At 42.7% G+C, this 275,000-nt stretch overlaps 11 protein-coding genes across 17 annotated transcripts; all 11 read left to right on the forward strand.

The window, feature by feature from the left end:
- Nucleotides 1-68,296: 68,296 nt before the first annotated feature.
- LOC118372500 (homeobox protein Hox-C13a-like) lies at nucleotides 68,297-72,258 on the forward strand. The gene is made up of 2 exons (XM_035758422.2): nucleotides 68,297-69,074; nucleotides 71,188-72,258. Exons 1-2 carry the CDS (start codon nucleotides 68,411-68,413, stop codon nucleotides 71,445-71,447), a joined length of 924 nt encoding a protein of 307 aa, XP_035614315.1. The 5' UTR covers nucleotides 68,297-68,410; the 3' UTR covers nucleotides 71,448-72,258.
- An 8,808-nt stretch (nucleotides 72,259-81,066) lies between these two features.
- LOC118372501 (homeobox protein Hox-C12a-like) lies at nucleotides 81,067-83,178 on the forward strand. The gene is made up of 2 exons (XM_035758424.2): nucleotides 81,067-81,682; nucleotides 82,597-83,178. Exons 1-2 carry the CDS (start codon nucleotides 81,067-81,069, stop codon nucleotides 82,833-82,835), a joined length of 855 nt encoding a protein of 284 aa, XP_035614317.1. The 3' UTR covers nucleotides 82,836-83,178.
- Nucleotides 83,179-96,723: 13,545 nt separating this feature from the next.
- On the forward strand, nucleotides 96,724-100,513 carry LOC118360380 (homeobox protein Hox-C11a). Its single transcript, XM_035739643.2, has 2 exons — nucleotides 96,724-97,461; nucleotides 99,432-100,513. Exons 1-2 carry the CDS (start codon nucleotides 96,762-96,764, stop codon nucleotides 99,662-99,664), a joined length of 933 nt encoding a protein of 310 aa, XP_035595536.1. The 5' UTR covers nucleotides 96,724-96,761; the 3' UTR covers nucleotides 99,665-100,513.
- A 7,586-nt stretch (nucleotides 100,514-108,099) lies between these two features.
- Nucleotides 108,100-209,665, forward strand: LOC118360525 (homeobox protein Hox-C10a-like). Of its 5 annotated transcripts, none has more exons than XM_052484972.1 (6): nucleotides 108,100-108,880; nucleotides 111,343-112,749; nucleotides 170,429-170,476; nucleotides 205,621-205,745; nucleotides 205,916-206,094; nucleotides 206,601-209,665. In XM_052484972.1, exons 1-2 carry the CDS (start codon nucleotides 108,130-108,132, stop codon nucleotides 111,621-111,623), a joined length of 1,032 nt encoding a protein of 343 aa, XP_052340932.1. In that variant the 5' UTR covers nucleotides 108,100-108,129; the 3' UTR covers nucleotides 111,624-112,749; nucleotides 170,429-170,476; nucleotides 205,621-205,745; nucleotides 205,916-206,094; nucleotides 206,601-209,665. The 5 variants fall into 5 exon arrangements, with proteins under 5 accessions (XP_052340932.1, XP_052340934.1, XP_052340935.1 ...); XM_052484974.1 differs by having other exon boundaries at nucleotides 205,621-205,732; XM_052484975.1 differs by having other exon boundaries at nucleotides 205,621-205,721.
- Nucleotides 121,873-124,435, forward strand: LOC118360685 (homeobox protein Hox-C9-like). The gene is made up of 2 exons (XM_035739979.2): nucleotides 121,873-122,515; nucleotides 123,540-124,435. Exons 1-2 carry the CDS (start codon nucleotides 121,975-121,977, stop codon nucleotides 123,785-123,787), a joined length of 789 nt encoding a protein of 262 aa, XP_035595872.1. The 5' UTR covers nucleotides 121,873-121,974; the 3' UTR covers nucleotides 123,788-124,435.
- On the forward strand, nucleotides 128,378-133,401 carry LOC118360686 (homeobox protein Hox-C8a-like). 2 transcript variants are annotated; one of them, XM_035739981.2, is made up of 2 exons: nucleotides 128,378-129,133; nucleotides 130,297-133,401. In XM_035739981.2, the coding sequence occupies exons 1-2, from the start codon at nucleotides 128,698-128,700 to the stop codon at nucleotides 130,617-130,619; spliced, it is 759 nt and encodes a 252-aa protein (XP_035595874.2). In that variant the 5' UTR covers nucleotides 128,378-128,697; the 3' UTR covers nucleotides 130,620-133,401. The 2 variants fall into 2 exon arrangements, with proteins under 2 accessions (XP_035595874.2, XP_035595873.2); XM_035739980.2 differs by having other exon boundaries at nucleotides 130,291-133,398.
- LOC118360690 (homeobox protein Hox-C6a-like) lies at nucleotides 145,935-147,975 on the forward strand. Its single transcript, XM_035739987.1, has 2 exons — nucleotides 145,935-146,667; nucleotides 147,193-147,975. Exons 1-2 carry the CDS (start codon nucleotides 146,265-146,267, stop codon nucleotides 147,489-147,491), a joined length of 702 nt encoding a protein of 233 aa, XP_035595880.1. The 5' UTR covers nucleotides 145,935-146,264; the 3' UTR covers nucleotides 147,492-147,975.
- On the forward strand, nucleotides 149,040-209,665 carry LOC118360688 (homeobox protein Hox-C5a-like). 2 transcript variants are annotated; one of them, XM_035739983.2, is made up of 5 exons: nucleotides 149,040-149,712; nucleotides 150,732-152,842; nucleotides 170,429-170,476; nucleotides 205,621-206,094; nucleotides 206,601-209,665. In XM_035739983.2, exons 1-2 carry the CDS (start codon nucleotides 149,226-149,228, stop codon nucleotides 150,947-150,949), a joined length of 705 nt encoding a protein of 234 aa, XP_035595876.1. In that variant the 5' UTR covers nucleotides 149,040-149,225; the 3' UTR covers nucleotides 150,950-152,842; nucleotides 170,429-170,476; nucleotides 205,621-206,094; nucleotides 206,601-209,665. The 2 variants fall into 2 exon arrangements, with proteins under 2 accessions (XP_035595876.1, XP_035595877.1); XM_035739984.2 differs by having other exon boundaries at nucleotides 170,429-170,466.
- Nucleotides 171,483-176,390, forward strand: LOC118360687 (homeobox protein Hox-C4a). Its single transcript, XM_035739982.2, has 2 exons — nucleotides 171,483-174,855; nucleotides 175,428-176,390. The coding sequence occupies exons 1-2, from the start codon at nucleotides 174,414-174,416 to the stop codon at nucleotides 175,793-175,795; spliced, it is 810 nt and encodes a 269-aa protein (XP_035595875.1). The 5' UTR covers nucleotides 171,483-174,413; the 3' UTR covers nucleotides 175,796-176,390.
- On the forward strand, nucleotides 199,859-205,614 carry LOC127913221 (multiple epidermal growth factor-like domains protein 6). Its single transcript, XM_052484970.1, has 2 exons — nucleotides 199,859-200,086; nucleotides 200,327-205,614. Exon 2 carries the CDS (start codon nucleotides 203,501-203,503, stop codon nucleotides 205,544-205,546), a length of 2,046 nt encoding a protein of 681 aa, XP_052340930.1. The 5' UTR covers nucleotides 199,859-200,086; nucleotides 200,327-203,500; the 3' UTR covers nucleotides 205,547-205,614.
- An 11,776-nt stretch (nucleotides 209,666-221,441) lies between the features above and the next one.
- On the forward strand, nucleotides 221,442-225,343 carry LOC118360381 (homeobox protein Hox-C1a-like). The gene is given in 3 exon segments (XM_035739644.1): nucleotides 221,442-222,036; nucleotides 224,703-225,016; nucleotides 225,019-225,343. Coding segments are annotated over 3 exon segments (984 nt in total). The 3' UTR covers nucleotides 225,094-225,343.
- Nucleotides 225,344-275,000: the final 49,657 nt, after the last annotated feature.

The following is a 275,000-nucleotide window of genomic DNA, read 5'->3' on the forward strand; positions in this document are numbered from 1 at the left end:
GAACCAAAAGGGGTTATATCGCTTGTTTCATATATGGAACACTTAACAGTTCTATACAGAACCCTTTTATAGGGTTTTTTGATCAGAACCCTAGGGAACCTTGTATGGTGCCATTTATAAATTATGGCTACTAATAAATAATCAAATTTTTAGCTCAGAATATAAAATATCAAACATTTAAATAATGGACTAAATAAAAACAATATAGTTGTGAGATTTTATTCTAATTATATGCAAACGTAATTTGGAAATATGCACTGGTGGCCAGGGAGGCATCTTTTTTTGAACGATGGCCTAGTCATTCATGGTACCGTTTCCGGTTGGTTTCTTTATGGAACAGTCGGTTGGTTTCTTTATGGAACAGTCCAGTAGACTATGGTTTTGACTTTTTCTTTATGGAATATGGAGTTGTTGACTGGCTGGTTTCTTTATGGAACAGTTGTTGACTGGCTGGTTTCTTTATGGAACAGTACAGTAGACTATGGGTTGTTGCCTGGCTGGTTTCTTTATGGAACAGTACAGTAGACTATGGGTTGTTGCCTGGCTGGTTTCTTTATGGAACAGTACAGTAGACTATGGGTTGTTGACTGGCTGGTTTCTTTATGGAACAGTACAGTAGACTACTGGGTTGTTGACTGGTTGGTTTCTTTATGGAACAGTACAGTAGACTATGGGTTGTTGACTGGCTGGTTTCTTTATGGAACAGTACAGTAGACTATGGGTTGTTGACTGGCTGGTTTCTTTATGGAACAGTACAGTAGACTATGGGTTGTTGACTGGCTGGTTTCTTTATGGAACAGTACAGTAGACTATGGGTTGTTGACTGGCTGGTTTCTTTATGGAACAGTACAGTAGACTATGGGTTGTTGACTGGCTGGTTTCTTTATGGAACAGTACAGTAGACTATGGGTTGTTGACTGGTTGGTTTCTTTATGGAACAGTACAGTAGACTATGGGTTGTTGACTGGCTGGTTTCTTTATGGAACAGTACAGTAGACTATGGGTTGTTGCCTGGCTGGTTTCTTTATGGAACAGTACAGTAGACTATGGGTTGTTGCCTGGCTGGTTTCTTTATGGAACAGTACAGTAGACTATGGGTTGTTGACTGGTTGGTTTCTTTATGGAACAGTACAGTAGACTATGGGTTGTTGACTGGCTGGTTTCTTTATGGAACAGTCCAGTAGACTATGGGTTGTTGCCTGGCTGGTTCCTTTATGGAACAGTACAGTAGACTATGGGTTGTTGACTGGCTGGTTTCTTTATGGAACAGTACAGTAGACTATGGGTTGTTGACTGGCTGGTTTCTTTATGGAACAGTACAGTAGACTATGGGTTGTTGACTGGCTGGTTTCTTTATGGAACAGTACAGTAGACTATGGGTTGTTGACTGGCTGGTTTCTTTATGGAACAGTACAGTAGACTATGGGTTGTTGACTGGCTGGTTTCTTTATGGAACAGTACAGTAGACTATGGGTTGTTGACTGGCTTTTCTTTATGGTTTCTTTATGGAACAGTACAGTAGACTATGGGTTGTTGACTGGCTGGTTTCTTTATGGAACAGTACAGTAGACTATGGGTTGTTGCCTGGCTGGTTTCTTTATGGAACAGTACAGTAGACTATGGGTTGTTGACTGGCTGGTTTCTTTATGGAACAGTACAGTAGACTATGGGTTGTTGACTGGCTGGTTTCTTTATGGAACAGTACAGTAGACTATGGGTTGTTGCCTGGCTGGTTTCTTTATGGAACAGTACAGTAGACTATGGGTTGTTGCCTGGCTGGTTTCTTTATGGAACAGTACAGTAGACTATGGGTTGTTGACTGGCTGGTTTCTTTATGGAACAGTACAGTAGACTATGGGTTGTTGCCTGGCTGGTTTCTTTATGGAACAGTACAGTAGACTATGGGTTGTTGCCTGGCTGGTTTCTTTATGGAACAGTACAGTAGACTATGGGTTGTTGCCTGGCTGGTTTCTTTATGGAACAGTACAGTAGACTATGGGTTGTTGCCTGGCTGGTTTCTTTATGGAACAGTACAGTAGACTATGGGTTGTTGACTGGCTGGTTTCTTTATGGAACAGTACAGTAGACTATGGGTTGTTGCCTGGCTGGTTTCTTTATGGAACAGTACAGTAGACTATGGGTTGTTGACTGGCTGGTTTCTTTATGGAACAGTACAGTAGACTATGGGTTGTTGACTGGCTGGTTTCTTTATGGAACAGTACAGTAGACTATGGGTTGTTGACTGGCTGGTTTCTTTATGGAACAGTACAGTAGACTATGGGTTGTTGACTGGCTGGTTTCTTTATGGAACAGTACAGTAGACTATGGGTTGTTGACTGGTTGGTTTCTTTATGGAACAGTACAGTAGACTATGGGTTGTTGACTGGTTGGTTTCTTTATGGAACAGTACAGTAGACTATGGGTTGTTGACTGGTTTCTTTATGGAACAGTGGTTGGTTTCTTTATGGAACAGTACAGTAGACTATGGGTTGTTGCCTGGCTGGTTTCTTTATGGAACAGTACAGTAGACTATGGGTTGTTGACTGGCTGGTTTCTTTATGGAACAGTACAGTAGACTATGGGTTGTTGACTGGCTGGTTTCTTTATGGAACAGTACAGTAGACTATGGGTTGTTGACTGGCTGGTTTCTTTATGGAACAGTACAGTAGACTATGGGTTGTTGACTGGCTGGTTTCTTTATGGAACAGTACAGTAGACTATGGGTTGTTGACTGGCTGGTTTCTTTATGGAACAGTACAGTAGACTATGGGTTGTTGACTGGCTGGTTTCTTTATGGAACAGTACAGTAGACTATGGGTTGTTGACTGGCTGGTTTCTTTATGGAACAGTACAGTAGACTATGGGTTGTTGCCTGGGTTGTTGACTGGTTTCTTTATGGAACAGTACAGTAGACTATGGGTTGTTGACTGGCTGGTTTCTTTATGGAACAGTACAGTAGACTATGGGTTGTTGACTGGCTGGTTTCTTTATGGAACAGTACAGTAGACTATGGGTTGTTGCCTGGCTGGTTTCTTTATGGAACAGTACAGTAGACTATGGGTTGTTGTGGCTGGTTTCTTTATGGAACAGTACAGTAGACTATGGGTTGTTGACTGGCTGGTTTCTTTTTCTTTATGGAACAGTACAGTAGACTATGGGTTGTTGACTGGCTGGTTTCTTTATGGAACAGTACAGTATACTATGGGTTGTTGCCTGGCTGGTTTATTTATGGAACAGTACAGTAGACTATGGGTTGTTGCTTGGCTGGTTTCTTTATGGAACAGTACAGTAGACTATGGGTTGTTGCCTGGCTGGTTTCTTTATGGAACAGTACAGTAGACTATGGGTTGTTGACTGGCTGGTTTCTTTATGGAACAGTACAGTAGACTATGGGTTGTTGCCTGGCTGGTTTCTTTATGGAACAGTACAGTAGACTATGGGTTGTTGACTGGCTGGTTTCTTTATGGAACAGTACAGTAGACTATGGGTTGTTGACTGGTTGGTTTCTTTATGGAACAGTACAGTAGACTACGGGTTGTTGACTGGTTGGTTTCTTTATGGAACAGTACAGTAGACTATGGGTTGTTGACTGGTTGGTTTCTTTATGGAACAGTACAGTAGACTATGGGTTGTTGACTGGTTGGTTTCTTTATGGAACAGTACAGACTATGGGTTGTTGACTGGTTGGTTTCTTTATGGAACAGTACAGTAGACTATGGGTTGTTGACTGGCTGGTTTCTTTATGGAACAGTACAGTAGACTATGGGTTGTTGCCTGGCTGGTTTCTTTATGGAACAGTACAGTAGACTATGGGTTGTTGACTGGCTGGTTTCTTTATGGAACAGTACAGTAGACTATGGGTTGTTGACTGGCTGGTTTCTTTATGGAACAGTACAGTAGACTATGGGTTGTTGACTGATTGGTTTCTTTATGGAACAGTACAGTAGACTATGGGTTGTTGACTGGCTGGTTTCTTTATGGAACAGTACAGTAGACTATGGGTTGTTGACTGGCTGGTTTCTTTATGGAACAGTACAGTAGACTATGGGTTGTTGACTGGCTGGTTTCTTTATGGAACAGTACAGTAGACTATGGGTTGTTGACTGGCTGGTTTCTTTATGGAACAGTACAGAACTAGTGGCTGGTTTCTTTATGGAACAGTACAGTAGACTATGGGTTGTTGCCTGGCTGGTTTCTTTATGGAACAGTACAGTAGACTATGGGTTGTTGACTGGCTGGTTTCTTTATGGAACAGTACAGTAGACTATGGGTTGTTGACTGGCTGGTTTCTTTATGGAACAGTACAGTAGACTATGGGTTGTTGACTGGTTGGTTTCTTTATGGAACAGTACAGTAGACTATGGGTTGTTGCCTGGCTGGTTTCTTTATGGAACAGTACAGTAGACTATGGGTTGTTGCCTGGCTGGTTTCTTTATGGAACAGTACAGTAGACTATGGGTTGTTGACTGGCTGGTTTCTTTATGGAACAGTACAGTAGACTATGGGTTGTTGACTGGCTGGTTTCTTTATGGAACAGTACAGTAGACTATGGTTGTTGCCTGGCTGGTTTCTTTATGGAACAGTACAGTAGACTATGGGTTGTTGACTGGCTGGTTTCTTTATGGAACAGTACAGTAGACTATGGGTTGTTGACTGGTTGGTTTCTTTATGGAACAGTACAGTAGACTATGGGTTGTTGACTGGTTGGTTTCTTTATGGAACAGTACAGTAGACTACTGGGTTGTTGACTGGTTGGTTTCTTTATGGAACAGTACAGTAGACTATGGGTTGTTGACTGGTTGGTTTCTTTATGGAACAGTACAGTAGACTATGGGTTGTTGACTGGTTGGTTTCTTTATGGAACAGTACAGTAGACTATGGGTTGTTGCCTGGCTGGTTTCTTTATGGAACAGTACAGTAGACTATGGGTTGTTGACTGGCTGGTTTCTTTATGGAACAGTACAGTAGACTATGGGTTGTTGACTGGCTGGTTTCTTTATGGAACAGTACAGTCTTTTGTTGACTGGAAACAGTACAGTAGACTATGGGTTGTTGACTGATTGGTTTCTTTATGGAACAGTACAGTAGACTATGGGTTGTTGACTGGCTGGTTTCTTTATGGAACAGTACAGTAGACTATGGGTTGTTGACTGGCTGGTTTCTTTATGGAACAGTACAGTAGACTATGGGTTGTTGACTGGCTGGTTTCTTTATGGAACAGTACAGTAGACTATGGGTTGTTGCCTGGCTGGTTTCTTTATGGAACAGTACAGTAGACTATGGGTTGTTGACTGGCTGGTTTCTTTATGGAACAGTACAGTAGACTATGGGTTGTTGACTGGCTGGTTGGTTTCTTTATGGAACAGTACAGTAGACTATGGGTTGTTGACTGGCTGGTTTCTTTATGGAACAGTACAGTAGACTACGGGTTGTTGACTGGTTGGTTTCTTTATGGAACAGTACAGTAGACTATGGGTTGTTGACTGGTTGGTTTCTTTATGGAACAGTACAGTAGACTATGGGTTGTTGCCTGGCTGGTTTCTTTATGGAACAGTACAGTAGACTATGGGTTGTTGACTGGCTGGTTTCTTTATGGAACAGTACAGTAGACTATGGGTTGTTGACTGGCTGGTTTCTTTATGGAACAGTACAGTAGACTATGGGTTGTTGACTGGCTGGTTTCTTTATGGAACAGTACAGTAGACTATGGGTTGTTGACTGGCTGGTTTCTTTATGGAACAGTACAGTAGACTATGGGTTGTTGACTGGCTGGTTTCTTTATGGAACAGTACAGTAGACTATGGGTTGTTGACTGGCTGGTTTCTTTATGGAACAGTACAGTAGACTATGGGTTGTTGACTGGCTGGTTTCTTTATGGAACAGTACAGTAGAGACTATGGGTTGTTGACTGGCTGGTTTCTTTATGGAACAGTACAGTAGACTATGGGTTGTTGACTGGCTGGTTTCTTTATGGAACAGTACAGTAGACTATGGGTTGTTGACTGGCTGGTTTCTTTATGGAACAGTACAGTAGACTATGTTGTTGCCTGGCTGGTTTCTTTATGGAACAGTACAGTAGACTATGGGTTGTTGACTGGTTGGTTTCTTTATGGAACAGTACAGTAGACTATGGGTTGTTGACTGTCTGGTTTCTTTATGGAACAGTACAGTAGACTATGGGTTGTTGACTGGCTGGTTTCTTTATGGAACAGTACAGTAGACTATGGGTTGTTGACTGGCTGGTTTCTTTATGGAACAGTACAGTAGACTATGGGTTGTTGACTGGCTGGTTTCTTTATGGAACAGTACAGTAGACTATGGGTTGTTGACTGGCTGGTTTCTTTATGGAACAGTACAGTAGACTATGGGTTGTTGCCTGGCTGGTTTCTTTATGGAACAGTACAGTAGACTATGGGTTGTTGACTGGCTGGTTTCTTTATGGAACAGTACAGTAGACTATGGGTTGTTGACTGGCTGGTTTCTTTATGGAACAGTACAGTAGACTATGGGTTGTTGCCTGGCTGGTTTCTTTATGGAACAGTACAGTAGACTATGGGTTGTTGCCTGGCTGGTTTCTTTATGGAACAGTACAGTAGACTATGGGTTGTTGACTGGCTGGTTTCTTTATGGAACAGTACAGTAGACTATGGGTTGTTGACTGGCTGGTTTCTTTATGGAACAGTACAGTAGACTATGGGTTGTTGACTGGCTGGTTTCTTTATGGAACAGTACAGTAGACTATGGGTTGTTGACTGGCTGGTTTCTTTATGGAACAGTACAGTAGACTATGGGTTGTTGACTGGCTGGTTTCTTTATGGAACAGTACAGTAGACTATGGGTTGTTGCCTGGCTGGTTTCTTTATGGAACAGTACAGTAGACTATGGGTTGTTGACTGGCTGGTTTCTTTATGGAACAGTACAGTAGACTATGGGTTGTTGCCTGGCTGGTTTCTTTATGGAACAGTACAGTAGACTATGGGTTGTTGCCTGGCTGGTTTCTTTATGGAACAGTACAGTAGACTATGGGTTGTTGCCTGGCTGGTTTCTTTATGGAACAGTACAGTAGACTATGGGTTGTTGACTGGCTGGTTTCTTTATGGAACAGTACAGTAGACTATGGGTTGTTGACTGGCTGGTTTCTTTATGGAACAGTACAGTAGACTATGGGTTGTTGCCTGGCTGGTTTCTTTATGGAACAGTACAGTAGACTATGGGTTGTTGACTGGCTGGTTTCTTTATGGAACAGTACAGTAGACTATGGGTTGTTGACTGGCTGGTTTCTTTATGGAACAGTACAGTAGACTATGGGTTGTTGACTGGTTGGTTTCTTTATGGAACAGTACAGTAGACTACGGGTTGTTGACTGGTTGGTTTCTTTATGGAACAGTACAGTAGACTATGGGTTGTTGACTGGTTGGTTTCTTTATGGAACAGTACAGTAGACTATGGGTTGTTGACTGGCTGGTTTCTTTATGGAACAGTACAGTAGACTATGGGTTGTTGCCTGGCTGGTTTCTTTATGGAACAGTACAGTAGACTATGGGTTGTTGCCTGGCTGGTTTCTTTATGGAACAGTACAGTAGACTATGGGTTGTTGACTGATTGGTTTCTTTATGGAACAGTACAGTAGACTATGGGTTGTTGACTGGCTGGTTTCTTTATGGAACAGTACAGTAGACTATGGGTTGTTGCCTGGCTGGTTTCTTTATGGAACAGTACAGTAGACTATGGGTTGTTGCCTGGCTGGTTTCTTTATGGAACAGTACAGTAGACTATGGGTTGTTGACTGATTGGTTTCTTTATGGAACAGTACAGTAGACTATGGGTTGTTGACTGGCTGGTTTCTTTATGGAACAGTACAGTAGACTATGGGTTGTTGCCTGGCTGGTTTCTTTATGGAACAGTACAGTAGACTATGGGTTGTTGACTGGCTGGTTTCTTTATGGAACAGTACAGTAGACTATGGGTTGTTGACTGGCTGGTTTCTTTATGGAACAGTACAGTATACTATGGGTTGTTGCCTGGCTGGTTTCTTTATGGAACAGTACAGTAGACTATGGGTTGTTGACTGATTGGTTTCTTTATGGAACAGTACAGTAGACTATGGGTTGTTGACTGGCTGGTTTCTTTATGGAACAGTACAGTAGACTATGGGTTGTTGCCTGGCTGGTTTCTTTATGGAACAGTACAGTAGACTATGGGTTGTTGCCTGGCTGGTTTCTTTATGGAACAGTACAGTAGACTATGGGTTGTTGCCTGGCTGGTTTCTTTATGGAACAGTACAGTAGACTATGGGTTGTTGCCTGGCTGGTTTCTTTATGGAACAGTACAGTAGACTATGGGTTGTTGACTGGCTGGTTTCTTTATGGAACAGTACAGTAGACTATGGGTTGTTGACTGGCTGGTTTCTTTATGGAACAGTACAGTATACTATGGGTTGTTGCCTGGCTGGTTTCTTTATGGAACAGTACAGTAGACTATGGGTTGTTGACTGATTGGTTTCTTTATGGAACAGTACAGTAGACTATGGGTTGTTGACTGGCTGGTTTCTTTATGGAACAGTACAGTAGACTATGGGTTGTTGACTGGCTGGTTTCTTTATGGAACAGTACAGTAGACTATGGGTTGTTGCCTGGCTGGTTTCTTTATGGAACAGTACAGTAGACTATGGGTTGTTGCCTGGCTGGTTTCTTTATGGAACAGTACAGTAGACTATGGGTTGTTGACTGGCTGATTTCTTTATGGAACAGTACAGTAGACTATGGGTTGTTGACTGGCTGGTTTCTTTATGGAACAGTACAGTAGACTATGGGTTGTTGCCTGGCTGGTTTCTTTATGGAACAGTACAGTAGACTATGGGTTGTTGACTGGCTGGTTTCTTTATGGAACAGTACAGTAGACTATGGGTTGTTGCCTGGCTGGTTTATTTATGGAACAGTCCAGTAGACTATGGGTTGTTGCCTGGCTGGTTTCTTTATGGAACAGTACAGTAGACTATGGTTTGTTGCCTGGCTGGTTTCTTTATGGAACAGTACAGTAGACTATGGGTTGTTGCCTGGCTGGTTTCTTTATGGAACAGTACAGTAGACTATGGGTTGTTGCCTGGCTGGTTTCTTTATGGAACAGTACAGTAGACTATGGGTTGTTGCCTGGCTGGTTTCTTTATGGAACAGTACAGTAGACTATGGGTTGTTGACTGGCTGGTTTCTTTATGGAACAGTACAGTAGACTATGGGTTGTTGACTGGCTGGTTTCTTTATGGAACAGTACAGTAGACTATGGGTTGTTGACTGGCTGGTTTCTTTATGGAACAGTACAGTAGACTATGGGTTGTTGACTGGCTGGTTTCTTTATGGAACAGTACAGTAGACTATGGTTTGTTGCCTGGCTGGTTCCTGAGAAGAAGAATAAATGTGCTACAATATGAGTTAATCCTAAATATAAATGAATCTGCCAAAATGAAGACAACATGCTATGCAGCCATATAATTATTATGATGTAGAAGAACAATATACAGGTAGTTGTCGTCAGCAGCAGCAGAAGGAGAGGTCCTCTGCCTCTGATTGTTGGAGTATGCCAGACTGAGCAAAACATAGATAGTGTTTTAAAAGTCATGTACTGATGAACTAATCTATTGAAACACCAATACTTATTATAAATAATTTATTATGAATCATTTAGAAATCACATACCTCCTTTCTGTCACCACACGGCCCATTACCTGCATTCAATAGAGGTCTTCTAATGGTTGCATGAAACATAGTGCCCTCAGCTCACTCCACACTGAAATACTGATTACAGTCAAACATTTGCTAATTGCCAATGTCAGGCACTATGTGATATATTCAATAATAAAAACATAATATTTATTTGTAAGGGTTACAGTTAGCTGGCTTGCAAAGTGACTAATTCAAGTAGCCTAACACTCTGATTCTGATACAACCTTATATATCTAGCCTATAGTTCATCATATGATTATGGCTTAATGGTGCTTGGTGGTGCCCCTTGCTTAGTGGTGTTGCAGACTCTGGGGTCTTTCAGAAGAGGTGTACACATATACTGAGATCATGTGACATATCATGTGACACTTAGATTGCACACATGTGGACTTGATTTTGCTAATAATGTGGCTTCTGAAGGTAATTGATTGCCCCAGATCTTAATTAGGGACGCCATTGCAAAGGGGGTGAATACATATGCACGCACCCCTTTTCAGGTTTTCATTTTTTTTGTTGAAACAAGTCATTTTTTTCATTTCACTTCACCAATTTGGACTATTTTGTATATGTCCATTACATGAAATCCAAATAAAAAATGTAATTTAAATTACAGGTTGTAATGCAACAAAATAGGAAAAATGCCAAGGGGGATGAATACTTTTGCCAGGCACTGTATGTATACAATTTTATTAAAGGGTTCCTTAATCTCCTCCAAATAACCAAAAGGTTCCATATACTGGTAGTGAAAAAGCACACATTGATATTCTTTGTCTCTGGAAGAGGTCAGCACTATTGGCTTTATAGCAGGAAAGGAAGATGGCTGCATTTAAACATGTTAGTTCGGCCACACATTTTCCATTTCCAGATTCCACCTCATAAAATTCCCACTATCACCCCAGAACCCCAGACACACAGAGCACGTAAAACAGAGACTGAATGGAACATTTACAACAACCTGTGACTCTATGGAAATATTCCGAAAATACTGAGCAGTTCCTTTCTTTCTTGGTTCTATTAGAACTTGACTGAGAATCCGTATTTAAAACAATCCAAATGCTGTGTTTAGTGTGAAGAAAATAATCTTGAATATAGAACAATTCCATCTATTTCAAACAACAAGCAGGGTTTCTTATAGAATATCCAAATCAATGGAAACTGTTCTGCTATGCTCAGATGCACCCCCCCTCCCCAAGTCATCTTGGTAACCCTAATGAATTATGGGCTAGCCCAGTTAAAACATGCACGGTATTACCCCATCCCAGGGTGTGTCCTGGCTGTCTATAAATCATTGATCTCATCATGCTGGTCCCCTCTCCCTTCCTCCCTTCCTCCGATTCCCCCCCTCCCCTCTCTCCCCTCCTCCTCCCTTCTCCCGTCTCTCCCCTCCTCCATCTCCTGTCATCCACTCTCTCCTCCCCCAGGGCCTATGTCACACTCCAGTCCCCATGGTCTTATGTCTGGCTTTTGGATCTGCCAGGCTCATCTAGGGTATGGTGGAAAGTAGAGGAGAGTGGCACGGAGGAGAGGAGAGGGAAGAAAAGGAGAGGAAAGGAAAGGAGAGGAAATATAAGGAGATGAAAGGAAAGAAAAGAGGAAAGGAGAGGAGAGGAAAGAAAAGGAGAGGGGAGGATAGGAAAGGAAAGGAGAGGGGAGGAGAGGAAAGGAAAGGAGAGGGGAGGAGAGGAAAGGGAAGAAAAGGAGAGGAAAGGAAAGGAGAGGAAATATACGGAGATGAAAGGAAAGAAAAGAGGAAAGGAGAGGAGAGGAAAGAAAATGAGAGGGGAGGATAGGAAAGGAAAGGAGAGGGGAGGATAGGAAAGGAAAGGAGAGGGGAGGAGAGGAAAGGAAAGGAGAGGGGAGGAGGGGAAAGGAAATGAAAGGAGAGGGGAGGAGAGGAGAGGAGAGGAGAGGAGAGGAGAGGAGAGGAGAGGAGAGGAGAGGAGAGGAGAGGAGAGGAGAGGAGAGGAGAGGAGAGGAGAGGAGAGGAAAGAAAAGGAGAGGGGAGGATAGGAAAGGAAAGGAAAGGAGAGGGGAGGATAGGAAAGGAAAGGAGAGGGGAGGAGAGGAAAGGAAAGGAGAGGGGAGGAGAGGAGAGGAGAGGAGAGGAGAGGAGAGGAGAGGAGAGGAGAGGAGAGGAGAGTCAAAGAGAGGTGAGGAAAGGAAAGGAGAGGAAAGAAAGGAGAGGAGAGGAGAGGAGAGGAGAGGAGAGGAGAGGAGAGGAGAGGAGAGGAGAGGAGAGGAGAGGAGAGAACAGGAGTGGAAAGGAAAGGAAAGGAAAGGAAAGGAAAGGAAAGGAAAGGAAAGGAGAAGAGAGGAAAGAAAATAAAATGGGAGGGAAGGGTAGGAGTGAAAAGAAAAGGAGAAGGGATGGGAAGAGGGGAAAGAAAGGAGAGGGGAGGAGAGGAGAGGAAATAAAAGGAGAGGAAAGGAGGGGAAAGACAAGGAGAGGGGAAGAGAGGAGAGGAATGAAAAGGAGACGAGAGGAGAGGAGAGGAAAGAAAATGGGAGGGGAGGGGAGGAGAGGAAAGAAAATGATTGGAAAGAAAATGAGAGGGGGAAAGGAGAGGAGAGGAAGGAAAGGGAGAGGAGATGAAAGAAAATGAGAGGAAACAAAAGCAGAGGAGAGGAAAGGAAAGAAAAAGTGAGAGGAGAGGAGAGAAGAAGAGAAGAAAGGAAAGAAATGAGAGGAGAAGAGAGGAGAGGAGCTGAGAGGAGAGGAGAGGAAAGGAGAGGAGAAGAGAGGAGAGGAGGGAAAAGGAGAGGAGAGGAAGGAAAGGGAGAGGAGAGGAAGGAAAGGGAGAGGAGAGGAAACGAGAGGATAGGAAACAAAAGAAGAGGATAGGAAAGAAAAGGAAAGAAAGGGAGAGGAGGGGAAAGGAGAGAAGAAGAGAAGAAAGGAAAGAAAATGAGAGGAGAGAAAATGAGAGGAGAGGAGCCAGAAGGAGAGGAGAGGAGAGGAGAGGAGAAGAGATGAAAGAAAATGTGAGGAGAGGAAAGGAAAGGAGCCGAGAGGAGAGGAAAGAAAGGAGAGGAGCCGAGAGGAGAGGAAAGAAAGGAGAGGAGCCGAGAGGAGAGAAAAGAAAGGGAGAGGAGAGAAAAGTAGAGGAGAGGAGCCGAGAGTAGAGGAAAGAAAGGAGAGGAGAAGAGAGGAGAGGAGAGGAAAAGTGAGGAGCCGAGAGGAAAGGGCAGGAGTGGAGAGAAGAGAAGAGAAGAGAAGATACCAGGCTATACATGTCAGTGAGCATAGCTGAGCTGGTCTGAATGTAGCCTGCTCATCAGGACATATTCCACATTTTGTTGTGTTACAGCCCGAATTCAAAATGGATTTAAATGTACAATTCATTCCGAAATTATTCAGACCCCTTAACATTTTCCACATTTTGTTATGTTAGTTAAAGCCTTATTCTAAAATTGATTAAATCGTTTTCCCCCCTCACACAATACCCCAGAATGACAAAGCAGAAAGAGGTTTTTAGAAATGTCCTTTGCAAATTTATTAGAAATAAAAAACTGAAATATTACATTTAATTAATTATTCAGACCCTTTACTCAGGACTTTGTTGAAGCACCTTTGGCAGTGATTACAGCCTTGAGTCTTCTTGGTTATGAAGCTACATGCTTGGCACACCTGTATTCGATGAGTTTCTCCCATTCTTCTCTGCAGATCTGTCAGGTTGGATGGGGAGCATTGCTGCACAGCTATTTTCAGGTCTTTCCAGAGATGTTTGATCGGGTTCAAGTCAGGCCTCTGGCTGGTCAACTCAAGGACATTCAGAGACTTGTCCTGAAGCCACTCCTGAGTTGTCTTGTCTGTGTGCTTAGGGTCATTGTCCTGTTGGAAGGTGAACCTTTTCCCCAGTCTGAGTTCCCGAGCGTTCTGGAGCAGGTTTTCATTAAGGATCTCTCTGTACTTTGCTCTGTTCATCTTTTCCTCGATCCTGACCAGTCTCCCAGTCCCTGCCGCTGAAAAACATCCCCACATTGAGAAGATGCCACCACCATGCTTCACCGTAGGGATGGTGCCAGGTTTCCTCTAGACATGACGCTTGGCATTCAGGTCAAAAACTTCAATCTTGGTTTCATCAGAAAGGTGCCTTTTGGTAAGGTGCCTTTAGGTGCCTTTTGGTAAACTCCAAGCGGGTTGTCATGTGCCTTTTACTGAGCAGTGGCTTCTGTATGGCCACTACCATAAAGTCCTGATTGGTGGAGTGCTGCAAAGATGGTTCTCCTTCTGGAAAGTTCTCCCATCTCCACAGAGGAACTCTGGAGCTCTGTCAGAGTGACCATTGAGTTCTTGGTAACCTCCCTGACCAATGCCCTTCTCTCCTGATTGCTCAGTTTGGGCGGGCGGCCAGCTCTTGGAAGAGTCTTGGTGATTCCAAACTTCTTCCATTTCAGAATGATGGAGGCCACTGTGTTCTTAGGGACATTCAATGCTGCAGAAATGTTTTGTTACCCTTCCACAGATCATTGCCTACTTAAATAAAGGTTCAATTAAATTACATTAAATTGCCTCGACAAAATCCTGTCTCGGAGCTCTACGGACAATTCCTTAGACTTTATAGCTTGATTTCTGCTCTGATATGCACTGTCAGCTGTGGGACCTTATATAGACATGTGTGTGCCTTTCCAAATCATGTCTAATCAATTGCATTTACCACAGATGGACTCCAATCAAGTTGTATAAACATCTCAAGGATGAGCAATGGAAACAGGATGCACTTGAGCAGGGTCTGAATGCTTATGTAAACAAGGTATTTCTGTTTGTTTTATTTTATACATTTGCACACTTTGTCATTATGGGGTATTGTGTGTAGGTTGAAAAGGACATGTTTTAATTTAATCCATTTTAGAATAAAGCTGTAACGTAACAAAATGTTGAAAAAGGGAAGGGGGCTGAATACTTTCCAAAAGCACCGTAAATTATTCTCACCCATCAGACTTTTTGCACATTTTGTTGTGTTACAGCCTGAATTAAAAATGGATTAAAATTGACTTTTTTTCTCACCCACCTACACACAATACTTCATAATGACAAAGTAAAAACATGTTTTTAGAAATGTTGGCAAATTTATTGAAAATGAAAAACAGAAATACTGCATTTACATAAGTATTCCCACCCCCTTGCAATGACACTCTAAACTGAGCTCAGGTGCATCTGATTTCCTTTCATCATCCGTAAGATGTTACTACAACTTCATTGGAGTCCACCTGTGGCCAATTCAAAAGTATGGACATGATTTGGAAAGGTCCCACAGTTGACAGTGCATGTCAGAGCAGAAACTATACCATGAAGTCCAAGGAACCGTAGATCTCTGAGAGAGAATTGTGATGAAGTATATATCTGGGGAAGGGTATAAAACTATTTCTAGAGTGTTGAAGGTTTCCAAGAGCACAGTGGTCTCTATTATTGGCAAATCAAAAACACATGGTACTACCCAAACTCTGCCTAGAGATGTCCAACTGACTAAACTGAACAACTGGGCAAGAAGGACCTTGATCAGGGGGGTGACCAAGAACCCAATGACCACTCTGACAGAGTTCCTTGGCTGAGATGGGAGAACCTGCTAAAAGGACACCAGTCTCTACAGCACTTCAGCAATCTGGGCTTTATGGGAGAGTGGCCAGACAGAAGCCACTCCTGAGGAAAAAGCACAAACAGGCACGTGCTTGTAAAAAGGCATGTGAAAGAGTCTGAGAGCATGGGGATGCTTTTCAGCATCAAGGACATGGAGACTGGTAAGGATAAAGGGAACAATGAATGGAGTCAAATATAGGCAAATTCTTGATGAGAACCTGCTTCAAAGTGCAAACAACCTTAGACTGGGGGCATAGATTTACGTTCCAACAGGACAATGACCCTAAGCATACATCCAAAGCAATCAGAACAAGAATGTGAAAGTCATTGAGTGGCCCAGCCAAAGCACAGACTGAATCCCATTGAACATTTGTGGAAAGACTTGAAGATTGCTTTTCACCGCCACTCTCCATCTAACTTAACTTGACAAAGCTTGGGAAAATCTGCAAGGAAGAATGGGAGAAAATGCCCAAATCCAGATGTACAAATCTAATACAGATACCCAATCTAATACAGATACCCAATCTAATACAGATATACCCAAAACGAGTAATAGCTTTACTCGTCGCCAATACAAAGTATTGGGGTGTGAATACTTATGTAAATGAGACATTTCTGTGTTTGAGTTTCAATAAATTTGCCAACATTCCTAAAAACATGTTTTCACTTCGTCATTGTGGAGTATTGTGTGTAGATGGGTGAGAAAAAAGTCAATTTGAATCCATTTTGAATTCAGGCAGTAACATAACAAAATGTGCAATAAATCTGAGTGCTTTCTGAAGGCACTGCATAGTGCAGACATCTTCACCTCACTGTGCAACAAACATCACCACACATAGCTTCAATTAGGCCGACTTTCTTTAACAGGATACTTATTTTCTTACTGCTGTGCTTTCAGACAGATGTGGAAACCTTCCATGCTTTATACGCAGACAACCATTTTCTACATGTCTTCAGACGTTCCCGTTCTGACAGTAAATAGTGTGATTGTATAGTGGCTCTGTAGTGATAGCAATAAGTAATTAAAGAAAGTGAGATTGATGAATAATGGTTGGAGATTAAATACAGTGAAAGCTGCAGCTCCAGATAGCAGGATTTAGGGTAACTTGACTATAGGTTGATTAATTGTGTTATTAAGTAATAAAAGGTCAAGCATCGTGAGTTGGGTGGTGGGCTAGAATATGAATGAGGGGTAGGAATAGGGAAAGTGTGTGTTGGGTGGAACACTGTATGGCTGTTTCCCAAAACGTTGATGTTGCATGAAAAATGAGGAATAGTGATGGAAATAGTAGAGTAATAATGTTGATTGATTGTTATGGAAGAATTGATCAGTAATGGTATGAGTAGTTAGGAGGAGATCATTGTGCTGTTCGGTACTTGGTGGTGGCATGTTTAGCCACTGCCACTGTTCGTGTGTGAAAGCTCACTCAGAACCCCAGCAGAGTCCCAACACCAGTTCAAACTGCAATGCAGTGATGTGATGTTCTTGTCTTTCTCCCTTTCTCATATTTCTACATACATTTAGGCTGTCTGTGTTCTACTGCTCCCTACACATAAGACACATTGCGTCCTCCCTCTCCTTATCTGAGAAATAATACTTTTTTACAGAGTTTAAGCAGTAAAAAGCCAGGAGCAGATAGCCTATAAATCTGGCCGTAAAAACGTTGAGTTGTCAGTGGGGCCATCAGCTATCAATCATGCATCGGGGCAGGCTGATAAAAGGGAAATGGGTGATAACCCCCCCCCCCCAGCATTTTAGGGAAATTATGTCCAGTCTTCCATTTGCAAAGTGCTGCAGTTGAATCAGGGCAGAATCTTAGTCATTGGTTAGCTGGTGAGGGTGGTGATGATGTTGATGGTGGTGAAGGTGGTGAGGGTAGTTAGGCTGGTGAGGCCGGTGAGAGTAGTTGGGCTGGTGAGGCTGGTGAGGGTAGTTAGGCTGGTGAGGGTAGTTAGGCTGGTGAGGCTGGTGAGGGTAGTTAGGCTGTTGAGGGTGGGGAGGGTAGTCTGGCTGGTGAAGGTAGTTAGGCTGGTGAGGCTGGTGAGGGTAGTTAGGCTGGTGAGGGTAGTTGGGCTGGTGAGGCTGGTGATGGTAGTTAGGCTGGTGAGGGTAGTTAGGCTGGTGAGGGTAGTTAGGCTGGTGAGGCTGGTGATAGTAGTTAGGCTGGTGAGGGTGGTTAGGGTAGTTAGGCTGGTGAGGGTAGTTAGGCTGGTGAGGATAGTGAGGGTAGTTAGGCTGGTGAGGGGAGTTAGGCTGGTGAGGGTAGTTAGGCTGGTGAGGCTGGTGAGAGTAGTTAGGGTGAGGGTAGTTAGGCTGGTGAGGCTGGTGAGGGTAGTTAGGCTGGTGAGGGTAGTTAAGCTGGTGAGGGTAGTTAGGCTGGTGAGGCTGGTGAGGGTAGTTAGGCTGGTGAGGGTAGTTAGACTGGTGAGGGTAGTTAGGCTGGTGAGGATAGTTAGGCTGGTGAGGGTAGTTAGGCTGGTGGGGGTGGGGAAGCTGGTGAGGGTTGTTTGGCTGGTGAGGCTGGTGATGGTAGTTAGGCTGGTGAGTGTCGTTAGGTTGGTGAGGGTTGAAGGCTGGTGAGAGTAGTTCGGCTGGTGAGGCTGGTGAGGGTAGTTAGGCTGGTGAGGGTAGTTAGGCTGGTGGGGGTGGGGACGCTGGTGAGGGTTGTTAGGCTGGTGAGACTGGTGAGGCTGGTGAGGCTGGTGAGGGTAGTTAGGCTACAACTAATCCAGAACGCCGCAGCCCGTCTGGTGTTCAACCTTCCCAAGTTCTCTCACGTCACCCCGCTCCTCCGCTCTCTCCACTGGCTTCCAGTTGAAGCTCGCATCCGCTACAAGACCATGGTGCTTGCCTACGGAGCTGTGAGGGGAACGGCACCTCAGTACCTCCAGGCTCTGATCAGGCCCTACACCCAAACAAGGGCACTGCGTTCATCCACCTCTGGCCTGCTCGCCTCCCTACCACTGAGGAAGTACAGTTCCCGCTCAGCCCAGTCAAAACTGTTCGCTGCTCTGGCCCCCAATGGTGGAACACACTCCCTCACGATGCCAGGACAGCGGAGTCAATCACCACCTTCCGGAGACACCTGAAACCCCACCTCTTTAAGGAATACCTAGGATAGGATAAAGTAATCCTTCTCACCCCCCTTAAAAGATTTAGATGCACTATTGTAAAGTGGCTGTTCCACTGGATGTCATAAGGTGAATGCATCAATTTGTAAGTCGCTCTGGATAAGAGCGTCTGCTAAATGACTTAAATGTAATGTAAATGAGTGTAGTTAGGTCGATGAGGATGGGAGGCTGGTGAGAGTAGTTCGGCTGGTGAGGCTCGTGAGGGTAGTTAGGCTGGTGAGGGTAGTTAGGCTGGTGAGGCTGGTGAGGGTAGTTAGGCTGGTGAGGCTGGTGAGGATAGTTAGGCTGGTGAGGGTGGGGAGGCTGGTGAGGGTAGTTAAGGCTGGTGAGGGTAGTTAGGCTGGTGAGGGTAGTTATGCTGGTGAGGGTGGGGAGGCTGGTGAGGGTTGTTAGGCTGGTGAGGCTGGTGAGGGTAGTTAGGCTGGTGAGGCTGGTGAGGGTAGTTAGGCTGGTGAGGCTGGTGAGGGTAGTTAGGCTGGTGAGTGTAGTTAGGTTGGTGAGGGTGGGAGGCTGGTGAGAGTAGTTAGGCTGGTGAGGCTGGTGAGGGTAGTTAGGCTGGTGAGTGTTGTTAGGTTGGTGAGGGTGGGAGGCTGGTGAGAGTAGTTTGGCTGGTGAGGGAGGTGACGGTAGAAGGCGCGCAGGTCTTTCTTGGTGTGACAGAGGAAGAGGAGAAGGATTGAGACACCCTGGTTGGTGAGGTGGGGGGCTGAGGAGGTTAGGAGAGATAGGGAGAGAAAGAGAGAGACAGAAAGGGAGAGAGAGAGGAGCGAGCGAGAGGGGAGTGGCATTTTATGAAATTATACGACTAGCATAAATCACTTCTACACTCCCGTTTTTCTCTCCTTCATTCATTCACTTCCCTCTCTATCTCTCTCTGTCTCCCATATCTCTTCTCTCTATCTCTCTCTGTCTCCCCTATCTCTTCTCTCTATCTCTCTCTGTCTCCCCTATCTCTTCTCTCTATCTCTCTCTGTCTCCCCTATCTCTTCTCTCTATCTCTCTCTGTCTCCCCTATCTCTTCTCTCTATCTCTCTCTGTCTCCCATATCTCTTCTCTCTATCTCTCTCTGTCTCCCCTATCTCTTCTCTCTATCTCTCTCTGTCACCTCTATCTCTTCTCTCTATCTCTCTGTGTCTCCCCTATCTACATTTACATTTACATTTAAGTCATTTAGCAGACGCTCTTATCCAGAGCGACTTACAAATTGGTGCATTCACCTTATGACATCCAGTAGAACAGTCACTTTACAATAGTGCATCTAAATCTTAAAGGGGGGGGGGTGAGAAGGATTACTTATCCTATCCTAGGTATTCCTTAAAGAGGTGGGGTTTCAGGTGTCTCCGGAAGGTGGTGATTGACTCCGCTGTCCTGGCGTCGTGAGGGAGTTTGTTCCACCATTGGGGGGCCAGAGCAGCGAACAGTTTTGACTGGGCTGAGCGGGAACTGTACTTCCTCAGTGGTAGGGAGGCGAGCAGGCCAGAGGTGGATGAACGCAGTGCCCTTGTTTGGGTGTAGGGCCTGATCAGAGCCTGGAGGTGCTGAGGTGCCGTTCCCCTCACAGCTCCGTAGGCAAGCACCATGGTCTTGTAGCGGATGCGAGCTTCAACTGGAAGCCAGTGGAGAGAGCGGAGGAGCGGGGTGACGTGAGAGAACTTGGGAAGGTTGAACACCAGACAGGCTGCGGCGTTCTGGATGAGTTGTAGGGGTTTAATGGCACAGGCAGGGAGCCCAGCCAACAGCGAGTTGCAGTAATCCAGACGGGAGATGACAAGTGCCTGGATTAGGACCTGCGCCGCTTCCTGTGTGAGGCAGGGTCGTACTCTGCGGATGTTGTAGAGCATGAACCTACAGGAACGGGCCACCGCCTTGATGTTAGTTGAGAACGACAGGGTGTTGTCCAGGATCACGCCAAGGTTCTTAGCGCTCTGGGAGGAGGACACAATGGAGTTGTCAACCGTGATGGCGAGATCATGGAACGGGCAGTCCTTCCCCGGGAGGAAGACCAGCTCCGTCTTGCCGAGGTTCAGCTTGAGTTGGTGATCCGTCATCCACACTAATATGTCTGCCAGACATGCAGAGATGCGATTCGCCACCTGGTCATCAGAAGGGGGAAAGGAGAAGATTAATTGTGTGTCGTCTGCATAGCAATGATAGGAGAGACCATGTGAGGTTATGACAGAGCCAAGTGACTTGGTGTATAGCGAGAATAGGAGAGTGCCTAGAACAGAGCCCTGGGGGACACCAGTGGTGAGAGCGCGTGGTGAGGAGACAGATTCTCGCCACGCCACCTGGTAGGAGCGACCTGTCAAGTAGGACGCAATCCAAGCGTGGGCCGCGCCGGAGATGCCCAACTCGGAGAGGGTGGAGAGGAGGATCTGATGGTTCACAGTATCGAAGGCAGCCGATAGGTCTAGAAGGATGAGAGCAGAGGAGAGAGAGTTAGCTTTAGCAGTGCGGAGCGCCTCCGTGATACAGAGAAGAGCAGTCTCAGTTGAATGACTAGTCTTGAAACCTGACTGATTTGGATCAAGAAGGTCATTCAGAGAGAGATAGCGGGAGAGCTGGCCAAGGACGGCACGTTCAAGAGTTTTGGAGAGAAAAGAAAGAAGGGATACTGGTCTGTAGTTGTTGACATCGGAGGGATCGAGTGTAGGTTTTTTCAGAAGGGGTGCAACTCTCACTCTCTTGAAGACGGAAGAGACGTAGCCAGCGGTCAGGGATGAGTTGATGAGCGAGGTGAGGTAAGGGAGAAGGTCTCCGGAAATGGTCTGGAGAAGAGAGGAGGGGATAGGGTCAAGCGGGCAGGTTGTTGGGCGGCCGGCCGTCACAAGACGCGAGATTTCATCTGGAGAGAGAGGGGAGAAAGAGGTCAGAGCACAGGGTAGGGCAGTGTGAGCAGAACCAGCGGTGCCGTTTGACTTAGCAAACGAGGATCGGATGTCGTCGACCTTCTTTTCAAAATGGTTGACGAAGTCATCTGCAGAGAGGGAGGAGGGGGGATTCAGGAGGTAGGAGAAGGTGGCAAAGAGCTTCCTAGGGTTAGAGGCAGATGCTTGGAATTTAGAGTGGTAGAAAATGGCTTTAGCAGCAGAGACAGAGGAGGAAAATGTAGAGAGGAGGGAGTGAAAGGATGCCAGGTCCGCAGGGAGGCGAGTTTTCCTCCATTTCCGCTCGGCTGCCCGGAGCCCTGAGCCCTATCTCTTCTCTCTATCTCTCTCTGTCTCCCATATCTCTTCTCTCTATCTCTCTCTCTTCATTTTCATCATTCTCACCCTCCCTCTCCATATATCCATCCCTATCTCCATCCTTCTCTCTCCACCCCTCTATCTTCAGCACCTTCTCCATCTTTCTTTCTCTCTCTCTCTCCTCTCCACCCATTGGTTCCCTCCTCTGTGGTTTGTTTGCATGCTGTCTTTATTGATTGTGTTTTTGTTGCTAACCAGGGATTTATCCTCTAGCTGTCTGAGTAGACTGTATTGGCAGAGCCCAGAAGAGATTGACTTGTCTCTCAGAGATTGGTCAGATATGTCATGGCTGGCTGGCTAGTTGGCTGGCTACTGGCTGGCTGCTGGCTGGCTCGGCTGGCTGGCTACTGGCTGGCTGGCTACTGGCTGGCTGCTGACTGGCTACTGGCTGGCTGGCTGGCTACTGGCTACTGGCTGGCTGGCTGGCTGCTGGCTGGCTACTGGCTGGCTACTGGCTGGCTGGCTTGCTGGCTACTGGCCGGCTGCTGGCTGGCTACTGGCTGGCTGGCTACTGGTTGGCTGGCTACTGGCTGGCTACTGGCTGGCTGGCTACTGGCTGGCTAGCTGGCTGGCTACTGGCTGGCTGCTGGCTGGCTCGGCTGGCTGGCTACTGGCTGGCTGGCTACTGGCTGGCTGCTGACTGGCTACTGGCTGGCTGGCTGGCTACTGGCTACTGGCTGGCTGGCTGGCTGCTGGCTGGCTGCTGGCTGGCTACTGGCTGGCTGGCTTGCTGGCTACTGGCCGGCTGCTGGCTGGCTACTGGCTGGCTGGCTACTGGTTGGCTGGCTACTGGCTGGCTACTGGCTGGCTGGCTACTGGCTGGCTGGCTAGCTGGCTACTGGCTGGTTGCTGACTGGCTGGCTGGCTGGCTGCTGGCTGGCTACTGGCTGGCTACTGGCTGGCTCGGCTGGCTGGCTGTCTGGCTGGCTACTGGCTGGCTACTGGCTGGCTCGGCTGGCTGGCTGGCTGACTGGCTGGCTACTGGCTGGCTGGCTACTGGCTGGCTACTGGCTGGCTGGCTACTGGCTGGCTACTGGCTGGCTGCTGGCTGGCTACTGGCTGACTGGCTGACTGGCTGGCTACTGGCTGGCTACTGGCTGGCTGTCTGGCTGGCTGGCTACTGGCTGTCTGGCTGTCTGGCTGTCTGGCTACTGGCTGGCTCAGCTGGCTGGCTGGCTGTCTGGCTGGCTGGCTACTGGCTGGCTACTGGCTGGCTCGGCTGGCTGGCTACTGGCTGGCTGGCTACTGGCTGGCTGCTGACTGGCTACTGGCTGGCTGGCTGGCTGGCTGGCTACTGGCTACTGGCTGGCTGGCTGCTGGCTGGCTACTGGCTGGCTACTGGCTGGCTACTGGCTGGCTGGCTTGCTGGCTACTGGCTGGCTTGCTGGCTACTGGCCGGCTGCTGGCTGGCTACTGGCTGGCTGGCTACTGGTTGGCTGGCTACTGGCTGGCTACTGGCTGCTGGCTGGCTACTGGCTGGCTGGCTAGCTGGCTACTGGCTGGTTGCTGACTGGCTGGCTGGCTGGCTGCTGGCTGGCTACTGGCTGGCTACTGGCTGGCTCGGCTGGCTGGCTGTCTGGCTGGCTACTGGCTGGCTACTGGCTGGCTCGGCTGGCTGGCTGGCTGGCTGACTGGCTGGCTACTGGCTGTCTGTCTGGCTGGCTGTCTACTGGCTGGCTGGCTACTGGCTGGCTACTGGCTGGCTGGCTTGCTGGCTACTGGCCGGCTGCTGGCTGGCTACTGGCTGTCTGTCTGGCTGGCTGGCTACTGGCTGGCTGGCTACTGGCTGGCTACTGGCTGGCTGGCTTGCTGGCTACTGGCCGGCTGCTGGCTGGCTACTGGCTGGCTGGCTACTGGTTGGCTGGCTACTGGCTGGCTACTGGCTGCTGGCTGGCTACTGGCTGGCTGGCTAGCTGGCTACTGGCTGGTTGCTGACTGGCTGGCTGGCTGGCTGCTGGCTGGCTACTGGCTGGCTACTGGCTGGCTCGGCTGGCTGGCTGTCTGGCTGGCTACTGGCTGGCTACTGGCTGGCTGGCTGTCTGGCTGACTGGCTGGCTGGCTACTGGCTGTCTGGCTGTCTGGCTGGCTGGCTACTGGCTGGCTACTGGCTGGCTGGATGGCTGGCTACTGGCTGGCTACTGGCTGGCTGCTGGCTGGCTGGCTGACTGGCTGACTGGCTGGCTACTGGCTGGCTCGGCTGGCTGGCTGGCTACTGGCTGGCTACTGGCTGGCTGGCTGGCTACTGGCTGGCTACTGGCTGGCTGGATGGCTGGCTGCTGGCTGGCTGCTGGCTGGCTACTGGCTGGCTACTGGCTGGCTACTGGCTGGCTCGGCTGGCTGGCTGGCTACTGGCTGGCTGTCTGGCTGGCTGTCTGGCTGGCTGTCTGGCTGGCTACTGGCTGACTGGCTGGCTGCTGGCTGGCTACTGGCTGGCTACTGGCTGGCTACTGGCTGGCTCGGCTGGCTACTGGTTGGCTGGCTACTGGCTGACTGGCTGGCTACTGGCTGGCTACTGGCTGGCTCGGCTGGCTGGCTGGCTACTGGCTGGCTCGGCTGGCTGCTGGCTGGCTACTGGCTGGCTGCTGGCTGGCTACTGGCTGGCTACTGGCTGGCTGGCTGGCTGGCTGGCTCGGCTGGCTGGCTGGCTGGCTCGGCTTCTTGAAATAAAAGACAAGACCATCTGGATGTGATGTTAATTATACACTTCATCAGACCTCTCTGTGACAACATTCTGGATTGGCTGCTTCTTTATTACCAGTGTTTGTTCATTTTATTATATTTTTCTTCCAAAACTAAAAGAAAAAACCTGAGATATGATGCTGCTGGGGCATTTCAGTAAAAAGTCAAATTTGAAGTAAACAATTGCTCAACGGCAATGTCGAGTATTTTTCTTGAAATTGTACAGAAATACAATTTTACTGTGAATTTTTCATTGACATGTACAGTACAGTATATATTTGTGTTGTTCTTACAGAATGTCTGGCCACCTGTCTGTCTGTCTGTCTTTCTGTCTGTCTGTCTGTGACTGGTGCCGTGCAGGCATCGAGGAATGACGGACTGGAGGGAGGCCACATTTCTGAGAGTGCCTATTGAATTGATAAATGCCCTCCTTGTCTGATCTGTTTTCATTTAAGGTCGTTTGTTAATTAATTTGAATAGCCTAACAGCCGTTGGTTCCGCTCCAAAGATCTTGGTTTGAGTGATCTCATTCTTCACTGTGCTTAGCTGAGCTTCAAGTCCGTGTAAACCAGGTTCAGCGATGCATGGGCCTCTGCTCTTTGCCCGCATTAAAATAGCTTCTCGGAGTAGGACTGCTGATTTAGGAACGTGTCCCCCCTGTAATTTAGATCATATATTCATCATGACATAAAAGGCCAAACTGATATTATATCAGTGCTCCTACTCTGAGCCTCTTTGTGGATATGGGCCCTGGTCTACTCCTATCATGTGACCAATAAGCACCCTTGAAAGAGAGTGGGACAATGTTGCATTTGTCATACAAAAGAATGTAAGGGATTATCAACACATTTAAAGCTAGCGTAGGATGATGAACTGTGTGCTCTAAAGTATAGGGCTCCCTTCTCCGCTAACTGCACTCTATGTAGGTATAACGGTACAGGTATATTGTTTTTCTTTGTGAGTCAGGGTTGGGGTCGATTCCATTTCAATTCCAGTCAATTTAGAAAGTAAACCAAAACTCCTCATTCCAAATTTTCCTAATTGAAAAGCAGTAAACATAATTGGAATTGGAATTTCAGTTCACTTCCTATATTGACTGGAATTTACATGGAATTGACCCCAACCCACATATGAGTCATGAAGAGCTGCATTGGTCACATCAGGTTTTATTCCCAGGTTAGAGAGAGTGAGTCACTACTCACTACTAAGCTAGGTGATTCTCTGTGGTCCTGTAATAGGACCTGGACATCACTACTAAGGCGTCAGAGGAGCGCCCTGACAGCCAGACAGCCGGAAGGCATGAAGCCAGGCAGTGTTAGTCTCAGGGACTATGCTGCCACCTATAGTCAAACTGTGATACTGTAATTTTTTGTAAAACATTTTTTATTTAACCTTTATTTAATACATAGCAATACATAGTGCAAAACTCTGGGGGCATCAGGTCTCAACCTACCCCTTACATACAGTGGCTCAGTAAGGGTGAATCATAATGAGAGAGAGAGAGAGAGAGAGAGAGAGAGAGAGAGAGAGAGAGAGAGAGAGAGAGAGAGAGAGAGAGAGAGAGAGAGAGAGAGAGAGAGAGAGAGAGAGAGAGAGAGAGAGAGAGAGAGAGAGAGAGAGAGAGAGAGAGAGAGAGAGATATTCGGAGAGAGAGCGAGAGAGAGAGAGAGAAAGAGAGAGAGAGAGAGAGAGATATTCGGAGAGAGAGAGAGAGCGAGAGAGAGCGAGAGAGAGCGAGAGAGTGAGAGAGAGAGAGAGAGAGAGAGAGAGAGAGAGAGAGAGAGAGAGAGAGAGAGAGAGGGAATATTATTGGAACAGTCTGAATTTGATTATATCTCAGGAACAGTCTGAATTTGATTAGATCTCAAGAATAGTCTGAATTTGATTCGATCTCAAGAACAGTCTGAATTTGATTAGATCTCAAGAACAGTCTGAATTTGATTCGATCTCAAGAACAGTCTGAATTTGACTAGATCTCAGGAATAGTCTGAATTTTATTAGATCTCAGGAACAGCGGGGTGGCAGGGTAGCCTAGTGGTTAGAGTGTTGGACTAGTAACCGGAAGGTTGCAAGGTCAAACTCCCAAGCTGACAACGTACAAATCTGTCATTCTGCCCGTGAACAGGCGGCAGTTAACCCACTGTTTCTAGGCCGTCATTGAAAATAAGAATGTGTTCTTAACTGACTTGCCTAGTTAAATAAAGGTTAAATCAAAATGAATTTGATTAGATCTCAAGACCCGTCTGAATTTGATTCAAGAACAGTTTTGATTTCATTAGATCTCAAGAACCGTCTGAATTTGACACATGGTACACATTGTTAAATTGGTACACATGATACACATTGTTAAATTGGTACACATGATACACATTGTTAAATTGGTACACATGATACACATTGTTAAATTGGTACACATTGTTAAATTGGTACACATGATACACATTGTTAAATTGGTACACATTGTTAAATTGGTACACATGATACACATTGTTAAATTGGTACACATTGTTAAATTGGTACACATTGTTAAATTGGTACACATGATACACATTGTTAAATTGGTACACATGATACACATTGTTAAATTGGTACACATGATACACATTGTTAAATTGGTACACATGATACACATTGTTAAATTGGTACACATGATACACATTGTTAAATTGGTACACATTGTTAAATTGGTACACATGATACACATTGTTAAATTGGTACACATTGTTAAATTGGTACACATGATGCACATTGTTAAATTGGTACACATGATACACATTGTTAAATTGGTACACATGATACACATTGTTAAATTGGTACACATGATACACATTGTTAAATTGGTACACATGATACACATTGTTAAATTGGTACACATTGTTAAATTGGTACACATGATACACATTGTTAAATTGGTACACATTGTTAAATTGGTACACATGATACACATTGTTAAATTGGTACACATGATACACATTGTTAATTTGGTACACATTGTTAAATTGGTACACATTGTTAAATTGGTACACATGATACACATTGTTAAATTGGTACACATGATACACATTGTTAAATTGGTACACATGATACACATTGTTAAATTGGTACACATTGTTAAATTGGTACACATTGTTAAATTGGTACACATGATACACATTGTTAAATTGGTACACATTGTTAAATTGGTACACATGATACACATTGTTAAATTGGTACACATGATACACATTGTTAAATTGGTACACATTGTTAAATTGGTACACATTGTTAAATTGGTACACATGATACACATTGTTAAATTGGTACACATGATACACATTGTTAAATTGGTACACGTTGTTAAATTGGTACACATGATACACATTGTTAAATTGGTACACATGATACACATTGTTAAATTGGTACACATTGTTAAATTGGTACACATGATACACATTGTTAAATTGGTACACATGATACACATTGTTAAATTGGTACACATGATACACATTGTTAAATTGGTACACATGATACACATTGTTAAATTGGTACACATTGTTAAATTGGTACACATTGTTAAATTGGTACACATTGTTAAATTGGTACACACATTGTTAAATTGGTACACATTGTTAAATTGGTACACATGATACACATTGTTAAATTGGTACACATTGTTAAATTGGTACACATGATACACATTGTTAAATTGGTACACATTGTTAAATTGGTACACCTTGTTAAATTGGTACACATTGTTAAATTGGTACACATGATACACATTGTTAAATTGGTACACATGATACACATTGTTAAATTGGTACACATTGTTAAATTGGTACACATGATACACATTGTTAAATTGGTACACATGATACACATTGTTAAATTGGTACACATGATATACATTGTTAAATTGGTACACATTGTTAAATTGGTACACATGATATACATTGTTAAATTGGTACACATTGTTCAATTGGTACACATGATACACATTGTTAAATTGGTACACATTGTTAAATTGGTACACATTGTTAAATTGGTACACATGATACACATTGTTAAATTGGTACACATTGTTAAATTGGTACACATGATATACATTGTTAAATTGGTACACATTGTTAAATTGGTACACATGATACACATTGTTAAATTGGTACACATTGTTAAATTGGTACACATTGTTAAATTGGTACACATGATACACATTGTTAAATTGGTACACATTGTTAAATTGGTACACATTGTTAAATTGGTACACATTGTTAAATTGGTACACATGATACACATTGTTAAATTGGTACACATTGTTAAATTGGTACACATTGTTAAATTGGTACACATGATACACATTGTTAAATTGGTACACATTGTTAAATTGGTACACATTGTTAAATTGGTACACATGATACACATTGTTAAATTGGTACACATGATACACATTGTTAACCTATTGCCTCAGCATTCTAAAACAGAGCATACATTATGTTAAACATACAGTTTGTGTTGGTGTGTTGATGACCAGTGTGTGTGGAATGTAGCTTTTTAATGGCTATCATCATTGACCCAGCTCTCTGAATAGTAGGTGTGTGTAACGTTGTTTTGTTTTGTAATGTTTTATGGCTACTGAAACTAGGTTGTCTTGTTGCAATGAATCCTGTTGCACCACGTGAAATAACACCTTATCTCATAAGTGTTGGGTGACTGTTGGGTGACTGTTTGGTGACTGTGGTGCATGTCATGGATGCCAGCGGATTACACAACTTTATTGACAACACCACAATATGTGGTGATGTCTGATGAGCATGTAGGCTAAGGCAGTGAGGTGCTCACAGGGACAGCAAGTGGTGGTGCAGCCTCACCATAATGATGATATGTGTTATGATATGTGTTATACTCTAATTCTGAAGGCAGAGAGGAGCAAGGTAGGCTGTAGTACCACTAAAGTCTGCCAGGGGGCAGCGGAGCACACACATAGAGCATGTTGTCTTGGTAGTTGAGCACACGTCAAACTCATTCCATGGAGGGCAGAGTGTTTGCAGGTTTTCGCTCCACCCTTGTACTTAATTAAGGTCACTAATTAATAAGGAACTCCTTTCACATGGTTGTCTAATAGATCTTAATTGGAAGAAAAAAACAAAAACCTGCAGACACTCTGCCCTTCGTGGAATGAGTTTGACTCCCCTGAGGTAGAGCATAGCATTATGAGAACCAGAGAAGAGTCTGAAGATCATATCCCTGTTACTACCTAGCTTCCTTCCTCTATCTGCCTCCTCTCACTCCTCTGACAGAATATATATATATATCAGGCTGTTGAGTGAGGGCGCCTCGTAATAACGGCTGGAACGGAGCAAATGGAATGGCATCAAACCATGTGTTTCATGTATTTGATACCATTCCACTAATTCCGTTCCAGCCATTACCACGAGCCCGTCCTCCCCAATTGAGGTGCCACCAACCTCCTGTGATATACACTATATACAAAAGTATGTGGACATCCCTTCAAATTAGTGGATTTGGCTATTTCAGCAAACCCATTAGTGACAGGTGTATAAAATCGAATACACAGCTATGCAATCTCCATAAACAAACATTGGCAGTAGAATGGCCTTATTGAAGAGTTCAGTGACTTTTAATGTGGCACCGTCATAGGATGACACCTTTCCAACAAGTCAGTACATCACCTTTCTGCCCTGCTAGAGCTGCCCAGGTCAACTGTAAGTGCTGTTAATGTGAAGTGGAAACGTCGACGAGCAACAACGGCTCAGCCGCTAAGTGGTAGACCACTCAAGCTCATAGAATGGGACCGCCGAGTGCTGAAGCTCATAGTTCGTAAAAATGGTCTGTCCTCGGTTGCAACACTCGCTACTAAGTTCCAAACTGCCTCGAGAAGCAATGTCAGCGCAAGAACTGTTCGTCAGGAGCTTCATGGAAGCAATGCCAAACGTCGGCACAAGTGGTGTAAAGCTCACTGCCATTGGACTCTAAAACAGAAGAACAATGGTCTGGGGCTGTTTTTAATTTCGGACTAGGCCCCATTGTTCCAGTGAAGGGAAATCTTAACGCTACAGCATACAATGACATTCTAGACGATTCTGTGCTTCCAACTTTGTGGCAACAGTTTGGGGTAGATCCTTTCCTGTTTCACCATGACAACACCCCCATGCATAAAGCGAGGTGCATACAGAAAAGATTGGTGTGGAAGAACTTGACTGGTCTGCACAGAGCCCTGACCTCAACCCCATCGAACACCTTTGGGATGAAATGGAACGATGACTGCGAGCCAGGACTAATCACCCAACATCAGTGCCCAACCTTACTAACGCTCTTGTGGCTGAAAGTATTCAGACCCCTTGACGTTTTTCACAGCGGAAGGAACAGGGAGACTAGTCAGGATCGAGAGGAAGATGAACAGAGCAAAGTACAGAGAGATCCTTGATGAAATCCTGCTCCAGAGCTCTCAGGATCTCAGACTGGGGGCGAAGGTTCACGATCGAACATCTCTGTGCAGCGACGCTCCCCATCAAACGTGACAGAGCTTGAGAGAATCTGCAGAGAAGAATGTGAAAAACTCCCAAAAACAGGTGTTCCAAACTTGTAGCGTGATATTTCTCAAAATCTGTTTTTGCTTTGTCATTATGGGGTATCGTGTGTAGATGGATGAGGGAAGAAAATTCCAAAAATTGTTTACAGACAGATTATTTCACTTATAATTCACTGTATCACAATTCCAGTGGGTCAGAAGTTTACATAAACTAAATTGACTGTGCCTTTAAACAGCTTGGACATTTCCAGAAAATGATGTCATGCTTTAGAAGCTTCTGAAAGGCTAATTGACATCATTTTAGTCCATTGGAGGTGTACCTGTGGATGTATTCCAAGGCCTACCTTCACACTCAGTGCCTCTTTGCTTGACATCATGGGAAAATCAAAAGAAATCAGCCAAGACCTCAGAAAACAAATTGTAGACCTCCACAAGTCTGGTTCATCCTTGGGAGAAATTTCCAAACGCCTAAAGTTACCACGTTCATCTGTACAAACAATAGTACGCAAGTATAAACACCATGGGACCACGCAGCTGTCATACCGCTCAGGAAGGAGACGCATTCTGTCTCCTAGAGATTAACGTACTTTGGTGCGAAAAGTGCAAATCAATCTCAGAACAACAGCAAAGGACCTTGTGAAGATGCTCGAGGAAACAGGTACACAAATATCCATGTTGACAGTAAAATGAGCCCTAAATCGAAATAACCTGAAAGGCCGCTCAGCAAGGAAGAAGCCACTGATCCAAAACCGCCATAAAAAATCCAGTCTACGGTTTGCAACTGCACATGGGGACAAAGATTGTACTTTTTGGAGAAATGTTCTCTGTTCTGATGAAACAAAAATAGAACTGTTTGGCCATAATGACCATCGTTATGTTTGGAGGAAAAATGGGGAGGCTTGCAAGCCGAAAAACACCATCCCATCCGTGAAGCACGGGGGTGGCAGCATCATGTTATAGGGGTGCTTTGCTGCAGGAGGGACTGGTGCACTTCACAAAATAGATGGCATCATGAAAAATAAAAAGTATGTGGATATATTGAAGCAACATCTCAAGACATCAGTCAGGAAGTTAAAGCTTGGTCGCAAATGGCTCTTCCGAATGGACAATGACGCCAAGCATATTTCCAAAGTTGTGGCAAAGTGGCTTAAGGACAACAACGTCAAGGTATTGGAGTGACCATCACAAAGCCATGACCTCAATCCCATATAACATTTGTGGGCAGAACTGGAAAAGAGTTTGTGAGCAAGGAGGCCTACAAACCTGACTCAGTTACACCAGCTCTGTCAGGAGGAATGGGCCAAAATTCACCCAACTTATTGTGGGAAGCTTGTGGAAGGCTTCCCGAAACGTTTTACCCAAGTTAAAAAGGCAATGCTACCAAATACTAATTGAGTGTATGTAATCTTCTAACCCACTGGAAATGTGATGAATGAAATCAAATCTGAAATAAATCATTCTCTCTACTATTATTCTGACCTTTCACATTCTTAAAATAAAGTGGTGATCCTAACTGACCTAAGACAGGGAATGTTTACAAGGATTAAATGTCAGGAATTGTGAAAACCGGAGTTTAAATGTATTTGGCCAAAGTGTATGTAAACTTCTGACTTCCACTGTATATGTATGTGTAAACTCAGCAAAAAATTAAACATCCACTCTCCCGGGTGGCGCAGTGGTCTAAGGCACTGCATTGCACCCAGAGACTCTGGGTTCGTGCCCAGATTCTGTCGCAGCTGGCTGTGACAGGGAGGTCCATGGGGCGATGTACAATTGGCCTAGCGTCGTCTGGGTTAGGTAGGGTTTGTCCTGTAGGGATATCCTTGTCTCATTGCACACTAGCGACGGGCTGTAAGTAATTAATGCTTATTAATTACTTAAAAATCATACAATGTAATTTTCTGGATTTTTGTTTTAGATTTCGTCTCTCTCACAGTTGAAGTGTACCTATGATAAAAATGACAGACCTCTACATGCTTTGTAAGTAGGAAAACCTGCAAAATCGGCAGTGTATCAAATATTTGTTCTCCCCACTGTACATAGCACATTTAGATGACATGCACATAGAGATGGTTAAACATACCCGAGGTAAACAAACACAAGCTGATAATGTGAAAGTATTTGTCACGCTCTGATCTGTTTGACATGTCCTTGTGCTAGTCTCCACCCCCATCCAGGTGTCGCTCCATCTTCCACATTATCCCATGTGTATGTTTAGCTGTGTTTATTGTCTGTCTTTTGCCAGTTCGTCTTGTTTGTTCATGCCTACCAGCGTTTTGTCTCAGCTCCTGTTTTTCCCTAGTCTCCCTTTTTCTTGTCCTCCTCATTTTTGAACTTTTCCTGCCCTGACCCTGTACCCGCCGGCCTCACCACTGCCTGTCTCTGACCCTGAGCCTGCCTGCCTGCCGTCCTGTGCCTTTGCTCCACCTCTGGATTATCAAATCAAATCAAATCTAATTTATTTATATAGCCCTTCGTACATCAGCTGATATCTCAAAGTGCTGTACAGAAACCCAGCCTAAAACCCAAAACAGCAAGCAATGCAGGTGTAGAAGCACGGTGGCTAGGAAAAACTCCCTAGAAAGGCCAAAACCTAGGAAGAAACCTAGAGAGGAACCAGGCTATGTGGGGTGGCCAGTCCTCTTCTGGCTGTGCCGGGTGGAGATTATAACAGAACATGGCCAAGATGTTAAAATGTTCATAAATGACCAGCATGGTCGAATAATAATAGGGCAGAACAGTTGAAACTGGAGCAGCAGCACGGTCAGGTGGACTGGGGACAGCAAGGAGTCATCATGTCAGGTAGTCCTGGGGCATGGTCCTAGGGCTCAGGTCCTCCGAGAGAGAGAAAGAAAGAGAGAAGGAGAGAATTAGAGAACGCACACTAAGATTCACACAGGACACCGAATAGGACAGGAGAAGTATTCCAGATATAACAAACTGACCCCAGCCCCCCGACACATAAACTACTGCAGCATAAATACTGGAGGCTGAGACAGGAGGGGTCAGGAGACACTGTGGCCCCATCTGAGGACACCCCCAGACAGGGCCAAACAGGAAGGATATAACCCCACCCACTTTGCCAAAGCACAGCCCCCACACCACTAGAGGGATATCTTCAACCACCAACATACAATCCTGAGACAAGGCTGAGTATAGCCCACAAAGATCTCCGTCATGGCACAACCCAAGGGGGGGCGCCAACCCAGACAGGATGACCACATCAGTGAATCAACCCACTCAGGTGACGCACCCCTTCCAGGGATGGCATGAGAGAGCCCCAGTAAGCCAGTGACTCAGCCCCTGTAATAGGGTTAGAGGCAGAGAATCCCAGTGGAAAGAGGGGAACTGACCAGGCAGAGACAGCAAGCGCGGTTTGTTGCTCCAGAGCCTTTCCGTTCACCTTCCCACTCCTGGGCCAGACTACACTCAATCATATGACCCACTGAAGAGATGAGTCTTCAGTAAAGACTTAAAGGTTGAGACTGAGTTTGTGTCCCTGACATAGGTAGGCAGACCGTTCCATAAAAACTGAGCTCTATAGGAGAAAGCCCTGCCTCCAGCTGTTTGCTTAGAAATTCTAGGGACAATTAGGAGGCCTGCGTCTTGTGACCGTAGCGTACGTGTAGGTATGTACGACAGGACCAAATCAGAGAGATAGGTAGGAGCAAGCCCATGTAATGCTTTGTAGGTTAGCAGTAAAACCTTGAAATCAGCCCTTGCTTTGACAGGAAGCCAGTGTAGAGAGGCTAGCACTGGAGTAATATGATCAAATTTTTTGGTTCTAGTCAGGATTCTAGCAGCCGTATTTAGCACTAACTGAAGTTTATTTAGTGCTTTATCCAGGTAGCCGGAAAGTAGAGCATTGCAGTAGTCTAACCTAGAAGTGACAAAAGCATGGATGAATTTTTCTGTATCATTTTTGGACAGAAAGTTTCTGATTTTTGCAATGTTACGTAGATGGAAAAAAAGCTTTCCTTGAAATGGTCTTGATATGTTCTTCAAAAGAGAGATCAGGGTCCAGAGTAACGCCGAGGTCCTTCACAGTTTTATTTGAGACAACTGTACAACCATTAAGATTAATTGTCAGATTCAACAGAAGATCTCTTTGTTTCTTGGGACCTAGAACAAGCATCTCTGTTTTGTCCGAGTTTAAAAGTAGAAAGTTTGCAGCCATCCACTTCCTTATGTCTGAAACACATGCTTCTAGCAAGGGCAATTTTGGGGCTTCACCATGTTTCATTGAAATGTACAGCTGTGTGTCATCCGCATAGCAGTGAATGTTAACATTATGTTTTCGAATAACATCCCCAAGAGGTAAAATATATAGTGAAAATAATAGTGGTCCTAAAACGGAACCTTGAGGAACACCGAAATTTATAGTTGATTTGTCAGAGGACAAACCATTCACAGAGACAAACACAGAGACAAACTTATCGACCCCTGCCTGCCTTGACCTGTCGTTTGCCTGGCGCTGTGGTTACAATAAACCTAGTTACTTCACACAGTCTGCACTTAGGTCTTACCTTGATTACTGATAGTACGAACTGGCCATGATTCACCCCGCAGACTTGGACCAGCTCCGCATCTCCATCTCCTCCCAAGGAGCCCTCATTGGTTGACGCAAGGAGATGCTTCGTGGTCTGATGGAAGGGTTCCAGGACGTGGCCGAACGCCACAACCCTGCATTGGATGCTTTACGGGAGCAATTCCATGGATTGCCTACTAGGCAGCCTACCATGACGGTAACCTCCCAGCCCCTCAGTAACCCGGCTGGTAGCAGTGCCGTCACCCCGGTTTCCCAGGAACCCCGCCTACCTCCCCCGGGGGCGATACAATGGAGATTCCAGAAACTGCCGGGCCTTTTCACTCCCATTGCTCCCTCTTTTTCGAGCTGCAGCCTTCTTCGTTCCCCTTGGACCGCTCGAAGATAATGTACATTATTATGCTGAAGTCCGGGAGGTCACCCGCCTCGGCCACGGCAATGTGGGAGCAACAATCCGTCGTCTGCCTCAGTCTGGAGGTATTCGTGGCTGAGGTGAGAAAGGTTTTTAAGGCTCCGGTGTTGGGGAGAGAGGCTGCCGGGAAGTTAATCCAGCTTCGGCAGAGCTCCCTCAGTGTGGTAGACTATGTGGTGGAGTTCTGCACATTTACAGCGGAGGGTACCTGGAACCCGGAAGCGATGTTCGACACGTTCCTGCATAGAGTATTGGCGGGGGTGAAGGACGAGCTTGCAGCCCGGGAACTACCAACAGATCTCAACTCACTCATCGCCTTAACCATCTGGGTCGATGGACGTTTACAAGAACGTAGGAGGGAGAAGATGTCTGATTGCGGTCCCAATCGCTTATTCAAGGATCCCACCTTGCATCTGATGAACTCCGGAAGTCCCAGAGAGGACCCGAGCTTACCCGAGTTCCTCCAAGAGCCTCCGAAGACTGACGAGTTGCCTCTTCCCGAGCCGATGCAGCTCAGCAGGACTAGGATGCCTTCAGCCGGACGTGTACACAGGCTGAACACCCAAAGTTGTCTGTATTGCGGTACTGTCAGTCATTATGTGTCTACCTGTCCCTTCAAGAGACCCAGCTTATTCAGAGTGAGTACTCTGGTGGGTCTTAAAGATAATTATTATTCTCCCCTTACTCTCCCACCTCTCCATGCCACCCTGATGTGGGGCGACCAGTCCAAGTCTATCCGGGTATTCATCGACTTGGGGATCAATGTGAGTCTCATGGATGTCACCCTGGAGTCCGAGCTGGGCATCCCCACTCAACCCCTCTCCATTCCCATGGGTGTTAGAACGCTGGACGGGCACTCTATAGGCTGGGTCACCCACCAGATCACACCCGTCAACCTACGAGTGTCTGGGAACCACAGCGAGACGATCCAATTCATGCTGGTTGAGACTCCACAGGTTCCCGAGGTATTGGGATTCTCTTGGCTCCAGCTACACAATACCTCCATTGACTGGGCTACTGGTGCCATCGTGGGCTGGAGCCCATCCTGCCACGTGCATTGCCTGAAGTCAGCTCTGCCTGCCCCAGGACATTTTCCTGGGGGCTTGGAAATTGCCCCGGACCTTTCCGCCTGCTCTGAAGAGTACCAGGACCACTGGGAGGGGTTCAATAATGCCCTTGCCACTTCGCTACCGCAGCACCAACCAGTATCCAAGAAGGTCAAGCCTGAGACACTGGCAAGCTGCTATAGTGCCGCAGCTACTATACCAGAAGCCGAGACCTTTCCCCCGATCTAAGATCATTAGCCCCTCTGCTGTTCGTCCTCTGTTGTCCCATACCCTCTGTAATTTTCCTACCTTTTCTGTATCTAGAGTTAAAACCATATCCTTCTCTCCTGTTTCCGGGCCCACCCCTCTCCCTCGTCTCATCGACGGCCAACCGGCATACATGGTGAGACGCCTCCTGAAGGTTCGACCTCGGGGAAGGGGATTCCTGTACCTGGTTGACTGGGAGGGTTATGGTCTGGAGGAGAGGTGCTGGGTCTCTGCTCGGGACACCCCCTCCAGGTGTCGCCCATCTTTCACATTATCCCCTGTGTATTTATAACCTGTTTTCTGTCTGGCTGTTGCGAGTTCGTCTTGTTCGTTCAAGCCTACCAACGTTTTGTCTCAGCTCCTGTTTTTCCCTAGTCTCTCTTTTTCTCTTCCTCCTGGTTTTTGACCTTTTCCTGTCCTGACCCTGTACCAGCATGCCTGACCACTGCCTGACCCTGAGCCTGCCTGCCGTCCTGTACCTTTGCTTCACCTCTGGATTATCGACCCCTGCCTGCCTTGACCTGTCGTTTGCCTGGCGCTGTGGTTACAATAAACATGTTACAGTCTGCACTTGGGTCTTACCTTGATTCCCGATAGTATTGAGGTTTGTCCCACTGTAGAGTCCTTCGATAGCTGTTATAGCTATCACTGCTCTCTGGTTTATGTCCTCTATTAATGTTCTGTTCATTAGTGGTAAATCACATCACTGTCATTTTCCATTTAGAGGTCACACATGGCACAGTGAACTATAGAATGAATTTGATCTGATCGAAATGGATAGGGCTCCCGAGTGGCACAGCGGTCTAAGGTACTGCATCTCAGTGCTAGAGGTGTCACTACAGACCCTGGTTTAATTCCAGGCTGTATCACAACGGGCTGTGATTGGCCCAGCGTCACCCGGGTTAGGGTTTGGCCGGGCTAGGCTGTATTTTGTACAACTTGCATAGTTAAATAAAGGTTACATTTGAAAAAAATGTAAAAATATATCTTAGTTCATCCATGCTGAAGTCCGCTTCATACAAACAGCAGGCATGGATGTGTTAATATGTGTTCTGTACTTATAAATGAATTGTCAATGACTTTCCAAAATAAACCATAAAGTTACAGTTCAATGAATTTGAAATGTGGGGCTGTAATTTCTCTGGTCATAAATTTGTCAAATAATTTAATTCCCTTTCAGTGCTCGTAGAGTTTATTAGCTATATGAATTAGGAACATTATTGTTATTGTACACTAAAAAGATGGAGCTCTATTCAGATGCACAGTAAGCCTTGTCTCAGCAGTGTTTTCCCTACAGGGAGCTCCTTTCCACCAGAGTTATCTAGAAAACTAAAGGACATTTGAAAACTAGAGACATTATTTCAACCATAAAAGGTACTGTCGATATAAACATCAATTTAACGTCTAATTCCACATTGCTTCAATGTAATTTCATTGAAATGATGTTTAAACAACGTTGATTCAACCAGTGTGTGCCCAGTGGGTAGTCATTTGTTTTCAAGCTTATGCAGTCAGGCAGATTCATGTTTTCAAGCATTTTGACTGACAATGTGTGTAAGGTCTACTGAAAGGTTTACTTGTTGACTGCCGTCTGTAAATACAACCTTGTTCTCTGACCTGTGTACTTTTTCTTTCAAACTGATAACATCCTTGGTGTTTCTAACTAATTGTTTTGCCCAGCATGTCACTTCTATTTCCTCAGCCCTCTATAGAAGAAAAGCCATAAAACTGAGACGTTTTTTCAAGCAACTGTGTTAAAAAGAACACCTGTAACTCCACACACAGACAAACCTCTCAACTGAAATGCCAGTGGCAAGTTTATGACTCTTGGGAATGGGGACAGACAGACACACAACAACTAAATAGATGGTTTGTGTACAACAAGAACAACCCTGTCCCTCACTCTGCTGCAGCCTTCTCCTTTCTCTTCATAGTTCCAAGCACCCAACGTCTGAATGGAGGATCGGATTGGGAGCCATTTTGGTTGGTCGTTGGTTGGTGAGTCTTTGTGTGTTTGCACTGCCCATGGTTTGGTTCGTGCAGGCAGACGCGAGGGCGGGCAGGCAGGCTGAGGTGCTGGCTGGTTGGTGGGGTGGGGGATGGTGAAAGCATCAGACACACCAGACTACAGCTAGAAGCTGCTAGAAGCCGGTGCCTGCTGCAGATACTCTGATGACGGACTGCTGTTAATGTTTAAGTCATTGTAGAGTGGAGCCTCTGGGCTCTGGGCTGGGAGACAGATTCAGTCAGAAAGCATTTGAGTACCTCAGGTCCTTCTGGTGATTTATTGCTTATCTATACATTCTTTAGAGCAGTCTCTTGCTTTCTCTCTCTCTCTTTCTCTCTCTCTCTCTCTCTCTCTCTCTCTCTCTCTCTCTCTCTCTCTCTCTCTCTCTCTCTTTCATATGCTCTTCCCTCTCTCTCATACGCTCTTCTCTCTCTCTCTCTCCCTCCCTCTCTCTCTCTCTCTCTCTCTCTCTCTCTCTCTCTCTCTCTCTCTCTCTCTCTCTCTCTCTCTCTCTCTCTCACTCTCTCTCTCTCTCTCACTCTCTCTCTCTCTCTCTCTCTCTCTCTCTCTCTCAATTCAATTCAAGGGCTTTATTGGCAAGGGAAACATGTGTTAACATTGCCAAAGCAAGTGAGGTAGATAATATCTCAATGGTGTTTGTTCTTCCCTTTTCTTGTGGCAACAGGTCACAAATCTTGCTGCTGTGTTGGCACACTGTGGTACTTCACTCAATAGATATGAGAGTTTATCAAAATTGGATTTGTTTTCAAATTCTTTGTGGGTCTGTGTAATCTGAAGGAAGTATGTGTCTCTAATATGGTTATACATTTGGCAGGAGGTTAGGAAGTGCAGCTCTCTTTCCACATAACTTTGTGGGCAGTGTGCACATAGCCTGTCTTCTCTTGAGAGTCTGTAGATAGGTCAGTCACAGTAGTCAGGTATCCTGCCACTGCGTACTCATTTATAATGTGGTTGGGTCGAATTGTGTTGCTGTCCTGGGGCTCTGTGGGGTCTGTTTGTCTTGGTGAGCAGAGCTCCAGGACCAGCTTGCTTAGGGGGCTCTTCCCCAGGTTAATTTCTTTGGAGGTGAAGGCTTTGTTATGGAAGGTTTGGGAATCACTTCCTTTTAGGTGGTTGTTGAATTTAATGGCTCTTTTCTAGATTTTGATCATTAATGGGTATCAGCCTAATTCAGACCTCACATCCATGAAGGGCAATGGGTTCTATAACTGATTCAAATATTTTTAGCCAGATACTAATTGGTATGTAGAATTTTATGTAGGCACAGTGGTTCTGTAGCTCAGTTGGTAGAGCATGGCGCTTGTAACGCCAGGGTAGTGGGTTCGATTCCCGGGACCACCCATACGTAGAATGTATGCACACATGACTGTAAGTCGCTTTGGATAAAAGCGTCTGCGAAATGGCATATATTATTATTATATTATTATGTTCCTTTCGATGGCATATAAGGCCCTTCTTGCCTTGTCTCTCAGATTGTTCATAGCTTTGTGGAAATTACCTGTGGCGCTGAAGTTTAGGCCGAGGTATGTATCGTTTTTTGTGTGCTCTAGGTCAACGGTGTCTAGATGGAATTTGTATTTGTGGTCCTGGCGACTGGACCTTTTTTGGAATACCATTATTTTGGTCTTACTGAGATTTACTGTCAGGGCCCAGGTCTGACAGAATCTGTGCAGAAGATCTAGGTGCTGCTGTAGGCCCTCCTTGGTTGGGAACAGATCTAGGTGCTGCTGTAGGCCCTCCTTGGTTGGGAACAGATCTAGGTGCTGCTGTAGGTCCTCCTTGGTTGGGAACAGATCTAGGTGCTGCTGTAGGCCCTCCTTGGTTGGGAACAGATCTAGGTGCTGCTGTAGGCCCTCCTTGGTTGGGAACAGATCTAGGTGCTGCTGTAGGCCCTCCTTGGTTGGGAACAGATCTAGGTGCTGCTGTAGGCCCTCCTTGGTTGGGAACAGATCTAGGTGCTGCTGTAGGCCCTCCTTGGTTGGGAACAGATCTAGGTGCTGCTGTAGGCCCTCCTTGGTTGGGAACAGATCTAGGTGCTGCTGTAGGCCCTCCTTGGTTGGGAACAGATCTAGGTGCTGCTGTAGGCCCTCCTTGGTTGGGAACAGATCTAGGTGCTGCTGTAGGCCCTCCTTGGTTGGGAACAGATCTAGGTGCTGCTGTAGGCCCTCCTTGGTTGGGAACAGATCTAGGTGCTGCTGTAGGCCCTCCTTGGTTGGGAACAGATCTAGGTGCTGCTGTAGGCCCTCCTTGGTTGGGAACAGATCTAGGTGCTGCTGTAGGCCCTCCTTGGTTGGGAACAGATCTAGGTGCTGCTGTAGGCCCTCTTGGTTGGGAACAGATCTAGGTGCTGCTGTAGGCCCTCCTTGGTTGGGAACAGATCTAGGTGCTGCTGTAGGCCCTCCTTGGTTGGGAACAGATCTAGGTGCTGCTGTAGGCCCTCTTGGTTGGGAACAGATCTAGGTGCTGCTGTAGGCCCTCCTTGGTTGGGAACAGATCTAGGTGCTGCTGTAGGCCCTCTTGGTTGGGAACAGATCTAGGTGCTGCTGTAGGCCCTCCTTGGTTGGAAACAGAAGCACCAGATCATCAGCAAACAATAAACATTTGACTTCAGATTCTAGAAGGGTGAAGCCGGGTGAAGCAGACTGTTCTAGTGCCCTCGTCAATTCGTTGATATATATGTTGAAGAGGGTGGGGCTTAAGCTGCATTCCTGAGTCACCCCACAGCCCTATGGAAAGAAATGTGTGTTTTTTTGCCAATTTTAACCCCACTCTTGTTGTTTGTGTACATGGATTTTATAATGTCGTATGTTTTCCCCCAACATCACCCTCCATCAATTTGTATAGCAGACCCTCATGCCAAATTGAGTCCAAAGATTTTTTTAAATCAACAAATCATGAGAAGTCTGCCTTTGTTTTGTTTTGTTTGTTTATCAATTAGGGTGTGCAGGGTGAATATGTCATCTGTTGTATGGTCATTTGGTAAAAAGCCAATTTGATATTTGCTCAGTACATTGTTTTCACTGAGGAAATGTACAAGTCTGTTGTTAATGATAATGCAGAGGATTTTCCCAAGGTTGCTGTTGACTCATATACCACGGTAGCTTTTGGGATCAAATTTGTCACCACTCTTGTGGATTGTGGTGATCAGTCCTTGATTCCAAATATTGGGGAAGATGCCAGAGCTGAGGATGATGTTAAAGAGTAAAGTATGGCCAATTTGAATTTGTGGTCTGTAAATTTTATCATTTGTTGCCACACTATTTTATTTCCATCTACAACATTTCTTAATATTACTCAGTTCCTTTTGCTTTGATGCCTCATGATTGAGTATTGCTCTTTTCAACTAGACTGTGATTTTTCTGTGATCTGATAGGGGTGTCAGTGTGCTGACTGTGAACACTCTAAGAGACTCTCGGTTGAGGTCAGTGATAAAGTAGTCTACAGTACTACTGCCAAGGGATGAGCCTTAGGTGTACCTACCATAGGAGTCCCCTCAAAGCCTACCTACCATCAACTATGTGCATACCCAGGGTGCGACAGAGCTGCAGGAGTTGTGACCCGTTTTTGTTGGTTATGTTATCATAGTTGTGCCTAGGGGGGCATATGAGGGAGGGAATGCTGTCACCTCCAGGTATGTGTTTGTCCCCCTGTGTGCTGAGGGTCAGTTTCAGTTCTGGCGACATGTCCCTGGGCCTGGAAATTATTGATTTCCCTCTACAGGATGGAGGAGCTGTCTTCGTTAAAGTATGGGGATTCTAGTGGGGGGATATAAGTAGCACTCAGGGGGACATTTTTCTATGTTGAGATAAATTCCTTTTCAATTTCTAGCCAAATGTAAAATGTTCATGTTTTGATTAATTCAATAGAGTGAGTTAGGTCTGCTCTATACCAAATTAGCATACCCCCTGAGTCCCTTCCCTGTTTCACACCGGGAAATGTGGTGGATGGGACTACCAGCTCTCTGTAACCTAGAGGGCAACCAGTGTGTCCATCTCCTCTATACCATGTTTCTTGTAGGATGACAATGTCTGTATTTCTGATATCTTTGGTGAAGTCCAGGTTCCTGCTCTTTAGGCCAAAGGCAGATGACCTTGGATATTCCAGGATGAGATTGTGAAGGCTTTGTGTTCCATAAAGTGTCCAATGTTGTTAGTCATGTGGTTTGTCCTCAAACCAGTAAGTGTGAGCAGATTCTGCTGAGCATCTGGTACATGCAAGCATCTGGTACATCTATCTCTCCCTCTTTCTCCCCTGCCCATCTATCTATCTATCTCACTCTCTCTCTACCTTTCTCTGTCTCTGTTTCTCTCTCTCTGTGTGTTTTTCTCTTCCTCTTTCTTCCATACCTCTTTCTCTCTTTCCACTCTCTCCCCCCTCTCTTTCCCTGCACTCTCTCTACCTCTCTCTACCTCTCTCTGTCTCTGTTTCTCTCTCTCTGTGTTTTTTCTCTCTCTCCCTCTTTCTCCCCTATCTATCTATCTATCTATCTATCTATCTATCTATCTATCTATCTATCTATCTATCTATCTATCTATATCTCTCTCTCTCACTCTCTCTACCTCTCTCTCTAACTCTCTCTGTCTGTTTCTCTCTCTCTCTCTGTGTTTTTCTCTCTCTCCCTCTTTCTCCCATACCTCTTTCTCTCTTTCCACTCTCTCTCCCCCCCTCTCTTTCCCTGCACTTTCTCTCACTGTTTCTCTCACTCGCTTCTTTCTCATCCCCCTCCCTCTAGTCTAAGTCCACTAAAAAGGAAAATAAAAGACTTCATAATGAGTTTCATGTGGAGCTCCAGTGGCATAAACATTTAGTTGTGTGTTGGCTTAGACATATTTACAATCAAATGTTATGTGTACCCATAAAAGTGTTTATTGTTAGAAAAGCTCTGGTGACTGCAGCACAGTGATTGACATCACAGTTAAGGAAATAAAAAATAAATGCATTTAAAATCGTTGGGATTTTGGATATAAGCCCAATTCATGTAGAATTGGGTCCTATATCTGTTTGTGCCAACTGCTATGGTTACTGTCGCTGTTAGGAGTTGGCTACACAGTACCAACAGATCTGGGTCCAGGCTACAACTCGTGTTTGTGTAGGACTTCAACCAGGCTTTTATAGTTCATGATGTAATGAACACAAAGTTCACCTAAAAATGTCTGTGATAATATAGATGTTTATGTCTGATTGTCTTTATAGTGGATTTATACTGTATTTTTCCATTTCAATGGTATTTAAACAACAAAAAAAGCATTCTGTTAATTATATACATTTTCAGTGGTAAAAATATAATTTGTCATTTAAATATGTATTTTTGTGATTGACTCAGACACTGAATGTACAAAACATTAAGGACACATTCCTATTGAGTTACACCCCACCTTTTCACTTCAAAACAGCCTCAATTCTTCAGGATATGGACTCTACAAGGTGTTGAAAGCATTCCACAGGGATATTGGCCCATGTTGACTTTAAATGCTTCCCACAGTTGTGTCAAGTTGAGTGGATGTCCTTTGGGTGGTGGACCATTCTTGATACACACAAAAACTGTTGAGCGTATAAAACCCATTAGCGTTGAAGTTCTGGACACAAACCAGTGGGCCTGGCACCTACTACAATATGCAGATCAAGGGCACTACAATATTTTGTCTTCCATTCAACTTCTAAATTGCACACATCCACAATCCATGTCTCAATTGTCTCAAGGCTTAAACATAATTCTTTAACCTGTCTCCTTCCCTTCATCTACACTGATTGAAGTGGATTTAACAAGTGACATCAGTAAGGGATCACAGCTTCACCTGGATTCACCTGGTCAGTCTATGTTATGGAAAGAGCAGGTGTCTAATGTTTTGTACACTCAGTGTGTTTATTGGTTAGGGAAAAATGAGTTTGGAGACTGTGTGATTGATGAACTCTATTTACCAAGCGCAATAAGTTTGCCAGTTGTTTTCTTTTCATGGCTCCAGAAAATGTGTCTGGTTCCATCCAGGGCCGGGGACCGTTGGATTTGTCACAGGATTGGGGTAAACGGAGAGGGTATTTTCCCTCCACCCTAACAGACCCCCCCACGAGCCCTCTCAGGTATGGCTTGAAAGTAAAGCTCAGCCCGCCAGACAGAAACCACTGGCCAGCTCTATAATGCCCCAGATGTTAATACCTGCGCAGCAACCGCTGGCCAGCTCTATAATGCCCCAGATGTTAATACCTGAGCAGCAACCGCTGGCCAGCTCTATAATGCCCCAGATGTTAATACCTGAGCAGCAACCGCTGGCCAGCTCTATAATGCCCCAGATGTTAATACCTGAGCAGCAACTTGACATTAAACCGAGAAGAACGGGCAGACACACACATTTATTTATTTAAATATGCAAGTCAGTTAAAACAAATCATTCTTATTTACAACGATGGCCTACACCGGCCAAACCTGGGACAATTGTGCAGCTCCCTATGAGACTGCCAATCATGGCCGGTTGTGATACTGCCTGGATTCATACCAGGGTGTCTGTAGTGGCCCCTCTGGCACTGAGATGCAGTGCCTTAGACCACTGCGCCACTCGGGAGCCATACTGACAGATGGAGGGATGAATGGACAGACAGACAGACAGACAGACAGACAGACAGACAGACAGACAGACAGACAGACAGACAGACAGACAGACAGACACACTGGCCATATGGCATTTCGGATAGCTGTGATGTGCTGCTGTGCTGCTGTGATGTGCTGCTGTGCTGCTGTGATGTGCTGTTATGTGCTATGCTGTGCTGTTATGTGCTGCTGTGCTGTGCTGTGCTGTTATGTGCTGCTGTGCTGTGCTGTGCTGTTATGTGCTGCTGTGCTGTTATGTGTTGCTGTGCTGTGCTGGTATGTGTTGCTGTGCTGTGCTGTTATGTGTTGCTGTGCTGTGCTGCTGTGCTGTTATGTGTTGCTGTACTCTGCTGCTGTGCTGTGCTGTGCTGTGCTGTGCTGTGCTGTGCTGCTGTGCTGTTCTGTTATGTGTTGCTGTGTTGTGCTGCTGTGCTGTGCTGTGTTGTGCTGCTGTGCTTTGCTTCTGTACTGTGCTGCTGTACTGTGCTGTTATGTGTTGCTGTGCTGCTGTGCTGTGCTGCTATACTGTGCTGTTATGTGTTGTTGTGCTGTGCTGCTCTGCTGCTGTGCTGTGTTGCTGTGCTGTGCTGTGCTGTTGTGCTGTACTGCCGTGCTATGTTGCTGTGCTGCTGTGCTATGTTGCTGTGCTGTACTGCTGTGCTGTGTTGCTGTGCTGTACTGCTGTCCTGTGCTGCTGTGCTGTGCTGTGCTGCTGTGCTATACTGCTGTGCTGTATTGCTGTGCTGTGCTGCTGTGTTGCTGTGCTGTGCTGCTGTGCTGTTGTGCTGTGCTGCTATGCTGTACTGCTGTGCTGTGCTGCTGTGCTGTACTTCTGTGCTGTGCTGCTGTGCTGTGTTGCTGTGCTGTTGTGCTGTGCTGTTGTGCTGTGCTGCTGTGCTGTGATGCTGTACTTCTGTGATGTGTTGTTGTGCTGTGCTGTTGTGCTGTGTTGCTGTGATGTGCTGTTGTGCTGTGCTGTTGTGCTGTGATGCTGTGTTGCTGTGCTGTACTGCTGTGCTGTACTGCTGTGCTGTGTTGCTGTGCTGTTGTGATGTGCTGTTGTGCTGTGCTGCTGTGCTGTATTGCTGTGCTGCTGTGCTGTACTGCTGTGCTGTGCTGTGCTGTGCTGTGCTGTGCTGTGCTGTTGTGCTCTGCTGTTGTGCTGTGCTGCTGTGCTGTGTTGAGGTGCTGTACTGCTGTGCTGTACTGATGTGCTCTGCTGCTGTGCTGTGCTGTACTGCTGTGCTCTTCTGCTGTGCTCTGTTGTACTGCTGTGCTCTGCTGCTGTGCTGTGCTGTACTGCTGAGCTGTGCTGTGCTGTGCTGTGCTGTGCTGTGCTGCTGTGCTGTACTGCTGTGCTGTGCTGCTGTACTGTGCTGTACTGCTGTGCTTTGCTCTGCCCTGCTCTGCTGCTGTGCTGTGCTGTACTGCTGTGCTTTGCTGCTGTACTGCTGTGCTCTGCTGCTGTGCTGTGCTGTACTGCTGTGCTCTGCTGCTGTGCTGTGCTGTACTGCTGTGCTGTGCTGTACTGCTGTGCTCTGCTGCTGTGCTGTGCTGTACTGCTGTGCTGTGCTGTACTGCTGTGCTCTGCTGCTGTGCTGTGCTGTACTGCTGTGCTGTGCTGTGCTGTGCTGTACTGCTGTGCTCTGCTGCTGTGCTGTGCTGTACTGCTGTGCTGTGCTGTACTGCTGTGCTGTGCTCTGCTGCTGTGCTGTGCTGTGCTGTACTGCTGTGCTGTGCTGTACTGCTGTGCTCTGCTGCTGTGCTGTGCTGTGCTGTGCTGTGCTGTGCTGTGCTGTGATGTGCTGTGCTGTACTGCTGTGCTCTGCTGATGTGCTGTGCTGTACTGCTATGCTGTGCTGTACTGCTCTGCTCTGCTGCTGTGCTGTGCTGTACTGCTGTGCTGTGCTGCTGTGCTGTGCTGTGCTGCTGTGCTGTGCTGTGCTGTGCTGCTGTGCTGTGCTGTGCTGTGCTGTGCTGCTGTGCTGTGCTGCTGTGCTGCTGTGCTGTGCTGCTGTACTGCTGTGCTCTGCTGCTGTGCTGTACTGCTCTGCTCTGCTGCTGTGCTGTGCTGTACTGCTGTGCTGTGCTGCTGTGCTGTGCTGTGCTGCTGTGCTGTGCTGTGCTGCTGTGCTGTGCTGCTGTGCTGTGCTGTACTGCTGTGCTGTGCTGCTGTGCTGTGCTGCTGTGCTGTGCTGCTGTGCTGTGCTGTACTGCTGTGCTGTGCTGCTGTGCTGTGCTGCTGTGCTGTGCTGTGCTGCTGTGCTGTGCTGCTGTGCTGTGCTGTACTGCTGTGCTGTGCTGCTGTGCTGTGCTGCTGTGCTGTACTGTGCTGCTGTGCTGTACTGCTGTGCTGTGCTGTGCTGCGCTGTGCTGCTGTGCTGTGCTGCTGTGCTGTGCTGTACTGCTGTGCTGTGCTGCTGTGCTGTGCTGCTGTGCTGTACTGTGCTGCTGTGCTGTACTGCTGTGCTGTGCTGTGCTGTGCTGCTGTGCTGTGCTGCTGTGCTGTGCTGTACTGCTGTGCTGTACTGCTGTGCTGTGCTGCTGTGCTTGTGTGACATCATTTACTTCTTTCCAATACATTTTTGGTTTGGTAAAGGCACGAAATATGACATTGTTATAGGATCCCAAATAATCTGGGTGCATAACTAATTTAAATGATTAAGCATTACATGTATTTCTAACTTCAATTTGCACACAAGGTCCAACCTAAATTTGACCTCTGATTTTAACCCAAACCCTCTAAAACAGAGATGTGAGGGGGGCTGTTGTTGTCAGCTCGGGGATTCAAAATGGCAACCTTTTGGTTACTGGCCCAACTCTCTAAGTAGTGTACCATAAAGTGAAAAGAGTGCCATGGGAAAGCCAAAAGGTTTATGTGCCAGAAGACACAAATAGTGACAAAGACTTTCTGGCTATTTAATTACAGGCTTCTTAATGGCTTCCATGTTGCTCTGGAATACCACTGGTGGTGGTGGAGGGATGGAAAGAGTGGGATGGGGGAGGGAAGGAGTAAGGGATGGGGGAAGGATGGAGGGAGGGAGAGAGGGATAGTGGGGGGAGGGATAGAGAGAAGGGGGAGGGTTGGGGAGAAGGAGAGAGGGAGAGGGTTGAAAGGTCGGAGGTAGGATTGAGGTGGGATAGAGTCGGTGTTAGGGTGGAAAGGATGAAGGGAGAGAGACATCGATGGAAGGAGAGGGAAGGAGGGGGATGGAGCAATGGAGAGAGGGAAGGAGAGAGGAAAGGGGAGGGAGAAATAGAGAAGGAGGGTTGAAGAGAGGGGAAGCGAGGAAAGGAGAGTGAGTAAAGGAGGGCAGGATGGAGGGAGAGGAGGGAGAGAGAGGGATAGAGCAAGAGGGAAGGAGAGAGAGAAAGAGGGAGGGTGAGTGAGTGGGTGAGTGAGTGAGTGAGTGAGTGACATCAGCGTGTTTAACTGTATCCAGATTGTGGCTAATTAAGTAGGGAGCATGCTGTAATGGAAACCGAGTTCAAACTCCTTCACAGGTGTCAAAGAAGACAGAGAAACAATACCTTCTAAATAATGTGGAAAGAGTTTGGATGGGGCACGGGGAGGGCAAATGGGGTGTGCACGGGTAGCGGGCTCCTCTCCTCTCTGGTGGAGTGTGTGTGTGACATTTTTTCTCCATTCGGTCAGGAATTGGACCTGAAAAGATCCATCTCTGTGCTTCACATTTGCGGCTTGTGTTCTTGGGTTTTATAGAACTAAGCACCACGCACCCATTTTCCCTGTGCCTGCCTGCCTAACCTTGCATAAGTGTTGTATGCCCCGCTATGCACACTATTGTCTCTGAGTAGAGTGGAGTCTTTATTATCCCGAGGGTCAATTCAGAACAAAGTGTTTTGTTGGTAGCTTAGAAAATAATATATTTTTCTTCAGAGGGAGTTGCTGTGGTTTATTGTAGTGGTATACACATATCTTTCTTTGCAATTATATTCTCGGGACACATAAAATAACGGCCCAGACATGGGTGTGCAGATGGAGACTAACGCCCACATGAATCAAGAGAGAAATGGGGGAATGAATCCCAAAGGCACCATATTCCCTGTAGTGCACTAGTTTTGACCAGAGCCCATAAGGACCGTAGTGCACTACTTTTGACCAGAGCCCATAAGGGCCGTAGTGCACTACTTTTGACCAGAGCCCATAAGGGCCGTAGTGCACTACTTTTGACCAGAGTCCTAAGAGGCCGTAATGCACGGTACAGGGAATAGGGTGCCATTTGGGACGTAACCGGGTCATATAAGTCTCTGAATGAAGCCTATGAATCTTATTGCCATTTACAGTTACTAGGTTTAGTAAATTTACCAGAGATTAATATGAATAAGTCTTTGGAGATGTTGGCAATACAGTATGTAATGACCTTTTGTAATCCTATAAGGCCTATTGTTAAGACCTACCGCTTTAATACCTGCATGCAATACCATCCCAGCAAGCAAAATTGGTTGCAATGACGTCAGGTTGCCGTTTTTGTGACATCATGGTCAGGTTGCATTCTGATTGTATTAGACGTCTAATTGTGTTGTTTTAGGCATCTTTTTAGCAACCAGAAATAAATGTATTTACTGTTGCTGGTTGTCCTGTGGTTATCTTTTGTCACTTCGACCAGAAAAACAGATTTCAACCAAAGATTACATCAATATGACGTCCAAAACCAATGTTGGTTGCTTGTCATTCACATCTAAGAATAATGGCGCCGGAGAGAATGGCTGCTGTTTTACAGTCTCCAAACCAATTGTAATATTGTGTGTGTTTTTTCCTGTTATTTCTAACTTATTTTATACATAATGTTTCTGCCACCGTCTCTTATGACCGAAACGAACTTCTGGATATCAGGACAGCGATGACTCACCTCACATTGAAAGACAATTTCTTCTTTAACGAGTTGGACGAGAGGGATTTATTCCAGACACCCGACAAGGCCCTCATCCCCATCCAATATCTGTGGTCTTGGGTGCCAAACTCTCCCCTGGGGCAATAGATCCTGACGACACAGAACCCTCCATGGGTCCCAGCCCAACCGACGGATGATCTATGGTTGTGTGGGCCAATGAGGAGGCACCAGAATCAACAGCAGACCCTTCTGACATACCCTCTCCAAAGTGGCCTGAATCAGGTCCGCCGGAGGAAATGCATAAAGCAGGGTCTGAGGCCACTGATTCGCCAAAGCATCTGTTTCCAACGGAGCGCCAAGAACAGACAACAATGTGTGTTTTCTCAAGATGCGTAAAGATCTATGTCGGCTCAGCCCAAGTCTGGGTAACCAACCAGGGGTGCAGTCTCCACTCCTTAGAGATTGGACCCCACTTAAAAAGTAGATGCGCACACACATTGAGAGATCCGGCGAGACACCAGAGTGACTGGAAATGTGCACTGCTCTATACGAGCAGATAACGGGCCAGCTTCAGGAGAGAGAAACACCTCACCCCTGTTGATGTTGATGTATGCCACCCCTGTCCTGTTGTTGGACCTTACCAACACATGCTGGCCCTCCAACATTGGAAGGAAACGCTTCAGTGCCAGCAAACTGTCAGTAGCTCTCGGGGGCCTGATTGGTGTAACATTTTTGCCCCAACCCCAGCTAACACACCTGACTCCAATAATCAACTAATCATGATCTTAAGTTTAGAATGAAATTAGTTTAATCAGCTGGGTTTGCTAGGGATGGAGAAAAAGTGTCACACCATTCCGGCCCTAGGGAATGGAGTTTCCCATCCCTGCTCTAGGTAATTCATATGCAGCGTCCCTTTTCGCTGTACTAAATTGAGGAAATGAATGCGAGCCCTGGAATTATAGCCAGGAACACAAGGGTTCTCAGGGCGGGCTCGGCAACAATTGGCCCGTTAGGGCTTGATTTCAGTTTTCTTCAGGTGAATATGATTGGTCGTTGACTCCTCATAGTATGTTATACCGAGTAACCGACTGAAAGGGAACCCTAAAACGAACTATAACCCTTTATCTTGGTTGACCAACTGGGTTCCCCATTCTGACCAAAGAACAATATCTGGTCACCTGTATTCTGTGTCTGGTGTTGAACCCACAGGCTGTGTGATCAGACGACAAGTGTTGCTGGTCCACTATAGTGTCATCTATTGCAACTTGGTCTTTCTTCCAACGATGTGAGTAAGACATTCAAGCGTGTTAACCCTCGCAAGGCTGCCGACCCAGACGGTATCCCAAGCCACGTCCTTAGAGCATGTGCAAACCAACTGGCTGGAGTGTTTATGGACAAATTCAATCCCTCAGCCTTTAACACCATAGCACCATGCAAGCTCATCACTAAGCTCGGGGCACTGGGTCTGAACCCCTCTTTGTGCAACTGGGTCCTAGACTTCCTGACAGTCCGACCCCAGGCGGTGAAGGTAGGCAACAACACTTATGCCACACTGATCCTCAACATAGGGGACCCACGGGGGCGCATGCTCAAAGACCCCCTGTACTCCCTCTTCACTGAGTGGCCACGTATGGCTACTCAAACACCTAGTTTGCTGATGACACAACAGTGCTAGCCTGATTGCCAATAATGACGAGACAGCCTACAGGGAAGAGGTTAGAGCTCTGGCTGAGTGGTGCCAGAAAAATAACCTCTCCCTCAACGTCAACAAAATAAAGGAGCTGATCGTGGACTAAAGGAAACAGCAGTGACAGCACGGCCCCAGCCATATCGATGGGGAAAATGGCCCCAGCCATATCGCAGTTGAGATGGTGAAACGTTTCAAGTTCCTTTGCGTGCACATCACTGAGGCCTTAAAATGGTCCCTTCACACTGACAGTGTGGTAGGGAAGGCATGAATAAATGTGTCTTGGCCCTTCAGACCCTCACAAATGTCTACAGTTGCACCATTGAGAGCATTCTGTTGGGCTGTATCACCGCCTGGTACAGCAACTGCATCGCCCACAACCACAAGTCTCTCCAGAGGGTGGTCAGCCCAAAACATCAACGGAGGCACACTGCCTGCCCTCCAGAACATCTACAGCACCCGGTGTCACAGGAAGGCCAAGAAGATCATCAAGGACCTTAGCCACCTGAGCCACAGCCTGCTAACCCTGCTATAATCTAGAAGGCAAAGACAGTATAGGTATAATGTTTACATACTGTTTTGTATATATATATATATATATATATATATATATATACTGTATTCCAGTCAATGCTCATCCTATATACGTAACTACTGCTGTACACACCTTTTCTATTCATATACTGTTCATACTGTCTAAACACACCACTCACATACATATATTTCACTGAGTGTACAAAACATTAACAACACCTTCCTAATATTGAGTTGCACCCTGTTTTTGCCCTGAGAAAAGCCTCAAGTAATCTGGGTATTGACTCTACAAGGTGTGGGTGCTGGCCCGTGTTGATTCCAATGCTTCCCACAGTTGTGTCAAATTGGCTGGATGTCTGTTAGGTGGTGGATCATTATTGATACACACAGGAAACTGTTGATCTTGAAAAACCCAGCTGCGTTGCAGTTCTTTCACACAAATGGTGCACCTGGCATCTACTACCATACCTTCGTTTAAAGGCACTTATCTTTTGTCTTGCCCATTCACCCTCTGAATGGTCACATACACAATCCATATCTCAATTGTCTCAAGGCTTAAAAATCCTTCTTTAACTTGTCTCCTCCCCTTCATCTACACTGATTGAAGTGACATCAATAAGTGGCTATAGCTTCACCTGGATTCACCTGGTCAGTGTGTTTCATGGAAAGAGCAGTTGTCCTTAATGTTTTGCACACTCAGTGCATATTCAAGACTCTGACGTTGCTCGTTCTGATATTGATTATTCCGATATGTCCGTTTTTTGTGATATTTCTTACTTTTGGATTTATTTTGAGATAGTGCTGCACTGTTGGAGCTAGAAATATAAGCATTTCACTGCATCTGTGATATCATCTGAAAAACTGTGTACATGACCTATAAAATGTGATTTGGTTTGATTTGACCAGACCACTATGGTCTCAATGGATCAATTTGATTAACATTGCTTCTAATGTTACTAGTAAGATTCTGCAATGTGCATCTCACACAATCACTGTCAAAACATAATTGTGATTAGCTAGATGTCCATCCAATTGGCAACAGATTTTTAAGCAATATCGAACAGGTGAGGTGTTTCCAGAAAACTGACTTGTTGTGGATAAAAGTCCGTGTTTGATGACGTAGTGCACACAACATTTACTTTTTCGTTTCAGTTTTCATGTGTGAATAAAAATCTAAAGTTCAATGTGTTTCCATTGCATTTTAAACTGAACAGATAGTTTTGTCACAAAAACTTGTTGAGTGAAATAGCTAATATTCTTCTCTAGTCTTGGCATCTAAGCTCTGGTCAAACAGCTAGCAGATACAGTGCCTGTGGGCTGTGCGGGTAGGCTAATATACATGATGAGATTATTATGGATAAGAGCGAGAATATTTTGGGGGGTCAAATGGTAGTCAAGCATCTATCAGCATGTCACCAGAATAAGACCCTCGGTATTTATTGGAAAGGAGCATCAAGCTCATTACCTTGCACTTTCACCACCTTGTGAAGTTCATAATAGTTGATCAGTATGAGTCATAGTGGGAGGACCACACACCGTTCACTCCAAGTTTACTTCCTATGATGATGGTTATTATATCAATATTTGCACATAAATGCGTTTCCACCTCCATTTATCGCATAATTAATTTCATCGACACAAAAAAATCCCACCATGTCAAACGAACAAATGATCTTTGGCATGTATAAAATTGTACCCAGACTTCCTGTTTCCATTACAGCTGCCGTGTTTTTTTATGTATTATATGATATGACTTTACTTGCACAACAGGTATGGGTGGAAACGTGGTTAATGAGAATGGTAGTTTCATAGTAACTAATCCTATATTGTTTCAAAAAGATTGTCTGAATCGTTTCCATCTACAGACATGTAAAACCCTCTCATGCATTTAATATCTTACTGATGCAGATTATTTTACAACTCATTCAACCGTTAATTATCCAATTAAAGAGATTCATTAATTAAGGTTCCAAGCAGCACCGATTATATTTGTTCTATGTTCTATCATATAATTTAGAGTTCGAAGTGAAGAGTTTTGTTGGTCTTTCTATAAAATCCCACGCAGGATGAAATGTAACAAAATGAGCTTTTTCATCACCCCATTACTCTACGGAATATGTTCATGAAAAATCTGCAATTTCATGTATTTTATAGAATGATTCCCTGAACAAAACAACTTTTATCCGAACATGGATAGGTCTTTAAACATACCAATTCAATATATAAAATACGTTGGAAGACTTGGAGAACAAACGATACCCACAGTTAAAAAGTTTATTTGGAATTCGTGATGTTTTGACGTTATCTGATTACTCCAAGAACTTGATTTGGAATATACTGTGGGTAGCGGCATGCTACTTTATTTTAACGTTTATATTTTTATGAATATTGACATTTTTTGTGTCCTCTTGAGCTGCATGTTACATGATAGAGGGAGCACCAACAAGTGACGCCTTCAAACCGGTGTGAATCAGACTTGAATATACCTCACCACATCAATTTAGAGTAACATTTTGTATCAACTTATTATCAATACATTGTTATCTAATTTTAGCCAGTAATTGTGATGGAAATTGAAAGCACAACGTAATAATGCAATGTATCTTTGAATATCGGCACAAACGATGAGTTGTGGTAATACACATTAATATAACGTTTATTCAATAAATTAAATTACATTTAAGGGCATTTAATCAGAAATCAAGTGTCGAAATATTAAAAACTTAACCGATGATGTAGATGCAGTTTCTCTTTTACAAGTATCGTTTCGTGTATCTTATCTTAGTTGGGATATGTTATTGCCTTTCATGGAGCTTAACCTACTGTAGTAGGATTTTAAAAATAGTTGTTTTTTATTTTAAACTGAGCTCATGGAAATGTTTAGAAGCCAGACAAAACAATGATATAGCCTACCACACACACACACACACACACACACACACACACACACACACACACACACACACACACACACACACACACACACACACACACACACACACACACACACACACACACACACACACACACACACACACACACACACACACACACACACACAGGAATACACTAATCCAAATGGAGAGTCCAAACAAAGCTGACAGGATCAAGAGGGATATAGGACGAAAACAGATGCAGCAGGCTCCTGATGGTATGGTCTGGCTATGGTTGACCATCACATTTCAAATATTATCAACGTTCACCTCCTTGACGTATAGTGGGCTACGGTATTGACAGTGCAGTACGTCCCATTACGCACAGATTCGTACATTTTAGAGGGACATGTACATGTCAAGGATACTTCTTTGACCCAAACGGTATAGTCGCGCTCCTCAATTTGTTCAGAGTTGTCAAACGAAACTCTGTGATTTTAATATTTTTATTGGACTGACATAATACAATAGGTTAGATCCTATATTTTATTATTTTATTTTGGCTCGGGTCTCTGGACCCCGCTCTGTGTGCTACCGTTTATTTTACGACAAGGGTGAGTGAGGATGTATTTTACTGAGCGCACCCCGGCTCTGTCTGGGGAGACAGACTTTGAACTTGAACTCAGATCTTTTTGTCTTCTTTGAGTCTAGTCATTATATGAACTTAAATAGGCAATAGGGTATTTTATGAAATATCGATCAAAAGAAAGTAAATCGAAAGTGCATGGTTTGCGTTTTTGTGTAGATTGCAGCCTGAGAAAGTTGGGTACCTTATCCGTAAGCGTTACCTTCTAATATCTGTTGACATATTGACATATAGGACACCTGTGGACTACCATTCCCGTGTACCAATTGTGCGTCCGAAAAGCATCAGGGAGGTTGAATGAAGTCAATGGCCATCTTCCTTTTCTAAAACATTGTGTCATGAAAATTTGAAAAAATATCCGTCCTTTTCGGTCTTATTTCTCATTTGAGGGGAGATGGTCGTTGTAAATCCCTATATGAGACATTTTGACAATAAAACGTATAAGCCAAATACCAATTCCTCAACTCGATCCATATGAGACGCATTGCATTGTCAACCAGACACTTTTCGTTGGATTAAATTGTGAGTTAAAAGACGAAATTGTTTGGGCTATTTGCTCGATTGAAATAGGTCTATACCTGCTTAATGGGCAACCCCCGTCTTTTTTGGTTGTTGATTATTTCGCATTTAATTTGTTAGGTTATTGAAAACATGTTCCGATAGTATGCAGCACTTATGAAACAAGAGGTTATAGAGAGGACATTAGTGAGCCAATTCCAGCTGTGCTCTCGAATTTCAAACTTGATCGATACGAATTTGTGGACCATTTTGAGATGTATGAGACGACTTTGAATGCATGAATACTTCTTAGAATGGTCGTCCTTGAACTTGACCTGTGACACAGACAGAGACCATAAAGTGAAATTTGAATAAGTGCGAGGATATTTACATATTGAGCCTTGAAAATAGAGTATAGAGGAGACGCATTTAAATAGAAATCTGAATGGGCTGTTTTAAATGAAAGAAGCTGTCAGTTTTCTCATATCTCATGCTCGAACTGAAATGACTGAATGAACGTCATGCAAATCTTACTATTTCAGTTATTGTGATAAATGTTTTATTTTTAAGTGTGCTTGATCAGTATGCAACTGAAATATAGAGCATATTGACTTAAACGCACGAATGGATATGCCTATTGGAGGTTATTCACGCAAACGAGATTGAAGAGAACACAAGATGTAACATCTTTCCAAAAGTTGTGACATTTAACATATAGAAATGCTATGTTCAACAATGCTTTATGTGTTTGAGCATTTTTTAAAAGCTTTTTGTTAATGATTATACATTATTTTTTATTTTATCAATCACAATCAGATCCTCGATCAAATTCATTGATGACTGAATGCGTGTAGGCTCAATCTTGTCCTTCTCAGACGTGTCCCTCTGGTTTCTTCTGGATGACGTGAGTATTCCTGAGATCCCATGACATTTGAACGCAATTCTGAATGTTTTCTTTGTCAGCCTGTTTCACATGTCTTTAGATGGATGTAGCGCATCAACGTTTGCCACATCTAAGGTATACCTCTCGAGGAGATGAGGTATGCATCGCACCATAATTCCAGGCTGCCTTCTAAAATGTATTGTTTACGTTACGTATTGGGGAACTGCATTGTAGCTAAACTGAAGAAAGATGGAGAAAAAACGAGAGAAAAAAACGATAATTAATTGACTGAATGTGGGAGAGCACTCAAACATAATAATGCAGAGTATAGTAAATACATTTTATACTCAGCTGTTATCAATACCGTGTCATCTACCTACTTGGAAGTAGACTACAGATGTAGGATCTTAATTTGATCACTCTTTTGTTTGTGAGAATGTTCATGCGCAGCAGGAAATGCAAACTTGCAGTGTATTGAAGGTTTAAATAGGTTTGTAAAAGTTTGTAATTTCCACTTTAACATTTCAGACTTGATTTGCCCTAACTTAAAAGGTAACAACCCACACAAAAATTACAATGAATTATAATCCACATAATAATTCATATTTCCTGTTGCTGCAGCATTATTTTCCTACTGTAGAAAACCGTCTCAAATTAAGATCCTACATCTGTACTCATGCCGACACATACATGCATTTGGGGATGTCTTGAGGTTTCAAAACGAGACGGCTTCTATCTACATTCTAAGTAATTCAAATTCTAAATTCACTTTCAATGATGATTTCTGTCGTAGGCCACATGCATGATAATATGTCACATTATTGGGCTGTTTGTATGCATTTCTGGTGGGCCTAAACAAAAACGACCAATGTGTTTTCATTATTCTTTGTAATACCCAATAGTTTTAAACTTAAGCTTGGAACTTCATTTGTAGAATTAAATTGTAGCATGTCGCATTTAATACACATTTATTCGTGGTTGTTTTTCGGTTAGTATCATCAAACTTTTAAAATTATATTTCACACGGTATTTCTGTGGGGAAGGAACTTTGAATTGCAGCTAAATACGTCCGTGCATTGTATTGGGAATGTACTGTATAGAGCAGGCTCCTCAATGCACCGTGATGTCACGCCTTGTGAATGAAACACCTGTTGCAAATAGGAAAACTACACAGAGCAGGTTTCACATGTTTGATATTACATGTTGCCTGGATTGGACGTTGCTTTTGAATTTAAAATGCTTTGCACGGTACAGTTCTTACATCCAAGACAAGCAGAGAGCCCCACATGGATCTGAAGAAATACTATGGCTGAGTGAGTATAACACGTTAATATTCTGAGGTTGGTATTGTCAATTTAATGCAAGTGTAGTACTTTGCAATTATAACATACAAAATAAATGGTCATTATATTGTATCAACATTGTTCTCATTAGAGATGGAAAGCGTAAATAGAGGCAACGTGTGTATTAGCTGCCTGTTTGTGGTGTGGCATACATGATTAGTGTACATGTCCCACTGACAGAATAATTCTGACTTTTATTTTACCCCATGCAGTTTGAAGATAGGCCTTCATCAGTAGCCTATAGGGCATCCGTACTTCCACACCCAATAACCAATGATTACCTCATCGAATTATGGAAGAGGACATTGCTGCACGTGCACAATCTATTCATATTAAATGTTAAACATTTCGGGATGTTTATGTTGTAGGAACGTTAGTAGCATAGACCTACAGATTCGGTATAGGCTACTGTAAATGTTAACATATTCATGTTTATATGTATTGTATTATGTCATAATCTGATATTATATTGTGACTTATTATACTGTGTTAAAATAAATAATGTGTATATGGTATGTAATATATAATTTGCAAACAAGATACAAAGGAACTGTGGTCAAGACGTTCCACATCTAACTAGAACGCACGAGGTGTAGGCTATGTTCTTCAAATCTTGATAATCACACCAGCAGAACAATGTTTTACGTCATGTGTTATTTAATTTACTAATTCTGAAATAAATACAATTAAATAACCGTTGAATAATAGTTCAAATATAGGCTAGATTTTTAGAACAATTGAAGAACAATTCAAATATGAAAAATTCTCCATCCACTGACAGGTGAGTGCTTTAGTGTTCCGTGGGAATGTTTTCATCGCACCTCATATTATAAAATACCTTTTCACCCTTTATTAAACATGCAAAATGGAAATAAAAAAAGCGAATAATATCTCCTTATCAATAGCCTATGATGTTTCAAGTTACCAGTTTAACAAACAAATCAAGCTTTTATTTTTATTTTTAAGAAACGACCAATAGTGTGTCAATAACCGTGCTTGTATTTTGTCGTACTGTCTGGACTGCGGCTGTCTGAGCTCTACCTTGAACTTGGACTTCCGACGAGATGTGTCTGCATCTGCAACCTGGGAGTTTTCTTTTCTGCGTTCAAGTGATTCAAATAATTGGACACATTGCTTCTCTATACTCTATATATACTATATATACTATACTCTATACTCTATACCTATATTCCCTATACTTGTCTTACTAGCATTGATTTCGCTGATAGATGCTTTTTCAAAGGAAGGTTTAGCCTCTTGGTTGTGTTACCTTAGTTGAATGCACAGATTGTAAGTTGCTCTGCATAAGCTAAATGGAAATGATCCAAGAGACAATATGCCTACATGTAGGACCTGTGCAGGCTAAATGAAGACAATCTAGCCATATTTGGATATGAATATATACTTGAACGTATTTTTATTAGATGCATGGGAATCCATTTGATGTTTAGTATCCACCGCAGCGAGGGAATTCATGTTGTTTGTCAAATTCAAACTATTCTTATGATCTGTATCCAATTGGGATATTACATAGCCTACATTCAAAATTTCCTATGTGGAGCTACATTGTTTAAGCAAACTTTTTACAGAACTGACCTCTTGTTGTTTTCCCAAAAACCATATAGCCTATTGAAAGGAAAAACTGCTTGAAATGGTTACATTTGAAACACATTCAGAATGAAAATAGTATGGTGAAATAACAAGTCGCTGTCTGCGGTATTAAGTCATTGTGAATGGATTTAAGTAGCACCCTTTGTTATTTCATATCCCTTAGATCCGAGAAAGAATCGGTTTTACTCTTTGGCACTATTGTAACTCAAAACAGCAACGCTAACACCGAGGCTTTATACAGTGCAATGACCCTTAGCTATATGCTAAGTATCTATAGGTTACATCTACACCCCCCTAACTATGCATTTGGTTAGTGAAGCAGAAACGTTTAATTTGTCTCTAGTCTATAATATAGCATTTTGGATTTGAGATTAAGATCCATTTGACCTCAAATCCAAAATGTTGTATAGAGTATAGACCCAAATAAACCCTTTTTATCTTCAATGTCCAAATGAATACAGTGTATATCTATAATTGTTTCGCATAGACCCTGAAAAACGTTGCTTGACTGCTTACCAACTTTGTGTAACAAGACAAAATCCCCCTCACAATAAAACAAACATCATAGTTTGTGGTTCAGACCTACTCTGCATCGCGCATGAATATGCAAATGATTTTCAATAATAGGAAATCGTAAATGATGGAACATATCCGCAATGCGACATTAACCGATATTGATAGTTCAGTATCTCATCTCAAGACGCACGTGAGGAAATCCACCCTCTGTCAGGCAGTCTCCCCTCCCCCTAGGTTTGCTCGTGCATGCTTAGGTGTGGCCTTCGCACGGATTTGGTTATGAACTGTTTGCGGTTAGCAGGCATACAAGCACTTAAACAGTCACCTTTTTTTATTCATTTAAGAAGAATTTTGATTTACCTGCACTAAAGAAGCTCAACAAAGGATTGTAGTTGTCCTTCAGATATGGTGGTATTTGAATCACTGTTATCTTGAGCCTTCAGATGCACTTTATCAGCAATAAGGTAGTAAATACAGGCGACAATCTCAAGTCTTCAACGATGTATAAATGCTGCACATGTTGCCTCATTTCACATCGCTGAGTGTAAATGTAAATGTTTTTCCCTTGTGGATGACAAAATAAAGTCAAAACTACAAAAAGTCTATGTCTAAAATATATTTAAGAACTGTTTGAATCAAACCCGTCATCAAATGATTTCGTGGACTTCGAGCTCAAAATAACATTCATATTTAACTGTTATTGGCTTATATTGTCAAGGAAATAATCAAATAGTCTCCATTATTTTATTCAAAAATGTATATGTTTCTTCTGAGAGATCAACTTGTTCAGGCTACTGTAGTCATACATGCTAACGTAACAGAAAAAGTATCCTGTATTTACACATATATTAGTTGCAGGCTTGTTAATTGTCTGAGCGCACCAGACGCAGGCCTGTCATACACGAGGCACTACTGAATACAGGGTCTGAAAGAAGATGTTCGAAACTGCATGTGCACAGGAAGAAACTTGAGCCAACATGACTAACTTTCCAAACTTAGAATCCCAGAATCCTTGAATACTCGAGTGTGTAAGCGCGTGCTATGGTATGATATGCTATGCTTTGCTATGCATATGTATATATCTGTATGTATGGAAAAGTGATTCATTTAACAAAAAAACGATATTTGGTGTAAAATAAGAAATGTAACTTCTACTTCCCACAGAACACTGCTTTGGCATTAGTAATACACACATATAAAATTACTTTTTAATCTGACGTCTCATTCCATACTTTACTTCGATTAATATATATTTCCATGTTCCTTTCAATAAAAAAACTCGAACAAGATATTTAAATTATTTTATTTGTGGGTTGCTTTGAGAAGTTATCTGTGATAATTCCAATTCACTTTTACGCATGGTTTTACGAATGGATATTTTTGATTGATATGAGATTTTCATGTCTATACATTTATTTTAGAGTTCATTAGTTTACAAATATCATGATCGTGCAGGATTTGTTTCAAACCATGTTTCCAAATGTGAGCGCATATTTAGGTTAAATTAAGTGCACGAAACTCCATCTCGAGATTGATCTTTGTAGTTTGCTTATTCGATTAATCAACTACAAAACTAGCATATTCACTACACTTTGATGATTTAAAAAACTAACATATTTCTGTGGTAATTATGATAATCATTTGTTAGATTTTCAAGCATAGCTTGAAGTTGTTGACAAGGCAGTTAGCTAGTCGTAAATAACTGTAGTAGTTTCGACATAGAGCTTTACCTGCAGTCAATCACTCCATCCATCCATCACTCACTCCATCACTCACTCCATCCATCCGGCCATCCATTCATCACTCACTCCATCACTCCATCCATCCATCCGGCCATCCATCATATGCTTGCACACCAGAGGCTACTTCAGAAAATTCTACGTGATCCGCCAAGATACTGCATCATTCCACCAGTGAGATTGCACCACAGTTTTAGACATTGCAATGTTGCCGTTTTGTACAGATGTAGAACTATTTGAGCCAGTTTGTTACAGCAGGAAAATAATCCTGCAACAACAGAAAATGTTAAATACTATGAGGATATCAATTAATTACATCTTTTATAGGGGGTTGATACATTTTCGTAATTGAAAATCAAGTCTGAAATGTCAAACTTCAGAAGCCTTTTTGAACCTCAAATACACTACAAATTTAAATTAAAACGTCCTGCATTGCATGAAGGTTTTCCTGCAACAAGGTGATCAAATTAAGATAACTACATGATCTGGCTTGTTCTATTCTGTTCTATTCTATTCTATTATGTTATATTCTATTATATTCTGTTATGTTCTATTCTATTCTGTTCTATTCTGTTCTGTTCTATTATATTCTATTCTATTCTGTTCTCTTCTCTTCTATTATATTCTGTTCTGTTCTATTATATTCTGTTCTATTCTATTATATTCTGTTCTATTCTGTTCTATTCTATTGTATTCTGTTTTGTTCTATTCTATTCTATTATGTTCTATTCTATTATGTTCTATTCTATTATGTTCTATTCTATTCTGTTCTGTTCTGTTATATTATATTATATTATATTCTGTTCTGTTCTGTTCTATTATATTATGTTCCATTCTATTATATATAATTAATAATTCACTGCGCTATAGAGGACATCCTTATGTAAACAAATGACTGGTACTAAATCGCATGCTTTATGTGGTGAGCAGGCAGAGGAGCACACATGGTAGCCCCACCACAGGTATGTAGGTTCCTACGCGGTCTGTCCACCATCACCATGGGGACCTGCCTAGCGGGTGTGGTGGTGATGTGGGCCCCAACCCAAAGTTTACTTCCCAAATGATTCTTCCAGCCTTGCTACCCGGCGAGACAGAGCTAGCACGATTTTAAGGACGTGTGTGTTAAATCTGGACAGAACTCAATTCCTGACATGTGCATTGAGCAGCTGCTGTTCAATGCTTGTTCACAACACTACACTAGGCTAAGCTATATCACACTATAGTGAAATGATTCTATTGGTGCTTGAAAAGTACATGCGTAAATGTCGGCAAGTGGTTGATTTTAGTTGATGGTGTACAGCTAGGCTAGCGTTTCCCAAATCGGTCCTGGGGACCCCAAGGGGTGCACGTTTAGTTTTTTTTCCCCTAGCACCACACAGCTTATTCAATTAAACAAAGCTTGATGATTAGTTGACTATTTGAATCAGCTGTGAAGTGCAAACATCCAAATGTGCACACTTTGGGGTCCCCAGGACCGAGTTTGGGAAACGCTGACCGAGCCTATGCTTGTGAGGTTCCATCCGATCTATTTCCGGTCACCGTAATTTCCATTGTTTCATTTTCGCATAAGGTTGTTGGAATGGAATTGATGATAGTCGACCCCTATCCTGACCTCTTTCCTGCATGCATGTTGCAGCATACTAGACTTCAGGATCAGTTGTTTCTTGTATATTTATAAGCGGTGTTGGGGAGTAGTGAACTACATGTAGTAGTCAACTAGTAATTGAACTACATTTTGCAGTAGTTTGGTGGTAGCTGAACTATATTCAAATTATGGTAGTGTTTCCAGTAGTTAATTACTGGAACTACACACTACTTTCTTTGCAAAAATAAAATATGGGAGTAGTCAATAATTTCATTTCTTTCTCGGAAGCTCCACCTGCCTGATTCTCACTTAAAACGTGTTTTTTTGTTCTTGTTTAATAGGCCAAATGACACATTCTGTTAAGATCTGACTCCAAAGTGATCTGTTCATGCAATTTGTAGTCTATGACATTTCAGATTTAGATATGCTCATTTATCACGAAGTAGTTTGCATGTAGCGAACTACATTTTCAAAGTAAATTTAGTTAATTCAACTATGTGTTTCTTAAGAGTAGCTTAAAACTTCTTCCAGTGTAAAGTAATTGGTAGCTTGGTAAAACTATTTTTTCAGAGTAGCTTCCCCCAACACTGTTTATAGGTTTGCCATGTGGGGAAATAAGGAAATATAACAGGATATTGGACATGATTTGCCTCATGGAGATATAACATTTTAAGTCTCATTGAGATGTTTAATCATTAGCATGTATTATAATTATATAGAGGATGTTCCATAGCTCGCATGAGGGTAGCTTCACTAGAATGTTTAGAAATCTCAGTTATCAGAATACTAAGAGATGATTGGAAGATCTACCTTTGCATGATCATATGGCTTCGTTAGAATTAGGTTATGATATAGGAGGAAATATTTGGACTTTCGAAGCACTGAAACGTGTATTGTGTCATTGTTGGGTACTAGTTTACTGCAGATAAAGGATATCCTGAACGAATAATGGTCTTATAACCCAAAGTAATGCAATTATAACTATCGTTGAGTAGACCTTTAATTGCGCAGGGAAATGTAATGTAACTTATCTACCCAAACTACATGTTGTTGTCTTTACACGTATAAGGACGCAAAGGACTATAACTGTATTGTCATAGGCCGGGCCTGCAACCTTTTCAAGAAGCTTACCGCAAGAAGCTTACCGCAAGAAGCTTACAGAACGTTGGTGTTAGTTTAATAAATACCTGTATAACACCCAAACTTACATTTCCTATGACACTTCCACTCTCAACCAGAGGAACACGTTTGAAAAAGGACTCATGAATCATAACCATAATCATTTTTCATGCTGTAGAAATTATTGGTGTGATATCTTTATCAGGTAAATATGTATCTCAAGGGAAAAATGTTCAATATTTGGTTACAAGTTAAAGGTTTTCTTTTTTTTAAACTGCCGGCTTGGCAACTCCCGGTTAACAAGAGAACACTATGTATACTTGGAATCGTGTGGTGGGTAATACCTCGCTAAAAATTACATTGCAACATTTGTATAAGCCTATAAACCACCCATCGAAATCCATATAAAATGGATAACATTTATTAACACCTCACAGTGGCAACGTTTCATGATAGAAAGCACATGCGTTAGTTGTAGTTTTACCTAATGCATTGTTATGGCACGTCTGTCCGTGTCCTCTTCTCCACACAACCACATACCTAGCAGTTGTCTTGTCCCTTTAAAAACACCGGAAATTACTCGAGCCACTATTGGAGTGCAGTCCTTTCTTGTCTTTATACTTACTAGCCCTCCGCAGGTATTTCAGAGCCAGGGTCTGTAAACTACAGAATGAGTTTTCATGCATACTCGACAGCGTGAGTGTGAAGTTAATTCTTGTCTGTCTAGACTCTGATTACGACCTTGTTTGTCTACGTTTTTTTTAACCTTGACCTTGGACTTCCGTGCAGCTGCCATTTGGATGAGCCGGTCCTCCATATCTGTAATCTCCGGACAACAGAGTACTTACTAGTTGTCTCTCTGACGACGAATTACAGCCATCTAGTTGTAGCCTGGCTTTCCTTTTCCTGTGTAGATATCCATCTAATGTGCACAACACTTGCACAATGGTGGTACAACTGTTTCGCTGTCAGCTTTACAGTCGATTGGACCAGAGATTCAAGTGATCGGAATTAGTTGTCTGAGTCAGTGACATACTTTAGGATAGGCCTAAGCATCACAAGTAAAACTGTTTAATTTGTTGAATATTCAGTAGTCCTATCCCATTGTCAACCTCCAAAACACCGGGACAACCTTTGGCGTCCTAAACACATATTAGAAACATGTGACTTCCATCAGAACATTTACATTGTCTATGATTTTATGATTTTTATGATTTTCCACATGTTAATTTAGACTATTATTACCAGTTATAGACATTAATGCATTAGTCCAAAGGAAAGAAGGACAAATAAATCAGAAACGGAATCTTTATTCCAAACTATGAATAGGTCCAACCGCTTATTTTTTATTTCAGCGGACAGGGTATTATTAAAAATAGTGGAACTAACAAAACTCACTTGCGAGGTTAATTTTTCTGAAGTCTTTCTGAAGTCTACCCATTGCAAAAGGCTGGAAAAACTGAAGCTTTTTGCAAAAGCATAGCTATCAATATTCCTTCAAAGACGAAGGCATACGATAAGAACAAAATATAGACAGATCTTGCTTATTTTAGTTAAACCTGACCCAAGATTAATCTTTTACGCGTTACCTTTGGATTACACAAAAGGTGCCAAATGTGATGCCCAATATTTTCTCTCACAAATATGATTATTATTGTTTTAAAAAGAAAGGATAAGTCATCTTTAGAGCTGAAATAAAGTGCATTTGGAATACATGATTATATCTCACCAAGTACATTTTGAAATTAAAGATGCAATCCTGTAGCATAATTCAAAGCTCTGAATTATTTTTTTTACAAATTAGACCAAGAAGTTGAATTCATGCCAACACAGTTTCGAAATCCTGAAACTGATTATCCGTAGTTGACACAGTTTACTGACAAACCAAATGTGCATTTGTATCATTATTTGTATTCCTAAGAAATGTGCATTTGTGTCTGCATTGCCATACCAATGTTAGTCGAAATGTAGACATGGTCAATAGTGTGTTAACCACTCCTGTGAATATGCAAGTCTGAATATGCATTTTAATCGTCATGCCGCCAAAACATTTTCCACTCTGACTCTAAAAGAGATTATTGTATGGAACATTGCATTTGTTAGTGAAACCAGCACACTGTCACGAATGAAATATGATGCAATATGTTAACTTTAGTATAAATATGAAAATGCCTAGACCTGCATATTCATTTATAACATTTTTTTTTCTTCACGCTCAGTAATTAAATGTTCCTTTACATTTAAGTAATTTAGCAGACGCTCTTGTCCAGAGCAATAATGGTTAATTGGCTTGCTCAAGGTTATATTCAAATACTTTTCACTTTGTCCGCTCGGGGATTCGAACTAGTAACCTTTCAGTTAACGGTCCAACGCTCTAACCACTAGAGTACCTGCGGCTACTTCAGGTTAATGTTTTCCAGTGTCGGCCAAACTTTGCAGGTTGTTTTCGTTTCCCCTTCTTCGTCTATGGTTTCCAACCTCCCCTTTAAATATGTTCGCGTATGTGACTTCAGCCAATGATAGGACCCTGTATTCCCCAGAAAGAAGCGATGAAACTTGAGCTGCTAGTTGTTTATAGGGATTTTCTCCCCCCACTCACAAGCCTCAATCTCTTTGGGCTGGTTAGCATATCACGTGTCAGAACCATAACGAACTGGACACACCGGGTCATGGTTGCGCATGCGCTCGTGTAATATGTAGTTGGAAATGAGGTGTCCGTCTTGGAGTAGTCGACTTTTAAAAAGCATCCGCAACCCCTGATATGACAACTTCACTGGTTCTGCATCCACGCTGGGCGGACACCTTGATGTACGTTTATGAAAAAAGCCCGAATGAAAATAATCCGAATAAAAACCAAACAATGGAGGGATTGAGCGGGAATTGCCCGGCGACCCATTGCAGGGACCTAATGTCGCACCCTGGGTTGGGGCGACATTCGGGCACTATAGCGACCCATCAGGGCTCTATGTACTCGGATATATCTTCCCCAGACACCGGCCGACAGTGTCCTGCTCCCCAAACCTCCTCCAGTCCATCTCTGAGCTACGGTTATCCGTTTGGAAACCCTTATTACGGTTGTAGGTTATCTCACTCGCACAACGTGAACTTGCAGCAGAAGCCCTGCTCGTACCACCCTGCAGAGAAATATGGCGACCCCACCAGCACCGCTTTGCCCACCGAAGAGCTGTCTAGCAGGGCAAAAGAGTTCGCCTTCTACCCCAGTTTTGCTAGCTCATACCAAGCGGTTCCTGGATATCTAGATATGTCAGTGGTTCCCGGGATCAGCCACCCGGAACCCAGGCACGACGCGTTGATTCCTATGGAGGGCTACCAGCACTGGGCTCTGTCGAATGGCTGGGATGGGCAGGTGTACTGTTCCAAGGATCAAACACAGTCCACTCATCTTTGGAAATCTTCATTTCCAGGTATGAAATTAAACATTTTTAAAATGTCATAACCCCCACCCTTGTTATTTACCTATCATTAAATGCAATGGTTTCCTCATCATAACGTAGCCTAATATTTTACCATGTGGCAAACCAAAGCCATGGCCAAGCCTTTATGTCAAGTGTTGTGTGTAGAGTTATATATAAACGACAATGTATAGCATCCATTTGATACATTCTGTAGGGACAGCGTAATATTTGTGCAAAATTTCACAGCGTAATGAAAATGACAGTCTGGCATGGTAGGCTATTTTCATCCACTGGGTCCTCTAATACAGGGGGAGTGTTGGCGCGGTTGGCTGGTTATGAGGTTGATCGCTTCCAATATGCCAAAATCAATGTCACGTCCTTCAATTTAACTCAACACCATGGTTTGTGCTTTAGTTGAAATCACAGCTGAAAAATCTATCGTCATAGAAAATAGCTTACCCGGTGTGATTTTATGTATCTGGTGATAAACACCATAAACGCGCATTGTAGAAACAAAACAATTAGTCTCAGCTTTGTTATATACCAATCACAACATGAATACAATAGTGCTTAAACCAGGTTGCCGCTTGTATTATAAAAGCAAGCTCGGCTACTGTTTAGATTGTGCCAATAAATCTCTGCCGAATCTTTGTCAACAGCGCCCAATGTTTCGCGAGGGCGCGTTTTGCATGTGAGAATCAATGTTCCATTCGCCCATGACCAAGGCATCTAATATCTGACTCAAATAGTGTGTTGCATACGTATTTCATAAGTATTTATAATTCAATGGCTTTTGGAAAGACAAGCTTTCCTTTTGTATTGGCTACATAGCCTAGTCTGATATTTGATAAAGAAAACACGGTCCATAAGCGTCCAGTATGCTGTTTACTAGAGTGCTTAGTTAACCACAAGGTTTTATCGTCTTGGTGAAATGTATATTTGCATTTCGGACACGGAGGAGTTGTTGCCCTAGCTAGCTCTCCCCTCACGCCATTTTGCCTCCTTTTCCAGGAGATTCCTCAAAAACACACACGCGGACGACGAGCGCGCGCGCATGACGCACAACACACGCGCACAAAACAAACACAAAACTCTCTCTCTCTATCGCTCACTCTCTCTCTCTCTCTCTCTCTCTCTCTCACACACACACACACACACACACACACACACACACACACACACACACACACACACACACACACACACACACAGCCTGTGGGTCTGTTATAGACAACTTTTTGAGCAAGCCAGACAATCCTAACTCAAAGCTATAGGTAGCTCAAGTAGCATCCCAATTCCCAACTTAAATCAAACGTCAGATATTATGCAAAAGGTTGAGCGCGTCAACGGGTTCTTGATTAGTAAGTGCTCATCGGATCATCACAGTATAATACCAAACATCTTCAAAGATCCAGGGCATACCTGCATAATTACGCAATGATATGTCCACTGTTGAAATAGGTATTGTTGATATATTTATATATTTATTTCAAAACCATAAACATTGTGAGTATTATATGAACATCGTTAAGTATTTGGGGGTAACATTGTGTACATCAGCAAGGCTAAACATGATTTTCTCATAAAAATCAAAAAAAAATACTATACTTACATCCTCTTTTCGATGTATACAAGGAGGTATAAACGATGTATCGACCCCCAAGGCCCATTTCTGTTTCGTTCATATCTTTATTACGGATCAAGATTCTTATATTTTGAAGAAATAAAATATTTCACAAATTTGTCATGTATACTGAGTGCCTGTACCTCAAAGAAAATATGTTCTAATACCTCATACACCTCGCGTACCTAACTAAATATATATAACAATGTGCTTGATATATGCTTGTATTTGAACATCAAGGAGGAAAGCTTATAGATAAAAACGTATACCAATAAAAAAAGTAAATACCAATTGTGCGTCCAAAAATATCGTGCGTCATGTTTAAATTTCGCCCATTGATAATTTATTAGGCTGAATCTAACGTCTATGAGGTATTTTTGACATAAAATGCATCTCCATAACAAACATATTGATGCATGAAATACATTTGAATTAATCAGATTAGTGAATAGTGGTGGGAAATGTGTTTGCGTAATACATATCTCCTTTTCTCTCCAGACGTAGTCCCTTTGCAGCCTGAGGTCAGTAACTACCGTCGTGGACGTAAGAAGCGGGTTCCCTACACCAAGCTCCAACTGAAGGAGCTGGAGAAAGAGTACGCTGGCAGCAAGTTCATCACCAAAGACAAGAGAAGACGCATCTCTGCCGGGACCAACCTCTCAGAGCGCCAAGTCACAATTTGGTTCCAGAACCGACGGGTGAAAGAGAAGAAATTTGTCAGTAAATCCAAGACTAGTAATCATATGCATACTACTTGATATATTCCCGGCCCATTCTACACTGCAGCTGATATCCATCCCACCATCTTCCAATCCATGATTTACCTCTTAGCGACAACCAAGCCAGAAGAACACGTCGGCAGTGTATTTCAATTAAATTCCAATGGTCCACACGCTACAAACCCTCTTTTTTCGATTTACAGAAAGAAATGCTCTAAAAACTGTGAAAATATTGAGAAATCAGTTCAACTTTGTTTTATATGAATGTACATATATAAATATATAATATTTAAAACGATATTTGTATTTCAAAAAGACACAAGGATTGCGTGTTTTTTTCTCTCAAACCAATTTCACGAGGAAAATTGACATTTCCAAGACTTTTCATCCAACAGACAGCCAGATGAAAACAAGATATTTTCCTCATGTCATCAACAGAAAGTTAACTGAAATATGGACATAAACTTGTCAGGGAGAACGATAACTTCAATTAACTCGAAATTCTACACAAAAAAACAATGAGATGTATTTTCTTCAGCCAAGAATTCGCAGACTGGGTTTTTGCGGGGGCGACGGATGATACAATGGTTCTTTAAAACTACTCCCGTTCCGGATTTCAGAAGCTATATATGTTGTCCTCCTGTCTTTTCTGTCTTTCTTGTTAATAGGGTAAAAGCAAGGCTGTTGTTATACATGTACAGTGCAATGCCTTCATTATTTAATGCATATTCTCTCGTATGACAGGGCTGTAAATTGGAATGTCTCAAACTCTTTATGTGTTCCTTTATCAGTGAAGGATAATGTCTGTCATGCAACTTGAATGATTGTAAGCAATTAAAGTCCGTGAATATTACACATTCGTTTTCTTTTGTTTTCTGTTTATAGTGGGCTATATACAGTACAGATCATTAGGAGCTGTTCAGGTGCCTTGGAAGCAGACAGTCTTGTAACTGTATTAAACATACTGGTGACATGTTTCATAAAGACATGATGATGATTAACATCATTTCAATATTTTCACCCCGGTCAAACAAGGTTATCTGTTGAAATATCATGAATTAAATATTGTGGTTCTTTCCTGACGCCTGTAGTAAGTAATCATATCACTCAGTGGAACTTAGTTTGCAGTGCATTCTGTCTGACATCCTCGTGGCCAGTCCAACAAGCAGGACTGACATTGAACAGCCCTGGTATTGACGAACGGTTTGTATAGAAGATGATATATGTGTATACGTGCTTTGGATAGACATGTATGAAATTGACATGTACGCCTAGGAGATCCATAGGACAAAAATTATTCATATTCAACTGTGAATCCTTTGACGCGTTAACTTAGGATAGGTTGTATGGGTAGGCTTATGTAATAGGCCCACCTAATACAGGCCTGTATAATAAGTTTATATTGCACTGTTGTTTAAGTACAGAATTAACCTTTCCACAAAGTTTAATGTGGAAGCTTGCAATGTGAGATTACGACGTCTTCTTGGATCATTCTGATTCTTCCAATTACTTCCTTCTAACTCAACTCAATATAATAGAAATGTCTGCTTACCAGATGTACCAGGACACAGCAACAGTATTCGCTAGCCTCGTGTTCGGTATTGAACAGCAAACGAATAAACGATAAGTGATAGGCTATATTTGGTTTTTCATGCGCACCTACATTTAGATCAAAGCAATGTAGGCATACAGTGTCTTAATGTCTTCTTACCTTCCTAAAGAAACACAATACCCTGAATAAATCAAATATTCCATAACACACAAACACACACAAAAACACGCACACACAATGTTGATATTTCGACAGCTAGGCTAAGTTCATGCTAAAGTAACGTACTTCAGTTTCACTAAATCCATAGACTTACAGCAGCTTAATGCATCCACATATGTTTTCCTTACCCTAGAAATAACGACGCATTCCATAACAGAGGAGACCTTCTCCATGATTTACCCGCAGTTACTCGTGACTCGTGATATTGACTTGCTTTTTCAGGTTGACTACGGGCCTCCGAAATACCTTTTCGTATACTTGAGTAATAGTGTATGTGTCATATATATGTCATATGTTAGCTATAATTTCTCAAGGAATGTAAAGTAAGTATTGGTTGGTTCACACGCCCGTATTCCAAGCTATAGAATTCCGTCCAAAGTCCATAACCTATTCATTCTGTAAATGTATTCAAGCAGTTATAGTATCATCGTCTCCGCCATTGTTGGGACTATTTTATAGAACCAATATACTGTAGATGTTCTTAGATTTTTTTTATTGTTACCAGGCTTATTTCTGGTTTTAAAGGACACACCACACACACACACACACACAACAGAGAGAGATGGGACCACTCACCAAACATCAAAGAAATAACACTATGCCTTTTTCTCAGTTTCTTGAAACATTACGCACCATTACCTACAGGACTACTTGTGGCCATATGCTTCATTGGTCAACCTGATAATGCTTCTTTGAAATTGTAGTAAGCAAATGCGAAGCGTATAAATAGCGGTGTTTGACGTCTGGGGCACCTCTTTACCCTTGACCGTGACTATGCAGCCAGCCACTTTGACCTTGACATCAGAGCAGCGCGTGAATACTAAACAGGGGGCTGGGCGAGCTTAGCAGGGAAGGCCCACGGGTTGTTTGCAGGCAAATAATGTGTTTTTTCCCTGTCTAGACAGCTAGACTTAATGACATGCCATAAATACATAAAAGGGGGAAATGCACCGATATCCTACTGGCCTGACCATCTCTGACTGGTGACCAACTCTGAGTGAGCCTTTTCGTTAACATTTGGGTTTCTGTGTCATCGTTTGTGTTAAACAGAGCATACCTTTCTCTCAAAGTGTGTTATTCTCCTCTCTTCTCTCCTCTCTCTCTCTCTCTCTCTCTCTCTCTCTCTCTCTCTCTCTCTCTCTCTCTCAGCCCCGTGCTACTCAAAACCAACCAATGATTTCATGCACTCATCATGAAGTGTGTGTGTTATTGACCACAAAAGACAGGTAGAACGTTGACGTCTCCAAACACCGACGCCTATCTGACAGCAGGGAGCAGCCATGACGTGTCCTGGGCTCGAGACACGGCTCACCTCACGCGCAGCTTCTGTCTGAGAATAAATGAAATATGCCGAAGTGGGACGTCGCCCACAGCATTCCGATTTAAGGTAATAGCCATTTTCTTAATTTATTTATGCATATTTGGTCAAATGACAGCACATTTTAGACAACTGGTATTCATTTTTGTGCTAGAAAGTACAACTTTGCTTGGTTCAGCTGCTATAGGCATTGTTAATCTCTTATCGACTTTGGAAATTTGACTCTTAGTACGTCAAAATAGACCGACCTATTTGCATTGTTGTGTTAGGAAATATAGTTGTATTTGACAAGAGGGGTTTTTAACACGTGAAGAATTAATTGGTTCTCTCTGGGGAATGTTTTGGCTAAGTTCTAATAATGTTTTGGGTAAGATAAATGCTGAAAATAAACGAGATGTGATTGTGGTATCAGTTTGCAATTGTTAATCTCAAATTCAAAACATATATAGTTATCCATATCATATATAGTTATCCATTCTTTGATTACTTGAGATATCGTCATGTACAGACAAGTAAATCACGGTGCTTTATTTAAGGATGTCAATATGCTGCCTTTCTATTCAAATATTACATACAGGATTTTATTTAAAACAATATTTTGCAATGAAGGCAAACCAAATGACAAATAGCCCCCCCAACCACACCACCCACACCACCCAACACACAAACTATTTGTTGTAAACTTACTTCATACTTCTACAAATCTTGTATTTGCACTAAATACACTGAAAGTGAATGGACAATTTGAATCATGACAAATCCAGAACAATTATTCAGACGTTTACTTTATATAATCCAGGATTTCATATTTGCCTAGTTAATTTTCATACATCACGCTCAATCTACAATATCTGAGAACGTTTTAAATTGAGAATTATTCAAATTGACTCATATCTATGATGTGACAAGCTTAGATATTGCGTGTTGAGTTAGACAATTTAGTGAAACAATTGCTAATTAAATCAGGCACCGAGGGTGTCCAAATTCTTGAATCATTCACGCAAAGGCTTAAATCGTTTGTTTTAAATGTTTATTCACTCAATATTGTCAATCATTTTCGGCATTCTAACTGATAATTTCAGGAAAGAGGGTTTTGTCCAATCAAAAATACAAGACACCTTCACTCCAAATGGAATGGAATAATTTGTCCAGTGAAAATGGCATGTAGTCGTACACCTACTTCCTTAGATTATAACAAGTAACCAAAAAGTACTTATTTGATACAAGTTTCAAAATGTAAATGAAAGCTTTGGCTAATGTGTAGGCTTAGTTTGGTTAAAATATGAAATAGGGTTATCGAATGAATAGCTTGTGGATGCTGCCAGGCCCCGGCCCAACCAAATAGATGGCACTGGCCCTAGCCAGCATGTTGCTGAGCAGGGTTCTAGAGGGAAAAAGCTGAATTGAGAAGGGGGCTGATAACCTCTGGTGGTGGCAAGGTGAAAATACCAGGCTGTAGAAATGAAACTTGGATTTATTTTTGAATTCATTCAGTCAGTCAAATGGACGGGTTGGTTGTTTAGGGCTTGCTTAGATAGTTGATAACATATCAAATATATTTCCTCTCCAATGTTTATTGAAAACGTAAATACATTTGCACAATGAGCACTTCTTGTCTCTCAAATAAATCGTTACAGATGTTGGTTATTAAGCTAGCGAATTTTAGCCATATTAGCATAGACATTGGTCTACAATATAAAACCAGCTGAAACGAGTCAACTACGATTCCCCACATGGTAGTTATTGTAATTGTTGCTAGCTATATGGCTATCTAGAATCACAACAACAAACAGACGTCTGCCCCTGTTGACGCGCACGCATTGTTTTCTTGACATTGTCAGCTAACCCATCTATACAACAAACGATGCTGCATCTTACAATGATCATTATTACTATTATTATTATTATTAGGCTATTACTTTTTAACATCAATAGGCCTATATATGAGCCTAACACTAAATCCATATTCATATTATAACATAGTATTGTTATTATTGTTGCTGTTAAATTTATGCCATGTCTTGTTTTGACTAATGTCCATGCTAATATGGCTCAAATTCGCTATCTAGTTAACCGACAACTATAACAATGTATTTGAGAGACAACAAGTGCTCATTGTGCAAATGTGTTTATGTTTTCAATAAACATTGGAGACGAAATATAGTTTACATGTTGTCAACAATCTAAGCCAACCCGAAACAACCAACTCGTCCATGTGACTGACTGAATTTGTGGTTCTTATTATTGTTGTTAGTGAAGTTTTACTTTTGTTTTTGTTATCATTATACCGTACGCTATATTCATTATGCATATTGTTGTTTTGTTGTGGTGATGTTATCCATTTCTTAAATCCCAACATAACGATTATGCTCCATAGCGTTTATACATGTCTTATATCCCAACATAACGACGTCCCATAGCGTTTTTGAGTTTTAGCGACTATTTCCTCTTAGACACATGATGAATATTTTCAAGATTATTCATATGAATGGTTTATGTTGTGTTGGTAATGCTATTTGCGTCATTTTTTAGCTATAGCTACAGGCTCTTCCAATGCCAAGTTATGTAGATGGTGGTTCGTTTGTAGCTATTTACTTAGGCCTACTGATTGCTGTTCTAACGGATTAGGAATAATAATGTTATGCATAATTGGGCTATGCGTAAAATGCCTGAGTATATGTTAATTGATTGAAAATAGATAGATTGTGATTGATTTGTAACCACTAAATATATTAATCAATTCCCTCAGCTGTTTTGAAAGAATTTGATAATTGCTAGGCAGAACCACACACACGCACGCACGCGCGCACACACACACACACACACTGAGTCCGTCTGTGGTCCGTCTGTGGCTCAGTTGGTAGAGCATGGCGCTTGTAACGCCAGGGTAGTGGGTTCGATTCCCGGGACCACCCATACGTAGAATGTATGCACACATGACTGTAAGTCGCTTTGGATAAAAGCGTCAGCTAAATGGCATATATTATTATTATTTATATATTACACACATTACGTGTCACTATGCACAGGCTTACACTGGCCGAATAGTTATAGAACTTTATAATTTATTTAAAAAAATATTCACAGGCAATTATATGATATTTCGCAATGATCTTCCAAAAACAATTGTTTTGAACAAATGTTTTGACGTGTTAAAATATCTATTATTGTAGCACGAGCCACTTCGTTATAGGTATGATATTACATCCTAATTATGTATAATTTAAAGTTTAATATAACCATATTTTATAACAGAAGCCTATTTTAACAGTTTACTCTAGTACACTATTATTTTTTCTGAATGGAAATTTCTTCCTATATTAAAATATACATAATTAAATAGGCTACACTTAAAATCTTGCAGTTCTCTCAGCGTTGTTCACAATCAGGGAGGTCTTATCCTTGAGGGGAACTTTAAAAAAGATCCGAGGCCATAACCGTGGCAACCTGTCTTGCACAAAATCAAAGTGGAGTAAAAAAGTCCTTTGTTTCCGCTATTGCCCTGTCTGGACAGGCCGAGAGATTCCAAGACAGAAATTCCAATCCCGAGCCTACAGACAGCGCACGAGACAGTGACCTTGAACTGACAACCAGTATTTCCCAACTGTCGTTTTGTAAAATAATATAGACCTATCAAAAATACTTACTTTCTCAGAATATCAGTTGAGTGTTGCTCAATTCCCCTACGCTTCCAAAGGTATCGTCTGTATCAAATGTGAATCCAGAAATCGTTCAGTGTGAATGTGAACTAGGCTTGTTGGAGAGCTGGTCTGGATCGAAGGCGTGGTGGCATTGGGGGGGTCTGGTCTGCTGTCTGCTGCGGCACAACGACGCTGTTGCCTCTATTCTCTTTGAGGTAAAGTGGAACCATTATATATAATGCAGATTTACTTTTAATATATATATATATATATATATATCGATAATTAAAGCTCTACTTTGAAAATGGTCATGGACTTATCATTAGATGGTTACAGACATTATCTCGTCTTGTAATTAAGGTTTTTGCTTTGGCAACTTTTCCTAGAATGGATTACTATGTCGTAATTAAGAACATGAGAGGTTGTGAACTAAACCGATACCAAGTAATCTCCCATAGTGCTCAGACGGCTGTAGCTAGACTCATAACATATAATAACATTTATGTTGTTGTACTGCATTACAATACTTACTAAGGGTCTGCAATGATTGGAGAAGAAATTCTGAAAGTGCACGAGGCCAGATTAAAACTCAAAGAATTCAAAGCAGCGTCTCCAATTTCAGATGTATATTTTTCGTTCTATTTAGAGGCTGAGGCGCGCTGGTTCTCTGTGATATCTGTCACTGCTGACGATGGATCAAATAACGTGTGGGTTGCATCAAATAATGTCTGAGTTGAAAATTGTGCAGCGACCAATGTAGCCTATGTAAAACTAATTAGGCTAGTATTCTCAGATAAGGCTTTGTACTTCTTGTATATGCAGGAATATTCTAATTGCAAGTACAAAATGCCACACATTTACATCTAAAATGTTATATAACTACTACAATCACGTTGTCAGTAGGCCTAAGTTATTTTATTTACCGATATTTTCCATTTTCTATTTTACATAGTTATGCTGTTATGACGTATAATATGAACGTAAATTGTCAAATTGTTTTGGACAGGGTTATAAATCCACATTATAGTAGATCATCAGTATTATTATACATCAAATAGGATGGTAAAGTAGTTATATTCCTTTACCATACCCTCAACACACAGTTCTATATGTTGTAATATCCTTATGACGTAAAACCGCGCGTGATATTTCATTGATATTATGGTAACGCATTCTTCATGAAAATAATGTGAATGGTTAACATATTTTAAGATCAATAAAGCGCAATTTTGCTCATGCACTTGAGTAGAACGGACATATTCAGAGCAATATACATTCATTAATTTATGTAAGTCTAGTAGTCCTTATTTATGCCTACTAATCGTCACCAGTGCTACAGACATCTGGGATCATAGGCAATGAGCCTTAACCCATAAGTATACACACGTGCGCATAAGAGGCGTTACATAATGACATTTAAAAGGGGTATGCATTTTTGATTACACATTTCAGATCTGAGGCGGCAGTTAGCCTAGCGGTTGAGAGTGTTGGCACAGTAATCAACAATTTGCTGGTTCCAATTCCAGAGTAGACTGGGTGAAAAATCTATCGATGTGCCCTTGAGCAATGCACTTAAGCCTAATTGCTCCTGTAAGTCACTCTAGATAAGAGTGTCTGCTAAATTACGTGTAATGTAGGTGTAGATACGTTTGTTTTTGTCGGTCTTGCCCGGTGTCTAAACATTACGTAACGTCAGAAGAATTAATATGAGTGTCAGTACTAAGCTATATATTAGAAGGATTTATATCTAAGAATGCACTCTGAGTCTAAGCATTTCCAGATACCTTCAATGCAATTGATGAGAGGATCTGTGGACCAGATGGGAGGAGAAGAAAGAGAAAGAATATGGTACCATACCATCCACTGGCGTATATGTTGAACATTTTGACAGGCTTAGACCACATTGGAATGTATTTGCTAACTGTTGGCTACGTGCCTGAATGATATGCATAGGAGTCGTATTTTTTTTTAATATGGTAAAGTGATTACATTTTTTTTTGCTGAGACTATGCATTCATTTTTGCTGTTGTACTATAGCATATAAGAAAGTATTTTTCCTCTAATTGCTCTCTAGCGGTGCTTTACTATTATAACAGCTACACTGTGATGCATAATAGCGATTCCTACAGAGCATCTTCAGAATGATAATACTACAAATCAACTAATTAATGGAATATGATTCAGCACGTCTCCACCGATTGAATATGTTAAGTTCCCTCTTCTAACTTGTAAAGTTAATATAAAATAATTGTGAGAGGTATAGGCCTATCACAGTCCTCATAGAGTTTGGCTGCGAACGTTTATAGGGAACGTTAAAGTTGTTCATGGGTGTATGGAAGAATATTATGTGAGATATACACTCTTAAAGTAACCTTATAGAATAACGTCTGATTTTAACAGAGCCGCTAAAGTAGAGAGCGGCAATGAGCATCAGTCTTTTCTTAAAACAAGCTTGTAAAAGACGGACATCACAGCTTTATTTGACATTTAATTCAAACATAATTTGCTCGAAAAAACGATGCACCTTCTCCTTCAAAGGAAAATAAATAGTTTTCATAAGAAATAGTATTTTAAAACCTTTGCCAGCTAATAAAAATATTAAACGAGACTAGGGACTGTTACATATATTTGTATAGTAGAGGATAAAAAAGGAGAAGTAGGTTTGGAATCGACTGGGTTCCAGAGAAGAAAAACAAGATTATACACATTTAATAAAACATTTATAGTATTTTTTTAAAGCACATAAACCCCGTAATACAGTTAATGTTTTGTTTTGTCTGAGGTGGACCAAGTGGGTGGTACCCTTGTGTAGCATAATTTAGTCCTTAGATCACATGACTAGGTTGACCAATCAGGTGCACCCCCAGGTTTAACTACGTTAAATGTCAGATTGCAATAAACTAGAAGCTGTTGGTCGGGCCCGCGGAAATGGGCGAGCATAATCTTCTTAATCCCGGGTTTGTGGGACCTTTGGTAAACATCCACACTGGAGACACGTTTTACTTTCCGAATTTCCGAGCCTCGGGGGGACAACTGGCGGGGCTACCATCTCTCCCCTACCCTAGAAGGGACAATGTTTGCTCCCTCCCGTGGAATCCATCCGAGCCCTGCAATGGATATTCTCAATCATATTTTAGCAGCCCCGTGTCTATTAACCCTTCTTTCAACCGGTCGTGTGAAATTACTCGACCGGAGGAGAGTAAATGTTATTATAGCAATGGCAGCGTGAGCAACAGAGAGAGCTGTTCAGGTGGTGGCGGGAGCAGCCTAAAGCGAGAGGATAAAGCGAGGGACACATCATCATTCATAACATCTGATCACGGGATGCACTCTGGCATGGGCAGCAATAACATTGGTACATTTTCTAAGTATAATTATGGGACCGAGCAACTCGCTCAAGACCCGCCGTCCTGCCAATCTCTGGAATCCGATTCTAGCTCCTCGCTTCTCAACGAGGGCAGCAAAACTTCCTCCAGCGACCCTCAGACCCTTCTGTCACCAGGAAACCACACCGCCCACTCGGGCAACATAGCTGCATGCGGAGGTGGGTCCCATCCTCATTCATCCAAACACTGTTATTTGATATTATAAATCCCCAAAATGCTCGTTTATTATCAAAGGAATTGTGTAGTTCAGCATAGCCAGAGGTTTGTTGTTGGCTCTAGCGATGTGTTATCATGATGCTCATGTTTTGTTTTTTGCCTGTAGACGACTTCACTTGCGTGGCAGACAAACGCCGCTAGGGGTTTCCTTAATATGTTCCGTCATGCTTCAAGCGTTTGTGTTCAACCAGGAGACTTTAGGCTGCAGACCATTTTAGTCCACGGTCTTGGGTCTTACTGCCACTGCATGCGTCTCAGGGTCAGAGGCAAATCATTACGAATAAGCTTATCGATGTGAATGTATCAGTTTATACAGTTTATCTGTATAATTTAGCTTGTTATGACATGTATATTACGCAAATATTAGGCAGAACAAATGAGTGCAGTGATTTGAAGAAGTGAGGCGCTGTGGATGACTGCATCAAATAGAGAGGGATTTCGTTTTAATGACTCGTTAACATAATTCATATCTGTCGCTGTGTACTTTAAAGGGGGGTGTTGGTGGTTTTGCAAGGAAATACTTCATTATCGTGTTAACTGCATCAGCTTTAACTGCATCAGTAAAACTTCATGTGACACAAACTACTGTAAATTAGTGGTCCCTTTGCCTTTATGTATAAACTCCGAAGAAGGAAACAGAATTTCAGCTGCAGCTTCTGAACAAACATTCCCCATGTCATCGAATAAGATTAAGATTTAGAAAGGTCTAGATAGATTAGACCACAACAAGTCAAGTGTAACACAACACATGTTTATGTGCGCAGCACAGGAAGTCACATTAAAATGAGAATAGTCTTGAGCTTAATTTGTAGTCCTAACTGGTGTGACTAATCCATATCTTGTATGCCCCCTCCAGGTGCCCCGTGGTACCCGATGCACACCCGGACCCGAAAGAAACGCAAGCCCTACTCCAAGCTCCAACTGGCCGAACTGGAGGGCGAGTTCATACTGAATGAGTTCATCACCAGACAGCGGCGGAGGGAGCTGTCTAACCGCCTCAACCTCAGCGATCAACAGGTTAAAATCTGGTTCCAGAACCGGCGTATGAAGAAGAAGAGACTGATGATGAGGGAGCAAGCTATGGGCTTCTTTTAGATTTAGTAGAGACGTGGCACCATAAGGATAATCGATTGACAGGCAGTGTTTCTCCTGTCTGCAATTGCTATAAATGCATGCATGCACTCACCAAGCCTACTCTCGCTCCATCTCCATCAGAAGGTGCAAAATGTTCAGGAAAATATTTTAGGTGTAAGCCCTAAGGAAAACGACCAAGTGATACTGCTGCGATAACTTAGAATATTGTCCGAGTTATGCAGGATAGTACTACCATAGTGTTGTGGTAAAACACCTATAGCCTACAGACGTTAATCAACTGTGAGATGATATTCTTGCTTCCCAAAGGACGGAATTAGTGCATGATGTCCATGACTGATGTCATTTCCTAAACCCTTGAAAATTAACCATTTATTTTGATAAATGATTTGAAAACGAAATTAACAAAATGAAAAGCAATATAATAAACACGAGGCCAGAGTTTGCGATAAACCTATCAGGCCAATTCTTCACCAGTGTTCCTGAATCCCATTTACGTGCATTCAATGTCAATGGCAATGTAGTTTGGTTAAGACGAAAGACATTGGTTGAGACGAATACAATGCCCTTATCTGCTTTCTCTAGTTCCCTGCCATGTGTTTCGGCACGTTCACGGTCACGAGCAAGGAGTCAGAATCCAAGCCGCAAATCAGAGGATGTTAAACCTCCAAGCCAACCTCTCTATGGCTGCAGCGCTTTGAAATATTATTTGCCATGAATTCGTTCATGTGCTGACAACTTTCTCAAGATATTTGATATTGCCCCCAAACGGCCTCTGAATAACTTTGGGGGTTGGATCAGAACAGATGAGGTTGTTGTTTAAACACGGGTTCGTGCTGGCTGCTATCGAAGATCATAGTTCTCGTAGACGTGCTGACAATTATTCTTCAATTATTCTTCCACCATAGAGTTGTTGGAGATCCCTATTGCAATAACAAGCAGATATATATGTCTTCTTCGATAATGCACATCCAATAGATATAATCTCAATAAGCTTTTTGTACTTGATATAGGCCCAGGAATAACGGTTACCGCTGGAAAAGTGCACATTTGAAATGGGTATCATTGGAAGTAGAACTTGACTGAAAAATAGGCTCAGTGAAAAGAAATATCGTATTATAAACATATATGACATACAACATCTAAACGCTGGTGTGTGAACCTTTAACATCTGGGCAGCACAATGTATTATAGTGTTGAATGTATATGGATTAAACCCCAGCAGTGAAAGACACAGTGAAGCATGTTAGTGATTATGTGAAAAATAAACAAATGGATGATACATAATGATTGCTCGGTACCTTATGACTTTTAAAGTAGAAACAACTGAAAGATTGAAAGACATATCGTCGCATTTTAAAAACCTTTATGATGTATGCATATTATAATTATAATGATTATAATGCATTGGTCGGAGGTACTGACAATCATTTGTAGGCTACTGTATTTGGTATTCGTTATGTACTATATGGTCTCTTTTAACCTTATAACGTGTAGCAAATTGTAAAAGTATGGAAATAATATGATATGTGGGGATATCCTATCTCAATATAATAGTGTTTTATGTTAATGTTCCAATATACAATCTCGCATTTCCATTATTTGCGGTTGTAAATGTTTATATGAAATGAAGATTTCATACAGCCATGACATGGTTATAAAAAATTGTATGATATGATACTATTTACATGATATTTCAGGATACCCTTTCTCCGTCTGATAGTGTTATATTAGTGTTCCTTATTTTTTTGTACAATATTGCGTTCCCTTATTTGCTCTTGTGAGGGTTGCTTAAAACGTTGTGTTGTATAAAGGTAAAAAATGACATGAATGTATCTATGTATGAATAAGGTTTCTAATAAACAGAATGTTTAAAAAAAAAGTTTTATACCACTGTCATTTTACTGTGGTTTCAAGTACTTTATTATGTGATAATGGCACAACAAATGAGGCGCATTCTAGCATTACACACGGTTATTGCGTTGGATTATTGTTTGGATATACACGACATATATCTAAGATCAGCTATAGCTTTATTTTGTTTCCGTTTTTCTTCTAAAACAAACATTTTGAAGATCTGTAATAAATGCTACTCGGAGTGTGGCAACACATATACTGTAGATTGAGTAGCTTCCTCGTCTAAATATTATAAACACATCTTGCAGTTCAAAGGCCAGGTAGTCAATGTCGCTGGAATGCAATAAAACAGTGACTTGAACAGACAATAGCAGTAATAGGACTAGATTCCAGTTAATAATATCCTGAACCTCATAGTTGGCTGGATATTCTGATTATATTTATCCTACATGCTGTTTCAATGAACTTTTACTGTGGTCCGTAGTTGAAGTGATGTGTACAAGAACCCCAGCTCTCTCATTTGGAATGGTAAAACAATATGATGCACTGGTTATGTGGTAATGACAGGTAAACACAAAATATGGAGTTTGCATTGCACATATCAGCCAAATAACTCTCATAAACACTATTATCATTGAAAAAATGTATATATTGGGTATTAAGAGTTTGTCTCAATAAAGTGGCGGCTTGTGTTTTTTTCTGAATTGAGATCAGTTGTTGGCATTTCAGTGAACTGTGTGGATGGCCGGATCCGGCGACCGACTCCTGGCACCAGTCAAGTGGTCTGAATTAGTCCCTGTATATCAAAAAATACTTACGCCTTCATCATACGCTGCTGCCACTGGTGCGTTTTGCCTATAGTTTACTAGCCTACCATACCGTGTTGAAAATAGTTTACTAGCCTACCATACCGTGTTGAAAATAGTTTACTAGCCTACCATACCGTGTTGAATATAGTTTACTAGCCTACCATACTGTGTTGAATATAGCTTACTAGCCTACCATACCGTGTTGAAAATAGTTTACTAGCCTACCAATACTGTGTTGAATATAGCTTACTAGCCTACCATACCGTGTTGAATATAGTTTACTAGCCTACCATACCGTGTTGAATATAGTTTACTAGCCTACCATACTGTGTTTAATATAGCTTACTAGCCTACCATACCGTGTTGAATATAGTTTACTAGCCTACCATACCGTGTTGAATATAGTTTACTAGCCTACCATACCATGTTGAATATAGTTTACTAGCCTACCATACTGTGTTTAATATAGCTTACTAGCCTACCTACCGTGTTGAATATAGTTTACTAGCCTACCATACCGTGTTGAATATAGTTTACTAGCCTACCATACCATGTTGAATATAGTTTACTAGCCTACCATACTGTGTTTAATATAGCCTACTAGCCTACCATACCGTGTTGAATATAGTTTACTAGCCTACCATACCGTGTTGAATATAGTTTACTAGCCTACCATACTGTGTTTAATATAGCTTACTAGCCTACCATACCGTGTTGAATATAGTTTACTAGCCTACCATACCGTGTTGAATATAGTTTACTAGCCTACCATACCGTGTTGAAAATAGTTTACTAGCCTACCATACCGTGTTGAATATAGTTTACTAGCCTACCATACCGTGTTGAATATAGTTTACTAGCCTACCATACCGTGTTGAATATAGTTTACTAGCCTTCTATACCGTGTTGAATATAGTTTACTAGCCTACCATACCGTGTTGAATATAGTTTACTAGCCTACCATACCGTGTTGAATATAGTTTACTAGCCTACCATACCGTGTTGAATATAGTTTTCTAGCCTACCATACTGTGTTTAATATAGCTTACTAGCCTACCATACCGTGTTGAATATAGTTTACTAGCCTACCATACTGTGTTGAATATAGCTTACTAGTCTACCATACCGTGTTGAATATAGTTTACTAGCCTACCATACCGTGTTGAATATAGTTTACTAGCCTACCATACCGTGTTGAATATAGTTTACTACCCTTCTATACCGTGTTGAATATAGTTTACTAGCCTACCATACCGTGTTGAATATAGTTTACTAGCCTACCATACCGTGTTGAATATAGTTTACTAGCCTACCATACCGTGTTGAATATAGTTTACTAGTCTACCATACCGTGTTGAATATAGTTTACTAGCCTACCATACCGTGTTGAATATAGTTTACTAGCCTACCATACCGTGTTGAATATAGTTTACTAGCCTACCATACCGTGTTGAATATAGTTTACTAGCCTACCATACCGTGTTGAATATAGTTTACTAGCCTACCATACCGTGTTGAATATAGTTTACTAGCCTTCTATACCGTGTTGAATATAGTTTACTAGCCTACCATACCGTGTTGAATATAGTTTACTAACCGTGTTGAATATAGCTTACTAGCCTACCATACCGTGTTGAATATAGTTTACTAGCCTACCATACCATGTTGAATATAGTTTACTAGCCTACCATACCGTGTTGAATATAGTTTACTAGCCTTCTATACAGTATTGAACTATATCTTTCTATCCTACTATAAACTGACTATACTGTGTTGAACTTAGTATATCTCAACAATATCTTCAAAATATACATGAGTTTATTGAGAATTTAGAAGGCTGCAAATTTTGATCCATCATCACATTGCGAACATTGAGGTGATACGTTGCCACAGTTACTATTCCGTCCTTTCAGCTTCCTTGATTTCTTCTGCAACATTATTATTGTGATTTTGCCATTTTAACTAACCTGTGTTCACAGTTTCTACAGTCAGGATATTGAGAGGTACATTGAGTCATCAACTCAATGCACCTCTCAAGAGATGTTTTAGACCATAATGCTTTTACCATACGCTAGTTTCTAGCAGCAGCCTATGGATTTGCTTATAGATAAAGTCAACAAATGAGAAAAGAGAGAGAACGTGTTTTGGGTACTAGCCTACTATACACAACTAGCAATCATCTGAATAATAAGTATTTAGTGGTGCATCCGTTTAATAATGTTTAATCGAGAAAAGTTGAAGTTCAGCTGTATTCTACCTGAGACATTGTGGAGAATGCATGGTGGAAAATGTGTGAATTTTACGTACAAGGCAAAACAATATTGTGGTCCTGATTTTAGGTTGCACATAATAGTCTATAGTAGTCTAACATGTTAGATTATACCGTACTTATTAATAGAAGTGAATGCATGCGAATTTGAACTCTGAAAACTGGTATTTGAAGATGAAAATATTCCGGTTACATTCTGTGTGTGTCTTCATTGGAGTGGTTTTACACAGAGATTACAGAGAGAATATTCTCGCAGTTTCAATGTCGAATGCCTTTGATGTGTTAAATTAGAGAGTATATTGTACTACGAATATTAGCCCAGTACCTCATACTATTTTTTTAAAATCATAATAATATAAGTATTTTGTATGTTATGCAATATATAGCCTACATATTGTCTGGATATGGGCTATATTTCAAAAAGTATTTGCATCTTAGAAAATGAGTACATATAAGCAATCAATCACAGGTTATCATTTTCTCCATGTGGTTTTTTTTCCACTTCGAAAACACATATTCGACTTGGAACAGTTATAGTAAATTGCATAATGCTACTTCTAGTGTTACGTGCTTTTACGCATCGGTCATTGTATCCAGCAATGAAAAAGAGGCACTTTTGACTCAAATGTAGCCTTCAAAATATGATGGTAATGTCAGTGATGAACCAATCTCTGAGACGATGTTCCTCGTTCTTGTGTAGAATGCAGATATGAGGTTATATGTGGTATACATGCACACCGATCGTACTTTTGACTTTGAGACTGGCTAAATCTGTTTATGGTGGCTTGTCTCCCTTCGCGCCCCGTCACAGAGGTCAGTAAGCGGTACGTGCATGCCCTTCACAGAGAACTTCACAGATAGCCACGTGGCCTAGCAGGCACCCCAGCACCGTCACATTGTCTCTCTCTCTCTCTCTCTCTCTCTCTCTCTCTCTCTCTCTCTCTCTCTCTGACTCTCTCTCTCTCTCGCTCTCTCTCTCAATTCAATTTCAATTAAATAGAATTTGAGGGCTTTCTTGGCATGGGAAACATATGTTTACATTGCCGAAACAAGATAAATAGATAATAAACAATAAAACATTTACTGTAAACACTACTCTTACAAAAGTTCGAAAATAATAAAGACATTTCAAATGTCACATTATGTGCATATATATAAATATTGCTGGTGTGATTTGTGTATCACCCAATAGATATGGGAGTTTGTCAAAATTGGATTTGTTTTCGAATTATTTGTGGGTCTGTGAAATCTGAGGGAAATATGTGTATGGTCATTTTGCAGGAAGTTAGGAAGTGGGAAGTCTGCACAGAGCCTGTATGTGGTCTGCACAGAGCCTGTATGTGGTCTGCACAGAGCCTGCACAGAGCCTGTCTTCTCTTGAGAGCCAGGTCTGCCTTCGGCGGCCTTTCTTTCTCGCTCGCTTTCTCTCTCTTCTTTCTGTCTTCTTTCTCTCTCGCTCTATCTCTCTATCACTCTCTCTCTCTCTTGCTCTCTCCTCTCTCTATCACTCTCTTTCTCTCTTGCTCTCTCCTCTCTCTATCACTCTCTCTCTCATACAGTTTATGACACCGAGCATGTTAGAGAGAGAGGAAAAGTAGTGTGCAACGATATTCACTTGCGTGTGTGTGTGTGTGTGTGTGTGTGTGTGTGTGTGTGTGTGTGTGTGTGTGTGTGTGTGTGTGTGTGTGTGTGTGTGTGTGTGTGTGTGTGTGTGTGTGTGTGTGTGTGTGTGTGTGTGTGTGTGTGTGTGTGTGTGTGTGTGTGTGTGTGTGTGTGTGTGTGTGTGTTGTATAAAATCAGAGAGCATCGTCCAGCATTATCTTTATAATTAGCCTAATGATAATGACATAATAATAATTATAGCATAATAATACCAATAATAATTATAGAATAACAATATTGGTATTGATAAAAATACTTGTAACGAAATAACAATTTAGAGGAGGACCTTTGTACCAGAGTGTCCCCCAGTCGTTTTTACAAGCATTTATTGGATACCTTTCATTCTTATCTAAATCCTGTGGTCCAGACAAACCTAACGCTGTGACGAACTAAACGTGAACTGTGTATTTGTTAGCGGATTAACTTTGTCATCTTAAGTATCATGGTTTTGCCAATCAAAACTGGATTTTGATCTTCCAAAGCTCCCCAGCTTGTGTTTGTTATTTGTTTAACATTATGGCTGCGTGCACAATCCATTTCGGGGCCTATCCAAGGTTGTGGGGAGTGTTTTCTATAGGTTCTCCTCACCCCCACTCCTTTAACTGATACGTGTGGGCGGGAACAGTGCACAAACTGAAGGTCAAGTTAGTACCTTATATGGATCCCTAGTGTACCAACACACTGACTGACTGACTGACTGGCTGACTGGCTGACTGACTGACTGGCTGACTGGGTGCAATAGAAATATGTGAATTGTCTCCGACTGGGAGCAAAACAAAAACAAACGTCTCACTAGTTTCCATTGTTGTATTTAGTTTAACTTGCCGTTGGTAAAATGCATTGAAAACCATGTGTGGGCGGGAACAGTGCTTACTTTGAGCTGAGCTGTAAGCCTAATAGCTGTGCAACGGGAAAATTGACTCTGAGTTCTGACTGGTAAATACAGACGATGCGTTGACTTATATTTGAAACGTTGTGGTATTGAAATAGTAGGAATACTTTACCAAATTATCCTAAAAATAAAAAAAAATCTCCAGCTACGCCTCTTTAATATGCATGCACTTTAGTCCTTCAAGCTTATAGCATATATCGAGTAACGCATGTGCGTTATTCAGTGTCAGTTGTTTCCTAAAATAAAGCAGGACTTGGATGATGATGTATAGACATGCTAGGCTCACTGATCAACACAGCCGCGGCCTCGTTCAATTCAATCGTTTGTCATGCCTAATTGTACCGCAACATTTAGGCCTTTGAAACGTATCTTTGCTATTGTATATAATATCTCACTGCATGGAAAATTACGTGTTGACTTTTTTTTAGCTTTATTTAACTACACGAATCAGTTAAGAAAACATTCTTATTTGCAACGACGGCTCACAGAGGGTTCAGTGCCTTGTTCAGAGTCAGCTAGGGGATTCGATCCTGCAACCGTTCGGTTTACTGGCCCAACGCTCTAACTACTAGGCTACCTGCCGCCCCGACTTCAAAGCTGAACTAACATACGCAGACAGGGAAACCCACAAAGCAATTAGGTAGGGATCCATCTTTATTGACACACACAATAACAGGGGTATGCTTTGCTAACTCATCAATTGAAACAATACTAACAAATATCGCAGCAAATAAACAAAAAAAAGTAGTCGGGCTCCGTAAAATGTAATTATAGCAATAACTGAATTTGGGTAAGCAGGTTACATTTGCTACATGAAATAGTTACATTTGGATTCGTTTTAGTATAGATTAGACCTGCAGAAATGAACCTATTTACTAGTTTTCCTCTGGTGTATTCCATATCACACTAAAATGTAACTTCATATAGACACGTTTATTTGGTGAACTGTGACGCACCTGTGCAAGATATTTATCTTTACGATTTATGTAATAAGATATTCTTCTTTTCGCAATGGAAGCATACTTGTAGTTGATAATATAACCTACAAAAAAAAGTCCAAATATGAATTTTAGTGTGATTTGTTTATTTAGAACTGTATGTATTTAGAACATATCCAGACTCATATGCAAACACATTGTGGTAAGGAACGTTTTTTTTTTTATGTAGGTGCAACATAATAGAGGGAGGTTTAATAACTGTTTAAAAAAGTGAAGTTATTCAGGCCTGCAATTATTGATTTTTTTTGTGTGCCTTTTTATTCATGTTCATAAGTAGGCCAAACACGAGCTGGTTTTGTTTTTAGGATGCCCACTACACTACACTTTGCCGCCATGCAATAAAAAGGATTTGACCAGTCAATAATATTTACCATAGCCTATGATAATAAACTCCTCAGAGGAGCAGACGTTTGTTTCTACTTCAACACATCACTGGATAAATATGGATGAAAATAAACATCAAATAAATTGCCAATGTGTGAAATAATTTTACACTTTCACAGAATTGATGACAACATTTCATTGATCATTATTGTAAAAAAACTATTGTAAAACACACCAAATTATTGTCCGCAAAATAATACAAAGCTATTTAAATGTCCAAACACTGGAGTTCCTTTAACTTGAATGTATATATTTGTGATGAGAGGACTAATCAACGGCCTATAATGGTTTGTCAACCTTTGTGCTCCTATAGTCCACAAATAGACTCTGGAGAGCCCTTTTACCGCGTTTATATCATCTGATCTTGTAACCTACTGGTTCCCAGTACAAATGCGTTCAAGCTAGGTGCATTCACTGAGACCTCGGTAAAAATAAGAGCCTTTCTTGTTGTGCTTGAAACTCTTTGCAGCTCATAGAACCACGTTTAACAGCCCGACGTACATCCAATTAAATGTATCTAGGCCATGGGGGGACAGTAACATGATTACTCACGCTCCCCACATTTAGCCCTGGTTCAGACCGCTTTAATATGAGGCGCGCCGGGCCGGCCGTGCGCCTCTCAACAGGATAACTGTGCTTTCCTTCCATTTTGGTGCGTGGTGGTGACGAAACAAGGTCTGTGTCTGGATCACAGAAGCAAAAATGTGGATGATTAAGTTATTTACAGCATTGTCTGTTCCCCAAAAGCTAAGGAAAAGGAATAGTCCATAATACGTTTAGGCTATGAACCAGACCACACAATAGACATGCTATCGATCATAGGCTATAAACAGAATAGCCTACGACTTGTGTGTACACATTCAACTTATTCCCATGTACTTTTTTAGTGTTCATTTTTGTCCAGATAGTTATTTGTGTTCTAAAAAACATTTAGGCTACCATTTTAATAATGGTGCGAGGTATAAATGCATTGCCTATATTCCTGACATAGTCGTAAAAGCTTGTGCTCACAAACAGTGATGTTTAACCAGAGAATGGCAAATATTTACAACACCTCCTTCTTTCAGGAAATTCTCAGGACTCCAAATGCCATGTGTGGCTACTAGGTTGAAGCCTCTGCCTTTAGTTTCGTACATTTTATGATCATACTCGCTGCGTGTGGTAGACATATTCGTCAGGGACTTAAGTTAGTCAAAAACATTAGTGAAGGAAACCCTTCCCACTGGGCATACACTGGTTGAATCAACGTTGTTTCCACGTCATTTCATTGAAATTACCCTGACTCAACATGAAATAGAATTTGAAATAACGTCTGGGCCCAGTGGGTTCTTATTTCGAAAAATGGCGCACCAGCCATCCACTTCCAGGGTCCTACTGCGGGTGGAATATTACAGACTAAAATCCTTTACTTGAACTTAAATCCAAGAAGAATGGTAAATCGTATCCCCCAAATGATGGCCTTAGAGCTTCAGCCCCGTAAGTCATTCATCGTTTTAGGTATTCGAAGGAGGATTACCCACGGTGTTCATTTTCCTTACTACCCAAGTGTTGTGGGCATGCCATTTATGTAATACCACAGACAATGTGTTGGCATCTCTGTTTGAAATTGTACACGACTGGTATATAGGTATATCCCTGTTTCAGCGATTAGGCCTTTCAGTTAAGGCCTAGCTTGATTATCCTTCTCAAAATCATTGTGCATATTAATTAGAGCGCATGCAGACGCTGTTGTTAGTGATTTCTGAGCTGGAGAATATCTGACAGTGTTATGGACATGAAGGCTATTACATGAAGGCCACTATGCACTTTGTTTGTTGTTGTCTTGCTATCGACGATAATGAATTCCACAAAGGACGTAATAATTCATTATTCTGCGTGGAGGCTTCGTTTACAGTAAAGCTTTGGATAATTAGCGCCGTTTAGAACTCTTTATTGAAACGACTCAACAGCACAACGACAGTACATTTTCTGCATCCTGTCAATATGAATGGTTTATTATTATGTTTTCGACTAGTTTACTTTTTGGAATGTATGAAGTTCCCAATTAAACGTATTAGATCCGTTCTTGAGGCGCGCTTCTCCTAAATAATGCAAAGCGCCTTGAGCAAAAAGCGCTATTATAATCCAATCATGATTTGTGATATTCATTATCCAAGATATAGAATTCCTTGCAAAATATGAATACTAGGCCTTCCTAAAACTGGATGGTAGCTTTAGGCCTATGCATTTGAGAGTCGAGCTATCGCTTCTTTGTGTGCGTTTATGGATTGTCTAAACCTGAATAATTAAATAGGCCTATATAATGCAATATACTTCTGTCAGGGCCTGAATTATATCCATATGGTTTATGGTCATGCGTCATGATATTCCAATGGTTCCCCAATATGGTATGCAAAGTCTTTGAATGTCATTATAGGATCCAAACTTTCACCATGTTCTATTAGGCTACAATATTAGACGCTACAAGCCTGAACGAGAGGGAATTGACTCACTGCGCTCTAGGCTATATATAGCCAGACTAACTAATGGTAGCTAAGTAACATTTGTCCAACATAAGCTATAAATGCTTTCAACTTCTTTTACCCGTCCCTTGTGGTGTGACGTGGAATTGTTCATTTTGTGTTTTCATTTAGACAGTATGACTGCATGGTTAGACTACTTCATATGTGCAGGGTAGAACTTATTAGTGTTCAAAAATGTTTAACTCCTTACTCTCCCTCTCACTGTATTGTGTTCTATAGAACAAAGGGATTTAGCTTTTTCTTACAGCCATTCGGCGTTTTATGGTTAGGCACGTAGAAGATTTTAGTGGTCAAATTCAAGTGCTGTGTCTAGGCAGCTGTCTGCTTTCTTTGTACTTGGATGCAGGCATCGTGTACTTCAACCTTTTATCTTCTGAAAGGGGTCTGTAAACAAACACATTTCAATGCTACTGCCACACACCTCTCCAAAATACCTAGGTCTAGTTATTATAGTATTATTTCTTTCTGATGGTTTAAATGGAACAGCAGACCTATAATGTGCTTTAAGGCGACTGCCAAAATGCGCCTTCATGATTACACACTCTCACAATCTTAAACATTTAAATTATTGAAACAATAGAGTTTGGGCTATGCAATTATATAATTTGCATACAGATTACCCTTCAGAAAACATATTTTGGAACAGAGGAAGTTAATGATATTTATCATAATCAATACAATGATCATAGTTTTACTTTGTATTGATGATTGGCCAGTATGGTTCACGTGATTCAACAACAGTGAAAGTTTCCCACATAAGAGAAATCGCACACGGAGGTATTATTGAATAAATGCAATTACATTATTTAAATACCATACATCCCTGTACTTGATCACATGGCCTAGCCACGTTTGTGATGGGGATTCCAGACGGCATGTATATTTTGAAGGTAATAACCAATGTATGTTCTGTCTGAGAGCACAATTAAAACGAATCATTGACGAGATTTGTTTTCTCTCCGGAAAACAATGCATATTTAACCGGGCATCTATGTACAGTAGTTACACGGTGTAGCCCTAAAGATATACATACAGTAAAGGATTTCTTACTTCTCAACAGCTGTCAGAGTGAAAGTATTCCATGACAAATCGATTCATGTGTTGCCCAGTGAGACTGTGGGGCCTAAGCAGAAATATGTCCTCAAGCCTAATTCAAAACAAAAGAAATGGTCTCCTTTAGACTTTTAGCTTAAATATAGCTAGGTCACCTCTCGAGTAGACTATCATTTTCTAAAACACAGTTAATTTCTGCAATTCAAAGTTAAGATTATTTTATATTTTACACTCCGCGGTTGGTGGATTACAGCTGTTTTGACAGCCGTCGTCGACCAAGGTTAAATTTCACTTGTGCTCTTCTCTCCACCACGTTCAGCCTGGAACCTTGTTCTTGAGTTCCTCGGCTATTCTCCTCCAGCTCTAACATGATCCAAGAGAAAGGGAAATAATGAAGAGAATGAGTGATTTTGTCGAACTAAAGCACCCTAAACAGTATGTTGTGTATCCTTGTTTTATTCCCGTTTAGTTCACATTTACTTTGAGACAACACCAAAGATATAGGCTTCCATCAAGGAGAAAAACGAAATCCTCCAAACACGTGAATGGAGCCAAATGCGTATTCAAAATGTTTATTTTGAACATTGAGTTTTAATGTTTTTTTCCTTATAGGGAAATGTTAGTCTGTTAGTGGCTGTTAAACATTTAAATATAGGCTATAAAAGTGGTTTAGATGAAAAATACCCCACATTTCAAAACTGCAATATCTTAAGCAAGACAACATCTATATCAATCAAAAACAGTCACAATCATTGCCTTGATGAGGAGCAGTTTCAGAGAGGTTAGTCATAGATTCACGATAGATATTTACCTATAAATAAAGCCTGCTCGGCTATGTGTGAAAACACACTTTTCAAAATAGGGGCGCTTCGAGTGTGGTGTTAGAATCTTGGTCTCATTGTAAAGCATGGATTTGTTTTAACTTCACAGTGATCTCGGTACACTTTGTTGGTAGTGTTTAGTCATACATTACAATGTGTGAGAGTAAATTCTGCTGTCTACCAGTAGGCTATATGCTATTGTACAATATACAACATGTAGTATACTATGCTATGGTAATAGCAGTAATAATAATCATAATAGTCATAATAATAGTAAGGTCTTACCTGTAGAATTCAAAATCAAATTTAGTCTGCTATATCACATGGTAAACTATGCTACCCTAGCCCACTCTCATACATAAATAGCCTCATACTCAAGCTTATCTTTATAATTGCCATAACCTAAGCCAACACACAGGATTATGTTACTGGTTTTCTTAGTGCTCCTGTGGTGTTTAAATTAATCGTTTGAACCTCCTAGATCTTACCTAAGTGAACTACTACACATCCAAGTGTTCCAAATTGATATATGACAATATCTACTTTCGATCACGTGTCTTTGGCGACTTAGACGGATTGCGCGTCATCTTGCCTTCCTAAATTTCCCCCTTCTGCAGTTCGAATCCAAAACATCTATCTATAGTACGGAGTACGGGGGAAAGATGTTTAACTCGGTGAATCTGGGAAACTTCTGCTCCCAGACGCACAAAGACCGGACATCCGAGTTTGGGGACAGAACGGGCTGCGCCTCAAACATCTATCTCCCGAACTGCACCTACTACGTCCCCGAATTTTCCGCCGTGTCTACGTTTCTTCCACAGGCCTCGTCGCGGCAGATAACCTACCCATATTCCTCAAATCTGCCCCACGTGCAGCCGGTACGGGAAGTTTCCTATGGATTGGACCCTTCTAGTAAATGGCACCATAGAAGCAATTATGCATCATGCTACTCTGGAGAGGATCTGGTGCACAGGGACTGTCTTCCGTCATCCACCATGACAGAAATGCTTATGAAAACGAACGAGAGTGTGTACAGTCATCACCACCACCACCACCACCATCCCAGCTCCAACCATTCCTCCACAGGGTTCTACCCCGGAGTGGGGAAAAACAACGTCCTCCCTCAAGGTTTCGACCGCTTTTTTGAGACCGCATACTGCGGCGCGGACAATCAGTCAGCAGAGAATTGTTTACATAAGAGCGAGGCAAGTAAACTGGAAACAGAGTCCCAGCAGCCAGCGGCTCTACTGGGCGCCCCAGACCAGGACAAGGACCCAGAGGATGAGGAGGAACATACACATTCGGGCTCGTGTACTTCTTCAGCCACAAAGGACGGCAGTGCCAGCAAGAACAGCCACTCGAGTAGGTACCGAAGCTATAAATGGGGAAAGGTTAAGGGACTAGCCGAGTGTTTTGTCGGTCAGATTTTATGTGGAGTTTTATAAGCATTCAAAGGATTTTATTGTAACCTACAAAGCTCTTTCTTACAACGAGAATACTTTTTACGATGGGAAAGTGCTTTGAAAAAAAAGCATGTTATACACAGACGCTTCTATCTTAGAGTCCGTGAAATTTTAAGAGCGCGCTATTGTGACAAATGCTAACTTTGATCATGAACTTGCGTTGGGCATTTTAAGGGATTTTCTCCTTGGTCTGTCGTGAGTAAAAACCAATTGGGCAGAACATTGCTTTTGGTATCTTGTTAATTTTCTTTTAGCAGCTTGCATGCAAACTAACCCTACTAAAAGATGCTGGGAGATTATTAGCCTTGTGCACTTGGAGGCAAAATAGTATTCTTAATTCAGCTATTGACCATATGACAGGCTCCATAAGTATCCATCTAGGCTATTTATATGTATCTGGAGACAAATTGAATCAGTCGTAGAGACTCGGTTATGTGTTTGTGTCCATATCTGGACCATGCTTGTGTCCGCAATTCAAGCTCTGTGCCGCAGTATGAACAGTGTTGGGGAGTAGTGAACTACATGTAGGCTAGTTCAACTAGTCATTTCATTCAAATTTGCTGTAGCTTGGTCGTTGAATTAGCTTGGTCGTTGAAATAAATTCAAATCTTGGTACTGTTTTCAGTAGTTTATTACTGTTTTTACCATGTAGCGGTGTAGCTAAAATAAATTATGGGTAAAGTAGGCAGGAATTTCCTTTCTTTTTCTGCATCAGACCACCTGCCTGATTTTCCCTTCAAACATAGTTTTGGGGTTAAATAAGCTAAATGACATTATGTTAACATCTAACTCCAAGGTAACCTGTTCTTGTCATTTGTAGTCAGATTAAGGTATGATACTTTTTCATGAAGTAGTTTGCATTAAGTCAACTACTTTTTCAAAGTTACTCCAGTTAAGGTTGTATGTTTCTTAAGGGTATTTTTAGTGTATCTTAAATTATTCCATTCCATTGTGAAGTAATTGATAGCTTGTTAAACTATATTTTCAAAGTAGCTTCCCCAACACTGAGTTTGAAAACACATTCTGTCCAGATGTAGTCTATATAGCTACATTTGTGTTAGCATCCAAGCTACATCTATGTGTATTGCATTTAGTTATGAATGGGTATGTGTAAATTGTGGTCAGTATGAACTTTCCATTCGGTTAGCCCTGAGATATCTATGTCTGAATTTGCAGTGATTTATACACACACACACACACACACACACACACACACACACACACACACACACACACACACACACACACACACACACACACACACACACACACACACACACATTGGCGTCTGTTTGTGAAGCCTAATGTTGCACAATCAGAGCATTACTGTAGAGATGTTTTATGTCGTTGTACTTAGTCTTTTTCATGAGATTTTGACCACAACTGTGATGTATTGCCATTTTGAGAGCCATTTTAGCTTTACAAGAGGATTAATATCTCATATATATATATAACAACATTTCAAACAACCATGAAGGAGTGTGCAAATGTATAGTTGAATTCCATGGGAATGCCCCGCAACCTGCAGCCGTATACATTTTGTTATTGTATATTTGTAATAAATAAACACATACTTAGAGGCTGTAAATTGATATTCTTTGCACTTTGAGTGCGTGGGATAATTTAATAGTCTTTATGGCTGATTGTTTTGATATATTACGTGTTGGATGTTGACAGAATTGGTACCATTAAATTAATTATTCTAGAAATACCTGAATAGTGTATTCGCAGAAAGAGCCTACGTACTTTATGTTGATGTTAATACGTGTTAGCTAGGCTACTTTAACTTCATGTGAATATCCGTTCGTGAATGACAAAATATTCCTTGAAACTTTCGTTGATCATGTCCTTCCTGTTTGATTACCCCAGGTACTCCTCGCACGAGGAAGAAGAGATGTCCATACTCCAAATTTCAGATTCGAGAATTGGAGCGGGAGTTCTTCTTTAACGTTTACATCAATAAAGAGAAACGGATGCAGCTTTCCCGGATGCTGAACCTCACCGACCGACAGGTTAAAATCTGGTTTCAGAATCGAAGAATGAAAGAAAAGAAATTAAGCAGAGATCGTTTGCAATATTTTTCTGGAAACCCTCTATTGTGAGCACGTGAGGAGTGTTAAAGCATAGGCCTAATGATTATAGTCAAAGGTCAATGACACTCTTTTCTCAGTGAATTCTTATCACCAGTAATAAACAAAGTTCAAGTTACAACAAAGAGCCCAGATCAGCAGCCACGTTGAGCAACTAAATATTATGTTGAGGTTATTTCTATTTCCAACATATGGGGTTTCTCTATGTATGCGTAATAAGCCGCCATTTTCCTGTAGCCTTCGTGCACAGAATAATTTCTATTTCAGATATAGGCCTACAGGTGATATAATAATCATTGATATGCCGTAGTTCATATGAATTTCCATGTAGTTACCACGAATTTTAATTCTGTGTATTTACTTGTGCATTTCACAAGTATATTATTTGTTGAATATTACATGTTACAACACAATTTGGAAGCAATGATAGGCCTGTATTGGATATTTAAACATGTCTCTTCCCTCTGGTCGTTGTATAGGTATATGTATTGCCTATGTGTAGCCTACCATGAAACCACGATTCTCTTTTCGACGAGACTATATTGAAGACAAAATAGTATTTACAGGCTTCATTTTTGCCATTGAGAACTGTGACGTGTACAATTTGTATTGATGGTTTCCCTTGTACAGACTATGCAACTATGTGCATTCGTGATTGTAAATATGATTTCATTTTTAATTTCTCACCCCCTTTCGGTGCTGCTATTTTCTTTACACCGCCCAAACAAGCGGTGTACTTTGAAAGCTTTAATGTTAACGCTCCTTTAAATTATTTGCTTTATGCTCGGTGTTGGCTATGGAAGATGAGGAGGAAAATATGGAGCTGTGCCTGTGTATCATTATTATATAGATACCTATGAAATAAACAGACATATAGACAACAAACAGACTCTGGTGGATTTTGTCATATATTTTATTATTCATGGCTATCTGCTGGTCATTTTCAAAGGGAAGTGATTAAGAGTGGTAGCCAATGGTTGAAAAGTATTGCCAAAACATCTGACTGCATTTGTGTCTTAGATTTTATTTTTAAGCCTATCTGATGTTAATTTTTAAGGGATTTGAGTGGGGTATTTCTCGGGGTATTTATGTATATCAACTATTGCCATCTAGGAATAGGCCTTCCCTTTTTATGCAAACATTTTCTGACAAAAAAGTTGAGGTAGTGTGTTGAGGGGTACATTCATATAGGAGTGCATATTTGAGCTTTTGGTCAAATATGGGTTAGACACAAACAACAACATGCAAACTAGGCTAAATGTCAGAAACGCAGAGAAAGAAAGAGGTACGGGATCCTTCTTTAGTGCCCACTAAATGGAATCGCCACTCTTGCAGTCTAGACACTGCCATAAAGACAAAGGCACTAAATTGACATTTTTTCTCTAAATTGCACCGTCTGTTCGGGGGGAATGGTGCTCACTTCCGCAGTAAATAGTAAACAAGTAAGACTGGCTGTCGGAACAAAAAAACTTGACAACGACACTGTTCAACCTGACCTCGGGCCGGTGTTGTGCACATACGACTGCATATATAACACACACACACACACACACACACACACACACACACACACACACACACACACACACACACACACACACACACACACACACACACACACACACACACACACACACACACACACACACACACACACACGCATGCGCGCACACTTTAGCCATATGGCAGACAGACATTTCTGATTAAAACGGACCCCTAAAATTAGATCTTGGAATTCCAGGTCAATGGTGGTAGGTGTATGTGCATATCTATAAATATCGAGGACATATCGAGGACATCACTGGTGTGTGACTGATTTGATAGATTTTGTGTCCGTGTGGATAGGCCTACGTGCCTGCGCCCGCGTGCTCACAGAGCATATGTCTATGGAAGATTGCACGAGTATGTATTAACTACAATTTATAATTAAAAGTAGTCTTTGAACTTCAATAATGTCAAGGCTTTCACCTCTAACCCGCTGCAATAAAGTGGAATCAAGGAGCCCCTTTTGCCCGGAAATTTGCGCAGGAGTATCGACCAATGGGAGTGAGTGGGAACAGAAAAAGGAATGTGTAGAGAGTCCAACTTTGACCCCTCCCATTAAACTACAGCAGGTAACTTTTCCAGCTTTAGCACGCCCAGTAAATACACTTTATTGTCCCTGTAAAATGTATATGTTTTCACGCATGAGAAGTTTTATAACATGTTGGCATGAGCTTTAATACCTATTTCATATTTCCATCGTTTCTTGTGGAAAATAATGTATAGATAATGCATTTGGGTTATGTTCTTCTTTGAGAAGGATGCAGAATTCCATTCAATTTTGTTATGTCTCTCTCTCTCTCTCTCTCTCTCTCTCTCTCTCTCTCTCTCTCTCTCTCTCTCTCTCTCTCTCTCTCTCTCTCTCTCTTTCTCTCTCTCTCTCTTTGTGTGTGTGTGTTTTTTCTATGTAACACACTACCCAGTCACCCTCCAGAATGAAGCTGGGGGCGGAAGAGGGGGATGCTAGAAGGCAGAGATCAAGGCTGGAAGACTTCACTTGTCACACCCACCAACCTTGGCCCTGGGACGATGACGTCGGTAATTTGTTGGATTTCTTTGCCACACATATTCACCGTCCTCTAACTGCAGAGGCTCGAGGCTCCTCAAACTGCCTATCAACCACAGGGGGCCAGAATTCACCCCGGAATGTGTTGGTCGCACAATGGGAGAGCATTGTTTTGTTTCCTTTCCTTCAATAGGCTTTATAAAGTTATAGGACACGAGAAACATAATGTTATTCTTTTGATGGATGCTTTTATTCATACGTCATTAAAATGTAGGCCTACATGTAATCTTCGATATTGAATTACATTTTATTTTGTTTTGGTTGTCTTATAGTTTTAATGTGATGATCGTGATTGGTCCTGAGAAACGACGAGAGAAAGGATACTATGCAGCCGGGGGTTGGTTCAGTTGAGCTGATCCCGTTGTGCGCTTGGCTATTAGGAAGGAAAATGGCGGGTCTGTCACAGACGAACGCAATGAGACGGCCTGGAGAATGGCATTTCGTAAGAGCAAGTACATGGCAGGTGATTCAATAATGTTGAAAAGGAACTAACCGAACAAATAGCGAAATCTTTAATGACTCTTTTCGAAGTGATAGTAGCTAATGGTTATTTGAATGGATTGTATGGCATTTTAGGCACCGATCAAATAATTAGAATGTATGTGTTTTTGACTCCATGTATGTGTCATTGTTATGGTTTATGTGTTTTGTGAGTACTGAAGGACTATTTCAATTCTTTGATGTTTTTAACATTCCTTTATCTTATCCATACATGTTTTCAGTTGGGAAGGATAAATACACTGTCTAAATTACGTGTCGTTGTAATTAAAGGTGGATTTCATGAAATTATGTTTGTGCTCAATCATTTTCTCCACATTTTAGTCAGGTGCTATGTCAGGACTATTTAAATAAAGGTTAAATAAAAAATATTAAAAATATTTAAAAAAATAAACGTGGTTTATAATAAGAGCGCCGTGTTTTGAAAGCACAAGCCCGCGCTATCAAGTTGCTCAGAGTGTAACTTGTCAAAGGCCTAGATTTTGAAAATAATTCTGCAATGAGTTCTTACGTGAAGGGAGATAACGCACTCAACATATATCCTCTTGCATAAACAAATGAACGGGTGTTTACAACCAAAAAATAGATTACATCAAAAATGAAAAATGTCAATTTTGATAAAAATTGCAATTTAATATTTGTTTTGCAATGAGTTCTCGCCATAGTGATTTCCAATGTACATGCGCTTATACGTACATAGGTGGCTTACCTTCCCCCTATGTGATGAAAGCCCAAAGCTGTAGATATACAGTAGCCTACGTCGAAGAAACTAACCTGCGGTCCCTTGTGTGGTCGTAACCATATTGGAATGTAATATAATATCAATGTGTGCTTTCCGATTACCACCTTTGATTTATAATTGTCTTTAAGAAGCTACATGCCTCAGCCATACATTCCCACATTCACAGGGTGTGGACTTCTGCTTGCAAGGAGCTCAACCTCGTTACATCAAATTGGAAAGATATATCATGGTGGTCATGGCGGCCTGCAAAGCAAACTAGTTTTGGCGTCCCTCGGTCTCTATATGCGCAACATGGGAAGGGGATGGGCGGTTTATGCGTAATCCTGAATGTGGGTAGCCTGTCTGTTTTTTCTTTACTCGGCATGATGGTAAATATATTAGTAGACTGAATAAAGTTTAAAGACGTAAAACATAAATGTGCCTCTGCTTATTTTATACTAAATACAAATCAACAACTATTTAGTAATATAACGAATGGAAAGGACATACCTACGAGCAAATGAAACGTACCCCTACGTCTGTGTGTGCGCGCACGCTTGAGTAGGCCTATATATACGTGCGTACATCTCACGTCAGAATTAGACGTGTTCCAATGTTCTTCAAACGCCAAAATGTCGAGGTAGATAGAGTAAGGTACAACTCACACACACGCATTCAGCATTTTCACTCAAGGTTATAACATCGGTATTACACACATGAATATCGTGATTTCAGGATGCTGGTTTCAGTTTGCAAAATTAATAGCCTCCTAAAGGTGACATTACAGCAACATTTAACATTATCTCTCTATCACAAAACAATAAAAACCCATTTGAGAATACCTTTTCATTTTATAGAATGTAATATGCCATACCCATAGAGAATGATAGAGGCCTCTAGTGGCCAAAAGGCTATATCAGCATGGGCTCCCTGTTGGAGTCATGTCCAACTGGGTCATCAGGAGGGATAAGAAATAGTAATGAAGAAAATGGACTACTTCAAAATGGAGATAGCCTCGATGGCGCTCATGTTGTCACAGGTGCTTAATGGCACAGATTCAAAGATGAGTCCTCGAGGTCTCTATAGTCATACCCCAGGTTCCATGTATGTGAAAACAAGAAAAATGGTTTTAATGGAAATTGTAAGATCATAAACATAATATCCCTTTTATTCCATACATGTGTACAATTATACTATGTTGGTGCACTAAACTTACTCTAATAATTAAACATAGTTTACATGTAGTTGCTTGTGTGTGGGTAATGTTCAGAACGAAATCAAGACACAAAAATAGCGTTCAACCTACAGGCTACATGCCATTGAAGAGCATACATGGACAAAAATATATTTTTTATTGTAAATTTCAGTGTTAGATATTGTTAACATATTCTGAGGCAAATTAATACAAATATTGAATTCTAGCTTTAGAATGGAAGACTGTGAGGCATAGATTCAATCAGATCAAGCGCTAACCGGTGATAGCAGACACCTGCATAGCAGATGTTTTGGTGGTTTTGGAGGTGTAGCTGCGTTGGAGCTGTCAAAACGGCGAGCAGCTGCTCTTGTGATCATTGTACCGAAAACACACCCACCTCACTCGCGTTAGAAGTTCAGAATGAGAAAGTGTAGGCGTTATAGAAATAATGACGCTCAAATTGAAATTCATTAAACGAAATAATGAAGGTTTCTATCATCCTAATGGAGGTGTAGATTACATCTCACATTCCAGGGTTCCATCTTGTAAACAAGGCCGCATGGATTTGCCAGGAGCCGCTTGTGGATTTGATAGCTCTAACGCAGTTCCACCTCGGACAACGCCAAAACAACCCCAATACAGATGTTGGCTAAAGCGGATCTGATTGAAGAGACCCATGGATTCCATTTCTAACAAGATGGTGAAATGATGGACAGGTGAGAAAACCAATCAAAACAGTCTGGTATTACTCCTAGCGTTTAGTGGTTGGTGGAGAAATATCAGCATTCTCCACAGCCTATATGTATTAGCATAATCTTCCTATTTGAAATAGGCCACAGCATTTAGCTAATATTATTTATTTTAGGTGAAAATGGCCTTGGCATCACACCATTCAATATACATAAACATGAATAATGTACATGAATTTATGTTAGGCTATTAGCTAGACTATTTGTTACTTGCTTCGAAATTAATCAAATCGTCTCTAATTGTCAATATGCTTAAACCTTTTTCATCCGGTTCGTTTGAACTTTTTGCTATGCAACTGAAATTGCTCTGGTGTTATCTGAATTAGACTTAAGGAACAGAAGAAGTCGTGGGCCGATGGGCCAGATTTAAACAACCTCGAAATTCACGGACACGTTTCATTCAACTTTCCAATTCAAATGAGACATAGGTCTAGTAACCATTGTTACATTTTTGCATCAGTTTAGAATACAAGACGTGCAAAGTCTGATAATCCCTATTTATCATTGCTCGTGATGAAATTACTTTTTTTTAAAAAGAGGTTGGATTGCCCCTGTCATTATAAAGCGTCATAGCCAACACACGAGCAATAACAACACTCAACACACAAGGGGCCCTGCATTGTTTGGCAGTAGTTGCTAAACCTGGTAGCCTACTGTTTGTCGATGTCACTGTATTACCTTAGTAACGGGAATATCCATCGTGTTGAGGATATATATTCGAGTATAAAACGACAAAAAACACTGGACATATGCCTTATGGACAGCCATTTTCATAGGCCTTCGGCTGAAAAAACTATGCGCATCTTTTTGATTCTGGTGTTGACTCACACTGTGAAGGTGATTCAAAATAAGGAAACACAATAATCTATTAACATGCAAACCGTCCAGCATATAGGATTTTTATACTCGTCCTCTTACATTTTAACTTCAAAACAACATGTGAATAGGAATTTTAAAAAACATGAATTCAAAATAAAATGTTACTTTCGCCTTTGTTTATCAATATCAGAAAACATGAACTAGAGCCCTTACTGGAAAACCAGATTATCGTTATGCAACGTTTTAAATGCTAGAATGTTCTTTTCATGGGGAAACTATAGAATGTACCGTACAACTCGGTGAAAAAGTGTTCTGGGTAGAAGCAAAAAGGTTATATTGCTTGCTTCATATATGGCACCCCTAAAGGTTCCATACAGAACCCTTTAGTAGGAGGGTTCTTTGATCAGAACCTCATGGCTTCTTCTTCACTGAACCAAAACTGGTTCCACATAGAACCTTTGGGTTCCATTTGGGTTCTTTAATGGGATTAGTCGATATAGAACCTTTGGGAACCCAATTTCGATTATATATTGAACCTTAAGGGGTGCCATATATGAAGCAAACATAGAACGGTTTTTGGTTCTATCCAGATGTGTTTTTTCTAAGAATGGGTATAAACTATAGAATATAGTATATATGTAACAACATATATATTCGCAATGGATTTAAGAATGTCTGAGTCGAAGCTTCAATTAGTACTACATTTTTAAAAGCCTACACAAATGTCTGCTTAATAGTCTACATGTACACATGAAATTACACTTGATATTTGTCTAGAAAAGTTCTGGTCCTTTGTCTTCAATAAACAATTTACACGTGGCATAAATGTTTCTCCCTCAGTTTGATATCACGCCTGCATTTATATGAATGACATATTACACACGAATTACACACGAGTTGGAGTGGAAAAGAAAGGCCAGAACTATAATAATCCTTGATATCATTTTAAACGTAAAGAAAAAGATTTTGCCACCAACCATTCTTTATAGACTCATGATCAATTGTAGATGGATCATAGAGGCCATATTTAATTGAATGTTCTAGCTTTTGGTGATTAAAAAAACACCTAAATATGCTTAGGCGTTACTAGGACTTCTAGGAGTACACATACAAGGAATAGCACTACCGTAAAATGCTCTAGAAAAATAGGGCTGCTAAAGTAATTAATGACAAAAATACACTTTGGAATACTCACATTGGTTAACATTTTAAATAGATTTTAATCGAACAAACGTTCTTGTGCAACTGCTGGTGCAACAACGACTAGCTACAGTTATTTGATTGTATAGGTTAGCTTAATGCAAAGTCTACCTCTTATGAAAATCAGTTTGCCTAACAAGTCTAGGCCTACCCGAGAGTGGGGCTGATAATATGTACGTCCATTGCATTGTCTTAATTTATTGACGAATAGTGACTTTCCTATAGTGGCATTTGCAGCGACTTCCAAGAAATAATCATATTTATCCAATTATTTGCGCGGTCTTGTTTTTATGTTAGCCTATCTTAACGATGACTTATTGAACTATATTTCATTTCGGCTATACCCACGTAACTGATTGCAAAGTATTTTCTCCACCCCTTTGTTCCTTCCTCCCGTGGCTTTTCCCCCTAAATCTCTCCGCTAGGTGGCGCCCTTTCACCGTGCAAAAATAACTTTGCTTAACAACTTGACCGCGCTGACGTCACCTTAGTCTGGAGCGTCAATGCCACTTCCACGCCGCTATTGGTCTGAAAATCACATGACATGGAGCTCCAAGAATCCATAATTATGTTGCTGATATTTTTGGCTCCAAAAAGTTGTCAGTGTCCTACTGTCCTTATTCTCCCCGAGAAAAACCGTTAGCACAGGAACGCAAAAGACACCAACAATACCAACAATAAAAAATAATGTCATGCCAGGATAACATTGCTGCCGGTCATTTCCTGATGGATTCTTTGATGGGAGGATCATCTTCTTCCTATAGAGGCGAGGGCTTCTCCGGCAGCAACCCAGGAATGTACATCCACTCGGCTGCATCTGAGTATGGATGCTCAATGATGAGACATTTTGGAGTAGTTGGATCGCCCCTTCCCAAAAAAGACGAGGTTCATCCGAGTAGCCACCCTCTCGGCTCCTACCAAGATGCGCTTTACCTGTCATCCCAACTGGGCACTTGGACCTCTGTTTCTAAAACTAACAGTGACGAGCAACCTGTTGCCCAGTCCAGTTTACAACCGTGTTCGTTTCCAATCGACAACGTCAAAAAGGAAGCGTTCTGTTGTCTGTATCAGGGTGACAGTAGCAGCAGGGCTAATACGGACAATACAGAGTCGGCTACTTACATTCGGCTTGGGAACAATAGCAGCAGCCAGACGGACCAAACCGCTGTCTCAGAGGTGTCCGAATGTTATGGAGGAGTAAGACGGGTATACCCAGGAGAGAGCAGGGGACAGCGAGAGGAGCAGTTCGGGACAGGGTTTGAGTCTTTGGCCCCGGTGACGACATCTGTTGAATCACCAAGAGAATCAACGGTTAACAAATCTACGCAGGAGAAAGTTAGCGAGGAAACAGGCATCGAAGAGGAAGAACAGCGAAAGCGCAAGAAAGAAGAGAGTGCAAAGACTGACAGTTGTTCTGATAACTCTGACGAATTGAAAGGTAATCCAGAAAGCTCCCACCCCCCACTCTCTCTCTCCTTCTCTTTCTCACGCACACGCACGCGCACGCACGCGCGCACACACAGTGCAATGTACTTACAATCCTGCAATAAAGCCTCTGCTAGAGAGCATACTAAAATATCCTCTGCATGCATGTCATTCAGTGTTTGCGTTTTTATATTGTTGGTTTGCTACAGTATATCTACGCTATGTATATATCGGAGACATTCTGAACAGGCATTTCACGGTCTGGCTTAGCAGGGGTTACTGTGGCGACGGCACTTATCACCTTTCTATTTAATGTGCGAAGGTGAGTTGGGAAGTTATCATTGAAATTAACAAGATCACACACTCATAACGCGCGTGCACCGTAAAACAGACCAGACAGACACACACACACACACGCCTCAATTTCCATAATTACTGTTTTTGGTAAAACAGTGTAGGCCTGCGATTTACTTTTTAGACTGAAGTAACATTCATAAAGATGGAGAGGTAATACTACTTTCCTTACATGAGATCTTTGATTGAGAAAAAGCTTAAACGGCATTTTAATTATTATGGTGGATAGATAGCGTATACAAAGAAACACAAATGGTGAATATATATATATTGTTAACGAATGTTCAATGTATTATTATTATAATTATTATGATTATACAACTAACATTCAACAAAACAACCATTAAAATGCAACCATCATTATAGTCCCCATAACATTCCAGTTGAAATTTGACTATGCTGTTACACTGCTTAAAAACATATCCATTGTTTGTTTTCTCAAAAGTGTCGACTACATATTTTCCGGTATCGCTATTTGTAGGCTAAATGCGCCACACATCGGGTTATTTTAACCTCTACAAAGCCTTCCTTTTGGTATTATGGACTATTCATTAACCCTATATTATTCCCTTTGCGTCGTCTTTTAGGAGCGAAATAAGACCGTTGATGATCCAGAGATGCCCTTCTTATATTCTCCTCTTTTGTTTGAATTAATTTCATCAATCGTTTAAAAAGGTTGGGCATTTAATAGGCAATCGAAGAGTTGGTCTAACAAACATGTTATCCATGTACCCTGAAATATGGAATATGCGTAATTAATTATTAAACTATTTCCAATCTAATTTGCGTGTCCATATAGCCTCAAACCACATAAAGGCTATATGGTGTCTGGGCTTGTATAGTTCCCCTATAGCCTCAAACCACATAAAGGCTATATGGTGTCTGGGCTTGTATAGTTCCCCTATAGCCTCAAACCACATAAAGGCTATATGGTGTCTGGGCTTGTACAGTTCCCCTATAGCCTCAAACCACATAAAGGCTATATGGTGTCTGGGCTTGTACAGTTCCCCTATAGCCTCAAACCACATAAAGGCTATATGGTGTCTGGGCTTGTACAGTTCCCCTATAGCCTCAAACCACATAAAGGCTATATGGTGTCTGGGCTTGTACAGTTCCCCTATAGCCTCAAACCACATAAAGTCTACATGGTGTCTGGGCTTGTATAGTTCCCCTATAGCCTCAAACCACATAAAGTCTACATGGTGTCTGGGCTTGTACAGTTCCCCTATAGCCTCAAACCACATAAAGTCTACATGGTGTCTGGGCTTGTATAGTTCCCCTATAGCCTCAAACCACATAAAGGCTACATGGTGTCTGGGCTTGTATAGTTCCCCTATAGCCTCAAACCACATAAAGGCTATATGGTGTCTGGGCTTGTATAGTTCCCCTATAGTCTCAAACCACATAAAGGCTACATGGTGTCTGGGCTTGTATAGTTCCCCTATAGCCTCAAACCACATAAAGGCTACATGGTGCCTGGGCTTGTATATTGTCTGTAGGCCTATAGCACATAAAGGCTACATGGTGTCTGGACTTGTATATTGTCTGTAGGCCTATAGCACATAAAGGCTACATGGTGTCTGGGCTTCTATATTGTCTGTAGGCCTATAGCACATAAAGGCTACATGGTGTCTGGGCTTGTATATTGTCTGTGGGCCTATAGCACATAAAGGCTACATGGTGTCTGGGCTTGTATATTGTCTGTAGGCCTATAGCACATAAAGGCTACATGGTGTCTGGGCTTGTATATTGTCTGTAGGCCTATAGCACATAAAGGCTACATGGTGTCTGGGCTTGTATATTGTCTGTAGGCTTATAGCACAGGGACAGACACTGTAGAATCCCGTCAAAATAAATAGGCCTAAATTATGTTTCAATTTAAACTATTTGTATTTTCGTTCCAAGCGTTCCAAGAAAGTAAAAAAATAGGTACTTATTAAACCCGTGTATTTAAAGAGCGTGGACATTTGATTCAAGCTCAAGAAGACCGTCCAGACATCGCGGTGCGGCAGTGCAGACCTGACGCAGACCAATTGGAATGCAGTATTTCTGATATAGTCTGTCTTGAAGTAGACCTTCAGTAGGCCTATGCTCACCTTTTCCATGTTTTTATGTCTACAGATGATTTTACATTGGAAAATGCTCCAGGAAACTGGTTAAAAGCCAAAACTGGACGGAAGAAGAGATGCCCGTACACGAAGCATCAGACGCTCGAGCTGGAAAAGGAGTTCTTGTTTAACATGTATCTGTCTCGCGAGCGCCGTCTGGAGATCAGTAAGAGTATCGATCTGACCGATAGACAGGTAAAGATCTGGTTCCAGAACCGAAGGATGAAGCTCAAGAAACTCAATAGTGAAAGTCGGGGTCGGGATCATCTTATGGCGGCCTACAACTTCACCTGAAATTATATTATCTATAAAACCCTTCCATTTACACACACACACACACACACACACACACACACACACACACACACACACACACACACACACACACACACACACACACACACACACACACACACACACACACACACACACACACACACACACACACACACACACACACACACACACACACACACACACACACACACAGTATTCCGTCATACAATGACAATATTTCAACGATACCCAAGAGTACACGACTTTATGAAGGAAGGACTTCAGCACTTGAGTTTGCCTTTCAACACATGAACATTAAATAGCGGTGCCGTTTCCATTGTTATGTAAAGCAAACATATAAGTGAAGGCCTGTAATGAACATCAACACTCAAGCAGCTTAGAACTGCTGGAATGAAAAAATACTTTGTTTTGTTTGTTTTCGAGCAATGTCCTCTTACTCCCGAGCTTCATCGTGTTTGCTTTTAGTTTTCTGCTGCTATATGTCATAGGCTATTCTTGCACTGGACTTTTTGCATCCACATTGTTGCTCGTGTCATATTTGTCCCGTTGATTATTCCTATGGAAAATATAGTTTGTCCTTCCCCTTATTATCAATTTGGCACTATGTTAATTAAGAGAGAGAGAGAGAGAGAAAGAGAGGGAATGAGAGAGAGGCTGTGGATAAGAGAAATTGGGAAGATCATGGACGTTTTAATAGAAGAGAGAGACCATTACGTTGATTTAATTATTATCCAGGTGAGCACAGTAAGTCAAGGTCATAAAATTCTAACGTCAGAATCGTCTCGTGGTAGAAGCGCACAGCTAGGGGTGGATTTTATGATCTGCAAATATAATGTGCTATCTGGCTGCTGCAGTTAAGATGCATCGTTTAAAGGTGTGTGGAGGAGAGGAGGGACAGGCTACTCTACACATAGGAGAGGGTCTGCTATGCCTACTGGATAGAACGAATGCGCTCGGGGGGTTCCCTTTGCTATGGAGGCAAGCTGCAGCCTTCTATTGTGGATACTGCATCTCAGCAAGAAAGGAAACAGATGGATGATTATCAACAACAATTACAACGACAACAAGGACAGCATGGATAAATGAGGACCACGACGACAGAGGGTGTGTGAGGAAATGCAAGGTAGGACACAAATATATATTTATTCTGCTGTTATTTTGAGATGAGTAGCCTATGTCTGCCGGTTGCTCAGCCAAAGGCGCTTGGTTGACAGTTCTTGTTATTGCTGCTACTGGTCTTGTCTTTTATGTCTACATGATTGCCATTTCTGGAGACGTTAGAACAGTTTATGACATATTCTGATGTTCTTCAGCATTTTGTCTAACGAGCTTTCCCTTTTATTGGTTCGGCCTTTTTACGCACCATGTATTATTCTTATATTAATAGTTTACACGATAAGCCTATTTAGGATAGCATGAGAGAGGCAAGAATATAATTCGGGTAATAGATATGTTATTGTAGACATACAATAAAATCCTTACTTGGCTTTGAATATTTTTGCTGTTTATTTCGTTTCCCTTCCGGTTGGAACACCACGTCTCGCGCAGCTGAAGCGTGGTTTAGGTAGTTTCATGTTGTTGGGATTCGCTTCCTGGCTCCGCAACAAGAAACTGCCTTGATTACGTCAGTTCGTCTTCATCAAGGGCGACACTTTCCTTTAAATGACACCCTAGGCTCTGACTGAAATCATCACAAATGGCATTGTAAATGAACTGGAGCTTTAATAGCCGGGACGGACACTTTTTCTTCCCGGCTCTCATGTTTGTGGCGGGCTGTAAAAAGTACTCTAGCTTCTCAGATGGAGAATGAGTTGTAAACGACATGGGGTAGACGTTAGACCGCTATTGTTGCCTTATCATTTTATTCCTGGTTTTTGGTTAGGTTTCCCCTGATTTTGGTTTAGGTTGGGTTTTGGTTTCTAGACCATGAAATGATGGGAATGTCCTTTACAGGCTTAGCTTGGTCGGCCACCATCTAAAGATCACATGGCTATTAGGCCAGCCAGCCAAATGTTGACCTAATTTAGTTTTCTTTTTTCTAAAATGTGTAAAATATTATTGATCTTAAAGCTGGAAACAATGTATGTTGTATTCATGTGGGCTCTTTGATCTTCTTCTGAATATAAGTTTTCGTTGGTACACATAGTCCAGTATTTTTCTGATTGTGGCACTGTGTGTGTGTTTGGGTTAACAGAATGGACCTTTGAATATCCCGTAGGTTTTGCTGACCTGTAACGCATTTGCCACCTGTTTAAATCAAGGGGAAATGACTCCATCGTCATAATTACCATGACTTTTTTATGGTATTTAACTAGGCAACTCAGTTATGAACACATTCTTATTTGCAATGGTGGCCTAGGAACGGTGGGTTAACTGCTTTGTTCAGGGGCAGAACGACTGATTTTTACATTGTCAGCTCGGGGATTCGATCTAGCAACCTTTCGGTTACTAGTACAACGCTCTAACCACTCTAACCGCTCATTCAATGGAAAGGAATTGGGTAGATTAGCCTATAGATGAAATACGCTGGGTTTATCACATAATATTTATTTATGTATTATGTCCTGTTCCTATTTCATTTGTGCATTTGTGGGCAAATTGTGTTTCGCAATTGTTATGTTATTATTCTTTATGAATTATTCATGTAGTTAACTAGGTTATGTCAAGTTATCCGCATTGGAATGTTGGGTCATATAGGTTGATTTCATTTAATTTGAAATGTTTTTGGTAATAATCTAACTGATTTCATTCGCATGACCTAAATGACAAGACGTGGCCGAGAAACATGTGTTATCCATTTTATTTGGAATATCATCTGTGTGTTGTATTCATAATACACAACAAAATGATTTCATGTTGAAATTGTTTCATGTTTAGCCAATAACTTTTTTACATGGCACAGTCAACGTCCCCTCTCTGGGAGAGCATGTGTTTATATTTTCTTTCGCGATTTTGTCTTGTTGTTTTCTCAACCCCCCATCATCACAGCAGACTAGCAGGGACCGTCTGGAATCCAAAGTCATTTTCATTCAGTTTAGTGAATAGGCGTCTCCCCCTGGAATGCATCACTGACAAAGAGTTTACACCACTCCAAATAGCACCCACAGGAAACACACAGTGCTTACACACTGATACGTGCCTAATTCGCGCTAGTGTACAATTACGCACTAACGCACAATTACGCACAGCCATTACGCACGTATGTAGCAACTTTTTAAAATAAACGTTCTCGTTACATGAATAATACTTTTGCCTCTTTTGTCCACAAGTTATTACTGCTCAAATTAATAGCAATTTCAATAGAAAATAGCATGCTGTCAGCAACTGCACAGTGGCATTTGATTAACCCATTTAAAATCCTAAAACAGGTGGAGCACGGAAGAAGAAAATAAGGGAATAGCTAGGCTAATGGAGGTATGTATTACATGTCTTTACAGTCCACTAGGCCTGTATCTCTGTCTGTGAGCGGCTAGGGAAGTACTAGTTGTTAACTATTAATAAAGGCTAACTCATTGTCACAACCATCCGTGTGTCTGGGTATGTGTAGGCCTAATGCTGGCTGATGGAAGGCTGGATCGTGTGAGAGCAGCTAGCACTGATTGTTGTGTGATGGCAAAACAAAATGTGTGCATGATTACTGCTATCTGAATAGGCATAACCAGAGGTATCTCATACGTAGAATGTATGCACACATGACTGTAAGTCGCTTTGGATAAAAGCGTCTGCTAAATGGCATATATTATATTATTATTATTATATTAGGTATCTCGTACCGGATTCAAGCATTTGCGGAGGAGGGCCTATATTCTGAAACGAAATGGTGCATCACAGTGGCAAGTAGCCTAGTAACCTTAGTGTGTGTGTGTGTGTGTCCATGCGTTGTTAATTTTATGAATTGTCGAATATTATCAGAGTTATGAGGAGATAATACACTATGCAGACACTATAGGCAATACTTTTCATAATTTCATAATTAGTAAACATAATTTTAAAAAGGTGCCATAATGTTTTTTAAAGTCACCGAAAATCCGTTCTTTCTATGTCATACGTTTCTGTTATCTTTCAGTCTTCTGTGATGTATTTAAAGTGTAATGTTGGAATGCAAACTAAAAATGGAATACTATATCTGACATGGTACAGGTGTCTTCTTTTTTTAAGCCCATAAACATGTGTGTGAGGTGTATACTTGTTTCAAACTAGATTTGTTTAAGATTGCCAAGAAACACTCTGTGACCCTGATATAGCCCACTGCAGTAAAACGTTCAATTAGGCCTATGCCTATACTGTGTAAAATGTTCAAATGCAACATGGATCATTCAAAAAAACTTCATTTAACTACACGCAGTGCAAGCACATTGATTACATCAGAATTGGTTTAAATATTGTTAATACTGTTTAGCAGTTTGTAAAATATACAATTAATGACCATTACAACGATGATTGCATTCAACCATTTATTTAATTAATAACACATTCTTATTTACAATGAGGAACAGAGGGTTTGCCTTGTCCAGGGGCAGAATGACAGATGTTTACCTTGTCAGCTCAGGGATTCGATCCAGTTACCTTTCTGGCCCAACGCTCTAACCACTAGGCTACCTGCCGCCCCACCTGCATAACTTTGGGCAGTAAAAATAAGCTATCTACACCTCAGTAACCAGCTATATCTCTCTTCAGAATGTGCTAGTTTGGTATCAAATCACATTTTATTGGTCCATACACATATTTAGCAGATGTTGTTGCAGGTGTAGGGAAATTCTTGTGTTTCTAGCTCCAACAGTGCAGTATATCTAATAATTCACAACAATACACACAGATCTAAAAGTAAAATAATGGCATTAAGAAATATATAAATATTAGGATGAGCAATGTCATTCGGGTATGGAGTAAAGACCCTTAAAGTTCAAATGCAGCCGTTTTTACCTCATTATACAATTATTTCTGGGTAGCAATTTAGTTCCTTAGTGTGATTGTTTTCAATTCAAATGGTCAAAAATAAACAAAAATAGCTTCTTAACAAAGGGCAATTTCTCAAGCAAGAATTTTGCTAGGACTGTCTAGGAGTGGTCTTTAGTGGGGAGAGGAAAACTTATAATGTCCTCTTATTGGCAGGGAGGTTTGGAACTATCTTTCTTATTGGTCTTTTAACTCATTTATGCATGGTGATGTCACCATAGAAGGCCAAAACTCCATCCCACCAAAAAAAGACTGAAATTCCAGATAATCTTTTCAAACAGCTCTTACACTAAAAGGCCATGGGCATAATTTTCAAAATGTCACACTATTAGTCCAACCTCATAGTGTGGAAATATATGTAAAATACATGGAAATCACGTTTTTGAGTGCACTGGGCCTTTAAACTTTCATTCTGCTTATCTTTTGTGATCTGACACGGGAAGAAGCCCTTGGCTGTTCTACTAGTGGTCTGGGTTTATTATTAATTAACCAATTAAATTAAGTGACGTGTTATAACGCTTTATAACCATTTAGTCATGAAGGGCGTCATGAAAAGGAAAACCTAATGGCAGATTTTGTAGCATCTAAAGATTATTGTGCTATTTGAAGTATTTGGGGTAACTCATAGACCTACCTCATCCTTAATTTTCCCTAAATTAGCTGTTGCCTTGAATTTAATTTATTTGGGTAAAAAACATATACAACAGAATGTACAATGTGGACCCAGAAGATAGCACTTAAAATTATGAATTATAACACTTGTTTTCCAAAGTGGCCTTAACCATATACTTACTGTATGTGAATGTTTTTGGACGGTATTACGTTTCTGTTATTTATCAGAATAACAATATGTTCCCTGAATAGTTTCCAAATAGACACCTTGGTGATTCCACATACATGTTTGAGGGTACGAGTTCAACATGCCAATTCTGAACTGTATAGACCTATTCATTTGTCAATTCAAATTAGCTTTGACAATACAACAACATGTCCCTTGTTCAAATATATGTATCATATAGGCTATGAAAACAAGTATTTACTTGAGGTTCCTTCACGTAGTAATGCACGTGAATAAACTGATGACTGTAATACGATATTTTCACAATTAATTCAGAAAAATCTTAATTGGTTATGCGACATAGATGCAGGGTTCAGCTCAAACCTAGAATTTACTAATGGAAAAATGTGGAATCAAATTCTAGTTAGCCAGTATACTATCCTCCTGATTTGAATATTATTTTAGCTCCACACATTTGCCATCATAGTTTCCAACATTTAGGAGTAGGTCTATATCTAATCACATTTCAAATTAAAAAGGGTTCTATGGATTCTGATGATTTTTTATTGAAACATATTAGTGCGTAAAGTAGGCCTACTAACAAAGCGGATTGGGACTCTGGTTTTACTGTTTCCCTTCGTATTTATTGGAAATGATATCACCAACTTAAGGTCGTTATTATGTAGGCTAGCTAGTAGGCCTATGTATCGTAAACAGCCTTATGTTTTGGTTATTGATCGACTGAAACATGCATGCGCAAAAAAATATGTATTTCTTAAAAGCGTCTCTTGTAGCATCTCTGAACGAAGAGTTGGGAATCCGACTGCTAACAATATATTGCAGTCTGACCCCTGCACTGAGACGACAGCACCTTTGGACACTACTGTTGTCTACGGTGACAGTCGGCACCTTTTCATCTCCTGCTGCCCTCGCCCTAACTAATTCACCATAATGTCAAACCACAAGTTGACAGTCAGTGTAAATACATTATTTCAAAGCATTTCCTAATATTGAATGTCCAAGATACATGTACAACATTAGTGGCATTTGATAGAATAATATTGTTAGGGATGATAAAGTAGGCTATGGAGAAAATACAAAATATTTGGCAATTTAGTTAGCCTCTTTTGATTTAACCAGAACAAACGATAAATAAAAAGGATCATGGTGACGTGCAAAAGAGAGCATTTGGGTCGCACAGCATATGGATTGCTCTAGCGTATCATATTATGAAATGTACTTGAAGTGAATGAATAGTAATTCTATACTAGGCTTTCCAATCAGGGGTTGCATTATGGACAGTAGGCCTACATATAGCATCATAACAATAGCTGTCACGTCACAGGCAACACGCTAATAGGCTAATAGCCTGAAGTTATCAGAGAATTCAAAATATGGTCAATAACAGAAAAGGAAATAAGCCTAGTATCCACAAAATATTATGAAAACCAGGATACATACATTGGATATTTTATTTTATTATCAATAATCATTAGGACAATAAATACATTCAAACATAAATAACAAGAAAGCAAAGTAATGACAAAAATAAGGGAATAACCATGCTCAAATTAGTATTTGTCTCCTGATATAATTACATTTGTCCTGTGAATGTTCCATTCAATAGGCAATTCCAAGATTAATATTGGTAGATTAATTTCATATGTGGCAAACAATACTCAAACTGCTCTGTGTCTTAGATATACGTGCAGATAGTCTACTGGCTCTATGGGTATCTACCAGAATGCTAGCAGATACCCATAGACTTCCAGTCATTGCGCTAACGCTAGTTAGCATTGGATTGTGAAACTACCTCTTAAACTTCCTTCATACTGGACACAGAGACATAGAAGTGGTAATCACGAGTTCATCTGACTCTGGGGAAGTATATAAAGGTCCTCATTGCCAAAATCCCGAAGTATCCGTTTAAATAAATGAATGTATTTTATACTAATAAAATGATCCATTAAATCACTAAACAATAGCCTACCCTTTTCCAAGGCTGTATGAGGAAGATCTGTTTAGTCAAAACGTGTTGCAACATGCCGACCAGCTGTAATTTAACTGATCTGATCTTAACCACATATAAATATTTATATTAGTAGATATTATTGTGAATAGTTCATTAGTTTCATTAGTACCGACTGCCTTTTATGCGGAAAATTATAGAGCGTGCATTACGCATTGGTTTGAAATACAGTATGACAGATATATGTATTTTAGACTTTTGTTAATGAAAGATTACCTTGGCTATAATAGATACGCTATATTTAGTATTCCATGGTGTTGATATCATGGGTAACCCCTAGGGTTAAAATAGGCTTGTGCTCTCATTGAGCCTGAATGTTAACCGTGTATGAGAAAATACTCAACGTTAGTGAGCTCAAGGTTTATGCTTTTTAATTTGAGCAAAATACTTTCTATTTGCCTGTCTTGATATTTAGTCGCATCGTATTGATAAGAATATATGGATTACTCGTCACAATATTTAAAACACAAGTTATAACACAACCTAAAAATTACATTGCCTAACTTTGCAAGTCGCCTTCTTCACCACCATCCATAATACCGTAAGACCATACTGTACTACACAAACACCTGCTATAGGTTACATAATTATTCGGTGTTCATATTTCATTGTTGAATTTGAACCAAACAGCCATGAAAGAGAAATACACTTCAAAATCTAAGGATGCTGTACAGCATATACATGTTTTCATTACAGGAAGTTCAAATGATGCAGTAGTTAGTGAGATAATTAAATAATCACATTTTGAGATGTAAGTTTGCATACATTTATTCAGTTTAAAGCAAAAACGAATGACCCCCCTTGATCTTGTAGGTCACCAACGCAATGACTTCACACTAGCAGTTGTCAAATAAAAAAAAAAGAAGATACAGTCGAAGGGGCCATCGTTATAGTCCCCTTGACGAATATAATAAAAATCTACTATTCAAAAGTTACATTTGAGATAATAGGCTATATCTAGTTTGTCATTTTGGAGGCATTATTGTCTGTTATTCGTTTAGACTGCAAAAGCTCAAATGTAATATTTTGATGATTAAAGTATGTATCTTACCATAGCATGCATACAACGAATTGCAACGTGTATCACCAATGTCAACCTTTATCCACTTACTACCCCACTATCCCTTAGAGTCAAGTCCGTCGTCGTTATCGCTGTTAATCTGAATCAAGCTTTTTTGTATCGTTATCTTTAACTCTGCGTGTTTGGAAAATGACCCTTAATTAAGTAACTATTTCTCTGTTAGTCTACACCTGTTGTTTACGAAGCATGTGACAAATAAAATGTGATTTTGCATTTTATTTTTTATATATGCCTATACATGGCTGAGATGAGAAAATGCACATTCGGAATACACAAATGCACATTTTGTTTTGTTAAGTATTACTGCACTGTTGGAGAAACATAAGCATTTCGCTGCACCTGCTAAAAAAATACTAGACAAATACAATTTGATTTGATTAATATGTTTATCTAGAGTATTAGAGTATTCGTATACTTCTTCTCTAGGCATATATGACAACACAAAGGCTTATTCTCGGATCATAGTCTCACAAAACAAGAAAGTGTATTCCTCTTGTTGCAAGCCTTCATCTCAAGCCTGATTATTCCTTGAACCAATATCTCATCTCCCCTGCAGCACAAAACTCCCTCAGTCCCTGTCGTTGCTGTCTGTCCTCACTGTTCCAGTGTTGGTTTTATGTTAAGCTAGGAACTCGACTGTACTTTTATTAACGACACGTTTATGAACAATCAAATGGTCCTCGTAAACATTTATTGAAGGACATAAAAACATGCACTGCCACTTGTCGAATATAGCCGCTGTAGTTGGCCAACTTTCAAGCATCGTAGTAGTAACTCTGTCCTCTATCTATCCAAACATCATTTTTTTTGGGGGGGATATCCCAATTCTGCTTCTTTGTTGTCTGTGCAAACTTTTCTCTTGTATATACATTTTGGTGCAATGGTAGTAGGATAGAATGTACAATATTATCTATGCAGGCTGCTCATAAAATAAAATCACGTAAACTATATTTTCTCCAAATGAAAAGATAAATACGGTTATACAATGATAAACGCAGAATAATTCAAAGCCTAATGTGTTAGAGAGTGAGTTTTATGATCCATTTTACTACTGAACTAAGTCTATTCGCGCATAAAACTAGACTACGGAGACATTAGACAGAGATTGATTACATCAGCAAATAGTGCCTACGATTTCATACCTAGCCAACCCCAGCCTGTTTGACGACTAGTTTCACATATTATACTCATTTTTGCTGCTATTTGATCAACGTCAGAACATAATACTGTTGAATTTACCTCTTATGCATCCAGGGAAAAACATCTGAATATGATTTTATAATCCATGTCTAGTGCAATGCTATGCCAGGATAACTCGCGCATTGATCCACAGTGCAATTTTTTGGGGGGTAAATATAATCACGTGTTGCTTCGGCAGCCAATAGCAGCCGGGGAAGCTTTGAGAAATAATTACCTGCCTTGATTGTTCTATGGGTAGATAAAAAAGTACACATACGCTCCAAAAAATAATCGGATGCATGTAAAATAGAGGGGCAGCATCGACATGTCGGCCACGGTTCCCTTAAGTAATTATTATGTAGATTCCTTGATAAACCACGAAAGCGAGGATGTTATTGCGGCTCGATTCTCGGGTTCTGGTTCGCACCCTACCGGCCCTCGTCCGACGTCCCTCGTATCGGAGTGTGGTGACTATCCCTCCTGCAGCTTTGCCTCTAAACCATCCGTTTTCACTACATCCTGGACCCCTGTTCACTCCCAGTCCTCAGTGGTCTACCATCCATACAGCCATCAACCTCATCTAGGAACGGACTCAAGGTATGTGCGGTCATGGCTGGAGCCGATCTCGGGGGCAATGTCCTTTCCAGGCTACCCTGCCAACGCCAGACACTATGGGCTGAAGCCCGACGCCTTCCAGGAGCATCGAGCCAGTGACTGCCTCGCCTCCAACGGACGCACCTACACGGATTATATATATTGCACCACCGCTGACATCCGAGAAAAGACCCAACCAAACATCCCTTCTCCCGAGACCGAGCCTTTGGCTTTCGGGAAGCATAAAGACGAGAAACCAGAATTAGACCCGAGTAAGTTCGAGCCCCTTGTTCAAAACCGGGAATGTGAGTAGTTAGGAAGAGATTCTGTCTGTGTTCATTTAATTTGGTTTAGAGCTAGACCATAGCGTCTCTCTGCCACAATTTCATCCCCCTTTCTTTCCTCGACTGAATCTACTCGGCTAGGGGGGCTACCTTGAGGGACTGTAAAGAGACAAACGCTAGTTGGATTGGGCTATAAAACGACGAGCGGGTTATAAAATAGGGGACTACTCGAAAAACCTATGGACGTTGTAAATTTGAGGGACTCTGCAACATGCTCGCATCTCAGCAAATCTGTTTTAGATGACAAATACTTTTTGCCCGAGAATTGGGACTGTCAATATTAATAATCATTACTAACCATGTTGTATGGCCACTATGGTTTACGATGCTAGTAGACTATGCCACTATATCCCCCATGGTCTACTAGTAAATAAACTACAATTATATTTTAAAGAGATATTATGTTGCTATGTCAAGTATATCCAGTAAAACTGGATCCTCCCTAGAAAAACACCAAAGAGAAACCCTGATAAGGAACTACAGTAGCATGGCAACACATGAACACGCGGTGTAGCGTACGTCTATGTTGTCTGTTGTCATCCGACATAATCTTTTTCCATTCCAAACCAAATGTCGATATAACTCCAACAGTTGAGGAATGTTTGCAACATATTCGAGGGACTTTCACTGGATGTAAGGCTTGAAATACAGGCCGTTTTTATGGGCCTATAAAGCGAATAGGCATTGAGTATTTTACCACGGCATTTCTCAGAAGTCCAAGAAAAGGAAAAGCTGGAAGAGCAACACTAAATGTTCTAAAGTTAAAAGATACATTTGACATTTCCTACAGCATTATATTTACTAATACATTTGAGGGACCACCACTACCTCTGAGATCTAGCATAGCTTTTGGAGACCCAAAAGTACAAGGCCTTATCATGCGTCATAGCTTCAAGTTTGATATTATTGCTGACTGATAATGTGTTATCTGTTTTTATGTGTTGATTTTCAGATAACCCAGTTGCAAACTGGATTCACGCGCGTTCAACAAGGAAGAAGCGGTGCCCTTATTCAAAATACCAGACTCTCGAACTTGAAAAGGAGTTTTTGTTTAATATGTACCTAACCAGAGACCGTCGATACGAGGTGGCAAGAGTCCTCAACCTCACGGAGAGGCAGGTCAAAATCTGGTTCCAGAACCGGCGCATGAAGATGAAGAAAATGAACAAAGAAAAAACCGACCGCAACAAAGAACAATAATAAAGGACTGGTTACAACAACGACAAAATAACAAAAACAAGAATCAGACACAGTAAAATAACCACTATTGCCATGGATAACAACACAGATAAACCAAAATATATGATGCCCCCTTCTTAATGTTGGATGTTGTTTGTGGTTTTTTATTAACTCCACCTTCCATGTTTGATGCTAAATATTTTTTGTTTCTCCACATGCACCTTTCCTTGTCCAGGTTTAAAATAGCCTTTAAGGGAAAGAAAACATTTGCACTTGTGAAGATACTTGTAGGCCTCTATGTTTATTTACATAAGGAACATTTGAAACATTAAACATATTTTGAACAAATGTATAACTGTCCCAAAGTATAAGGAATGGAACATTGGAATTATTTTAATTTCTACCCTCCATAATTTATGACGTCCGTGCGAATATTCCTTACGTGTTTGTTTCTTGTGAATGTCATGCAGGTGTTGTGGCATATTCTGTACAAAAAGAGAACATCTACCCTCTTAACAAATGTATGTCTGTCTTGTGTATATGTGGTAACGTATCCGTTCGGTGTACTTATTTGTGCGTTTCGTATTATTTTGATTGTATAGACAACACGTGCCATTCATTATAGAGAGTGTAGATATAGACCTACTCAAATATAAAAATGATCATGAGGCTCTTGTGTTTTCTGTATTTTCAAGCAATCTCTTAACAAAACAGACGTAGATATGCATAGAATCTTACTACCCGTGCAAATCAATGTAAAACAAAGTATTGCGACGAAGAGCACACATTTGAGGCGCTTCAAATAGACCAAGCCAGTAAATTAATGATGTCAACACAAATGCACACAAACCAGATTGCTGTTAACCTGGAGAGAAACAGCTCTAATACCTTAAATAGCCGAATTTCCCTGCAAGTGGAATATTGGAAGCAGATGGAACGTTTCCTAATCTTCTGTTAGCATTTCCAGGCTAGGCAGACTCTTAGGGCTACCACGCGCGCCCGTAAATGGGTGACTATTTCGAGTAGGCCAACACCACAATGATGTAACTAAATATGATTTAACGAAACATTTGTGTACTCCTTTTATATGGTGTTGTGACACAAAATTATATTTGAATGCATTAATATATGTTTACAAGTCCACTAGGTATGCACAAGGCCACCACAAGTATCCACAAACAACCACATTTAAACCACATTTAGGTCTAATTGTAAAGATCCAAAACATATAAATCAACATTTAGTAGTCAAATGTTTTATAGAACAAATTAGATACCGTCATTACTCATAACTTGGAAAAAATATATATACATTTATTTCGTGATAAAAATGGCAGACAAACAACCCAAATGTGGTTGTCAACTTCATATGCAAATTTGACAAATAAACCTGTGTGTCACCACAGACCTATCATATCTGTGTCACTTGAAATACTTTTTCAAAGAAGGAATACTAACAGCTGCTGGTTAAGATACTATTATATTTTTAACCTTTAACAATTTGGCCCATTTTCTAAATTGAATAAGGCCCTATACCGTTACGTGTGTGTAAAGCTAAGGGAAGAGTTTAGTGCCTGTAAGAATCGTTCGACTGGATTCCTGGATTAAAGCTATAACCTAAACCTTCTTTCAGTCAACTTGCTTATTTGAAAAAGAAATATTTTTACCTAAACTAAATTACAATTAGAAACACATTTCGAGACATTGGACCTATTTGAAAGGTAACGAAATGAAAATCTTCTAAGGTGAAAATAAATTCCCATGTCTGGCATTTGTTTACTGGGTCTTGGCCGAAATTGCCTTTTTGTGGTGTCGAACAATACGGACAGGATGCTGTAATTTCAAAGCCCAATCCAGTGCATTTCCGCACAGGACAAAAATGCTGCGTTTACAGCTCTGCCAGAACTCAGTTGCTTGTCTCAAATGCAGACGAACAAAGCAAACCCGACTAACTGGCTAGACGTCTGGGCTAAATTACTTTATGGTTTTAATGGTGGGACGGTGGGTGATGTTGGGCTCGTTCAAAGGGGTCTTGCTGCAGCTAGTTTGTCTGTTGGGCCCACCGCAAACATGCCGCTGCCTTTAAAACAAATGTTTTATTTAACCAGGCAAGTCAGTTAAGAACAAATTATTATTACTGCCTTGGGTTTACTGCCTTGTTCAGGAGCAGAACGACAGTTTTTTTTTACCTTCGATCCAGCAACCTTTTAGTTACTGGCCCAACGCTCTAACTACTAGGCTACATTTGCTAAACTCTAAGGGCAGCTCCCTCTCTGAGAAGGTCAGATTAGACATAGGCTATCTGACCGCAAGAAGAAACCAACGTCAAAAGCAGCATATTCGCATTGGACAATGTACATGTATCTCTATAGTGGTTAGCAGACAACCCATATGATAGTATCATGAAAATAAACAAATATCCTGAGTCTACTGAAATAAAAGCAGACGCTAAACGTAGGAAGCCTACTAATATAGTTTATTTGACGGATCGTGAAATACATATTCAACACATGTGTTATGTCGTCTACTGCATTTTCCCCCTCGTGTAATATATGTGGGTTTGATAAAACCATGCATGGTGCAGTTGAATGTTGGTGATCGACCTTAACACTAGATGACGCTGTTGACCGACTCTTTGGGCCTGTACGGCTAGTGCCTCCGTGCTGTGGATTTGCGTGGTGCAAAAACAGGGAGAAGGCAAGGCGTATGTCTGTAGGTCTACTGATGAAAGAAATGCTGCTTCGGTCGTTCATCACATTTTTAAGAAAAAAATGTTGTGATATAATTGACTGTCTCACTTGTAGGACTGGGTACAGGAGACATAGATTATGCCTGTCGAACCTTTCATGCGCTTGTGTTGTGTGTATAGCCTAATAATTGTAGGCTATTTCTAGGGTAGGTCTATTTTGCATTTGTACATTCCTTTACCTAAATGTCCCATTTCCACATTTTATGACCTTTACATTAGTAGAACAATAGCCTAGTATTTGTTAACACACTAAAGCTGTTTTGTATACATGTTATTGATTCATTATTCATGATTGTAAACTGTTAACAACTGCTAGCAAATTGATTAGGTTGATTCTGTATATGTGCACCAACATTGATGCTCAATTAACATTTGGAGTAACATTTGAAAACATCACACTTTTTAAGTTAAACGCAATTTAAATCACTTCTTTGTTTCTTCTTTTGTGTGTCACGGTCCACGTGATGTGCACGTGGACCGTGCACCATAAACGTGCAATAGTCACCATATATATACCTAATAGAATATGACACATTTCCATATCAAAACACTTTAAGAAGAAAACATTTTCAAACAAGTCAAATGAACAAATGAAGAAAGTATTTATTTCAATGTATTGACAAATAACACTAAAGGCTTCAAAAATCAATTACCCTAATACAAATGTTAACATTAATACTAGATCCTAATAATAATATTATAATACTAGAATAATAATTATTGTAATAATAATGTTATTATTAGCAATTATAGGCCTACATCAGAACTAGTATTATAATAGTAGCCTAGTATAGTGAGGGTTTTATAGTTATTCTCTGTGTTTTTGTTATTGAAATATGTCTATAACAGCAGCTCAAATTTCCACGACGGTAAATTGCAACAAAGACCAGCAATCAGCATATTTATAGACTGTACGACAAGTCTATAAATTTTCTCTGTGCCTTTCCTATTTTACGATCATGTGTAAAAATCGTCAGTAACACCACAAAGCCCACATGAGCGCATTCAGGGAGATACTTTGCTGCAACTACACTAGACACAACTGAAATAAATATTGTACCAGCAATATGTACGCAGAAATAACGAGACATCTAATGCAAGCGGCATATTTACTACATCTACTCAGGTTTAACAGGGTCAGTACAGTGATTCGGGTATTCACAACAGGTCGTGTTTATATTTGAGCGTTACGGTGTTTCACCGCCTTCTGTAGTTTAAGTGCGCGAGAGACATGGGAAATCGCGTAGACCTATATATATCTCAAGTATGAACACGTAGCATGGGCTAATGTTGAGCAACAAGGGTTAGATATTTTTATATTTTTGTGAATTTGTTAAAGATCTTATTATTGTACGCCATTATCAGTAGACTTACGCATGTTGTATATGCTGAGCCTGGTCTACTCGTTTTTAAAGTTATATAGGACTCTATGTTTAGTTTCACTGTCATAATAGCAGGCAGTATAGGGGCCGCAAGCAGTGCTATTGTGTAAGCTAAGTATTTATGGTAGTCTAGGCTAACAGCATCAAATTTAAACCTTTGTTGATATAAGGAATGGCTCAGAAACTGTAAAACATGAGGACTTTATGAACAAAGCCTTTTTATTCTATTCGTTAGGCTATACGTGTGTACTTCTATGTATCATGTAAGCACCATGTAAGAGTAATATAACCACAACGATATTTTGATTTGATAATTTTCACATCTTATGCATCAATTTGAACTCCTCTATCTAATAGAATGGTTAGGGCATGTTGCCTCTTAAGGGGTATGTAGCCTACCCGCTGACAGCTTGTAGAAAAATTAAGGGGGGTGATTGGTGTTGGGAGGGGAAATTGTGGTGGGGGTGGTTGGGTGGGAAGCAACAAAAAAGGAACGCTCGTGACTCTGTCCGCGGAGCAAGCCAGCTTGGACCTCAATGCATCCAAAGCACACACCATGAGCCGGATTTGAGGCTGAAAAATAGAAGATACTGGAGATAGTGAGAGAGACTCGAAGAGAAGAGTGTTGGAGCGCAAGAGAGCTGCCTGAGACTGTCTAAGGGGGCAGCGTTTCTCCATCTAGTTCCGGTTTGTCAGTCTGCGCTGTGTGCGACTGGGAACCTAAACAAAAGGCTGCCACAATCCAAAAGGGGATATTCTACAACGAAGAAACCTCGTCTGTGGTTTAATGCAAACTAAACAATGAGCTCATATTTTGTTAACCCTCTTTTCTCCAAATACAAAGGCTGTGAATCACTGGAGCCAACTTACTACGACTGCAGGTTCCCACAAAGCGTTGCCCGTAGCCACACGCTGGTCTACGGACCCGGGGCAGCTGCATCGGGCTTTCAACAGCCGTCCCATCATGTCCAGGATTTTTTCCACCATGGGACCACGGGGATCTCCAACCCTGCATACCAACAGAACCCCTGCGCACTAGCTTGCCATGGAGACGCAACGAAATTTTATGGATATGAAGCTCTTCCGAGACAACCGCTTTATGGTACCCAGCAAGAGCCAAGCCTCGCGCAATACCCAGACTGTAAATCGTCTAACGGCTCTAATCCCGGGGAAGGACAAGGCCATTTAAATCAGAACTCGTCTCCCACTCTTATGTTTCCTTGGATGAGACCCCACGGTTAGAATTATTTTGTGTTCTTTTTTTTATATAGTGTGTGTGTGTGTGTGTGTGTGTGTGTGTGTGTGTGTGTGTGTGTGTGTGTGTGTGTGTGTGTGTGTGTGTGTGACCTACGTGCGTAAAAACAAAATATGTAATAAGCGATGGAGGCTGTATCTATTTATTTGTTACATTTTTGTGCAACAAATATACATTTCACCCAAAGTAAGTGGATTAGGCCTATCTATAGCTCTCGCAAGTATACACAACATTAGCACTGTATTATGTAAAGTAGAACATAAACTTATGACCTTCTTACAAACAACCAGGTTCTCATGTAATAATTCCCAAATAATTCCCAAATTCCCAAACCAATGCTGGCTAACTTGACGATGGTTTTGGTGATAAAGATTGTGTTTTGCTTGAGAAAATCTGAAATGACAAAAAAACAAACAGAAATCCAGTTAAAACAATGGTTATTTGAAGTACCAGAAGTACAACTAGGTGCATCCTAAATATAATAGAAACCTACTAACCAGAATGCTCTAAAAATGTTATGACCAATATGACCAAATTATTACAGTAACAATAAATTACTTTAAAACAAATATGAGGTACTTTGTAATGCTTCTAACATGACTATTCTACGTTCATCCCGTTCACATTTCCTTACCCTAAACCAAGCTAATAGGCTAGTGGATGTTAAATAGTTAGAATGAAACCTTGTGGACTAGATCGTTTAGATTGTTTTTACTAGATATATGATACTAGATATATGTTTTTTAGGCCTAAATATACTTTCCTCCACAATCTGCAGAAGAACTTGTATCCATTGTGTGTGTGAGGTGTGTGATGTTTTGTGTGTGTTGTGTGTGAGTGAGTGTGTGTGTGCGTGCGTACACAGTTACCTGTTACATCATTGAAAAAGTAAATGTTAGGTTGTACTTTCTAGCTCATGCACATTTCAATGGCTAAACCGACTCCAAATACAAACCACCATAGCTATTATTGTATGTCCTTTTATCTTATGCACGAAGATGATCGCATTTATTTAAGTAATCGGCACTATGGGCCTCTACAGTATTTAATTGAGAGTTGTTTTTTCTTTCATCCTGAAATTGTAATGCCACCATCAAAGTCATTCTTATTTACTAACCTTATTTACTATTTAATTTAAGCACCAGGGAGGCGAAATGGAAGACAAACCTACAGTCGCTACCAAACTCTGGAGCTGGAGAAGGAGTTTCTCTTCAATCCTTATCTTACACGCAAGCGGCGGATCGAGGTGTCCCATGCCCTGAGTCTCACAGAGAGGCAGGTCAAGATATGGTTTCAAAATCGACGAATGAAGTGGAAAAAAGAAAACAACAAAGACAAGTTTCCGGGACAGAGAGGAGAGGCGGATGCTGATGCCGAGCCTGAGGAGGAGGTCAACGAGGACGGTGACGGGGAAGAGGGGGAACAGAAAGAAGTGGAAGAGAAAAAGAATGTTGATCCCAAGGAGTGATTTTATGGTCATTTATGGTTTAATGGCAGAAAAAGAGGTCCCATATAGTAGACGGGGAGAGGAGAGAAGAAGGCAGAGAGCGTCAACTTTATGGACACGGTTTTATGAGTCAACAAGGGAAAGGGAAAAAAGATCTTACAGATATTGCTGGCATAATCATTTATCTATTTCTCCCTCATCACGAAGCTTTAGAGATACAAATGATTTATTTTGTCGTTTTGGACGTTTCCTTACAATATACATTTGCCAATATTACATCTGGGAAAGGTAATGGTAGCACCTAGGTGATCTTTGTATGGGTTAACTTTAAACGCATGTTTAATTAACATAGTAGGCTAGGCTAGTTTTACAATATGTTTTCTTTGGTTTATCTGACAAAAGCATAACCAAACAAATGCATATAGAAAGACAACGCAAGGTCCAACAAACCTTGGCCAATGCCAATCTAATCTTGTAAATACACAACACATTCACAATAGACATCTTTGCGAATATGTGATTTAAAATCGTAAGCAAAACGTAACTAAAAACAATGTTCAATGTCATGACAGCAGTGTGACTTCTGAGGGATATAACATTGATTAGCAGCAGGCTCATATGTAAAACACATGTTTTAATTGTTTTTATTATACTTCATTGTCATTTGTGGTGAATGGCCAAGACAAGAATATGTGGTTCTTACTTCATATATAGTTTTGTTAGAATTACCAGGGACATGCAATCGTTTAAAATCCTTAAGACGCTACCTAAAAACAGGGACAATTGCAATAGAGATTTCTAAATAGAGATTTCAAATGATATTGTTTTTATAGTGTTATATCAACGTTATATGATTAAATTATATATCATCTGCCCAATATATACCTATGCTTGTTTAAGACAATTTGTGAGTCTTAGGAAGACACAGTTAGCTCAAAGCCAAGTCGACGATTTTGTCGTTCAGATTGTACCACGGCACTACCTACTAAAACAGAGCTTTGCCTCTTACTTCATTTTGTATTCAATAATAATGGCACTGCTATGTTTAGATGAAAATCTATATTTTCCCCAACAACTAAAACTGCCTATAGAAAACGCACATGACTGTGTGTGATAATAATACCTGCTACAATTGCAAGGGTTTTAAGAAGTAAGGGGTGTTCTTTTAATGTGCTGGTGATAATAGAGTAGTTTTTTTGCACTGAATATAATCTTTATGTACGTCTTGTTATATTCTTGATGTTAATAGGCTCGTTTGCTGGTGTTTCCCATGTGAACGACGGAATTGTGTGTCCCCGCCATTGTTTTTTTGACATAAAAAGATGAATAAACAAGATGGCTCACAATCGTTCCTCTTCTTGGCTGTAAGAACTTGTTGACTGAATGACTAAATGGCTGAGCGTGCATGTGCTAGATGACTGTTTCTCCTGTCTGTCCGCTACACAACACCGAGCGATCCCTCATGTACACTGCAACGGAAAACTACATTACATGCTATTTGTTTTAAATTATGAACAGTAAAATATGTTGTACTGCTGCAAACTGTAAATTATGGTGCATTGTGGGGAAATGTTGTGTTCAGGAAATAATGGCTGTATTTTGAATACTACTGTAATCCCACCCCACATAATACCGTATTTTTGGGGCACCCACAAGCTTTTGACCATTAGTGGGTGCATGGTAGTGCTGTTTCTGGCTCAATAGCATATTTTGAGACATGTATATTTATTACATGCGTATTCATTACGTATCTGAATGCTGATTGGCTGACAGCCGTGGTATATCAGACCATGTACCATAGGCATGACAAAACATTTATTTTTACTGATCTAATTACACTGGTAACCAGTTTGTAATAGCAATAAGGCACCTTGGGGGTTTGTGGTATATGGCCAATATAGCACAAAACACAAATAGGGCTGTATCCAGGCACTCCGTGTTGGGTCTTGCATAAGAGCAGCCCTTGGCCGTAGTATATTGGCCAGACACCAAACCACCTTTGGCCATATTGCTTAAATATGCTGCAATGTTAGTAAACACGTTACCTAGCAGCCAACCTACTTGCACCAATCCCTCGCAATTACAGTAAAATAATGTGAAATACAAACTCCTCCCCTCAATTTCATTCATTCCGATTATGGTAGCCTTGACTTGTTTACAGTATAATGCGGTCAATTGTATTGTAGTATGTGTCGTTACACAGTACTTGCTTTGATACCATGTTTATATTACAGTAAGTGTAATATGAAATGCAGAATTTTACATGCCACCGAGGTGCCTGTAAGCTACTGTCAAAATCACAGTAACCCCATTTACAGTGTAGGCTACAGAGCAGACAAGGGCTGCCCAATCCTCTTACTGGAGATCTACAGTCTTGTGTGTTTTCAATCCAACCCTAATTTAACACACCTGATTCTACTATTTAGCTGCTCAACAAGACCTTAACTAGCAGAATCAGATATGCTAAATTAGGGTTGGACTGAAAACCTACAGGACAGTAGGACCTCCAGGAAGAGGGTTGGGCAGCCCTGGACCACTGTTGATTATTATTGTGCCAATACCCATTAGACTACACTATAAAAAAGTAACTGTCAAACTCATTAAAGAAATTGAGTAGTGGCTACTCAAACATCTCCAACAGTCAGTAGAACTCAAATCATAAAAGTCGTACTAACTCAGATGTCAACTAGATTTCTTATCACTTAATATTTTTGAGTACATTTAACAAATATTAGGTTATTGAGTAAGTATAACTTCAATTATTTGTGTTCTGCTAATCTAAAGTGATTGAGATTTTACAAGTCATAATTGTTTCATATTTTAAAGTAAATCTAATGTTTATTAAATAAGTTGTTCTTGCTTGATTCTATTATGTTTTGCATCTGTACTTAAATTAATAAAGTAAGAGTCAAACACATTGATATTTGAGTAAAAAACACTTCTGTGTTGTGCTGATATAGATTTATCACGTATTTGCAAGTTATGAATATACTAGTGCTACGTGGTTAATGTATATATGTTTTTCTTTATGATACTTTCACACAATGTTGTATGCATGTTTAAAGAAAGAAATGTATATTTCTAAAATAGTATTAAGCATATGTTATGCTACAAGTTGTAATTGATCATGATGAATAGATATCAAATCTGTCAGGCAAATTGATGTTGAATAATGAGGCAAGTCATTCCCACCATCAACAAGGTGTGTACCACTCTTAATGATAGAGGCTAATGCAGCTTCCTGTAATGATTTCGTCCTCTCTCCAGTTACTGCTAGAGGAATGAGCACTGTGCTCAACAATGCCTGCTATAAAGTGGAATAAAATGACAAATGGTCAAATACATAAAACAATGTTAAACATTAATGGCTGTTATAGGAGAAAACTGAGGATGGATCCACAACATTGTACTTACTCCATGATGGGGATCCCGAGTAGTGCAGCTGTCTAAGGCACTGCATCTTAGTGCTAGAGGCATTACTACAGACCCTGGTTCAATTCCAGGCTGTGATTGGGAGTCCCATAGGGTGGTGCACAATTAGCCCAGCATCATCTGGGGTTAGGGTTTGGTTGGGTAGGCTGTCATTGTAAATACGAATTTGTTCTTAACTGGCTTGCCTAGTTAAATAAAGGTTAAAACAACAAACATAAATAACAGAATGAAAAGAAGGAAGACTGTACAGAATAAATATATTTGAAAACATGCATCCTGTTCGAAATAAGGTGCAAAATAAAAACTGCCAAATATTTGTGAAAGAAATTCACTTTATGTCCTGAATACAACACGTTATGTTTAGGGCATATCCAACAACACATCACTGAGTACCACTCTTCATATTTTCAATCATGGTGGTGGCTGCATCATGTTGTGGGTATGCTTGTCGTCAGCAAGGACTACAGAGTTTTATTTAGGATAAAAAGAAATGGAATAGAGCTAAGCAGAGGAGGAAAACCTGGTTCAATCTGCTTTCCAACAGACACTGGGAGACAAATTCATCTTTCAGCAGGACAATAACTGAAAACACAAGGTCAAATAGACACCGGAGTTGCTTACCAAGATGACATTGAATGTTCTTGAGTGGCTTACTTACAGTTTTGACTTAAATTGGTCTGAAAGTCTATGGCAAGGCTTGAAAATATCTGTCTAGCAATGATCAACAAACAACTTGACAGAGGTTGAAAATGTTAAAAAAGAATGTGCAAATGTTGCACAATCCAGGTGTGCAAAGCTCTTAGAGACTTATCCAGAAAGACACAGCTGTGATCGCAGACAAAAGCAATTGTAACACGTAGTGACTCAAGATATATTAGTGTTTATTTGTAATTATTATTATGTTTTTTTTATTTATTCTTTACAAATGTTAGTATTTTTCTTCCACTTTGAAATGATTTAGTATTCTGTGAACATCCTTGACAAAACAAGACAAATCAATTTAATCCCACCTTGTAACACAACAAAATGTGGAAAAGTCAAGGGGTGTGAATACTTTCTGAATGCATCAAAAAAGGGTTCCACTATGTTTACAACCCTTTTATGGCTTTATAGAACCCTTTTTATGGTTCTTTATAGAACCTTTATGGATAATGCTTTCTCAATCTCAACGTTTCTTTGTAGAACCATGCTGGGTCTGGTTTAATAGCTATATTATATTGTTTAAATTCCATAGGTTCATTATTGTGTATATTAACAAGCTGAATCAGGTGTGCTAACTCTGGAACAGCTGGAGGTCCTTGAGGAGAGAACTAGGAACTACTGACGAGTCAACAATAGACACAAGACCATACTTTCACAACACACCGTCACTGGCCTCATATCAAATATGGAACAGCGCAACACAACAGATTGGATTAACTGCAATCGCCCCCACATTTTAATTATCACTTAAAGATTAGAAAAACACTTTTTTGAAATGCAAAGAACCATTGAAGGGCTCTAAGTGTTCTTTGGGTCAGTATGGTTCCACATAGAACCATCACACTTCCTAAAGAACCCTCATTTTTTGCGTGTAAGCTGGCCAATGTATTTGTATACATTCATACATAACTTAAAATAAAATAAAAACACTTAATGCACTCTGCACTTGACAGTATCACTGATTAATTGAGGTTAAATATTGGCCATGGTCTCAAAGCCGTATTCAGAGCATTCATATACATAAACATGAAATACATTTATACATACATACCTCCACATGCATAAACATTCATTGAAGTTGCAGGAAATGTATCACCTCTCACCACCCTCAAGAGAGGTAAGGTTTACAGACTGCTCCTCACCATACTGTTAATCATAATTATGATGGCTGCAGGCTGATTTGCCAGAGACAGCAGTGACTTACTTTAGATTTATGTGTGAACACGTGTGGAACATTGGAATTTAGATGTTATCAATCATAGCTTTTAAATATGGAGTTAAGACAAGCCCCAGTCTTCTGCATTTGGACCATTGAGTATGGTTCTATGAATACAGGGACTGAAGGTCCAACAGTGGAGAAGCAATGGTTCAGCCCATAGAATCAGAGAAAATAATAGTCCTTCTATATTACTTCATCAGAGAAAGCCATTCTTATTTTTTTCTGTTCCAATCCTCCCAAAGACAAACACACTGCACATTGGGAGGAGCACAGGGTCAGCTGCAGTGTAGCATGCCAGGAGTTAGCTAGGGGTTAAGTGTCTTGCTCAAGGGCACGAAGGCAGCCAATTGTAGCTTGGTTCTGAAACTAGCAGCCCTCCAGTTGTGGGTTAGTCTCTTCTATTGCCTGGCCCGGGATTCGAACCTTTGGGATAACATAATTGTTTATGCATGGGTGAATGGATCATATAAAACTGCAGTGTTGGAGACAACAACATCAGAAGGAGTCTGTTTATTCTTGAGAGATTAGAGCTCCCACATCTTGAATAGAAATGTGTTTATGAACCAATCTGGTAATGTTATATTGTTATTTAGGAAACAAGTGTCTCATACTTTTGCTCTGTACTGTTTGATCAAATGTTCTCAGAGAAAGATACAATCCCCGTAAAACAAGGCCTATTCCACAGGGATTAGTTTTGAGCCCGGGGTTGAGGCCCATTGCTATTCTGCACTCCCTATTGTAGGACTTGAACTGTGTGCCACTGTACAGCTTTGGTAATGTATGGAGATGTATAGGAATCACCCTTATCAGAATGTGTTTTGCCGTTTTGTTTTCATAACAGGATTACTGCTATAAGATGTGTTTTGGGGCATCTCGAGCAACCTGTCTATCTCGAACCATTGATTTATTTCACCTTTATTTAATTAGGCTAGTCAGTTAAGAACAGATTCTTATTTACAATGAAGGCCTACATTTTATAACACCATCATTTTATAACACCATCATAACTAGTCACATACTAAAAATAAATATCGTTTAACTTAATTAATTGCAGCAATATGCATCACCTCAATAAAAATTGGATGCAAACATGTAAACAACAGTAGTCCAAAACACAAATTATATTCAGACATTATCCCAAAATGTCATTCAAAATGCATCTTAAACATTCAAAACTGATACTTCACGATGTATTTTCTGTGTTGATATATTTCTGTAAATCGAAAACAAAAGAAGAATGAGGAGGATAATATGTTAAAGGCCTATAGCCTATTTTCTAAAGCCTACTATTATAAGATACCTACTTAATAAGTTATTGTACAACTTGTTTTTCCTCAACTAAAATAATGCTCTTGAATGAAACGGCTTTTCAATAAAAATTCAGGAACTTACATGAATGCACATTGTAAAATGTAGTTCAAATCTTCTCGGTTGTCATTCCAAAAGTAGCACAAAAAAATATATAGGCCTATCAGTGTTTTCATTTTTTTTCGTATCCTACTGATAAATGACTTGGCATTAGGTAAGGTTATTTCTTTTAAAACTATTATTGCATGCTTGTGGCGTATTGAACATACAGGAAGCTTCCGTGCAATGAACAATTATCTCAAAGAATTGTCTGACCGTCGGGCTTTTGTGTGTATACTTTTAACAGATTCCCGTTTAGGTTTAGTCTACTTGCCATAAACTTTAATAGTGCTATAAATGGGACTAGCTATATCCGGAAACACGGTGTTTTTACTTTTATGGTGTGCAATGTCGACTCATCCTGCGACATGGCACATGGCCTGCACAGACAAGATGCAACTTGCCTCGGTGTATGTAGATAATTTATTTATATCTTAATCATAGCTGTGGAATTTACAAAATTATCTATCTTTCTTTCTTATCTCACAGAGAGACTAATGATATAGCCTTTGTCTATGTTAAGCGACAAGACTAGATCTATTTGGAATACCAAGAGGATCGAAAACATTTGTAGGCCTGAAAAAATGTAATCAAATATTGTAGGCGTATAGTATACCTAGTGCGAAACAAATCAAACGTGTTTCTCTCCAATATCACCGCCTGCACTTTTGAATTATCCAAGAAATGTACTCTTCCAACTTTAAATGCCATAAGGCCTGGGCTAGATCTTCACATTACCTCATCTTTATTCGGAACCTTTCTATTTTACAGTATCCCAAAAGAGGTCTGCCTACTGACTTGTTTTGCTCAAATAGGCCTATATCCCTAGTTCCGTCTGATTTTCAGATTTACACTACATTTTCAGCGAATAGGCCTAAATGATTACATTCACATGTGAAGCTTTTCCAATCTTCTATATGTTCTTGGACGGAAAGGCTAAATCAAGCTTTTGGGTGTGGGAAATATCTAACCCTATATGAAGTATTCATGAGAATACTCAAGTGCATATAGTAGCATATCTTTGAATCGAATGGAGATTGATGAATCGAATTAATTGAACCTGAGCATAAACTTACTATATTGAAGGTGTTGATTGAGGTGCATGGCCTCAAACTATATCTACTTACTTAATAGGCTGTGTGTGTGTGTGTGTGTGTGTGTGTGTGTGTGTGTGTGTGTGTGTGTGTGTGTGTGTGTGTGTGTGTGTGTGTGTGTGTGTGTGTGTGTTTGTGTTTGTGAAGCTTCCAATAGTTTATTCATTGCCATTGAGATATTGAAATAAAGTAGCATATTGGGGAATACTCTCACATCATTGGTGGATACATTGAGATATTGATATAAAGTAGCATATTGGGGAATACTCTCACATCATTGGTGGATACATTGAGATATTGATATAAAGTAGCATATTGGGGAATACTCTCACATCATTGAGGTGGAACAGGTATTTGCATTGCTTCCGTTTTGCTCTTTATTAAAGAACATTAAGAAAATATTTAGGTTTATAGAACTTTATCCTCAAGAAGGAGAAAAATACTAGGATGTCCAATACATTCCTAGTTGTTTTGGGGATACATTTACAGCCGAGTAATCAACGTTTACGACTGAATCCATTCTGGGATTGGTTGCAGCGAGCCACGTGGCACACCCGCTCGGTGAACATGAACTTTATGCTGTTCTCTATTCCTCGGATCTCACGTTATATAAGCAGCTCTCCCAGCAGGGGCTTAGAAATTATATCGCCAATACATTATTTTCCTTCAGTATAGACTAAATAGCAGTTAAGTGGAACGCATTAGGTCTATAGGCTACATTCCCTTCCCGACGTGCTCCTGCCTCGCCGTTGGAAATGGCTTCACGACAGTCACAGCCTATCCTAGAGGAACAATAACTCAACGGTTGCACAAAGAGAGAAAGAGAAAGCAGCGGACAGTAAATTATGCTGGTTACCAAATTGTTCAATTTAGTTTTTGCTTTTCGATCCGACGGCAGATTTTGAGACATATGCCATGCGCGGTGTAGCGGCGTAGAGGTCCATTTGCCAGGATCACCGACATACCCTTCCACTGGACCAGTGATCCTGCGTCACCGTCACTACAAACAACTCGGAGAACGCAGATGCGGGTAAGATAGCGATTCCGTGATCCTTCCTCGCTGGCTTGAATCTGGGTATGAACCGTATCTGTTAGAAGGGGGCATTTGAGACGTTATGCCATTAAGGCTATATGGTATCAGAGGTGAGGGGAAAGACATTGGATATGAATGATATTGATGTATATTTTGCGTATTCGTGACTTGACCTGCAGGCTACTGTAACCTCAGTTGTTTCCCTATAGTAGTCAAGACTGCCTCCGCTTGTAAATTGATACTTCAGTAGTGCACTGTTCAGAAATTCAATGACGCACCGTCTAGATGTAATCATATGTTATGCTAGAGTGTGGTTTGTTTTGTCGAAGATAGCTTGCCTTGGGTGGGTAAATATTGCGAGAGGATCCACTGGGGGGACCATGTTGTTTTGTGGTAAGCAGCGCTATGTTAATTTGGGGCTTGAATCTTTCTTTTCCATTCTTCCAGATTATAGAGATGACATTGAACTGTGTTTTGGACACACACACACACACACACACACACACACACACACACACACACACACACACACACACACACACACACACACACACACACACACACACACACACACACACACACACACACACACACACAGCCTATTAAGTAACGACTGTTGTACACTGCTATTAACAGTGCCCCCTTGTGCCTACCGCTTCCACGGTGGGGGTGAGGGGTAGTGTAGGGGGAGTAGTGGGGTATTTGGTATTGGGGGGGGGGGATTTTATTAGGATCCCCATTAGCTGTTGCGAATGAAGCAGCTACTCTTCCTGGGGTCTAAACAAAACATGGAACATGACATAATACAGAAGTAGTGTGGATATAACTTCATATAGAGCTGAAATATGTGCATACCAAAATGACTGAACCTGTCACGCAGCTTGGAATATCGTATGAAATATTTCAACCGTCCCCATTTTGAAATTATGTCTGTATTGGTGGGTTGTGAGACGGCCTATGAGTAGAAAATAAACCTGTTATTTTCTGATACAATAATAAAGCTGTACACAACAACAATGATTTAATATGTAATTATATTAACTGAAGGAACACAAGCAACAGCAAACATGGTCAAAATCATAATAACAAAAATAACAATAAATCATTATCAAAATAATCGTCATGATCACATTTCCTATAAACAATCATATGCACACACATAGGGCAGAATCCTTGCTTAAGATATCCACGCCTAACTAGCCTACAACTTGCGCGTAAATCAAATTGCTAAGGTTTACGCACGAGCTTCGTTAAGCTTCCCGCAGGAGATTTTACGCACGAGCGTCATCATTTTTGGATCACCAACAGTCTATACTGAGCTCCATTGGATATAAGCCTTTACCTGTGCACAATTGGTTAAATATGATGAACACTTGTACATTAATTTGCCCTAAATACACATGGCATGCATGCATGCATGTGTAGTGATGGCAAAGCTACGTGATAAGAGGGGGGTTGTGTTACATATTGTGTCTTTTCTATTTATTTCTATAGCCTAAAGTAAAGCCATTATTGGGAAAAGAAGAGTATTTGATCACTTCAGATATTGTATTAGGCTAATTGAAACTACAGCATGTCAATAGACGTGCTCGCAGGTGCATTTAATTCATACTGGCACCTATCAAATGTCAGGTCATTGTGCGCGAACCTTTTTTTCCCCATGGTTTCCTATTGTGCTTGTCATGGGGGATACATCTTAGCTCTTCAGTGGGTTATCCTTGAGAGAGAGAGAGAGAGGGAGAGAGAGAAAGAGAGAGAGAGAGAGAAAGAGAGAGAGAGAGAGAGAGAGAGAGAGAGAGAGAGACAGAGACAGAGACAGAGACAGAGACAGAGAGAGAGAGAGAGAGAGAGAGAGAGAGAGAGAGAGAGAGAGAGAGAGAGAGAGAGAGAGAGAGAGAGAGAGAGAGAGAAAGAGAGAGAGAGAGAGAGAGAGAGAGAGAGAGAGAGAGAGAGAGAGAGAGAGACAGAGACAGAGACAGAGACAGAGACAGAGACAGAGACAGAAACAGAGACAGAGACAGAGACAGAGTGAGAGAAATATCTTTCAAATAAAAAATTCATAACACAGAAGCCATATATTACTAACACGCGAACTCGCTTCCCCAACCCCTTGTAACTAACGTTACACTTCAAAATCTTACATCAACGATTGACCCAACTCACTTGTAAAAATTAAAAGAGTGTATAATATTCCAGATGTCAGTTTGCAGATATAGACTGGCTTTATTAATGCAGAAAATAGTGATTTATTGTTTGTCTGTATTTGGCTGCTTTTTTAAAGGTTTATCAAAAAACCCAATGGATATCATACATTTTTATATTTAGAAAATATAGCAAACGCCTATGGGGTTATTTTTATTGGGGATTTGAAACTTATAATAGGGCCACGCGCTGTACGGTCAAAGGTTTTAATGTCTATTACACATTGTTATTGAATCAGCAATCAAAATAGAAGATATTTGCTAATTAACATGATTTACGATGTGTTTTAGTCACCTTAAACAGCCTCATCTCTCATTAGCCTTGTGCATAACAGGCATAAAGCCTATACCCCACTGGGCTAAAACTGGTTAAATCAATGTTGTTTCCACGTCATTTCAACCCCCCCCCAAAAAAAAAAATCTGTGGTGACGTTGCATCAACGTGGGAAACTAATTGGATTTGGTAAGGGTATTTCGTATTTTTTCTCATCCAACTTTTAACCTAAATCCAATGAAATTGTGAGTTTTTTGTTGTTGTGTTTACGTTAGTTAACAACTCAACCAAATGTAAATCAAAACTAGACGTTGAACTGACTTCTGTGCCCAGTGGGAAGCGAGTAGACATACTCTTTATACCCAATCTCCGCAATATGTTAACATTATCTCATCAAAGTTTGTTCAGAGCTAGCATTGAATATTAACTCCTCATGTTACAGTAAGAGAAAGCGGATACAAAAGCATTGCTTCAGGCCCACATGATCAACACATGTTCCTTTGTGCTTCAAATGGTTGTACATGGAAAACTGAACACTGTACTTACTGTATGTAGCCTTGTCTATAACTCAACATAATTTTGATATTTTCTATTTTATTATGTTGTTACAGCTTAAGATCAAATGTTGCAACAGTAGGCTATTACAACCAACAAGCTCTCAGTCTCACTGCAGAAATATACGTTATTGCACTTGTGTCAAATTTCGAAGTTGCTCCAAAGTCAAATTTCGAATTGTTTTTGACACCCCGGGTTGCTCCTCCTGATTACAACTACAAGTGTGTGACACCATTATTAGGCCTAATTGGACTGTTCTGGCTTGTTTCATCATTTACTACTACTACTAAGAATGACCATTAAAATAATGATATCGTTTTGAGTAAATTATTAGTATTATTATCGGCAGCAGTAGTAGCCTAGTAGATAATAGGGTAGTAAGCTACACGCATATAGCCTATGAAGTGCAACAGTGCAGATGTTCCTCTTCAAAGAAATACGGGCCAAACGGGCTCTTTCCTCTCTGCTTCAAAAGCACGTAATTTGTGGGCTGCCATAAACCACTTAGGCATAGGCATACAACTCATTCTCCCAGCTCACATCACTATACCGCATACCAACAGCTCTTGTGAATTATGCAATGGAACTACCACAAACTCCAGGGTATAAAAACAAAAATCATCATAGTTGGTTTATAAACAATTATGTAAAATACTTTGGTCATATAGGGGTAAAATGTATAGAGCCTATACAGAGTATAAAAAGTGAAATACCGATGTATTGAGTGCAGTCATATCATTGAGGTTCACACTCAGTCATCTCCTCAGTCACAGTTGACAACACATGGTACGTGATGTTGATACATTGTGAGTATTGCTGATTTCGGTCGCGCGCTCGGCTGTATGGCTCTCATCATTTGCTAGAAACCCAGACTTATGTAGCCGAAGCAGTAGTCCTATACAGTCTGCGACCATTTTGTCTTAGTTGAGTGTAGGAGGAGAATCCTAATTATATTCACACTATTTATGTAGGCTAGTGAAATGCAAAATGTGAGTATAACGAAAGCAACTTTAATAGAACATTGAATGGGAAGGATATCGGCATATAGGTCTCATTTCGGAGTTATGACGCACTTTCAACTGCCTTTCATTTCCTCAAGTAGTTAACACAATAACACACATGTAATACTGTTTACAATTAGAGGTTTTTAAGATGAAATATTCCTTCTTGGTTTTCCTATTTTTGTTCTCCCTGTTTGCCAGTCTGCGGATGTCACATATGGCCACTAATCCAGTGGGAAACATTTATTGCACCACAGACTTCCTCGTCTTTGTTCTGTCCTCGCTTTTATGGCCTGTTTAGGCCAGAACAGGAGCATAGATCTACATCTGCAAGTTAAAGATTCGTTTTGTTGTAGTCTGTATAGATATCCCCTTGTCAAATACATTTGTATACATGTGTAGTTTCAATACTGTGAAATCTCAATGTATTGTGAATATTATATATTATTACTATTGATTATTGAAAACAATTTGGAAATATCGGCAATGTTTAGCTAATATCGTTCTCTAATCAACGTTTTGTTATCGAATAGCTTGAAGGTTGTTTGAACAATCAAATGAATCAATCTGAATTGATTTACGTGGAGGTCTGTGTTGAAGCTGCAGATGGAAAAGGCTTTGCAGTAGTCTATTGTTGAATGAACTTTGCCACACACGGAGAACAAAATACTTCAACGTGGAATATTGCTATCCTATCTGCAAGATCATAACAGTTGTGTCGAGTTTGTACCTCATTTTATCCGGGTATTCATTAAATGATTAATGAATCTTGTTAATGATAAATGACTCAATTCCCTCAGTTATGCACGAGCTCATGTCATAGGCCTACATATAACACAATTATAAGTCTATTTTTTATTTGATTTGATTTATTAGGACCCCCATTAGCCGACGCCAATGGCAACATCTAGTAGTGCTGAGGTCCGACACATAACGAAAAGAACATTACAAACCTAATACTTTACCATTTACATACATATGGTGTAGAGCTAAAGTACTGGGCTATTTCAAAATATACATCCTTGTTTAAGATATAGCCTACATCATGTCACCGATACTAAAATCATATAAATACCGTTCATTTATGTAATATTTGTGTGAAGGAAACACACATAACATATATTTAAGCAATAACGCATGAGGGGTGTGGTATATGGACAATATACCACGGCCAAGGGCTATACTTCAACACGACGCAACGCCGAGTGCGTAGCGGTAGGGTAGCCTAGTGGTTAGAGCGTTGGACAAGTAACCGGAAGGTTGCGAGTTCAAACCGCCGAGTACAAATCTGTCGTTCTGCCCCTGAACAGGCAATTAACCCACTGTTCCTAGGCCGTAATTGAAAATAAGAATTTGTTCTTAACTGACTTGCCTAGTTAAGGTTAAAAAAAATAAGGTTAAAAAAATAAATAGCTGTGGTATGTTGGCCATATACCACAAACTCACCAGGTGCCTTATTGCTATTATAAACTTATTACCAACATAATTAGAACAGTAAAAAAAAATGTTTTTATCATTCCCATTCAGCCAATTCAGGGCTCTAACCACCCGGTTTATAATATGCAATTTGGGACCGATATTACAGTATTTGGTGAGAGAGTATTGTGGTTAGGTGAATAAATACCGAGCTCTAAATTTCTAAAATGTGATTGTATCCGTAAAAGTGCTCTGTGGATACATCCTCTGACATAGCCTGATCAATGCTGTACTCACGGTTGATTGTTGGATTATCGGGATAGAAGGTGGAAACAGTTAATAGCGTAGTAACTTTAAATAAAAAATATTCTAGTATTTTTCTTTGAGATTATAATCCAACACATTCGTTTCAGAGGCTCGAGATTTATACATAGAGTTATTTATTGGTGAGCTGGGCAACGTCAGTTGGTTTTATTGCCCATCACAGAGGAGACCCTAAACGCATTCTTAGCATCCCCGACCTTCCCCCTAACAATCGGAATGACCAGTTCAGAGCCGAGGCACGATACTTACCTACGTCATGTAATGATTTCATACACGATGTAAATCATGGAAAGAATGTAAGAAATTCTTGCTTCAGCAAAAACACAAGAACCAACAAAGCACGCGAGTTTTATGAGAGTGCTACCGATACATAAACGTCTAAATGTACAACTCACCCTGAAATGGTGTACAGTGCTCAGGTCAAACAATTACATTATACAAATATATTTGTACATTGTACTTGTTAGTGGCATTTACAATATGCAAAATATGTGCTTGCAAACGACCTCTCTCTCTCTCTCTCTCTCTCTCTCTCTCTCTCTCTCTCTCTCTCTCTCTCTCTCTCTCTCTCTCTCTCAGACAGATACACATGTCACTTATATTGTCTTGTTTCCTTGCTGAGTAGCAAGACCCACTAACTTCATGCATGTGTTTTCTGACTGTGTTGTTAGAGCTAAAGCTGGTTATCTAAAAGCTACGGGTTCCTTTTAACTCCTTGCTCTCAATTGGTGGAGAAGGGTCAGCTGACATTGTCATATTTTCCCTCTCGGAGCCTCAGCTAAAACACTCGGGTTCGTGCGTCTTACTGGAAATTAATAATATTGAAATCTCAAGGAACCGTCCATTTTACAGAAGCAGATAACGTATAAAAGGAAGGTTTTGCAAAGGTGTGTGAGATAGACAGAGTATAAAGAGAGACGGGAAGGGGGAGCTACTGAGAGAGGGAAGTGAAGAGAAAAAAAGACTGATAAAGTGGGGAGAGTTAAAGGAGAGGGTTACTGGCAAGGTATGAATTCGTATTTCGCAAACCCGTCGCTCTCCTGCCATTTATCCGGTGGTCAAGATGTTTTGCCAAACGTGGCCCTAAATTCCACAACTTATGACACAGTGAGACATTTTTCCTCGTATGGGGCTGCTGTGAACCAGAATCGAATATACTCCAATCCTTTCTATTCTCCCCAAGACAATGTTGTTTTTGGGCAGAGCCGGGCATCCTATGAGTATGGATCTAATGTGTTTCTTCAAGACAAAGATGGGGGTCTTGCCAGTTGCAGACAAACAAGCAGAGGGCTGAATGCACAAAGCCACAGTACTCAGGAGTACAGCTTGGATCACACCAGAGGAGGATCGCAGGAGCAGAAAGCTAACGTCCAGATTTACCCCTGGATGCAGCGAATGAACTCTCACAGCGGTGAGTTTTACTACAACAAATAAATTAAGTAAATGGGTCAGTTTTACGATATGTCTTAGCAACAGAGCAACTTCGTTTTTATGGCCCCATAAAACATCATTGTATCGTCTCGCCCTGGTGAAAGGCCTCCATTCTGAGTATGCGTAACTATTCTATGAGTTGCCCCAAATTGTATGTTTTGTTTAACCTGAATCTTATATATTTAATTTAAACAATTTGCATAAACTATGTATATTTTACAAACAGACGTTGGACATTCATATTACGTATCATGGTTTGGGGAACCGCTAGTTTATTTCACTGCATGCCAGATGCGTTACTACCCGGAGCAGAAATAGGCTATTTTGGACATGAATCGCTGCCATCACATTGTCAGTACCTTTGTAATGTCTAATCTAGATTATGGTGATTAAATAATCTGATATCAGAAAAATGTACAGATTGGTTATGTATATGTGTGTGTGTGTGTTTGTGTGTGTGTGTGTGTAATCCAATACTTTGTTTTCTTTTCTTTTAACTGCACAGGAGTTGGATTTGGATCAGACAGACGCAGAGGACGCCAGATATACTCCCGTTACCAGACACTGGAACTGGAGAAGGAGTTCCATTTCAACCGCTATCTAACCCGACGTAGACGTATCGAAATAGCAAACGCTCTCTGTTTGACAGAACGTCAGATCAAAATTTGGTTCCAGAACCGTCGTATGAAATGGAAGAAAGAGAGCATTTTAACGTCTACGGTGACAGGGAGTGAATCAACAGGGACCTCCGTGGAGGAAGGAGACGACGTGGAGAAGGAAGAGGGAAAAAATAAAAATAAATGAAAGAAAGACATTTAAAACGAAATCATGAGACTACAACTAAAACTACCTAGCCATTCAAGGACCAGAAACTCTAATGCATGATATTATTCTGCTATTTGCCCACCCCCCATCTATGTATCGGTTTGTATCACTTCAACCAATTCACATAGGTCATTCATAGGCATGGTTTACAAACACAATATGCATAAGCATTCCAAATGTGAAGGAAATGCGAAGGCACACTTATTTTGTTTTTGATAATATAGGTATTTGAAGCTTTAATTTCCCATTAATCCCATCGTCATTTTGTGTTGTGCAATATGCATCTAACAAATATCCTGAAAGCTCTCATGGGGTGAACAACACTACCTAAATTGTAGATATGCCTGTATATATTCTATGTACGCTTATGTGTACCCTGTGTAGCTCAAATGGAAGTTCTCATAAAGTGGTACTTACCACTGTTTAGCCTAATAACCGTTTTGGGTTACCCAAGACTACCCAATAAAGAGGTTTAGGTTTGTGAATTTATGTTTGATCATAATTGTGTATCATTGAATAAAATGTTTTCAAAACATGTCCGTCCCTGTCTTTTGTACAATTCTGAGCAACGGGTCATCACAATACAGATCACTAACCTCCACTACAATCCAGATACGACAGTGATGTTGTTTTGCACAATTTGTGTGTTTAGTCTGGCAAATAATTTAATGTATTACAGGTAGCCTACAAAGTATTACGTGAATGGCTCTTTCCATGGATGAATATTACTTGACATATTACTGTTTAAGAAAGCATCCTTATTGTTTCTATAGTCATAGTAGCCAATCCACATTTTCAAATGAAGAAGCAACGGAAACAAGTTTTGGATACCAAAATAAACTCAAACATAAGCCATAAGCCATATTGTACTATAAAGCTGATAGTCCAACCTTTAGGCAATCGGCCTATAAACAATGGCTTAGAGAATGTTTATGCTGCTCAATAAACGTTGACATGGGCAGTTTGTGCACAGGGACCTATTTCTTCCGCACTTCCGGGATGACTATCAACCCGATTTAAACCAAATTAAGATAAACCTACATAGCATAATGGCGCCTCAAATAGCACAGCATTTTAATTATTATTATTACGGTAGCCGACTATGGAGCATTTTGTCGTTTTGTATTGCTCAATCAGTGTTGCTGTTCATAGTGCCTCTATGGGGCAAACCGCCCCACCCCCACTAGAGGCTGGTACGCTATGTAATGCAGCAGGGCAAGGGAAGTGGGCCTATGGAGGGGCATAGATGAGATGACCGCCCTGGTCTGCCCTACACCAGACACCAGATGACGCTATTGTCTTACAGTCTCGCCCTTTTCCACACCCAGACCCCACCATGGTCCCCAACAGCCCAAAGCACAAAGTTTACCGGGCACATTCCCCCTATTCATCAATATACCCCCGGGAATATCAAGCCAATGCATGACTGGCCAACATCATCACGTGATCCTATTCCCCATATTTGGGCATTACACGTCGAATCAAGAAAAAAACATATATGAATGCCACCACCTATAAACCGTGGTATTTTAAAAAAAGATACCCCTTGAACTTCCAAAGAGCTTCCTATTAATAGCAACAAATAATATAAATAACAATATAACAGCAAAATATTTAGCCCAGGCTACTCTCGGATACAATATGTATTGTTAGTCTATTGCCGTTTTTACTTCATGAATCCCTTGCGCACCGTTTTTGTGTGTTTCGTGTAAGATGAGCTCGTACGTAGCAAACAACATTTTTAAGGAGCAAACGCACGAGGCATCCTCCTTTAACACCATGAATAGTTTTGGCAGTTATGGCTCTCTCTCTTCCCTCCATCAAGCCAATTATGCCTATAACGGAGGTCTTCATTTCAACGGAACATTCACCTCCTCTGATTCCACTGCGAACTCTCTGAAACGAGAAGAGATGGAAACTAGCCTGCGAGGCAATACGGACACTCAACCTCCACCAGGACTACAGTCTTGCTCAGCTGCGAGCTCCCGGAACTCCGTGCAAAACTGCCTTCGTGATGGGATACTGAGCAAAGGGACTGGAAGGCCAATGGAAGTGGTCGAAAACCCTATGACTGAAGAAAACGCAATCAAAGTCGAAACTATGCAACCCGTGAAATGTCAAAACCATTCGAAGAAGCACCAAGACAGTCGACAGCAACCGCAGATTTTTCCCTGGATGACAAAACTACACTTGAGCCACGGTAAACTGAAAAAAATCCAACTTAAAGCCTACTACTTCCCTCACTAACTCACTCTCTCTCGCTATCCTGCTTTGTCCATTCACCGTTTTTCGTCTTGAGTTTTATAGGCCAAACGCAGGAAATAATAAAACTGGCGGTCATAAATTTTATGACAAAGGCGTCTATTGCTCGTAAACCTGTTCTGTTACTGTGAAGAGGTGATCTGCCACGGTTAGATTTATGGCTGCATAATTGGATAAGAGAAACAAAAATATTAGAAAACGATAAACGAGTAGTCTTGTTTACGTTAATGTAATAATGCCTTTTCAGCTCCTAACAGGTTATTATACTCTAAGATGAGTATAGGCTATAGTCTAGTTGAACTCGGAGGAAAAGTATGTGCCCTGACCTCCGTGTGAACTTTTCACCTTGGAAAGCTCCAGATATAATTGAAAGATGGTATTCATGTCCAAAATCCACTATTGCCCATTAAGCTATAGTCTACTGCTGGAGTTACCACTAAATATTACCACTGCATTTGGTGCTTTATGAAATACTTTTAAAGACCAAAAGTATAGTTCTGCGAGTGTTCTTCCTTATAATAGTTATCTGGATTTCCCAGTGCAGCAAATGCTGTTTTTTTAAAAAGTTTTCCAAGATTTATTTGAAATGAACAAACGCCAGAATAAATAAGCTTTTGTAATTCAATGAAATAGAATTAGAAGAACATTCATTTCACTGTTAGTTTACACCTTTTACACCTGCAAGAGCTTTTGTCCCATGATTTCAATTTCATTATTTCGTTCAAGCAGTTAATTTGAATTTAAATAGTTTCACTTCTTTGGGGCTGAGTCACTTGAACGTTTCATCATTTGTAAACGATTCGAATAATTTTAGATGCTGCAACTCAAAATAGAGAGACAGTATCTTCATCTCACGTCATTCGACATTAACCTTGACCTAAGATTTTATAATATTCGATAACTCTTGGATTTTCTTAAAATGTAGGCTAATGCATATTTTCTCTAATACCACTTCAGAATCATCTGACGGTAAACGCTCTCGAAGCAGTTACACCCGCTACCAGACTCTGGAGTTGGAGAAAGACTTCCATTTCAACCACTACCTCACCCGTCGCAGGCGCATTGACCTAGCCAATTCCCTCTGTCTGAACGAGAGGCAAATCAAAATTTGGTTCCAGAATCGACGTATGAAGTGGAAGAAGGATTCGAAACTGAAATCAAAGGACTCAATGTAAACATGGAGTTGATGACTGATCTGGAGACGAACTGCTAAAAGAAGTATGCAGAGGGAGACCATTATTCGAAACGTGAAGGCCGTTTTCATAAATCAGCACTTGTGTTACGGACTATTACATTATTAGCATATTACGTGTTTGTAACTTTACATGTGGACTTTAATTCTTTGCTTGATGGATGTAAAAATGGAAGGAAAATATTGAACAAAAATATAGTAATGTGTTGTCTAAATGTAAAGATTGTGTAAAGACCTTTGGAAGTCTTAGGGAGGAGCTGTGGACTATAAGGCCACTCCCTCTTTCATGTTTCAATGCGAATACACGAACATTCTGCCTATTCTTTTATCCTTGAGATAATAATTTAGAACATGTCAGTGAGTGATACTGAGTGGTAATACAATCAAAGCGAGGAGACCTAACTGTTCGTGTCTCTTATAATGACGAACATTTTTTATTTTATTAAATGTCTTAAAATTCATATTTGGGCGCTGAGTGACTTTGTTGTTTTCGGGCTTACAGCAAACAGACGGTTCACTTTCTGAACTATGGATTATGTCCAACCAAATATGTAAGACTTTCGTGATGGTATTTGAGGACAGCACCCATACCTACCATTCCATGTCTTATAACCAATCGAAACAGTGTACATGTTGAATAATCTGCCACCCCCATAGATGCACAATAATTGCATATGTACAGAAGGCCTATTGTACAATTGTCTGAATAAGCTTGTGATTCAATCAAAACGCTTACTGGTGTTGAGAAAACGTTTGAATAAACCTCCCATACCGTATTACCAGCACATTCGTGTAGCAGTTTTGTATCAGTACACATGTATAGGCACTTAGTATTAAGAAATAGATTCGAGGTCCCACACGTCTATTTAAAATATTTACAGTAGGCCTATCTATCCCTGACAGACAGACGCATGCACATACACGTTTAAAACCCCAATAAAACTGTATTACTGCGTTTCCACCTCTCCACCACAGATATAAAATGGTTCCTGTTTTAACATGATAGAGCCAGAGAGCATAGCTAGCTGCTTCTAAATTCATATGGGTTGAGATGTATAGGCTAACTTTCTCCATAGGCCTAGCCACTCACAGACTTGGATGTTTCAGTGGCCTTACTCACGTACCAAATGTAAAGCTATGGTTATGAAACATGTTAAGAGAGTATGCTATATGTTTATATTCAGTCTATATCAAACGCTTTTTTTAAAGCTAACAAAAAAACGGTTTATTAATATTGTACGCTAGTGTAGTAGACAAAACCATAAATTGAAACACAGCTACGCATTGACCTGTATTTGGCACACTGCTGGCCTAATTATTGACACGTATTGTAACAAGATGTCTTAACAAAACAAAAATCTAGTTTCAGGGAAAATGATTAATCAGATACCTTTTCCTGTAGGAAATGTTGCCCCATATGAAATATATATATATTTTCACTCACCTTGCAGATTTTAGCCTAGTTTCACTGCTATATAAATACAACAGAGCATGGACTGATTTCTCAATGGCACTGTCGGGCCTAACCGTGCTACATTGTTATATAGGGCTATCGCATTCCCCTTTTAGTGTCTCTTTCTTTTAGTATTTTAAAGTTTGTAATGTTATTTATGCCAATTGCCTCGAGCAGGGCCTGTGAATGGTGCACAGGGAGCACGTGGTGCCATTAAAGTGGGGTTTATGGCCTGGAAAAACTGACAAACCTTCGATATATACACATCATATATAATCTTGTCCTGGATCGCAGCTGCTGGCTTCTATTACCTGAGGAAGAAAGGGCTTTGTCTCAGTTAGTGTGGATTACCCTGGCCCGGACTAGTCCGTCTGTAGTGGTGGTGCTGATCTCTCGGTCGCAAATGGATCCTTAAATGCTCCAGTAAGTTTATCATATTTTTACTAACATGTATGTTGCGTCACCCTATAGCGTTTATTTTGTATTTGATGCTGTGGTTCGGTTGGCTTGATGTTTTCGATACAACAGGATTTGTTCAATTGTTTTTGTGGTACACATTCCTTATAATTATTATAACCAATCGTAATGTTATATCTGGCTCTGCTTGCTGTTTGTTTGTCGGTAGAGGAGATATGTCTTCCAATAGATTACAAACGTGTTAATGTATGGATCATGCATGGTCCCTAACCCACTAGTAAAAATAGAGTTACTTCTGAAAGACAGTTCTGTTCTAGCTTTCCTGACTGGGTTCTAATTTACTCTCCTCTCATTCATTAGGCATATGATACATCTTTAAACAGAACACAATTTATTCATTTAGATAATGGTCTGCACATTGTCAAATGCTTCATGTTACTGTTACACAGTTGTCAGATAACCAAAATAAGAGTTTGTGTGTGTGTGTGTTGATGTCCTATCATACAGTACTAACTGAAGCTACTATGTACAGCTATGCTCCCACAAAAATGCAGTCAGGTTTCAGAGCTGGGATGTGTGTATAAATTACAAGTTCATACTTGTGCTTGAATAAACATAGCAACCCACTTTTCAGGATTGTCTTGGTAAGATATTGCTAAATCACACTGTTGACAGAGAAACTGATGAGTGTATCATGTTCACTGCTCATGGTATAGCAGTCCATTGGATAAATGTCATCCATCCCCTGCCATCCCATAATCAACACACAGATGTGATACTGTTTATTTTTGTAGTTGAGAAATGGAATGTTAACAGAATAGAAATTGTTCTGGAAGGTTCTGGAAGCCAACATTTGTTTAAGAGCAGCGTGACAAGTTAAATCTCAATTGTTACATTGTATCTCACCTCACCTGATATAGAACTGGCAGGATTTTCCATACACCGTCAGGACAGAGCAGCTTCGTCTCGTAAGACGAGGTGCGGGGGTGTCCAATATTAAAGAAGTCTCGAGGTATTGCTCGCTGTGATGGCGCCGACAGAGATGGTTGCCTCTCTTCGCGTTCTTAGGAAACTATGCAGTATTTTGTTTTTGAATCTATTATTTCTTACACTGTTACCCCAGGAAATATTAAGTCTACATTATTCATCTCATATGCATACGTATATACTGTACTCTACATCATCGACTGCATCCTTATGTAATACATGTATCACTAGCCACTTTAACTATGCCACTTTGTTTACTTTGTCTACATACTCATCTCATATGTATATACTGTACTCTATATCATCTACTGCATCCTTATGTAATACATGTATCACTAGCCACTTTAACTATGCCACTTTGTTTACTTTGTCTACATGTACTCGATACCATCTACTGTATGCTGCTCTGTACCATCACTCATTCATATATCCTTATGTACATATTCCTTATCCCCTTACACTGTGTATAATACAGTAGTTTTGGAATTGTTAGTTAGATTACTTGTTGGTTATCACTGCATTGTCGGAACTAGAAGCACAAGCATTTCGCTACACTCGCATTAACATCTGCTAACCATGTGTATGTGACAAATAAAATTTGATTTGATTTGATTGGATTCTTATTACATAGAGCCGGGAGGAACTATTACCAACATTACCAACATTACAACTTACCAACATTACGACCAGGAATACGACTTTCCCGAAGCGAATCCTCTGTTTGGACCACCACCCAGGACAATGGATCGGATCCCAGTAGACACGAGACGTATGTGGCAGGGTCTACAGTCAATCACGGATTACAAAAATAAAACCAGCCCCATCTCGGACACCGATGTCTTGCTCCCAGATGAACTAAACAACTTCTTTGCTCGCTTTGAGGACAATACAGTGCCACTGACAGGGCCAGCTACCAAAACCTCTCCTTCTCCTTCACCGCAGCCAACGTGAGTAAAACATTTAAATGTGTTAAACCTCGCAGGGCTGCCGGCCCAGACGGCATCCCTAGCTGCATCCTCAGAGCATGCACAGACCAGCTGGCTGGTGTGTTTACGGATATATTCATTCAATCCCTATCCCAGTCTGCTATTCCCACATGCTTCAAGAGGGCATGTTCCCAAGAAAGCTAAGGTAACTGAGCTAAATGGCTATCGCCCCGTAGCACTGACTTAAGTCATCATGAAGTGGTTTGAGAGACTAGTCAAGGATCATATCACCTCCCCCCTACCTGACACCCTAGACTCACTCCAATTGTCTTACCACCCCAATAGGTCCACAGACGATGCAATCGCAATCACACTGCACACTGCCCTAACCTATCTGGACAAGAGGAATACCTATGTAAGAAGGCTGTTCATCAATTACAGCTCAGCATTTAACACCATAGTACCCTCCAAACTCGTCCTCACGCTCGAGACCCTGGGTCTCGACCCCGCCCTGTGAAACTGGGTCCTGGACTTCCTGACGGATGGTGAGGGTAGGAAAGAACATCTCCACTCCGCTGATCCTCAACACTGGGGCCCCACAAGGGTGCGTTCTCAGCCCTCTCTGTTCACCCATGACTGCTTGGCTATGCACGCCTCCAACTCAATCGTCAAGTTCGCAGACGACACTACAGTGGTAGGCTTAATTACCAACAACAATGAGACGGCCTACAGGGAGGAAGTGAGGGCCCTTGGAGTGTGGTGTCAGGAAAATAACTTCACACTCAACGTCAACAAAACAAAGGAGATGATCGTGGACTTCAGGAAACAGCAGAGGGAGCACCCCCCTATCCACATTGATGGGACAGTAGTGGAGAAGGTGGAACGTTTTAAGTTCCTCGGCATACAATTCACAGACAAACTGAAATGGTCCACCCAGACAGACAGCATGGTGAAGAAGGTGCAACAGCGTCTCTTTAAACCTCAGGAGGCTGATGAAATTTGGCTTGTCACCTAAAACCCTCACAAACTTCTAGAGATATAAAATCGAGATCATTATGTCGGACTGTAGCACCGTCTGGTATGGCAACTGCTCCGCCCACAACTGTAAGGCTCTCTAGAGGGTAGTGAGTTCTTCACAACGCATCACCGGTGGCAAACTACCTGCCCTCCAGGACACCTACACCACCCAATGTCACAGGAAGGACAAAAATATCATCAAGGACAACAACCAGGTGAGCCATTGCCTGTTCACCCTGTTATCATCCAGAAGGTGAGGTCAGTACAGGTGCATCAAATCTGGGACCGAGAGACTGAAAAACAGCTTCTATCTTAAGTCCATCTGACTGTTAAACAGCCATCACTAACATTGAGTGGCTGCTGCAAACATACTGACTCAAATCTCTAGCCACTTTAATAATTAAAAATTGGATGTAATAAATGTATCACTAGTCACTTTAAACAATGCCACTTTATATAATGTTTACATACCCAACATTGCTTATCTCATATGTATATACTGAACTCTATACAATCTTTTGCATCTTGCCTAAGCCGTTTCCATCGTTCATCCATATATTTATATGTACATATGTACTTATTAATTCCTTTACACTTGTGTGTATAAGGTAGTTGTTGTGAAATTGTTAGACTTCTTGTTAGATATTACTGCACGGTCAGAACTAGAAGCACAAGCATTTCGCTACACTCACATTAACATCTGCTAACCATGTGTACCTTATGATAAGCTGTAGACCACACTATCTACCAAGAGAGTTCTCATCGATATTATTCGTAACCGTCTATTTACCACCACAAACCGTTGCTGGCACTAACACCACACTCAACCATTTGTATAAGACCATAAGCAAACAAGAAAATGTTCATCCAGAAGCAGTGCTCCTAGTGGCCAGGGACTTTAATGCAGGCAAACTTAAATCCATTTTACCTCATATCTACCAGCATGTCACATGTGCAACCAGAGGGGGAAAAAACTCTCGACCACTTTTACTCCACACACAGAGATGCATACAAATCTCTCCCCCGCCCTCCATTTGGCAAATCTGGCAATAATTCTGTCCTCCCGATTCCTGCTTACAAGCAAAAACTAAAGCAGGAAGTGCCAGTGACTTGCCCAATACGAAGTGGTCAGATGACATGGATGCTACGTTACAGGACTGTTTTTCTAGCACAGACTGGAATATGTTCCAGGATTCATCAAATGGCATTGAGGAGTACACCACCTCAGTCATCATCTTCATCAATAAGTGCGTTGACAACGTCGCCCCCACAGTGACCGTACGTACATATCCCAATCAGAAGCCATGGATTACAGGCAACATCCGTATCGAGCTAAAGGCTGGAGCTGCCACTTTCAAGGAGTGAGACACTAAACCTACTACACCGGCTCTGATGCTCGTTGGATGTGGCAGGGCTTGAAAACTATTACAGACTACAAAGGGAAACCCAGCCACGAGCTGCCCAGTGACACGAGCCTACCAGATGAGCTAAATGCCTTTTATGCTCACTTCGAGGCAAGCAACACTGAAGTATGCTTGAGAGTTCCAGCTGTTCTGGACTCCCGGTAGCCCATGTGAGCAAGACCTTTCAACAGGTCAATATTCACAAAGCCGAAGGGCCAGACGGATTACCAGGATGTGTACTCAAAGCATGCCCGGACCAACTGTTAAGTGTCTTCACTGTTATTTTCAACCCCTCCCTGACTGAGTCTGTAATACCTACATGTTTCAAGCAGACCACCATTGTCCCTGTGCCCAAGATAGCGAAGGTAACCTGCCTAAATGATTACCACCCCGTAGCACTCACGTCGGTAACCATGAAGTGCTTTAAAGGCAATAAATAGGCCATAGTAGCGAAGTAATTCCAGTTTAGCAAATTAACACTGGAGTGATAGATGAGCAGATGATGATGTGCATGTAGAAATACTTGTGTGCAAAAGAGCAGAAAAGTAAATAAAAGCAATATGGGGATGAGGTAGGTAGATTCGGTGGGTTATTTACAGATGGGCTATGTACAGCTGCAATGATCGGTTAGCTGCTCAGATAGCTGATGTTTAAAGTTAGTGAGGGAGATATAAGTCTCCAGCTTCAGTGATTTTTGCAATTCGTTCCAGTCATTGGCAGCAGAGAACCGGAAGGAAAGACAGCCAAAGGAGGTGTTGGCTTTGGGGACGACCAGTGAGATTTACCTGCTGGAGCGCGTGCTACGGGTGGGTGTTGTTATCGTGACCAGTGAGCTGAGATAAGGCGGAGCTTTACCTATAGCATAGACTTATATATGACCTGGAGCCAGTGGGTCTGGCGACGAATATGTAACGAGGGCCAGACGACTAGACCATACAGGTCGCAGTGGTGGGTGGTATAAGGGGTTTTGGTGACAAAACGGATGGCACTGTGATAGACTGCATCCAGTTTGCTGAGTAGACTATTGGAAGCTATTTTGTAAATGACGAGTCGAGGATCGATGAGACAGCCTATAGGGAGGAGGTCAGAGACCTGGCAGTGTGGTGCCAGGACAACAATGTCTCCCTCAATATGATCAAGACAAAGGAGCTAACTGTGGTCTACAGTAAAAGGCGGGCCGAACAGGCCCCAATTAACGACGGGGCTGTGGTCGTGTGGGTTGAGAGTTTCAAGTTCCTTGGTGTCCACATCACCAACAAACTATCATGGTCCAAACACACCAAGACAGTCATGAAGAGGGCATGACAACACCTTTTCCCCCTCAGGAGACTGAAAAGATTTAGCATGGCTCCCCAGATCCTCAAAAAGTTAAACAACTGCACCATCGAGAGCATCCTGATCGGTTGCATCACCACCTGGTATGGTAACTTCTCGTCATCTGACCGCAAGGCACTACAGAGGGTACTGCGTACGGCCCAATACATCACTGGGTCAACCTTCCTGCCATCCAGGACCTATATACTAGGCAGAGGAAAGCCCCAAAAATTGTCAAAGACTCTAGTTACCCAAGTCATAGACTGTTTTCTCTGCTACCGCATGGCAAGTGGTACCGGAGCGCCAAGTCTATGACCAAAAGACTCCTTAACAGCTTCTACCCCCAAGCAATAAGACTGCTGAACAGTAACTCAAATGGCCACCGGATTATTTACATTGACACCCCTCCTCTCCATTCATTTTTTTTACACTGCTGCTACTCGCTGTTTATTATCTATGTATAGTCACTTCACCCCTACCTACATGTACAAATTACGTCGACTAACCTGTACCCCCGCACATTGACTCGGTACCGGTAGCCCAAGTATATAGCCTTGTTATTGTTTTTTTATTGTATTACTTTTCATCATTTTTTACTTTAGTTTATTTGGTAAATCTTTTCTTAACTCTTTCTTGAACTGTGCTGTTGGTTAAGGGCTTGTAAGTAAGCATTTCACGGTAAGGTCTACTCATGTTGTTTTCGGCGCATGTGACAAATAAAGTTTGATTTGATTGGTTCTGCTTCTGTTAATTTGGAAAAGTTATGTGGTTGATTTTGTTAAGTTCCTTTGTCAGTAAGATCCTGTGTTGACCTGAGTTTTTTGTTCGTGTGACCTGCCCATGAACTCTGGGCCCCTTGTAGTACCTTGTAATTATGGCACAGAGGTTTTCCTGGTCAGTTCCCAGAAGGGCCAGGGAGGAACTCAGCGGTCTGATGATGTAGTGAGTTGATGGGTTCACGTTCCTGAACAGCTAATCAAAGGGCTACCCAGACCCCTCTTTTACGCTGCTGCTACTCTCTGTTTATAATCTATGCATAGTCACTTTAACTCATAGTCACTTTAACATATTAACTCAATTACCTTAATTACCCACCCCCTGTATATAGCCTCGGTTGTTATTTTACTGCTGCTATTTAATTATTTGTTACTTTTATTTTCTATTTATCTATTTTTTACTGAACACTTCTTTTTTTTCTTAACTTTTTGAAGTATTGATGGTTCAAGGCTTGTAAGTAAGCATTTCACTGTAAGGTTGTATTGGCACGTGACAAATATAATTTTATTTGATGTTGAGTTTTAACCCCTTACTTCCTGTTAGATGAAGAGAGTGGAAACAAATGATACACAGTCAATAGGGGGTGCTATTAAACATGCTCCCCCTCCAAATAGAGAATAATGATGCTATAGAGCAGGGTATCCCAAACTCGGTCCTGGGGCCCCTCATGAGTGCATGTTTTGATTTTTGCCCAAGCACTACACAGTTGATTCAAATAATCAAAGCTTAATGAATGAGTTGGTTATTTGAATCAGCTGTGTAGTCCTAGGGCAAATCCCAAAAGGTGCACCCAGGGTGGGCCTCAGTACCAAGTTTGGGAAATGCTGTTATAGAGGGGATTTGCCTGCATTATAGTGCATTGGGGTGGCTAAGTTCTCCACTGTTCTTAAGCTCGGTATGTCTTCCTATTGACTTTTTCTCATCTTGTTGACTGTAATCGAGCCATGGTATTCCCAGGGTTAGCAAATAATCATCCAATAAGAAAGCCACTGTCTAGTCTAGATCATGAGAGAGTGTTACCTGGCAATGAGAACATTGCGTAATTGTTCGTAGAGGGACCCACCTCCAGAAGCCCAATTTTTTTTTAGATGAACAGAAAACTCTATTATGCTTTTTATGCTTATGCATTTGTTTGTAGACTGAATGGTTTATTATATTGTAATGTATTCAGATTATATTAATTTCCCTTTATGAAAATAATTTCTTTATGAGATGAGATTGCATAAAACACAATAGGTGTTACGAAAAACTAAGAGTGGTGGATGGAATCAGGCGCAGAGAGCAGGGTTCTGTCGTTTATCAAATTTATTACACCGGTGCAACCGAAAAATGATCACGCCAACACACAGGGAGTATATAGGTTGCCAGTCCAAAACAACAGGACAAAATAGACCAGAGAATAAAGATAAGAAAACAAATCACACCATCAAAACCAGAGTAACAACAAACAAGCCCGCACAAAATACCCAGCAGGCCTAGTGCCCTTAAATACCCTACAAACAAACCCTAATACAAAACAGGTGTACCCAATTAACCACTAACCAACACAAACGGAAAAGGAATCGATGGCAGCTAATAGGCCGGTGACGACGACCGCCGAGCCCCGCCCGAACAGGAAGAGGCACCCTCTTCAGCGAGGTTCATGACAATAGGGAAGGAAAGGGATGCCTAGTCAGTTGTTCAACTGAATGCATTCAACTGAAATGTGTCTTCTGCATTTAACCATGTGTAATTACATGATTCTGACATGCCAAAACTTGGTATGTTTGGAAATAAGACAAGGAAATTATCAGAAGATAGATTGGAGTTACATAGTTCAGAATACACAAGATCAAGCACACACAAAATAACCATTGTTTATTTATTTTTTAAAGTATTCTTTCATTGACAAGCTATAAGTGAATTATTGATGCCCAGAGCTGGAAACACATCAGATGGCTTCTACAACATGTGGAAACATGTTAGATGATTTCCACAACATGTGAACAATATCAGGACACAAAATGGAGTTGATAGACCTAACAACTAGAAATGGGCAGATGTTTTAGTAAGTGGTGTCAGGTGTGGTCACAGCACATTTACAAGTGTCCCTAAACCTCTCCAAAGTGGCATGTCTGTAAATGAGATAATTTCAGTGCTATTACATATTTGCAATCCCTAAATGCTATTTGTTCAGTATACAAACAGAATTTCTACAACACCAACCTCTCTGAAACATTGCAGTGGTGTCTGGGGACATACAGGGGATATCCAAGTGTTTTTTAAACCTCTCCAAAGTGCCTGAACGTTTAACCTAGGCATAAATTAATACTTTTTTTAACTTAAAAAAAAAATCCAATGTATTGGTCCCACATAGAAATGACCTGTTTATAAAAACAATAGAAAAGCAACAGATGTACAGTACCAGTCAAAGGTTTGGACACACCTACTCATTCAAGGGTTTCTCTTTATTTTTTACAATTATCTACATTGTAGAATAATAGTGAAGACATCACAATTATGAACTAAAACATATGAAATGATGTAGTAACCAAAAAAGTCTTTAATCAAAAATAGATTTTAGATTGTTCAAAGTAGACACCCTTTGCCTTGATGACAGCTTTGCACACTCTTGGCATTCTCTCAACCAACTTCATGAGATAGTCACCTGAAATGCATTTCAATTAACAGGTGTGCTTTGTTAAAAGCACATTTTTTAAATTTCTTTCCTTCTTAATGCGTTTGAGCCAATCTGTTGTGTTGTGACAAGGTAAGGACCAAGTCCATATTATGGCTAGAACAGCTTAAATAAGCAAAGAGAAACGACAGTCCGTCATTACTTTTAGACATGAATGTCAGTCAATCTGGAACATTTCAAGAACTTTGAATGAATGAATGAAACTGGCTCTCATGAGGACCGCCATAGGAAAGGAAGACCCAGAGTTGCCTCTGCTGCAGAGGATAAGTTCATCAGATTGCAGCCCAAATAAATGCTTTACTGAGTTCAAGTAACAGACACACCGGGTGTCGATGACGTGGATGTTGATTAAGGCAGCCCCCTGCACCTTTCTGATTCAGAGGGGTTGGGTTAAATGCGGAAGACACATTTCAGTTGAATGCATTGTTGTACAACTGACTAGGTATCCCCTTTATTTTTAATTTTTTTTAACATCAACTGTTCAGAGGAGGCTGTGTGAATCAGGCCTTCGTGGTCAAAGTGCTGCGAAGAAATAACTACTAAAAGGACACCAATAAGAAGAAGAGACTTTCTTGGGCCAAGAAACACGAGCAATAGACATTAGACCAGTGGAAATCTGTCCATTGGTATGATGAGTACAAATTTGAGATTTTTGTTTCCAACCGCCTTTGTGAGATGCAGAGTAGGTGAACGGATGTTCTCTGCATGTGTTGTTCCCACCGTGAAGCATGGAAGAGGAGGTGTGATGGTGTGGGGGTTCTTTGCTGGTGACACTGTCAGTGATTTATTTAAAATTCAAGGCAAACTTAACCACCATGGCTACCACAGCATTCTGAAGCGCTAGCCAGCTCATCTGGTTTGCGCTTAGTGGGATTATAATTTTTTCAACAGGATAATGACCCAAAACACACCTCCAGGCTATGTAAGGGCTATTTGGCCAAGGAGAGTGCTGCATCAGATGACCTGGCCTCCACAATCACCTGACCTCAACCCAACTGAGATGGATTGTGATGAGTTGGGTTAAGGAAAGAGTTAAGGAAAAGCAGCCAAAAAGTGCTCAGCATATGTGGTAACTCCTTCAAGACTGTTACACTTTTTTTTGGTTCGTACATGATTCCATATGTGTTATTTCATAGTTTCTATGTATTCACTATTATGTTACAATGTAGAAAATAGTTTTAAAAAAATAAAGAAAACCCCTTGAATAAGTAGGCTGTGTCCAAACCCGACTGGTACTGTACATCGAATTATAAAATGTATTATCAAACACAAACACAAACACGTGTACTTCACTAAAAAAGGTGCAAAAATAGAAATAAGCTTAACTATTTACAAATGGAATTTGTGTTTGTTTTACATCCTAGGTGTAGATGATTAGATTTCACCGTATCTCGTGCATGTCGTCATACATAGTCTTTGAAGCAGTCCCTCTTTGCCAGGAAAAAAAGCGAACTGGAATTTCGGACAAAAGATCTGGCATTTCCCCCCTGTGTTTTGTGCAATGCTTGCAGTTCTTCATTTAGTCTTTTGGGATGTTTTTTGGATAGCTACGCTACGCTCACCTTGAGTGGGGGGTCTTGCGATGGTTGTGAGGTTGCTTTGGTCCCCCAATTCAGACATTTCCAACACCAGCTGCTCTCGGAAGGCCAACTGGGAGAGAGGAGTTTGACCTTCTGCTTGTAGAAAATGTCATAATTTACTGTATCAATGTCCACAAAATGGAAAAAAAGTAATACCACTTACTGGTCTTGTGGAGGACCTAGTAGTTGCCTAGCAGAGCATCAGATAGGTCGACACCCCCAATGCTGGCATTGTAGTCCTTCACAGAAACAGGAATTGAGACCTTTTTTCACCCTCCTTGAGACATGGTTGTTGTTGAATGCCTTATGCTGTGTGGTGAGCATGGTTACTTCCCTAGTGTCCTTCCATTTCACAAAAAGCAGCTTGTTAGTCCTGATCCAAAGTATGGTCCCCCTCTCCGCTGTCTTTGTCGTGTAATTTACCTTGGTCTTGGGGAAACCAATTATGTTAGTACGAATGGTGCCACAAGCCCCCATTTTCTTTTTCAAGAGGTCTATGAAAAGTGGATGTAGAACCATCAGACGGGTGATTGACATTGCAGTGGGGGATGAAGACCTTGACCGGCGGGGGCGCTAGCTGGGGAGGGGTGGCTCCCAAACGTCATCATCCAAATCATCTGCATCCTCTACTCTGTTGTGAATAAAATAAAGGTATATACTGTTGTAAGACACACAGAATTACAGTTGACTAAATTTACAAAACAACATTACTGTAAAGTAAAAACACCAAGCCTAAACTTGACCTGTACAGTGACTCACATAGAAGGTGTGAAGCACACACACACAAAGGCAAAGGTGAGAACCACAAATAAACAGTGGCCACGAGAGTTTAGTGGCCTCTCCAAAGTTACAAGGAACAGCAAACAGTGAACTAATATAAAAATAGACAACTACATTGGCATTATATAACATTGAAATGACTTGTTACATAGGCCAATGTAAACTTAATCCAAAGCACAAAAAGCAGACAATTTATAAAAAAAGGAAATACATATAGTAAATTAGCTATATAAAGTCATGAAAATAATGTACTAACAGATCTAAAAGTGGATCCAATCCTTCTAGAAGGTAGTCCTCATCGGCCGAGTCGAAATCCTCGTTATCCAAATGGCTTCCCTTATCCGAGTCTGACGGGTATTTTATTCAAAGCTTCAATGTCGGTATACTTATTCATAGCTGCCTTCTTTTTAGCTTCCTGTTCGATACTCTTCATTTTTACATTTCCCCCCTTTGAGAAAACCAGCTTTCATGCTAAAGCGATGAAAGCTGTTTACAATGTAGTGTAACCTGCTCAATGCGTCTTGTCTCTGAGCCAGGTAGCGATAGTTTGCATTACGCATTGCACATAAAAGGTTCTAGGCCTTGCATTGTCCCACCCAGGTCACCTGCATATCACTGGAAAGCTTATCCCATTGGTTACAAGACTGTCAGGTGCCATAGTAGGCAATCCCCTGTGTAATGGATGCCTACGTCATTTTTCATGTGCAAAGACATAGTCACTCTGTGGACATTCAATGTTTCCATTAAGTCATACATCATCAGATAGCATTGGCAATAGATTAGATTTGTTCCTACAAACCTAAGGATTAATTTCATACCTCCCCATGTATCTATAGCTCAAACACAGACCAAACCGAAGCTTATCATGTAGATGTTTGGTGAAAACGTTGGTGATCAATAACGGTAGGTCACTGGCAGACAAATAAGACATCCTCATGATCTGTGGAGTCCCGGCTTTCGGTGTGTATCGACGTATTCCGTGTTTATTTAGTTTGTGCTTCACAACATAAACCGGAATGTAGGTAGCAGCCATCTTGAAATTAGGTATTCGGCTCGGCCTGCCCTTATACATTCGTATGCCCATATATGGCAGTAAATGACACAAACGATTTTAAGGCAAAGATTAATAGCCAAGACACGAAGCTTTCCGCAGACACCCTGCTTTTGCAGATAGGGGCTACTGTTCTCATTTTTATGTATTTATTTTTTATTTCACCTTTATTTAACCAGGTAGGCTCGTTGAGAACAAGTTCTCATTTGCAACTGCAACCTGGCCAAGATAAAGAAAAGCAGTTAGACACATAAAACACAGAGTTACACATGGATTAAACAAACATACAATCCATTTTTTTAATTGTACCTTTATTTAACCAGGCAAGTCAGTTAAGAACATATTTTCAATGAAGACCTGGGAACAGTGGGCAGAACGACAGATTTGTACCTTGTCAGCTCTGGGGTTTGAACTCACAACCTTCCGGTTACTAGTCCAACGCTCTAACCACTAGGCTACGCTGCCGCCAGTATAAAAGTCTATATACAGAATGTGCAAATGAGGAAGGCAATAAATAGGCCATAGTGGCGAAGTAATTACAATATAGCAATTAAACACTGGAATGGAAGAATGTGCAGAAGATGAATGTGCAAGTAGAGATACTAGGGTGCAAAGGACAAAGATAAATAAATAAATACAGTATGGGGATGAGGTAGATTGGATGGGCTATTTACAGATGACCTATGTACAGGTGCAGTGATCTGTGAGCTGCTCTGATAGCTGGTGCTAAAGCTAGTGAGGGAGGTAAGAGTCTCCAGCTTCAGAGATTTTTGCAGTTTGTTCCAGTCATTGGCAGCAGAGAACTGGAAGGAGAGGCGGCCAAAGGAAGAATTGGCTTTGGGGGTGACCAGTGAGATATACCTGCTGGAGCACGTGCTACGGGTGGGTGCTGCTATGGTGACCAGTGAGCTGAGATAAGGCGGGGCTTTACCTAGCAGAGATGACCTGGAGCCAGTGGGTTTGGTGACGAGTATGAATCGAGGGCCAGCCAACGAGAGGGTACAGGTTGCAGTGGTGGGTAGTATATGGGGCTTTGGTGACAAAACAGATGGCACTGTGATAGACTGCATCCAATTTGTTGAGTAGAGTGTTGGAGGCTATTTTGTAAATGACATTGCCGAAGTCGAGGATCGGTAGGATGGTCAGTTTTACGAGGGTATGTTTGGCAGCATGAGTGAAGGATGCTTTGTTGCGAAATAGAAAGCTGATTCTAGATTTCATTTTGGATTAGAGATGTTTAATGTGAGTCTGGAAGGAGAGTTTACAGTCTAACCAGAAACCTAGATATTTGTAGTTGTCCACATATTCTAAGTCAGAACAGTCCAGAGTAGTGATGCTGGACGGGCGGGCAGGTGCGGGCAGTGATCGGTTGAAGTGCATGCATTTAGTTTTACTTGCATTTAAGAGCAGTTAGAGGCCACGGAAGAAGAGTTGTATGGCATTGAAGCTCGTCTGGAGGTTAGTTAACACAGTGTCCAAAGAAGGGACAGAGGTATACAGAATGGTGTCTCCTGCGTAGAGATGGATCAAAGAATCACCAGCAGCAAGAGCGACATCATTGATGTTCCAGAGAAGAGAGTCGGCCCTCCAATTGAACCCTGTGGCACCCCCATAGAGACTGCCAGAGGTCCGGACAACAGGCCCTCCAATTTGACACACTGAACTCTATCAGAGAAGTAGTTGTTGAACCAGGCGAGGCAATCATTTGAGAATCCAAGGCTGTCGAGTCTGCCATTAAGAATGTGGTGATTGACAGAGTCGAAAGCCTTGGCCAGGTCGATGAATACGGCTGCACAGTAATGGCTCTTATCGATTGCGGTTATGATGTCGTTTAGGACCTTGAGTGTGGCTGAGGTGCACCCATGACCAGCTCTGAAACCAGATTGCATAGCGGAGAAGGTACGGTGGGATTCGAAATGGTCGGTAATCTGTTTGTTAATTTGGCTTTCGAAGACCTTAGAAAGACAGGGCCTAGGATAGATATAGGTCTGTAGCAGTTTGAGTCTAGAGTGTCACCCCCTTTGAAGAGGGGGATGACTGCGGCAGCTATCAATCTTTGGGAATCTCAGACGATACGAAAGAGAGGTTGACCAAGGAGAGTGCTGCATCAGATGACCTGGCCAAGGCTAGTAATAGGGGTTGCAACAATTTCGGCAGATCATTTTAGAAAGAGAGGGTCCAGATTGTCTAGCCTGGCTGATTTGTAGGGGTCAGATTTTGCACCTCTTTCAGAACATCAGCTATCTGGATTTGGGTGAAGGAGAAGTGGGGAGGCTTGGGCAAGTTGCTGTGGGGGGTGGTGGGCAGTTGATCGGGGTAGGGGTAACCAGATGGAAAGCATGGCCAGCTGTAGAAAATTGCTTATTGAAATGCTCAATTATAGTCGATTTATTGGTGGTGACAGTGTTTCCTAACCTCAGTGCAGTGGGAAGCTGGGAGGAGGTGCTCTTATTCTCCATGGACTTTACAGTGTCCCAGAACTTTTTTGAGTTTATGCCACAGGATGCACATTTCTGCTTGAAAAAGCTTGCCTTAGCTTTCCTAACTGCCTGTGTATATTTGTTCCTAACTTCCCTGAAAAGTTGCATATCACGGGGGCTGTCCGATGCTAATGCAGAAGGCCACAGGATGTTTTTGTGCTGGCCAAGGGCAGTCAGGTCTGGAGAGAACCAAGGGCTATATCTATTCCTGGTTCTACATTTTTTGAATGGGGCATGCTTATTTAAGATGGCGAGGAAGGCACTTTTAAAGAATAAGCAGGCATCCTCTACTGACAGGATGAGTTCAATATCCTTCCAGGATACCCGGACCAGGTGGATTAGAAAGACCTGCTCGCTGAAGTGTTTTAGGGAGTGTTTGACAGTGATGAGGGGTGGTCGTTAAATCGCAGACCCATTACGGATGCAGGCAATGAAGCAGTGATCACTGAGATCTTGGTTGAGTACAGCAGAGGTGTATTTGGAGGGCAAGTTGGTTTGGATGATATCTATGAGGGTGCCCGTGTTTACGGATTTGGGGTTGTACCTGGTGGGTTCATTGATAATTTGTGTGAGGTTGAGGGCATCAAGCTTAGATTGTAGGATGGCTGGGGTGTTAAGCATGTCACAGTTTAGGTCACCTAGCAGCACGAGCTCTGAAGATAGATGGTGGACAATCAATTCACATATGGTGTCCAAAGCACAGCTGGGGGCAGAGGGTGGTCTATAGCAAGCGGCAACGGTGAGAGACTTATTTATGGAAAGATGGATTTTTAAAAGTAGAAGCTTGAATTGTTTGGGTACAGAACTGGATAGTAAGACAGAACTCTGCAGGCTATCTCTGCAGTAGATTGCAACACCGCCCCCTTTGCAGTTCTATCTTGTCGGAAAATGTTATAGTTAGGGATGGAAATTTCAGGGATTTTGGTGGACTTCCTAAACCAGGATTCAGACACGGCTAGGACATCCGGGTTGGCAGTGTGCTAAAGCAGTGAATGAAATACATTTAGGGAGGAGGCTTCTAATGTTAACATGCATGAAACCAAGGCTTTTTCGGTTACAGAAGTCAACAAATAAGAGCACCTGGGGAGTAGGACTGGAGCGAGGCACTGCAGGTCCTGGATTAACCTCTACATCACCAGAGGACCAGAGGACGAGTAGGATGAGGGTATGGCTAAAGGCTATCAGGACTGGTCGTCTAGTGCGTTCAGAGCAGAGAGTAAAATGAGCAGATTTCTGGGCGTGAGAATAGATTCAAGGCATAATGTACAGACAGAGGTATGGTAGGATGTGAGTACATTGGAGGTAGACCTAGGCATTGGGTAATGATGAGAAAGATATTGTCTCTAGAGATGTTTAAACCTGGTGATGTCACCGCATATGTGGGAGGTGGAAGTAAATGGTAGGTTAAGGCATATTGAGCAGGGCTAGAGGCTCTACAATGAAATAAGACAATATTCAATAACCAGGACAGTAATGGACAAGGCATATTGATATTAGGGAGAGGCATGCATAGCCGGGTGATCAATAGGGATCCAGTGAGTGGTTGGGTTGGCTGGAGACACGGCGATTCAGACAGCTAGCAGGCCCAGGGCTAGCAAGATAGCAGAAGGGCCTTACAGCAACATCTCGACAGAGGAAAGTCTGTTTTCGCCTCTGTGTGCGGTGATGTCAATAGACCAGTCGTGATGGATTAGTAGGGTTCCGGGTAGCAGAGAGGTCCAAGTCCAATTGGCAAAATAGATATAGTGGCCCAAGAAATTGGCCGATGAATCTATACAGCTAACAATCCAATATGCTCTAGACAGCTAGCGGGCCGCGGCTAGCAGCAAGTGGATGGGCATTCAAGTGACGTTGCGATGTAGAGGCCAGTTGAGTACCCCCTTGATCAGATTACGTCGTAGTCCAGTCGTGCAGGATCGGCAGGGTTCCGTGCCCCACACCGGCAGTAGAAGGGGTCCGGGTATTGTAGCCCAGGAGTGGCTGATGGGCCTCTTTAACTAACCCGGGAGAAAGGGCCTAGCATGGGCTAGTTAGAAAAAAATGGAAAATATAAATGCGCATAAAAAGATATATACAGGGGACATGACAAGACGAGGACAAAAGACGTCTGACTGCTACGCCAACTTGGATTGTACCAGACTGAATAGAATTTTTAAAAATCTAATAGGGTCTCCAAATTCAAGGACATGAACATTGTTCCTTAATGGGGAAAGTTAAATGTGGTTTGTATTTTCCAAATACATTTAGAATTTAAGGAAAATAGTGATGTCGTTAGAAATGGGGATTTGTGTCATATGACTTGGTTTTCGTCAATTGATTACAAATGAACAAGTATTTAGCTATTTCAAACCTGCTAATTTATTAGATAATTCTCCAATAATGATCATTTTGTGGTTGAAGAAATTCGAAAATAGTGCAGGCGATCCTGGCCCTCCATTACCAATACCGTATGTGGTTTTTCATAGGCTATTCTATTTTAGAGCTTTTATTAAAACCATTCCGAATCATTTGGAGTGGGAATAATATATACTTTTACGCATTTGAACTTTATTGGTAATCCCACTGATTATCTAATTTGATATATTTTTTCAATTTTGCAGGCAACAATCGAGGACTGAGGCGGAATGAAGGGGAGCATGTATGTATCAGTAAGTTGTTTATTATTTTGTACACAAATAGGCTACATGCCCTGTCCTTTCCCGTGCGCAGAGCCAACAGAGAGGGCAGTGTTACCTGATAATGGCAATGAAGCTATTTGCTCTCATGATAAGAAGTTGGTTTCACCGAAGCCTAGACATATGCACACAAATTCCATTGTGCAATGGGTTTAATATTAAACATGACATTTCACACAGTTTGGCCTCACCGGGCCTCACCATGCACACTGTGGTCAATGTATTATAATATTCTGAAAGATATCTATTCAAAAGCCCTATTAGGCTCCCGAGTGGCGCAACGGTCTAAGGCACTGTATCTCAGTGCAAGAGGCAGTCTCTGGTTCGAATCCAGGCTGAATCACTGTGATTGGGTGTCATAGGGCAGCGCACAATTGGCCCAGTGTCATCCGGGTTTGGACAGGGTAGGCCGTCATTGTAAATACTAATTTGTTCCTAATTAACTGACTTGTCTGGTTAAATAAAAAAACATTATTCAGTGAAAGAACAACGAATCTTTTCTCATCCTACCATCAATGTTGTAGCCTACATGTGTTGCATCCATATCGTGTGTTACAGATATGCATAGCATATGCGTGTGAAAGAGAACATGCTGAAAGGTTTTCATTTAACAGAAAAGCAAATGTTAACCATTTTTCCCATGAACAAATGGAACATCAAATTAGTTCGCCTATGGCCCTCGTTTTTCTGTAGTTCTACATTATAACTACATATTGAACTAGATGAGAGATCTGAAAGCCATTTGTGGGGAGAAATTATTTATTTATTTTCGCCCATCAATAATTCTTGGCAGTGAACTATTGGAAGTAGTCAAACGCGAGGGTTTAAACGCAGGTCAGGCTGTCTAACGAATATTAAAATGCGTCCACAACACTGGAGCTGGGTGGAGAGGGGTGCTGGGGGCGTGCACGGGGCCTGTGAAGGCGTGGGCGGGGTGGGGCGTTTGTGTGCAAAAATTATAATAATATGTGGAGATTTGCAGATGCTAAAGTAAGATGAGAACGAAAGGGTCCTTTACATTTTGAGTGCGTTTTCTTATTCACTTGTCTCATGGTTACCAAGGTAGCTGACGTCTTTTGCAGGCCTACCTTCACCTTTTAGATTATTTTCTATTCTATTCTAGGTAAACCATTTTATCAAGTTAAGTGAACATGTTAATGTTTTGATTACTTAAAAAATAAAACATTCTATTGGATTATATTTCTAGACTATATTAAATATATTCACGATTTCAGTAGCCTATGTTTGCCCCTCTGGATTATTGAAACAGGTCACATTCACACCATGCAGGATATAACATGGATATAACATTTTTCATCTCCGTCTTCTCATTAACTTCTGGAGTGGCAGGAATAGAGGTTACGGAGCGGTCAGTATGGTAATGGCGAGGCATGCGAGCACAAGAAATCGTTGGGGACAAAATAAACGTATATTTCATCTGTGCTGTCACGCGGTCGCTCGCTTTGTACCCGTAGTGCACGTGTTTTGCCTGAATATTCATAGTTTAGAGAAGTTACCTCAAAGGCAGGGTTTTGATTGAATCTGATAGAGAGAAACATATTAGGCAGGAGACTCTTTTCGTGTGTGTGTGTGTGTGTGTGTGAGAGAGAGAGAGAGAGAGAGAGAGAGAGAGAGAGAGAGAGAGAGAGAGAGAGAGAGAGAGAGAGAGAGAGAGAGAGAGAGATTTACACCTAACTGAATTCTTCCAGTTGGAGCTCTTCTTTTCAGGCTGCAGTGGAAAAGACTCATTAGTTCCCTATATGTACCCTGTAGAACCGAATTTGTGTTAATAGATAACAATCGCAAGTACGTCTCTACGGGAATACATGGGTTACTGAAATCCCACGTATGTCAAGATAATCGTCTGGTCAACCCTCGCTTCTATCCAGTAGGTTATAGATGCATGCAGTGTTAGCAGGAATAACAGGGCACGAATAGCATACATCTCAGAAGAAGTATATGTGCAGCATACACAGTATGTGTTCAACCTCCACATAAGTAGCCTAGGCATTGTCAGGACGTCCATAGGCCTATATTGTGTACAGTAGGCTATCTGGAAGCAAAGGGCTTCTACGAGTATTCGGTCAGTACCAGTAAGCATGTAAAAAAACAGCAATCGTTTAAAGCGGACTGATTTACTGCGTTTTACAGCCCTATAAAACGCCTCAAACATCGCTGCCAAAAGTAATAGAAATGGCGGGCGCGGTCTACACATAAACAAACCATAAACATCTGCCCTGTTATGTTATTTTCACCTGCTCATATAAGACTAAAAGAAGGCCACTACCGCTACATTAGATGATGATTAACAGGTGATTGACCTCGTATTATAACCCTTGTTAATATAATCTTATTATAATCCATCCCTAGTATGTAGTAGGTCCTACATTTATAATATATTTATTTTATATAAATATTTAATATTTAAATATGTAATATTATTATTATTAACTCCATTGACTCACAAAGGTCACATTGATTATATAGGTCTACAGTCCTGTGGTTTGTGGTGTCGTGCATAATTGAAGGCATGGAATTACAGCCACTGACAAATTTAGCCAGCAGTTAATGACAGTATAATAGTACCTGTAAAGCGTCTGTGGCAACGGACAGTCTACCAGACATAACTGACAGCTTATCTGCAAGGGTTTGTAATGGACTTACTCCCCCATCTAGGTTTAACATCAAATTAATAACCATACACGTGCACTTAGACAACCACTAGTGTTGATGGAGATAAACTTACGATTGGTCAAAGTGTCCCTACGAGTCATTTCAGGGCACGTAAAGCTGGTTTCATCAACATTGCAGCCTTATAAAGATTTGTATTCAAATGCATACGTCTCTAAACATGGAGAGAGAGAGACAGAGACCTCAATGCAATATCCAATAATGACAGTGATATAAACATTAGAGATATACCATCATTAAAGAATATTTTCCTTCCCTTGTGTCCATTGCACAAGATAGCAAAGTAGGCCTATTTGAAAACTATGAATGCATTTGAAAAGTATTAATGCATTTGAAAAGTATTAATGCATTTGAAAAGTATTAATGCATTTGAAAAGTCTTAATACATTTGAAAAGTATTTGGAATGCTATGTTTGAAAAGTATTGACACAGTTTTGAAAGTTCTCAAATGCAAAGCAAAATACTCATTGTGTGGTTACTTCCCTGATACGGTGCCCATTTGGTGTCCACTTTCTTCTCATATGAGCCAAGCTCAGTTCTAGTTAAAAAATAATTCATAATTCTGACTGCTATGTGAAAGTGCATTTTAGCGTATTTAAAAAAAACTATTTAGGATTTGGCGAACATTATTTGATTATTTTATATTTGAGAATAATATTCTTTCTGTGATCTAGGCAGGCCTAATCATTCTACTTTTTTTTGGCTATAATTTTTACTATTAATACTTATTATTATTATTTACTGCTATTTGTACCTCTGAAATTATGCTAATAATATAACTATAATGACACTGGGTAATTCACATAAGAAGTGTTTGTGTTGCAATTTTTTTGCGTTGCAATATCAATGGCATTGGTAACACAACAAGGGAGAGAGTGAGAGAGAAATTAAAATAGAATTCAGAGAGCAGTGAGAGAGAGAGAGAGAGAGAGAGAGAGAGAGAGAGAGAGAGAGAGAGAGAGAGAGAGAGAGAGAGAGAGAGAGAGAGAGAGAGAGAGAGAGAGAGAGAGAGAGAGAGAGAGATATTACGCACACAATGGCGACCGAAGATATGTTTCAAAACCTTTGGTTCCTTATCCGGGGACTAGCTCTCACTCTGCCATTGGGCCGTGGGGTCACGTGGTAAAACTAACTTTACAAGGGCTGCTCGCAAGTAGGAGGGCTATATGGAGCAGAAAAACGACAAAGCTAGAAAAATAAATTTCCACTGCAGAAATTAATGATCATGAGCTCGTATTTGATGGACTCTACCTACATTGATCCGAAATTTCCTCCATGCGAGGAATATTCACAAAACAGCTACATCCCCGAGCACAGCCCCGAATATTACAGCCGCGCCAGGGACCCTAGCTCTGGTTACCAGCATCACCATCAGGAGTTATACCCTCCGCGGGCGAGCTACCAAGAGCGCCAATATAATTGTGCAAGCATCCCTGAACCTGACACGCAAAGGGGACATGGACTACCCCATTCTGCGCACCTGCTTGCAGGGAAAGGGCAGCCAGCCTCATGTGAGACCCCACAGTTACCCATGTCCCCCATCACTCCACCAGCTGCATCCTCCGCCTGCAACCAAGCTACACCGGAGCATCCAAACAGCTCAGCCTCCTCCAAGCAGCCCGTGGTATACCCATGGATGAAGAAAATTCACGTCAGCACCGGTAGGCAACTTGTCTGTGTTTGTCTGTTCTCTCTCTCTACACTCTCCTACTCCTTTCTCTTCCTTTCCCTCCCTTTATCAGTGCCTCTGACTCCCATCTCCTTCCCAGCCCCTGCTAAGATAGGGGAGAAGCCTTTGAAATGGCACAATTGAGTCGGATTTACGACTCGGCGTCGGTAATTACACCCGCCATAAATTTTATAGCTGAGGTATACTCTGGGCAGCCGTATCACCATGTGGCTTCTGCTGTTATGTATGTGCGGGATGGAGAGAAGAGGGGGACAGATGAACAGAAAAAAGACTGGCTTTGGAATCTTGCATTAATAATTTAGTGCATACTTGGATGTGAGTGTCCCCTCAGTATGGAGAAATAGACAAGTTCTTAACTTCCCATTTCTATGATTTCTAATACCATGACTAGCATATCTAGCCATTCCTTATGCCCTGACCATCATATGTCTCAGTTGAGGACACTATTGTTTACCCACTCCTTCCCTCCTTGTCTTTCTCTCTCTCTATCTCTCTCTCTCTCTCTGTCTCTCTTTCTCTCTCTTTACTTCTCCCCCTTTACAGCGAACCCGAATTACAATGGACCGGATTCCAAGCGGTCTAGGACAGCTTACACTCGACAGCAGGTCTTAGAATTGGAGAAGGAATTCCACTATAACCGCTATTTAACTCGGCGGAGGCGCATTGAGATAGCCCATACCTTGGTTCTCTCCGAACGACAAATCAAGATTTGGTTTCAGAACCGCAGGATGAAGTGGAAAAAAGACCATAGGCTTCCTAACACCAAAGTGAGATCCTCCACCACGGGCATATCCTCCGGGTCCAACACCACCTCATCAGCTGGTGTTGTCGCCACTTCCTCGGCCACTGGTAGCATTACTCCCGATGAACTGTCCGGAGTAGAGGATGGCGAGGATATTACAAGGTTATAAGGCGAAAAGAAACCACCTTTAAGAAGGGGGATAGAGAATGACTGATTATTTATAGTATATTATATATTTTGTTTTCGTAGGTATTTGTGCGGTTTCATTTAAGTCCAAAGTTATATAAAATGCATGTTATATCGCATGGATTTATACGAATACTGATTAGTTATTTTTACGTGACACAGGGTTTAAGTTATTTAATGCTGAATCAAGATTCTCTTTTTTACGAGACATTTTTTTTGAATGAAGGAAATTATTGTACATTTAATCAAAATGTTATTGTGAGCCATTTGTTTGCCCGACCGCCCAAGATGAAATGCACAATCTATTTATTTCAAGCTCAACACTGGAAGAATGTCATTATTAGGCAATCATAGTTATTTTTGGTAAAAATGCTGGAACGTACCAATGGAACATTGATCTTGAACGCATATGTTTAGGATTATAACAAGGTGAATTAGCTCCTTGCTTTCAGAAACAGGATTTTTAATTACAAACTAGTTTGTGGTGTGTTTAGCAGATTATTGTGAAATGCAATACACAGAGTTTAGTGTATTTGTTATAATCATATTGGTCAATAAAACAGTGGGTGTACTAGTTTTACGCGCGTTTGGATCGATTCATTCATGGCCAACAGAGTGCCTATTGTTTTGGTGACTGTGGCTATTGATGTGGTGGCCGTTATATAAAATAGTATAGTCACAATTTAACAAGTTCTTTATTGTTGGTTCAGCCTAACAACGCATTATTTGTTTGGCAATGTTTAGCTATAAATTGTTTAGCCTATGCCAAATATGATACTGACGATTTGAAATGTTCCTTTAGAATCGTTCTCGAGGTCGGCACCCTTATACAGATCCACCGTTCATATTCCCCCCTAATCCAATAATAATCCATAATTCTACTCCAAATAAAGGGTTATGGCCTGGCTGCATGCATCATATTATCCTACATGTAGCTCATTATTCTCAAGGACATTCAATTAACTTGGCAAGCCATTCCACCAGGCCCTCAACCATGCCCCTTCAGATTATACTGGCTGGCTGGAGCCCTGCTTCCTGCTCATTAATGAACATATAGCTCTGCACATACCTTTTGGAAATCAATTTCATATTGCCAAAATATGACACTTAATCAGTTGTGTTGATGGTATATGGGCTCCTATTAATTCATTGTTTAGCCCCAATTGCAGGTTGCTTCTTTTCTTCTAATAAAGTCAATAACTCGAGGTCAGATTCTGAAAGGCCTAAGGCCTTGAAGGACTACATCGTGGACTATAAGTGAGAATATTGCCTGCAAAATATTGTATTCGGATTATATCTACCAGCAAGACCTGTTGCCTCTTAAAAATATGCATCCAGATTTTCCAAGATGATCTTGTATAAAACAATAGTTTGGATAATAGTGTTTAATATGCATACACGTAGGCCGCCTGCTCAATATGCAATCATTTGTACCCTATATACAATGGAATGTTAGTTGTAAGTTTGAGATGTTCACCAATTGTCATTCGTATAATAGTCTATGTTTGTTGCGCCTTGAGACCTCCCCCGTCAAAAGTGAAGAATATGCTTTAAAAAAGTGGCGCTTGAGGCAACGTCATCGTGACCTCTGCTCTTGGTAAGTGTAGCCTATACTGCTCAAGCATCGTGGGGGGATTTTCGATAGGACTATGGCAATGTTGTGAACGTGTTGTCACCATGCAACTGTGATAATACATAGGACAGTCATATTGCGCCTTTGATCTTATCTGGGCCCTAGCCACGAAACAGGCCGTCCAATTAACAGTTCTCCAAAACGAATTTCATTGTAGAATAACTTTTTCTTATTCTGCTCAAAATGTTGTGCAAAAAATGCAATGTTTGAAAAGAGCGCAATAGTTTGATAGATGATTTAAACTGTGTGACTTGAATAGAAATGATACAACGGCTTGCTAGGTGGGGGGCAAAGAGCACAAAGGGGAGAGGTATTCTAAACCATCAATCTTAGCCCAGCAGAGTAACGAATTATTTGGGTCTGAATATATTAATTTGGCAACAGCCTCTCTCAGAAATAAACCCAAATCGCTAACTAGTAATTTTACGAAATAAAACGATCAAGGCCAAAAAGGAAACTTAACACCGTGACTTGGACATGACTTTGGAATGGCAGTTGGAACGCCCGTACAGCCCTAAAACATGCAGAATTCCAGTACCCTTTATATAGCTGCCTGGACAATTTAGAGAAATTAATGTGTAGCTACGCCACAGTCTCACCATCCCTCCAATCTCTTTCTAGATCCTGTCGCCTCCATGTAGCGAGGCTGAAAAGGTACTTTATTGAAGTTTGGGATCAACCGCGAGAAGGCCGAGTTCAGTCGGAGGGCACATTTTCTGTCCCATTAGGTCCGTTTCAGCCGGGATGACCGACCTTTGCAACCCCCCGTGACCTGACTGGGTCTCTATACTTGTACCTTCTGTGTGTGCCCTCGTAGGTCGTCCCCGGTCCTTGCGTGGCCTCGTCAGGGTTCTGGACTTTCTTTGTCTGTTTTTCTACTTGAGGGGCCGGTAGAAGGGCACCTCTGAATGTGTTGCTCTTTTGTTGCTCTCAGTGGTGACCCGAGAGTGCGGTGAACTGTCGGTCACTTCTCTTCCATTGTGCGCCCTGTAGGACCTAGACCCTTTGTAGAACATCCTACAAATTTGAGGGACTTCCAAGCGGTTACTTCGGAGCTTATGATCGGTCTGCATGTGAGTGTTACTCATGTCGAATGCATTATTACCTTTTTGGATTAGAATTATGTACATAACAAAAATAGTTTTGATGTGCATAGCTTCAGTGTAATCTCACGAGTACATGTTCGAGAATAGTATTTAAATTTCAATATGATTAAATTAAGGATTAGTAGACCTAGACCTATGTATATATGCACTTTCCGGCGTAGTATATAGGGTTAAGCCTACCTACATTTACCATTTCAAATGCAAATGTGTTCCTGGACATGCCTTTGATTCTTACAATAACATAACCAGTTCTAAAATAAATAAAATCATTTTTTTAAACAGAAATATTTTAAAATCCATATTGCTGTTGCTATCTATCATTTGTAGGCATATTGTGTATTTTATTACAAACTGTTGTACCTCATGTAGCAAAAACCTATCTTTGCAGTTGACTGAAGGTCAGTTTAGGATCTATGGTCAAAGTGGGCCTACGAATATCTAGACTTAATTCTCTCTCACCATATGTCAGCATCAGAGATGCTCATTAGAGATGCTGCCGGGGATCTCCATGCAAAATATTACATGATATTACATGGCAGGTGTGTTACATAGAACTGTATTAGGAAGTATTCCCCTCTTACAGTTTGAACATTTGACTTTCTCTCAGATTCATCTCCATATAGATATTTAGGCTATGATATGTTACAGTATGTATTTGTGTGGGTAACAGACTATATAGTGACTCGTAATCACTATATTAGTGAGGTTGCAGGTAGCCTAGTGGTTAGAGCGTTGGACTAGTTGGGCTAGTAACCGATAGGTTGCATGATTGAATCCCCGAGCTGACAAGTTAAACATCTGTCGTTCTGTCCCTGAACAAGGCAGGTAACCACTGTTCCTAGGCCGTCATTGAAAATAAGAATTTGTTCTTAACTGACTTGCCTAGTTAAATAAAGGTCAAATATATATTATGAACTGTATTTAGAGGATTGACGTTCAAATGTACTTTTTAGAATTATTTAACACAAAATAGTGTTTTTTCCGAATAGAATGAACGATATTTAGATAATGCTTTGAATTGCTCCCAACGAGATATTAAACCTACTGCAGTCTATATGGCACAAATAATGTGTTTATGGGCCTAGAAAATGTCACGCGATATTTTATAGGATGCATACCACATTTTATGGGATTTGATATAATTTGGCTTTCGGTGCACTTTTATGAAACCCTGTAGAACCTGTAGAACCACCGTAGAACCTGTAGAACCCCTGTAAAACATGTATAACCTCTGTAGAACCCATGTAGAACCTGTAGAAACCCATTTCCAGCTAACTTACTTTTCAATGGCCTTTAGTATTCGTACAACCATTTCAAGCTAACATGCAACTATTTTTCTTTATCTGTGTATCGCATATTGGAGTTCTTACACGTATAGGCCTATTCGTTATAAAAATGAATAGTGTAGCCTAAACTTGGACCTCTGTAGATTGTGTATAGCTCACGAATTTATAGCTAAACCTAGCTACATCTTGCATCCGGAATTTGACATTAAGGCCAGGGATATACGGTTACAACTTCCTCTGAGGGGCTTCTTCTGAGCATACAGTCAACGGCATCGAGTTAGCCACCTCGCCACTGACCTCATGGCCTGAAGATATCTGGAAGTTACAGTATGTGGCAACTTTTATTTTCACGATGTCCAATATTATTTGAGTAAACACAATCAGCATGAAACACGTTATTGTTTCACTTCTGACTTTAATTTAATTGAGTCATTGTACTTTGTGACACAATGCGAAAAGTCACGGTCAATTGAAGGAAAATATTATTGATACTGTTCAGAAATGATGGAGAAAGTGTTTTTAACAGACATTCTTCGGGACTTAAACATGCAAGCAGCTGCAACCTAATGTCTATTAAACTTGATTTGAAAACTTGATAACGAGTTTCAGCTTTCTATCAAATCTACATTTGAATGTAATTAATAATAAAACTAATTTTAACGTAGAAAATGTAAATAATTATGTGGGTTTACATTTAAAGGAATTACGCACTAGCTCAAATTAAATGTTTTATTTACTTTGTAACTAGCTCCAGGCTAAGATCCGTCTTTTCAGAAATTGTTTATGTTCGTTTATTATTTATTTGTTTAATTGTCCAACTTCATGTCATGTATTTCAATTGGTGTGATTAATTCCCCAAAAGTAAAGAAAGAATACGTTGCATTTGTACAAATGTAGCCTATAGTGATATGTATTTCTTAAATATAATGATTTGATAGCATTCCTGCAAAAGATAAGCCATTGTGAATCTTGTCTCTTCAAAGTATTTAGAGAATATTGAGAATTTTTCTCTCCATGTGATTCAAGGGAATACAGGCGAACATTCCACTCTAGAAGGTTGATTTATGGCAGGCCTTTGGCAAGGCGTGTCTCTCTCTCTCTCTCTCTCTTGGCTGACAGAAAAACGAAAACAAACTTGTATTAAATAGTTAAAAGAAGTAGAAAGCATGTAACGAAGTCACATTCATCCATAAATCCCCAAAATAAATCAACAGTTGTAATGATCATTGTGGTGATAACTCATCTGTGCCTATTTTGAGATTTATGTTAGTAATGGATTATGGTTATAGCAACATTTCCTCGTCTTAGATGAGTGTCTTGTAAGACAAAAGGGCCATGTCCGGAGTATTGTGATAGGGATGAGCTAGTTTGTTTAAATGGCAGCCATGGCAGCTGCATAAAGGCGCTGAGTTGAAACAGGGTTCACGTCACCATGTTCCAGGGATAGGGGGAATAGGGCGGCTCACTCTCACATTGACCAGATGAGAGGAGGACGCGTCATAAATCCGTAAATCTACTCTAGCGTCTGTCGGTTCTCCACCAGAGGAGCAGATGTGTCTGTCCTGTGTGCTTCTGCGCGCGCGCGCGCACGTGTGTGTGTGTGTGTGTGTGTGTGTGTGTGTGTGTGTGTGTGTGTGTGTGTGTGTGTGTGTGTGTGTGTGTGTGTGTGTGTGTGTGTGTGTGTGTGTGTGTGTGTGTGTGTGTGTGTGTCGAACTGATTCTTGAATCTATATTGTTAATGAATTAATTACAAGTTAAGTTACCATCCAAAGCGCAATATTATAAATATTATAAGCACTTGAACCTGACAATAGGTTGCCAAAATGTTATTTATTTACCATCATGGGATTATTCATCATTTAGGTAATTATAGGCCTACTGCAATTACTTATAAAGCATTGAGAAACATTAGTGTAGCATAATATAACATTTACCTACATTTCAGCCCCTGGTAACAGGCAAGTGTCAGAGTATTGAGCTATTTACACTCCTAGAAAAAAAGGTGCTATATAGAATCTAAAAGGTTCTTCAGCTATCCCATAGGAGAACCTGTGGAAGAACCCTTTTTGGTTTCCGCGTAGAACCCTTTCCATAGATGGTTCTACATGGAACCCAAATGGGTTCTTTCTACCTGGATCCCACCAACAACAAAAAAATATATATATATATATCCCATGGAGACAGCCGAAGAACCCTTTGGGAACTATTTTTTCTAGAGTGTAGGACATTGCAGTCAGTGGATGGACTGAATATATATGAATAAACTGGGCTTTCAGAATTATAAGGGGAGAGTGATTAGTTACAATATCAAGAGAGCTACTGGTAACTTTGTGTCCTCACTAGTAAGCCCAACAGAGATTTTATTAATATGATTTGATTAAATAGATTTCCCTGGACAATGTAACAGATTTAGCACAGGTCCTCAGATCCTCAAAAGGTTCTACAGCTGCACCTCCAACCGCAAGGCACTACAGGCGGTGTCAGAGGAAGGCCCTAAAAATTGTCAAAGACTCCAGCCACCCTAGTCATAGTCTGTTCTCTCTGCTATTGCTTGGCAAGCGGTGCCGGAGTGCCAAGTCTAGGTCCAAGAGACTTCTAAACAACTTCTACCTCCAGGCCATAAGACTCCTGAGCATCTAGTCAAATGGCTACCCAGACTATTTGCATTGCTCCCCCCCCCCTCCTTTACACCGCTGCTACTCTCTGTTGTCATCTATGCATAGTCACTTCAATAACTGTACCTACATGTACATACTACCTCAACTAACTGGTGCCCCTGCACAATGACTCTGTACCGGTACCCCCCTGTATATAGTCTCGCTATTGTTATTTTACTGCTGCTCTTTATTTACCTGTTACTTTTATCTCTTATTCTTATCAGTATTTTTTTTTTAAACTGCACTGTTGGTTAAGGGCTTGTAAGTAAGCATTTCACTGTAAGGTCTACTACACCTGTTGTATTCGGCGCATGTGACTAATACAATTTGATTTGATTTTGATTTGATCTGATACATTTCCAAGGTGTTGTATCATTCTCAGCAGCCATCAGTTCTTGTCATCTCTCCAAGTCTATGCACTAGGCCCATCTAATCAGGTGGGAGGGGTGGTGGACTACCAGTTGCATTCACTGAGTGTTCTGTAGGCTATGCAGAACTCAATGGCTCCTATTGCATTGTAGCAGATACATGAATCATGAAAATACTCCATAAAAAATGTATTCAGTGTTTATGCCCAGTATATTGCCCCACCACCTGGAAAGATAGGGAATAACAGGACTGTGATTATGCTCAAATTGTTTATTAGGTACAACACCCCGTTCACTAAAAATGGTCACTCTTACAGACTGTGAGCCACGTGGTCATGATCGTCGGTGCCAGGCGCGCCAGTTCCAGTATCTCAGAAATAGGGTTTAAAAAATATATATACATACAGTGGGGCAAAAAAGTATTCAGTCAGCCACCAATTGTGCAAGTTCTCCCACTTAAAAAGAAGAGAGAGTTCTGTAATTTTCATCATAGGTACACTTCAACTATGACAGACAAAATGAGAAAAAATCCAGAAAATCACATTGTAGGATTTTTAATGAATTTATTTGCAAATTATGGTGGAAAATAAATATTTGGCCACCTACAAACAAGCAAGATTTCTGGCTCTCACAGACCTGTAACTTCTTCTTCAAGAGGCTCCTCTGTCCTCCACTCGTTACCTGTATTAATGGCACCTGTTTGAACTTGTTAACAGTATAAAAGACACCTGTCCACAACCTCAAACAGTCACACTCCAAACTCCACTATGGCTAAGACCAAAGAGCTGTCAAAGGACACCAGAAACAAAATTGTAGACCTGCACCAGGCTGGGAAGACTGAATCTGCAATAGGTATGCAGCTTGGTTTGAATAAATCAACCGTGGGAGCAATTATTAGGAAATGGAAGACATGCAAGACCACTGGTAATCTCCCTCGATCTGGGGCTTCAAGCAAGATCTCACCCCCTGGGGTCAAAATGATCACAAGAACGGTGAGCAAAAATCCCAGAACAACACGGGGGGACCTAGTGAATGACCTGCAGAGAGCTGGGACCAAAGTAACAAAGCCTACCATCAGTAACACACTACGCCGACAGGGACTCAAATCCTGCAGTGCCAGACGTGTCCCCCTGCTTAAGCCAGTACATGTCCAGTCCCGTCTGAAGTTTGCTAGAGAGCATTTGGATGATCCAGAAGAAGATTGGAAGAATGTCATATGGTCAGATCAAACCAAAATATAACTTTTTGGTAAAAACTCAACTCGTCGTGTTTGGAGGACAAAGAATGCTGAGTTGCATCCAAAGAACACCATACCTACTGTGAAGCATGGAGTGGAAACATCATGCTTCGGGGCTGTTTTTCTGCAAAGGGACCAGGACGACTGATCCGTGTAAAGGAAAGAATGAATGGGGCCATGTATCGTGAGATTTTGAGTGAAAACCTCATTCCATCAGCAAGGGCATTGAAGATGAAACGTGGCTGGGTCTTTCAGCATGACAATGATCCCAAACACACCGCCCGGGCAACGAAGGAGTGGGTTCGTAAGAAGCATTTCAAGGTCCTGGAGTGGCCTAGCCAGTCTCCAGATCTCAACCCCATAGATACCTATGTACCTATGATGAAAATTACAGGCCTCTCTCATCTTTTTAAGTGGGAGAACTTGCACTATTGGTGGCTGACTAAATACTTTTCGCCCCACTCTATATATATATAAAAAAATGTAAAGAAGAATTTGGCTGTCAGGATTTGACATAAACAGCATGAGTACATCCCCCGTCCTGCCTGGGGTCAGCGGTACAGACTGGTTGTGGTGGTTTAATGATGTGGGGAATGTTTTCCTGACCCATGCTAGGTCCCTTGATACCAACTGAGAAACCTTTCAATGCCCAGAAGAAAGGCTGTTCTGGAGGCGATGAGGTCCTATCCGGTACTAGATGGGTGTACCTAATTGGCCAATGAGTGTAAATTAAACCGTAGAACAGTACTACAAGAAACAGATCCCTGCCTAACATAAGGGGTCCCTAATGTAAACTGGATCTCGTTCCTCCGTTGGAAAAGTGTATAAGACTGTTCCACTTTAGCTACTCCATGCTGTTCTACTTTAGCTATCTATGGTTGGTAAAAAAAATCTTATCAAATCAAATATTGGTCACTAGACAGATTTGCAGATGTTATCGCAGGTGCAGCGAAATGCTTATGTTTCTGGCTCCAACAGTGCAGTAATCAGGCATATCACAAGAAAGAGCCATCGTACCTAAACTTAACCGTTTTAACCGTTTTAACCCTTTTAACCATGCAGAATTACTTGGTCAAAAATTAATTAGTCAAATCCCAAAGTGAAACTTTGAATAACAATACACACATAATCCAAAACGTAAAAAACTGTAAATTTAGAAATATCAGAATGAGCAATATAATGTCCAGAATGTAAATATTTATATATACAGTATATATATATACTTTTTTTAACCTTTATTTTACTAGGCAAGTCAGTTAAGAACAAATTCTTATTTTCAATGACAGCCTAGGAACAGTGGTGTTCAGGGGCAGAACAACAGATTTGTACCTTGTCAGCTCAGGGGATTGAACTTGCAACCTTTCAGTTACTAGACCAACGCTCTAACCACTAGGCTACCCTGCCACCCCAGGGGACCTACTATATATAAAAAAAATAGTCGGTTTAGACAGTATGGACAGTATAGGAATAGAAAAGGTTTGTGCAGCAGTAGTTATATAGGATGAGCCACTGTACATACATATAAAGTGGGTAAAACGCTGTAAACATTTTTTAAAGTGACCAGTGTTCAATGTCTCTATATACATTTGGCAGCAGTCTCTAAGGTGCAGGGCAGACTACCTGGCAGTGGCAGTGGCCAGCTAGTGATGTCTGTTCAGCAGTCTGATGACCTGGAAATGAAAGCTATTTTTCAGTCTCTCTGTCCCGGCTTTGATGCACCTGTACTATCTCCGTCTGCTTGATGGTAGCAGGGAGAACAGCCTGTGGCTCGAGTGGCTGAGGTCCTTGATGATCTTCTTAGCTTTCCTATGACACCAGGTGCTGTAGATGTCCTGGAGGGCAGGCAGTGTGCCCCCGGTGACGCATTGGGTTGACCACACCACAGTCTGGAGAGCCATGCAGTTGCCGTACCAGGCGTTGACAGAATGTTCTCGATGGTGCATCTGTAGAAGCTTGTGAGGGTCTTAAAATGACTGAATTACAACATGTAAACATAATATTGGCAGCTTTATTATTTCTTTTGATGCACAAGTACATAGTATGCACATTTACATCACAATTTGACACATTGCATTATTTATGGCAGTTTGACAGAAACTGGTCTTACCGTGTCCTTTGCGGGTGAGGTTCCCGTTTGACTCCATCTCCCTCTATTATGTCACACCAATGAAGTGATGTGATGTTGGTCATGTGGTGTCTCTGCAAGGGCTTAGTAACAATAGTTTTGATTTTCACTACTCAGACCAAGAGATAAACGTGTCAGGATTAAGCGGTTCCAGTTGATATAATGTCACACTTTTTGCATTTCTGTCTTCTGTAATCTCTTTTATCCCAACACATGATACATTTCTGTCTTCTGTAATCTCTTTTATCCCAACACATGATACATTTTTGTCTTCTGTAATCTCTTTTATCCCAACACATGATACATTTTTGTCTTCTGTAATCTCTTTTATCCCAACACATGATACATTTTTGTCTTCTGTAATCTCTTTTATCCCAACACATTATACATTTCTGTCTTCTGTAATCTCTTTTATCCCAACACATGATACATTTCTGTCTTCTGTAATCTCTTTTATCCCAACACATGATACATTTCTGTCTTCTGTAATCTCTTTTATCCCAACACATGATACATTTTTGTCTTCTGTAATCTCTTTTATCCCAACACATGATACATTTCTGTCTTCTGTAATCTCTTTTATCCCAACACATGATACATTTCTGTCTTCTGTAATCTCTTGTAATAATGGTGCCCCAGTTTATCTAACCTGCTGTCCCAGTTGACCAAATGCGGAAGAAAAATGTGGTTTTGGCTCAGTGTACACAAATGGGTGTCATGCCTCATGTGAATATGATACCAACATTTGTCCTTTTTGTGTGATTAGGAAACATTTTGAGGATTTCAGAAATAAATCATTTGTTGGGCTCATACTGTATGTTGGATAAGATGATGAAAGAGGTAACAGAAGAGTGAAATGCAGAAAGTGTCCCACTGTTTCAGAATTCACCCTGTATCATGTTTTTACCATGTGTTTGAGAATTTGGACGTAACAATTTTGAAGTTATATACAATAGAAACGTATTAAAAGAACAGAGAATCAATCCCACAATAAGGGTGCGTAAAATAGATCTTCCGTCCGTGCTACATTTTGGGGTGAAAATGTAACACTCCCAGCACTCCTCTGAATGGACTGGATGTTCAATTTATGGTATAGGCCCAAGTTTCACGCCCTGACCTTAGAGAGACGTTTTATTTCTCTATTTGGTTAGGTCAGGGTGTGATGTGGGGTGGGCATTCTATGTTCTATTTTCTATGTTTTGTATTTCTTTGTTTTGGCTGGGTATGGTTCTCAATCAGGGACAGCTGTCTATCGTTGTCTCTGATTGGGAACCATAATTAGGCAGCCCTTTTCACACCTGTCTTTGTGGGTAGTTAACTTTGTTTGTGGCACTAATAGCCCTTAAGCTTCACGGTTGTTTTGTATTGTTTATTGTCTTCATCCTAAATAAAAGGAATATGTACGCTCACCACACTGCGCTTTGGTCTAGTTCTTTCGACGGCCATGACAGAACTACCCACCACCAAAAGACCAAACAGCGTGGGAAAAAGGAGGAATGGACATGGGATGACATCCTGGATGGCAAGGGATCGTGGACATGGGAGGAGATCCTGGCCGGAAAGGATCGCCTGCCGTGGGAGCAGGTGGAAGCAGAGAGGAGGGTGGAGGCAGCGAGAAGGAGGACCCGGGATTACACAGGGTCACGGCTGGCACTAAAGACCGGGAGGCCACTCCAAAAAAATTGTTTGGGGGGGCACACAGGGAGTTTGGCTGGTTCAGGTTGGAGACCCGTGCTTACCGTGGCGAGTGTCGTACTGGTCATTATGCGGTGGAGCGCACGGTGTCTCCAGTGCGTGTTCACAGCCCGGTACGCTACATCCCAGCTCCCCGCATCTGCCCGGCTAGGGTGAGCATCCAGCCAGGACGGATGGTGCCGGCTCAGCGCGCCTGGTCTCCAGTGCGTCTCTTCGGCCTAGGATATCCTGTGCCTGTTCTGCGCACTGTGTCTCCGGTACATCTGCACAGCCCAGTGTGTCCTGTGCCAGCGCCCCATATTTGCAGGGCGAAGATGACCACCGAGCCAGGACGTGTTGTGCAAGCTCTAAGCTCGAGACCTCCAGTGCGCCTCCACGGCACAGTGTATCCAGTGCCTCTGCCAAGGATAAAGCCTCCTGTATGTCTCCCCAGCCTGGTGAGTCCTGTGCCTGCTCCCAGAGCCAGGCCTTCTGTGTGTCTCTCCACTACAGTGATCATCCATGGCAAGAAGCCTCCAGTGATGATCCATGGCACGAAGCCTCCAGTGATGATCCATGGCAAGAAGCCTCCAGTGATAATCCATTGCACGAAGCCTCCAGTGATGATCCATGGCACGAAGCCTCCAGTGATGATCCATTACACGAAGCCTCCAGTGATGATCCATGGCACGAAGCCTCCAGCGACGGCCTCCAGTCTGGAGCCTCCAGCAACGGCCTCCAGTCTGGAGCTTCCAGCGATGGACTCCAGTCCGGAGCCTCCAGTGACGGACCCCAGTCCGGGGCCCGCAACGAGGGTGCCCAGTCCGGGGCCCGCAACGGGCTTCACGGTTGTTTTGTATTGTTTATTGTTTTTGTCGGCGTCATCCTAATAAAAGGAATATGTATGCTCACCATGCTGCGCTTTGGTCTAGTTCTTTCGACTGCCGTGACACCAAGAGAGAGATATACAAATGAAAGGTAATGTCTATTGGACACAAACCAACATGCTAATTTCCCCAAATTTCACGTTGGCCAAGAAAGGCAAAATAAACCGTTTTAGTCGGTTGCTTTAATGGGTTATTTAAGAGCAGCCAATGTAGCTATGGTGCAGGGGTGGAATGGGACCAGAAATTGGCCCTGGCATTTTTAACACACCAGCCCATTTTGTTCCTGGAGGTACTCACACCGGCCCATTATTTTCCTTGCGGCCCGATTATTAGTCAGATAATGAGAAACAACCCAAGCTTGACAAGCCCACTAAGCTAAAAATGGACCAGCCTAGGGTTGAATGGCAGGAAACCGGTTACAGAGACTTACCACCCAAAACCACTCCCCTTTCCTGGGATAAATAACAGTGAGAAAGTGGTAAATGACATGAAATGGAACTGTTAAATGATAAGCAGTGTCTAAATCTGGATTCTCTATAGCCTCTCTGGTCACTGCATGGTGATTCATCAAAGCTCAGGGTGGTGACTGACAGCCCATCTCAGTATGTAGACCTATCATCTCATCATGGTAACCTTTTTTATTGTTACAGGTAGACCTACATTTGCTGCAGCAGCCTATACTACATAGCCTTATTCCACCTCAAGAATTGCATTTGGCGAATGGCTCGGCACACGCACACTCAGGCTGACTGGCTATCGTTCAGGCAAATGAGAAATAATTGCACTCACGCTATCCGGAAGGCCAAAGTTAGTTACTCTAAGGAGCAGTTCTCTCTCTGTGGGTCTAACCCCAAGAAGTTCTTGAAAACGGTTAAAGACCTGGAGAATAAACCCTCCTCCTCACAGTTGCCCATGTCCATTAAAGTTGAGGATGTGGTTGTTACCGACAAGAAGCACATGGCTGAGCTCTTTAATCACCACTTCATTAGGTCAGGATTCCTATTTGACTCAGCCATGCCTTCTTGCCCGTCCAACATTTCCTCATCTCCCACCCCTTCTAATGCGACTATCCCCAATGCTTCTTCCTCTTTTCCCCTGCCCCGCTACAAAGTTTCTCCCTGCAGGCAGTCACTGAGTCCGAGGTGCTAAAGGAGCTCCTTAAACTTGACCACAAAAAAACATCTGTGTCAGATGGTTTAGACGCTTTCTTCTTTAACCTCTCTGGGATAAATAGCCAGGGAAAATGCAGAGCGCCAAATTCAAATACATTTCTATAAAAATCAAGCTTTCATTAAATTACACATGCAAGATAGCAAATTAAAGCTACACTCGTTGTGAATCCATCCAACATGTCAGATTTCAAAAAGGCTTTTCGATCGAAAGCACAAGATGCTATTATCTGATGATAGCACAACAGTAATCAATGAGAGAGTAGCATATTTCAACTCTGCAGGCGCAACACCAAACGCAGAAATAAAATATAAATCATGCCTTACCTTTGACGAGCTTCTTTTGTTGGCACTCCTATATGTCCCATAAACATCACAAATGGTCCTTTTGTTTGATTAATTCTGTCGATATATATCCAAAATGTCCATTTATTTGGCGCGTTTGATCCAGAAAAACACCGCTTCCATCTTACACAACGTCACTACAAAATATCTCAAAAGTTACCTGTAAACTTTGCCAAAACATTTCAAACTACTTTTGTAATACAACTTTAGGTATTTCTAAACGTATATAATCACCACCCTGGATGGTTCCGACCTTGAATATGTGGACATCTATAAGTACCTAGGTGTCTGGCTAGACTGTAAACTCTCCTTCCAGACTCATATCAAACATCTCCAATCAAAAATCAAATCTAGAGTTGGCTTTCTATTCCGCAACAAAGCCTCCTTCACTCACACCGCCAAACTTACCCTAGTAAAACTGACTATCCTACCGATCCTTGACTTCGGCGATGTCATCTACAAAATTTCTTCCAACACTCTACTCAGCAAACTGGATGCAGTTTATCACAGTGCCATCCGTTTTGTCACTAAAACACCTTATACCACCCACCACTGCGACCTGTATGCTCTAGTCGGCTGGCCCTCGCTACATATTCGTCGCCAGACCCACTGGCTCTAGGTCATCTACAAGTCCATGCTAGGTAAAGCTCCGCCTTATCCCAGTTCACTGGTCACGATGGCAACACCCACCCGTAGCATGCGCTCCAGCAGGTGTATCTCACTGATCATCCCTAAAGCCAACACCTCATTTGGCCACCTTTCGTTCCAGTTCTCTGCTGCCTGTGACTGGAACGAATTGCAAAAATCGCTGAAGTTGGAGACTTTTATCTCCCTCAGCAACTTCAAACATCTGCTATCTGAGCAGCTAACCGATCGCTGCAGCTGTACATAGTCTATCGGTAAATAGCCCACCCATTTTTACCTACCTCATCCCCATACTGTTTTTATTGATTTACTTTTCTGCTCTTTTGCACACCAATATCTCTACCTGTACATGACCATCTGATCATTTATCACTCCAGTATTAATCTGCAAAATTGTAATTATTCGCCTACCTCCTCATGCCTTTTGCACACAATGTATATAGACTCCCTTTTTTTCTACTGTGTTATTGACTTGTTAATTGTTTACTCCATGTGTAACTCTGTGTTGTTGTCTGTTCACACTGCTATGCTTTATCTTGGCCAGGTCGCAGTTGCAAATGAGAACTTGTTCTCAACTAGCCTACCTGTTTAAATAAAGGTGAAATAAAATAAAAAATAAATAAAAATGAAAACATATTGAAAAGACAGTTACTTAAAAAAAAATTCTGAATGGTTTGTCCTCTGGGTTTTGCCTGCTAAATAAGTTCTGTTATACTCACAGACATGATTCAAACAGTTGTAGAATCTTCAGAGTGTTTTCTATCCAATACTAATAATATGCATATATTAGGATCTGGGACAGAGTAGGAGGCAGTTCAGTTTGGGCACGCTATTTATCCAAAAGTGAAAATGCTGCCCCCTACCCCAAACAGGATAAGGTTGCTTCCCCTATCATCGTATGAAGCTTATCTCCAAACGTTTTAACCTGTCTCTCCTTTCTGTGGAGGTTCCCATTGCTTGGAAGGCAGCCACAGTTTGTCCTTTATTTAAAGGGGGATATCAAGCTGATCCTAACTGTTATCGGCCTATTTCTATTTTATTTAAGAAAAGTGTTGAAAAAACTTGTCAATCAACTGACTGGCATTTTTTCTCTATTGTACTCTCTATGCAATCTGGCTTCCACTCAGGTTATGGATGTGTCACTGCAACCTTAAAGGTCCTCAATGATGTCACCATTGGCCTTGATTCTAAGCAATATTGTGCTGCTATTTTTATTGACTTGGCCTAAGCTTTTGATACGGTAGATAATTCCATTCTTGTGGGTCGGCTAAGGAGTATTGGTGTCTCTGAGGGGTCTTTGGCCTGGTTTGCTAACTACCTCCCTCAAAGAGTGCAGTGTATAAAGTCAGAAAATCTGCTGTCGCAACCACTGCCTGTCACAAAGGGAGTACCCAAAGGCTCAATCCTAGGCCCATGCTCTTCTCAATATACATCAACACCATAGCTCAGGCAATAGGAAGCTCTCTCATCCATTTATATGCAGATGATACAGTCTTATACTCAGCTGGCCCATCCCCGGATTTTGTGTTAAATGCTCTACAACAAAGCTTTCTTAGTGTCCAACAAGCTTTCTCTACCGTTAACCTTGTTCTGAACACCAACAAAACAAAGGTCATGTGGTTTGGTAAGAAGAATGCCCCTCTTCCCACAGGTGTTATTACTACCTCTGAGGGTTTAGAGCTTGAGGTAGTCACCTCATACAGTTACTTGGGAGTATGGCTAGACGGTGCACTGTCCTTCTCTCAGCACATATCAAAGCTGCAGGCTAAAGTTAAATCTAGACTTGGTTTCCTCTATTGTAATCACTCCTCTTTCACCCCAGCTGCCAAACTAACCCTGATTCAGATGACCATCCTACCCATGCTAGATTACGGAGACATAATTTATAGATCGGCAGGTAAGGGTGCTCTCAAGCAGCTAGATGTTATAATATAATAATAATAATATATGCCATTTAGCAGACGCTTTTATCCAAAGCGACTTACAGTCATGTGTGCATACATTCTACGTATGGGTGGTCCCGGGAAACGAACCCACTACCCTGGCGTTACAAGCGCCATGCTCTACCAACTGAGCTACAGAAGGACCACCATCACTGTTCTTTACCATTCGGGCATCAGATTTGCCACAAATGCTCCCTCTCGGACACATCACTGCACTCTATACTCCTCTGTAAACTGGTCATCTCTGTATACCAGTTGCAAGACCCACTGGTCATGCTTATTCATAAAACCCTCTTAGGCCTCACTCCCTCCTATCTGAGATATCTACTGCAGCCCTCATCCTCCACATACAACACCCCTTCACTCCCCCCTATCTGAGATATCTACTGCAGCCCTCATCCTCCACATACAACACCCCTTCACTCCCTCCTATCTGAGATATCTACTGCAGCCCTCATCCTCCACATACAACACCCCTTCACTCCCTTCTATCTGAGATATCTACTGCAGCCCTCATCCTCCACATACAACACCCCTTCACTCTCTCCTATCTGAGATATCTACTGCAGCCCTCATCCTCCACATACAACACCCCTTCACTCCCCCCTATCTGAGATATCTACTGCAGCCCTCATCCTCCACATACAACACCCCTTCACTCCCTCCTATCTGAGATATCTACTGCAGCCCTCATCCTCCACATACAACACCCCTTCACTCCCTCCTATCTGAGATATCTACTGCAGCCCTCATCCTCCACATACAACACCCCTTCACTCCCCCCTATCTGAGATATCTACTGCAGCCCTCATCCTCCACATACAACACCCCTTCACTCCCCCCTATCTGAGATATCTACTGCAGCCCTCATCCTCCACATACAACACCCCTTCACTCCCCCCTATCTGAGGTATCTACTGCAGCCCTCATCCTCCACATACAACACCCCTTCACTCCCTCCTATCTGAGATATCTATTGCAGCCCTCATCCTCCACATACAACACCCCTTCACTCCCTCCTATCTGAGATATCTACTGCAGCCCTCATCCTCCACATACAACACCCCTTCACTCCCCCCTATCTGAGATATCTACTGCAGCCCTCATCCTCCACATACAACACCCCTTCACTCCCCCCTATCTGAGATATCTACTGCAGCCCTCATCCTCCACATACAACACCCCTTCACTCCCCCCTATCTGAGATATCTACTGCAGCCCTCATCCTCCACATACAACACCCCTTCACTCCCCCCTATCTGAGATATCTACTGCAGCCCTCATCCAACACCCCTTCACTCCCCCCTATCTGAGATATCTACTGCAGCCCTCATCCTCCACATACAACACCCCTTCACTCTCCCCTATCTGAGATATCTACTGCAGCCCTCATCCTCCACATACAACACCCCTTCACTCTCCCCTATCTGAGATATCTACTGCAGCCCTCATCCTCCACATACAACACCCCTTCACTCTCCCCTATCTGAGATATCTACTGCAGCCCTCATCCTCCACATACAACACCCCTTCACTCCCTCCTATCTGAGATATCTACTGCAGCCCTCATCCTCCACATACAACATCCCTTCACTCCCTCCTATCTGAGATATCTACTGCAGCCCTCATCCTCCACATACAACACCCCTTCACTCTCTCCTATCTGAGATATCTACTGCAGCCCTCATCCTCCACATACAACACCCCTTCACTCCCCCCTATCTGAGATATCTACTGCAGCCCTCATCCTCCACATACAACACCCCTTCACTCCCCCCTATCTGAGATATCTACTGCAGCCCTCATCCTCCACATACAACACCCCTTCACTCCCCCCTATCTGAGATATCTACTGCAGCCCTCATCCTCCACATACAACACCCCTTCACTCCCCCCTATCTGAGATATCTACTGCAGCCCTCATCCTCCACATACAACACCCCTTCACTCCCCCCTATCTGAGATATCTATCATCCTCCACATACAACACCCCTTCACTCCCTCCTATCTGAGATATCTACTGCAGCCCTCATCCTCCACATACAACACCCCTTCACTCCCTCCTATCTGAGATATCTACTGCAGCCCTCATCCTCCACATACAACACCCCTTCACTCCCCCCTATCTGAGATATCTACTGCAGCCCTCATCCTCCACATACAACACCCCTTCACTCCCTCCTATCTGAGATGTCTACTGCAGCCCTCATCCTCCACATACAACACTGTTCTGCCAGACACATTCTGTTACAGGTCCCCAAAGCAAACACATCCCAGGGTCGCTCCTCTTTTCATTTTCGCTGCAGCTAGCGACTGGAACGAGCTGCAACAAACACTCAAACTGAACAGTTTTATCTCAATCTCTTCATTCAAAGACTCAATCATGGACACTCTTATCATGGACACTCTTATCATGGACACTCTTACTGACAGTTGTGGCTGCTTTGTATGATGTTTTGTTGTCTCTACCTTCTTGCACATTGTGCTGTTGACTTTGCCCAATAATGTTTGTACCACGTTTTGTGCTGCTACCATTTTGTGTTGCTACAATGTTGCTGTCATGTTGTGTTGCTACCATGCTGTGTTGTCATGTTTTGCAGCCTTGTTATGTTGTTGTCTTAGGGCTCTCTTTATGTAGTGTTGTTTCTCATTTTGATGTGTGTTTTGTCCTATATTTACATTGTTTATTTTTATTTTTTATCCAAGGCCCCCGTCCCCCCAGGAGGCCTTTTGCCTTTTGGTAGGCCATCATTGTAAATAAGAATGTGTTCTTAACTGACTTGCCTAGTTATATAAAGGTTCATTTTTTTTTTATATTTAAAAAATACTACAGTAATATAAAAACCAAATACACGTCTGTTTTACCCATCTCTATCTCTATATGGCTTTTGGGGGTCATCTTATTTTTTTACTGTAAGGATGTTTTTACATTTTTATTGCACCTGCAGAGTTTTAAAACACTCCAATATCTTTGCTTTAAATCATTGCACGAGCGAGCACTCTCTCACAGTTTTTCTCTTTCTCCATCAATTCCATTCAATGTGCGTCCAAAAATGATAATCCTGTTCAAGATTGATATATAGGCCTATATATCGATGTCCTAGCCTACCTCTTTCAGTTAATAAATTCAATGCAGTATTAGCCTTATATTTAGCTAATGAATGATGGGCTAAGCATAATAAGTTTCTAACTTATAGCCTCTGTCTCTTGCGCAATACACACACACCTGTGCTCCACTAGCCTCCCTGTAAAAAGGCTCCTTAGCTCTTGGAGTCCCATTCAGGAAAAGCTAGACTAGAAGACTTTTCTTTTTTTCTTCTTTTTTTCTTATACCAATAGACTATTTGAGGATACAGAAGGCAATAGACCTCACGGGTAGTTTGAAACCAGAGTGATCACGCGATGGCGGTAGGCTATAACAGTTATTGAGTCAGACCCATAACCATTCATTCCTCATGAATAGAAGTGAAAGCCTTCTGCATCTCAATCTAGTCCGATATTATTCAAGGATGTCATTAGAATGATGAAGATGAGGACAACAAAATGTATTTCATTTAACTGTTGAAAGCGAGGAGGGAATGAAGAAACACTAGAGAGAAAAAGAGGAAGTAGGCTAATAACATTAAGGGAAATATTCAGAAAAATTGTAGGCCTCATGTGATGCACTGGAATCACATGTTCTCTCCCTGCTATATCATGGTTTGACTAATTCCAGTCCATATAATACAGTATAATACAATACAGCACAGTAATACAGTTCACACTCAAAAGGATTAGCCTACTGAAGTTTGTTTCATTTATTTACCTAAGAGAGCATAGCTAGTTCTATATCTATGGGCTTTTCTGTTTTTCTGTAATGTGTAATGTGCAGAGGCCAATATACACTACATGACCAAAAGAATGTGGACACCTGCTCATCGAACATCTAATTCCAAAATCATGGTCATTAATATAGAGTTAGTCCCTCCCATTGCTGCTATAACAGCCTCCACTCTTCTGGGAAGGCATTCCACTAGATGTTGAAACATTGCTGCTGTGGCTTGCTTCCATTCAGCCACAACTGTATTAGTGATGTTGGGCACTGATGTTGGGTGATTAGTCCTGGCTCGCAGTCTGCGTTCCAATTCATCCCAAAGGTGTTTGATGGGGTTGAGGTCAGGGCTCTGTGCAGGCCAGTCAAGTTTTTCCACACTGATCTCAACAAACCATTTCTGTATGGACTTCGCTTTGTGCACAGGGAGCATTGTCATGCTGAAACAGGAAAGGGCCTTCCCCAAACGGTTGCCACAAAGTTGGAAGCACAGAATTGTCAAGAGTGTCATTGTATGCTGTAGAGTTAAGATTTCCCTTCACTGGAACTAAGGGGCCTAGCCCGAACCATGAAAAACAGCCCAAATCATTATTCATCATCCACCAAACTTTACAGTGGGCACTATACATTTATCAGTCCAGAGAACCAATGGTGGCAAGCTTTACACCACTCCAGCCGATGCTTGCCATTGCGCATGGTGATCTTAGGCTTGTGTGTGGCTGCTTAGCCATGGAAACCCATTTCATGAAACTTCCAACGAACAGTTATTGTGCTGATGTTGTAACGGTTTTCTAGGTGTGGTGAAGGAGAGTCGGACCAAAACGCAGCGTGTAGATTGCGATCCATGTTTAATCAAACAAACGTAACACGAAATAACACAAACACTACAAAACAATAAACGTCACGAAAACCAAAACAGCCTATACTTGTCAACTAACACAGCGACAGGAACAAAGACACTAAGGACAATCACCCACGACAAAACTCAAAGAATATGGCTGCCTAAATATGGTTCCCAATCAGAGACAACGATAAACACCTGCCTCTGATTGAGAACCACTCCAGACAGCCATAGACTTTGCTAGATCACCCCACTAGCTACAATCCCAATATATACACACCAAAACCCCAAGACAAAACACACCACAATACAAAAACCCCATGCCACACCCTGGCCTGACCCAATACATAAAGATAAACACAAAATACTTCGACCAGGGCGTGACAGATGTTTCTTCCAGAGGCAGTTTGGAACTCGGTATTGAGTGTTGCAACCGAGGACAGACAATTTTTACGCGCTAATTCTCTTCAGCACTCGGCAGTCCCTTTCTGAGCCGTTGTTGCTCCTAGATGTTTTCACTTCGCAATAACAGCACTTACAGTTAACTGGGGCAGCTCTAGCAGAGCAGAATTTGACAAACTGACTTGTCCTATGACAGTGCCATGTTGAAAGTCACTGAGCTCTTCAGTAAGGCCATTGTACTGCCAATGTTTGTCTATGAAGATTGTATGGTTGTGTGTTCGATTTTATACACTTGTCAGCAGCGGGTGTGGCTGAAATAGCCAAATCCACTAATTTGAAGGGGTGTCCACATACTTTTGTATATTATTTTATTGAACCTTTATTTAACAGGCAAGTCAGTTTAGAACAAATTCTTATTTACAATGACAGCCTACACCGTCCAAACCCGGATGACGCTGGGCCAATTGTGCGCCGCCATATGGGACTCTCAATCACTGCCGGGTTGTGATACAGCCTGGATTCGAACCAGGGTGTCTGTAGTGACGCCTCTAGTACTGAGATGCAGTGCCCTAGACTGCTGTGCCATGATATATATGATATAGTGTGTCATATAGCCTATGTATTGGATAATGACACAATCATTTTTTTTTTTTTTCATTTGCCCGAAATGCCACATGGCCAGCCCGCCCCTGCTATGGTGTATTGCAGAAGGAAGTTGCTTATGTGCATATAGTTCAAGACAAGAACGCATGTTGGGAGAAAGTAAATTGACAGTGTCTTTTCCTTTTCCTCACTTATGAAGTGTTCTTATGAAGTGCTGAGTGCAGCAGCTAAGTCTCTGGTCCTTTCATTACACTCTGCATTGTTTACATCAATATGGGGCACCGGGCCATAAATCTCCCGCCTGAGCCGCTGAGACAGAACCATTTGTATGCACTTCTTTTAACTGACAACATCCTCTGCCCATTAATGTCCTTCCCCACGCTCTCAGTCTCCTCTTATCTGCCCGAATCGAGCTCTATCCACCAGAAAACAAATTTGCAGATCCATGGCATGGTAGCTTTTTCTTGAAAAGAGCCGTGTAGAAAACAGTGCGTTTTTGGAACAAAGGGGTTAGGAATATTATTTTTGCTCCAAGTCCAACATGCTATACATGGAAACAAAAACATCTATTTGAGTGGAAATGCTAGTGTTGTGCGTTTGGTATATATTTTCTGTCAATATCGCCCATGTTTATACAAGTCTCCATATTCTGCCTGTTTTCATATAAGCATGGGAGAAATATTTTATACAAGTATTTTTTTATCTGTGTTTTCCTGAATTTGTCAGCCACCAGACTGCAGAAGGTAATATGTTATACACCAACCCAAGAGCAGGCTAAGAGACTGCAGAAGGTAATATGTTATACACCAACCCAAGAGCAGGCTAAGAGACTGCAGAAGGTAATATGTTATACACCAACCCAAGAGCAGGCTAAGAGACTGCAGAAGGTAATATGTTATACACCAACCCAAGAGCAGGCTAAGAGACTGCAGAAGGTAATATGTTATACACCAACCCAAGAGCAGGCTAAGAGACTGCAGAAGGCAATATGTTATACACCAACCCAAGAGCAGGCTAAGAGACTGCAGAAGGTAATATGTTATACACCAACCCAAGAGCAGGCTAAGAGACTGCAGAAGGTAATATGTTATACACCAACCCAAGAGCAGGCTAAGAGACTGCAGAAGGTAATATGTTATACACCAACCCAAGAGTAGGCTAAGAGAGTGCAGAAGGTAATATGTTATACACCAACCCAAGAGCGGGCTAAGAGACTGCAGAAGGTAATATGTTATACACCAACCCAAGAGCGGGCTAAGACACCAACCCACCAACCCAAGAGCAGGCTAAGAGACTGCAGAAGGTAATATGTTATACACCAACCCAAGAGCAGGCTAAGAGACTGCAGAAGGTAATATGTTATACACCAACCCAAGAGCAGGCTAAGAGACTGCAGAAGGCAATATGTTATACACCAACCCAAGAGCAGGCTAAGAGACTGCAGAAGGTAATATGTTATACACCAACCCAAGAGCAGGCTAAGAGACTGCAGAAGGCAATATGTTATACACCAACCCAAGAGCAGGCTAAGAGACTGCAGAAGGTAATATGTTATACACCAACCCAAGAGCAGGCTAAGAGACTGCAGAAGGCAATATGTTATACACCAACCCAAGAGCAGGCTAAGAGACTGCAGAAGGTAATATGTTATACACCAACCCAAGAGCAGGCTAAGAGACTGCAGAAGGTAATATGTTATACACCAACCCAAGAGCAGGCTAAGAGACTTCAGAAGGTAATATGTTATACACCAACCCAAGAGCAGGCTAAGAGAGTGCAGAAGGTAATATGTTATACACCAACCCAAGAGCAGGCTAAGAGACTGCAGAAGGTAATATGTTATACACCAACCCAAGAGCAGGCTAAGAGACTGCAGAAGGCAATATGTTATACACGAACCCAAGAGCAGGCTAAGAGACTGCAGAAGGCAATATGTTATACACCAACTCAAGAGCAGGCTAAGAGACTGCAGAAGGTAATATGTTATACACCAACCCAAGAGCAGGCTAAGAGAGTGCAGAAGGCAATATGTTATACACCAACCCAAGAGCAGGCGAAGAGACTGCAGAAGGCAATATGTTATACACCAACTCAAGAGCAGGCTAAGAGACTGCAGAAGGTAATATGTTATACACCAACCCAAGAGCAGGCTAAGAGAGTGCAGAAGGTAAGGGGTTTGTAAAAAGGGGTTGACACCCAGAGAGACCTGCGCCCCGCTTTTGTGCAGAGAGAAAAAAATGATTTATTGCCACGCGAGTGGTTCAACCAGAGTTCACTGAGAATTGTGACGTTTGCGCGCGGAGGAGATAAATTATTGTCTTGCTGAGCTAGTATATCACAGATTCTATATCCAACAGGCTACAGGCGAGTAAGTGTGCTCAACGGTTTGAGGCAAAGAAAACAAACGGAATGTAATTACTTTAGGCCTGATTTCTCCTCTCCAGATTACAGGACTGCCTGATGCTACAGGTATACAAGATGATGGTGATGATTTAATAATAATAGCGTTACGCTCATAATTATCATATTAATCATAATGCCAATAGTGTACATCTAAATGGATCATTTGTGAAGGAAATTAAAAAGTGCATTAAATGCACATGAACCTCAAATAAACCTATCGAGTTGGGTTATTAGTATAATTTACCAATGTTTTAATTTATCCCAGGTTATGGAATGAATCTTCTCGCATTCAATGCACACTCCAACCAAGTCATATTTCATGTAAACTGCACCAATGTCGGACCTGTTTTGTGCATAATGAATGCCTCTGACAAGATCTGTGACAGCAATTCACTGAACTCTAAATAACAAAAGTTCTTAAAACAAGATTGATTTTGGAAGAACAATTGGAACGGGTAAGAAAAAGTTGAGATTTCTGCTCTTCACTTCGTTGTCAGGTTAGCCTAAATTTCACTGATCTTAGTAGCAGAAGGCATTTTTGTCTGCAGTTTTCGGTTTGGCTATTTGTTTCAAGTGTATGTGGCGGTTATAGCTTGTATAGTGCCTGCGCCCGCCCATGTCGTCCGTACCTAAATCCGCTACTGGTTTGTATTAGTTTATGAATGAATGTCTTTGCCAATATTCGTCATCTCTCCCATGTCTTATTCGACTGGTAAGGATAATAATTCAGCCAGTTGTTCTGAAATGTTTATTGCTTGCCAACATTTTATTCCCTCCTCTATGTTTAATATAACACACATACATTAATTATTCATTTCGGTTGCATATCCTGATGTGAAGTTTGTTCTATAGAAAGTATTTTACTCTGACGTGTGCCACAGAAAGTATTTGACTCTAGCCACAAAATTAAGGAAATTAGAAGGGGCACAAAACCGGAAATTCCATCTCTGCCCCTCATGCTATTCGTGTTGTTCTATTGTATTCTAAATTATTTCTTGTATTTCCTTTGATCATTTGTGCTTACAATGATGATAAATATGAGATGATCATGTTGATGTTAAAATAACTTATTGGAGTGAGGGTGTGAAGTGGGAATGCAGCTTCAGGGAGTGAGGCTGCCCTTGTGGCGGGGCTAGGAGGAGGGTGAACGGAAGAGGGATTAAATCAGAGTGGTGCTGGAGAGGCTAAGACGTCTACTGGAGGATTCTCTTCAACAGCGTTGTCGTATAATATTAGATAAATAGAGGTACTGTAGGCTATACTTGTAGTAAAAGGCCTATAGAATTGAATCAGCTTTTTGAAATAAATGCAGTAGCCTAATGACGGCATTGGTCCAATGTATACGAGGGTCTATGGCACTGCCATGTTCATTTGAGTTTGATATGTACACATATATTTGGTGTATATTAAGCTAATACTATTTTACATGATTGCATTATTATAATATATTTTGTAATAGCCTACAAGTTCAAAAAATGTACCCTAACACACTTCGTTAGTAGCCTACACTGTATTGCTTTAGTGTTAGCTTTGGGTTCATATGGCGACAGACAGTATGTCATTATTCCACTACCTCTTTGTCTGTTCGTCCGTATACCACACATGTTTTATCAATCGAAAACGGCTCTGTAATATGAATGTTGTTTGACAGAGCGAAAACATCCATGTTGCAATTGATTAGTGAACGCAGATAAGCAGACATTTGAGGTAAAATTAATATTATTTACGATATTCTTTTCATTATCTTTGTGTGGCAATGGTTTTCAAAACCCCTTGTTTTACCACTTCCATTTAGCATATGAAGTCGTTTGCTTATAGGGAAGTAATTACGCTAATAACTCGGGTCTTGTCATTCTTTGCATTTTCATACAACCAGCAGAAATTGTATGCATAATCACGTGCAAATAGAATAAATAAATATACAAAAGTGAGTTTTAAGCCCAAGCATTGTAGTCTATATCTGGAAGATGTAAGAACACAATTCACAATGGTTTATCATCATTTTTAATATAGTAATGGCAGGGTAGCCTAGTGGTTAGAGTGTTGGACTAGTAACCGGAAGCTTGCGAGTTCAAACCCCCGAGCTGACAAGGTACAAATCTGTCGTTCTGCCCCTGAACAGGCAGTTAACCCACTGTTCCCAGGCCGTCATTGAAAATAAGAATGTGTTCTTAACTGACTTGCCTGGCTAAATAAAATAAAATATTTCAACAAACATCACACTCATATTATAATTACACATTCACGAAAAATACACATTCACTCAAAAATAATTTAAAAAATATTTTGTGATAGCATTGATATGATCCAAGTAGCCTTACATATCATTCCTTCAAATAGGCTACTCAATCAATAGTTTCCAATAAAGAGCATTGCTATAACGTACCAGGAAAGTTCAAGAAACGAAGTAACTTTAATTGCGCTGGGTTTTCATTCGAATATCTTCCCAATTGTGGTAGGCCTACTCTGTAAATAACAAATAAATCCTGTCTCTGACCTGTCTCTGTCCTGTCTCTGTCCCTGTCCTGTCTCTGTCCTGTCTCTGTCCCTGTCTATGTCCTGTCTCTGTCCTGTCTCGGTCCTGTTTCTGTCCTGTCTCTGTCTCTGTCCTGTCCTGCCGCTGTCCTGTCGCTGTCCTGTCTCTGTCTCTGTCCTGTCTCTGTCCTGTCTCTGTCTTTGTCCTGTCTCTGTCCTGTCTCTGTCCCTGTCTCTCTCTCTGTCCTGTCTCTGTCTCTTTCCTATCTCTGTCCTGTCTCTGTTTCTGTCTCTGTCTCTGTTCTGTCTCTGTTTTGTCTCTGTCTCTGTCCTGTCTCTGTCCTCTCTCTGTCCTGTCTCTATCCTGTATCTGTCCTGTCTCTATCCTGTCTCTGTCTCTGTCCTGTCTCTGTCTCTGTCTCTGTCTCTGTCTCTGTCTCTGTCTCTGTCTCTGTCCTGTCTCTGTCTTGGTCCTGTCTCTGTCCCTGTCTCTGTCCTGTCTCTGTCTCTGTCCTATCTCTGTCCTGTCTCTGTTTCTGTCCTGTCTCTGTCTCTGTCTCTGTCTCTGTCCTGTCTCTGTCCTGTCTCTGTCCTGTCTCTGTCCTGTCTCTGTCCCTGTCTCTCTCTCTCTGCCCTGTCTCTGTCTCTGTCCTATCTCTGTCCTGTCTCTGTTTCTGTCCTGTCTCTGTCTCTGTCTCTGTCCTGTCTCTGTCCTGTCTCTGTCCTGTCTCTGTCCTGTCTCTGTCCCTGTCTCTCTCTCTCTGTCTCTGTCTCTGTCTCTGTTTTGTCTCTGTCTCTGTCCTGTCTCTGTCCTGTCTCTGTCCTGTCTCTATCCTGTATCTGTCCTGTCTCTGTCTCTGTCTCTGTCTCTGTCTCTGTCTCTGTCTCTGTCTTTGTCCTGTCTCTGTCCTGTCCCTGTCTCTGTGCTGTCTCTGTCTCTGTCCTGTCTCTGTTTCTGTCCTGTCTCTGTCCTGTCTCTGTCTCTGTCTTTGTCTCTGTCCTGTCTCTGTCCTGTGTCTGTCCTGTCTCTGTCCTGTCTCTGTCCTGTATCTGTCTCTGTCCTGTCTCTGTCCTGTCTCTGTCTCTGTCCCATCTCTGTCCTGTCTCTGTCCCGTCTCTGTCTCTGTCCCATCTCTGTCCTGTCCCATCTCTGTCTCTGTCCCGTCTCTGTCTCTGTCTCTGTCTCTGTTTCTGTCCTGTCTCTGTCCTGTCTCTGTCCTGTCTCTGTCTCTGTCTCTGTCTCTGTCTGTCCTGTCTCTGTCCTGTCTCTATCCTGTATCTGTCCTGTATCTGTCTCTGTCCTGTCTCTGTCCTGTCTCTGTCTCTGTCCCATCTCTGTCCTGTCTCTGTCCTGTCTCTGTCCCGTCTCTGTCTCTGTCCCATCTCTGTCCTGTCCCGTCTCTGTCTCTGTCCCGTCTCTGTCTCTGTCCCATCTCTGTCCTGTCCCGTCTCTGTCTCTGTCCCATCTCTGTCCTGTCCCGTCTCTGTCCCGTCTCTGTCTCTGTCCCATCTCTGTCTCTGTCCCTTCTCTGTCCTGTCTCTATCTCTGTCCTCTCTCTGTCTCTGTCCTCTCTCTGTCTCTGTCCTGTCTCTGTCTCTGTCCTGTCTCTGTCTTGTTTCTGTCCTGTCCCTGTCTCTGTCTCTGTCGTGTCTCTGTCCTGTCTCTGTCCTGTGTCTGTCCTGTCTCTGTCCCATCTCTGTCCTGTCTCTGTCCTGTCTCTGTCTCTGTCCCATCTCTGTCTCTGTCCCATCTCTGTTCTGTCTCTGTCCTGTCTCTGTCTCTGTCCCGTCTCTGTCTCTGTCCCTTCTCTGTCCTGTCTCTGTCTCTGTCCTCTCTCTGTCTCTGTCCTCTCTCTGTCTCTGTCCTGTCTCTGTCTCTGTCTCTGTCTCTGTCCTGTCTCTGTCTTGTTTCTGTCCTGTCCCTGTCTCTGTCTCTGTCTCTGCCGTGTCTCTGTCCTGTCTCTGTCCTGTGTCTGTCCTGTCCCTGTCTCTGTCGTGTCTCTGTCCTGTCTCTGTCCTGTGTCTGTCCCTGTCTCCGTCCTGTCTCTGTCCTGTCTCTGTCCTGTGTCTGTCCTGTCCCTGTCTCTGTCGTGTCTCTGTCCTGTATCTGTCTTTGTCTCTCTAAAATGGCATACTGATCATGCACTGCTATTGTTCTCTTACTATTCATATATTCTAATTGGTTGTTTTCATCCGTAGGTTAAGAAGAAATAAACGCGTATTGCTATGCTGCCTGAAGAATCGGAGCGTGTTCCTCAGCGCCATTAAGTTCCTTTCAGACTATTGGAGGATAGCTGCAAGTGACTTCACGGTTTATCCATCTGGTTATATTCAATACAGTCTTACATCTTATTCAAGTCATTTAAGTTCTGTGTAAAGCTATATATTTATCATGCAAAAGATCATTCCTTCCCAACTTTTGAGGTCATATCCATTTGAAGTGCACCCTGCTATATCTATGGACCACCACCAATCCCCCATATGTCATCCACAGGGCTACTACAACACTAGCACCTGCTGGATATGGCACTGGACACAGTAGAGGCCACGCGCCACAATTCAGAGAGATCCCACTCTTTCGTCCTACTGTCACCTCTTCTGCTTGTGTCAGCTGCACTCTGTTCCTGTCTGACCCGTTCTGAGGCACGCCTGACCAGGTGGATACCCGCCATGGTAAGGCAAAGCTCTCTTCAGAGGAAACAGGTGCATTCCATCCACCCCTTTGCCTCTCACCAAGACATCTCTTCCCCTGGATGACGGAAACTCGTCAAAAATGACATTTCAGAATGTGGAGGGGGGTTAGGCCCCTGGTTTGATCAATTCCTCATCATTTATGTTAGTTCACAACTGTATTACATACAATACTTTCCTCCTAGATAGGTCAGATACCCAGGGGTAAATTGGGAGTATAAACCCTGCAGATAATACTGACAGGACTGTTGTAGCACATGTGACACTGCAGGTGATTATTTCCAGTGGTGGTCTCACTCTTTAAGTGATGAGTTGACTCGACACTGCCATGTGTAGATTTTATTAATGCATGTGTCAGATGTTTCCCCTCCTAGACTTTGTCTTTAGAAGGGGGGAAGATGTAACACAAGATGTAACTATCCCTTGTTATGTCTCAGACACTTGCAGTACAGCATTACTTTCAATAGTTCCTTTTGTCATTTCCCCAGGTGATTCAGTGTCCTGTCATAACTAGGCTGGTGGTCTCCTAAGTAGAGGAAGAGATGGAAAAAGATACAGAGACGGAGGGAGAGACAGAGGCAGGCGAGAGTAAGAGTGTTCACCAGCACCCAGCTAGTGTTACTAGAGAAGGAGTTCCACTTCAAGCCCTACCTGTGTCCACCCCGCAGGCTTGGAGATGGCTGCAGGCCTGAGGCTCACTGATTGGCAGATCAAGATCTGATTCCAGAACCGACGCATGAAACACGAGAAGGACCATAAGGAGGACAGTGTCATAGAGACTGAGATGCCAAACCATCCTTCTCTATCACCACACACGTTGTCCTCCCTCAGTCTAAGGTTCTCTATTGGTGTTGGGTACTCAGTTCTTGTCTGGTGAGAGCGCCTAGATCTCCAACCCTCCTCTTCATAGATTAAGATCGTACCCCTGCTCTGGTTGGTTTTAACAGTAGAAATGACAGTGAATGTTTTTGTGTTTCCTCCATGGATCTTCCCCATCTCATCACCATACCTGCACCTGTCTCTTACTGTTAGAGACAGCAGTTGTTTGTCCACAGGTCTCTCAGAACCTTCCTTATGGCACAATGATGCACACCTATCTTATGACATCAGTGTACGCTTCAAACGTCACGGCTTCCCCCCTAGAACCTCCTACTCACCCTTGAGAGTAGGGCACAATCCTAACACCAACAGTGAGGGAAAAAAGTATTTGATCCCCTGCTGATTTTGTACGTTTTCCCACTGACAAAGAAATGATCAGTCTATAATTTTAATGGTAGGTTTATTTGAACAGTGAGAGACAGAATAACAACAAAAAAATCCAGAAAAACGCATGTCAAAAAAGTTATAAATTGATTTGCATTTTAATAAGGAAAATAAGTATTTGACCCCTCTGCAAAACATGACTTAGTACTTGGTGACAAAACCCTTGTTGGCAATCACAGAGGTCAGACGTTTCTTGTAGTTGGCCACCAGGTTTGCACACATCTCAGGAGGAATTTTGTCCCACTCCTCTTTGCAGATCTTCTCCAAATCATTAAGGTTTCAAGGCTGACGTTTGGCAACTCAAACCTTCAGCTCCCTCCACAGATTTTCTTTGGGATTAAGGTCTGGAGACTGGCTAGGCCACTCCAGGACCTTAATGTGCTTCTTCTTGAGCCACTCCTTTGTTGCCTTGGCCGTGTGTTTTGGGTCATTGTCATGCTGGAATACCCATCCCGACCCATTTTCAATGCCCTGGCGGAGCGAAGGAGGTTCTCACCCAAGATTTGATAGTACATGGCCCCGTCCATCGTCCTTATGATGCTGTGAAGTTGTCCTGTCCCCTTAGCAGAAAAACACCCCCAAAGTATAATGTTTCCACCTCCATGTTTGACGGGACAGGACAAACCTCCAAACATGGCTTGAGTTGATGCCAAAGAGCTCCATTTTGGTGTCATCTGACCACAACATTTTCACCCAGTTGTCCTCTGAATCATTCAGATGTTCATTGGCAAACTTCAGACGGGCATGTATATGTGCTTTCTTGAGCAGGGGGACCTTGCGGGCGCTGCAGGATTTCAGTCCTTCACAGGACTACCAATTGTTTTCTTGGTGACTATGGTCCCAGCTGCCTTGAGATCATTGACAAGATCCTCCCGTGTAGTTCTGGGCTGATTCCTCACCGTTCTCATGATTGTAACTCCACGAGGTGAGATCTTGCATGGAGCCGCAGGCCGAGGGAGATGGACAGTTCTTCTGTGTTTCCTCCAATTGCGAATAATCGCACTAACTGTTGTTGTCACCTTCTCACCAAGCTTCTTGGCGGTGGTCTTTTAGCCCATTCCAGCCTTGTGTAGGTCTACAATCTTGTCTCTGACATCCTTGGAGAGTTCTTTGGTCTTGGCCATGGTGGAGAGTTTGGAATCTGATTGATTGATTGCTTCTGTGTACAGGTGTCTTTTATACAGGTAACAAACTGAGATTAGGAGCACTCCCTTTAACAGTGTGCTCCTAATCTCAGTTCATTACCTGTATAAAAGACACCTGGGAGCCAGAAATCTTTCTGATTGAGAGGGGGTCAAATACTTATTTCCCTCATTAAAATGCATATCAATTCATAACATTTTTGACATGCGTTTTTATTTTATTTATTTTATCCTGTCTCTTACTGTTCAAATAAACCTACCATTAAAATTATAGACTGATTACTTCTTTGTCAGTGGGAAAACGTACAAAATAAGCAGGAGAACAATTACTTTTTTCCCTCACTGTAGATTGTGAGTCGAAGGGCTCAATTCAATCAAACCAGCCCTGCAGACGTTACTTTTCATTCAACGTTTTGATAGCGGCTTCCTGAACAAGGCATAATTATTACCTGTAGTTTATCCTGAGTATCCCTGGGACTAGGTTTCTATTCCAAAGCAACCACTACTGCCCCCTCTGTTGCTATTCTATTATACATTGTGGCAGATGTAAGGCATGATGTACTGTACATAGCATACCAGTCATCTTTTGGCATAATTGACCTGATTTAGCTTATAGCAATAAACTCCTCAAATACCTTCTACTGGTATTACTGTACTGTTTTGCATGATGAATGCATGTTTTGAACACATTATTAATCTGTGTCAGATAATGTATCAGATAATTGACTTGTGGTTGTCATCTCTGTAAATCGTAGAGAAAATGATTTGACTTTGCTATAGTTGTTTGATGTTATGTTCTGATCGTGTAAGTAACATCATTTACTAGCCATCCATTTAGTATTTTCAAGACCTCCTGTGTCAAATACATGTGGCTGTTGTATCCGTAGACCAGAGGGAGGGGAATTTGACTTTGGCTGTAGGTGTCATGTGTTAGGTCTTGTTTCATGTGTTCTTATCATGTTCATAGCTGCTCATATGTGTAAGTTGTTTACATGTGTAAGTTGTTAGGGCTAAGTGTGAAAACAGCATATGTTCATACTGAACAAAGTTCTATTTTTGTTATGCATGTATTATGTAAACTAAAATCAGTTTTTGATACTGTTCTTGATTATTTGAGATGTTTAATAAATGTATTTGTGTAAAATCAATATCAGTGGAATCCTTATCTTCATTTATTTCTTATCAGAATGACTTCATTCTCCAACAGCATTTTACTGAGATTAAAGAGCGTATGCTACTTCTGGAAAACAGGGTTTGTAATGAAATTAACCCATTCTGTAGAATAGATTCAATAACAACTCTGTGATATTATGTTTTCATGTTACACAATCTCTGGAAACAGCTTCTCCCTGGCTCCTGCTTCATAGCTACTGTACATTAATCATGGAGACAAGGTAGCATTACCAGCCATCCAATCACAGGCTCTCAACTCAACCCTCTCCTTTTCAATTGGCTATTCGAAGCAGTGCAAGCGGGGACTAACAGGTTTAGAGTATTGGTTGCTTGGCCCAGCACCCTATAGGCTACAGCACCCTATAGGCTACAACACCATATATGCTAAGGCACCTGTAGTAGGCTTTCAGGCAAAACAGTTTCTACTTATAATTACACATAGAGAGAGAGAGTGTGTGAGACAGAGCATGTGAGAGAGAGGGAGATGGGGAGAGAGAGAGAGAGAGAGAGAGAGAGAGAGAGAGAGAGAGAGAGAGAGAGAGAGAGAGAGAGAGAGAGAGAGAGAGAGAGAGAGAGAGAGAGAGAGAGAGAGAGAGAGAGAGAGAGAGAGAGAGAGAGAGAGAGAGTGAGAGTATAGAGTAAATGTCAGCAGTGTTATCAAATCAAATTAAACTTTCATTTGTCACTTGAGCTGAATACAACAAGTGCAGACCTTACTGTGAAATGCTTACTTACAAGCCCTTAACCTACAGTGTAGTTAAGAAAATATTTACCAAATAAACTGAAGTAAAATATTATATAAGGTAACACAATAAAATAGCAATAACTAAGCTATATACAGGGGGAACTGGTAATGTGCGGAGGTAAAGGATAGTCAAGGTAATTTGTACATGTAATAATAAACAGCGAGTAGAAGTAGTGTACAAAACAAATGGAGAAAGGGGGGTGGGGGGGGGGGGGTCAAAGTAAATTGTCCGGTGGCGATTTGATTAATTGTTCAGCAGTCTTATGGCTTGGGGGTACAAGCTGTTGAGGAGCCTTTTGGTCCTAGACTTGGCGCTCCGGTACCGCTTGTTGTGTGGTAGCAGAGTAAACAGTCTATGTATGACTTGTGCAACTGGAGTCTCCAAAATTTTTTGGGGCTTTCCTCTAAAACGCCTATTATATAGGTCCTGGATGGCAGAAAGCTTGGCCCCGGTGATATACTGGGCAGTACGCACTAACCTCTGTAGCGCCTTACGGTCAGATGCTGAGCAGTTGCCACACCAGGCGGTGATGGAACCGGACAGGATGCTCTCGATGGTGCAGCTGTAGAACGTTTTGAAGATCTGGGGACCCATGCTAAGTCTTTTCACTCTCCTGAGGGGGAAAAGGTGTTGTCGTGTCCTCTTCACAACTGTCTTGGTGTGTTTGGACCATGATAGTTCGTTGGTGATGTGGACACCAAGGAACTTGAAACTCTCGACCCGCTCCAATACAGCCCCGTAGATGTTAATGGGGGCCTGTTCGGCCCACCTTTTCCTGTAGTCCACGATTAGCTTCATTGTCTTGCTCACATGGAGGGAGAGGTTGTTGTCCTGTCACCACACTGCCAGGTCTCTGACCTCCTCCCTATAGGCTGTCTCATCGTTGTCGGTGATCAGGCCTACCACTGTTATTACCACTGTTATGTTGTCAGCAAACTAAATGATGTCGTTGAAGTCGTGTTTGGCCAAGCAGTCGTGGGTGAACAGGGAGTACAGTAGGGTTACTAAGTACACATCCCTGAAGGGCCCCAGTGTTAAGGATCAGCGTGGCAGACGTGTTGTTGCCTACCCTTACCACCTGGGGGCGGCCCTTCAGGAAGTCCAGGATCCAGTTGCAGAGGGAGGTGTTTAGTCCCAGGGTCCTTAGCTTAGTCATGAGCTTCACAGGTACTATGGTGTTGAACGCTGAGCTGTAGTCAATGAAAAGCATTCTCACATAGGTAGGTGTTCCTTTTGTCCAGGTGAGAAAGGGCAGTGTGGAGTGCGATTGAGATTGTGTCATCTGTGGATCTATAGGGGCGGTATGCGAATTGGAGTGGGTCTAGGGTATCCGGGAGGATGCTGTTGATGTGAGTCATGACCAGCTTTTCAAAGCACTTCATGGCTACTGACATGAGTGCTACAGGGCAGTAATCATTTAGGCAGGTTACCTTAGCTTCATTGGGCATAGGGACTATGTTGGTCTGCTTGAAACATGTAGGTATTACAGGGAGAGGTTGAAAATGTCAGTAAAGACACTTGTCAGTTGGTCCGTGCATGCTTTGAGTACACGTCCTGGTAGTCTGTCTGGCCCAACGGCTTTGTGAATGTTGACCTGTATAAAGGTCTTGCTCACATTGGCTACAGAGAGCGTTATCACACAGTCACCCAGAACAGCTGGTGCTCTCGTGCACGTCTGGGTTTCCCTTTGTCCGTAATAGTTTTCAAGCCCTGCCACATCAAAGCGGCAGTTCTAGCCTTTGGCTTGAAGAGGATGTTGCCTGTAATCCATGGCTTCTGGTTGGGATATGTATGTACTGTCACTGTGCGGATGACGCCGTCGATGCACTTTTTGATGAAGCCGATGATTGAGGTGCTATACTCCTCAATGCCATTGGATGAATCCCGGAACATATTCCAGTCTGTACAAGCAAAACAGTCCTGTAGCGTAGCGTCCACATCATCTGACCACTTCTGTATTGAGCGAGTCACTGGTACTTCCTTCTTTAGTTTTCGCTTGTAGGCAGGAATCGGGAGGCAAATGGAGGGTGAGGGAGAGCTTTGTATGCTGTATGCATCGCTGTGTGTGGAGTAAAGGTCGTCTAGAATGTCTTTCCCTCTGGTAGTACATGTGACATACTGGTAGAAATTAGGTAAAAACCTATTTAAGTTTGCCTGCATTAAAGTCCCCGGTCACTAGGAGCGCCGCTTCTGGATGAGCATTTTATTTTTCTAATGGACTTAAATAGACAGCTACAAATAATATAGAGAACTCTCTTGGTAGATAGTGTGGTCTACAGCTTATCATAAGGTACTCTACCTCAGACGAGCAATATAGAACGGATGGCAGTGAGAGTTTACTGCTCGCCTACGAATTCTCAGAAGGCAGCCCCACATCCACCCCTTTATTCTCGGTCTTTTCTTCACACAAATTACAGGGATTTGGGCCTGTTCCCATTAAAGAAGGATTAAAGAATACTCATTAAGGAAAAAATATTATTCCAGTTGGAGGTGAGTCATCACTGTTCTGATGTCCAGAAGTTATTTTCAGTCATAAGAGACCGTAGCAACAACATGATGTACAAAATAAGTTGTAAAAAATATTACAAACAACGCGAAAAAACAAACAAAATAGCACAGTTGGTTAGAAGCACGTAAAACGTCAGCCATCCAATAGGCGGTGTCAGAGGAAGGCCCATAAAATTGTCAGAGACTCCAGTCACACAAGTTGTAGACTGTTTTCTCTGCTACCGCACGGCAAGCGGTACCGGAGCGCCAAGTCTAGGTCCAAAAGGCTCCTCAACAGCTTCTACCCCCAAGCCATTAGACTGCTGAACAATTAATAAAATCGCCACTGGACAATTTACATTGACCCCCCCCTTTCCCTTTGGTACACTGCTGCTACTCGCTGTTTATTATCTGTGCATAGTCACTTCACCCCCACCTACATGTACAAATTACATCAACTAACCTGTACCTCCGCACACTGACTCGGTACCGGTGCTCATTGTATATAGCCTCATTATTGTTATTCTTATTGTGTTACTTTTTATCATTACTTTTTATTTTAGTCAACCTGGTAAATATTTTCTTAACTCTTCTTGAACTGCACTGTTGGTTAGGGGCTTGTAAGTAAGCATTTCACGGTAAAGTCTAAACTTGTTGTATTCGGTTGGATGAAGTTTTATTTTATTTGATCCCCTCCGGCGCCAATTAGAATGACCCAGTGGCCTATGGCCTCATTATTGCAGTCTGTCTTAGATAAAAAGGTACAGTATAATGAAATCGATTGACTCTGAACACAAAACAGAAAATGCAAACCCACTTAATTAAGCATAAAATATGTTAATAGGATTAAAACTTGTACCTTTACAAGAGAGAGAGAAAGAGAGAGAGAAAGAGAGAGAGAAAGAGAGAGAGAAAGAGAGAGAGAAAGAGAGAGAGAGAGAGAGAGAGAGAGAGAGAGAGAGAAAGAGAGAGAGAAAGAGAGAGAGAGAGAGAGAGAGAGAGAGAGAGAGAGAGAGAAAGAGAGAGAGAAAGAGAGCGAGAAAGAGAGAGAGAGAAAGAGAGCGAGAGAAAGCGAGCGAGAGAAAGCGAGCGAGAGAAAGCGAGCGAGAGAAAGAGAGCGAGAGAAAGAGAGCGAGAGAAAGAAAGAAACCATTAAAGGGAGAGATTGAGTGAGAGAGAATAGAAGGCAGGCAGCAGCGTTGGAATCTTTGCATTGTTGCATGTGCTGTGTGAATAGAACAGATGGAATTTATGGTTGTAATACAGAGCATTGCTTACATGAGGCCTGGCCCAGTATCTGAGGAGCTCTGCTGTGCTCCATCCTAAACATGACACTTTTAGACATTCAAAACCAGAGACATATCACACTAAACAATGCCACTACAAACACTGTCAGTGCCATTGCAGAATACGAAACAGAATCCAGGTTTAAGAATGCATTACATTATACATTCAGGAACTTGAGGTCAGATTCTAGCAGGCTAGCACTTCAAAACAGAACATCAATTGGTGGTCACATAAAATAAGAGACAGTCAGACTCTCTCCCAAACTGCCCATAACACTTTCAACGTGAGATCGTTCTTGGTGACCATCTTTTTATCATTGTGTTGTTATATTTTCATTTGGTTTATTTTTGGCCAAGCAAGTAACTATTATAACTGTATTATACTTGACTCCTCCAATGATTAACGAGACACTAAACTTCACGGGTGGCCTTTAGCCAATCATGTCTCTCTCTCTTTCTTGCTCCCTCTCTCTCCATCCCCAGCAGTAATTCCCACTGTTCATGACTCTTTCCAGGTGCTTGTTGCTCAAGAGAGAATTGTTAAGTATACATTTCCTGTGTCATCTTTATAGGTTGTATGTCTGCTCTGTGGTGTGTAACGGAGCGAAGGAGAGCATCACTCAGGTAGATGGATGATAATAACTCACCTGCTCATCCATCTCACGATTTGACTTCCTGGTTGACCAGACAACTGTTACTGTCATATTAAAGCAAGATCAATTACATTTTAAATGCATCCCAGTTAAGGACAATCTGTGACAATAAAAAAGGTAAAGCCACTGATGAAAGTGTGTCAGACAGTACAGGAAAGGAGTGCTCAGAGTAAACAGAGAGTGTGACCTACTGTACTTGTTCAGTGGTCCTGTGTGGCTCAGTTCATTGCGCCTTGCAAAATGGCAATGCCAAGGTTGTAGGTTCAAGTCCCAGAGGCATCATGTACTGTTAAAATTGCTTTTGTTAAGAGAGTTTTCTGACTGGCATCTTTATCTGCCGCTAGAACAAATTGTACAGTTAAATGAAGTTATAATCACACCAATCATCATTGATAAATGTCAACATGTTGATCGCCAGTGATCTTTCAGTAAGGACAGACCAGATGGCTTCATTATACAGCTTCACAATCAACACATTCTATGGTAAAACATGAAATTAAAAACCAGGCCATTTGTGTTACAAGAATTTGAAAACTATTAATTTCCACAATAAAGGTTTTAAAACGGCTTAGTCTTCCTGTTCATATTCTATTTCCCACATTTAATTGTGTGATTGTGGACAGAGAATGCCATATGGCAATGTGCTGCTATGATGAACACACCGACACACACACACGACACACACACACGTTGAACCCTTTTCATTTCCGTTAGTAAGTGCTCTGGAAAGAAACAGACAAGTGTGCACAGCAGCTTGTGGGGAAAGGAGATGATGGATGCTTTGTTGTCATGATGTTTGGGATACTGCTTGCTGAGAACCTCTCTGGGGTCCAAGGATCTGTGAAGCATCATACATACATATTGTTGTGGAGCATCAGGATGTATTCATATTGTTGTGGAGCATCAGGATGTATTCATATTGTTGTAGAGCATCAGGATGTATTGATATTGTTGTGGAGCATCAGGATGTATTCATATTGTTGTGGAACACAAGGATGTATTCATATTGTTGTAGAGCATCAGGATGTATGCATATTGTTGTGGAGCATCAGGATGTATTCATATTGTTGTAGAGCATCAGGATGTATTCATATTGTTGTGGAACATCAGGATGTATTCATATTGTTGTGGAGCATCAGGATGTATTCATATTGTTGTGGAGCATCAGGATGTATTCATATTGTTGTGGAGCATCAGGATGTATTCATATTGTTGTGGAGCATCAGAATGTATTCATATTGTTGTGGAGCATCGGATGTATTCATATTGTTGTAGAGCATCAGGATGTATTCATATTGTTGTGGAGCATCAGGATGTATTCATATTGTTGTGGAACACCAAGATGTATTCATATTGTTGTGGAGCATCAGGATGTATTCATATTGTTGTGGAGCATCAGGATGTATTCATATTGTTGTGGAGCATCAGAATGTATTCATATTGTTGTGGAGCATCGGATGTATTCATATTGTTGTAGAGCATCAGGATGTATTCATATTGTTGTGGAGCATCAGGATGTATTCATATAGTTGTGGAGCATCAGGATGTATTCATATTGTTGTGGAGCATCAGGATGTATTCATATTGTTGTGGAGCATCAGGATGTATTCATATTGTTGTGGAGCATCAGGATGTATTCATATTGTTGTGGAGCATCAGGATGTATTCATATTGTTGTGGAACATCAGGATGTATTCATATTGTTGTGGAGCATCAGGATGTATTCATATTGTTGTGGAGCATCAGGATGTATTCATATTGTTGTAGAGCATCAGGATGTATTCATATTGTTGTGGAGCATCAGGATGTATTCATATTGTTGTGGAGCATCAGGATGTATTCATATTGTTGTAGAGCATCAGGATGTATTCATATTGTTGTGGAGCATCAGGATGTATTCATATTGTTGTGGAACATCAGGATGTATTCATATGGTTGTGGAGCATCAGGATGTATTCATATTGTTGTGGAGCATCAGGATGTATAGATATCATTGTGGAACAACAGGATGTATAGATATCATTGTGGAACAAAAGGATGTATAGATATCATTGTGGAACAACAGGATGTATAGATATCATTGTGGAACAACAGGATGTATAGATATCATTGTGGAACAACAGGATGTATAGATATCATTGTGGAACAACAGGATGTATAGATATCATTGTGGAACAACAGGATGTATAGATATCATTGTGGAACAACAGGATGTATAGATATCATTGTGGAACAACAGGATGTATAGATATCATTGTGGAACACCAGGATGTATAGATATCATTGTGGAACAACAGGATGTATAGATATCATTGTAGAACAACAGGATGTATAGATATCATTGTGGAACAACAGGATGTATAGATATCATTGTGGAACACCAGGATGTATAGATATCATTGTAGAACAACAGGATGTATAGATATAATTGTGGAACACCAGGATGTATAGATATCATTGTAGAACAACAGGATGTATAGATATCATTGTGGAACACCAGGATGTATAGATATCATTGTGGAACAACAGGATGTATAAATATCATTGTGGAACACCAGGATGTATAGATATCATTGTGGAACACCAGGATGTATAGATATCATTGTAGAACACCAGGATGTATAGATATCATTATGGAGCCCCAGGATGTATAGATATCATTGTGGAACACCAGGATGTATAGATATCATTGTAGAACACCAGAATGTATAGATATCATTGTGGAGCCCCAGGATGTATAGATATCATTGTGGAGCCCCAGGAAGTATTGATATTATTGTGGTGCACCAGTATGCATACATACAGTTGAAATCGGAAGTTAACATACACATTAGCCAAATATATTTAAACTCAGCTTAGTGATCACGTATATCACCTAATACGTATATCACCTAGCTGCTTACATTGCTCGGGTGGGCCCCACTGAGATCCTCACCACTGTACAGATCGCCCAGCTTTAACCGCTCAGCCCCACACTGCTCGGGTGGGTCCCACTGAGATCCTCACCACTGTACAGATCGCCCAGCTTTAACCGCTCAGCCCCACACTGCATTAAAGGCCGGCTGTGACCTCTCTGGTTGGTGGTGACAGTTATCTGTCATCGCACAGTTCATTCCCAGAGCTCCCAGGGTCGAGAGATGACACATAATGAGTCTTTGACAGTGTTCCTGGGTTAGACCAGGGCCTCATCCTCATCGTGTCAATGTCAGCATCATCACCACTGCAGCATCATTACCGACCACTGTCAGCAAGGTGTGTGTGTGTGTGTGTGTGTGTGTGTGTGTGTGTGTGTGTGTGTGTGTGTGTGTGTGTGTGTGTGTGTGTGTGTGTGTGTGTGTGTGTGTGTGTGTGTGTGTGTGTGTGTGTGTGTGTGTGTGTGTGTGTGTGAGTACATGTTTGTGTGTGTGTCAGCAGGGTGAGGGGTCAATACAAACCTATAGGAGATGATCCCATCCGGCCATCACCACCACCATGATCCCTGGGCCTCAGCAGATCAGCTCCTCTATTGACGACAGATCACAGACATCACTGACATCAGAGGATGGAGGAGAAAACTAATTATCAGTATCAGTTAATCAATAATCCCTGGGGGGGCTACTGGTTTGTTTTATTCCAGTTGTATTTTTTAAGCTTGAATCTTTCCCTTCTCCATTCTGAACATGAGCCCAGATTGTTTATCATCACCTGTCCCTGTAAATGTGTCTGTTTTGGGGATACAAGCTGTTGAGAGGGAGACTCCAGATGACTTGTTTTTCTTCCTGAGGTCTATGTGATAATATCATTCCTGTTGCCAGGAAGTGTACAACCACTTGTATTTACGCCACTGAAAAGATGGTTGCACTTTTTCCTTGTAAAAAAAATATATGTTTAATTCGTCCAGTGGCTACTGGGATCATTATTATTTTTCATTCAACAATGACATGTATTTCCATGAAGGGAGAGGAGAGATGCTCATACCAGTTTTTTTCTTTATATCCCTGCAAACCCCTTTCCTCCTCCCTCTGATGGAAAGCCGTTAGAGAAATACAATTTCTAATATCTCCACACAGGTCTGCGATCGACTGAAAACAAATTTATATTCAGGCGGTAAACAGAACGAGTTTTATTTATTGAGTGTAGGGGAGAGAAACAGGCTAGCGTGTGAACCCTGGGTAACCTCGCGAGCTGACAACAAGATGGATAAGTGTTGCATGCAAATGCGCGGAGGGAAGGAATATATCGCACTCAGTCATTCAGCTCATCGCTGCCTGTAGAATTCCATTACCTCCCCCAGCTGCGACCGGGTTTCAGGGGTGTAGTCTATAGAAGGTTGTATGCCGTTATAGGCCTAAATCGTTGATTATATAGAATTGCTTTGTAATTACTGTTGCGGATAAATATGATGTGATCAGGTTAGTGATATGGTCTTTGATAGAAAATAATGTTATATGTGATAATAATAATTTAAACAAAAATGCAGATGACAAATACAATGAATAACAAGAAAACAAGAACAGCATAGTAACAATGATATATGCTTTATAACAATCATAATAATATGATAATTAGTAGGCCTACAATAATACAAATAAACAAGCCATTACTTTATTGCAATGTTGGTGTACCGGTATATGTTATATTACACACTAAACACACTAAACTCAAGACTATCCACAAATTAATTTGAAGGAGAAAAAAACAAAAGTTTTGTGGCATCCCCACCTACTTCGGTCTCACCCAGTCAATATCTGGAGCGCAACAGACATGATTACTTTATCATTAATAACGTTGTAATTATCTTTATTTCTAAACATCCTTCAATTAAGGCTAAATACAATTGTGTAACCTTTCTAAATTATTTTGTTCACGAGCTCATACTAATATGTTTTCTCATGTTATATGAATGTGGTGGTATAGATTTTTCTATGTGATCTGAAAATATACACATTTAATGTAAAGGGCAATTAAACAGGTTTAGCTCTGCTTGTAGTACAATGAAATGAGGATAAGCGTCTAGGAATATACACGTAACTATGGAAATGATATCGGATGAACAAAATGGAATATAAAGTTTGTTGTTGTATTCCTTTATTTATTGAATTAACATTTTTACAATTTCCCATGCCACGTATCGAAAAATGAAAATATACTTTACTGTCGAGAAAAAGGCTTGCTGTGTTTGTGGAATAGTAAAGATCTAGTCCTATGTATCTGAAATAACAGCATTGAATGTGCAATATTGACATAGTTAGATCATTTATAGTTACTGACTTTATATTAGTTTAGCATCCCATTTCATTAAGTAAACTGTGTAGAGGCTGCATAGGTAATTGTCGGTAATTGGGAACACAAACCGGAACGTGCATGTCCACCTGTCACCACCGATGTTCCTAGTTATTCGGAGACGTTAGCGTTTCCGATGCCAATTGGTAGTCTAGCGGTTAAGAGCATTGGGTCAGTAACGGAAAGGTCGCTGGTTCGAATCCCAGAGCTGACTAGGTGAATCTGTCGATGTGCCCTCGACCTAGGCACTTAACCCTAAATGCTCCTGCAAGTCGCTCAAGATAAAAGGGTCTGCTAAATGACTAACGTGTAAATGTCAGTGAAGAGCTCAACAGCCACGGTCACGACCTTTGAACCCATAAAGTGTGTCTTTCACATGACCTTTAGCCCTGCACTGATCACGGCCTCTGCGGCTGAAGAAACCATAATCGCAGTATAATTGTGTACGAGACTAATGTCAATCAATGACTAGTCTGGATTCCCTTAGTCTATTATATTTTGAGGGTTTTCGTATAATGAACGGCTTAGGCCTATATTCCTATTGGCAAACATTTAAATCCAGGACCTGCTAACACATTTCATTACTTTCATTGGACCTTAAAACCAGTTATAAAAAAACATCTAGCCCTAATCGTTTATAATTGATAACAACAAAGCTGGCATGATAGTCACAAAGTTGGTAGATCACCGCAGGCCTGCAGCACTGTGTGGTACAAACTTTGAGATATCAGCTGATGTACGAAGGGCTATATAAATACATTTGATTTGATTTGATACCACAGCTGACGTCATCTTACCGGTGCCTGTTTTAAAAACGAACAGTAATACTTTGATGAAAGCCAGACTTCCGAAGCGTCGGTCCATCGTCTTAGCAAACTTGACTTACTTGTTTCTCCATATCCCAGTCCTATTTGATGACCAAGTACCCCTTCTATGTCCATCTAATGTGTAAATCCTACGCATTTAAACAGCCCTGTTTGAGAAAAGAAAGCTACCATGAACGATGGGGACTAAACAGCTATTGTCTGCTGTACTGGAGTTTGTTCATTTGACCACATGAAATGAGTCTACAACTTGATTGGCTTGATTAATCAGCGTGTTGTCCGCGGTGGATGACATAGATGTCCATCTATTGGCCAAGACCAAGAGGGCACGTCATCTCCATCAATCAGAGATCGAATTTCTCCAGGGCATGTCCCTCTGACTGTCTATGGTCGCTATCTCTGTCATCCATGCGTTATTGGGTGTTAGCTAGAGGCCACCCGTCCATGAGTCCTATAACCGTTTGACCGATCCAATGATTATGCGTAGGTGATAATGAATTTGTATCAAGAGTTAACGTGCGATGGGGAGAGTAGCGCTCTGTTCGCAGGGGGACACCGACCAGGGGAGGTCAGGATAGGTGACTTGGGCCAGATCATTTCTCCAGAACTTGGAGCTGGCAATGAGGGTAACTCTTTATCAGAGGGTGACCCGGGATATTCATTACAACACAGTTACCCGTCTTTCTCCGGTGCCAATTCTGCGACCGACTGCACGGTAACTCAGCTACCAGTCTACTCAGGCTCGAGCAGCTCTCCTCTGACACAGAGTCAGGGCTTTTCAACCACGCCACCGGCCTGCATTCACTACTCTCGTCTCCCCTCCTACCTCCGGGTGCAGGAACACGACTTCCCGGGACTTGGATACTCCTCTTCCACACACATCACCGGGACTGAGGCGCTAGCGCACGCAGAATTCGGGTCTATAAATGCGCACATTAAAATCTACACTCACGATGGGTCTAATGTTCACTTTGCTGTTGTGGATAGTAGCTCTCACTCCGACCCCAAGTGTAAGGTACCTGAACTAAGTCACAGGAGCAAAACTTTTGATTGGATGAACGTGAAGAAGAGAAGTCAAGTTCGGACGGGTAAGTTTTGGAGTTTACATTTCCATTTGGAAAGACAATAAGCATCTTATTGACAAACTACTTTTTAAACATTGTATTTATTGTTGATACGAAAAACAATAGCTCCTATAACTTTTAGTAAACTGCCCATTGATTCATCAACATAGCCTACTATTGGAAAGTATACATTTTAAAGTGCCATATTCACAATTCAGTATGAAGGACAGTGCTGTGCTGTGAGAAAGTACAGACTAGGCGACTGTGCAACGGGCAACAACGTGTGACGTGTTCGAGCGTGGATGAAGTTTCGTAAAGTCTCTCAACATCATCAACCAAAAAAAAATTATACATTTGGATGCATGTAACCTATTTTTCAGCAAGTGATGGATCAAAATGTACAAATACATGCATACTTGTGAATTTACCTTTAACAAAACTTCCAGCAAAAATATGAATATGATAACTGTAGTAGGTACGATTCCTGAATCAGCCTACTACAATAACCATATGTGACAATTGAACTATGTATTCTACCCGGATTAGGATCATCGGAATGGACTGGGATGCTCGGCAGGGGAGGCTGGGCTTGGTGTACATGGTTATTATACAGTATAGGCCAACTTGCCTCACTCTACCTATTGGGCGCAGAAAAAGGGTGGAGATATTTCCCACACTATAACACAATAGAAGGGAATAAAATAAAATAAAATAATAGAATATAATGAAATATAATAGCTATCCACGTGCTTTGCTTTCACATTATTGTGCTCCGACAATGCAATATTGCCTGAGCGTGCAGTGTGCAATGCTGCTAATCTTAAATTTAGTCAAACGCACTCCCTATAACGTTAGTAACATTAGAGCTCTCTGCCTATTGATTATCTGTCTGTACAGTAATGAGAGCCTTGTGTATTGATCTCAGTGCCCAGCACCTTTACATGTGTCCGTTTTAACATAATCATTGTCACATATCATCAGTCCACCAATATCTCATGAGCCTTTACTGTGACACTCAGCATAAACGTTCTGATTTCACAGAAATTAGATTATACAACTCATGTAGAATACGTGGTATATTTAAAAAAAATACCTCGAGTATCTTGACTTTGCCCATTAAAAGTAACTTCTCATCCTGACAAAGAGATGTCGTCTCACAACAGCATAATATCTGAGTATCCAGTGTGAAGTGAAAAGGGAAAACTGTGAGCTCACAGCCTTCGGAAGAATTGCATCTCAAACACATCTGAATAAAGAGATGCTTTATTGGGGTGATATGGACCCAATAGAGATCATTCTGTCTGGTTCTATTATGATGTGCAATCTGGGCCTGTATTCACAAAGCGCCTAGGAGTGCTGATCTAGGATCAGTTTGCCTTTTTGAATACGGGCTCCAGAGTTTGGGGATGACATTCTTTGTTGTCCGTCTCAGAGACATAAGAATACAGCGGAACAATTAATGCTGTCGACGCTTATCAGTTGGTACCAGGCTGACAGTTCATATAGTCACCACATATGTGTTCATTTATATTGATTGTTTATGTTGCTTGCCAGGACTGCTATCAATGTCCTCTAGCCAGCGTTCTGAGCTGTCATACAAACAGCTGTAAAGATATTGATATAGTATCTGTAAGGATGATTTCCAGGGTTGGAGTAGATCTCTTTAGCGCCACATTGTTAGCAGTAGTATGATTAGTGACAGCAGCAGCAACGTTTCAGGGGGGTATATTAGTCTTGGCACAAAGCAAAGCATCCCTATGTTCTCTCTTGCATAAAGGCCTATCACCCCTCTGCCTCTTGATCTGCTGGTACAGTGTATATACTCCCAGTGTGTCATTCTTCGATTATGCTCTGACAGCACCTGAATTACTGTGGGCAGGATGCCCAGATGGCTGAGGCAATGTGTATCGATCTCTCTCTCTCTCTCCTTATCGTCTTTCTCTCTCTCTCTCCTTGGCTGGGAAGGCCTCGGCTCGGCGGCTTGCCCTGGCTCTGCTGGCTGGCTATTTCTAAAGCGTGCAAGTCATTCTTCAAATATTTTCATTTTACGCCTTCTGGCCAGCGCCAATTTCTATTATCTTAGACGTCATTAATCAGAATGTGATTATCTATTCATGAGAGCCAAAGCGCTTATTTACTTACTGTACTGTTTTGTCTGTCGAGGTTTTTTCATATTCACTATTGGCTACTGCGCTCTCATTTCAGGTTAGGTTTGGTAGCCTCTGTATATGTAACGTGTCTCTGACGTTCTTCTTTGTCTAAAACATGGATGTTAACATTTATCATATGAGCTTTCTGTTCTCTCTGATATAGGCCCTGTTAGATAGCCTATACCTGTACTGTGATATACGTTATTACATCCAACACCTGTCCTCGTGGTACAGATACAACAGTATCAGGAACTTCACAGCTGAATGTTTGGCACAAGAGCATGTGAATGTGGCGCTAGAGCCAAGTTTCCCCCGCGCAATCATCTACTCCAATTTATGGATGTTAATACACTTAACCAAATAACTGAATTAACCTATTTAATATGTGTTTTATAAGTAATTGTGATGGATATAAACCGGTAGTGATTGATATAAACCGGTAGTCATACATTTTGTACTGTCTATATTTTATGGCTGGGTTACTTCATTGAATTCAGTCGATATATTTATACTATACCTGTGTTTTAACTGTCTTTTCAGCCAAGATGCACATGGCCTGTGGATTAAGTATAGTCGCTCCGGGCGTCAGTATGGACAGAGGAGGTGGAGGTAACCACAGCATTCCCACCGATGGGCATCATATTACCGCTAACGGGGTACTAAGGACCAATTTCACCACGAAACAGCTCACAGAGCTCGAGAAGGAGTTCCACTTCAACAAGTACCTGACACGAGCCAGACGCGTGGAGATCGCGAGCGCCCTGCAACTGAGCGAGACGCAGGTGAAGATTTGGTTCCAGAACCGGCGCATGAAACAGAAGAAATTAATGCGCGAGGGTCTTCTCCCGGTGGCCCCTTCCGTGTCCTCGAGCTGCTCAGAAAGCTCACGCTCCAACAGCCTGGACACTTATTCCTCTCCTGGACAACTTGAACCGACCTCATGCTCTCCCAAACACCTGCCGCCCATTAACACTCAACTAGAGGAACTGTCTCATGCAGACAATGGCAGACAGTATCATCAACATGCAGGTTCTTTGATTCTCCATTAGGAGGAATTTCTTCCTTAATTGGTTAATCAGGGTCATGTTGTTTTTCACACAAAAAAACAACACGGATAGCAGCGTAAGTTTTGTGAACTCCAGAATGTGTTATTGTAAGTGTTTGAGTCAGTGATTCCTCATTTTAGGGGCGCATGTAGGCCTTCCTGAGACTTTTCATTGGAGTAGCCTATTCAAGAGGACATTTGAGTTGCGCTCGCTTGTCAGGTGAAATAATATAATGATTATTGCACTTTATGAGTTCATATCAAATAACATAACTTTATTCAGACAATCAATATTATTATATTTATTTGTGTATTTAGTAGGCCTACTAAACTTGATTTAGTTATTTATTGTCTCTTGCATGTCATTAAAGCATCACCACATTAACGTTGTGGCCAGCTCTTTCTTCGGTACAGCCTACTTACATTTACATTTCCGTCAGGGTTTATCTTGTATTAAAAGAATATCCAATTAATTTTTAATTTTCTAGTGAGTTTCAAGTACCGCACAAGGCTGAAAGCTATTTCCAAAATAATGTATATCAATACTCCCCTAGCCTATCTAAAGTAAATGTATTTTGTTTATACACATTTAATGCGTTGATCAAAGTTAATCATACCATTTGAATCAAATATTTGAACGCATTTCAACGGAACTGCAAGAGCAAATAAACTAGTGAGCTATAGCCTAATCATAAACATATTTCAGAAAATAAGAATCCACTTCTTGAATATTTTTTACAGTTTGAACACTTATGGTTCGACGATAAAACGCTCTCTAAACTGCCATGTTCTCTTATAAATGAACAAATGAATTGCCTGGGCACGCACGACACCTCTGAAATGCATTCGGTAGAGATTCGTTTAATGCCTCATAAAAACGTTATTAATGGTGTAACAGGTTATCCGGGGTGTTAATATATAGGACTTATAGCTTAATGTCACCTTTAAAACCACACAAGTGATAAACCATTTTTTTGTTGAAATATCGAAATACGCTCCTAATTTAATTTAGTAGATTAGTTTTTGTGTGTGTTATTTATCACCAGTAAATGTGGTGCAGGGCTGAAAATTACAAAACAATTGGAAACACGGAATTGCTTCATTTACTTGGTGTAAACTATTGGCCTACTTACCAATGCCTTCATTTAAATTAATTGCACTTGTACTTGTATTTTGGGATTTTCAATGCATATTTTTTTACATTAATGAATATGACACGATTATAGAGTTATTATGGACACATGCACATACGTTTGTGCAAGTCATGCTAATGTATGCAGTTACTCCAGAGTTCAACTCTGACCCGGTGACCTTCAACAAGGAAAAAACTTTTGTTCAGGACAATATTTCATCCAGCATTGAAACGGCCCGAGAAGAATAGTATTCTATAGCCTGATACTAGAGCACTATTTTACTATAATTATGGATCTGTTACGATCATGCTTCTTTTTTGATAACATTCAATTTTGTAGTCCTTCATTGCATTTCATTTTTTATTAAATTAATTTCATATGGAAATGATGTATTCAGTATGCTCCTCCATTGCATGTCAACAGTTAATCGACAAAAACGTATTGCCTCCTTTGTCAAATAATTCTGCCAAAAGTGCTCCCTACAGCCATTTTTTAGTTAATTAGTTTTCACCTACAATAACTTGAAAAAAACAATGAAACTATACAGACTTAATTCATAAAGCTGAAGTCTAATGCCTTTAATGCCTTATGACCTGAGAAAGATGAGCTTGGATGAATCAATGGGAGGATAACTGTGCAACCTCAGGCAGTGCACTGTACCAAATTTATTTTTTATATTTTACACAGTAATTTAAAGTAATTTAAATACACACCATTAGTTTTGCTTCCTGCAATAATACACAATGACCATATTAGGAATGCTATAAGGAATTCGTTTTTTTCAAACAAAGTTACAAAATGTACTCACTATTACAGTATGATGTTGATGATGATGATGTTTCTGATGTACATGATAAAGATGATAATGATGATTCTGATTTTTATGCACGGTTATTTGACTTAATTAATGGACTTTAACCTTGTTAAATATGCCCCATATCTCCTGGACACAGAGGCACTGCACAGCTAGCAATAACTGGTTTTAAGCATCTGTACATATATCCTTGAGCTCCTGAAAACACCTTATTAGTCGTCCTCTGACAGTTTCAGCATTGGGCTGCCTGCCTGTCAATTGATGAGAGCACCTTTGCAATTCTGTGTAGACTGACATTTAGTTTGAAACCATTCAACCATTGTTGTCTGATGGATCATTACTCCTCTTTCCTCTCTTTTCCCAAGATGCACAGCTCCCTCATCACAGTGACAGCTCTGTCATACTCTGACACTAGTATTAATAAGGGTTCTATTCAAATGTGCCTTGATAAGGTTGAACCCAGTCAAAACGTTTTATATTGCATAGTGAGTTCAAAACGTTTTATATTGCATAGTGAGTTCAAAACGTTTTATATTGCATAGTGAGTTCAAAACTTTTTATATTGCATAGTGAGTTCAAAACTTTTTATATTGCTTAGCGAGTTCAAAACTTTTTATATTGCATAGTGAGTTCAAAACGTTTTATATTGTATAGTGAGTTCAAAACTTTTTATATTGCATAGTGAGTTCAAAACGTTTTATATTGCATAGTGAGTTCAAAACGTTTTATATTGCATAGTGAGTTCAAAACTTTTTACATTGCAAGCATTCAGAGACATATCTAAAGTTATACCATAAATCCTTGAGTTTTTCCGGGACCACATGGCTATAATAGGAGCCTTGCAATTATTCCGGTTATAGCAATATGGACACCTGTTCTCATGCTTATGACCCCAATAGCATTAAACACCGTAACTCGTTTAAATGCAGAATGATTCAGAGGCATGATGCATTACTTTTGCATTTACATGTGTAAGTGATCTCTTACGTGCTTTATTGTAATTAATTAATTCAGTAAACCTAGTATTAACATAATGCATAATGTACATGCAATAAGTGTACTCTGAAATTAAATCAATTTAAACATTTCATTGCTACTAATGAATTTAAATAAATACGGTGTTCTGGGGTTTCTCTCTCTCTCTCTCTCTCTCTCTCTCTCTCTCTCTCTCTCTCTCTGCCTCTCTCTCTCTCTCTCTCTCTCTCTCTCTCTCTCTCTCTCTCTCTCTCTCTCTCTCTCTCTCTCTCTGCCTCTCTCTCTCTCTCTCTCTCTCTGCCTCTCTCTCTCTCTCTCTCTCTCTCTCTCTCTCTCTCTCTCTCTCTCTCTCTCTCTCTCTCTCTCTCTCTCTCTCTCTCTCTCTCTCTGCCTCTCTCTCTCTATCTCTCTCTCTCTCTCTCTCTCTCTCTCTCTCTCTCTCTCTCTCTCTCTCTCCACTCTCTCTCTATCTCTCTCTCTCTCTCTCTCTCTCTCTCTCTCTCTCTCTCTCTCTCTCTCTCTCTCTCTCTCTCTCTCTCTCTCTCTCTCTCTCTCTCTCTCTCTCTCTCTCTGCCTCTCTCTCTCTCTCTCTCTCTCTCTCTCTCTCTCTCTCTCTCTCTCTCTCTCTCTCTCTCTCTGCCTCTCTCTCTCTCTCTCTCTCTCTCCCTCTCTCTCTCTCTCTCTCTCTCTCTCTCTCTCTCTCTCTCTCTCTCTCTCTCTCTCTCTCGGCTATCCTATGTTTGTTTGACAATTGATTATTCAAAGCAGCGATAAACACACAACACCAATAATCATATGCACACACGCACACACGCACCCACACCACAGTTCTTGCTTCTCCTTTCCTCTCCTCTCCTCCTCCTCCTCCTCCTCCTCCTCCTCCTCCTCCTCCTCCTCCAGGGACCAGGTGTTTGGGGACAGCTTACAGTCTCAGCGTATTTCTGTGTATAAAGAAAACAGCAGCGCTCAGCACTTCTGGCTGCCGGACCAGGGAAATGTCCTCTTGGACAGGTCTGCGATCAAGACAGCTCAAGGTAGAGGTAGAGTGAGGAAGAGAGAGGTAGAGAGAGGTAGAGCGAGGAAGAGAGAGAAAGAGAGCTAGGAAGAGAGAGTAAGAGTGAGGGGAGAGTGTGGGAGAGAGAGAGAGGTAGAGATGGAGAGAGAGAAAGAGAGCAAGGTGGAACGAGGGAAGAAGAGATACATAGAGAGAGCAATAGAAAGGGAGGGAGAGAGAGAGAGAGGGAGAGAGGGAGAGAGAGAGAGAGAGAGAGAGGAGGGAGAGAGAGAGAAGGGAGAGAGAGAGGAGGGAGAGAGAGAGGAGGGAGAGAGAGGAGGGAGAGAGAGAGGAGGGAGAGAGAGGAGGGAGAGAGAGAGAGGAGGGAGAGAGAGAGAGGAGGGAGAGAGAGAGGAGGGAGAGAGAGAGGGGGGAGAGAGAGGAGGGAGAGAGAGAGAGAGGAGGGAGAGAGAGAGGAGGGGTGCACACAGAGGTGAAACTGTGTCAAGGTTGCATGTTTATTGCATAGGAATTCTCCTGTTATTTCCGCACACAGACATTGAATAGAGAGAGACAGGTTTGTCTCTGAGCCTTAGACTAAGCAGTTGGCTGCAGGCTCAGAAAGCATTTCTCCTCTCTTCAGGAAAACACACATCAGTAAAATGAATGGATGTCACTGCAGATTGTGTGTGCGGAGCTACTGACCTCTATCCTACAGCTCTGTTTACATTGGAGCTACTGACCTCTATCCTACAGCTCTGTTTACATTGGAGCTACTGACCTCTATCCTACAGCTCTGTTTACAATGGAGCTACTGACCTCTATCCTACAGCTCTGTTTACATTGGTGCAACTGACCTCTATCCTTCAGCTCTGTTTACATTGGAGCTACTGACCTCTATCCTACAGCTCTGTTTACATTGGTGCTACTGACGTCTATCCTACAGCTCTGTTTACATTGGAGCTAATGACCTCTATCCTACAGCTCTGTTTACATTGGAGCTAATGACCTCTATCCTACAGCTCTGTTTACATTGGAGCTACTGACCTCTATCCTACAGCTCTGTTTACATTGGTGCTACTGACCTCTATCCTACAGCTCTGTTTACGTTGGAGCTACTGACCTCTATCCTACAGCTCTGTTTACATTGGAGCTAATGACCTCTATCCTACAGCTCTGTTTACATTGGAGCTACTGACCTCTATCCTACAGCTCTGTTTACATTGGTGCTACTGACCTCTATCCTACAGCTCTGTTTACATTGGAGCTACTGACCTCTATCCTTCAGCTCTGTTTACATTGGAGCTACTGACCTCTATCCTACAGCTCTGTTTACATTGGTGCTACTGACGTCTATCCTACAGCTCTGTTTACATTGGAGCTAATGACCTCTATCCTACAGCTCTGTTTACATTGGAGCTAATGACCTCTATCCTACAGCTCTGTTTACATTGGAGCTACTGACCTCTATCCTACAGCTCTGTTTACATTGGTGCTACTGACCTCTATCCTACAGCTCTGTTTACGTTGGAGCTACTGACCTCTATCCTACAGCTCTGTTTACATTGGTGCTAATGACCTCTATCCTACAGCTCTGTTTACATTGGAGCTACTGACCTCTATCCTACAGCTCTGTTTACATTGGTGCTACTGACCTCTATCCTACAGCTCTGTTTACATTGGAGCTACTGACCTCTATCCTACAGCTCTGTTTACATTGGTGCTACTGACCTCTATCCTACAGCTCTGTTTACATTGGAGCTACTGACCTCTATCCTACAGCTCTGTTTACATTGGTGCTACTGACCTCTATCCTACAGCTCTGTTTACATTGGAGCTACTGACCTCTATCCTACAGCTCTGTTTACATTGGAGCTACTGACCTCTATCCTACAGCTCTGTTTACATTGGAGCTACTGACCTCTATCCTACAGCTCTGTTTACATTGGAGCTACTGACCTCTATCCTACAGCTCTGTTTACATTGGTGCTACTGACCTCTATCCTACAGCTCTGTTTACATTGGTGCTACTGACCTCTATCCTACAGCTCTGTTTACATTGGAGCTACTGACCTCATTGGTGCTATCCTACAGCTCTGTTTACATTGTGCTACTGACCTCTATCCTACAGCTCTGTTTACATTGGTGCTACTGACCTCTATCCTACAGCTCTGTTTACATTGGAGCTACTGACCTCTATCCTACAGCTCTGTTTACATTGGTGCTACTGACCTCTATCCTACAGCTCTGTTTACATTGGAGCTACTGACCTCTATCCTTCAGCTCTGTTTACATTGGTGCTACTGACCTCTATCCTACAGCTCTGTTTACATTGGTGCTTTGTATTGCCCTTTGACAAAATGCACACAGGCATAAAGTGAGTTGGGGAACACAAAACAATAAGCCTCTACAGGGAAAGCTGATGCTGCATTAAAGATGTCAGACATACTTTAGTCTATCTGTTGTAATGAAGGAGCCCTAAAGTTATTTTTTGAATTCATTATAATAGAAGATTGATTTTTGGACTGATGGTTTTGTAGAATGCATAAAAAATATTTCAAACAAAATAATCAATATTTGATTCAGATTTTTTCACTTCAAATGAGGCAATAGCATTTACTTCCGGTACCAGTATTTAGAGTGTATATATTTCATATACACACACACACACACACACACACACACACACACACACACACACACACACACACACACACACACACACACACACACACACACACACACACACACACACACACACACACACACACACACACACACACAAAACAAAACATCATAAATGACCCATGCAATGCCTATTTGCCTGAACTAAAGTCGACCCCCCCTTCTCTGCTGCGCCGGGGGAGGTTACCATAATGACAGGCTCTCAGACATATGGAGAAAAGCGAGGGTAGCACATTGGAGCAGGGAGGTGGGGGAGCGGGCAGAGGAGAGAGGAGAGGAGAGAGGAGGGGAACAGGGAGGTGGGGCGGCGGGCAGAGGAAAGAGGAGAGGAGAGAGGAGGGGAGCAGGGAGGTGGGGCGGTGGACCAAGAAGAGAGGAGGGGAGCAGGGAGGTGGGGCGGCGGGCAGAGGAAAGAGGAGAGGAGAGAGGAGGGGAGCAGGGAGGTGGGGAGGTGGACCAAGAAGAGAGGAGGGGACCAGGGAGGTGGGGCGGTGGACCAAGAAGAGAGGAGGGGACCAGGGAGGTGGGGCTGTGGCCAGATGAGAGAGGAGGGGAGCAGGGAGGTGGGGCGGTGGGCAGAGGAAAGAGGAGAGGAGAGAGGAGGGGAGCAGGGAGGTGGGGCGGTGGACCAAGAAGAGAGGAGGGGACCAGGGAGGTGGGGCGGTGGACCAAGAAGAGAGGAGGGGAGCAGGGAGGTGGGGCTGTGGCCAGATGAGAGAGGAGGGGAGCAGGGAGGTGGGGCGGTGGCCAGATGAGAGAGGAGGGGAGCAGGGAGGTGGGGCGGCGAGCAGAGGAAAGAGGAGAGGAGAGAGGAGGGGAGCAGGGAGGTGGGGCGGTGGACCAAGAAGAGAGGAGGGGAGCAAGGAGGTGGGGCTGTGGCCAGATGAGAGAGGAGGGGAGCAGGGAGGTGGGGGCGGTGGCCAGAGGAGAGAGGAGGGGAGCAGGGAGGTGGGGCTGTGGCCAGATGAGAGAGGAGGGGAGCAGGGAGGTGGGGCTGTGGCCAGAGGAGAGAGGAGGGGAGCAGGGAGGTGGGGCTGTGGCCAGATGAGAGAGGAGGGGAGCAGGGAGGTGGGGCGGCGGGCAGAGGAAAGAGGAGAGGAGAGAGGAGGGGAGCAGGGAGGTGGGGCGGTGGCCAGAGGAGAGAGGAGGGGAGCAGGGAGGTGGGGCTGTGGCCAGATGAGAGAGGAGGGGAGCAGGGAGGTGGGGCTGTGGCCAGAGGAGAGAGGAGGGGAGCAGGGAGGTGGGGCGGCGGGCAGAGGAAAGTGGAGAGGAGAGAGGAGGGGAGCAGGGAGGTGGGGCGGTAGACCAAGAAGAGAGGAGGGGAGCAGGGAGGTGGGGTGGTGGCCAGAGGAGAGAGGAGGGGAGCAGGGAGGTGGAGCGGTGGCCAGAGGAGAGAGGAGGGGAGCAGGGAGGTGGGGCGATGGCCAGAGGAGAGAGGAGGGGAGCAGGGAGGTGGGGCGGTGGCCAGAGGAGAGAGGAGGGGAGCAGGGAGGTGGGGCGGTAGACCAAGAAGAGAGGAGGGGAGCAGGGAGGTGGGGCGGTGGCCAGATGAGAGAGGAGGGGAGCAGGGAGGTGGGGAGGCAGGCAGAGGAGAGAGGAGGGGAGGAGGGAGGTGGGGCGGTGGCCAGAGGAGAGAGGAGGGGAGCAGGGAGGTGGGGCGGTGGCCAGATGAGAGAGGAGGGGAGCAGGGAGGTGGGGCTGTGGCCAGAGGAGAGAGGAGGGGAGCAGGGAGGTGGGGCGGTGGCCAGATGAGAGAGGAGGGGAGCAGGGAGGTGGAGCGGTGGCCAGAGGAGAGAGGAGGGGAGCAGGGAGGTGGGGCGGTGGCCAGATGAGAGAGGAGGGGAGCAGGGAGGTGGTCCGGCGGCCAGAGGAGAGAGGAGGGGAGCAGGGAGTTGGGGCGGCGGGCAGAGGAAAGAGGAGAGGAGAGAGGAGGGTAGCAGGGAGGTGGGGCGGTGGCCAGATGAGAGAGGAGGGGAGCAGGGAGGTGGGCCGGCGGCCAGAGGAGAGAGGAGCAGGGAGGTGGGGCGGTGGCCAGAGGAGAGAGGAGGGGAGCAGGGAGGTGGGGCGGTGGCCAGAGGAGAGAGGAGGGGAGCAGGGAGGTGGGGCGGTGGCCAGAGGAGAGAGGAGGGGAGCAGGGAGGTGGGGCTGTGGCCAGATGAGAGAGGAGGGGAGCAGGGAGGTGGGGAGGCAGGCAGAGGAGAGAGGAGGGGAGGAGGGAGGTGGGGCTGTGGCCAGAGGAGAGAGGAGGGGAGCAGGGAGGTGGGGCGGTGGCCAGAGGAGAGAGGAGGGGAGCAGGGAGGTGGGGCTGTGGCCAGATGAGAGAGGAGGGGAGCAGGGAGGTGGGGAGGCAGGCAGAGGAGAGAGGAGGGGAGGAGGGAGGTGGGGCTGTGGCCAGAGGAGAGAGGAGGGGAGCAGGGAGGTGGGGCGGTGGCCAGAGAAGAGAGGAGGGGAGCAGGGAGGTGGGGCGGCGGGCAGAGGAAAGAGGAGAGGAGAGAGGAGGGGAGCAGGGAGGTGGGGCGGTGGACCAAGAAGAGAGGAGGGGAGCAAGGAGGTGGGGCTGTGGCCAGAGGAGAGAGGAGGGGAGCAGGGAGGTGGGGCTGTGGCCAGAGGAGAGAGGAGGGGACCAGGGAGGTGGGGCGGTGGCCAGATGAGAGAGGAGGGGAGCAGGGAGGTGGAGCGGTGGCCAGAGGAGAGAGGAGGGGAGCAGGGAGGTGGGGCGGTGGCCAGAGGAGAGAGGAGGGGAGCAGGGAGGTGGTCCGGCGGCCAGAGGAGAGAGGAGGGGAGCAGGGAGTTGGGGCGGCGGGCAGAGGAAAGAGGAGAGGAGAGAGGAGGGGAGCAGGGAGGTGGGGCGGTGGCCAGATGAGAGAGGAGGGGAGCAGGGAGGTGGGCCGGCGGCCAGAGGAGAGAGGAGCAGGGAGGTGGGGCGGTGGCCAGAGGAGAGAGGAGGGGAGCAGGGAGGTGGGGCGGTGGCCAGAGGAGAGAGGAGGGGAGCAGGGAGGTGGGGCGGTGGCCAGAGGAGAGAGGAGGGGAGCAGGGAGGTGGGGCGGTGGCCAGAGGAGAGAGGAGGGGAGCAGGGAGGTGGGGCGGTGGCCAGAGGAGAGAGGAGGGGAGCAGGGAGGTGGGGCGGTGGCCAGATGAGAGAGGAGGGGAGCAGGGAGGTGGGGAGGCAGGCAGAGGAGAGAGGAGGGGAGGAGGGAGGGGGGGCTGTGGCCAGAGGAGAGAGGGGGGGAGCAGGGAGGTGGGGCGGTGGCCAGAGGAGAGAGGAGGGGAGCAGGGAGGTGGGGCTGTGGCCAGATGAGAGAGGAGGGGAGCAGGGAGGTGGGGAGGCAGGCAGAGGAGAGAGGAGGGGAGGAGGGAGGTGGGGCTGTGGCCAGAGGAGAGAGGAGGGGAGCAGGGAGGTGGGGCGGTGGCCAGAGGAGAGAGGAGGGGAGCAGGGAGGTGGGGCGGTGGCCAGATGAGAGAGGAGGGGAGCAGGGAGGTGGGGCGGTGGCCAGAGGAGAGAGGAGGGGAGCAGGGAGGTGGGGCGGTGGCCAGAGGAGAGAGGAGGGGAGCAGGGAGGTGGGGCGGTGGCCAGATGAGAGAGGAGGGGAGCAGGGAGGTGGGGCTGTGGCCAGAGGAGAGAGGAGGGGAGCAGGGAGGTGGGGCAGTGGCCAGAGGAAAGAGGAGAGGAGAGAGGAGGGGAGCAGGGAGGTGGGGCTGTGGCCAGAGGAGAGAGGAGGGGAGCAGGGAGGTGGGGCTGTGGCCAGAGGAGAGAGGACGGGGAGAGAGGAGGGGAGCAGGGAGGTGGGGCTGTGTCCAGAGGAGAGAGGAGGGGAGCAGGGAGGTGGGGCGGTGGCCAGATGAGAGAGGAGGGGAGCAGGGAGGTGGGGCGGTGGCCAGAGGAGAGAGGAGGGGAGCAGGGAGGTGGGGCGGTGGCCAGATGAGAGAGGAGGGGAGCAGGGAGGTGGGGCGGTGGCCAGAGGAGAGAGGAGGGGAGCAGGGAGGTGGGGCGGTGGCCAGAGGAGAGAGGAGGGGAGCAGGGAGGTGGGGCGGTGGCCAGATGAGAGAGGAGGGGAGCAGGGAGGTGGGGCTGTGGCCAGAGGAGAGAGGAGGGGAGCAGGGAGGTGGGGCAGTGGCCAGAGGAAAGAGGAGAGGAGAGAGGAGGGGAGCAGGGAGGTGGGGCGGTGGCCAGAGGAGAGAGGAGGGGAGCAGGGAGGTGGGGCTGTGGCCAGAGGAGAGAGGACGGGGAGAGAGGAGGGGAGCAGGGAGGTGGGGCTGTGTCCAGAGGAGAGAGGAGGGGAGCAGGGAGGTGGGGCGGTGGCCAGATGAGAGAGGAGGGGAGCAGGGAGGTGGGGCGGTGGCCAGAGGAGAGAGGAGGGGAGCAGGGAGGTGGGGCGGTGGCCAGATGAGAGAGGAGGGGAGCAGGGAGGTGGTCCGGCGGCCAGAGGAGAGAGGAGGGGAGCAGGGAGGTGGGGCGGCGGGCAGAGGAAAGAGGAGAGGAGAGAGGAGGGGAGCAGGGAGGTGGGGCGGTGGCCAGATGAGAGAGGAGGGGAGCAGGGAGGTGGGCCGGCGGCCAGAGGAGAGAGGAGGGGGGAGCAGGGAGGTGGGGCGGTGGCCAGAGGAGAGAGGAGGGGAGCAGGGAGGTGGGCCGGCGGCCAGAGGAGAGAGGAGGGGAGCAGGGAGGTGGGGCGGTGGCCAGAGGAGAGAGGAGGGCAGCAGGGAGGTGGGGCGGTGGCCAGAGAAGAGAGGAGGGGAGCAGGGAGGTGGGCCGGCGGCCAGAGGAGAGAGGAGGGGAGCAGGGAGGTGGGGAGGCAGGCAGAGGAGAGAGGAAGGGAGGAGAAGAGAAGGGGCGGGTGCGGTTCGAGGACATTTTCTTTCAGATATGTCTTTGTGCCTCATCTGTGAATCATCCGTGCGTGCTGAATAGGAGCCCAGTTCATGAACCTTTCTCAATCAGGTCTGTGGCAGGCGTCAGCCACTATTTTTGTTTCTTTTTCACAGAGCAGAGAAAAGAAAAAAACTGATTTCCGTACAATCACGCCCCTGAACCTACGTTTTCCTGAGGAGACAGAACAATACTACAATTATATGGACAAAATGTTTACACATGCAGTATTGTTTGAAACATTATACAGATTTCCTAGTTCTTGGCTGCTTTTTAAACTAACATGTCTAAATGTTGAGATATTTTGTCATATACTCTAGGAGAAGGATCAAATCCACATAGATTAGGCAGATGAGTGGTACAGAGACGTGAGACGGACTGTGGCACTGGATGACTTTAAAAATGTATTTTCATCAGTCCCTTTATGAAAAGAGGGTCAATCAAACCTCAGGCCTTACCTCTCCTTTCCCTTATTTACTCATCCCTCCCTCTTTCTCTCCTACTGCCTCCTCACTCCCCTCACACCATTCTTCTCTTCCCTCTCTCCTTCACTCTCTCCTTCCCTCTCTCCTTCCCTCTCTCCTTTCCCTTATTTACTCATCCCTCCCTCTTTCTCTCCTACTGGCTCCTCACTCCCCTCACACCATTCGTCTCTTCCCTCTCTCCTTCCTTCTCTCCTTCCCTCTCTCCTTTCCCTTATTTACTCATCCCTCCCTCTTTCTCTCCTACTGCCTCCTCACTCCCCTCACACCATTCTTCTCTTCCCTCTCTCCTTCCTTCTCTCCTTCCCTCTCTCCTTTCCCTTATTTACTCATCCCTCCCTCTTTCTCTCCTACTGCCTCCTCACTCCCCTCACACCATTCTTCTCTTCCCTCTCTCCTTCCTTCTCTCCTTCCCTCTCTCCTTTCCCTTATTTACTCATCCCTCCCTCTTTCTCTCCTACTGCCTCCTCACTCCCCTCACACCATTCTTCTCTTCCCTCTCTTCTTCCCTCTCTCTCTTTCTCAATTCAAAAACGATTATAAATTAATAGTAAATATTGCACAAAAAAAGACATTTCACGTGTTATATTATCTATGTACAGTGTTTTAGCAGTGTACAAATAGTTGTAGTATGAATAGTGGGGGAAGATAAATAAACAGAGAGATATTGGTGGTATTTGAATGTTGTTTGCGTTCCACTGGTTGCCTTTTTTCACAGAGATGCTGGCCCATGTTGACTCCAATGTTTCCCACAGTTTCAATTTGTCTGGATGTCCTTTTGGTGGTGGACCACTCTTGAAACACAGAGGAAACTGTTGAGCATGAAAACCCCAGCAGTGTTGCCTGACACCTACTACCATACCCTGTTCAAAGCCACTTCAAACTTGTCTTGCCCATTCACCCTCAATGTACACTCAACCCTCAGTGTACACTCAACACCAAATGTACACTGAACCCTCAGTGTACACTCAACACTCAATGTACACTCAACACTCAATGTACACTCAACACTCAATGTACACTCAAAACTCAATGTACACTCAAAACTCAATGTACACTCAACACTCAATGTACACTCAACACTCAATGTACACTCAACCCTCAGTGTACACTCAACCCTCAGTGTACACTCAACACTCAATGTACACTCAACCCTCAGTGTACACTCAACACTCAATGTACACTCAACCCTCAGTGTACACTCAACACTCAATGTACACTCAACACTCAATGTACACTCAACACTCAATGTACACTCAATCCTCAGTGTACACTCAACCCTCAGTGTACACTCAACACTCAATGTACACTCAACCCTCAGTGTACACTCAACACTCAATGTACACTCAATCCTCAGTGTACACTCAACACTCAATGTACACTCAACACTCAATGTACACTCAACACTCAATGTACACTCAACCCTCAGTGTACACTCAACCCTCAGTGTACACTCAACCCTCAAAGTACACTCAACCCTCAAAGTAGACTCAACCCTCAGTGTACACTCAACCCTCAATGTACACTCAACCCTCAGTGTACACTCAACCCTCAGTGTACACTCAACCCTCAATGTACACTCAACCCTCAGTGTACACTCAACCCTCAATGTACACTCAACCCTCAATGTACACTCAACCCTCAGTGTACACTCAACCCTCAGTGTACACTCGACCCTCAGTGTACACTCAACCCTCAGTGTACACTCAACCCTCAGTGTACACTCAACCCTCAGTGTACACTCAACCCTCAGTGTACACTCAACCCTCAGTGTACACTCAACCCTCAGTGTACACTCAACCCTCAGTGTACACTCAACCCTCAGTGTACACTCAACCCTCAGTGTACACTCAACCCTCAGTGTACACTCGACCCTCAGTGTACACTCAACCCTCAGTGTACACTCAACCCTCAGTGTACACTCAACCCTCAGTGTACACTCAACCCTCAATGTACACTCAACCCTCAGTGTACACTCAACCCTCAGTGTACACTCGACCCTCAGTGTACACTCAACCCTCAGTGTACACTCAACCCTCAGTGTACACTCAACCCTCAGTGTACACTCAACCCTCAGTGTACACACAACCCTCAATGTACACTCAACCCTCAATGTACACTCAACCCTCAATGTACACTCAACCCTCAATGTACACTCAACCCTCAATGTACACTCAACCCTCAGTGTACACTCAACCCTCAGTGTACACTCAACCCTCAATGTACACACAACCCTCAATGTACACTCAACCCTCAGTGTACACTCAACCCTCAGTGTACACTCAACCCTCAATGTACACGCAACCCTCAATGTACACTCAACCCTCAGTGTACACTCAACCCTCAGTGTACACTCAACCCTCAATGTACACTCAACCCTCAATGTACACTCAACCCTCAATGTACACTCAAACCTCAATGTACACTCAACCCTCAATGTACACTCAACCCTCAATGAACACTCAACCCTCAGTGTACATTTTGGGTCAGTCACAGTGGTCAGGTAATCTGCCGCTGTGTACTCTCTGTTTAGAGCCAGATAGCATAACAATTTGCTCAGTATTATTTTTTATATATTTATTCAGTGTGTCAAATAGTTATCTTTTTCTTACTCATGATTGGGTCTAATTGTGTTGCTGTACTAGGGCTCTGTTGGGTCTGTTTGTGTTTGTAAAATGGCTGAGAGGACTCATCTCTAAGTTAATCTCTATGTAGGTGAGGGCTTTGTGATGGAATGTGTGAGCATCGCCACCTTTTAGATGGTTGTCGAATGTCACAGCTCTTTTCTGGATTTTGACATCTAGCGGCTATAGTCCTAATTCTGCTCTGCATGCATTGTTTTGGGAGTTTGCATTGGACACAAAGTATATTTTTACAGAAATCTGTATGTGGAGCCTCAATCGGATGTTTGTCCCATTTTGTGAATTATTGGTTGGTGAGTGAACCCAGACTTCACAACCAAAGAGGGAAATGGGTCCTTTAACTGATTGCAGTATTTTTAGCCAGATTCTCTATCTCTCTCTATGAGTGACTGACCCTCAGGGCTGGGGAGGTCAAGTGATACAAGGTCATTGGCAGGTCATCTCCTCTGACTGGCTGACTTCTAAAAGCACTTCTGGCAGCAGCCAATCACGTCCCTCTCGCTCTGACTCCACTTCTACACACACACACACACACACACACACACACACACACACACACACACACACACACACACACACACACACACACACACACACACACACACACACACACACACACATGCGCACCCGTACCAATCTCCCCCACAGCTCCACACTCTGCTCTTGTCACGTGACGATGGTGAGGCGGGTGTCAGTGATTGGATGATGGATGATGCTTTTAGTACCTGTTTAGAATGAAGCTGTCTACATAGCACTGTAATTACCCACTCCCAGGCGGCAGCTGCCCAACATCATTTCTGTTTTCTGACCTGATCTAGTGCAGAGTAATATGGCTTCCTTCAGGTAGTGGGTGTGTGTACAGTTACAGTTAGTAAAGATATAGTGTGTGTGTGTCGACAGTACGTGTGGATGAAAATAGGGGTGTGTCTACAGTATGTGTGGATGAAAATAGGGGGGGGTGTCTATAGTATGTGTGGAGGAAGATAGGGTTGTGTCTACAGTATGTGTGGATGGAAATAGGGGTGTGTCTACAGTATGTGTGGATGAAAATAGGGGTGTGTCTACAGTATATGTGGATGAAAATAAGGGTGTGTCTACAGTATGTTTTGATGAAAATAGGGGTGTGTCTACAGTATGTGTGGATGAAAATAGGGATGTGTGTCTACAGTTTGTGTGGATGAAAATAGGGGTGTGTGTCTACAGTATGTGTGGATGAAAATAGGGGTGTGTGTCTACAGTATGTGTGGATGAAGATAGGGGTGTGTCTACAGTATGTGTTGATGAAAATAGGGGTGTGTGTCTACAGTATGTGTGGATGAAAATAGGGATGTGTGTCTACAGTATGTGTGGATGAAAATAGGGGTGTGTGTCTACAGTTTGTGTGGATGAAAATAGGGGTGTGTCTACAGTATGTGTGGATGAAAATAGGGATGTGTGTCTACAGTATGTGTGGATGAAAATAGGGGTGTGTCTACAGTATGTGTTGAAGAAAATAGGGGTGTGTGTCTACAGTATGTGTGGATGAAAATAGGGGTGTGTGTCTACAGTATGTGTGGATGAAGATAGGGGTGTGTCTACAGTATGTGTGGATGAAAATAGGGGTGTCTACAGTATGTGTGGATGAAAATAGGGGTGTGTCTACAGTATGTGTGGATGAAGATAGGGGTGTCTACAGTATGTGTGGATGAAAATAGGGGTGTGTCTACAGTATGTGTGGATGAAGATAGGGGTGTCTACAGTATGTGTAGATGAAGATAGAGGTGTCTACAGTATGTGTAGATGAAGATAGGGGTGTGTACAGTATGTGTGGATGAAGATAGTGGTGTGTACAGTATGTGTAGATGAAGTTAGGGGTGTCTACAGTATGTGTAGATGAAGATAGGGCTGTGTACAGTATGTGTAGATGAAAATAGGGGTGTGTACAGTATGTGTAGATGAAGATAGGGGTGTCTACAGTATGTGTAAATGAAGATAGGGGTGTCTACAGTATGTGTGGATGAAGATAGTGGTGTGTACAGTATGTGTAGATGAAGTTAGGGGTGTCTACAGTATGTGTAGATGAAAATAGGGGTGTGTACAGTATGTGTAGATGAAGATAGGGGTGTCTACAGTATGTGTAAATTAAGATAGGGGTGTCTACAGTATGTGTGGATGAAGATAGTGGTGTGTACAGTATGTGTAGATGAAGTTAGGGGTGTCTACAGTATGTGTAGATGAAGATAGGGCTGTGTACAGTATGTGTAGATGAAAATAGGGGTGTGTACAGTATGTGTAGATGAAGATAGGGGTGTCTACAGTATGTGTGGATGAAGATAGGGCTGTGTCTACAGTATGTGTGGATGAAAATAGGGGTGTGTCTACAGTATGTGTGGATGAAAATAGGGGTGTGTGTCTACAGTACGTGTGGATGAAAATAGGGGTGTGTCTACAGTATGTGTGGATGAAAATAGGGGGGGGTGTCTATAGTATGTGTGGAGGAAGATAGGGTTGTGTCTACAGTATGTGTGGATGGAAATAGGGGTGTGTGTCTACAGTATGTGTGGATGAAAATAGGGATGTGTGTCTACAGTATGTGTGGATGAAGATAGGGGTGTCTACAGTATGTGTGGATGAAGATAGGGGTGTCTACGGTATGTGTGGATGAAAATAGGGGTGTGTCTACAGTATGTGTGGATGAAAATAGGGGTGTGTCTACAGTATGTGTGGATGAAGATAGGGCTGTGTCTACAGTATGTGTGGATGAAAATAGGGGTGTGTCTACAGTACGTGTGGATGAAAATAGGGGTGTGTCTACAGTATGTGTGGATGAAAATAGGGGGGGGGGTGTCTATAGTATGTGTGGAGGAAGATAGGGTTGTGTCTACAGTATGTGTGGATGGAAATAGGGGTGTGTGTCTACAGTATGTGTGGATGAAAATAGGGATGTGTGTCTACAGTATGTGTGGATGAAAATAGGGGTGTGTCTACAGTATGTTTTGATGAAAATAGGGGTGTGTCTACAGTATGTGTTGATGAAAATAGGGGTGTGTGTCTACAGTATGTGTGGATGAAAATAGGGGTGTGTCTACAGTATGTGTTGATGAAAATAGGGGTGTGTGTCTACAGTATGTGTAGATGAAGATAGGGGTGTGTCTTCAGTATGTGTGGATGAAGATAGGGGTGTGTACAGTATGTGTAGATGAAGATAGGGTGTGTGTCTACAGTATGTGTGGATGAAGATAGTGGTGTGTCTACAGTATGTGTGGATGAAGATAGGGGTGTGTACAGTATGTGTAGATGAAGATAGGGGTGTCTACAGTATTTGTAGATGAAGATAGGGGTGTCTACAGTATGTGTAGATGAAGATAGGGGTGTGTACAGTATGTGTAGATGAAGATAGGGGTGTCTACAGTATGTGTAGATGAAGATAGGGGTGTCTACAGTATGTGTGGATGAAGATAGGGGTGTGTACAGTATGTGTAGATGAAGTTAGGGGTGTCTACAGTATGTGTAGATGAAGATAGGGGTGTCTACAGTATGTGTAGATGAAGATAGGGGTGTCTACAGTATGTGTAGATGAAGATAGGGGTGTGTACAGTATGTGTAGATGAAGATAGGGCATGTGTACAGTATGTGTGGATGAAGATAGGGGTGTGTACAGTATGTGTAGATGAAAATAGGGGTGTGTACAGTATGTGTAGATGAAGATAGGGTTGTGTACAGAATGTGTAGATGAAGATAGGGCTGTGTACAGTATGTGTAGATGAAAATAGGGGTGTGTACAGTATGTATAGTTGAAGATAGGGGTGTCTACAGTATGTGTAGATGAAGATAGGGCTGTGTTTCTACAGTATGTGTGGATGAAAATAGGGGTGTGTCTACAGTACGTGTGGATGAAGATAGGGGTGTGTCTACAGTATGTGTGGATGAAAATAGGGGTGTCTACAGTATGTGTGGATGAAGATAGGAGTGTCTACAGTATGTGTGGATGAAGATAGGGGTGTCTACAGTATGTGTGGATGAAGATAGGGGTGTCTACAGTATGTGTGGATGAAAATAGGGGTGTGTACAGTATGTGTAGATTCATTTAGGGGTGTCTACAGTATGTGTAGATGAAGATAGGGGTGTCTACAGTATGTGTGGATGAAGATAGGGGTGTGTACAGTATGTGTAGATGAAGATAGGGGTGTCTACAGTATGTGTAGATGAAGATAGGGGTGTCTACAGTATGTGTGGATGAAGATAGGGGTGTGTACAGTATGTGTAGATGAAGTTAGGGGTGTCTACAGTATGTGTAGATGAAGATAGGGGTGTCTACAGTATGTGTAGATGAAGATAGGGGTGTGTACAGTATGTGTAGATGAAGCTAGGACATGTGTACAGTATGTGTGGATTAAGATAGGGATGTGTACAGTATGTGTAGATGAAGATAGGGTTGTGTACAGTATGTGTAGATGAAGATAGGGCTGTGTACAGTATGTGTAGATGAAAATAGGGGTGTCTACAGTATGTGTAGATGAAGATAGGGGTGTCTACAGTATGTGTGGATGAAGATAGGGGCGTGTACAGTATGTGTAGATGAAGTTAGGGGTGTCTACAGTATGTGTGGATGAAGATAGGGGTGTGTACAGTATGTGTGGATGAAGTTAGGGGTGTCTACAGTATGTGTAGATGAAGATAGGGGTGTCTACAGTATGTGTAGATGAAGATAGGGGTGTCTACAGTATGTGTAGATGAAGATAGGGGTGTGTACAGTATGTGTAGATGAAGATAGGGGTGTCTACAGTATGTGTAGATGAAGATAGGGGTGTCTACAGTATGTGTGGATGAAGATAGGGGTGTGTACAGTATGTGTAGATGAAGTTAGGGGTTGTCTACAGTATGTGTAGATGAAGATAGGGGTGTCTACAGTATGTGTAGATGAAGATAGGGGTGTGTACAGTATGTGTAGATGAAGATAGGGGTGTCTACAGTATGGTAGATGAAGATGTGTACAGTATGTGTGGATTAAGATAGGGATGTGTACAGTATGTGTAGATGAAGATAGGGTTGTGTACAGTATGTGTAGATGAAGATAGGGCTGTGTACAGTATGTGTAGATGAAAATAGGGGTGTCTACAGTATGTGTAGATGAAGATAGGGGTGTCTACAGTATGTGTGGATGAAGATAGGGGCGTGTACAGTATGTGTAGATGAAGTTAGGGGTGTCTACAGTATGTGTAGATGAAGATAGGGGTGTCTACATTATGTGTGGATGAAGATAGGGGTGTGTACAGTATGTGTAGATTAATTTAGGGGTGTCTACAGTATGTGTAGATGAAGATAGGGGTGTCTACAGTATGTGTAGATGAAGATAGGGGTGTGTACAGTATGTGTAGATGAAGATAGGGGTGTCTACAGTATGTGTAGATGAAGATAGGGGTGTCTACAGTATGTGTGGATGAAGATAGGGGTGTGTACAGTATGTGTAGATGAAGTTAGGGGTGTCTACAGTATGTGTAGATGAAGATAGGGGTGTCTACAGTATGTGTAGATGAAGATAGGGGTGTGTACAGTATGTGTAGATGAAGATAGGGGTGTGTACAGTATGTGTAGATGAAGATAGGGGTGTGTACAGTATGTGTAGATGAAGATAGGGGTGTCTACAGTATGTGTGGATGAAGATAGGGGTGTCTACAGTGTGTGTGGATGAAGATAGGGGTGTCTACAGTATGTGTGGATGAAAATAGGGGTGTGGTATGTGTGGATGAAAATAGAAATAGTAGGTGTCTACAGTGTGTGAAGATAGATGAAGATGAAGATAGGGTGTGTACAGTATGTGTAGATGGCAGTATGTGTTAAGATAGGGGTGTACAGTCTACAGTATGTGTAGATGAAGATAGGGGTGTCTACAGTATGTGTGGATGAAGATAGGGCTCTGTACAGTATGTGTGGATGAAAATAGGGCTGTGTCTTCAGTATGTGTAGATGAAGATATGGGTGTCTACAGTATGTGTAGATGAAAATAGGGGTGTGTACAGTATGTGTGGATGAAGATAGTATGTGTGGATGAAGATAGGGGTGTGTCTACAGTATGTGTGGATGAAGATAGGGGTGTGTACAGTATGTGTAGATGAAGATAGGGGTTTGTCTACAGTATGTGTGGATGAAGATAGGGGTGTGTCTACAGTATGTGTGGATGAAGATAGGGGTGTCTACAGTATGTGTAGATGAAGATAGGGGTGTGTACAGTATGTGTAGATGAAGATAGGGGTGTCTACAGTATGTGTGGATGAAGATAGGGGTGTGTCTACAGTATGTGTGGATGAAGATAGGGGTGTCTACAGTATGTGTAGATGAAGATAGGGGTGTCTACAGTATGTGTGGATGAAGATAGGGGTGTCTACAGTATGTGTGGATGAAGATAGGGGTGTGTACAGTATGTGTAGATGAAGATAGGGGTGTCTACAGTATGTGTAGATGAAGATAGGGGTGTGTACAGTATGTGTAGATGAAGATAGGGGTGTCTACAGTATGTGTAGATGAAGATAGGGGTGTGTACAGTATGTGTAGATGAAGATAGGGGTGTGTACAGTATGTGTAGATGAAGATAGGGGTGTGTACAGTATGTGTAGATGAAGATAGGGGTGTGTACAGTATGTGTAGATGAAGATAGGGGTGTGTCTTCAGTATGTGTAGATGAAGATAGGGTGTGTGTCTACAGTATGTGTGGATGAAGATAGTGGTGTGTCTACAGTATGTGTGGATGAAGATAGGGGTGTGTACAGTATGTGTAGATGAAGATAGGGGTGTCTACAGTATGTGTAGATGAAGATAGGGGTGTGTACAGTATGTGTAGATGAAGATAGGGGTGTGTACAGTATGTGTAGATGAAGTTAGGGGTGTCTACAGTATGTGTAGATGAAAATAGGGGTGTGTACAGTTTGTGTAGATGAAGAAAGGGGTGTGTACAGTATGTATAGTTGAAGATAGGGGTGTCTACAGTATGTGTAGATTAAGATAGGGCTGTGTTTCTACAGTATGTGTGGATGAAAATAGGGGTGTCTACAGTATGTGTGGATGAAGATAGGAGTGTCTACAGTATGTGTGGATGAAGATAGGGGTGTGTACAGTATGTGTAGATGAAGATATGGGTGTGTACAGTATGTGTAGATGAAGATAGGGGTGTGTCTACAGTATGTGTGGATGAAGATAGGGGTGTGTACAGTATGTGTAGATGAAGATAGGGGTCTGTCTACAGTATGTGTGGATGAAGATAGTGGTGTGTCTACAGTATGTGTGGATGAAGATAGGGGTGTGTACAGTATGTATAGATGAAAATAGGGGTGTCTACAGTATGTGTGGATGAAGATATGGGTGTGTCTACAGTATGTGTAGATGAAGATAGGGGTGTGTCTACAGCATGTGTGGATGAAAATAGGGGTGTGTGTCTACAGTATGTGTGGATGAAAATAGGGATGTGTGTCTACAGTATGTGTGGATGAAGATATTGGTGTCTACAGTATGTGTAGATGAAGATAGGGGTGTGTACAGTATGTGTAGATGAAGATAGGGGTGTCTACAGTGTGTGTGGATGATGATAGGGGTGTGTACAGTATGTGTAGATGAAGTTAGGGGTGTCTACAGTATGTGTAGATGAAGATAGGGGTGTCTACAGTATGTGTAGATGAAGATAGGGGTGTCTACAGTATGTGTAGATGAAGATAGGGGTGTCTACAGTTTGTGTGGATGAAAATAGGGGTGTGTCTACAGTATGTGTAGATGAAGATAGGGGTGTGTACAGTATGTGTGGATGAAGATAGTATGTGTGGATGAAGATAGGGGTGTGTCTACAGTATGTGTGGATGAAGATAGGGGTGTGTACAGTATGTGTAGATGAAAATAGGGGTGTCTACAGTATGTGTAGATGAAGATAGGGTTGTGTACAGTATGTGTAGATGAAGATAGGGGTGTCTACAGTATGTGTAGATGAAGATAGGGGTGTGTCTACAGTATGTGTGGATGAAGGTAGGGCTGTGTCTACAGTATGTGTGGATGTAGATAGGGGTGTCTACAGTATGTGTGGATGAAAATAGGGGTGTGTACAGTATGTGTAGATTAATTTAGGGGTGTCTACAGTATGTGTAGATGAAGATAGGGGTGTCTACAGTATGTGTGGATGAAAATAGGGGTGTCTACAGTATGTGTGGATGAAGATAGGGTGTCTATAGTATGTGTGGATTAAGGTAGGGCTCTGTACAGTATGTGTGGATGAAGATAGGGCTGTGTCTTCAGTATGTGTAGATGGAGATAGGGGTGTCTACAGTATGTGTAGATGAAGATAGGGGTGTGTACACCGGTGTCCGGTTCCGGTTGGAGCGAGCGGTCGCATTCGCACTTCGCTCTGCAGGTTGTATAACTTTTTCATTACATTTCATTATAGTACAACGGTTGATTTGTCTAATCTTAGCAATTCTTCTTAGCTAGCTACATAGCCGTCCTTGTATCAGAGATAATTGCATAATTATCGTATTTCGTCGCCCTAACGTAGCCTTCACTGCTATTCGCCCAGGAGCTAGCTAACGCACACAGATTAGCATCACTGTAGTGCTATTCACTCAACTGTACGACTTCATTAGTTTACTGTTAGCTAGCTACATAATCTTAGCCATTCTTCTTAGCTAGCTACATAGCCGTCCTTGTATCAGAGATAATTGCATAATTTTCGTATTTCGTATTTCGTCGCCCTAACGTAGCCTTCACTGCTATTCGCCCAGGAGCTAGCAACGCTAGCTAACGCACACAGATTAGCATCACTGTAGTGCTATTCACTCAACTGTACGACTTGATTAGTTCAGTGTTAGCTAGCTACATAGCTGTCTTTGTTTCCAAGATAATTGTGTAGTTTAGTGTGTGTAGCCTTGGAGTGATTATCTTAATTCACTGAGGTTCGCTAGCCAGCTATTTGTCGTCCTTAACGTAGGAGACTCTGCTAGCTAGCCAACAGCTAACAGCTAACAGCTAGCCAACAACAACCCGGTCGCATTCACAGGTAGTATCACATTTTGTTTCGAATTCAATCACCGGTCAGGGAGTATCACATTTTCATTTCATTACAGTACAACGGTTTGATTTGTTTGATCGTAGCTAGCTACATAGCCGTCTTTGTTTCAAAGATAATTGTGTAGTCTAGACCGATTTCCTAGGTTAGCTAGCCAGCTATTGTCGTTCTTTTAACTCAACGTAACGTAAACAACACTGCTAGCTAGCCAGCTAGCCCCCGAATAGCAGCACTGTAGAATTATTACACTCAACGGAACGACTTGATTAGTGTAGTGTCAACAACGCAGCTACTGCCAGCTAGCCTACTTTAGCAGTACTGTATCATTTTAATCATTTTAGTCAATAAGATTCTTGCTATGTAAGCTTAACTTTCTGAACATTCGAGACGTGTAGTCCGCTTGTCATTCCAATTTCCTTGCATTAGCGTAGCCTTTTCTGTAGCCTGTCAACTATGTGTCTGTCTATCCCTGTTCTCTCCTCTCTGCACAGACCATACAAACGCTCCACACCGCGTGGCCGCGACCACCCTGTCCTGGTGGTCCCAGCGCGTACGACCCACGTGGAGTTCCAGGTCTCTGGTAGCCTCTGGAACTGCCAATCTGCGGCCAACAAGGCAGAGTTCATCTCAGCCTATGCCTCCCTCCAGTCCCTTGACTTCTTGGCACTGACGGAAACATGGATCACCACAGATAACACTGCTACTCCTACTGCTCTCTCCTCGTCCGCCCACGTGTTCTCGCACACCCGAGAGCTTCTGGTCAGCGGGGTGGTGGCACCGGGATCCTCATCTCTCCCAAGTGGTCTTTCTCTCTTTCTCCCCTTACCCATCTGTCTATTGCCTCCTTTGAATTCCATGCTGTCACAGTTACCAGCCCTTTCAAGCTTAACATCCTTATCATTTATCGCCCTCCAGGTTCCCTCGGAGAGTTCATCAATGAGCTTGATGCCTTGATAAGCTCCTTTCCTGAGGACGGCTCACCTCTCACAGTTCTGGGCGACTTTAACCTCCCCACGTCTACCTTTGACTCATTCCTCTCTGCCTCCTTCTTTCCACTCCTCTCCTCTTTTGACCTCACCCTCTCACCTTCCCCCTACTCACAAGGCAGGCAATACGCTTGACCTCATCTTTACTAGATGCTGTTCTTCCACTAACCTCATTGCAACTCCCCTCCAAGTCTCCGACCACTACCTTGTATCCTTTTCCCTCTCGCTCTCATCCAACACTTCCCACACTGCCCCTACTCGGATGGTATCGCGCCGTCCCAACCTTCGCTCTCTCTCCCCCGCTACTCTCTCTTCTTCCATCCTATCTTCTCTTCCCTCTGCTCAAACTTTCTCCAACCTATCTCCTGATTCTGCCTCCTCAACCCTCCTCTCCTCCCTTACTGCATCCTTTGACTCCCTATGTCCCCTATCCTCCAGGCCGGCTCGGTCCCCCCCCGCTCCGTGGCTCGACGACTCATTGCGAGCTCACAGAACAGGGCTCCGGGCAGCCGAGCGGAAATGGAGGAAAACTCGCCTCCCTGCGGACCTGGCATCCTTTCACTCCCTCCTCTCTACATTTTCCTCCTCTGTCTCTGCTGCTAAAGCCACTTTCTACCATTCTAAATTCCAAGCATCTGCCTCTAACCCTAGGAAGCTCTTTGCCACCTTCTCCTCCCTCCTGAATCCTCCCCCTCCCTCCTCCCCTCTCTGCAGATGACTTCGTCAACCATTTTGAAAAGAAGGTCGATGACATCCGATCCTCGTTTGCTAAGTCAAACGACACCGCTGGTTCTGCTCACACTGCCCTACCCTATGCTCTGACCTCTTTCTCCCCTCTCTCTCCAGATGAAATCTCGCGTCTTGTGACGGCCGGCCGCCCAACAACCTGCCCGCTTGACCCTATCCCCTCCTCTCTTCTCCAGACCATTTCCGGAGACCTTCTCCCTTACCTCACCTCGCTCATCAACTCATCCCTGACCGCTGGCTACGTCCCTCCCGTCTTCAAGAGAGCGAGAGTTGCACCCCTTCTGAAAAAACCTACACTCGATCCCTCCGATGTCAACAACTACAGACCAGTATCCCTTCTCTCTTTTCTCTCCAAAACTCTTGAGCGTGCCGTCCTTGGCCAGCTCTACCGCTATCTCTCTCAGAATGACCTTCTTGATCCAAATCAGTCAGGTTTCAAGACTAGTCATTCAACTGAGACTGCTCTTCTCTGTATCACGGAGGCGCTCCGCACTGCTAAAGCTAACTCTCTCTCCTCTGCTCTCATCCTTCTAGACCTATCGGCTGCCTTCGATACTGTGAACCATCAGATCCTCCTCTCCACCCTCTCCGAGTTGGGCATCTCTGGCGCGGCCCACGCTTGGATTGCGTCCTACCTGACAGGTCGCTCCTACCAGGTGGCGTGGCGAGAATCTGTCTCCTCACCACGCGCTCTCACCACTGGTGTCCCCCAGGGCTCTGTTCTAGGCCCTCTCTTATTCTCGCTATACACCAAGTCACTTGGCTCTGTCATAACCTCACATGGTCTCTCCTATCATTGCTATGCAGACGACACACAATTAATCTTCTCCTTTCCCCCTTCTGATGACCAGGTGGCGAATCGCATCTCTGCATGTCTGGCAGACATATCAGTGTGGATGACGGATCACCACCTCAAGCTGAACCTCAGCAAGACGGAGCTCCTCTTCCTCCCGGGGAAGGACTGCCCGTTCCATGATCTCGCCATCACGGTTGACAACTCCATTGTGTCCTCCTCCCAGAGCGCTAAGAACCTTGGCGTGATCCTGGACAACACCCTGACGTTCTCAACTAACATCAAGGCGGTGTCCCGTTCCTGTAGGTTCATGCTCTACAACATCCGCAGAGTACGACCCTGCCTCACACAGGAAGCGGCGCAGGTCCTAATCCAGGCACTTGTCATCTCCCGTCTTGATTACTGCAACTCGCTGTTGGCTGGGCTCCCTGCCTGTGCCATTAAACCCCTACAACTCATCCAGAACGCCGCAGCCCGTCTGGTGTTCAACCTTCCCAAGTTCTCTCACGTCACCCCGCTCCTCCGCTCTCTCCACTGGCTTCCAGTTGAAGCTCGCATCCGCTACAAGACCATGGTGCTCGCCTACGGAGCTGTGAGGGAACGGCACCTCAGTACCTCCAGGCTCTGATCAGGCCCTACACCCAAACAAGGGCACTGCGTTCATCCACCTCTGGCCTGCTCGCCTCCCTACCACTGAGGAAGTACAGTTCCCGCTCAGCCCAGTCAAAACTGTTCGCTGCTCTGGCCCCCAATGGTGGAACAAACTCCCTCACGACGCCAGGACAGCGGAGTCAATCACCACCTTCCGGAGACACCTGAAACCCCACCTCTTCAAGGAATACCTAGGATAGGGTAAGTAAGGGTAAGTAATCCTTCTCACCCCCCCCAACAAGATTTAGATGCAAGTGGCTGTTCCACTGGTGGTCATAAGGTGTATGCACCAATTTGTAAGTCGCTCTGGATAAGAGCGTCTGCTAAATGACTTAAATGTAATGTAAATGTACAGTATGTGTGGATGAAGATAGTATGTGTGGATGAAGATAGGGGTGTGTCTACAGTATGTGTGGATGAAGATAGGGGTGTGTACAGTATGTGTAGATGAATATAGGGGTGTGTCTACAGTATGTGTGGATGAAGATAGGGGTGTGTCTACAGTATGTGTGGATGAAGATAGGGGTGTCTACAGTATGTGTAGATGAAGATAGGGGTGTGTACAGTATGTGTAGGTGAAGATAGTGGTGTCTTCAGTATGTGTGGATGAAGATAGGGGTGTGTCTACAGTATGTGTGGATGAAGATAGGGGTGTCTACAGTATGTGTAGATGAAGATAGGGGTGTCTACAGTATGTGTGGATGAAGATAGTGGTGTCTACAGTATGTGTGGATGAAGATAGGGGTGTGTACAGTATGTGTAGATGAAGATAGGGGTGTCTACAGTATGTGTAGATGAAGATAGGGGTGTCTACAGTATGTGTAGATGAAGATAGGGATGTGTACAGTATGTGTAGATGAAGATAGGGGTGTCTACAGTATGTGTAGATGAAAATAGGGGTGTGTACAGTATGTGTAGATGAAGATAGGGGTGTGTACAGTATGTGTAGATGAAGATAGGGGTGTGTACAGTATGTGTGGATGAAGATAGTGGTGTCTACAGTATGTGTGGATGAAGATAGGGGTGTGTACAGTATGTGTAGATGAAGATAGGGGTGTGTACAATATGTGTGGATGAAGATAGGGGTGTGTACAGTATGTGTAGATGAAGATAGGGGTGTCTACAGTATGTGTAGATGAAGATAGTGGTGTCTACAGTATGTGTGGATGAAGATAGGGGTGTGTACAGTATGTGTAGATGAAGATAGGGGTGTGTACAATATGTGTAGATGAAGATAGGGCTGTGTACAGTATGTGTAGATGAAGATAGGGGTGTGTACAGTATGTGTTGATGAAAATAGGGGTGTCTACAGTATGTGTGGATGAAAATGCAAATTTCCGGTAGCTTTCTCAAATGTGTAGGTATTTCAGAAACCCTGGTTGAAGGATTTCAGATGTTCTGCCTATTCCCTTCTGATTCTAGGAATCTTCCATCCTGGATTTATGGAAAAACCTTGGTAATTTTGAAAGTTACCAGTATTTTGCAACCCTAGCGTGTGTACAGTATGTGGGAAGCTGTGTTTTTATTCTGGAGATGGGTGAAGCTGTGTTTGTGTTCTGGATTTGGGTGAAGCTGTGTTTGTGTTCTGGATTTGGACAAAGCTGTGTTTGTCTTCTGGATTTGGGTGAAGCTGTGTTTGTATTCTGGAGATGGGTGAAGCTGTGTTTGTGTTCTGGATTTGGGTGAAGCTGTGTTTGTGTTCTGGATTTGGGTGAAGCTGTGTTTGTGTTCTGGATTTGGACAAAGCTGTGTTTGTCTTCTGGATTTGGGTGAAGCTGTGTTTGTGTTCTGGATTTGGGTGAAGCTGTGTTTGTGTTCTGGATTTGGGTGAAGCTGTGTTTGTGTTCTGGATTTGGGTGAAGCTGTGTTTGTGTTCTGGATTTGGATGAGGCTGTGTTTGTGTTCTGGATTTGGGTGAAGCTGTGTTTGTGTTCTGGATTTGGGTGAAGCTGTGTTTGTATTCTGGAGATGGGTGAAGCTGTGTTTGTGTTCTGGATTTGGGTGAAGCTGTGTTTGTGTTCTGGATTTGGGTGAAGCTGTGTTTGTGTTCTGGATTTGGACAAAGCTGTGTTTGTCTTCTGGATTTGGGTGAAGCTGTGTTTGTGTTCTGGATTTGGGTGAAGCTGTGTTTGTGTTCTGGATTTGGGTGAAGCTGTGTTTGTGTTCTGGATTTGGGTGAAGCTGTGTTTGTGTTCTGGATTTGGATGAGGCTGGGTTTTTGTTCTGGATTTGGGTGAAGCTGTGTTTGTGTTCTGGATTTGGGTGAAGCTGTGTTTGTGTTCTGGATTTGGGTGAAGCTGTGTTTGTGTGCAGTTAAAGTATGTGTGGGTGCAAATGGGTGTGTGTACAGTATGAAGATGTGTGTCTGTTGTGGATTACAGTAAGGTCAAAAGGTCAATAGAATTCAGTAAACCTATGCTGTATAGCCTGAGGCAAGTATGAACATTTCACTATGTACTGCATAGATACAGTCGTGCCAACGGGACCTGCGCCATAACAATGACAATGAAACAAACATAAACAGCTCCTCGTTTGACCTATGGAAGGATCATAAATTGCCCGTCCATAAATCCTAAATGAAGTAGCGTTTCAGCTCTGTTTTGGCCTGGACTTCCAGCCCCAGCTGGCTTGCCTGTCTCTCAGAGATGGACAGTATTTCTGTTACATGTATTTGAAATAAGTATTTGAATGAATTCAGAGTTTTTTGTATTACATTGGACTGAACTACACTCCAATGTATTTTGCAAGAAGATGCTTGTGAAAGCTTTTATTTGTATTTTGAAAAGACAAAATACTTTTCTATACCATTTCTTTATAGCGGTTGGCACCATGCATTTCACCATGCATTGGTATCAAATGTCTGGTGGCACTATGGAGTGATAAGAGCATCTGCTAAATGAGCTAAATATACATGTATATGTAACAATGAACAATTGCAAAGCATTCTATGTATTACTCTAATGAGCTCCTCGCCGAAACCAGGCCAATGACAGAACCTAATGTGCTTTGTAGTTGTTCATTATCACATATACACTGTGTGTATAAAATGTTAGGAAAATCTGCTCTTTCCATGACATAGACTGAATCCAGGTGAAACTATGATCCCTTATTGATGTCACCTGTTAAATCCACTTCAATCAGTGTAGATGAAGGGGAGGAGACGGGTTAAATATACAGAGTGACAATACATTCAGCCAAGACAGATAAACAACAACATATCACAGTCAGAGCAAGTAAAACGTTTCTGTAATAGTTACTGAGAATGTTGTTGCTGTTCAGTCAGCTACTTACAAGTTTATTTTTGTATTTTTGTATACAAAATACATGTATTTTAATTAACTACAATACTTTGCAAAATTATCTAACATTTTATTTTGATACATGGTTTTTCGGTTATTTGTAGTTGTATTTTGTAATTGTAATTTGTCATTTATGCCCATCCCTGCTCTCTCTCTCTACGCAGACACAGTGCCGAGCAGTGGGTATCAGTGTTGTGTATGAGCACCTTTCATCCAGAGCACGGTTCTCACATAACTCAGTGTCCAAGCCTTTATCTCCACCTCATAAATAACCAGGCCATCGGATGATAATGTCCACTTAATGTTTAGTCAATAAACTCCAGAGTAAGAGGAGGTCTTTTCTCTCCCCACTCTATCCTCTGTACAGAAATATAAACAGTGCTGCTGGTAGATGAATGTGACGGGCAGGGCCTGGTTTCGTCTGGACAAAGACTAGGAGTGTATAGGCCCTGGTGATACTGTGTGCTTGTGTGTGTGTGTGTGTGTGTGTGTGTGTGTGTGTGTGTGTGTGTGTGTGTGTGTGTGTGTGTGTGTGTGTGTGTGTGTGTGTGTGTGTGTGTGTGTGTGTGTGTGTGTGTGTGTGTGTGTGTGTGCAGCTACTGTATAATACTACTGATGGCTGGGCTGCAGGTGTTTATGGGAGATAGCAGGGGAAGGTAATGAGGGGATGAGCGAGAGGAGTGAAAAGGGGATGACTGGATAACCTTGACTGATCACCTGAGAGAGAGATAGACAGCACACACTAATGTTATAATTAGTTAACCCCTTGGTGCCACACACTAACCCCTTGGTCCTATCACTGATTATGTAGCACATTCTCCTCTGACCCCTTTGGAAAACCGATGATCAACATTTGGGGGCATCTCAAATAGACTTGTCTTGCTCTTATATATACTCAATCAATAGACGGATCTGTCAAAGATACTTTAGAATGCATTGGTGAAAGCAACGAGTTAGTGGATCATATCTGAGACAGCTCCCGAGTGTACCAGTATGGTCTGTGTAAACACAAAGGTCATCAGGGGGAAAAACAGTCTTCCGATGGAAGCTATTGTCATGGAGGAGTTGGGATCATTGTCAGCGTATCATTCTCAACCCTGCAGAGACAGACAGGCCAGAGAGACAGGCCAGACAGACAGGCCAGACAGACAGGCCAGACAGACAGGCCAGACAGACAGGCCAGAGAGACAGGCCAGACAGACAGGCCAGACAGACAGGCCAGAGAGACAGGCCAGACAGACAGGCCAGAGAGACAGGCCAGACAGACAGGCCAGAGAGACAGGCCAGACAGACAGGCCAGGTTTCCCAAAAGCATCGTAACACTGAGATCATCTTCATTCTTTTGAAACCAAATGGATGAAAGATGATCTTAGTGCGATGATGCTTTTGGGAAACCCAACCCTGATTGACAGACTGGCCAGCCAGACAAGCCAGAGAGACAGGCCAGACAGACAGGCAGGCAAGCCAGATTGGCAGAGAGACCAGAGCCGCCAGATAGATAGAAAGACAGACAGGCCAGACAAACACAGACAGACAGGCCAGACAGCGATGGTTCTGGACTGAATGAGAGGATTTATTGTGATCCATGAGACATCACTCTGGGTGCAGCTGGGCTTGGAGCAGCAGCTGGGTACAATGGGTACACTGGGAAGGAGTGTGTGTGTGTGTGGGGGGGTTATATGATGTAGTCTGGACATTCAGTCTGCCAGGTGAAGGGGAGGGGGGTTGCAATATGATGAGGCACAAGAGCTCACACTGTTCCGACCCATAACTAGCCTACGGATGTTGTTGCACTTGCTTTGTCTAGTTACATGGTCTGTAACCTGAATGAATGTGTTCATTTATGTGAGAAATCAGTGTAAATACGCCTAGGTGTTGAATGTGCATGTGCACAGAGAGACAGCAACCTTACCTTGGTCGAGGGCCAGCTCTGTCTCTCTTGAACTCTTGGTCGGCCAGTCCAAGTGTATAATTATTTGTTCGGATGGTGACGAAACATAAATATGTACAAAAATGAAAAATACCAAAAGCCTGCTCCCCCAAAAATACGTCCTAACACTAACTGTCACGTTCTGACCTTTATTTTCTGTGTTTTGTGTTTAGTTAGTATGGTCAGGGCGTGAGTTGGGTGGGTAGTCTATGTTTGTTTTTCTATGTTTTGGTTATTTCGATGTTTCGGCCTAGTATGGTTCTCAATCAGAGGCAGGTGTCATTAGTTGTCTCTGATTGAGAATCATACTTAGGTGGCCTGGGTTTCACTGTGTGTTTGTGGGTGATTGTTTCCTGTCTCTGTGTGTGCACCAGATAGGACTGTAATTTGAGTTTTCACATTTTTTGTTTTGTTAGTTTGTTCATGTGTACCTGAAAGCATTAAAAAGTACCATGGAAAATTACCACGCCGCGTATTGGTCCTCTGATCCGTTTCGCCTCTCCTCTTCGGAAGAAGAGGAGGAAACTCATTACAGAATCACCCACCACAATCGGACCAAGCGGCGTGGTAAAGGACAGCGACGACAGCAGCAGCAGCAGCAACAACAGCGGCCAGCATCAGAGCTGAATCTGGACTACACAACTTGGGAGGAGATAGATAGGTGGGCGGTCGACCCAGGGAGAGTGCCGGAGCCCGCCTGGGATTCGATGGAGCAATGCAAGGAAGGTTACAGGAGAATGAGGTTGGCGAAGCCAGCACGGCAGTGCGACAGGTACGAGAGGCAGCCCCAAATTTTTTTTTTGGGGGCACACGAGGTGTGGTACTAAGCCAGGTAGCAGACCTGAGCTCACTCCTCGTGCTTATGATAAGCAGCGCATTACTGGTCAGGCACCGTGTTATGCGGTTGAGCGCACGGTGTCGCCAGTGCGTGTCCATAGCCCGGTGCGCTATAGGGCAGCCCCCGAGAGTGCCATGCGAGTGTGGGCATTGAGCCAGGGCGTATGGTGCCTGCTCAGCGGGTCTGGTCGCCGGTACGCAGTCTTGGTCCAGGTTATCCTGCGCCGGCTCTGCGTGCTGTGTCTCCGGGGCGCTGGGAGGGTGCAGTGCGTCCTCTGCCTGCGCTCCGCTCGTACCGGGCAACTGTGGGAGTGGAGCCTAGGGGAGAGGTGCGTGTAGTAAGCACTAGATCTCCCGTGCTTACCCACAGCCCGGTTCAACCTGTGCCTGCACTCTGGAGGGTCCGGGCTCGAGTAGTTGTCCAGCCTGGGGAAGTGGTGCCAGGTTGCGCACCAGAGCTCCAGTGCTCCCCACAGCCCGATCTTTCAGGCTCCTCCTAACATCAAGCCTCCTGAAAGTCTCCCCAGCCTGGTAGTTCCTGTGGCAGCCCCACGCACCAGGCTGTCTCTCAGTCTCCTCCCTGCAGGTGCTCCCGCCTGTCCGGCGCCGCTGCCGGAGCGTCCCGCCTGTCCGGCGCCGCTGCCGGAGCCTCCCGCCTGTCCGGCACCGCTGCCGGAGCCTCCCGCCTGTCCGGCGCCGCTGCCGGAGCCTCCCGCCTGTCCGGCGCCGCTGCCGGAGCCTCCCGCCTGTCCGGGCCTCCCGCCTGTCCGGCGCCGCTGCCGGAGCCTCCCGCCTGTCCGGCGCCGCTGCCGGAGCCTCCCGCCTGTCCGGCGCCGCTGCCGGAGCCTCCCGCCTGTCCGGCGCCGCTGCGGAGCGTCCCGCCCATCCGGCGCCGCTGCCGGAGCGTCCCGCCTGTCCGCGCCGCTGCCGGGCGTCCCGCCTGTCCGGCGCCGCTGCCGGGCGTCCCGCTTGTCCGGCGCCGCTGCGGAGCGTCCCGCCTGTCCTGCGCCACTGCCGGAGCGTCCCGCCTGTCCTGCGCCGCTGCCGGGCGTCCCGCCTGTCCTGCGCCGTTGCCGGGCGTCCCGCCTGTCCGGCGCCGCTGCCGGAGCCTCCCGCCTGTCCGGCGCCGCTGCCGGAGCCTCCCGCCTGTCCGGCGCCGCTGCCGGAGCCTCCCGCCTGTCCGGCGCCGCTGCCGGAGCCTCCCTCCTGTCCGGCGCCGCTGCCGGAGCGTCCCGCCTGTCTGGCGCCGCTGCCGGAGCCCCTCAGCCCAGAGGCGCCAGAGCCCCTCAGCCCAGAGGCGCCAGAGCCCCTCAGCCCAGAGGCGCCAGAGCCCCTGTCCCTCTGTCCAGAGCCCCTGTCCCTCTGTCCAGAGCCCCTGTCCCTCTGTCCAGAGCCCCTGCCCCTCTGTCCCGAGCTGCCCCTCTGTCCAGTGGGGTCATTGAGAAGGGTTGCCATGGTGAGAAAGCCACGGAGGCGGAAAATAAGGCGGACAAAGACAAGGGTGAAGTGGGGTCCGCGTCCCGCGCCAGAACCGCCACCGCGGACAGATGCCCACCCAGACCCTCCCCTATAGGTCAAGGTTTTGCGGCCGGAGTCCGCACCTTTGGGGGTACTGTCACGTTCTGACCTTTATTTTCTGTGTTTTGTGTTTAGTTAGTATGGTCAGGGCGTGAGTTGGGTGGGTAGTCTATGTTTGTTTTTCTATGTTTTGGTTATTTCGATGTTTCGGCCTAGTATGGTTCTCAATCAGAGGCAGGTGTCATTAGTTGTCTCTGATTGAGAATCATACTTAGGTGGCCTGGGTTTCACTGTGTGTTTGTGGGTGATTGTTTCCTGTCTCTGTGTGTGCACCAGATAGGACTGTAATTAGAGTTTTCACATTTCTTGTTTTGTTAGTTTGTTCATGTGTACCTTAAAGAATTAAAAAGTACCATGGAAAATTACCACGCCGCGTATTGGTCCTCTGATCCGTTTCGCCTCTCCTCTTCGGAAGAAGAGGAGGAAACTCATTACACTAACCTTCCCCCCATATCATAACAATACTGATGGACAGGTCATTGAATATGATTAAAGTGGAACTGACAGCATTTGAACTACTTTGTAGATATGAAACACACACAAAGTCATAGTATTAGTAAAAAATATAAAATTCCCAGTTTATGCTACAAAACCAACTTTATAAGAGGTTTTAAGAATTGGTTCTATTTGACTCAACAGTTCATGATGTACACTAAGGTATTGTTGGCAGAATAGATGGATGCAGTTCAATGCATGATTAATTTAATTCACCAATACATTTCTTGGAAGTCCAAATAATATTGCTATAATATTGTCCATCACAGCTGGCCTGGTACATTGTTTGCTACCTTCATTCGGATGGACGGTTTCAGTTTCAACAGCTCAAAATTTTGGACAAAAACAGACGAATGTAGGCTGGGAATGTCAATACAATCAAACTAGCCAGGGCAATGATCACAATTCAGCCATAACGTGGCTAATAGGATAGCGTATCTATTTAGGTAGCATGCTAAAAACACAGAGCCTAATGGTAGCTGGCTGACACCTGCATCTCTAGCTGTGTATAGTCACCGAAAGATGATATGAGGGGGAAAAGTCAGTCACTCACCCACTCCTCCAAATGACGTTTGCCTAACGTTCGACTAATATGAAATATATTTTGATTTGTTTAACACTTTTTTGGTTACTACATGATTCCATATGTGCTAATTTCATAGTTTTGATGTTTTCACTATTTTTCTGCAATGTAGAAAATACAAAAAATAAAGAAAAACCTTTGAATGAGTAGGTATTCTAAAACTTTTTACCGGTGGTGTAGCTAGCTGGCAAGCTAGTCAAATTTAGCCAGTTATCTTTGGGTGCTTGGTTGGGACAAGCATGCATTGTTGGCAGGGAAGCTGCAGAAGGATGATGAGGCTACAATTCCCCATCATTTATCAGGGAAATGTTGATGGCCGACTAACTGAAACAGTTTGAGAGGGTTTATTTGTTTTCCTGCTTAGGATTTGACCTCATCTTTCCCTGGCTAACTTTAGTTGTTGATCTGTTATGGTTGTTTGATCAATAGGACTGTACAGTTCCCAGATGTTAGAGGACTCTGGTGGTGTTGACATATTAGCAGACATCCATTCAGCTGTATTTTGTGGCTTTTGGTGAATGCGTTCTAATGATCTTTTGCTGTTGCAATGATGAATGTGAATGGTGACAGACCTGTTTGGCAAATAAAGGCCTACTGTAACTCTGAAGTGCTATGGAGCACTGGTCTGCATAGAAACTGGTCCTTGACAAAACATGTGTTTTTATTGGGTTTTATTTACTGCAGTTAATTATCCAAACACACTTTCCCTATCGAATTTTCACAAATGCCTTAGTTTAAGTAATGCCCAAACATTCTAAGATATTATGAAGATATTTAAATGTCATATTCTTCCTGAAAAGATTTAAAAAATATTTAATCTTGCTAAATTGCTGTCAGTTCCACTTTAAGGCATTGAGACTACTGAATGGGATTCTTGTCTCTTGATCAGATTTAATTTAATTGCCTGTAAATGTGCAAAATATAAACCGTTCAGAAAAACTTGTGCCGTTTACAAGGACTCTTTTAAGGAGTACAATGTCAAAGTACAAAGTGTCAATACACTGACTGAATTACAAGGACGGCCCAGGTGAAAGACAGAGAGATGTAGAGGGCGTAAGGAGGGGGCAGTTTTGGGAGAAGGAGGGTATAAACTGGTAGGCATTTGTTGAGGTGTTCCAAACTCAGACACACACACACACCGACAGACAGACAGACAGACAGACAGACAGACAGACAGACAGACAGACAGACAGACAGACAGACACACAGACACACAGGCACACAGACACACAGGCACACAGACACACAGGCACACAGACACACAGACACACAGACACACAGACACACAGACACACAGACACAATGCGGCAAAGGAATCTCCTTGGGTAATGAAGACAGAAGCATTCTGAAATTAGGGGGGACATTAACTGGGCTATCAATAAATAAAGCACTAATCAGGAAAAAAGAACAGGAGGAGAGGACAGGGAGAGAATATCAATGGCAGGCCTGTTCAGTCACATCTGCATTCAGACAGCGATTCAAAGGTGACATCCAAATGGCACACTATCCCCGATATAGTGCACTACTTTTAACCAGTGCCTATAAGGTTTTGGTCAAAAGTAGTGCACTTTATAGGGAATAGGGTGCCATTTGGAACATACAGAGAGCTCTGCTGGCGAGGGGCTGGTCCTCATTGAGGCTTCACCAATCACGTTGCCTCATTGGTTTCATCACCACCTCCCTCCCTCCGCCCCCCGCCCCCTGCCCCAGCAGTCTTTGACTGTGCAGTGAACCCATTGTCTTCCCCTCCCAGCACAGCTCAGACCTTCTCTACTCCACCTCTCCTTCTCTTCTCCCCCAGCCTATCTGCTGTGCCCTGAGTGTGCCGCTGTGCTTTGTGACTTCACCATGATTGATTGTGGTGGGGGTTCTCTCATCGCTTGATAAGAGAGAGAGAGAGACAGAGACAGAGACAGAGAGAGAGAGAAATAGAGAGAGTAAGAGAGAGACAGAAAGAGAGAGACCGACCCAGAGAGAGACAGAGACAGAGGGAGACAGAGAGAGAGAGTGAGAGAGAGACAGAGAGAGAGACAGAGAAAATGGAGGGATAAATAAAATTAGGAAATAGAGGAGAGATTGGGTAAAGCATTGGGGAAAACAGAGAGAGAGAGCCTGAGAGGTGGAAGAAGAATGGAGGTGTGTGTATGTGTGTATGTAAGGTTTAATGCATGACCAGCAGGGAGGACATTACATTCCTGGCATGGTGCGACCTGGCTTGCCGATGGGGCCCATACCACTGACCGCTCCTTGTCTCTCCCTTTCTGCTCCCTCCTCCTCTTTTCGTCCTCCTCTCTTCCCAGGAGGATAATAAAGACAGATGACATCGAGGCCTTGCCATTCGGCTTCCCATTCTCCTCTCCACACTGCACTGCGCATGCAGGCACACACACGTACAGCCAACCATTTGTAGTCATCATTCATGCCAGTTCTCCCCCTCCCCGCTCTAACTCTGCTTTAATAACCATAGCGACCATCCATCAGTGTATTGACGTGTGTGACAGGTGCTGCGGATCACACCAACTCCCCGCCCTGTACTCACACACCGCCAGGGTCACCGGCAGGTCAACACAGTCAATAATCACACACACGCACACCACTGGCTGTCACCTTGGAGGTGTGTACATGCTCTGCATATTTACATACTTCACTAAACACGTTGTGATAAACACGTCGTGATGGTCATTGACTGAGCCGATTAGGAGGCACAACCATGCTGCATGCACATGCTGCACTTATAATACTGTACAGTGTACACATACTGTTGGTGCTCGTTAGGTGTGTGGATATTGCAAATGTAAACATGGGATCACTTTAAGTTATTACTTTATCACTATTAATAACTACAAATTCATGTTTCGAGCTAAACTATACTGCTACGGTTCTCTCTGTGATTTCCACCTCTTCAGACGCAAAACATGTTCCGTTGTCCTCCACAGAACAGTTTGTTGGCTTCTGCTATGCCACGTTCCGTTGTCCTCCACAGAACAGTTTGTTGGCTTCTGCTATGCCACGTTCCTCCACAGTTGTCCTCCACAGAACAGTTTGTTGGCTTCTGCTATATGCTATGCTACAGAACACGTTTGTTGGCTTCTGCTTGTCCTCCACAGAACAGTTTGTTCCGTTGTCCTCCACAGAACAGTTTGTTGGCTTCTGCTATGCCACGTTCCGTTGTCCTCCACAGAACAGTTTGTTGGCTTCTGCTATGCTACGTTCCGTTGTCCTCCACAGAACAGTTTGTTGGCTTCTGCTATGCTACGTTCCGTTGTCCTCCACAGAACAGTTTGTTGGCTTCTGCTATGCTACGTTCCGTTGTCCTCCACAGAACAGTTTGTTGGCTTCTGCTATGCCACGTTCCGTTGTCCTCCACAGAACAGTTTGTTGGCTTCTGCTATGCCACGTTCCGTTGTCCTCCACAGAACAGTTTGTTGGCTTCTGCTATGCCACGTTCCGTTGTCCTCCACAGAACAGTTTGTTGGCTTCTGCTATGCCACGTTCCGTTGTCCTCCACAGAACAGTTTGTTGGCTTCTGCTATGCTACGTTCCGTTGTCCTCCACAGAACAGTTTGTTGGCTTCTGCTATGCCACGTTTCTTCTTCATTTCAGTTTGACAGTGACATTTCTGTTGATTTGCTCTGTGCAGGAGCAAGGCATCTGGAGAGGCTGCTTTAACATTTTCTCCCATGTTTTCATTCTGACAATAATATGAATAGTGATTTGCACACCACAGTGACCAAGCCCTTGATGAACACTTGGATCTAAGGGAGACACACGGAAAGACACCTCTATGATTATACATAGCAATGACGCTAAGAGGTCAAGAACTCTCAGGGAGTCTATGATCATTGAATATGTCACGTTCTGACCTTTATTTCCTTTGTTTTGTATTTATTTAGTATGGTCAGGGCGTGAGTTGGGTGGGCAGTCTATGTTTGTTTTTCTAGGTTTTGGGTATTTCTATGTTTCGGCCTAGTATGGTTCTCAATCAGAGGCAGGTGTCATTAGTTGTCTCTGATTGAGAATCATACTTAGGTAGCCTGGGTTTCACTGTGTGTTTGTGGGTGATTGTTCCTGTCTCTGTGTTTTGCCCCAGATAGGGCTGTTTTGGGTTTTCACGGTTTTTGTTAGTTTGTTAATGTGAAGTGATTTATTAAAACATGAATCAAAACAACCACGCTGCATTTTGGTCCGCTTCTCCTTCACCACAGGAAAACCCTTACAGAATACAATACCTTAAAATACAATACCATAAAATACATTAAAATACAATAAAATACAATACAATAAAATACAATACCATAAAATACAATAGAATACAATAAAACACAATGTCATAAAGTATAATACAATAAAATGCATTACAATGAAATATAATACAATTTCTTGTCATGTGGAAATCACCATTCATGACAAGAGATTACACAGCACTGCCTTAACAAACAACAGACTACAGCACAATACTACTGAGCAGGTCACAGTCAAACAACCAGTCTTATGGACTACACCAGGAGGAGCTGATTCTGCAGGTACAGATTATGTTTGGACCTGGCGAAATGTGGAAGCTAACCGTCCACTAGGGTCAACCTGAGGGGCACTGTGGATGGTGGATGTGAATTTAAGCCCCATCCTCCGGCTCCAAGTGTTCCATCCCAGTGCTGGACACTCGTTTTGTATGTTTATTATTTTAATCCTATACCAAGACTTGACCCTACACTTGGATTCTGGGGGTAGGCAGGGGTGTGGGTTCTGGGGGTAGACAGGGGTGTGGGTTCTAGGGGGTAGGCAGGGGTGTGGGTTCTGGGGGTAGACAGGGGTATGGGTTCTAGGGGGTAGGCAGGGATGTGGGTTCTAGGGGGTAGGCAGGGGTGTGGGGTCTGGGAGTAGAAAGGGGTGTGGGTTCTAGGGGGTATGCAGGGGTGTGGGTTCTAGGGGGTATGCAGGGGTGTGGGTTCTAGGGGTAGGCAGGGGTGTGGGGTCTGGGGGTAGAAAGGGGTGTGGGTTCTAGGGGGTATGCAGGGGTGTGGGTTCTAGGGGGTATGCAGGGGTGTGGGTTCTAGGGGGTAGGCAGGGGTGTGGGGTCTGGGGGTAGAAAGGGGTGTGGGTTCTAGGGGGTATGCAGGGGTGTGGGTTCTAGGGGGTATGCAGGGGTGGGGGTTCGGGGGGTAGAAAGGGGTGTGGGTTCTGGGGGTATGCAGGGGTGGGTTCTAGGGGGTATGCAGGGGTGTGGGTTCTAGGGGGTATGCAGGGGTGTGGGTTCTGGGGGTAGGCAAGGGTGTGGGTTCTGGGGGTAGGCAGGGGTGTGGGTTCTAGGGGGTATGCAGGGGTGTGGGTTCTGGGGGTAGGCAGGGGTGTGGGTTCTGGGGCAGGCAGGGGTGTGGGTTCTAGGGGATATGCAGGGGGTGGGTTCTAGGGGGTATGCAGGGGTGTGGGTTCTAGGGGGGATGCAGGGGTGTGGGTTCTGGGGGTAGGCAGGGGTGTGGGTTCTGGGGGTAGGCAGGGGTGTGGGTTCTAGGGGGTATGCAGGGGTGTGGGTTCTGGGGGTAGGCAGGGGTGTGGGTTCTGGGGCAGGCAGGGGGTGGGTTCTGGGGGTAGGCAGGGGTGTGGGTTCTGGGGGTAGGCAGGGGTGGGTTCTGGGGGTAGGCAGGGGGTGGGTTCTGGGGGTAGGCAGGGGTGTGGGTTCTGGGGGTAGGCAGGGGGTGGGTTCTGGGAGTAGGCAGGGGGGTGGATTCTGGGGGTAGGCAGCTGTGTGGGTTCTAGGGGGTATGCAGGGGTGTGGGTTCTGGGGGCAGGCAGGGGTGTGGGTTCTGGGGGTAGGCAGGGGTGTGGGTTCTGGGGGTAGGCAGGGGTGTGGGTTCTTGGGGGTAGGCAGTGGTGTGGGTTCTAGGGGGTAGGCAGGGATGTGGGTTCTAGGGGGTAGGCAGGGGTGTGGGTTCTGGGGGTAGGCAGGAGTGCAGGTGTTGGCTGCTGGGTACGCTAATCCACAGCACAGGTCCCATCGGCAAGGATCATTGAGCTAATTAATAACGTGGCACAGAGAGGGATGACAGTCATTAAGGAGCCGCGCCACGGCTGTGTGTGTGTGTGTGTGTGTGAGAGAGAGAGGTGTGTGAGGTGTGTGTTTGTGTGTGTCTGTTTGTGAGTGAGAGAGTGAGTGAGTGAGAGAGAGAGGTGTGTGAGGGAGGGAGGAAGGGAGGGGTGCAAAGCACTGCAAACAAACACACATAGAGACACAGCAAGATACACACACTCACACAGTCAGAAGCATTTCAGCACACAACACCTCTGTTGTATACTCTACTAAGAACCAACAGAGAACACAGACACAAACACACACATGCATGCACTCTTGTGGACAGGACAGTATGGTACTGAACAAAAGGTCAGATAGAGCTGAAATAAATGAATCCCTCTCTCTCCTTCATTTACTGAGCTGAGACAGTGTCTAGTTGGACCAATAATACCAACATTGGTAACATAGACTATAGAACCAGAACATGAGTCCATAGGGGTTTTATTTTATAGATCCCATGACTCCCGGGAAAATTACTGTCACTGAGTGGACCATCCTGGTTAAATAAATGAAAGGAAATGAAATGAATGATGGGTCTATAAAAGAGAGATTTTTCCAGCTCTGTGGTGGAGTGTACACACAGCTCAGGTCTTTTATACCCAGTAACACAGCCATATGTTACCAGCTACATATCGCCAATATTTACTGTACACTACTCTGAGAGCTGGAAGGGTAAGACTGAGCACTTCGGCTGCATTTATACAGGCAGCCCAATTCTGATCTATTTTTCCACCAATTGGTATTTTGTCAAATCACATCAGATCTTTTAACATCAGATCCTTTTCAGAGCTGATCTGATTGCTCAAAAGACCAAATAGTGAAAAAAAGATCCGAATTGGGCTGCCTGTGTAAACGCAGCCCATGTTGTTGGAGCATGTGTGATAGCTCAGGCTGCTCCACTAATGAAAGGAAACTACAGGGGTAATTAGCAGAGCAAACAAGACACTCAACAACCTTCTTTTTTAGGCCCCAGTAGTCCACACAGCCTCCCTCTGACAGCACAGGGACAAACACACATGCACATGCTTTCTTACACACACACACACACACACACACACACACACACACACACACACACACACACACACACACACACACACACACACACACACACACACACACACACACACACACACACACACACACACACACACACACACACACACACACACACACACACGAATAGACAGACACAGATGTGTGCACACAAACGCACACACACACTCATGCACACACTGATGGGCTGTGGCTGAAGGTAATTGGGGAAGCTGGGAGCCTGAGACTAAATCAATGGCAACGACATACACACACAGGATGACTACTAGCCGGGATGTGTCGATGTTTTGGCGTCCTGGGGACTCGACAAGATATTGTAACGGGTTTGACCTGCCGTAGTCAGGGCAACAGGGAACGGTGTTCGACTAGTGCAGCTCAACAACCTAGACACACACACACACACACACACAAGACTGAATACAGCCACATCAAACATATTGGTCATGCATCACACACAGGGCTTATGCATGTTCTACCAATCAGATTGGTCTTTGTAGCCCACCACTCTCCTTTTGCAATGTCAACGTCTTTAAATCTGCTCTGTCTATTTCCTTCTCCTCTCCCTCTCTGTCCAGAGTGAGCCAAGTTAATAAAAGGCATTAGTGTCTCTACCTGCCTGTGGCTCGGTCCTGCAGACAGATACAGTAACCTACACAGAGGAGAGTCTGATGTCTGGTCTGATATCTCTCGCTCAGTGGAGCCACAGGGCACAGAAAGTAGAGGCTTTACGAATGTAGGAGTCTGGCTGTGTCTCCCTCTTCACAGTCTTCTGCTAGCATTCTAATGCTCATCCTGACTCTGGCCTCCACACAGGATGAAGCACAGCACAGGGCCAGTGGAGGGGGAGATGAGGAACTTACTGCGAAGTGATGATCAGGATTTAATGTTGTCCTCTTGAGCCACACCTTTCCCCTTAAAAGCCACATCTTCCACCCTGTCCTCCCCCAGGGAGTCAGACAAAACCTACCCCGCATTACAGTCCTGTTGCTCATCGACTGGCAGCACATTACAGTCCTGTTGCTCATCGACTGGCAGCACATTACAGTCCTGTTGCTCATCGACTGGCAGCACATTACAGTCCTGGTACTCATCGACTGGCAGCACATTACAGTCCTGGTGCTCATCGACTGGCAGCACATTACAGTCCTGGTGCTCATCGACTGGCAGCACATTACAGTCCTGGTGCTCATCGACTAGCAGCACATTGCAGTCCTGGTGCTCATCGACTGGCAGCTCATTACAGTCCTGGTGCTCATCGACTGGCAGCACATTACAGTCCTGGTGCTCATCGACTGGCAGCACATTACAGTCCTGGTGCTCATCGACTGGCAGCACATTACAGTCCTGGTGCTCATCGACTGGCAGCACATTACAGTCCTGGTGCTCATCGACTAGCAGCACATTGCAGTCCTGGTGCTCATCGACTGGCAGCTCATTACAGTCCTGGTGCTCATCGACTGGCAGCTCATTACAGTCCTGGTGCTCATCGACTGGCAGCACATTACAGTCCTGGTGCTCATTGACTAGCAGCACATTACAGTCCTGGTGCTCATCGACTGGCAGCACATTACAGTCCTGGTGCTCATCGACTGGCAGCTCATTACAGTCCTGGTGCTCATCGACTGGCAGCACATTACAGTCCTGTTGCTCATCGACTGGCAGCACATTACAGTCCTGTTGCTCATCGACTGGCAGCACATTACAGTCCTGTTGCTCATCGACAAGCAGCACATTACAGTCCTGGTGCTCATCGACTGGCAGCACATTACAGTCCTGTTGCTCATCGACTGGCAGCACATTGCAGTCCTGGTGCTCATCGACTGGCAGCACATTGCAGTCCTGGTGCTTAATCGACTGGCAGCACATTACAGTCCTGTTGCTCATCGACTGGCAGCACATTACAGTCCTGGTACTCATCGACTGGCAGCACATTACAGTCCTGGTGCTCATCGACTGGCAGCACATTACAGTCCTGGTGCTCATCGACTGGCAGCACATTACAGTCCTGGTGCTCATCGACTAGCAGCACATTGCAGTCCTGGTGCTCATCGACTGGCAGCTCATTACAGTCCTGGTGCTCATCGACTGGCAGCACATTACAGTCCTGGTGCTCATCGACTGGCAGCACATTACAGTCCTGGTGCTCATCGACTGGCAGCACATTACAGTCCTGGTGCTCATCGACTGGCAGCACATTACAGTCCTGGTGCTCATCGACTAGCAGCACATTGCAGTCCTGGTGCTCATCGACTGGCAGCTCATTACAGTCCTGGTGCTCATCGACTGGCAGCTCATTACAGTCCTGGTGCTCATCGACTGGCAGCACATTACAGTCCTGGTGCTCATTGACTAGCAGCACATTACAGTCCTGGTGCTCATCGACTGGCAGCACATTACAGTCCTGGTGCTCATCGACTGGCAGCTCATTACAGTCCTGGTGCTCATCGACTGGCAGCACATTACAGTCCTGTTGCTCATCGACTGGCAGCACATTACAGTCCTGTTGCTCATCGACTGGCAGCACATTACAGTCCTGTTGCTCATCGACAAGCAGCACATTACAGTCCTGGTGCTCATCGACTGGCAGCACATTACAGTCCTGTTGCTCATCGACTGGCAGCACATTGCAGTCCTGGTGCTCATCGACTGGCAGCACATTGCAGTCCTGGTGCTTAATCGACTGGCAGCACATTACAGTCCTGTTGCTCATCTACTGGCAGCACATTACAGTCCTGGTGCTCATCGACTAGCAGCACATTGCAGTCCTGGTGCTCATCGACTGGCAGCTCATTACAGTCCTGGTGCTCATCGACTGGCAGCACATTACAGTCCTGGTGCTCATTGACTAGCAGCACATTACAGTCCTGGTGCTCATCGACTGGCAGCACATAACAGTCCTGGTGCTCATCGACTGGCAGCACATTACAGTCCTGTTGCTCATCGACTGGCAGCACATTACAGTCCTGGTGCTCATCGACTGGCAGCACATTACAGTCCTGGTGCTCATCGATTGGCAGCACATTACAGTCCTGGTGCTCATTGATTGGCAGCACATTACAGTCCTGGTGCTCATTGACTGGCAGCACATTGCAGTCCTGGTGCTCATCGACTAGCAGCACATTGCAGTCCTGGTGCTCATCGACTGGCAGCTCATTACAGTCCTGGTGCTCATCGAATGGCAGCACATTACAGTCCTGGTGCTCATTGACTAGCAGCACATTACAGTCCTGGTGCTCATCGACTGGCAGCACATTACAGTCCTGGTGCTCATCGACTGGCAGCACATTACAGTCCTGTTGCTCATCGACTGGCAGCACATTACAGTCCTGGTGCTCATCGAATGGCAGCACATTACAGTCCTGTTGCTCATCGACTGGCAGCACATTACAGTCCTGGTGCTCATCGACTGGCAGCACATTACAGTCCTGTTGCTCATCGACTGGCAGCACATTGCAGTCTTGGTGCTCATCGACTGGCAGCACATTACAGTCCTGTTGCTCATCGACTGGCAGCACATTACAGTCCTGTTGCTCATCGACTGGCAGCACATTGTCCTGTTGCTCATCGACTGGCAGCACATTGCAGTCCTGGTGCTCATCGACTGGCAGCACATTGCAGTCCTGGTGCTCATCGACTGGCAACACATTACAGTCCTGTTGCTCATCTACTAGCAGCACATTACAGTCCTGGTGCTCATCGACTGGCAGCCCATTACAGTCCTGGTGCTCATCGACTAGCAGCACATTACAGTCCTGGTGCTCATTGACTGGCAGCACATTACAATCCTGGTGCTCATCGACTGGCAGCACATTGCAGTCCTGGTGCTCATCGACTGGCAGCACATTACAGTCCTGGTGCTCATCGACTGGCAGCACATTACAGTCCTGGTGCTCATCGACTGGCAGCACATTACAGTCCTGGTGCTCATCGACTGGCAGCACATTACAGTCCTGGTGCTCATCGACTGGCAGCACATTACAGTCCTGGTGCTCATCGACTGGCAGCACATTACAGTCCTGGTGCTCATCGACTAGCAGCACATTACAGTCCTGGTGCTCATCGACTAGCAGCACATTACAGTCCTGGTGCTCATCGACTAGCAGCATCTATAAAACTAGTAGCAACTCCAGCGTATATTCTAAGTTTAAAGCATAGGATTACCTCTCCCCAGAGATATTGTGTGACTGCCTTGTTGCTCATAGATGCATGCTGGGCTTCCACTGCATGATTAAACACGTGTACATGACTGGTGGTGTAGGAACCTAACTTCTAACAATGTAAACATTTACATACAGCAAGACATATGCATTCAGTGCAATGAGCTTCTGGGTGTTACTATGGTCTTATACATTCCCCAATATATCCACATGTCCTTTGCCCACAACCATGAACTACACATTTCCTTGCCTGGTCCCAGATCTGTTTATGCTGTTTTTGCCAACTCCTACTCCCATTGTCACTCCCAACACAATGACCATAGGAGTTGGCGATACAGCACAAACTAATATGGAACCAGGCCACACATACCCCACAGGAAAGATTAAGACAAATAGGCTACATTCATCACACAGTCTTACTGTCTCAACCATATCGATAGGACGAGCTGCCACGGTCATAATGCATTTATAGAGTAGCACTCACATAGCAAAGTCATGTGGTTTATCAGTCCGATTAAAACAGTGGGATAAGATAGTGTACCTTAACAGTAACCGTATCAGGTTCATCTGAAATTCATCTCCCAAAAGATTGAGAAACGCCATGACTCATTCTCCTGGGTAGCAATGCAAAGTGTCTTAGTGTCTCTCTCTCTCAGGAAATCCAGCAATATCTGCCTTTAGAGACCCCTATCTTGGACCTCCTAATTTACCACACTTAGTTTCAGTTTCTCACCATCTATTTTGAAAACAAGTAGGTTACAGAAAGTGTGAACAAATGACAGACTTGATTCCCTTGTCTAAAACATCAGCGTCATCCATTTCATCCTATTTTAGTTGACATTGAGACACTCGAGATGATTTGCCCTTCCTTTCCCTTGTCATATCTCTTCTGCATTTCAACAACTAGTGCTGTGGTCTCTCTCCCGCTGTGTTTTATGTACACAGCTCCATCTATTGGCAGACCAGTACAACTGCATGGGAAATGAAAACCAAGCTCAGTCATGTACACTCATTTGGACACAGTCAGCTTAGGATGTGTCCAGAAATATTCAGCAAACCATAACAAGTTCAAATAAAAGCAAAAAAACATAAAACAATACATGCTTTTGGCTATTCTGAGTAGAATACATGCTTTTGGCTATTCTGAGTAGAATACAGGCTTTTGGCTATTCTGAGTAGAATACAGGCTTTTGGCTATTCTGAGTAGAATACAGGCTTTTGGCTATTCTGAGTAGAATACAGGCTTTTGGCTATTCTGAGTAGAATACATGCTTTTGGCTATTCTGAGTAGAATACAGGCTTTTGGCTATTCTGAGTAGAATACAGGCTTTTGGCTATTCTGAGTAGAATACAGGCTTTTGGCTATTCTGAGTAGAATACAGGCTTTTGGCTATTCTGAGTAGAATACAGGCTTTTGGCTATTCTGAGTAGAATACATGCTTTTGGCTATTCTGAGTAGAATACAGGCTTTTGGCTATTCTGAGTAGAATACAGGCTTTTGGCTATTCTGAGTAGAATACAGGCTTTTGGCTATTCTGAGTAGAATACATTCTTTTGGCTATTCTGAGTAGAATACATGCTTTTGGCTATTCTGAGTAGAATACAGGCTTTTGGCTATGCTGAGTAGAATACAGGCTTTTGGCTATTCTGAGTAGAATACATGCTTTTGGCTATTCTGAGTAGAATACAGGCTTTTAGCTATTCTGAGTAGAACACAAGCTTTTGGCTATTCTGAGTAGAATACATGCTTTTGGCTATTCTGAGTAGAATACAGGCTTTTGGCTATTCTGAGTAGAATACATGCTTTGGGCTATTCTGAGTAGAATACAGGCGTTTGGCTATTCTGAGTAGAATACAGGCTTTTGGCTATTCTGAGTAGAATACAGGCTTTTGGCTATTCTGAGTAGAATACAGGCTTTTGGCTATTCTGAGTAGAATACATGCTTTTGGCTATGCTGAGTAGAATACAGGCTTTTGGCTATTCTGAGTAGAATACAGGCTTTTGGCTATTCTGAGTAGAATACAGGCTTTTGGATATTCTGAGTAGAATACAGGCTTTTGGCTATTCTGAGTAGAATACAGGCTTTTGGCTATTCTGAGTAGAATACAGGCTTTTGGCTATTCTGAGTAGAATACAGGCTTTTGGCTATTCTGAGTAGAATACAGGCTTTTGGCTATTCTGAGTAGAATACAGGCTTTTGGCTATGCTGAGTAGAATACAGGCTTTTGGCTATGCTGAGTAGAATACAGGCTTTTGGCTATTCTGAGTAGAATACAGGCTTTTGGCTATGCTGAGTAGAATACAGGCTTTTGGCTATTCTGAGTAGAATACAGGCTTTTGGCTATTCTGAGTAGAATACAGGCTTTTGGCTATTCTGAGTAGAATACAGGCTTTTGGCTATTCTGAGTAGAATACAGGCTTTTGGCTATTCTGAGTAGAATACAGGCTTTTGGCTATGCTGAGTAGAATACAGGCTTTTGGCTATTCTGAGTAGAATACAGGCTTTTGGCTATTCTGAGTAGAATACAGGCTTTTGGCTATGCTGAGTAGAATACAGGCTTTTGGCTATTCTGAGTAGAATACAGGCTTTTGGCTATGCTGAGTAGAATACAGGCTTTTGGCTATTCTGAGTAGAATACAGGCTTTTGGCTATTCTGAGTAGAATACAGGCTTTTGGCTATTCTGAGTAGAATACAGGCTTTTGGCTATGCTGAGTAGAATACAGGCTTTTGGCTATTCTGAGTAGAATACATGCTTTTGGCTATTCTGAGTAGAATACAGGCTTTTGGCTATTCTGAGTAGAATACAGGCTTTTGGCTATTCTGAGTAGAATACATGCTTTTGGCTATTCTGAGTAGAATACAGGCTTTTGGCTATTCTGAGTAGAATACATGCTTTGGGCTATTCTGAGTAGAATACAGGCTTTTGGCTATTCTGAGTAGAATACATTCTTTTGGCTATTCTGAGTAGAATACATGCTTTTGGCTATTCTGAGTAGAATACAG

Source organism: Oncorhynchus keta, chromosome 28 (assembly GCF_023373465.1).
Source record: "Oncorhynchus keta strain PuntledgeMale-10-30-2019 chromosome 28, Oket_V2, whole genome shotgun sequence".
NCBI lineage: Eukaryota > Metazoa > Chordata > Actinopteri > Salmoniformes > Salmonidae > Oncorhynchus > Oncorhynchus keta.

What these genes read in the sequence shown, in the direction of transcription:
- LOC118360688 (XM_035739983.2), top strand. Translation starts at nt 149,226, where the DNA reads ATGAGCTCGTACGTAGCAAACAACATTTTTAAGGAGCAAACGCACGAG. An exon ending in AAAACTACACTTGAGCCACG is followed by an intron (nt 149,713 to 150,731) that starts GTAAACTGAAAA and finishes ATACCACTTCAG; the next exon opens with AATCATCTGACGGTAAACGC.
- LOC118360380 (XM_035739643.2), top strand. Translation starts at nt 96,762, where the DNA reads ATGTTTAACTCGGTGAATCTGGGAAACTTCTGCTCCCAGACGCACAAA. An exon ending in CAGCAAGAACAGCCACTCGA is followed by an intron (nt 97,462 to 99,431) that starts GTAGGTACCGAA and finishes TGATTACCCCAG; the next exon opens with GTACTCCTCGCACGAGGAAG.
- LOC118360690 (XM_035739987.1), top strand. Translation starts at nt 146,265, where the DNA reads ATGAATTCGTATTTCGCAAACCCGTCGCTCTCCTGCCATTTATCCGGT. An exon ending in GCGAATGAACTCTCACAGCG is followed by an intron (nt 146,668 to 147,192) that starts GTGAGTTTTACT and finishes TTAACTGCACAG; the next exon opens with GAGTTGGATTTGGATCAGAC.
- LOC118360525 (XM_052484971.1), top strand. Translation starts at nt 108,130, where the DNA reads ATGTCATGCCAGGATAACATTGCTGCCGGTCATTTCCTGATGGATTCT. An exon ending in TAACTCTGACGAATTGAAAG is followed by an intron (nt 108,881 to 111,342) that starts GTAATCCAGAAA and finishes TTATGTCTACAG; the next exon opens with ATGATTTTACATTGGAAAAT.
- LOC118360686 (XM_035739980.2), top strand. Translation starts at nt 128,698, where the DNA reads ATGAGCTCATATTTTGTTAACCCTCTTTTCTCCAAATACAAAGGCTGT. An exon ending in TCCTTGGATGAGACCCCACG is followed by an intron (nt 129,134 to 130,290) that starts GTTAGAATTATT and finishes ATTTAATTTAAG; the next exon opens with CACCAGGGAGGCGAAATGGA.
- LOC118360685 (XM_035739979.2), top strand. Translation starts at nt 121,975, where the DNA reads ATGTCGGCCACGGTTCCCTTAAGTAATTATTATGTAGATTCCTTGATA. An exon ending in GAAACCAGAATTAGACCCGA is followed by an intron (nt 122,516 to 123,539) that starts GTAAGTTCGAGC and finishes GTTGATTTTCAG; the next exon opens with ATAACCCAGTTGCAAACTGG.
- LOC118372500 (XM_035758422.2), top strand. Translation starts at nt 68,411, where the DNA reads ATGACAACTTCACTGGTTCTGCATCCACGCTGGGCGGACACCTTGATG. An exon ending in TTGGAAATCTTCATTTCCAG is followed by an intron (nt 69,075 to 71,187) that starts GTATGAAATTAA and finishes TTTTCTCTCCAG; the next exon opens with ACGTAGTCCCTTTGCAGCCT.
- LOC118372501 (XM_035758424.2), top strand. Translation starts at nt 81,067, where the DNA reads ATGGGCGAGCATAATCTTCTTAATCCCGGGTTTGTGGGACCTTTGGTA. An exon ending in CAACATAGCTGCATGCGGAG is followed by an intron (nt 81,683 to 82,596) that starts GTGGGTCCCATC and finishes TGCCCCCTCCAG; the next exon opens with GTGCCCCGTGGTACCCGATG.
- LOC127913221 (XM_052484970.1), top strand. Translation starts at nt 203,501, where the DNA reads ATGTCCTGTCTCTGTCCTGTCTCGGTCCTGTTTCTGTCCTGTCTCTGT.
- LOC118360687 (XM_035739982.2), top strand. Translation starts at nt 174,414, where the DNA reads ATGATCATGAGCTCGTATTTGATGGACTCTACCTACATTGATCCGAAA. An exon ending in GAAAATTCACGTCAGCACCG is followed by an intron (nt 174,856 to 175,427) that starts GTAGGCAACTTG and finishes CCCCCTTTACAG; the next exon opens with CGAACCCGAATTACAATGGA.